General features: G+C 37.6%; 10 protein-coding genes and 3 long non-coding RNA genes across 30 annotated transcripts; 5 read left to right on the forward strand and 8 right to left on the reverse strand.

The window, feature by feature from the left end:
* Positions 1-10190: 10190 nt before the first annotated feature.
* LOC127495461 (inhibin beta A chain-like) lies at positions 10191-21763 on the reverse strand. Its single transcript, XM_051862325.1, has 3 exons — positions 21198-21763; positions 19531-20629; positions 10191-12304 (listed from the first exon to the last, which is right to left on the reverse strand). Exons 2-3 carry the CDS (start codon positions 19940-19942, stop codon positions 11502-11504), a joined length of 1215 nt encoding a protein of 404 aa, XP_051718285.1. The 5' UTR covers positions 19943-20629; positions 21198-21763; the 3' UTR covers positions 10191-11501.
* Positions 21764-27108: 5345 nt separating this feature from the next.
* Positions 27109-37179, reverse strand: LOC127495460 (AFG3-like protein 2). Its single transcript, XM_051862324.1, has 17 exons — positions 36962-37179; positions 36068-36161; positions 35892-35972; positions 35685-35800; positions 34928-35080; positions 34745-34819; positions 34066-34190; positions 33597-33870; positions 33367-33504; positions 33111-33264; positions 31125-31232; positions 30277-30402; positions 30076-30186; positions 29819-29934; positions 29516-29716; positions 28637-28831; positions 27109-28504 (listed from the first exon to the last, which is right to left on the reverse strand). Exons 1-17 carry the CDS (start codon positions 37052-37054, stop codon positions 28262-28264), a joined length of 2403 nt encoding a protein of 800 aa, XP_051718284.1. The 5' UTR covers positions 37055-37179; the 3' UTR covers positions 27109-28261.
* Positions 37180-43900: 6721 nt separating this feature from the next.
* Positions 43901-57176, forward strand: LOC127496006 (1-phosphatidylinositol 4,5-bisphosphate phosphodiesterase delta-1-like). Of its 2 annotated transcripts, none has more exons than XM_051863520.1 (15): positions 43901-44163; positions 47147-47305; positions 48702-48930; positions 49022-49151; positions 49274-49502; positions 49835-50036; positions 50218-50362; positions 50483-50635; positions 53636-53785; positions 53883-54042; positions 55198-55314; positions 55445-55623; positions 55757-55889; positions 56120-56269; positions 56502-57176. In XM_051863520.1, exons 1-15 carry the CDS (start codon positions 44133-44135, stop codon positions 56591-56593), a joined length of 2259 nt encoding a protein of 752 aa, XP_051719480.1. In that variant the 5' UTR covers positions 43901-44132; the 3' UTR covers positions 56594-57176. The 2 variants fall into 2 exon arrangements, with proteins under 2 accessions (XP_051719480.1, XP_051719479.1); XM_051863519.1 differs by lacking the exon at positions 43901-44163 and adding an exon at positions 46317-46503.
* A 1451-nt stretch (positions 57177-58627) lies between these two features.
* Positions 58628-76156, reverse strand: LOC127495316 (CTD small phosphatase-like protein). 2 transcript variants are annotated; one of them, XM_051862061.1, is made up of 8 exons: positions 75463-76156; positions 70409-70569; positions 70115-70147; positions 67112-67213; positions 64797-64853; positions 63294-63386; positions 62301-62486; positions 58628-60937 (listed from the first exon to the last, which is right to left on the reverse strand). In XM_051862061.1, the coding sequence occupies exons 1-8, from the start codon at positions 75536-75538 to the stop codon at positions 60812-60814; spliced, it is 834 nt and encodes a 277-aa protein (XP_051718021.1). In that variant the 5' UTR covers positions 75539-76156; the 3' UTR covers positions 58628-60811. The 2 variants fall into 2 exon arrangements, with proteins under 2 accessions (XP_051718021.1, XP_051718023.1); XM_051862063.1 differs by lacking the exon at positions 70115-70147 and having other exon boundaries at positions 75463-76154.
* A 1274-nt stretch (positions 76157-77430) lies between these two features.
* Positions 77431-85328, forward strand: LOC127495981 (protein-cysteine N-palmitoyltransferase HHAT-like protein). Of its 3 annotated transcripts, none has more exons than XM_051863479.1 (13): positions 77431-77612; positions 79350-79462; positions 80229-80296; positions 80386-80499; positions 80765-80785; positions 80997-81191; positions 81896-82105; positions 82293-82464; positions 82605-82749; positions 82846-82881; positions 83012-83213; positions 83809-83953; positions 84850-85328. In XM_051863479.1, the coding sequence occupies exons 2-13, from the start codon at positions 79357-79359 to the stop codon at positions 84990-84992; spliced, it is 1557 nt and encodes a 518-aa protein (XP_051719439.1). In that variant the 5' UTR covers positions 77431-77612; positions 79350-79356; the 3' UTR covers positions 84993-85328. The 3 variants fall into 3 exon arrangements, with proteins under 3 accessions (XP_051719439.1, XP_051719441.1, XP_051719440.1); XM_051863480.1 differs by lacking the exon at positions 77431-77612 and adding an exon at positions 78889-79042; XM_051863481.1 differs by lacking the exon at positions 80765-80785 and having other exon boundaries at positions 77432-77612.
* A 678-nt stretch (positions 85329-86006) lies between these two features.
* Positions 86007-91397, forward strand: LOC127495980 (kelch-like protein 40a). Its single transcript, XM_051863478.1, has 6 exons — positions 86007-88959; positions 89287-89447; positions 89915-90022; positions 90125-90310; positions 90396-90545; positions 90653-91397. Exons 1-6 carry the CDS (start codon positions 87844-87846, stop codon positions 90762-90764), a joined length of 1833 nt encoding a protein of 610 aa, XP_051719438.1. The 5' UTR covers positions 86007-87843; the 3' UTR covers positions 90765-91397.
* Positions 91398-91711: 314 nt separating this feature from the next.
* LOC127495979 (zinc finger and BTB domain-containing protein 47-like) lies at positions 91712-100776 on the reverse strand. 4 transcript variants are annotated; one of them, XM_051863476.1, is made up of 6 exons: positions 100470-100776; positions 95411-96688; positions 94732-94879; positions 94504-94619; positions 93160-93304; positions 91712-93081 (listed from the first exon to the last, which is right to left on the reverse strand). In XM_051863476.1, the coding sequence occupies exons 2-6, from the start codon at positions 96605-96607 to the stop codon at positions 92675-92677; spliced, it is 2013 nt and encodes a 670-aa protein (XP_051719436.1). In that variant the 5' UTR covers positions 96608-96688; positions 100470-100776; the 3' UTR covers positions 91712-92674. The 4 variants fall into 4 exon arrangements, with proteins under 4 accessions (XP_051719436.1, XP_051719435.1, XP_051719434.1 ...); XM_051863475.1 differs by lacking the exon at positions 100470-100776 and adding an exon at positions 99605-100012; XM_051863474.1 differs by lacking the exon at positions 100470-100776 and adding an exon at positions 99602-100011.
* A 3209-nt stretch (positions 100777-103985) lies between these two features.
* LOC127496085 (vasoactive intestinal polypeptide receptor-like) lies at positions 103986-125498 on the reverse strand. The gene is made up of 11 exons (XM_051863697.1): positions 125370-125498; positions 117739-117845; positions 115325-115422; positions 112743-112875; positions 109148-109301; positions 108339-108399; positions 106733-106799; positions 106532-106623; positions 106307-106436; positions 105576-105617; positions 103986-105426 (listed from the first exon to the last, which is right to left on the reverse strand). The coding sequence occupies exons 2-11, from the start codon at positions 117739-117741 to the stop codon at positions 105235-105237; spliced, it is 972 nt and encodes a 323-aa protein (XP_051719657.1). The 5' UTR covers positions 117742-117845; positions 125370-125498; the 3' UTR covers positions 103986-105234.
* Positions 125499-169511: 44013 nt separating this feature from the next.
* Positions 169512-199882, reverse strand: irs1 (insulin receptor substrate 1). Of its 2 annotated transcripts, XM_051863488.1 has the most exons (3): positions 194552-199882; positions 189686-189748; positions 169512-172044 (listed from the first exon to the last, which is right to left on the reverse strand). In XM_051863488.1, exons 1-3 carry the CDS (start codon positions 197835-197837, stop codon positions 172040-172042), a joined length of 3354 nt encoding a protein of 1117 aa, XP_051719448.1. In that variant the 5' UTR covers positions 197838-199882; the 3' UTR covers positions 169512-172039. The 2 variants fall into 2 exon arrangements, with proteins under 2 accessions (XP_051719448.1, XP_051719449.1); XM_051863489.1 differs by lacking the exon at positions 189686-189748.
* Positions 199878-201759, forward strand: LOC127495989 (uncharacterized). Its single transcript, XR_007925223.1, has 2 exons — positions 199878-200497; positions 201353-201759. It is a non-coding gene; the product is annotated as an uncharacterized LOC127495989 (long non-coding RNA).
* On the reverse strand, positions 201736-207678 carry LOC127495987 (uncharacterized). Its single transcript, XR_007925222.1, has 3 exons — positions 205918-207678; positions 202480-205817; positions 201736-202166 (listed from the first exon to the last, which is right to left on the reverse strand). It is a non-coding gene; the product is annotated as an uncharacterized LOC127495987 (long non-coding RNA).
* Positions 207679-214965: 7287 nt separating this feature from the next.
* Positions 214966-248869, reverse strand: LOC127495615 (uncharacterized). Of its 8 annotated transcripts, none has more exons than XR_007925149.1 (10): positions 248689-248869; positions 248429-248585; positions 244894-244997; positions 242472-242513; positions 228738-228868; positions 228315-228423; positions 227897-228032; positions 227663-227787; positions 224845-224912; positions 214966-218031 (listed from the first exon to the last, which is right to left on the reverse strand). It is a non-coding gene; the product is annotated as an uncharacterized LOC127495615 (long non-coding RNA). The 8 variants fall into 8 exon arrangements; XR_007925148.1 differs by having other exon boundaries at positions 227897-228186; XR_007925147.1 differs by lacking the exon at positions 248429-248585 and adding an exon at positions 248313-248380 and having other exon boundaries at positions 227897-228423.
* Positions 248870-259012: 10143 nt separating this feature from the next.
* On the forward strand, positions 259013-266025 carry rhbdd1 (rhomboid domain containing 1). 3 transcript variants are annotated; one of them, XM_051862483.1, is made up of 8 exons: positions 259013-259182; positions 259950-260102; positions 260267-260546; positions 260987-261119; positions 263577-263665; positions 264303-264359; positions 264594-264794; positions 265447-266025. In XM_051862483.1, exons 1-8 carry the CDS (start codon positions 259180-259182, stop codon positions 265539-265541), a joined length of 1011 nt encoding a protein of 336 aa, XP_051718443.1. In that variant the 5' UTR covers positions 259013-259179; the 3' UTR covers positions 265542-266025. The 3 variants fall into 3 exon arrangements, with proteins under 3 accessions (XP_051718443.1, XP_051718445.1, XP_051718444.1); XM_051862485.1 differs by lacking the exon at positions 265447-266025 and adding an exon at positions 264160-264179 and having other exon boundaries at positions 264594-264785; XM_051862484.1 differs by lacking the exon at positions 264303-264359.
* Positions 266026-270268: the final 4243 nt, after the last annotated feature.

Here is a 270268-nt window from a genome sequence, read left to right on the forward strand (position 1 = left end):
GAATGTACCAGTGTTTGTCACACTGTCATTCTTTTAGTCTATTCTTATTCATCCTTTTAGCTAAAGTGTAAACAGGAAACATTGTCATTTGCAGAGTCGTGTTTTAAATAAAATAAAACACAAGATGTCGCTCACTGAAGCTTTTATTCAGGATTACAGCGAATGGCTTAGATCCTAACAATAAAAGCAGCGTCCAAAGCTATGCTGCTCTTTCCAAAGCACAGGAAAGAACAGCATATCACAACTATTCAGTTTGTATAAGTATAAATACTTAGTACATATCAAACAATCTGTTTAAGACAAAGCAATAGTGACACATGGTAAAAACACTGTTACTCACACTTGTGTGTTCCGACATTACTGTCAGATCCAATTAGTTTCTCGACACTGGAATTTCCAACTTCGATACTATACCTTGAAAAATATCGATATTCGATACCGTTTTTGATTCCACGGGGAAAACTGCCAAATATACACTGCCATACAGGTAATTTGTTATTATCTCATAATATTTTGATAATTTTGGGTAATTTTGTTGAGAAATACTACAGAAATGAAAGTAATCAAATGTAAAACAAACACAAACTGGATAGTTTTCATTGTAAAAATTAAATACAGATTAACGCTTACAATTAAAGTTATGAAAGTTTTTCAGTCAAGAACAGAAAGTGATTGTCTTTTTGTCTTTTGTTTTAACATGGTATCGGTGTATCGATATTGTAGAAAAGGAGTATTGGAATCGTTTTATATTTTAGTATCGATAAATATAAATCTTTTTGACAACACTAGATCCAATATAGTCAGCACAGCGTCATCTTTTATTTTCAGTCTCTCTGAAAAGCCTGCTTAAAAATGAATCCGCAGTAAAATGAAGCAAACTGTGTTTTACTGACACAATCTGACTGGAACTTTGTTAAAAATGAAGTTCATCCACGCTTTCTTAATGTTAGGATCACAAGGTTGGCAATGCAAAGACTATGTTTTTCCACAACTTGGCACTTCAAAACGTTTTGTAATCCTCAGAGGCATCTCTATCGTCTTGTATTTTCTACTACATGACATGCGCGAATCGGTGGGTGGGGCTAAATAGGCAATGATGTAGAAGTAGGCATTGATCTTCTGCAGAGGCTCTCTTTTGTCGCACTATGACGTAACGAGTCGTTTTCTGAGCTTGGTTTCAGTAAAAGCTGCTTTTGGACTAATGAGGAAGTTTTGAGTTCTGAAACTTTGGTCTTTAAAATAAATGCTCTTTCATTTCTTTCATTTTCAATTCTGGCAATCACCATTTTTACACATACAGTACTGTTATCCATACAGATACAAAAAAGCTTTGTTCGACAGGTTGTGTTTATTTGAAGTCATAAATAATTACATGGTATAAAAGCTTTGCTGAGTGATGTTGGACAGTCCCGTCAGAGCGGGACTTTCATGGCATTTTGATCGGTAAATATTGCACCGCCCGCTGAGCTGCCTCACCCTGAGCCATTACAACCAAGAGTTTCCGAAAGAAGTGCTGACTAACCTGTCAACAGGGTCACTGCACTTTGTCTGTTTGCATAATCTTTTCCTTATTTATCTTATTTCACTCAATCCACTGGCTCTGCACTCCCCCTTTGCACTAGTGAAGTCATACAGATAAGATCCATGTTGCACACAGAGGACTACTTGAATAAACTTTACCCATTTGTGAAATGGAAAGAGAGTTTACTATGTTATACAAACAAAATGTGTTGGGAATGCAGATTCATCAAACGAACAGCATGCACCTCTTCCATCGCCCGAAGCGACTCTGTTGTGTTGTTTACTTTCGGATACGAGGGAAACAGAATTATAATGTGTCTTGGAGAGGATAGGGGTGCTTAAATCGTCATTATTTGCAGTAGATTGCTGGTGTCTTCTGGGAAGTTTAGAATGTTAAGTTAAAGCAAAATGCCTTCAAAACAACTATAAAACAAACACAAGGAAAATATCTAACTATACAAGACAGACGTGCAAATTCTCTGAGGGAGGACAAAAATGACTGGAAGAAAATGAGAAAAAAAAAAATTCTCATCTTCATTTAATTACCAAGTGAACTTCACATTGCTGTTTTACACTCTCTCTATTTAAAGATGGACTTCAGTGGGGTACAATGAGTTAAAGGTCCAAATTGCAATTTCAGTGCAGCTTCAAAGGGTTCTACACAATCCCAGCCGAGGAATAAGGGTCTTGTCTAGCGAAACGATCGGTCATTTTTAAAAAAAAATAAAAATGATATACTTTTTAACCACAAATGCTCATCTTGCAGTAGCTCTGCGATGCACCACGCATTACGTAATCATGTCAGAAAGGTCACGTGTGACGTAGGCGGAAGTAGCGATCCAGTGTCTATAAAGTGAACGTGCAAAGACTAAGTCAAACGGCCTTTACAAAAAAAAGGTAAAACAATGATATCGGACGATTTTGAAGTTGGAGGAGAACTGGCGCATCGCAGAGCAAGGCAAGATGAGCATTTGTGGTTAAAAAGTATCTAAATTTTTGTTTTTTTTAGAAAACCTTTCGCTAGATAAGACCCTTATACCTCATCTGGGATCGCGTAGAGCCCTTTGAAGCTGCTTTGAAACTGCAATTTGGACCTTTAACCTGTTGTACCCCAGTGAAGTCCACTATATGGAGAAAAATCCTGGAATGTTTTCCTCAAAAACCTTAATTTCTTTTTGACTGAAGGAAGAAAGACATAAACATCTTGGATGACATGGGGGTGAGTAAATTATCAGGAAATTTTAATTCTGAAGTGAACTAATCCTTTAATAAGTACTGAGGCAGTTTTTGTTTGTGCAAAAAAAAAATTTACCTAAAAAAAAAATAATAATAAAAGATTATGCTAAACTACATTTTAATTTTTTTTTCAAGAATTTCATTCTTTAAAGAAGGCGTTTTTCTTTGTCAGGAAAGCTGCATCACCCTGATATTTTTGACTTTATGCACCAAAAAGTCATTAAAATGAATTTTAATTAAAAAACTATTAAAACATTCTCAACATTATTAAGAATTATAAGAATTAAGTATTTATGAATTGCATTTATTGTATTTTTAAATAAATGAACAGATTAAATTAATAGAACAAAAAAATGAGCATTGCGTTATTGACTGCGGACTTTTAGAGGTCGTCATTGTGTGGTATAAAAATGACACTTTGGTATTTCACTAATTAGAATGGGCAAGACGCCCTTTTTTCTTTTCCTGCTAATCACATGACAAATCTATTTATGAGATTTTGGTTCAGTGCACAAACGGACAGATCTGTGTAGGGCCATGCTCTCCATCACCAACCGGGGTCTTATCTGCCCTTTTTCTCTTGTCCTGAATGCACTTTCTGTGCCCTCTGCAGGTATTACTTTACCAGCATCCATGTTCAAGCCCACATATTATGGACTATAAAGGAGTTTATGTCTCAGCGGAGAGAAGAGGAGTCAGGGGTGGAAAAAAAGGGAAGAGGAGGTTTGTAGTGATAACACAGGAGCCGTGCAGTCTGTAGGCTGCCGTTCTAGTTTTTCTCTGCAAACAAAGAGACGAGTGTTAGATTTCCCAGTCACTCTCACTCTTATTGTCAAAGTGAGAAAGCTGACCAGACCAGCAGACATGATACGTTGTTCTCAGCCTTGAAAACAACAGACCACCTTGTGTGGACTTCTACTGTAGGCCAAGGCAGCAAGACCTCATTTTTTCTGTCCCTTTTCTATCTTTCAGACTTTTTTATCGCCCTGAAAGAGTGTCAAGATTTGCGCAACCCCTTGGATGCCTGGCATGAGATAAAGCTCTTGACAACCTTGAGATAGCTCTCCCTTCACCGGCATTCCCGGGAGGGAGCCATTGTCAGAGCCATGGTACCATTGTTGCTTTTGAGTCTTGAATGGGCAGCCTGGGCCATCTGAAATAGACAACTGCATGTCAGGTATTAGATTAACACCCAGACCCAGTCTCTATAAGGTTATAATTATGGTCAATAAAGGAATATTTGGTGTTCAGTAGGTGAAGTTCAATTAACGGGATTTGTTATAATGTGTATGACCACAAATATTAATTTCCATTTGTTCCTTTTTTTTTTTTTGCTAAAAAGCAAAAATCTGGGTTTCAGTAGCTATGTTTTCATCTACAAATTTCAGGATATTGCATAAAAAATGCCCTCAAGTGAGGTGGATAATTTGTTTATTTGGTAAGAAAACATGCAGATAAACTACGATAGAAACACATTTTCTCAATAAATTCAATGGATGTGCAAAAAAAAAAAAAAAACTGTGGCTTTGCCTCAACAGTTCATTGTTCACTGTATAACTAGAGTAGACAACCAGTGGACCAATCACATTGCACACCATCTAAAATATTGTTTTAATCAGTCTGTCATCAAGATGATTTGGTATAATTACTTCCCAGAACTGTCTCACACAATTACGTTCACATCCACCTGAATGCAAGATAACAGCATTTGTTATTGCATTTTATCTGTGTGCTCTGAGGTGTAATTTATTATGTATTATGTTAATTTGTAACTTTGGATGGAAACAGCTAGTGAGACACTTGAATGAGATCAATCTGTAAATGTTGAAATAAAAATAGTATAGCCACAAGATGTAAACAATATGTGTGATATCGATTTTAGTGTGAAAATCATTTACTAACCTTTTCTGTAAAAAGCTACATACAATTTAACACCTTTGTTGCCACAATAACGTAATGCCTAAAACAACTGTAAAAAATTATTTAAACCGCTTTACAGCTCAAATAATACATACATTGTAATAAAATATTTAAGGCGGGAATACACTCCTGGGCAAAAAAAAAAGAAGAAAAAAAAAAGGGGCCAAGCTGAAATATTTAGTGATCTTTTAATGGTCTTACCCATTTAATCATAAATCACTGGTCAGGAAATTAACAAGAATTGCACAAATACTGTAGATCAAGTAACTCAGCACGGGATAGCCTTCCCCTTTGTTTTCTTTAAATGTTTAAAGGGTTAGTTCACCCAAAAATGAAAATAATATCATTTATTACTCACCCTCATGTCGTTCCACACCCGTAAGACCTTCATTCGTCTTCAGAACACAAATTAAGATATTTTGGTTGAAATCTGACGGCTCAGTGAGGCCTCTATTGCCAGCAAGTTAATTTACACTTTCAATGCCCAGAAAGGTACTAAAAACATATTTAAATCAGTTCATGTGAGTACAGTGGTTCTACCTTAATATTATAAAGCGACGAAAATACTTTTTGTGCGCCAAAAAAACAAAATAACGACTTTTCAACAATATCTAGTGATGGGCGATTTCAAAACACTGCTTTGAATCTTTTGTTTTGAATCAGCGGTTTGGATCACGAGTCAAACTGCCAAACTGCTGAAAACATGTGACTTTGGCGCTCCGAACCGCTGATTCGAAACAAAAGATTCGAAGCAGTATTTTGAAATTGCCCATCACTAGATATTGTTGAAAAGTCATTATTTTGTTGTTGTTTTTTTGTAGTTGAAAATGTCCCCCAGTTCGTTTGAGTTTAATGTGAGACAGATCGGTGTTTTTTCAAACTGTTTCATGTCAGAAACCCCCAAATACAATAATACTCTGCAGGAGATATAATTCCCTTCCTAAATTATAAAAGTAGCTATAGCTTTTCACATGAAAAGACCCACTTATACTGTGTGAGAAAAATATAAGGCATCACATTATGAGTATAAATATAAATGGTTATTTTTAAATTAAATAATTGGGTTTTATTTTTACCACTGTACTAAAGCCAAAGCAAATAAAAAAAAAAAATATATTATCTGGAAATATTTATTTCACATCAAGTTATTTTTTTCCACCGACTTGCATAAAATGAAACGTTATTTCAGATTTATCTGTAAATCACTTTTCACAATGAATATAATTCCAAAGCAACAGGTTTAAATTATAATCATACAGAACTGTAATGCGGTCAACAGACCTGGAACTACTTCAGCCATGCAGCAGGCTACTTGAAAAAATAATCTGCCAATTTTAGAATGCACTGTATTTTTTTTTTTTAATGAAACAAATATTACTAGTGAGCAACAACATAAAAGCCATTCTGCAATATTCTCCTGTACTCCAAAGCATTAAATTACTTTTCAAGTGAAGCAGCTCATCAATACCAGCAGCTAAAAAGGCTCCCCACACAATGACACCTCTCCCTCCATGCTTCACTGCGGTAGAGATGCGATTATTACTATTTTTCTCACCAGATTTTTGAAGACACCGCTCTGGAGCATCATCATGCAACTCGTGTTCTATTGTGATTCATCACTCCACACACAGCTTCCCTTATTCTGTCAACAAATTCATTCTGTCTTTGATGTTTTCTGAGACAGCAATGGCTTTTTAATGGAATTTGCTTAAATTTTGCTAATTTCCTGAACAATAATTTGTGGTTAAGACAATTAAAAGCTTAGGTGGCAGTCGTGGCCTAATGCTTAGAGAGTCAGACTTGTAACCCGAAGGCTGCTGGTTAAATTCTCAATATCGGCAGGAAAAATGTAGGTGGGGGAGTGAATGAACAGTGCTGTCTTCCACCCTCAATACCCACAACTGAGGTGCCCTTGAGCAAGGCACTTAACCCCAATCACTCCCTGGGCGCCTGCAACAAATGGCTGCCCACTGCTCTGGGTGTGTGTCCACAGTTTGTAGTGCGTTCACTTCCTACTTCTAATGTGTGTGCATTAACTTGGATGGGTTAAATACAGAGGACAAAGTCTCTGTATGGGTTACCGTACTTGGCCTTCATGTCACTTCACTTTGTGTTTAGCCATTTTGGGCTTGGCCCATTTTTTTGCCAAGGAGTGTACATTACATGACTTTTTACTACGTAGAGGAGTCAACGCTAGTTGGCGAAAGTCAGAGCCAGTCTGCGGATTTTGGGCAGTCGGAGTTGACCGTTTTAAGAGAAAATCACGTAATGTATTATGTGCACAGTCTGTGCACAGCTTCTGACTATGAATCCATCCAGTTGGGCAATATCAAACATGTTCAAACAAGTCATGTAGTGTATAACCTTTAATGTAAGTGCTTTTATAAATTTGTACGCTTTTTTGCTTTTAAATTGGACCCATTTACTTCCATTGTAAGTAGAAGTCACTGTGACCTTTTTTTTTAATAAAGAAAATGATGGATGAGTCGAAATAATTTTGGGGGGTATGCTTTAACTGACTTGATTACCTGACCATTGGACTTGGGTGCCACTGAGGTAAAATTATACTAACCATTTGTTAAAAGAAGAGTTGTGGTAATATAATTTATTTAAAAAACACTGCACTCCGAGTTTCAATCTATCCGTTTGCCAATTTTGAAGCTTTTTTACATATGTGTGCAACAGACTACTAGTTTTCACAACTCTTAAACAGGGAAATCGGCCAATATTGAATGTAAGCTATCGAGACTATGTAAATATGAATGGGAGGGTGCTGGCCTGGTTCAAGGCCACCATGTCTGATTCAGGGGGCTAAATTGTGTCATCCTGTCAGAGAGAAGGTATATACAGAGTCCAAGTTGTAAAAGGCATGTAAAACACATCCCCTGTCTTCATTTTGACAGATGAGGTGTTAGATAAACACTTCAGCCCTTACAATCTATACAAACACCCTTCCAAACACATTTATTCCTGGAGGATTGACAATGCTTTACACCCACACAGATTCTGTAGATCCAGCGCCCTCCTCTCTGCTTTTATTCTCTTGTTGGAGGTATGTTGAGTTCTCCAAGTGCAAGTCCTTGAAGGGCAGGAATGCATGTGATGTTTATACCTCGCGAGGTCTACTGATGATATTCAGTGTCAATCTTAGATGGCAGCAACAGTTTGCAAGCAGCTTGTTTCTAAATGGAAAGTGAGTTATTAGATTATTATATACAAATTATTAAATAATTATTAATAAATTAATTCAACATTGCAGGTTATATTTGTGCGGAAGGCACAACCACCACAAGGAACTTGAACTCTGCCGTGTTTGTTTTGGTTCATCATCCCATTTTATGATTCTATGTTATCATAGAATGTAGAGTAGACCCAACAAAGAGGCAATTGCCTTTTAAGGCACACATGTGACACATTAAAGTGACCAACAATGCTACACATGCACTTTTAAAGCATGTATTGTTTGTGTATATAGGCGGACAACTAAACTTGTGTAAACTCCCTCAGGCTTCAAACGTCACGTTGACCAAGAGAACGTTTCTGTACAAGTTTTACAAGACTAATTCAAAAGAGAACTGACCTTGACCTATATTCCTTATTGGATTTTTCAAAGGCAGAAGTCATATGAAAGTACTTGTCACAGTAATTATAAAGGAGGCAGCAATGAGACATGAAAACAGATATGATTGGTTTGCATACGAAGACTTCAGATGCGAAAGCCTCTAAGTGCCATCTGAAATTTTCTTCTAAAATGAGCATTTTTATCTAGCTCATATGTTTGTTATTTCCCTTTAATGGTAATGAAAAATACCTATTAATTGCCATTAAAGTGAAATTACTGAACCTAAACATATGATCTTGATAAAAATGCTCATTTTAGAAGAAAATTTCAGACGGCACTTAGAGGCTTTTGCATCTTACGTCTTCATATGTTCTCTGAACATCTCTTTGTGCATTTCTATGGCAAGAGATTTATTTCAAATCATGATTGGTGATAAATCAGCTGTGTGTGTTCTGTTGCTGTGCTCTAAATGGCATGAAGGGTTTATGGGGAAAAGATTATGTCCTCCTCTGAGAGAGGCTCTTTTTCACAGGACCTGTGGGGGTTTTATTTGCTGAGTGATGATAGCGGTAATTACCTTTCTACCCCTGGGTCACATCTCTTGTCCTGACACAGCAAGCCAGTGTGCTGACAAAGTCCCTCTGTAAGTGCGTATATCTCTTATTGAAGGCTTTTTATGCTTTGACTATATTAAATGGAAAACCACACACTCATAATACATATTGGTTTGTGACTTACACTACTGTTCAGAAGTTTGGGTTCAGATAAAAAAATAAAAAATAAAAAAAAACTTTTATCAGGAAGGACACATTAAATTGATCAAATGTGACAGTAAAGACATTTATAATGTTACAAAATATTTCTATTTCAAGTAAATACTGTTTGAACATTCTATTCCTCAAAGAATCCTGAAAAACAAATGATCACAGTGTCCACAAAAATATTAATCAGCAGCACAACTCTTTTCAACACTGATAATGATAATAAATGTTTCTTGAGCATTAAATCAGAATATGTAATGATGTAATGTAATGATGCTGAAAATTAAACTTTTCCATCACTGCATTTTAAAATATATTCAAATAGAATAGTTATTTCACAACAGTGTTTCACAATTTTTACTGTATTATTTAACAAATAAATGCAGCCTTGATGAGCATGAAGAGACTTCTTTCAAAAACATTAAAAAAATCTTACTGATCCCAAACTTGAACGGTAGTGTATAGCTTTAAATATGAGCCATGATGGTGGATTCAATCAAAATCAGTGTTTACTAAACTTAATCATATTATTTAATATTATCTAGCACAATTTTTTTTTTTTTAAATAAAACTATTTCACTATTTGCTATAAATATAAATTATATACTATTTCTAAAATGGTTTAATCATATTCTGTGACAATACAAAATTTGTTTCTTCTCAATAAACATTTCATCGCAAAAAGATAGAGAGAGAGAAATACAATATTTGTCTTTTTCAACTCTGTTATGCTGTGACATTGCCTGTAATGTTTAAGCACACAGCACTATTTTGTAAAAGTGGACTTTTTCCCAGCATGTGCAGCTAGGTATGTGTAACTTTAAGTTAAAAGTTAGCATTAAGTATTTTCTGAAAAAATCAGGACATCTCATATAAAGCAAGCAAATATAAGCTGTTTCTCTGATTCCTTACAGTTGAAACCTCCCATTAGACAGCTTCTGCATGGATAAAAATAACAGAAAACAGCCCTTCAGGAGTTTACACTTTTGCACAGCATATGGTTTGGCTGCAATGGTTACGTGACAGATTTGTCAATTGATTTGCAAATTTATATATATAATTATACTACAATAGACTATATATATATATACTAGACTAAGCCAAACTAGCTTGCATTTAGTGTTGAAATAATGGTATATAGCTCGTCATCTGGCCTGGTAAACACACACTGTTGACTTAAAACAAAAACCTGAAGTTGTACAATTCAGCTTTAATAGTGAAGCAAAGAATATGCTGCAAAATAAATTAGATATAAAACATGACAAGCACATATTTTGATTTGTTCAACATATCACCATATGTTGCATAACTCTACATAAAACAGATCAAGTTCCTTTAGTGTCTTGTACTTTGAACCTGACAAAGCAGATTGCCATTGCCAGGACATTGTTTCTATCTCACTCTTTACTGAATATTTCTGTCGAGAACAACATTTGAAGGCTAGGTTTCAGTTCAGATTCTAAGACCTTTGTTATACATTGGTAGAGACAAACACTGTCGAAACACAGAGAGCAAAAAGTATCTTAATATTGAGGCTTTTTCAGAAAAGAAAAATGAACAAACAAGTTATTTTATGTGCTATATTGAGTTAATGGTTCGTTATGTTGGCCATACACAGTTGTTCCTAATTTAAATAAATTCACAGAGCTGGGCATTTTGTTGAATTGCTCTGAGAATGGGGTGTGTATGGTCTTTGGTTTTTTGTAAGTTCCAAATGCATAATGTTCTAGACTCTAATATGGCAACTGGAATGTGGCCCATAATGCTCTGGGGATCACGTTCTGAATGTTGGCTTAGTGCAAATTTATATTACTTTTCATCAACATTCAGAATGTTTAGGAGAAAAATAATAATAATAATAAAAATAATAATAATAATAGTTGATTAATAATAATAATATTAATAATAAAAATAAAAATAATAATGTAGTTTGGCTCCAGCAGCTGGTCAAACTAATTTTTGTTCAAGTATTTCTCATAAGAAGAATAAAATAAAAAGAACTACTACTTTTAATATGTACTAAAAAAATAGTTTTTTTGTGTGTGTGTGTGTGTGAGAGAAAAGGGATGACAATAAAAACATTAAACAAAAGCTAACAAGACAAATAATAATAAAAAAGAAGAACATCCAGTAATAATACTTGACTTGCATAGAGTTGCATGTTTTTTCTTCTTCTCAGAATATATAATTCCACACTTCAAAATAAGTCTCTTTATTGCAGTGCAGAGAATCAGGGCTGACACTTTGACCCATGCACCCGTTCCCTCTCAGTCTCTGTCTCCCTTCATTAAAAAAAATATATTATGCTTTATTCTCCTCTGTCATTTTTATATGAAAGTGCCACGAAAACCGCTCCAATTATCAGTCCTATTGGAATGGTCTGGAAACAAATAGGTTGCCCGAGTTTGCAGCTCAAATGTTTGTGGGAGAACACAGATCGCCAATCCTCTGATATGTGCTTTGTACCAACATTTAAGTGTTTGTTAGGAGTTCATGGCATTTTATGAGCAGCCACACTCCTCCACTATCATGTTCTGAATGTCTTTCTTAATGATCTTCTGCTCCTCGTTGTAGTAGAGCATGGACATTGCCCGTAGGCGCGTAGGCACGCAGCACGACTTGATGTTGGTAAAGGGGCTATACCCGCGCATCCGATAGTGATTGATGACGGTGGAATGAAAGGAGAGGGCAGAGCCTGTGATGCTGGCCACATGGCTGGGGCAGTCACCCTCGCAGTAGTTAGCGTGATATCCAGACGGAGCGATGATCCAGTCGCTCCACCCGATGTCCTTGAAGTTGACATAGAACTGCCGTTTACAGCAGACACGGATTTTGCCATCGCACTCCAAGCCGCGCTTGCTGCGCCGGTGCTGGTGCTCCTCAGCTGGCTTGAGCACGACCATGAGGAAGGGGCGGTGAGATTGTTCTCTCTCCTTGCCCTTGTTGCCCTCTGCGGGCACCAGGATAGGCACGGCACCAGCTTCAGCACACAAAGGACAGGAGACACGGAGACTGAGAAAGCTGCTGTCCCCGTCCAGCAGGGTCTGCACCATGCGGGGCACGGGTAGCGTGTGCCAGCCGCTGCGTCGTGTGTCCACAGTCTTCTCGGACACCACCAGTTCCTGGGATCCATCGGTAGAGACTGGATCAGCTTTGCCATGCTGCAGGAGCTGAATGGACACTTTCCCCTTCCCTCGGTTGCCTTTGGCAACCTTAAGAAACAGCCACACATTGGCCTGCTCCACCACGGACAGAGTGTTGCCCTCCTTAGAAATGTCAAATTTCATGACATCAGGGGCATCTCCTGTGAACGAAAGGCATGGGGCAATTGGTTAGTTTTGGTTTCAGGTTTTTAAACATGGTATATTATACTGTAGAGCTTGATCGGTTTATTAATGACACTCTGTTAGAGCCACCAGATGAGAAACTTCTTAACAGAATCAGAGTACATAATGCCTGCTATACTAAATTGTTGAGAAAGGATAGGTTGTTTTTTGCGGTCAATCTCCACCATCTGCAGTCCTTCGTCAACACCTAGACTCGGTCCATAAAAAACATTTCCTGCTCCTAAAATCCTGGCACTCCATTTGTGTACATAAAGCATGTATGTTATGACAAGGGCCTTCCCTATAACGTGCACATGACTGTCTGCTATAAGCCAGCTCAGCATCAGTAACCACTGATGATTTACAGACTAAAGAGATTGACTCTCTGAAATGACTCTCTGCCAACCCTCCTCAACAGGACAGCCATTAATTAAACTGTTTAGTCAACATGTCCACATTAAATAAATCCTGTTATCTGATATAAAGGATAGTCAGCGTAGCTTCGAAAACACCTTTTCTAGAACTCAATCTTTTATGCTCATCAATGTGCCACTGAGATATCTATCTAGACAAATACAGTTGCAGGTTTACCTTTACTCAGTCATCTCATATGACACTGTATATAATAGTGAGCTATGAAACTAAAGAAGGGTCAATACAGTCAGTTCACACAAGGCTAGACCATTTTTTTATTGTTTGTCTACGTATATATGCGCTAGACTGAAGTCTTTGACCATTGTGATGAGTCTTGCTGTTGTTTTTCAGCATCTCGCACCATGAGCACTGTGTTTTTAATACGCCTTTTCAACACCTGCATCCTGTTGCATCTAGCTGCTTTTGAACACAAGATTCATTTGTGCCGTGATTGGCATGTTATTATGAAAATCTGCCTGGATGAATTACTATTTAAAGCTCATGAAAGCCTCGGAGATCTCAGAGTAACTTTACTGGACAGTCTGTTCTCTTCATTGAATCTCACATTGTCAGAAAACTCCCACGAAACACTGAATGGACTTAACACATAACAGGAAGAACTATTTTTAAAGCTGAAGTGTGTAGTTTGGATGGTAAAATACTTTGTCTTAATCCAATTTAATATGCAGATACAACCATAGCCATTGATTCACCCCCTCAGATATAAACACTGAGGCTCTGTGGCACTTTTAAAAAGATCATCGTTGACTCAACCAGTGGCACGAGTTTGGGGTGGGAACATAATTGTGTTTTACCTTTAAACTGAAATGAAAGCCAATATTCCCTTACTCTGTGGATTAAGTTGTCAAACAAATCAGTGAACAATGCAGTGCCACCATACAAATGTGAATCTGTTTGAAGTTTCCGTTATGCTCCCTTATAACCGGTTAATTTATCAGTTGCTAGACCTTTTTAATTCTACTTTGAGAGTTGCTGGAAATTTTGGCAAGTAATGAAAAATAAAGAATACAGCTTAGTAATGCCAGGTTAATGGGAATGAACAATGTTTTCCCATAAACATTGTAGAAATGCTGCAGATGTTTTCTGAGAAAGAAATCGACAGCACTGGTTTATATTTGCAGATGAATGCGTCTCTCTCTCTCTCTCTCTCTCTCTCTCTCTCTCTGTGTGTGTCGCTATCCAGCCTGATCTCTTATCAGAACACCTCTTAACTCGAACAAGAGCCTCAGTGTGTGACCAAGTAAAAAGAGTTGGCCTTTCTTTCCATATTAAAAGGCAACTGCTTTTTTGCCATTGTCATTTGGTTCCTGAGCCAGTCTTTCACTGTAGTTGTGTTGTCTGTCTTGTAGGTTTAAAAAAAAAACGCCACGTGTCTCTGAGGTGACGGGGTCTGGGTGAGGTGGACACTTCAGAAGCATGTCAGTGGTACTGCAGTTTCGGGGCGAAGGTCAACTGTGCCCGCTGTCACGTAACTCACACTGAATTATTCCTCTTATTTGGAAACTCTTATCATATTGTCTCTATTCTTTATCTGTTTTATATGTTGAAAGTTTGCTATAGTTGTGTCTGTGCACTGTAATATCAAGGACAAGATTGTTTTCAAAATGGTAAAGTTGCATTAAAATCATGTGGGTATAATCTGCTTTATGCACGTAACTAGTTGAGCATGTAGAGTATCAAAGATTAAAGGATTGTTTACTTGTTATATTCATGGAATGGGTCTTTTAATTAATAAAACACTTCCAAAAGACTTGAGATCACTCGGCAAACGCTTTCTCATAACATCTGGACTAAAGAAAGTGTTTCTCAAACTTTTTTTTCCTTGGGTATCGCCTTTATCAACACCAAACCAGATACCTACAAACTAAATGACTGACCTTTATTAAACTAAAAGAATCAGAAACTACAGGAGAAAAACAGACTTACCTAGTAGCTTCCTGTCAAACTGAAGCAGTTTAAAAATATAGAATCAGACACTGCATTGAGTTTGATATTTGTGTGAAGGATTAAAATAGAAAAGATAAAATAATAGAGAAATAATAAAAAAAGAATAAGACTGTAGATAAATGCGCATACGTCCTGCTACAAACAGACCGGACTTTTACATATTAATTTGTTTTCTTTTCTTAAAAATATTGTGATTTTAATTTTTTTTTTGTTTTTTTTAAATATGTCTCCTCACAAAGGCTAAATTTATTTGATTAAAAAAACAGTAATATTGTGAAATATAGTTCTATTTTTAAGTATTTTAATTTGTAAATTATTCCTGGGTTTCCAGCAGCCATTACTCCAGTTTTCAGTGTCACATGATCCTTCAGAAATCATTCTAATTTGCTGATTTGCTGCTCAAGAAAATTTCTTATTATTATCAGTGTTAAAAACACTTGTGCTGGTTAATATTTTAGTAGAAAACATGATATATTTTTCAATAAATAGAAAGTTTAAAAGATAAGTGTTGGGTATTCACAATTGATGTCAGTCAGATCATTGAATTACTTTAGAAATAGACCCAATATCAATTGCTTTTGTGTTAGATAAAAAAACAGCATCCACCCAAAACTGGTGTTAACAAGACGCCTCACTATAGTTGGATATATTGTTGTACCAGGATATAAAAGTGATATCACAGTCCCTGATCACTACAACAAACACCTGATGACCGCAGCACAAAACATATTTTTCACATAACCAAGTGTTATCTTGCGTTTACCTATAATACAATCTTGCAGTGCTTTGTCTTGTACAATAGACAAAGATATCACCTATCTGTCCCCTAATAATGAAGCCTCAGTTATGAATCGTCAGGAGACAGGGTTGACACAGGGGTCAGAACAGGAAATAAATAGTTAAAGGATTAGTTCACTTTAAAATGAAAATTATCCCATGATTTACTCACCCTCAAGCCATCCTAGGTGTATATGACTTTCTTCTTTCTGATGAACACAATCAGAGTTATATTAATAAATATCCTGATGCGTCCTGACCGCCTTACGTATTCAACTTACGAAGAAAGTGTAACACTCACAGTTTAAAAGGCTTATGCTACATCCTACACCTTCCATATTCAACTATTCAACTAAGTTGAATATGGAAGGCGGTCTGGTGGAAGCTAGATATTTTACTTTATAACTTTTTAAATATGGATATTTTTCTTACACAAGCGCATCGCTTTGCTTCAGAAGGCATTTATTTACCCCCCGGAGCCATGTGGAGTACGTTTATGATGGATGGATGGATGCACTTTCATGAGCTTCTTACTCGTTGGTCCTGTTCACTGCCATTTTAAAGCTTGGACGTGTCAGGATATTTATTAATATAACTCAGGTTGTGTTCATCAGAAAAAAGAAAGTCAAATACACCTTGAATGGCTTGAGGGTGAGTAAAATCTTGGGGTAATTTTCATTTTAAAGTGAACTAATCCTTTAAGAAACATCCCTCAGAGTAAACCTCAAGGAACTTTAAGACCTGCATGCTGTAATGCATCGGTCAACTTCTAAGTAGTTTCAGGAAGCTGCTCAGAGAGGTAACAAGCCAAGCTAACCACACCAGATCAGCAAAACTTTCCGAGATCCAGATCGTCCGTATGCATGAAGAGCTACTACGATTATTAACGTGAATTCCTTTAGTGTGTAAAATCTTGCTCTTATTCCATACCTTCAGACCTTTGTGAGTGCATCACAACTGCTATAACCATTTATCCTTTCCAAAATACCTGGCACTGGAATGTCAGTAAAGGGACAGTTCACCCCAAAACCATCATTTAAGGCCTTTTCACAACAAGGACGATAACTATAACTATATAACTAAGATATCTTACTTTGTGTTCCACAGATAAAAGAAAGTCATACAGGTTTGGAACAACATGAGGGTGAGTAAATGACTGAATTTTCATTTTTGGGTAAATTATATTATGTTTTTGTTTTTTTGCGCATTTCAAACTTTTGATGAGTCTCTGTTCCTCCGACTCATCCAGTGAAGATACTTTCAAAGAAACCCGACCATTCCACACACCAACAGAGCAGCCCAGAGTAATTACTGGGCCCCATATTTTGATGAATGGAGCAATTATGGCCAGCTAACAGCCCTGTGGGTTTTGTATGGGATCGAACCACCCCACCCCTCTCCTCCACTCCCCGGAGCATCATTAACACCCCTGCAATCTCATAAAGGCTCTGAGGGGCCTTTTTTAATCTTAGGTTCATTCAAAAGGTCTATTTATAGCATCAAGGCATTGTGCACATTTATGTAAGCAAACAGGCACAATAGACCGCGCAGTCAAATGTTTGCTGGCTCCTTCTTGCACTCAAATGATAGCTGCAATTAAAGAGCTGTGAAAATCGTCCCATTAAGCCTCTGCAGGACTGTTGGTGGTCAGTCTGTGTATAAGAATCAGATGGGACTCCAATCCACATCATGGCCGGTGCTGGTCTAAAGATAGGTCAGCCTTGTTATCTTTAGAAACACTGCTATATTGTTTTTTCAAAAAAAAAAAAAAAAAAAAAAAAAACCCTGTTGCCATGAGATTGGGCCGCTTCAACCATCCGCTTCCGTACCCCATTCAGACAAATGTTGTTTTTTTTTTTTTACAGCAGTGTCATGCTGATTTGTGGATCAGTGACATTGTTATAAATAAGTCATGAGGAACCAATTAAAAATGGAATGTACTTGTGGATCTTCCCATCCCAGACTTAGTCTATTGAACCAACTAGGACGTAGTGTTTGTTAAAGTCGGCTCCAAAAGTGTATTCAATAAGGAAGAGCATTGTTTGTGCCATTTTTGTTTTTTTCCCCAAACAATTGTAAAAAATAGATGGCTGTCTATTGGCTACTCTATCATTAGACAAACAACACAATATGAATAGCATATCATCAGGTCAGCAGACACATATTTTCAGAGTCAAAAAGCTCAGCATTAGCGTTAATATGAGCTGTATGACATAAAATAAAAATAAAATAAAAATTCTGCCCTCATTTCGTTCTAAACCTACATGACTTTCTTTCTTCTGCAAAACACTTTTGAAGAACATTTGGGGACCACATTAATATATTTATTGTGCTCTGCAGAAAACAAAGTCAAACAGGTTTGGAACAACATTAGGGTGAGCAAATGATAACATAACTTACATTTTTGGGTAAACTATCCCTTTAAAGAGACTTTAAGAGAATGCTTGACATAGTTTGGATGCATACCATGATAAAGTGTAAATTTTGATACTAAATTGCTGTCTCTACAGTTTCCCGTTGCTTGACAGAATTGAAGATGTTTAAGTGGCTAGATTCAATAGCTGTTAATAGGGGCATCATTTCCTCATTTCATATCAGTAGCGCGGCGCCGAGAGCCTCCGGCAGCAGCGCACAGTCAGTGTTAATGCTCCACAGCTGCAGCGCATGTGTTACCCTTAAGATGACTCTCCCTCCTGCAGACCTCCGCTAACACCTACCTGAGTGCTTTTTAAAAGCACTTTTTCGAAACGGTAGTCTGAGTGGAGCCATTTGTGGTGACATCCACTGTACATCATATAATACTGTGCATATCTTAAAAGTGGAAACCCGCAAACGGACAGTCTCGAGCATAACGCCGTGAATTGTGTGAAAACTTGAACAATTCTAAACTTTTTATCTATTTCAACTTATAATGGAGGCGTGGATTTAGATAAAACAGTTCTACTTTATAATAACATTCATTAATGCAATATTAAACATATAATGCTTAACAGATCTATGCACAGTACCTGTCAAAAGTTTGGAAACATTACAATTTTTTAATGTTAAATGTTTTGAAAGAAGTCTTTTATGCTCAACAAGGATATATATATTTCATGAAAAGTACAGTAAAATATTGTGAAATATTATTACAAATTAAAATAACTATTTTCTATTTGAATATATTTTAAAATGCAATTTATTCCTGTGATGGCAAAGCTGAATTTTCAGCATCATCACTCCAGTGTTCAGTATCACATGATCCTTCAGAAATCAATCTAATATGTTGATTTGCTGCTCAAGAAACATTTATTACTATTTTTTTATCAATGTTGAAAACATTTTTTGCTGCTTAACAATTTTTTGTGGAAATGGTGATACCTTTTTTCAGGATTCTTTGATGAATAGAAAGTTCAATAAACAGCATTTATTAAATTTATGAAAGCATTTATTAAACAAAAATCTTTTGTGACATTATAAATGTCTTCACTGTCACATTTGATCAATTTGATGCATCCTTGATGGATAAAAGTATCAATTTCTCTCCCTTTTTTTAATCTTAACACAAACAATGATACAAAATGTGGTATCATTGTTTCCACAAAAAAAATTAAAGCAGCAAAAACTCTTTTCAAAATAGATAAAAATAATAATAAATGATTTCTGAAGGATCATGTGACACTGAAGACCGGATTAATGATGCTGAAAATTCAGCTTTGTCATCACAGGAATAAATTACATTTTAAAACAGAAAACAGTTATTTTAAATTGTAATAATATTTCACAATATTACTGTTTTTACTGTCTTATGATTAAATAAATGCAGCCTTGGTAAACATAAGAGGCTTCTTTAAAAAACATTAAAAATTGTTTCCAAACTTGTGACAGGTTTTATATATATTAATGAAATTTATATTGGTGTTACCAAGGTTTTAAGTCATACCAATTCATTGCATGTCACCGTTTCTCCACCGTTTGCTCAACAGGTGAGAGTTCATCACTTAGCACCACAAACAGGCTATTAACGTCATCACATATCCTCATAAGACACTAAAGCATCCCTCACCTGGCTCCGCGAAAGTGATGATCTCAAAGGGCTGCTCCTCAGGTTGCTCTCGTTCCCCCAGCCCTCCTCCGTCTTCCTCTATCTCCACTGTGCCATCCTCACCCACCCGTCCCACATGCAGCTTGCGGATGGCATTGAGCAAGGCGGCGCGGGGCACCGGGTGTGTGACGTTGGGCCGGGTGTTCAGATGCAGCATGTTGAGGATGTGCCTCTTGACCGCCTCCACCATGTCCGTCTGCTCCTCTGAGTCCTTCTGCCTCTGGGCTAGAGCGCAGGACGGACAGGGGGTCACGGCGGGATCATCTGGATGCCCCGCACCTTGAGAGCCGCTCTCGGCCGGCGTGGGCGAGCAGCCCCCTGACAAACAGCCAGAGAGCAGCAGCACCCCTGTCACGAGCGTGAGAGAGGACATCCTGAGTGACGGCAGACTCACACCTCGGTCCTGTTCTGCTCCGCTGCCAAAATCACAGTCACTGCGCTGGCTTGTTTGTCAAATCGATACGGAAAGTGAGAGCCAGTCCAAAATAATCCTTATCTGAACGGAGCGGTCATGGTGATAAAAGTTGAAGAGGGCTGAACGAAGCTCTGCTGGTCCTCTCTCTGCAGGTCTCTCTGGGCTCCTCCTGCAGGTTGATGAGCTCCGGGTCGCAGTTCGTGCAGCAGAGATCTGGAGAAACCTGACGATGCACGGCTGCCCGTGCCGGAGTTGAATGGTTGAGTGGAAAGTGGGCAGGGTTAGACAGTTCTCTGACTCTTTCTTCAGCACTCTCCCTCTCTAGCTTCTCAGTGTTTGTCCCCTCTCTCTTTCTCTCTCTGTAATTATACCTTCCTCCTCTTCATCCCTCCCTCTCACTTTATTACAATCTTTCTCACTACTGACTCACTGACTTTTTCATCTCTCTCCCTCCCTCTCGTTCGTTCGCTCTCTTCAGTGACTCCTCCAGTAACGTGTACCATTTTTTTCCTCCGGAGAATCTAAGTTGCTCTTACGCACTCTCCCTCTCTCTCTTTTTTCCACTGATCATTCATCTCTCCAGCCATCCAGCCATCCGTCTGCACCTGTTGTGCAGGCTGGCTAACTGTGTGGTGGAATAATCTCCTGGGGAGGGAAAAGTCGAGGGTTCAACATGATTATCATAGCTATCTGTGTGCATAACACACGTGTAAACACACAGAGCGACTCATTCATGCTCAGTTAGGCACACACACAGCATACGGACACGCTTTTCATAGAAAATGACTGGAGGGTAGTGAAATGAGCATCAAATGAGCATTGAAAACACTAAAACTGTTATATTTAATATTCAATCACTCAGTCAGGACAGACATTTATAAGAGAGATTCATCTATTTAAATTTAAAAAAAGAAAAAAACTACATTTCTGCCAATGTGAATCAACCTAGAATGCTACATTAATCACTTCTTTTTAAAAAAAAAATTTACATTTCATGGTTACCTCTATAACATCATAGTGATGCATGGCAGTGACATCACTCGACTCCCTCTTGTGGTTATAATTCGTACATTCTCTATCATTTAAAATGATTTTAAGCAGTTATCCCACAAACAGTAAAGTAGGCAGATTGAAAAAACAGAACAATTATGAGAAATAAAACCCAAAAAGGTGATTCAGAACAGGAATGTTCATGACTGCAGAACAGACATACCGCAGCGTTTCTCCAGATGTTTGTGGTGTTCAGACCTCGCGCCTCATGAGACCAATTAGAGATGCATGCTGGTCCATACATGTGTCTGCTTGAGCTGGAGCGCATCACACCTTTCATTCTTTGGCTCCTGTGAACAAGCATTACTCACAGAATAACTCTGTCCCTCCTGAACTTCAGTTTTAAAAACACAAAATCATGATGGCTATAGGTGAAAGTCAAGGCTGAGCAAATGTTTTACATTTTAATGGTTACTATAGCAACCTTATTAACCATGCACATACACTACCATTAATTTGCGGTCAGTAAAATTATTTAAAATGTTCTTGAAAGAAGTATCACCAAGGCTTCATTTATTTGATCAAAAATACAGTAAAAACAGTGATATTGTGAAATATTACAATTTAAAATAATAATGGTTCTCTATGTTAATATATTTCAAAAAAGTAATGTAATTTCAAAGCTGAATTTTCAGCATCATTACTTCAGTCTTCAGTGTCACATGATCCCTCAGAAATCATACTTATATGCTGATTTGCTGCTTAAAGGATTAGTTCACTTTCAAATGAAAATTAGCCCAAGCTTTACTCAACCTTAAGCCATCCTAGGTGTATTTGACTTTCTTCTTTCTGATGAACACATTCGGAGAAATATTAGGGACTTTAAGCAACAGCTGTTGATGGAACGGCAACGACGACCGGAAGTAAACTGTAAACTGCCGTAGCTAAAGAACGCAAAAATCGCTAAGCAACAACAAAGAGGACGGCGTAGATCATTTAATCATTTGACATAGTAAACAATACATTACATGTAAATAAAAGCAAGAGAATGGTTGCTTTTGGCATTAAATGACATACAGATACAACTAAAATACCACATAACCATAGAACATAACATTTACTTATCTAATCTGTCACGTATTATCGACTACGGCAAATCGGCTATTCTCCCGTAGTAGACGGTTACAGTACAACGTCAAGAAGTAGCAGTTAAATTTGCGCATGCGCAACAGAACGCCAGAATGCCGATGCCGTTGTGTCAGCAGATGCTGCTTAAAGTCCCTATTAATAAATATCCTGACGCATCCAAGCTTTATAATGGCAGTGAACATGGGTCACTAGTATGAGCTGAAGAAAGTGTCTCCATCCACATCCATCCATCCATCATAAACGTACTCCACACGGCTCCAGGGGGTTAATAAAGGCCTTCTGAAGTGAAGCGATTCGTTTGTGTAAAAAAAAAAAAAAAAAAAAAAACCATAATTTAAAGTTATGAAGTAAAATCTAGCTTCCGGCATACCGCCTTCCGTATTCAACGTACAAAGAAAGTGTAAACCTCTTGAAGTTCAAAAAGCTTACGCTACGTCCTACTCCTTCCCTATTCAACTTATGGAAAAAGTGTAACTGACGCGATGCCAGTTTACACTTTCTTCGTAACTTTAATACGGAAGGCGGTCTGGCGGAAGCTAGATATTTTACTTCATAACTTGTTAAATATGGATTTTCTTTTTTTACACAAACGCATCACTTCGCTTCAAAAGGCCCACAAGTTTATGATGGATGGACGTAGATGGAAGCACTTTCTTCAGCTCATACTAGTGACCCCTGTTCACTGCCATTATAAAGCTTGGATGCGTCAGGATATTTATTGAGATTTCTCCAATTGTTTTCATCAAAAAGAGAGACATATACACCTAGGATGGCTTGAGGGTGAGTAAAGCTTGAGCTAATTTTCATTTGAAAGTGAACTAATCCTTTAAGAAACATTTCTTATTATTAATGTTAAACAGTTGTGCTGCTTAATATTTAAAATAAAACTGATATATTTGTTGAATAGAAAGTTAATTTTGTTCATAAAAGAACAATTTGTAACATTATAAATGTCATTACAGTCACTTTTGATTTATTTAATGAGTCTTTGCTGAATAAAAGAAGAAAAAAAAAACATGAGCCCAAACTTTTGAACGGTAGTATTTAGTCTGTTTAGATCTAAAATCTATTTTTTTCTCATCATTAATCCTCCATGTTGTGCCTAATCAGTCAAGTTTTCTTGTTTTGATTTAAAAGTGTATATCTGACACATTCAAATTTTTCTATTTTGAAGTAATTCTAAAAATGACTATAGTGATTAACAGCTTAAAGGGAAATGAAATTAAATATCTATTCCTGGACTTGTTAACACTTAGAAAGGAACACAACACTCCAATAGATCATTCTCAACTCTTAAACACTTATTCTTAGCATTGCCACATGTTCGCCTGGGCAGCGTGTGTGGTGAGTTTGCTATTTCTGAAAGGTTCCCATAAGGTGGTGTCATCACACATCCTACTGCCTGCCATGCCTCCTCTCTCTATAGATGACACATAGAGGGACTCTGGGAATGAGTAAGACAGGCTTCATCATCTGTGCATTCTCACGTGTTTCTACTTCTATATCATTTTTCAAATGCGTAGCATTCTTTCGCTTACTTCAATCAAACCCACATGCCTTTTTTTTCCCGTTCTTTCCACATCTGGAATTAAGAACAAAAATATGACAACTATTCTCTGAAAGTTGTTAAAAATGGCTCTTTGCTGTAGTATTTGTGCTCGTGTTATGGTATGGTGTCATAACTATGAGTCTGATGATGTAAGAGGCTGTAAGGAGTTGGTGTGTGTGTGAGTTTTGGCAGGATAGTCCTCACCCACTACTACACTTCTGTATGAGTCAGGCCCCGCTGAGTGACGCTGTGGTACTGATGGTAGGCGGGATCCCTCGCTCTTTCTCTTCATCACTCTAACGTTACCTGCTCCACCAGACGCTGATCATCGCCAATGAATCACCTGCAGTCATGTTTGCAACTTTCACTGCCAACTGCCTCGGCATCTCCTGAAGCAATCACGTTTTTACATGTGTCCGTGAGTTATTCTCTGCCGAAATGAGTAACAGTTAGTTTACCTCAAACTTCCTAAAGTCCTTGTAAACTTGCTAGGCAATGCAAACAGCCAGTCATTTTACAAATTATACTAGATAGTCGTATAGCACAAGTACACTATAAACGTTTCAGTTTAGAAGGTTGTTTGTTTTTGAAAGAAATGAATACTTTTACCAAAGACTTTACATATAGAAAGACACTTGTATTAATATGAATGGGAGAAAGTGCAACGCACAATATGGCGGAATAATGCTGCGTTCCAGGCAGGTTTTTGAGCCCATAAGTCACGACTTCAAACCACGACCCACGACTTTGTAGCGTTCCAGGCAAGTCGACGCCAAACTGCCTGAGTGTAAACAAACCAGCATGGCGGACCGTACGCGGCTTATGCTCATTTATAATCATTTTTATCGCCAAAGGTGCTTACTCCTTGCTTATTTGAAAGAAACGGAGGAGGAAAAACGGCGCATAAGGCAAGAGAAGCTGTTATACCTTTTATTTTTATTTTACCGTGTACTTGCATAAACACCGCATCCGTAGGGGCTGCCATTGTTGTTTCGCGGGCTATGTAACATCAGAGCGCGGAAATGGGAGTACATCGATCTAGTACGAGGTCACGGGTTTGACTGCCGCTCCAGTGCACTTTCACGGGTAGAAGGTTGGGAAAAACACGGGTTACAGGTTGCCTGGAACGCGGCATAAGTCCCGCCTTCTAAATAAGAGCCAATCGCCGATTGGTAAAGTCATCACGTTAATGCAGTGGCCGTTAGAAGCTCCGGTTGCGCATGCGCATTAGCTTGATCCAGCCTGAAAAATGCTGTTTTTTGTCATGATTCGAGCGTTTAGAAACAAAATTCACGAGACAGTTGTTGTCAGATTTCACTGGTGATTTCATATATGAATTTTAATCGAAAGCTTGGTGAACAGCTTTGGAGAATTTGATTTTTTCCCCATTCAAAGAGTGAGCAATTGCATGCCCGAGAGGCGTTTCACAGATGGCCGCCGATTGAAACGACTTGTCTTAAAGGGACTTTGCTTTTACTCAGCAAGGATGCATAAAATTGATCAAAAGTGACAGTGAAGACATCTATAATGTCAATAAAGATTCTGATTTCAAATAAATGCTGATCTTTTGGACTTTCTCTTCATCTAAGAATCCTGAAAAAAAGGTTCACGGTTTCCACAAAAATGTCTGTTTCCAGCATTGATAATTATAATAGATGTTTTAGCACCAAATCAGCATATTAGAATGATTTCTGACAGATCATATGACACTGAAGACTGGAGTATGAAGAAAGGATTCTTTCCAAAACATTAAAAAAAAAAAAAAAAATCTTTTCAACCCCAAACTTTTAAAATATATTGTAGCTAAGCAATTGTTACCTTAGACACCCACAGCAAAATAAGTTCTTCAAGACAAGTATACCTATCTATACCTACCTTATAACCATAATGCCTAATAAAAACAATGTGTAGTCATGTACATGGTAAAGGTCATGGTTTAAAAAAAAACACACACACACCTCGATATATTAGAAGATATTTTAAAGTAAGTTTCAACTGGTTTTTGTCCATACAGTGCAAGTCAATGTGATCCAAATACAACATTCTTCAAAATTTCTCATTTTGTGTTCCACAGAAGAAAAATGTTTGGAATGACATGAGGGCGAGTAGTATTTTTTATTTTGGGTGATCTATTCCCTTTAAATGTGAAGTGTGTCATTTCTGTGGCACATTTCAGAATTGCAAAAATAATGACTTCCAACACTTCTGCTATAGTTTAAAAACAATAATTTTGGCGCTACTGGTATAGAAATTACACACTTCACTTTCAAGGAGGATGATTTGACTTGGCCAGGAAATGGTACATGTGAGGTCTGCTAAATTGAACACACAAATGTCCAATTTCCTGTCCAGGTAAGATCAGTGCAAACAGTCTAACATCATACAGCTCACCCAAAGTATACAGGGACAAGGACAAATGGTGACTCAAAATCTCCTTTGACTTTTTAAAGCACTTTCAGTATGATTTTGACTCCAGCAGTTCCCACATTCCCGAGGCGAGCTGCTAATCTATGCAGGTGATGTCACAGTGTGGGGAAGACTTTCATTTAGTGCTGAATCAGAGGAGACAGCGAGGGAAGCCTCTTCATGTTTGCCTAGTCTAAATGTGGACATCCTCCCCGGCAGGCGAGAGGCTGATTCATACTGCTGTTTAAACGGAGCGCTCCAGTAAATGTTACGCCATTGGAAGTGGGCTGTGGTGTATTTTTGAACGCTTATCACGAACACTCATCACGAACGCTCGTGTGAATACAAAAAATGAAGCCCATGCTTTCTTTGAACACATTACCAGATTCCCATGGGGGCGCTGCAATTGTTGAGAGAAAAACTATGATCCATATTTGCTTCCAGCAACAGTTCAAAACAAAGAGTGGAATTTATCCTCGTTAAAATCTCAGGGCTCCAGACAAACAAAATGACAAGAGTGCCATCGGCCCCTAAAAGGAAATGTGTAGGAGCCAAATGACTCCCTTTTTTTGACTAGAATGCTTTTCTAGTTGTATTCAGTATAAATTTGTTCTAATTTGATGCAGTTATAGTATTATTATAGTATTTATTAATTAATTAAACAGGCCAGGGGGGGAAGAGGCCACCCAGTTACACAAACAGCCAGTTAGTCAAATTCACAGCAACAGTTTCCAGTTCATTTCGAATCAATATAACTAGAAAATTACATCTGTGAGGAAGTCAGTTGTGAACTCATGAACTAACTAATGAGCAAGGGCTGTTTTGTGAATCTTTTTGGTGGAGTCAACAAAAAGAACCTTTTCATAAGAGTTGTTTTTAAAGCTTTCCTGTTCATCAATGCCAACTAGATTTTTAATTTTTTTGTTTCAGTCTGGAGCTGTGGATCTCGTAGCAACTTGAAGTCCATGACCCAAACAAAACAAGCCATTTCATGCCACGCATAGAGGTATCAAGAACTAAAGAAAAATAATTTAAAGTTCATGTAGATTTATTCAGGTTTTCGAACATGTTCAAAACCTTTTTCACAGAACAAAATACACATTTAGATGCAATATCAAGCGATACCTGCTGAAGTCACAAAAGGACGTGTTCTGTTCTGTTTAAACCCTCAAAGATTGTTTTGTGATTTGTATTTGTACTGTAGAATAAACACTGAATCTCAAAATCACCTTCATAAGCTCATCATCAACATAATGAACTACTTACTGCTCCAGCATTTGTGTATGTTTGCATCCTATTTCATTACAAATGCGACTTATTATGCGACAATTTTGAATTGAGCTAGTTTAATCAATCTGTATCATGGAGAGCAGCTGCCTGGGCCATAAATGATCCAAATAAACTTCAACAGAAGAAAAGACATCAAAAATCTCTGTCATTCAATTAAAGGATGTGATCATAAACTGCATAAAATAACATTGAAACCAAAGGCTGACACCCATGCCAGTACAAATCTGTCAGAGAAAAGAGTATGTTAGTTAACACGAATGACTTTGTGTACAGTTCACAACATTCATGATCGGATATTTCAGTCTTTTAGACAGCCAGTAAGCAAGCAGCACTGCAAAAAATAGCTTTTAAAAAGGTCACGAAATTTAGGGTGGTTTTGAACTGGAATATCAACATATAGAAAGAAAAAACACAACCTGTGCATGTCACTGAGGCAAAGCTTAAAAGTGATACAACATATTTCCTGTTAAATGTCAAGATATGTGTATATATATATAGATATATTGTATGTCTTCTTGGTCATTGATAGGTAAAATTGAAATGACTAGAGAGAATATTTCTTGACAAGCTATAGTGCGCTTTAGCCTTGAGCTGAACTGATTTTTTGGCTCAAATGTCACATAAAATACACTTTACCTTCAACAGAATATTTTCTGATCCTTTTCAAAGCTGTTTCAATTTTGCTGAAACACAATTAACTTCTGCACATGAAAGTTTGTATTTCATAAACACCCTACTGTACACTATAAGTCCGATACTTACTACAGTAAGAGCCCTTAAATCATGGCTCTCCTGAAGAACAGGGTACTTGCCTCAGTGTCCGTGTCAGACAAGCGTTTCCCATCTCATAAATAAGTGCTCTGACCCTTTAGGGTCACAATCAACAGATGTCCTCAGAAGGGCATACCACCAGTGATCTGTCGGGCCACCTGCTCCTCTGTACTCTCCTCCTTCTCGCTGCCGCGCTCCTTGTTCCAGTCCTTCAGGCCCTCTGGCAGTGATGTGTCCTCGTCCATGCTCCCAGTTCCCTCAACAAACTCTTCATATGTTGACTTTTCAGCAAACGGCCTTCGGCCCAGAAGCTCGACCATGTCGTTCTTATCCAGCACCTCCTTCTCCAGTAGACGCAGTGCCACCTAGTGGTGAAGAGAGAGAATTACTGTTGTTAAGTTTCACAGTTGCTCTCCGTACACAGTTCTTTTGACATGATGATGTGATGAAAACGAATCAATGTAAAACACACTGATCTTGGTAATGGCCTGCCGTACCTTCTCCACCTCAGCCTTCTTCTCCGAGAGCAGCTGATGTGTGCGCTCATAGGCCATGCTGATGAGGTTTCTGACCTCTGTGTCGATGAGGCGTGCTGTGGCCTCGCTGTAGGGCTTCTCCAGAACCATTTCTCCCTGTCGTGGCAGGTCAAATGAAACCTGCCCTACCTTTTCATTCATGCCAAACTGCACAATCTGTAGATGGAAGAGTAACAATTTTCAGCTGGGGGTCTGTGGACTGATATATAAACATACCATAATTTAACCCCCAATTTTTTTTTTTAAATATTCCATATACATTTTTTCACCAACTTTATTTACCATAGCTGTTTAAACAATAAAAATATACATAAAACAATGCATATACATAAAACAATGCATATATTGATAGATAGGTCAAAAGTTTTTGAACGGTAAGATTAAATTTTTTTAAAAGAAGTCTCTTTTGCTCACCAAGGCTTCATTTATTTGATATCCAAAATACAGCAAAAACAGTAATATTGTGAAATATTTTTACAATTTTAAGGAACTGTTTTCTATTGGAATATATTTTAAAATACAATTCATTCCTGTGATGCAAAGCTGAATTTTCAGCATCATATATATATTATATATATATATATATAGTGCTGATTATGATTACTGGCTTTTTTTAGTTAATTTTGATTTTACAAGCACTGAAATTTGACTCATATATTTATTTATTTATTTATTTACCCACCCATCAAATGCATTTTTTAATTCTTAAGGAATGAAAAAAAAATGACAAACAGTATATCCTATCAAATGCAAATCAAATAGTAAGAAATCATCTGTTTACTATGTATGAACCACCAATGATACTTTCCAAACAGGCAATCATATAAATGTCTGACCTACCTGTGCATAGGCACTCTGTGTCACCTTCTTCAGGTCATCCTGTGCCCCTGTGGTAATGCGGCCAAAAAAGATCTCCTCAGACACACGTCCACCCAGTGTCATGCACATCCTGTCCAAAAGCTGCTCCTTGGTGTAGAGGTACTGCTCTTTAGGCAAATACTGGGCATAGCCCAAACCCTTCCCACGTGGGATGATGGACACCTGAAATGACCAATGATATGACTGAGTACACTGAAAAAGAACAGTTTCAGTGCAGAGCAGTATCAGAGTATTAAAGTACAGGTGAGTAAGTGGGAGTTTTACTTTAAGCAAAGGGTCAGCGTGCTCAAGAAACCAGCCAGCTACAGCATGACCAGCCTCATGGTAAGCCACTGTCTTCTTCTCCTCTGGCTGCAGCACCTGTGTCTTCTTCTCAAGACCTAAACATGCAGAGGTCTTATGATTATATGAACTTCACAACAAAACTATGCATGTGGTCTAATATAGTAATATTACATTTTGCTAAAAATATGTTAAACAAAATTAAAGTGCAATTTTCAGATTTCATATCTGTCACTTACCCCCAATTACTCGTTCGATGGCTTGCTCAAAGTGTTTTTGGTTGATGGCGTCAGAAAGATGGCGAGCTGCAATTAGCGCAGCCTCGTTGCACACATTAGCGATGTCCGCACCTGTCAGAGAAAAATCAGTGAGCAGTGAAGCTCAGTTTACAGCTCATAAACAACTTTTGAAAACCAAATGTATAAAAAGTCTTTACATGCCTGAAAAACCAGGTGTTAGAGCAGCCATTTTCCTTGCCAGACTTTCTCTGTTCAAATCTGCATCCAGCTTTAGTGGTCTCAGATGGACTTTGAATATAGAGGCTCTGCCTTTGATATCCGGTGGCCCTGCAATCATTATGCATTATATAAAATTTACATTACCATTTGAAAATTTGATCTTTTTTAAAGAAATTAATATTTTTATTCAGCAAGGATGCATCCAATTGATAAAAAATGACAGTAGAGACATTTATAATGTTACAAAAGATTTCTATTTATATAAATGCTGTTCCTTTGAATTTTCTATTCATCAAAGAATCCTGAAAAAAACTGAATCATAATTTTCAAAAAAAAAAAAAAATTAAGCAGCACAACTGTTTTCAACACTGGATAATAGTAAATGTTCAGCAAATCAGCATATTAGAATGACCATGTGACACTGAAGATTGGAGAAATGATGCTGAAAATTCAGCTTTGCCATCACGGGAATAAAATAAATTTTAAAATATATTCAAATAGAAAACAGTTGTTTTAAATTGTAATAATATTTTTACAATATTACTGTTTTTACTGTATTTTTAAACAAATAAATGCAGCCTTGGTGAGAATAAGAGACTTTCCCAAAATATTAAAAAATCTTAACGACCCTAAACATTTGAATGGTAGTGTATAGTTATTTATAAAACAATAAATATATTTTTGACAGAATAAATTCACACTTAATGAGGAAAATGTTTTAATAGGCTGCGATTAAAGTTCCCCAAAAGTTCAAAGGATAAACTTTGAAATCTACTGTTAAAAAAAAAATAAAAAAAATTTAAACACTGACAGGTGACAAAAACTCTTACCGATATATATCTGTCTATCAAAGCGTCCAGGCCTCATCAGAGCTGGATCTAGAATATCCGGTCTGTTGGTGCCTGCCAGCACTACAACATTGGTAGCAGTGTTAAATCCTATACAGGAGAGAAAGAGATATATATTTTTTATTTCCAACTTTAAATATTGCTATGGTCCTACACACGACAGATTTTAACGATCTAAGCGAATCCACTTTTGCTAGTTTAACGACAGGACAACGACAATGGTCGGCGTGCCCGGCGCATGGTCTAAAAGGGTTGTCCCTATTCTCCTAATGAGTAATGGGTGTGTTTTGGGCGTAACGTTCAATAAACCAATCAGAGTCTCATCTCCCATTCCCTTTAAAAGCCAGCTGCACTCGTGCCATGGCAGATTCGCTATGTACATGGCGGAATTTCCAAGCGGAAAAACTGAACGCTTCTCTAGTGAGGAAACGGATCTGCTTGCGCGCGAGGTTAAAGCGCGAGCAGACCATCTACGAGACAAGCCAGATTCCACCAAAGCATTTTTATCTTTATGCACACAATAATAATCTTTTACATTGTAATCCTTTTATACTGTGTTTCAAATTATTATGCTAGTGACATATCAGTAGGATTTCAGTTCAATAAATTGCTGAATAGATTTAAAATAATTGCTACAGATTTGAGTTTTTCTAAGAAAGTGTTTGTTTGTTTGTTTATTTATCCATGTCTTTTTAGATAACTAGTATCAATCTCAGACAAAATAGTTTGCCAGGTACTTAGGTAAATGGAAACCCTACTTAAAGATGTTGTTCCACATTATTAAGCAAGTCACAGTTCTCATGCAATATGGGGAGGAAGATAGATCTTTCTGAAGATGAAAAGCATGAAATGGTGCAATGTTGTGCAAAAGGCATGAAAACAACTAATATTGTGTGAAAACTGAATGGAGATTATTGAACTGTCATAAGATAATAAATGTAAATGTTTCTCTTTGTGAGGCTTGGTTAGTGGTGGCTGAAATGCATCTTTACGCACAACTGCCAGCCTGCATGGAGAGCTTCTTGAGACTCCAGAGACACCAGCAGCTTCAAATACCTGTTTGCTGCTCAACACTGGCTTTTTTTTTTATAGCTGCCCTTTTAATACATTTAATTTTTTTGACAGGAACTTTCCTTAATAAGCCTTTATCTGGCCGAGTTCTGCTGTGCTCTAAATCACTCACAAATCTTATGATAATTCAATAATCTCCATTCAGTTTTCACACAATATTAGTTGTTTTCATGCCTTTTGCACAACATTGCACCATTTCATGCTTTTCATCTTCAGAAAGATCTATCTTCCTCCCCATATTGCATTTCCATCTACCTAAGTACCTGGCAAACTATTTTGTCTGAGATTGATACCAGTTATCTAAAAAGACAAGGATAAATTAAAAAACAAACACTTTCTTAGAAAAACTAAAATCTGACTGTTTATTGTACTGAAATCCTACTGATATCTCACTTGCATAATAATTTGGAACACAGTGTATTTTTAGTATTTGGCATGTTTGTGTGCTGCTGCGCGTCCCTGTGTGTGTAATAAGCAGAGTGTACGCATATAGGCGCATATTACTAACGCGCTCTTTAAATAACAAAACAAATATTGCGCCATTGACTTTAGACCAGGTTTCAGTTGGTCAATGGCGCAGTCTATTTCAGTTGCCTCAAAATAGCAACATGCCAACAAATGGCACAAATGGGTGCACAAATGGGGGCAAATGCATTTGCTATTTAAACAACATGGCGCAGAACATGAAAATGATGACGGCGTCGGGCTGAAACTAGCAAAAAATACTTGCGTCACGCCGCATTGTGCCGGATGTATGATAGGGCCCTTAGAGTTTGAGACTAATAAAATACTCATAATTTGAATACGATTTATGACCCTAAGAAATGACAATGTATAAGAGCACCTAAAATCAAAGCATTACTCGATCATGGAAACTACTGTATTTCAGATACAAACCATCCATCTCAACTAGTAACTGGTTGAGTGTGTTCTCTTGTTCACTCTGTCCACCGAAGTTGCCTCTTCCTCTCTTTCTTCCAACAGCATCGATCTCATCTATGAAGAGAATGCATGGGGCATTTTTCCGAGCTAATACAAAGAGATCCCGAACCTACCCAAAAAGAGAGTGTTTTAGTCACACTGTGAACTAAGTTTGTTAGAAAGCATACTGAAGACCATAAAGCTCATAATAAGATACAGAAAATGTACTTACCCTGGCTGGCCCAACCCCTACAAACATTTCTAAGAACTCTGATCCATTCACAGTGATGAAGGGGACATTGGCCTCTCCTGCAGTGGCTTTGGCTAGTAAAGTCTTTCCTGTGCCCGGGGGTCCAGTCAAAATAGCCCCCTAAACAAGAAGATTAAACTTTCTGTTGAAATCTCAGTTCACTTTTACTAAAATAGCCAGTTATGCAATGTTATTTAAAAGTCTTGTGCTACCTTTGGAATCTTGGCACCCAAATCCTGGTACTGTTTTGGGTTCTTAAGAAAGTTAACAAATTCCATAATCTCCAACTTGGCTTCCTCACAGCCTGCCACATCCTTGAACTTGACGTCAATCTCGTCTCGTAGTACTTTGGCCGTGGTCTCACTGACGCTGAAGAGCCCACCCATTCCTCTCCCCGGCCGCCCTGCCCCGGCTGGCCCTCTCCTCAGCATGAACAGCAAGAATCCAATGATCAGTATGGTGGGCAACATGCTAAGGAGGAACGACCTGAAAATGACAGAAGAATAAGACTAAAATTAAAAAAACTAAATTGTGCAGCATTTTAACCTCAGGACTGATGATATTTGAACAAAAATCAATTTTGATATCCTTTCCTAAATTATTTTTTGTCCTATCTTTAAATGATCTCTAAATTGCTTCCATTAGGAAATGTATAGTTGCACATTTAAGTCAATATCTCACCCATCACTTTCTGTGGAATAGACCACCGGCAGTCTGTTTTCTCCTTCAATACCCATCTCTAGCTGAGCAGTCTCCAGGTTCCGCTCAAATGTGTCCACGCTGCCGATGTTGAACCACACATATTGCTGTTTGAAGAAAGGATCACATAGGATTCTTTTTATAGACCTGAGAAATGTATACTATATACATACAGTACCGTTCAATAGTTTGTGGTCGGTAAGAATTTTTTCATGTTTTTGAAAGAAGTCTCCCTATTATCGTGCTCACTAAGGTTACATTTATTTGGTCAAAAATACAGAAAAATAAAACAGAAAAATTGTGAAATATTACAATTTAAAATAACTTTTTCTACTTTATTTCAAAATTCTTTTTTTAGGATTCTTTGATGAATAGAAATTTCAAAAGAACACCATTTATTTGAAATCAAAATCTTTTTTAACATAATAAATGTCTTTACTGTCACTTTTGATCAATATAATGCATCCTTTCTAAATAAAAGTATTAATTTCTTTATTAAAAAAAACAAAATAATCGTACTGACCCCAAAATTTTGAACGGTAGTGTATATCAGCCTTTCAATCTGTGCTGGCTGATAGGTATGATTATATGGCCATTGCCTTGATTATCAATGACTATATAAAATAATAAACATAACTGTAAAATTCTCCTAAAAACTCACCCCATCAACTGGAGTTTTACCAGGGGTAAAGATGACTTTTACATATCGCTTGTTTACAACCTCTAATCTGTCAACCTAGAAAAGATAAAATACACAATAAATTCACAGGTCAAAGTTCAAGTGTAGCTAGAAAGAAACATCAAACAACATTAATTGAAAATACAAATCAAATATAATACATACCACTCCTTTAGCAAGATAACCATTTACAAAGTCTTTCCAGGTGACCTCCCTTCCTCCATCTCGAAAGAAGAAATAATATGTGACAGCTGCCCAGAAGGCCGTTCCACAAAGGAAATACATGCGAAACTCTTTATCGTCCCACGGCATATCACCCTGCATGAGAGTGACAGAGAAATAAGAGCCTGTATTTAAAATCTGAACGAAATGGAAATTCACTCTATGGATGTTATTAATTTTTTTTTTATTGTAAACGATTCATCCATGCATAGGTTTCATTTTTTTTTAAAGAGCATTTTTTAAAGAGTTTTTTTTTTTTGACCTTGTTCAAATTCAAAATGTCATAACTCGATCTTCCGGTGAAACTGAAGACTTCTCTCATTTAGTCTGCTTAAACACGCCCCTCTCTTAAGACTGAAAACTTGAATTCAGAGCCTTCGTCCAATCAATAACTGAAGGACAGAACCAAATTCATCTTTTTTTCGATAATACTTAACTAATTGGATGTACAAAACAATACGAAAGAAAATATCTGTCGCTACTTCTGTTACATTGCGACTTTTTTGAAGAGGCACTCTGGGAAATTACATGACATGCATTTCAAGATATTTTTCAAAACCATTTAAATTTGAATTTAGTTTTAAATCAATGAAATATAAATTTATGACATCTACCTCAGTAAATAGAGTAGTAAACAAGCTTTTTAATATGTTACAATAAGCCTAATATTACAAATAATAGTTACTACACAATGTTTAACCTTTTGGAGACGGCTGTACCAAGTGGATTCATCTTTCCGCCCCCCTCTTTTTCCTCCTCCTCCTCCACTACCTCCACTTCCACCAGCGGTCTTCTGAGCATTGGCTGGTTTGGGCTCTGGGTTAAAACAGATATAGAAAACAGCCATGTTGAAGGGCATCATATAAAAGCCAATTAACATGCCTAATAAGCTTATGAGAGATATTACCTTTGACTTCTGCATTGGATGGCTTGGGCTCACCGTTTTTTGGACTACCATTTTTATTATTAGGGAAGTATTTTTCAAATCCTTCAATGCAAGAAGACAAAACGTTATTAGCAAAAGAGTCTAGGAATGACCAACCTTTGAGCACCTCAATGTCATAATTCATGTGATTCCCACACCTTTGGGAGGTTTGGAGCATAATCTTCTATAGGTGCCCAAGACCTGAGAGAGCAAGGAACTTCTGCCTAGGACAATTTGTCCAACACCCTGAACCTTCAAAGGCAAATACATTGAGATGATCAATATAAATAATCACAACTGCTGAACAACAGACTGCTGTAAAATAAAAAAAATATATATATACTCAAAGCACATTTGGTCCCACATATTGCCACACTGAAGCCATTTGGAAAACATCTAGGGTTCCTCAAATATTATGTTTCAAAGCCTTTCCTTGGTTTACTGAGAAAACACCGTGACATTGACAGTGTTCGTACCTCTTGAAGGAACTTACGGTTTACTGCCTTTTTAAGAGTCTCTAGAGAGTTTTGCCAGTGAGGCTCAAATGCCTGAAGTATCTTTTCAGTGTAAAAGTGCTTTTAAAGATTATGTCATTTGTAATTTTACCCCATTGGGAATTATGTAACTACTATTTTCAACAGCCACTATGAAAACAAGCAGTGAAATAATAAGGTTCTTAACTGTTTTTATATCTATAAAAACAATGTTTACATGAATTACTGAAACATTAGACAAGCAATGCCGAGCCGTCAACAGGACAGACTGATGTTTTGGACACTGTCTTCGTTAGATTTGACGGTATAACAGATTCAATGTGAAAAACTGTGACATAACAAGAGCTAAACGTGTTACCCAACGCAATGTCACACAGGCCGAACCTTGTTTACTAACAACCTCTCCGGACTAGCCTATATCACTGCAGTCTGCAGCAGACAAGACAAACCGATGACACGAACAATAAAATGCGCAACATCAGATCACAGTATTGAAGGGGGTGATGCGTTCATGGATGATGAAAGATCCAGAGAAATACAGTCAAGCAGCACATTTACCGATTGCACACGGTTTGTTGATCTGACATTTGGCAGCAGAGCGTGGAGAAGGTTCCTGCAGCCTCTTGACAGATGCAGATATCGGTGTGCCATTATGGCACTGTGCGCTTGTGACTCTGATCAATACACAAAACAAGACATCGGACGAAAAGTTTTGACAACATGAACTTGAAATTGACTGCGGTCCATTGCGATTTACTTCCGGTGCACGCTGGTGATGTAAATAGCTATAGTTAACCCTCTGTGGTCTGGCGTTATTTTCCTGCACTTCCTCTTTATTCTTTTTATTCTATTAGTTAAATGTGTCATTAACATTACATTGAATAAATTAAAACAGAATCCAAACCTCTTCTGAACATGTTTTCAATTGCTGAAATAAACATCATTTTGATAGCCTAATTTTATTATTAGCCTTACATTATTTACTATTATATAATACGCAGTGAAGTTTATTTTGAATATACTCAAGTATAGCTTCAAAGTGTACGGTTTTTTTTTTTTTTTTTTTTTTTTTTTACATTTTAGAGTCATTAAATATTTTTTGTAGACTATAAACTTAAGTTTTGAACTTTTTTATTTCACTTTTTAAGAAAAAAAAGAAAAAGCTATGATTCCATTTAGGAATCATATTTCATATTCATCTTTCACATAAAACATGAATTTAATAGTCGTACAAAAATACAGAAATGTAAAGAAGATAAAAAAAAATAGGCGCGATATGATGAAAATCTAGCTTACGGGATGATGACATCATGACATCAGATTTGTAGCCAATGGGAAAACATTTCAATCTGAAATGTTAGTCAATGGGAGTTTTGACATAAATTGTTTTTGTTCTCATTATTAAAGGGTACTGTTTTCACTGAATAACATACTTTTTATTGTTAAAGAAAGATACAATTGTTCTATCTCATTTATACCAGAAGTGAATAATTTGGGGAACTGTTTGCAGCATACTCCTATTTAGGACAATTACAGAAAGACTGATAATGTTAAGAGAATTACTTCTTTTTTCTCTCTAATCCATTTATTATCTGTATGGACTGTGTGGCCAAATTTAAACATGGCCCCAGTGTTTCTTCAGAAGGGTCGTAGCAGGGTCACAGTAAAGGACAGAGCGAAACACTGTCAGTAATGTGTTCCAAAGCATGAAGCAACATGTTTCCCGAAGTCTTTGACTTGGCACTCCATCTTGCCCAACTGGAATGATCACATTCTTGTTGTAATGTTAGGTTTTCTCTGTTTGGGGGGCCAAATCCTCTAGATTAAGTTATAATGAAAAATATGCTTTTAAAAATGTTCCTCCAGTTATAGACCCTTCATGTCTATAAATACAGTATAAACGATCAATATACAAGACTTTTCTTCTAAATAATGTGTTACTTTATCTGAATGCAGCACAGTGTTGAAATGTAAACCAGAACATTTTGTTGACTTATTAAATCATCAGCATATAGAAATCTGTGTAACAGTAGCACAGTAGAAGGTTTGCAGGTGGTTAATGTTACGAAAGAGCCTACGCAGGATGATAATTTTGTGAGCATTCCATGCATGCCTACATCCTACAAGCTCTGTTCCATAGTATCAGTAACATTCATTTCAGTTTCAGTTCCTCTAAATTCACATATAGAAACTAAAATGAAGGAGTGACCTGAATCAACAATCAACACTTTTATACACAATATATGTAATATGTGTTTAAAAAAGTTATATTGTGTTTTTCAAAAATGTTCAAAGGTAGGAGTTTCTAAAAGTAATTGAGACTTCAACGGTAAAAGACTGTAAAATGCGACAGTAAAGACTAGTTGATTGTTTAACAGTACAGTAAAATTCTGTTAAATTTACAGTTTTTGTAAGTGAAAAAAACAAAACAAATCATTGCATAATTAACAGTGAAACACATTCCCAGAATTCCCTGTGTTACACTTCACATTTGATGTATTTTCGATTAAATAACTATATTTTTTCAAATAGCTTTTTTTCCTAATTTGTTATGTACATTTTTATGGTACAATTTATGGTTTATTGTTAATGTTTTTTTATGGTACAACCCCATTTCCAGAAAAGTTGTGACATTTTGTAAAATCCAATAAAATCAAGAATCTGTGATTTGTTCATTCTCTTTAAACTTTATTTAACTGACAAAAGTACAAAGAAAAGATTTCCAAAGTTTTCACTAACCAACTTATTTGTATTTTGTAAATATAAACTTATTTTGATTTTGATGGCTGCAACACGCTCCAAAGAAAGTTGGGACAGAGGCATGTTTACACCTTTCTTTTTAATTACACTTTTTAATCACTTGGGAATTGAGGATACTAATCACTTGATTTGCAGGTGGAATTTTCTGTTTTCATCATTGTCTGATTCTCCTTTTCATGATGTGCCAAACATTTTCAATAAGAGGCATATCTGGACTGCAGGCAGGCCAGTCAAGCACATCCACTCTATGGTGTAGTGTCTAAGAAACCACTCAGTTGTAGCATGTGCAGAATGAGGCCTGACATTTTCTTGCTTCTCAGGAAAGATGTCATCTTGATGGCAATATATGTCTCTATATATTTAATAGTAGCATGACGGTTTCTCATGCAGTGACATCTGAATTCCCTGAATCTTTTCACAGTTATTATGTATAGTAGGTGGTGAAAGACCCAACTTTTTTGCAGTCTTGCATTGAGAAATGTGATTTTTGAATTGTTTGACAATTCTTTCATGAAATTTGGCACAAAATGGCAAGACATGACCCATCTTTGCTTGCAAAGACTGAGCCTTCGGTTAATGCTCATTTTATACCCAGTCCCCTCACCAATTACCAGTTCACCTGCTTATTGTGGACTGTTTCTAAACAGTTTATCTTGGATATTCTATTATCTTTTCACTTTTCTTTAGCCTCTGTCCCAACTTTTTTGGAGTGTGTTGCAGCCATCAATATCAAAATTGGTTTATATTTACAAAATACAATTAAGTTGGTCAGTGAAAACATTGGAAATCTTTTCTTTGTACATTTGTTTGTTAAAGGCACAATATGTAAGATTTTTGGATTAAAATATCCAAAAACCACTAGAAGAGTGTTATATATTTTGTTGACTTGTGTACTTACATTATCCCAAATGTTCCCAAGAATGTTTAAGTCCAGAGAAATAAGCAATTTTAAGCAGGACACTGACCGTGTCCGTACGTTGCCTATCAATGACATGCACGTTATCCTCGATTTCCAGTTTTATTTTGTAGAAACCATGGAAACACCAAAGACGCTTTAATATATTATGTGTTTTATTAGACAGGTGAGCAACTGTTTGGATACATACATCAACAGAAAACTAATCATGTTATATAGCTCAACACAGTAAGTCTTATTGTTTAAATCTTGTTTTCTTGATTTACCACGAGTACCATGTTTTACCATGCCTAATATCGATCTAGCTTACTGCAGTGTGCAACAAGTGTCTCAGAGTAGCCGCAGAGCGAACGCACAGAGTAGCATTATAACAACTTTCAACACAAATGTATCTAATATGATAAAACAGCGCTGAGTTATCCCACATACTCATGACCGGAAGAAGCGGAAGCGCACGTCTGCGGCATAATAAAAGCTCCACTGCTCTCGATCCGTGTCGTGTGTCGTGCTTGTCTCTCATTCTTTTCCACTGGCTGTAGACGTGAAGACAACACCTCCCATGATTCCACGAAATCAAGGCGTTATCAAGCTATGCCTTTGTTTTGAATAAGCGACCTCTAGAGGCGAAAACTATACAAGTGTGCCATTAAATAAAGGTTCAAGAGAATTAATAAATCACAGATTCTTGATTTTATTGCATTTTACAAAACGTCCCAACTTTTCTGGAAATAGCGTTGTACATCTAGTGTTGGTAAATTAATGTTTATTGTTATGTTTATTGATGGTGTTTTGTATTTGTGTGAATGACACTGTGAACCTTTTATATATTAGTATTTACCTTCTCAGCTTGTGAAAAAGCTGCTTGTGATGATATTTGATTCATCATGTGACCTTCTCATCACCACCTGTTTTTGGTGGTTATCAGTTTATTATAAAGGTACAAAACAGATATTAGTATAGGTTGGAATATTAAAATTATATCAGTTAATGAAGTATGTTTTTTACTGTGACTTTAAGTTAATTCTGTAAAACCTAAAATGTTGCTACCCTATTTTTACAGTAAATTTCTGGCAACCACAGCTGCCAGTTGTTGTTTTTTTTACCATAAATTTCACTGATTTTTTTTTACATTGTGTATATATATTTATTTGTAAATGATCATATGCTATATTTCTAGCCAGTCAACTTTTTAATTTACATTTTTATGCACATTACTCTGTTTTATTAAATATGTTTTAGATCAAGCTAATCAGATTATTGTAGCCAAGGCACAAAATGCTGCCTTCTGTCTGAATTCTTACCCTCAGCCCCTTCAACATAGAGATGGATTTGGGGAATAAGGCCCCTCTTCCTGAGGCTGCAGATTGGCCTAATGTTAAAATGCACTCATCCCAGAGCTGACGCTGCTTGGAGGGTAAGCCAGCCATGAATGGGACTGCTGATTGGCACAACAGCACACAGCTATACGCATTACTGCATGACTATTGTTGTATAGGGGTCAAGCAAAATCATACATTAAGTGTGACAGATGACAAGACATTCAACATAACTTCCTAAAATGACTGAAGAGTTACACATGAATTAACACTGACATTCTTCTGCAAAGTATTTGTGCAGGCAGGTATCTTTGATATCTCAGATCTCAGCTCTGCCGGCATTCACTCTGCGTGACATGCGTTGCATGACGACAACTGGATATAATGACCGATCATCTGTGACATACAGGCGACAGGTTATTTTTCAAAAGCTGCATACTTTAAAAATTAGTAAACTTACAGCATGCATTACATAAAGCATTTTGTCTAAGAATGATCACTAGGAAGTACCTGCTAGGTCACAGTGACTTGCTGTCCTTTATGAAAATGAGCAACACTAATACTTTTCTGCTTTTTTTTTTTTTTGAATCCAGAGTAATAAATACACTGATGTAAGGTTTATACTTTATTGGAGTGCACTATTTTACACTATCACTGTCATTTACACAAATTAACACAACTTAAACATCATTTTCTTTCCTAAACCTGCAAAGGATTTTACAATAATCACAATTATTTACTGTAATCTATTGACAGTCATAGTTTTTAATTCTCTAAATCACCCTCTGAAACCTGCTTAACCCTCTGGGCTGCACATACTTGTGTTTGTGATTTACTTCACTAGAAGGTGACAAAGTTCAATACTCTGTTTGGTTTCTAAGGAAACACTGAGTTTCACAGACAAGGCTTTAGACTAGTCCCAGACTAAAATGCATGTTTGAGCTGTTTTAACTGAAAGCAACTTGTTATCTTAAAATATGTCAGTGCCATTGTTTCGTCTCAAGATGCACACCAGTAATGTTTTTTTCTAAGGCACATTTATAAAAGCTACTTAAATGTCCTAATTGAACTAAGGCTTAATCTTGGCTTAATCTAAACCCTGTCTGTGAAACCAGGCATTGAAGACAAGTGACATTACTTAAGTTCATTATATGAAGGCAAATAGTACTCAACTGAACTTAGCAGCAAACATGTTGATTGTATAGAGCAGATATGATGTTCTGATACACTTCATTTGTATTTCATGCTGTAGCCTAAATTCTAAAATATACCACAGCTCACTGAAACAATTTCTTTAACTATTTCTAAGCTTAAATCAATCACAAATCAGTTCATATGACATTGACTTTTGACTGGTTGGTCTCTTGGTCCAATCAAGGAGTGGTCAATTAATAATTCCCTTTTAACAATCTCAAAAATGACCTTACAAACATGCTTTTAATTTTGCATTGCCGGTGGGCACTTGCATACGAGGCTAAAGTGCATGGCGGCTTGTTCAGAAAGCATCTGATATATTTTACACACAAAAAAACTTGACTTGGAATGTTTGTTTTATACTCAGCTGTCACATAGCAGATATGAGATCTGCATTGAGAGCATTACATTTTGCCAGTAAAATGTGTTCCTTGATCACTATCAGTCAGCAAAAGAATTATTTGACAAAGGCAATCTTTAAACCTCCAACTACAGCAGATCTAAATGTAAACACCTCAAACCACAGAGAGCGACAATCATGTGAAATGATAATCATCACAATTAGGAAGAGACCCAATAACACTTGAATATGTGTTCCAGGTTTTATAGGCATGTTTGCAGTGAAGAGATTCAACTGTTTTAGTGCCTACATGCACGAATGATATCAGATTTAGCTCAACAGTTTTTAATGATTCCCCCTTAATTGGGGAAAAATAAAAATCCTTCAATCTTCTTTGAATTTAAAAATACAGGCATATTATATAAGCAGGAGAGAGAGAGAGAGAGAGAGAGAGAGAGAGAGAGAGAGAGAGAGAGAGAGAGAGAGAGATTCGCAATATCACTGTTGCAGGGCTACAGGACAAAACCTTATTATCATGTAATGCAAACTCATTTTTAAGGTGCAAACATAGCCTTAAAAAGTCTATATTTCAAGCCTATGTATTTTAATCCAAAGCAAACCCACTGCAGAAATGCAGTCAAGTATCTGTTAAATGACTCATATAAAAACTGCTCAAAATAGTTACATGATTAGCTCATTGCTTTCCAGCCTATAAATTATTAGTGCTGTCTAGCAGATTCAATACACTAATACAGCATATTTACTCTTAACCGGCATGACAAGTGTCTGCAGCTCTAATTACAAGTGAAGCACGTAGTGAACGTTTAAGAACAGCTTCTCCAGAATAAAACAAACCAAACATTCAATCTCAGTCTGGATTTGCATTACTGTATAAGCATAATTTGTCATGACCCCTACAGGCAGCTGGAGGCACAGCATGCAGTTATGAGATGCTGAACTGATCAGTGGGAGTGGCTCATCATGAGATACCTTTTACTGAGACGCTAGTACCCACAGGCAGGTAATCTGTACCTGTGCTGAGAAGGTTGGAGGAATAGGTCCGCTCTCAGTTTCGTCTGTTTTGCGCCAGCGAGATTTTTCGAAATTCTATGTTATTTCTTTTTGCTTGTGAACTCCTGGAGTTGAGAACACTGGACATATTGTGCACGAGGAGGATATAACAGTCTTCTGTATTCATGAGAAATGGATTCCAACGGCATTGCTGATAAACAATGTAAGTGTTGAATGAAAACTGAAACGGAACTCTGTTGCAACTGAATTAATGATTCCGAAATGGTTGTGCGTATCACAAAAGTCAATCGATAAATATCTGAAAGTTCAGTTTGAGAGCAGTGAATGTTCAGACCCGTTCACTACTAAACCTGCACGCGCTCGTGAGTTTCAGCCACGCGCAACTGAATACCAAACATGATCCCTCACGCGCTAGCTATGAAATATTTCATTTAACTGCCGATACAAACAACAGGGAGGGAAATAAAGTGAAGATGAACCAGTTTTTATTTATTATGTTGTATATTTGGTATTGTATTTAATTTGTACACTACGTTTGAAAATACTTTCGCAAACCACACATTTTTGTTTTCAGTAAGATTTTTCCGTGGATGCGTATGATAAACGCATGAATGGGTGGTGTAGTGTAAATTGAGTTAGCGGACATAATATGGCTGCCACACCCTTGGCAACTTTGTATTGTCATTTGTTGGGTGTATTTCTCCATCTCACTACAGTGCTCCAATTCTGCAGCAATATAATAACCTACTAGATTTTCTATTGAGGATGAGGCACAGGAGAGGTGTCAGTAGCCTGGAGCAACATTCCGTCGCCTGACTCGCATAACATCCCTTTCATTACTTCAGTTCCTGAAACGTCTGTCAAATTATGGGTTTACTTGCTCTTCAAACCAAGGCTCAGCTCATTTAACAGTGTTTTTCAGCAGATCACAGTCTTAAATGTGACACATATATTTTAAAAAGTTAATTCAGTTTGTGCAGGGTAAGGTGGTTTTAAAGAAAGCAAGTTTTGTTCTAAGTTTTGTTTTGTTTTTTGTATTAAGACAATTTGTAGAGGGACTGTCTGCCCCCACAAACCCACTGGCTGCTTCCTGTTTTCAGTGAGAGGCAAGACAGTTATTTCCCTCTGGATGACAGAGATACTGGAGATTCAGGAGATGTATACACAACAAGCACACAGTCATTTAAATGCCTTAGGTTTTTTAAGAACCCAAACCTGGGTCATGTTTACTGTAACAGAAAGATATCATGCAGTACATACATGTCTGAATCTGTAAATAAACCATATAATCCACAATTAGGGCAAAACTTGTATAAAAGTATACATTTTTTAGGCATTGCCTTAGTGCAATATTAAAAATGTTTACAGAAAATTTGGTACAGAAATGTGGAATGAAATTAAAAATTTGTATAATTAAAAGTAAGTTAAATTTGGACCTATATCAGTGTTATCTTAGTTTATATACTATTATAGTATTTATTAATATTTTGAATGAGCTTTTATTATTTTCAGGTTTTATTATAATGTTAGTTTATGTATTACTAACTTTCTTATTTGCTTTTGTAATTTGTATTAGCTTTAGTTTTTATTTATTTAGCCTTATTTCAGTTTTTGTAATTTTAGTATTTCAATTAAGCTTACTTTATTTTAGTTAGTTGCCAAGGTTTTGTTTGTTTTCCCCCATGTAATATTTATATAGTTTATTTCAGCTTTATTTCAGTTAACAAGAAAAAAAATATATTTTTAATAGTTTTAGTTAACAATAACATTATTGGCCTATACATTTAACACCTCTAAAATATATAAACAATATTTGTATTGACATTGCAGTGAAAAAGAAACCCCTGTACAATTCTGAACCGGTCATTACTACCATCATAATGAAAGAAAAATGAAGAGCTCAAAGAGAGAGAGAGATTAAATGGCATATTTTGGCATGTTTTATCTGCACGTACTCTTACAGCACGTCTAGGGTTATCATAAATCCACCGGATCAGGTTTGAAGTGTGGCTGCTAAACACATCAGTCTGTCAGTGGACTGGCAAATGCAGCCACTAGATGACGCCTTTGCTTTTGCACAGAAAGTCACGTAAAAACTCAACAGGTATTTTACCAGCTGTTACGCATGTGTAGCATTCGCGCGTCGTGCTTTCGACTATAGTCTCAAGTATACTTTTTATAAGTATACAGTTATATCTTTCTTTAAATACACATCCTTAACTTGTTGATTGAATTTGCCAACAAACATTGCCACTCGTTGGGATCAGACGAAAGGTATCACTACACTGTCTTATTCTAGGGATGAACTTTGGATTAGTACACGCCCCGAATCCGCAGACAAGCGAGTGAGCCATACACCACACAGCGCAGCAAGTGGTTGGGATATGTTTGCGGCTCCTTTTATCAGAAGCAGTTTTAATTTCTGAGAGGAAGATTCACACTATGCAGTGTGTACGAAGACAACCAGTTCGGACCAAGTCTCAAGAGTCCTTATACCGCGCGCACAGCAAGACAGTAGCGCGCGACAACATGAAACTTATAGGTAGGAGGATGAAAATAACAATAATCTTGTTTTAATGTAATCTGAGAACTTCACCATCATACTTGCGTTTACAGTGGTATTCTATTGGTTATTTTAAGATGTATACAGTTCATTGACACGCACCCTCTCCAAGGAAATCTCGTAACCAGGAAAACATTGTCTGTCTCACCTATAAGTTGCTTACCTAGATAGCAGTGTAAGTAGGTCCCAGCTATTGTCGTAAAAAGAGCAAGTTCACGTCACACCTATTGATTCATGGTTAGGTGTAAATTACTCTCAAATACACACACCACGCCTTAGTAAATAATGCATTTTCTGCTGTGGCTGTTTGACCTAATACCTGGTCCTGTTTGGTGTCAGGTGTCCACAGTCTGTGTTCAGTGTCTTTCAGGAAGAGTCTTTTGTGTTTTACATAGAAGTTAAAACCACGTTTTCTTCCTCAGCAGCTGGATTCATGAAAGGGTTGGTTCCTTCCTCAATTGGACCACAGAGGGATAATACAATCCTTTTGTTTGTTCTGCCATCATACAAAAAAGGATGTTGTGATGTGGGAAATGACCCACAAATCTGCCTTTCAAAAGGAAATAATATGAGCTTTGAAAGAATTACTACAGGAGTGGTCTTGTCCTTGTCTTCCCCACAGGTTTGGAGGGTGACAAAGACCTGCAGTTCCTGATAAACGGCGGGGACCTTTTGAAAGTCCGTTCGGGCTCATGGAAAAAGACACGCTACTATAAGCTGCAGGAGGACTGCAAGACCATGTGGCATGAGTCCAAAAAGACCATGAAGTCCAAAAACACATGTGAGTCCTAAAAAAAAGATGTACACAGGGGTGTGTCAGAATCAGCCCTTTCTTTGCATGCGCTCTCGTGTCCTGCACTGACCCACAATGTGTTATGTTGGCTAGTATGTGTGTTGACGAATGTCTCAGTCACACAGAATTTCCCTGCTCAAATCCACATTTTTAAGCATAAACTGATTAAAATTATTGCATAGAGACTACATAAATTTTGTGCATAATGATATGTACAGACAGTGTAAAGTTAATGTCTGTGACAGTATAATTTTCTTGCATTCTTTAATGTTAAAGTTATCAACTGTTATATATAACTGTTATCAGTTTTGGACTAAAGTTTTATGCCAGCCTTATCAGATGGAGAGCCCAATGTTTACTGGGTGTGGTAGAATTGATAAAATTGATATATTTGCTGTACTTTAAAGACATTGCCTTGTGATTTATTGAACTGTTGGTGAATCTTTCTGTATACTCACATTTCTGTTCATCATATTGATGTACACTACCATTAAAAAGTTTGGGTTCAGTAAGATATTTTTAAAAGAAATGAATACTTTTATGCAGCACAGATGCAGATGATCAAAAGTGACAGTAAAGACATTCATAATGTAACAAAAGATTTCTCTTTCAAATAACACATTTTAAACATTTTAAAATATATACAAATAAAAAAACGTTAAGAATTTTCACAATATTACAATTTTTTTCCTGTTTTTGTATAAATAAATGCAGCCTTGGTGAGCATAAGATACTTTTACCAAAAACATTTTAAAAATCTGACCCCAAACTTGAACGGTAATGTACTCTAATATCATAACAATGACTGTCATAATGATGAACTTCATAGTTCTCTTGCTTTTATTCAATGTTTTTATTCTGAGCTTTAAAGCTCAGAGCATTGGCCAGAAGAATTGACCATGATTTTTTTTTTTATGTAATTAATTAAAAGGGGTATTGAAGAAACACTTTTTTTTTCACTAAATTAGGTGTTTCTATGCAAGTGGTGTGTTTTACAACAGCATATTCAAGTTATATTGTAATTTTATGACCAGTGCTGTAAAACATCAGCCCTGAGGCTATGTTTAAAACGTTTGTGTAAGTATGCAAATGCACAAAATAGAGCTTACAACGCTTTTGTATTAAGCATGACCTCTTCTACATATAATTTCCATATGCTCATTGACATCCAGACATAGTGAATCACAAACATTTTTTGGGACATAAAACATGCAAAATATATGCTCACTATTTCATTCACAATTAAATGATTAAATCTGAAAATGACAACACTGCTTAATGGTCTGGATTCAATGTGACCTGCATTACATTTTACTCCATTATATATTTTCTGTATTTTATTTTATGAAGTATGCTTATGTTTTTGTATGTCTTTCTCACTCAGTCTCTCTTGAGGACATTGAAGCGGTACGAACAGGTCGGCAAACTGAGGGTCTGAGGAAATACACAGAAGAGTCAGTGGAGGGTCGAGCATTCTCCATTCTGTTTAAGGGGCGACAGAAAACCCTGGACCTGATCGCTAGCTCTGAGGAGGAAGCCAAGAAGTGGGTCAATGGTTTGGAGAAAGTCATCTCAAACATGAACAACCTCACTCCGCAGAAGAAAACGGAGCAGTATCCTTTTCAAACGCGTGTGGTGTTGAGGTGCAATTCAAGCATTATTCTTTCAAATCTGTCTTTAATTGTCCTTACATTAGTGCTTTAGCTGGATTTACAGTTGTATGCGTAAAGCAGATAAAAACTTGGACAACAAGATGAGTCCGAAAGAGCTGAAGAGCTTTCTACAAGACATCAACATTGAGGTGGACGAAGACTATGCTGAAATGCTCTTTCAGGTAATATTCTTGTTATGCAGGAATTTAACCCAGTTTACCTGTCTATAATATTCTCTCACACTTTAAATAGATGAACACAAGAAATAACTTGACTAGAAATGCCACTTTTTCCCCTCTTTCAGAAATGTGACCAATCGAAGGGTGGATTCCTAGAGGGCAAGGAGATTGAGCATTTCTATAAAATCTTGACACAAAGAGAGGAAATCGATGTCATCTACGGAGAGTATGCAAAGACAGATGGTCTTATGAGCGCCACTGACCTGCTGAATTTCCTGTTGAATGAGCAAAGAGAGGATGTGTCTCAGAATGATGCTCTTCAGCTTATTGAGAAATATGAACCTGATGAAAATGGTAATGTCGCCGCCTTGTGTTATTCTTGTTTGTAAGTTGCTTTGGATAAAAATGTCTGCTATATACACTATCATTCAAAAGTCTAGTGTCAGTAAGTTTTGCCATCACAGGAATAAATTACATTTTAATAATATATTAACATGGAAAACAGTTTTTTTTAAGTTGTAATAATATTTCACAGTATTGTTTTTCATAAATGCAGTCTTGGTAAGAAAACTTACTGACCCCAAACTTTTGAACTGTAGTGTAAGTATATGTATTCAGCTTCAGTCTCAGTGGAAAAAATATACAAGTTCAAAGTCTTTGTAATTGCATGTCTGTGTTTCTTGTAGCCAGAGCCAAACAGCAAATGACAAAGGATGGCTTCCTAATGTACCTGCACCAGCCAGAGGGGCTGATCTTTAACCCGGCCCATAAAAGTGTTTACCAGGACATGAACCAGCCTCTCAACCATTACTTCATCTCCTCCTCTCATAACACATACCTGCTGGAGGACCAGCTCAAGGGACCCAGCAGCACTGAGGCGTACATAAAGTAATGTTAATCAATCAATATTTGAATACATTTTAATTACATACTGTAGTTAAAAAATGATAAAGTGCTTAATTTGATAATTTCTAGTTTCATAATGAAAGCATCTGAATTAATTTACCTCTTATAAAGCATGTTTTTATGGCTTAGTTTTGGAGTAGCAAGTTACATTGTCCCTGTACAGAGCACTTCTAAAGGGATGTCGCTGTGTGGAGCTGGACTGCTGGGATGGATCAGATGGAGAGCCAGTGATTTATCATGGATACACTCTCACCTCAAAGATCCTCTTTAAAGATGTGATTCAAGCCATTAAAGAATATGCCTTTAAGGTAAATAAATTCAAAACATAGAGGATGCTTCTGTTTGTTTTTGGACTTGTAGAGCTTGTCCTTCTGGTGTGCTTTCCACGTGTACCTGACTGACAACAATATCATTGTTCCCTTCACCAGACGTCCGAGTACCCTGTGATCCTGTCTTTGGAGAACCACTGCACTGTGGAGCAGCAGAAGACCATGGCTCAGCACTTGATCTCTATCCTGGGTAGCGCTCTGGTCACCAAACCCCTCGGAGATCAGATGCCCACACACTTCCCTTCTCCAGAGGTTAGTGATTGCAGGATGTTAGGACACAGTAATCCACTAAGCCACGTTATACAGAAGATCGTTTACAGGCATATTCAGTTGAAAGACTATGTAAGGGATACCGTAGGTTAAGCCAATTATTATTATAAAATACACAATAAACCTGACAGGGTGCACAGGAAGCCGAGCCTGAGAGGGATTATTTTTGTCATAATGACAGATTATTTTGTCATAATGATAGACTGAGCAGTGCTTCCCACAGGTTTGAAATATACTTGCAGAGGTAGCCAGGTGAAAAATCCTCCTCTTACCCATGGCAAAAAATGGTCTACTACATGTGACAAACAACAAATAATGTGTGACTTTTAACAATATTTTAATTTATTGAAATTCATTTTAATTACATAGGCTACTATTACATTTAATTACATGCTAGTAGTATTATGCATTGTAAATTATGCAAAAAACAGCATTTAAATGGTAGAGTTCTCCTGCTTTGTCATATAGTGTCGAGTTGAGTTTATTTGACATAAAAAAGTTGCAATACATCATTGGTCCTTGATTTAGTTAACAAGACTTTTTTTTTTTCTTTTTCTTTTTTTTTTTCTCCCATGACGACAGTTTTGTTGGCATATATTGTCACTAATGAACTTACATCCAATTTATTCAAACAAATTCACATTTATTTAAACCATTCCATCTGAAAACAAACTCTTTACTCTTATACTAAAACCAACCTCATCTTTTAAAACCTTAATGTCCAATGGCAACTTATTCCACTCCTGTGCACCTGTATATTCGAATGTTCTATGACCATACAAAGTCTTACACCGACATAGATTAAGATCCATAAAACTTTGTCTAGTGTAATGACCATGTCTTACATTAACCCGTGAGAAATAAGAATTAAAATACACTGGAGCCCTATTATTAATTATTTTATGTACCATTTTTAGTTTCAGGAATGCTAACCGTCTTTCAATTGGTAACCATCCAAGTCTTTTCTTCCTGTGGGGGAGCATCCCAGCCAGAGACTACAATAGTTTACTATGAATTAAATGGAAATCAAATTAAATACAATTTATTGTGTAAACAAAATACCAATAATGCCCAGAAGAAAAAAAAACAAAAACGTGTGACTTTTAATTGACCCTTCGCCAGGAGTTTGATTGACAAGCGATCTAACCAATCATAACGCCGAATCCGCCATTTTGTCCGACAAATCAGTCAGGAGTTATAAGATTAACCTCGGTGGACTTGAACTTGAAAAATGGTGTGTATTGACATCTTTCCGTGTTTGAAACAACATGCCTTCTCATGTTCATTCATGTTTATTTGATGCTATGAATTAACTAGTAGGAAGAGATGGTCGGTTCACGAGCCGCTTGAGCTGAGGCGCTACAGCAATCGGTTTTTATTGTTGGATATTGATTTCAGATGAAATTATTTTTATCATTTAAGAAGAAAGAGACTACGAATGAAAACTAGCGTAGTCTAGCACAATAAAAATGTTTAGTAGCGGAGCACTGATATTAAAATTCTGGCCGATACGATAAGCAAAAATAAGTGTTTAATTGCTGATGTCCAGTAGATGGTAGATATTAAAAACACTGTTATTATGTTAAAATAAAACTAAAACACTAAAATCAGTCGTTTTAAATGCTTGTAAAGCATTGTACAGTGTGAAATATTAATATTAAATTTTGAGATTGGCAAAAGATTAGATTTAACGGTGTTATTAAATTCTTAGTTTTTAAAGATTATTTTATTTTTTATTTTTATTTTTTAATATAATATAAATGTAAAATAGGGGAAAAGGCCATGCTCAAGATCCAATATCTGTATATAAAGATAAATGTTAAAATCTCTAATATTGGAAAATAACCAATATGGGAAATTATATTATGCATCCCTAATGTTTAGTGGTTGTAATACAAAAATATTTGACGACAAAATGCCTTGATTGATCAATCAGAATCAAGTATTCTTGTAAGCAGCATAATAAAGCAATATAAAGTCTGTTTGGAGTAAATGCACACATTATTTTGCTGTTTTACATGCAATTTTATTGTGACAATCCAAATTGCAAATTGAACATTTACTTAAAATATGCATAAAGCAGTTTAAAAGATCAAATAAATTTTATATAATCCAGTAGCTGTGGATTTAGACATGAGACCCAAGAAAGTTTTGCAGCCTGTTTGAACAGGAGATGCTTTCAGAGTGGAATTCTGTGTGGAATGTGTGGAATTCATGCAGCTGCTCTCTATTTCAAAACATTGCTGCATCTCAAACTCTCTTTGTTTCAGCCATTTACGATATTACAAATGTCAACTCTTCAAGAAAATTGACATCTTCAGCACATCAATTATGTGCACATATATGAAATGAGGATACTCTGCAAAGGCAGAGTTATAAGATGTTGATCCATCATCACAGTTTTGTGGCTTTTAAAGGCGATGTATTCGATTGCTATGGCGACTGGTGCTTTGCCTGCAGGGGAGCGGGTGATTATCATAGCTTATATAACATTGTTTTCCATTCCCTCCAGTCAAGGTGTGGCCTGTCCTGGTCACTGTCACAGTCAACAATAAAAACACTTCTGTTGGCTAGGGTATCATTTACAGCATAAGCTTCCTAAAACTACTGTTAGAAACAGCTTGTGCTGCCTGCTGCTCTTACTGTCAAAATCAATATGCAGTACATACATATGCTGCTCAGCATATTAAAAGTTGATAGCATTTTATCATATTCCAGCCTAACATGCAGACAACTGTAAATAAGCTGCTATTAGAATGCATTTCCTTTTGGTGACACTAGTTGTGCAGACACGAATACACGTTTTACTTCTACCTGCATTAAAAGAATTAAATAAAATCTAAAAAGAAAGGAACAAAAACAGGCAAAATGCATAAACAAAATGCATGTCTTTCATTGGAAGAGTTGTTTGGATGAATGCATGTAAATGTGAACTGATGGCAGAATCTGCAGTCTCTGATTTAATGACCGTGTATTATTTAGGAACTCAAAGGCCGGTTCATAGTGAAAGGGAAGAGACTAAACAAACTTGAGGACACATTTTCAGATGAGTTCAAAACAGCAGATGAAGAAAGTGTAACAGAGGAAGAAGATGATGAAGGTGATGAAGAAGACCGTGAAAAGAAGTCTAACGTAAGCATACATGTGTGTCCATGGAAAGTAATCATTTAAGTGCTTTATTTCTTTTCATTTTTAACATTTATTTTATAATTACACATACCTAAAACAGGAATCGAAGTCGCTGAAGTTGGCAAAGGAGCTGTCTGATATCGTGATCTACTGCAAAAGTGTCCACTTCCATGGGTTTGAGGATTCCCGGGACAAGCAGTCATTTTATGAGATGGCCTCATTCAAAGAGGGAAAAGCTGTGAAACTGGCGGAGGAATCAGGTGTGATGTCATGAATTGTGCTGCACAAACGCTACACAGGCTATTAAAAACATAAATACATGTCATGAGACGGAGACTCAGACTCTGTCCACAGATTTATTGCACAGTCATAAACGTGCATTACGTCACAGAAGATGAGTTCTGCTTGAGGGAGACTCCTGACACACAACTTTGAATATGTAAATAAGCAGGTGACTAACAGTGAAAAGAGCCATTCAGGTTTTTTTTTTTTTTTTTTTTTTTTTTTTTTGCTGGACAGCAAAAAAGTGATCCACATTTTATTTATAAACAAAATTATCTGTTGAAATATTCAAAAATATTTTTTCAAATGATCTATTCAAATCTTTACATGTTTAATTTTTAGTAATTCAAATAAAATATGGCAATTCACACAGAAGGCAATAAGTTGTCTAAAAGTGGTAAAAGACCAGTGAAACTTAAAAGGTGGTCACCAGTTACAGTGTCTAAAACAATATACATTACTGTGTTTAAATTAATCTTTTTATTTTGCACATTAGGACACATTAGGATACAAAAGGACAGTAAAGACATTTATAATGTTACAAAAACTTTTCAAACAAATGCTGTTCTTTCAAACTTTCTATTGATCAAAAATCCTGGAAAAAATATTAAGGTTTTCACAAAAATATTAAGCAGCACAACAGTTTTCAACATTGATAATAATAATAATAAATGCTTCTTGAGCAGCAAATCAGCATATTAGAATGATTTCCGAAGGACCATGTGACACTGAAGACTGGAGTAATGAGGCTGAAAATTTAGCTTTGATATCATAGGAATAAATTATATTTTAAAATTAAATTTAAAGTAAGAAACAATTTAAAATAACTGTTTTCTAATTTAATGTTAATAATTTTTCACAATATTAGTATTTTACTAATTACAATATTACTGTTTACTTTTTGATCAAATAAATGCAGCCTTAGTTAGACTACTTTCAAAAACATTAAAATAATGTACCAACCCCAAACCTTTGAATGATAGTGTGTATTTTAACCTAAAATCTCCATTTGTTAACAACCCAAACACATTCCACAGCTAATAATAACTCTTAGATGCTAAAAAGAGAAAAAGCTAACAAGCATGTTCCCACAATAATTACTTCTTCTTTTTTTTTCTTTTTTTCTGTCATAGCAACCAATTATATCCGTCATAATACAGACAAGCTCAGCAGGATTTACCCAGGGGGACTGAGGACGGACTCCTCGAACTATAACCCTGTGCCTCTGTGGAACGCAGGCTGTCAGATAGGTAAAGACATGAATCTGATACCCACCATATAACTGACACTAGTGAGAAACATGTATATTCAGATTTAATCAGAGTGGAAGTTGATGTTAATGTCACAGTGCTAAACCAATCATCTCACTTCTCCCTCCAGTGGCCCTCAACTTCCAGACACCCTGCACAGAGATGGATCTGAATCAGGGGCTCTTTCTTCAAAACGGACAGAGTGGTTACGTCCTAAAGCCTTCTTACCTACGAGACCGAGACACTGAGTTTGACCCCATCACTCTCACCAAGGGACCATGGTTAAAGAGAAAGAGTCTTCATGTGATGGCAAGTGGCTCTGCAACATCTTTATTTTGAGCATATGGACTATATCTTTGTGCTGTTCATTGTCAGCTGCATAGCTTTTTTTTAAAATACTTTTTTAAAATACTTTTCACTACTCTTACTGTTTGCCTAATAGGTGATCTCAGCCCAGCAGTTACCCAAAGTGAGCCAAAGGAAGTCCTCTATTGTTGATCCCATTGTGCAAGTGCAGATCTACGGTGTGCCAGCTGATACGACCGTGGTGGAAACGCAGTACATTGAGAATAATGGTATAATAACCTGTAAAAAGGTAGTGGGTTCGAGTCTCAGTACGGGCAGGAAATGTAGGTGGGGGAGTGAAAGAACAGTGCTCTCTTCCACTCTCATTACCCACAACTGAGGTGCCCTTGAGCAAGGCACCTAACCCCCAATCACTCCCTGGGTGCCGCAGCAAAAGTGGCTGCCCAGGACTTGCCTCAGAATCAGGATGTTGCCTAATTGCTCTCTCTTTTCTCTCAAGGCTTCAACCCCATGTGGAATGAAAACTTCCAGTTTGATGTGTGTGTGCCAGATCTAGCCCTTGTGCGCTTTTTGATCGAGGACTACGATGCCACATCGAACAATGAATTTATTGGCCAGTACACACTTCCCTTCAACAGCCTAAAGAAAGGTTAGTGTGCTTCAGTCCTGTGCGAAAGCAACGGCAATCTGCAAAATGAAATTGACAATCTGCAATTTACGATTTTAAGTTTCGAATTAAAAAAAGGGCTAAACAAAGAAATGTGTATGTAAATTAAGTTTGCATGCTAAATACGATAACCGCTTTAACAATAACAATACTATTGATTTGTTGCTTATGTCATTGGGATATAAAGGGTATATTTCTGTTTGTTATACTGCAGGATACCACCATGTGCCATTGTTCACCATGAATGGAGACCTCCTTTCTTCAGCTGGGCTTTTCGTTCACATCATGATTTTGGATGCTGAATAATACGCACAATGGTGCAGGTTTTATACTGTATCTGAGATGATATCGTGTCACTATATTCAACAGCGCAGACGTCCTAAAGGGGAAATGTCTTGACAATGAGGCAGCTTAAGTGATTCTGATGGGTAGGGAAATTGTAGGAATACAGCAACCTTTCTGAAGTTGTAATATAATGGTCTCGCATTTAATATTTTAATTTTTTTTGTACTTTTTACTATTTGTAAAATGTTATACAGTTTAGTATGCCAAATGGATTACTTACTACAAATGTGCATTCTGAACAATATTCATGAGTATCAACCTTTAGACTTAGTTAAACAGTTTTTAGATATACAGATTTTAGCAATTACAAATCCATCCTCTGTAGTATTTCTAGATGCATGTGTTTTTAAGCTTGCATTAGAGTTTTTGTCTTTTATGTAGTTACACACCATATCAGATTTGTTATATTAAATAAGATACTTAAATTGTCATGTTTCTGGCTGATACTGTCAGCGAACTCATAAAGCCAGTGATTCTGATGAAACACATTGCCAACTGTATACATCCATGTAAAGGAGAAATAAAAGTAAGTTATTTAAAACTACTGTCTGAGTTCTACTAATTTTGTAATAACTTCAACCAGAGAAAAGAGGGATGAAGAAAGAGTATTCATATGAGCTTGAGGGATAACTGGCACTCAAACATCAGGATCAGTTTGCAGTAAACCATGTTTGGCAGTACAGACATATCTTGGATTCACATCTACTAAGAAGTGATTTTTTTCTTTTCTTTAAATCACAATATAAATATAACAGTGTATTTCTAAAACAAATGTTATATGAAGTAAACAAGTCATTAAAAGGGTTAGTTCACCCAAAAATGAAAATTGTGTCATTAATTACTCACCCTCATGTCGTTCCACACCAGTAAGACCTTTGTTCATCTTCAGAACACAAATCAAGATATTTTTGATAAATAATCCAATAGCTCAGTGAGGCCTCCGTTGACGGCAAGTTAATTTACACTTTCAATGCCCAAAAAGGTACTAAAGATGTAATATTTAAAACAAGTCATGTGACTACAGTGGTTGAACTTTAATGTTATGAAGCGACTAGAATACTTTTTGTGCGCCAAAATAACGACTTTATTCAACAATATCTAGTGATGGACGATTTCAAAACACTGCTTCGAAGCTTTACGAATCTTTTGTTTCTAATCAGTGGCCGGTTCGGAGCGTGTATCAAACTGCCAAAGTAATGTGAACCACTGAAATTTCAAAACACTTTAAGACGTAATGAAGCCTTGTTTACTGAAATCACGACTTTGGCAGTATGATGCGTGCTCTGAACCGACCACTGATTCGAAACATAAGATTCGTAAAGCTTCGAAGCTTCATGAAGAAGTGTTTTGAAATCACCCATCACTAGACATTGAATAAAGTCGTTATTTTGTTTTGGGGTTTTTTGGCGCACAAAAAGTATTCTCGTTGCTTCATAACATTAATGACACAATTTTCATTTTTGGGTGAACTAACCCTTTAACCATAGTAAATTTGTTAGATTAAACGTGACTACAGAGGGTCTGACGCTCTTTGGATCATTTTAAATCATGCTGGAGAACATGATCAGGTTTGTCACAAATGTGTGGAGTTCATGAGTGCTGCTGCCATTAAATCACATACATTTTGAAATGAATCATTAATCAATGATAACTCAACGATATTATTTGCTAAAATGTTATTAAATTAAATGCAAATTTTTTTTACTAGCAATCTGACTTTTGGACCCTACTGTATTTATTGAAATAAAATTATTGTAAAAAATGTTTAGTAGGTTAGAAGAATATTTTTGTTTATAATCATTACCCTGACATAAGCACAAGCAATTACTTGCATGCTGATTCTGTAATACAATTAAACCCTAACACTACACTAACATCTTTCAACCTCTTAAGATATGCTGAAAGACACCATTCAAAAGGTGACATTTACTTCTAAGAAATGTAAAGACCTGAGGATACTGGACTTTTAGTACACTGCAATATAAAAGGACACTGTTGTTTTTTAAAAAGGTGCTTTAATATAACATGTCAGAGTCCGGAAGAAAACTTGCGACAACCATGAATTAATTCAACTTGAAATATACTCCAAACATCAGCACTGTACAGCCTCTCCAAACTGATTTCAAGCCCAGAGTAAATCGTGTCTGTATGGCTTACTAAAAAATATCAAAGAAAATAAGGCATAATTTAATTGGACGTGCCGACTTATAACATTGACGTGACATCACGAAAACAATGTGTATTAAAAACAGCACCTGACAGTTTACAAGTGAAAAACACAGAACAAAAGTAAATAAAAACTGTGAGCAAAACCAATAGTGTTTCAACGCTGTCAGATCACCTGGAGTTCATTGTATTCAAAAAAAAAAAAAAAAAAAGTGACATTTCGCAAACGTGAAAAGTATTGTGTTTAACGATTAGATATGAAAGCAAGCCAAATATCCAGGCAGCAAGATCTTCAGCAACCAGCAGATTTGAAAGAGTCGACGATAGGAGAGGCTGTACAGAACGTCAACAAGCAGAAAACAGCAGGTGTGGGCTAACATAAGCATACAGTTCAAATACTGACAGACCATAAAAGTGAGAATGAATTGCTCTCCCTCGCCTGCTGCGGAACAGGATGAAGAGAGATGGAAAGAGGTAGACGAAGAAAGACTGAGGGAATTGAAAAAAAAAAAAAAAAAAAAAACAGGACAGAACTGTGACGTGGCGGACTCTGGAGAGAGAGGTTATTGCCTGTTCAGCAGTGGATCGGGACATGCCGCCACTGCTCCTCTCATCTTAGGCACTGCGGTGATGCAGAGACTGCACAGCTTGCACCAAACACTTTCAAAACTTCTCAGAACCAGAATCTCATCAAGAGAAAAGGTCTCCGTTTAGCTCTACAGGAGGGCTGCACTGCAACAAGACGAGAGCAAACCCTTTAAGGCCCGACTGCGACTAAAAACGTCTGTTTCTCCTATGGATGATGCTCTGGCACAAGCTGCACAGTGCTCTAGTCCCTGGGCTGGTACTGGTCGTACCTACAGGGAGGTCTTTTGTAGTGTAGTGTACAGTGGTAGCAGCAGCAGGGTATGGTTTAAAACAAGTCGAAACTAATTAAAAAATATAAAGATGATGGACCTGTACCAATTCTCAATGACTCAAACGATGAACAAAAAAATTAAAAACGATAAAAGGGATACATTTGCAATTGTACATCCTGGCTTCCATAAAGGACACTTCCCCTTACTCTAATACAGCCGGGGGAACAACTGCAGTGTCTACGCTACTTCACCAAAGGCATTCAGATCAACGTAAAGTTTCAAGAAAGACTAGCGACTAAAATTCTGTCGACTGGGCAAACAATTTTTGAAATGTCCAAACATTTGTCTCCAGAACCAATATTAGTGGCTGGCCTGTTTGCTGGAAACGAAACGTTTATAAAACTATGAGCGATTGGCACGATACAATCTTCGGTTTAAGATCGGTTTTCCTAGGTTAGTTGGCAAAAGAGGCTGTGGTATACTAGAAGAGTAACCTAACAAGTGCAAATGCATTCCTTTGCTCTTAGAAAACAAACTAAACATATACAAGTCTAGATAATAGTATCAGTCTATATAATGGCACAAGCTAAAGCAAAATTGAAAATAAAAGGAGCACAAGAAGAACAAAGATGGAGACATGTACCCAGCTTTACATAATTAAAAATCTCTGGCCTCTTTAACAGTGCTTTTATAAAAAGAGACTGACCTGCCTCCGTTTTAAAGCATATAATTCTTGTAAAGATTAGGTTCTCTGGAAATATGTTGTGTACAAAATGTTAATTTCCCCCATAAAAATGACATTCAAAAAAGGCACTTTGTTGGGTCGGAGAGGAAACCCCACAGTCCTTTAACCCTACGGATTTCTACCTGCATAGCAACACCTCAGAGAATGGTTATGACTTGAATATTTTCATTTCAAAAAAAGGAAAGAAAAAGTTGATTTTTTTGGTTTATCATAAGCACTTTTCAAAAGAGAAATATTTGAGTGTCCACTAAATGTTAAAAGTCTGTTCATGTCACTGTGTGCGTGTCATGGTGGTATCGGTGAGGTGAGGACTGCAGGCTGGAGGAGAGGAGCTGGGAGCGGAGCGGCTCCTCTGCTCTCCACCGGGGGACTCCACTGGCCCCTCGTCAGGCGCTGCGGCTCAGGCTGCTACCTGCCCCTCAGGTTCTGCAGCACCCCGTACACGTCCTCCTCTTTGCTCAGTCCCTCAAAGAAAGGCAGCAGGTCCAGGAGCTCGGTGTCAGTCATGTCATCAAACCACGACTGCACGGGAACCTTTACAAGACACAAACACACACACACAATTAGAACCTGACATCGTGTTATAACCAGGTGATACAAGCGATAATCCTGCCATCTGTGTTATGAAATGTCACTGGTCCAAAATCTTGCTTCACCTAACTGTATTAAACATCAAATATTGCTGTCCTTTTGGCACATTATGCAGCATTTTCACTCTCAGTGACCAAAAAACAAACAACAACAAAAAAAACATAATAATAATGTTGCCAGAATCTTGTAGCACCGGTTAAGGACAGTGTAAATTGTTGATCAAACTGAGGTAAGTACTACGAGAAATACAAAAGAACAGTGACGGAAATCATAAGGAATTTATCTTGTTTCAGAATCTTCTTAATGATTCTGGTGCCATAATTCTTTTGGCACTTTTTCAGGCAGGAATATTGGTTTTAAAAAAGAAATGCAATAGCCAAATTATGAGATAGAAAATGTTATACATTTAAATAAAATTACATAAATCATTTAAAATTGTTTTCGCAAGTTGCATTTACACCGATTTTTTTTTTAGATGTGGCATAAATGTAATCCAATAATTGACCTTAACTATGCGTTATATCCTAGAAAAAAAAAAAAAAAAGAAAAAAAAAAAGAACATTTATTTTCTAAAATAATTCACATAATGTGTATCTTTAAAAGGTACACTTTAGCCTTGTTGAAAGCTCCCGAGTCCCACCACCGAAAGTTCCTAAACTTTGAAAAAGTTCTACCTAGCGAGCAGGGACTTTCTGATGGGGAAATTTTTACCCAGAACTTCATTTAGACCCTGGTTCCTGTGGTCGAAACACACCGAGTACCACCCCAAAGTCCCTGGGAAAAGTTCCTGCGGTGGAAACAGGGCTTTTGTAACTTCTGGCCCCCTAGTGGTTACAAAATAAAACTTGGTTGTGCTTCGGCTCTGCTCCTTTGCACAGATTAATGTGGTTTGAGACACTGGACAAATAAAAATTCTTTTTTTTTTTTTTTTTAACAACTGGTGATTCGCCGGAGGTTTGCCATTTTGAATGATCCAATTTTTCTTATTTGCTGTGACTTTCAGCTTCACGGTACCCATAGCTGGAGCTACTTTTCTCTGTGTATTGATATGATGCAAGAAGCACAGGTGAATGACATGGGTATGCAATTTTTTAAGAAATCCATCCCGACAGCTCTGATAAACTTATAATAATGATTTATATTTGGGTAAAGACATGGTTTGAAAGATTTTTTTAACACTCCCATTAATAAGATTTTTTTTTTTTTTTTAAAACAACTCAGCCCTCAACCCTACTTAAGATGTCCAAGAGTAACCAAACTACAGTTTGGTTAATGGTTAAGCGTTTCGTCAGCAATCAAAACTCACAGCATTTTCAGGATGGAAAATGTAGGAAGCAGGGGAGTTGTCCACAATGATGACATTCCTGAGCTCTCTCCCGAGCCGACTAAGGTCTTTGACATAGTTCCCTCTGTGGAAAACGCAGGATTCCCGGAAGAGTCGTGCCCGAAACACACCCCACTGGTCCAGCAGATCTGCCACCGGGTCGGCATACTGAAGCACACATAGACAGAACAGACACTTAGACAAGTAAAAAGGTTTTTTTTTTTAAACTGTAGAGTCACTGTGGAATCATCCAGCTGCTCCCTGCAACAAATACAAATCTAAAACAGAGAAAATGCAAGCTGCTAGGGCAACGTAACACTAAAAATGTCTACAAAGAGGATTGTAGGGAAACCTACAAAACCATAGTTAGATACGTGCCTCTCAGTAAGAAAGCTTGCTATTAAAGCGAATGAGCCATTATGTCCTCAATATAACAGACACGAAAGCAACCAAGACACGTGATCTAAACTACAGTGGGCCGCATACATTCTCAACAGCTAATGTGTCACTAACAGGAATGAGAAGAACAAAACACATCAGAGACATTAGCTACCGATACGGTGACAAATGAAACTTCACAGCATATCGTAAAAGCGGCCAAACTCAAACAATGTGAGCTTTCAAAGGTGAAGGCAGCAGCGACTGCAACTACTGGTACATGGCGCGCATTCTGGAAGAGTTGCCATAGAGACACTTACCCATGCATTAGCGGCTAAAACAAACGCAGGCCACACAGAGACAGAGAGGGGGGTCAGATATTAGCAGAGCATGATGATTCAACACCTACCCAACAGACCTTAAATCACTCAGCAGGACTCTGGCAGGTATATCACAGTACTTTCTCCCTTAAATAACATTCAGACTGTTTCAGCCAGTGAGGGTTTGTGCATGGACTTATGAGATGCTGACTGACTGCTGAGTCTTTTGACATGTTTGTTGACATTAAATGAGGCAGTGTCAGTGTGGTGGACAAACCTTGGCTAGACTGGCTGTGAAAAGCACACATTCAAACAGCTCGCCCATTTTCTGCAGGAACTCGTCAACGTGAGGCCTTTTGAGCACATACACCTACGAAGGGGAGATATTGTGAGCCATTTAAGTCAATTTAAATGATAGTAAGTACTCATAATAGAGTTCAACAGTCGGGTTCCGGAAGTAAAAACTCCACTCATTTTTTCCATAGGGAAACTGATTTTTAATGATAACTTAAAAACCAGCCCAACTGTGAGCTATAAGGTTGTTAATCGATGGTATATGCTTCGGTTGAAGCCAGACTGCATTATTCCAACTTATTTTTAAAATGACCGTTTAACAGCGGAATTCCAGGTGAAAAACTACATTACCCATGATGCTGTACAGAAAATTCCACCAATCAGAGTCAAAATAAGCAAACCTCCCCAACAGAGCTCTTTAGCTCCGCCTACTCCCATGAAGCACTGCAAATGACGTAATCGAGTCGGTCTCCCTATGCTCTCAAAATACTTAAATATTTGGATGTATGTTTCTTTAGACAATCAACATTTTTAAATGAGTAGTTTTATGTTTCTACATCGTTTTTAATTTGATTGTGTTGTTTGCAATGCTTTATGGGATTGTAGTTCTTCCCTCAATAAAGCTGTTAAGTACAGTCTTGTACCTTTTTATTTTTGTCCAATTTTCAAATACTTTTCTCTGCTTCAAATCAAAGTTAATGTTATGATTCACCTCGTAGCTGGTTGGCTTGGTTCATGGCTTATAACGCTTTAATAAAGTTCGCTTTTAAATCCCTATGGGAGAAATGAATGGAAAAAATATTTCCGTAACCAACACCACTGAAAAGGTGGATGGGCACTGTTGCACTCTATATATGTATAATAATAATAATAATAATAAATAATAATAATAATAATAATAATATGAATCTTTATAAAACAATATAATACAACATATATTATATAGTACAATATTGTCATAGACAGGAGCCATTTAAGTCAAATTAAATGATAATAAATGTTCATAATACATATAATAATGAAATCTTTAACATGCAATATAATATAAAATATAATATATATCTAATATGACGCACAGAGCATTTAAATTCATTTAAAAAATAATACATTTTCTTTATAAAATATAAAACCTATTATAATAATATTGAAATATTCATAATATAATATAATATAATGTCCAAAAGTCGTTTTCTTGTTCTTCAATCTGAATGTCAAAACACTGAGGAACACAAATAAAGCACAGATGATCTGCATCAGCTCCATGAAGACAAACGGCTGCCACCTAGTGCAAGTAATCATGAATAGGCCTCCCAGGACAGACAGCCTATCCTGGATTACTTGAACAAGGGAACAGCCACTCAGCCATTTTCACCACTCCATCAAATGAAGTTGACACTGACATAAAAACCATAAATGGTTTCATAACTGCTATAGAACACACTAGAGTATAATATGAAACCTGCGCATGTTTCCATCAATTCTGTACCTGATGCACTGTGCCATCTATCTCCACCGGGACGATGAAATCAGCATTGCTAATAGGCTATGAGAGAGAAACAAATGCAAAACAGAGGAGTTATGACCCAGCATCAGATGGGAGACAAATGTAGAGAAAGTGACCCAACTAAGCCCACCCAAAAATAAGTTTCACACATTTTCTGAAATACCTGAATAGCCTTCCAGGCAGTATGCATGAATCTTATTAAATACTCATGTTTTGGTCTGTCATGCACTGGCTCAATACGCTTCTAATATGTTTTTATTTAATGTGGCTATTAACGGTTTTATTCATTTTCATTCCATACATTGTTTTACTGCAACTTTGTGAGCATCACTCAGGCTGTATCCTTCTCTACCTTATAAAATTCATCTTTCAAAATACAGAATATTGCTTTTAAATACCAATAATAAATCATATCAGGCTACATTTGATTTATTAATCGGTTAATTTTAAAAATTCTTATCAATACACAGCCAGTTTTATCACTGGATTGTATTAAAACAACATTTTTCATTTGCCTATTATACAACACTATCTTGAAAAACTCGAAAGATGAGCTAAAATAAAAAGTAAAATGACCAGATGTGAATTTTTGGTTGCATTTTATTTTACAGTACGTGCACTTATGGTGTACTTACCTAAGAAAGTACTAGATAATATAAGGTAACTACATGGGTTAAGGTTAGGTTTAGGGGTAGGTTCAGGGTTAGTACCTAGTTATTACTCAGTTACTGTAATAACTATAATACATACTGTAATATGTACATCGGGAAAAGAACTGTAAAATAAAGTGCTACCTAATTGTATTTATTTTAATAAAACATCAAGTGAGCTTATTACTCACTTCAACTTTCTCAAAACATTACACAGCAATAAACTAATAGATGATAAACAAATTGACAGCAATCAGAGGTTACTGATGTGTGATAAGCTCCATTTACTTATAATTTGCATAATCACAATGAAAGAGCAGTAACAACAAACAGCAGAGGGCGTCAGTGCTCTTTAAATACAAGCCTTCCAAATATTACTAATCAGGTGTGGGGAGGTTTGAGTATGGCACACCTCACACATTTGTCCTTACTAGCATGACTGAAAAAAGTGGATCACAGACAAATTAACCCTGTACAGTCTGACACATGAAAATACATGGAAGGTTTTGGAATTGGAAAAAGTCTTTTTGTTGAGTATCATATTTGATACATCAGGCTTTTATTTTTTACAGGAGAACATGAAGCTCACAATCAGAGTTTCTTTTGTTTGTTTGTTTGTTTGTTTTCAGAAGCCCAAACTGAGCAAAAATATGCAATTTGTTGCTGCTGATGATATTTATATTGTCTAATATAAATCACTGAGATCTTTATAGCAGTATAACAGACTACTAATATGAAATATGTTTTAGTGTGTTTTTTACGCCATGTTAGCATCATGGCTATTTACATGGCAAACACAAAGGTTAATATCATAATCCATAAAATTTACATTATTATAAAAAACATTTCAATATTTTTTAGTATGATGATATTTAAATGCTTTGATTTATGATCAAGCTCTGTTGTTTTCATTTTGGCAATATAATGATTGATGTAGATCAATTTTCCTCAAAAGCCTGATGTATCATTTGATATTCACATTTTAACATGATTTTTCCAAAAAAAAAAAAAAAAAAAAAAGTTGCTTTAGTGCAGTGTGCTCATCAATTATTAAAAACAATATGAAATTTCTTGTTTTGTTTAAAGATTGCACATCATAGAGATGCATGTACCATGACCTAAAGGGGGATTTACAATTAAACTAAAAGTTTTAATTGTAACTTATCAATCAGAGGGCAGAAGGCATGTAGTAGATTGTGTACAACAGGTTTTTCAGCAAAGTTTTGATCATGTTGATAATTCGAAGGCCTTAGAATTTTGCGTATCAAATATGATACAGTAGGCTTCATAGGGTTAAACTCTCAGTTATAATCGAACTACTCCACGTTAAACTTTTGAGCTTCACACACAGATCAAGATGATAAAAAGCTCACTATTGAGTTTCACAATCAGTGTTGCTCTTCTACTCTCCTTCTACAAGCAGCAGAGACAAATGAGCCCTGACTGGGCCGTCACTAAGCATCACAGGAAGCTCTGCCCGCATGCATATATATCTCTGATGCAAATAGGTCATCGTGGGTCACAATCACTGAGCAAAATACAAAGAGTAGTCACAGTTTCATTGTGACCCATTCCTGGTTGTTTTTCTTTGGGAAATACCTAAAAATGACCTGGACTTGTGTCGACATGCAACAATTAATGAATTACCTTAAACGAGCTGTGCACCAGAGTCTCATCCAAGTCTATTACCACACACTTCTTCCCATAGTCATTTATGTTAACCTCAGGCAGGAGGTACTTCTCTGGAGGCTGTGGAAATGCAAAACAGAAAGAGTTAACATTATGAACATGGAGCAGGTTCAGTGTAATGAGTGAGAAATAAGGCACGGGAGGTTAAGCCGCGACGTGTTAGACTGTTATCAAGCAATATGAGCAGAAAGATGGGGAAACGAAGCACTGTCCCCAACCATCTACACATTTCCTCTGGAAATTGTAAGGGAAAGCTTCAGGCATTTTAGGAAGTGTGTTTCCTGAGCTGCACAGATGACGCTCATGCAGTAACATCCCAGCTCTTTCTGAGCGGAAGTGGAAAGGATTATGGCTGTGCGTGGGGATTAAAAGGTTTTTCACACATTAATCAGAGATGCAGGTTGTGTAAGGTTAGAGAGTGTGAGAGTGACTTCAGCACTGGCTGCCTGTATGAAATCCCATCACTTTATTTATAAGCTGCGGGTGAAAGGGTCCACCTCTTGATCCAGTTCTCTAATCCTAGCTGCACCATCTCAATTCATGCAGAGGCAATCTTGTTATAGAGGGAGGCAGTATGCTGTCGAGTCTATCTAATCTAAATCCCTGTCTGTTTAATAGGATGAATCAAGCTTAGGAGGAACCGCTGGAGTGCAGTCATGATCTCAGTCCGAACTGCTGAATGAACACAGAAAAACACTTACACACTGGACACGAGTTCCTGTTCAGTACGCAAACAACAGTACAGCAAATCATGCAGCAGAAACTTCATTGGGGGATTGTGTGATCGCTACGTCTAAAATCTTATGGCAAAATCATAAGATCTGACCTTCCCATCTGGACTTCAACAACCTACCATTGAGATTAAAGGGATAGTTCACTCAAAAATTAAAATTATTCCATGATTTACTCACCCTCAAGCCATCTTAGGTGTATATGACTATCTTCTTTCAGACGAATACAATCAGAGATATATTTAAAAATATCCTTAGTTTAAAAACAGCCATACGCATTCAGCGTACGTCCAAAAAGCGTTAACTTCCGCGACACAGTACACAATGCCATGACGTTCTACACTACGCCATGGCGTATAACACGTAGTATGTCATGTCATTATGTACTACATCGCGGAAGTTAACATTTTTTGGACATACGTCGAATGCATATGGCTGTCATGCTGGAAGCTTGTTATTTTACTTTATAAAGTTTTAAATAATAATACTTGTCTTAAACAAATGCATCAATTCGCTTCAGAAGGCTTTTATTAACCCCCTGGAGTCATATGGATACATTTTTTTATGGATGGGTGCATTTTTTTTGGGGGGGGGGGGTCTTCAGAATTTGGGGTATCATTCACAACTATTATAAACCTTGGAGGACCTTATAAGGATTTTTTAAATATATCTCCGATTGTGTTTGTCTGAAAAAAGATAGTCATATACACCTAGGATGGCTTGAGGGTGAGTAAATCATGGAATGAATTTCATTTTTGGGTGAACTATCCCTTTAACAGCAAAAACAAACAAACAAACAAACAAAAAAAAACACGCTAAACCCTCATCAATTATATTTTGCAGACAATCACCCAACCTATTTATGAACTTTTTGAAGTGTCTTTTTTTTTTTTTTTTGCCATTACCTAACATAATATGCAGAAAAAACCATAGCCGTTTATAGGTCGATTTCCAAGGTGCAAACCAAGACTCAACAATAAGGATGGCACAGTTGATGGATCATTGAATATAACTGATCTTATACACTACCGTTCAAAAGTTTGGGGTCAGTAAGATTTTATTAATGTTTTTTAAAGAGGTCTCTCATGCTCACCAAGGCTGCATTTATTTGATCAATGATATAGTAAAAACAGTAACTCCAATCTACTTTAGTCTACTTGTCACATGATCCTTCAGAAATCATTCTAATATTCTGATTTGGTTTTCAGGAAACATTCCTTATTATTATTGGTGTTGAAAACAGTTGGGCTGCTTAATATTTTTGAGAAAACTATGATACATTTTTTTTTTTTTTTTTCCCAAGATTCTTTGACAAACAAAAAGTTCAAAAGAACAGCATTTATTTGAAATAGAAATCTTATGTCTCTTCTAAATGTCTTCACTGTCATTTTTAATTAACTTAATGCATCTTTCTGGAAAAATGTATTAATCTCTTTCTTTCAAAAAAAAAAAAAAAACGTAAAAAAAAAAAAAAAAAAAAAAATTTTTTTTACTGACCCCAAACTTTTAAACGGTAGTGTACATTCATTTTTATGCCTTGCAAAATTAAACGTTTGTTTTTTGTGATGTACTCTACACTGTTCTTGTAAATTCTGCTGATCTATCTCTAAGACTGATTATCTAGCTGGATGACATAGATTAGGTTTTTTTGAATTCTCAGAAAATACCTCTAGACCTCAAAGCAGTAGTAATAGTATATTAAATGACGCACCAAACAGTAATTTCCAGCTTGTTTCAGTTTCAAAAACTGTGAAAAGGAAACTAAACATTAATAAAACATGTAATTATTTCTAGCAATTATAAAAATGCATTGCTAAAAACAGACCAGTGAAAATACTGGCATGGGAAGTAAAAAGTAGCCTGACTGACCAGTAGAAGAAAAACATTCTAGTGGTGAAATATTGCTTATCACCTTTCAACAGACTAGAAAACGCTGAAATAAACACTTGCTTTATCAAATCAGAAGTTGTCATACTCCCAATAGTTAAAAGCTGGAGGGGGAGGGGCACAGCCAGCAAGTTGCCCATAATTGTGTGGAAAAACATTAGGCTTTCCAGTCGCCGTAGAAGTAGTATAATATACAGTGTATGCAAGCATCCATCAGGCAAAGTGCATCACTGTCCACAGAGCCGCTTCAAAAGACGATTCGAGTGTACAGTGGTGCGACGCTCCATGCGGCATGCGAGAGCACACAGACAGACGGCACGGAGTGAAGTGGAGTCATACATACACTGGGGATAGGGATGACCTCAACCTGGTCACACTGGGACATGAGAGATGAAGACAGAGGAAACAAACAGGAGAGGAAATGAGGTGCTGAACCACAAGACAAATGGACAATAATTCAGACACATGTGATACAGTCTGCACAGGAAAAGAGAGAGAGAGAGAGTTGATGACTTCTATTTAACATGAGCAAAACACACATGACGGCGAGACGCAGAAGCAGTGTCTCTGGATGAATATATGCATCTGGGCTTCTGTGATCACTCCCCTTATAAAGAGGATGTTTGGGCAGTCTCACCTTTGGTGGAGCTCCGTTCTCCTCCACAGGTGGGGGCAGAGGGCTGCTGTTGTTGTTGGGGGTGGCGGGGGGCTCGGCATCGTAACTCCTCAGACAGCAGAAAAACGAGCTGAAGATGCTGCGAGTCCTCTTTTTCTTCAGGCTGCTGTTAGACAGCGAAACTAAAAAAAGAACAGACAGAAACAACATAGGTTTAAAACAAATGACTACAATAATAATTTACTGAGGATGCATGATATTTTTAGTGACCACACTGGTGTATTATTATTTCAGGTTGTCGTTTATAATAAATTCATGTGATTTAAGCTTTTCACGTTGTAAATGCTGTGCTTCCGGATTCTATGCCAGAACGCCGGCTCAGTATTGGCCGGCTTCTGGGTCAACACCACATGTATGCGTCGGTGCTCTGGTGAACAGCGTTGGAAACTGACACAGAATAGAAGAAACTGTTGAATAAAGTTGTTGTTTTTATTTTTTTGGCAGACAAAAATTATTCTTGTTGCTTCATAAAATTAAGGTTGAACCACTGTAGTAACATGGACTATTTTAAAGATGTCTTTACTAACTTTCTTGGCCTTGAAAGTGGTAATTGAGCTGCTGTCTACAGGGGATCAGAAAGCACTCGGATTTCATCAAAAATATCTTAACTTGTTTTCTGAAGATGAACGAATGTCTTAACGGGTTTGGAACATGAAGGGGAGTAATTAATGACAGAATTTTCATTTTCTGGGTGAACTAAACCTTTAATAATTTCTTTAAAAAAAAAAAAACTTTTGAATGGTAGTGTACATTGATATGTAAACAGGCCATGATATTGGTTATCTGTAATGCTATGATATTAACAAGCTGCAATCAGTATCAGCCAAAGTTTTTAGTTAGTATAATTCTAAAACTTACTTCTACATGACAATACATACTTGTGGCTAAATACATATTTAATAGAGATAAATACAGAATGACTAGTGTCAGAAGTTAAAAAAAAAAAAAAAAAAAAAAAAAAAAAAAAAAAAAAAAAAAAAAAGAGTTTTAATGTTTAAGATGGGTTACATTTATTTCAGTCAGTGAAGCATATCTACCTTTTTCCTACGCCCCATGATACTATGCGAAAATTATAGAAGTAACTTCCATTAAACTGTAAACAATGAGCAAAAGGTTCACTCAGTGACTGAAATAAACATTTTCAAAAACTGGGTAAAATGAGATGACATTATTCTACTCACCCTTCAACCATCCAACATTAAAAGGACATTTAAAAGTGTAAAAGCATTAACAAATTACTACCACAGACCATGAATAACCCCCGATTATTTCCGCAGCAATATTACGGACGTGTTAAATATCACTTTAGTAATATATGTCTGTATGTAACATGTTGCCTTAATGAAAAATGTTAATTAACTGGAACATTATGGCCTGGTTTCACAGACAGGGCTTCGATTAAGCCAGGATTAGGCCTTAGTTCAATCAGGGTATTTAAGTAGCTTTTATAAACGTGCCTTAGAAAAACTACTACTAGTGTGCATCTTGAGACAAAACAATGGCACTGACATATTTTAGGATATGGCAATGATAGCTGCTTTCAGTTAAAACAGCTCAAACATGCATTTTAGTCTGGGACAGGCTTAAGCCTTGTCTGTGAAACTGAGGGTAAGTGATAATTCAAAGTAATTTCCGTCATTGTCACAATTCACACTTTTTCATACTGTTACAGTGGAATACAAAGGGAAAAAAAAGAAAATAATCAGGAGGAAAAGAATGCAGCAACTGAAAAGAGCTCTTGCAATAGATATTCTTGTCCTACCACGTCACATTAAAATACCAAGCGTAACGTTATTCTCTTGAAGTCTGAACATGAAGGAAATTTTAAAACTCATTCAGTCAAACTGACGGATAAGGAGTATTTATAGCGCAGCCTTATGATTTGAAATGATTTGTTTTAGTCTTTTTGAGTGGAACTTCCCAAAACCGGAAGTGCCACCCATAATCTAAAATGCAGTAGGCTCGTTAGGAAAAAGGTGGAAACATGGCATATAAAGTTCAATAACACTCATTTAGGACACTTGATGTTGGAAATGCATGAACACCCTTTAGGGAAATGGCTTTCTCCCGGTCAAGATGTCACATGGCATCTTTAATTAAAAGTCCAGTCTATTACAAATGATTAAGGACAGGCTTTACACCAATACACTGCACATAATGAGGGGACGTCAAAGATCCTCGCAGTCCTCCTCTCCTCATTCACACACACACACTAATAATAATCTGCCTTCATTCCAGCGCCACAGCAGAGGCTCTGAATGTTAACACTGAGGTCACCAGCAAGTAAAGGCCCTTTAAAAATAGTGACAAGCAGAAAAAAAATATGAAACTAGACCCCACTCGCTTACAAACCCCACCCCGTGCCCTTTAGGCTCCTAAACCCTAGTCCATCCACTCATTGGCTGCCGACTCCAGCACCATTTTAAGGGACAGAGGCTATTTTCCCTCGTTCCTGAAGCTTCACTGATGACTTCAGAGAAGCACAGACGAACGAAAGAGGGGGAATATTTGAGGGAGAGAGGGAAGAAGAAAGGAGGGGCAGCCTCAGCAGAGGCGGGGCTAAGAAAACAAACAGCCTATGAAAACCGTGCATTCCTCTCCCGCCCCTTTAACCATCTCAAAGGTTTGGCTGAACATCTGATGATTTTCACCTCAAAATCCAATAACCCATGCAATACATGACACTAACATTTAGTATGAAATTTAATTCTTTTTCAAATGCATTTTACAGCAACAGGACTGAGCTTATTAAAAGACTTTAAGTGCACTTTCAATAGTTTTGATTAAGAAAGCAGCTTTTAATAAAGCATTACCATGTGTTGTTTCGCTTTAAACGAAGGGCTAGGATCATTTTTCCAAAGTGGGAGGACAGCAGCTTGGCTTCACTCAGGAATATTGGAGGAACTGACGTGTCAGGAAGCATGTTCAGCATCATGGTTTGAAGTGTAAAAAAAAAACGTTTATCTTGATATCTAGATCAACTGAGTAGCCCGTCATAGTGAGAGTGTCTTTGCAATGCCACAACACAAAAACCATACACACGCATCTGTCTGTAATCTAACTTTTATTTAAATGCCTTTACCACATAAAAAGAGCAAAAATATAGACTATAAAAGCATCCAATGAACAACTAGCTTTAAACTACTTCCATATGCACTCCAAACAAGTAAAAGAATAAAATGCAGTAAAGTACAGGACGTTTTGCATAATTGTGGACAGAATGCAGAAAAGATCCCTGTCAGGCAACGGGCCAGAGACATTGATCACTGCGGCAGACTATCAGATGCCATCAGAGCTCAAGCAGCTGCCTTTAAAAAAAAAAAATCCTGTAATTACAACTGACTTTAATTACTTCTGGCTTAATATTAATCTACATGTTGGAAAGACCCATTAATGGCTTTGAAGAGGGAACCCTGGTCTGGATGAGATCAAGGCAGTAGATGTGAGCCACAAAAGGCATTTAAAGTGTTGCCTAATAGGCCATCAAAAGCACAAGGACAATTTTAGATTGTTAAACTTTATTCTGCACTGTTTTGAGAGGGCAGCTGTTGAAGAGCTTCTCCACTCAGCCACCCAGAGGTCAAAGGTAAAGCCCTGGAAGTGCTCCATCCAAATGCCTGCTGTCAGAACCGGACATCCTCAGATGAGCAGCCATGCAAAACTGCCTTATACAAACTCATCTTTTTACTTTCAGTTTTCATGCAACATGTATCTATTTTATTTAAGGCAAGACACTATTATCATGCACTTGGCAATTTTGAGATTTTAGTCTATTTTGCTTTCATAAACACACAACATGTTAGTTCACAACACATTAAGACTGGTGGAAAGAAAACATCCAAAATAGCAATATAGTGTTTAATACACTTTATCTTTTTGCGTCTGTAGATTTTAATTGCAATACATATCTTTAAAGACTGTTTTCTCAAAATGAGCTTTCCTCCTGTACTGAGCCAGAAATCTCCATCTCAGTAGCAATAGTACATACACCAAACTTTAGTTTTATTCCTATAAAGTTTTTTTTTTTTTTTTTTACAGTGTAATTTGTTCATATATCGTTCACCTGATTTATATAACAGTCTATTAAAAAAAAAAAAAAAAAAAACATGGTGAAATATATATATTTTTTTCAGCTGTTGACACTTGACAGTATTTTCTAATTTGTGGATTAATAAAAAGATGTCCAAAATCCCCTCTGTAAAAACGTTCAACTTAAATATGTCGACAAAACAAAGCTTTATCCAATGTTCCTATTTTTGTTCGGGAATTTAATATTTAATAATGCCTCTGCATATTTAAACAACATTTCAGAAAACTTGTACAAAACCGTTGTCTTAATGTAATGTATTTAATCAACTGGGTTTGATGATACTGGGTTTAATCAACAAGTGTACCCTATTCAACGGTTGTGTCTTGCTTTAAAAAAATGAAAATGTGCTTTTTGGCGCATAAAATTATGTTTGCCTCCTGGCAACCTACACAGTATCACAACTGACTTGCCTGTTTTGTAAAACAAAATTGTATTCAACTAAATAACGCACCTACTTAAATATTCCTGTTGCTGACTTGACTGAAAGAAGAACAAATCAAAAGTCCACCGCTTCTTAAATAAAACATGTGCCCTTTAAAGCACTCTGCTTATGCAAGTCTGCCCCGTGACAGAAAGAAACATGTTTACGTTGGTCTCCATCCACATCACGGGCGACCAACGCTGACAGAGCCCAAACTTTCGCTCTTTTCGCTCAGTTTACATTGCGCCTTTACGACGACTCAATTATATAAACACACTCGGTGATTGTTCTGCACCAAAAGTAACACATTGTCATATGAAAGCATATTAAAAGTTATCAAAAAAACACTATATCCTCGTTTATGTTAGTCCAAACAGGAATGAAATGCCTGAAATGTTTCTTCTCCGCGGACGCAGGCTCGCAGCCCGCTCGTTTAAAATGGTGGGTAAAGCTAACAAAACGCGCTACGGCGACCAACTTCAACGCACAAAAAACACCTCTCACCTTTCTCAGCATTTGACGAGAGTATCTCCTCCTCCTTGGGGTTCGTAACCTGCGTTATTATGGACGTGTTGTCCATGGAAACGAGATGTTAGCTCCTTTTTCCAGCGAGTTCTGGCCGTGTCCGTGTTTCAGGTTGTGCTAACAGCTAGTCGAGTTAATGGCAGATCTCCAGCCAGCCAGCAGACTGCTGTCGCTCAGGCTAGCGTGGGCGAACGGACTGCAGCCGACCACTAATCTTTGCGTTTTGTTGCATTAAAATACGCGTCGCGGACACACATTTGATCAATCAGCCCGTGCGGATGCGCATTACAAAAATCAACTGCGCCAGCGCCGAATGGCTAACAAGTAGTTGGAGGTTGGATTGCTAATGTAGGATAGCGTTAGCAAACTGACCATGAAACCTCCGAATGCGGGCTGAATAAATGACCCGCTCGATGTCTGAAACGCTTGCGTTTAAACTCCTGGAACAATAGCGGAGAACGCCAACATCTGTGCGCTTAAACGATCGTCATAAACTGTCTCTTCATGTTTTCCCGTGTTTTCTGATCTCTGCTTCCAATATGGAGACGGCGAGTGTTTGATATTCACGAGATAGAGCTGAGGAACAGCAGGAGGAGGTATTTTCTGGGAACCCCCTCCCTCATATTAAAAATAAAAGCACGGCCTGGGAGCGCTCAGTCCGCCCAATGAAAGGAGTCCGCACAAAGTTGACTGATCAACACTTTAGGCACTCGACTATGGAGTTGCGATATTTAACAAACGAAGTCCAAATCAAATACACGAACATTTGGTCTGGTTTATGGTTTTCAGTTCTGCTTCGTTATCATTAGAATGAAAAATACAGTGAGAGAAGAATAAGAGTGAGATTTAGAGAAGTAGCTCAAAATGTTTTGATTTCTTCCTACTGTTGTTTAATATGTATTGAGCAGCTTTAATATGCGAATAAACAGTGAAAATATATGTCATTTAGAGTAAAGAAACGGATATAGAAGGTAAATAGGCATCACACTGTACAATATACAGTAAGATAAATTTGCCTGTGCCTGTATTATGAAGTGGGAAACAGTATATTTCTGCCTGTGAGGTTTAAACAGTAAAGGGCTTTCCCTTTGCGCAGTTAATTTCCATAACATAACATCTCCCTCTGCTGTTCAAAGTTATTGTTGCACGTTTGTAAAATATCTTTTTCTGCCTCTTTTGAAGTTTTTATTTCGCCTGTTTCCATATGGTTCTCTGTCTCTGCATATTATGTTAAAAAAATAAATAAAAAATAACCTAGTCAACAACAAACAATCTGGTCTGTATTTAATGTTGACACACCCATATTAACACAAATGTTAGCCTAAGAATTTCCATGTTAACCAATGTATTTTGTTTTGAGTTATAGCTATATTATCTTAGTGTCTTGTATACATATATGAACGAAACATATATGTATTGCAAACTTTCTTCTGCATGCATTTTAGGCACATTGTGGTGGTAATCAGTAAAAATTATAACCTTTTGACCCCTCATTGATTTGACGTCACTGTTCATACTGTCACTAAGGCAGTATAAATTACTTGCAAATTTATTTCAGGGAACGTGATAAAGGAGTTAAAGTGTGAGTCCATCATCCATAATCGTTTAAACAGGTAATAACAAAGGATGACAGACTAAACATAGAACATATTAGTTTCTTTTCATGCCCACAGTTGGAAACTATACAGGCCTAAATTAATACCAAAGTTATGTCTGAAGTGAGTGATGGTTCATCTTCACTGTAAGAGCTCACGGGATTGCTTTGCGACAGCCTACATCATCCCAAGGACCAGAACATAACAATTAAAGAAAGCATTTCTCCAACCGGCCGTCATGCACCTGTATACCATTTAGCGCAGGTTCTTGAATTTGTGCGCCTTTTTGATGGACAGTTCTGGTGCCACCCCCCTGCGGTTCCAGTCCGGATTATAAATACACTCTCTACACCCCTCCCGCAACATCCACACCAGCTACTGCTGCCTCTCACAGTGCACCATCGGCACTGGGAAACCGGGACGGATGTATTAGGAGAAGCCCCTACTCACCCCCCTTTTCTTTTCTTTTTTTCCCCCCCCAATTTTGTGGGGGCTGACATCTGTCTTCAGACATCTGTGAAAGGCTGATACGAGGTTAGTACTGAGCAAGTGCACTTCGTTTTGAATTACTGTACTTACTGTACACGGTGTTGTAAACAGACAGAGTCCCACGGACTATAAATGAGACAACGTGTGGGCGTTTGGAGCTGTGCAGCATCATTTACATCTGAAAGAACTTTATATTTGTGTGTAGCCTATATTAATAGTCTACACAGATACTCTGATTTTAATTGAACAGGTGCACGCATGCTTTCGTGATTGATTAAATGTTAAAATAAAAGAAATTGCCTGCCGGGAGCGCTCATTTGGGAGTTCAGTCCTTGGTTTTTCATACTCTTGAAGGATCCCCTGATGTGTGGGAGATCGCATTGCGCTGCAGCTGCCGCACTGTACCATGAGCAACTGCTCAGGCTAAAATAGGAAGAGGTTGTACGGCGCAGCTGACTGTGCTGTTTCTGAGGAGCCGTGAAAACAGGCACTCCCATTTAAGTCACTGACTTACAGTCTTCTGAGAATTAGACTTAGGGTGTCAAATAAGTGCGAAAAATGTTTTTGTTGTTTAATTCGTTTTAGTTTTGTTACTGACTGGCTAGGAGAAGTTTTGGTGTTAACGTATAATGCGCAAAATAATATGCCTCCTTTATAGGCTATTAATTCTTGATGAGCATTGTGTGTGTGAACTTTTACTGATATGGTAATTAGTGAGGAGTGTCTATCCTGCTAAAATGTAAATTGCATTTACTTTTAGCTACTGTTGGCACTTGGCCACAGGGTTTACAATATAACGTTAATAAACATACTGTAACAAATAAACTATGAAAGTATATTAACGAAGCTATATTAAAAATATATTAACATTTAAAAGGCTCATATGAAATAGGCCTAAAGTTTAATATGTTTTGTTGTACCATTTGCACTAATGTTTTGAAGCATTACAAATCACCGCTCCTTTATAAATTGGACTTTAAAACTAGTTCTGCAAGTAAAACTTGATTATGGGTGTCAAAACCCGAAATCAAATGTCATGTTTCATGACAGCGTCACTGTGGCAGTTGTAGTGAACGGGAATTATAATCATCACAATTATTTAAAAACATCTTTCATTAAATTGTGCTATTTTGATTCCTACCGCTTTCTTATATTTATCTTCTGAACCGTAAATCTTTTTTCACTCCAACCGCAAATTTGTTACTTCATTAATATTAATAGTCACGTCACAAAGCTCTCCTGTGATTGGACAGATATTTGCCCGCTGATATTATTAGGTGACAATTTAACCGCCTTCTCCTATCGCTTCACAGTATATGCGAAGTATTTTTATTGTCTTACGGTTTTAGAGCTAAACTTTTGCACTAAACTCAAATATACTTTTCTATATACGAAAAGTATTAATAGTGTCCTTTTGACCTGGTTGTAAAATACCTGAAAGAAGAGAAGAATCTGTGGATAACTGAGGAGTGAGTGTGAGTGACGTTTGACCTGTAACGGCCGTTAGTGAGTATGACAGCGGAGCTAATAAAAATACTGTATAATACGAACAAATAATCAAATAAAAACGAAATACGATTCGACATCATAATTAATAATTGGTTTATGAAAATTTCACACGACAAACGATAAAAACATTCTTAACAAACTTGTGGGGGTAGTATGTATCTATAAGTTTCAATTGTATTTAACGTTACCGTATCTATTTTCTGCTGTGGTCGTTGGATAATTTTATTATGAGTGTAACGTTAATTAGATTTTAATGTTAAGACTTCTCTTCAGGTTAACCATGGGGATCAAGACAGCCCTTCCCAAGATTGAGCTGTACATGTACACTGCTGTCGTCTCTCTTGCACTCTTATGGGCAGGGAGCTGGATCATTGAGGCCTCCAGTGGTACACTTTATTTTTATCTCTTGCTTTTTCTTGCTTCATTAAGATCACAGAATTATAGTCATGTCTATCATGGATGCACTAGAACACCACGAGTAAAGGTGCATTTTCACTTAGATATACACATAACGTTAGATATAGTATTATTGTTTAAGTGTTGGCAGGCTTATTGACATCCATGCTGGTACTGGAGCCATGTCCTGCCCCAACCTTTCACATATTGATTATGTCTACTTTTCAGTACATAAACAGAAACATCAGTTTAGCCTGGGGTCTAAATTTTCCAGTCCTACAATGATAACCCTCAACAACCTCTGACTTTCAAATAAGATCTGTTATGCAATTTGTATTATCTTTGTAATTCATGTTACAAAGATTTGTCAGATTTCACAGGACCATCTCATAATCTCAAAATATATTTTAGAGTCTGGATTATCACAGAGAAGCCTCTGAATATGCAGGCTGGCAAAATTTACCTTATGTAATGCTATTAGGTTTTGCTCTGGAGGCTGCAGCTCACATTATTTGCTGTTGAATCATGTGAATCTGATGTTCATTTTATTTCTTTCAATGATACATGGTTAGCTGTCAGCAAAGACTGCATGCATACACAATAAATATTGTAATTTTATAGCAATGAAACAAAGTTTAACGTCTTTCTTGATATCAAATGGAAAAGAAACATAACCATGTTCATGTGGCAAGCTTTATTTTTTGGCCTGAAATGCACCTTGTTGCTTTTGTGAATCATTTCTCTTTTATTTCAAAGAGCATGTAAACAGGAAGGCATTTAGAGAGAATGTGAAACCAGGATGGAACTACTTCGGCCGAAAAATGGCAAGTATCATATAACTATGTTATTACATAAATGGCTTGTATTAAATCATATTTAAGATTTCTGTGACTGATATCCTCTGTCTCTTCAGGATGTTTCAGATTTTGAATGGGTTATGTGGTTTACCACTTTCCGCAACCATATCCTGTTTGCCCTCTCCGGTCATGTGATCTTTGCTAAGATCTGCTCGATGTTGTCTCCAAAGGTACCGTATGTGGTTATTCACCTTGTGCACAGTGATCAGTTCATTTGCAAGGATTTGCAATACTAAAATAGAATAGAATACTATTTCTTGTGCTATTTTTGTGGGTGTGTTGCAAATGTTGCATGGTTTTATGTGCCAACAGAATCAACTGTTAACCAATGATAGTGGAAAAAAAGCATTTTGATATTAACAATGGGTGTGTGAAGTGATCTAATCTGAATGTTTTTGTGAAATGTTACATGTATTTTGTCTGCTGTCAATGAAGACTGGTATAGATGCATTCAAGGTAATTCTGAGAGTACTTAATTTCTTTGTTCATACTGACTGACCAACTAATATTAGTGCTGCTACAACTCCAGCGATTACTTGACTATATTGTCATTTCTAAAACAGTAGCTGCTTAAAAGACCTTTAAAACCCCATTCAATATTGTTGCATGTGACAGCTGTATGTCATAAATGTGTTTTTTCACAGGGAATTTTCTTCTTAACCCACAGAACAGATCTTTGATCTATATGGTGTATGGATCTCTAGCTGTCCTGATTACTATGGGATGGACATACATCTCTCTCGTCCTGTCTCACTGCATCATCCTCTACAGTGTGGCCCTCGTCAAGAGGAAGTGGCTCTGCTTTGTGGCTGGACTTACCAGCCTGGCAACTTTTAAGATGGAGCCCTTTAATACTTGGCAGGTGAGAAAGTCCATAGTTATTGTATCATCTTTTATAATGCCTCTTATTAGGTTTGGGCCAATAGACAATGTCATCTTCCATTGCAAATGGCTGACAGACATCAGGATGATGAGCCGGCATCGTGATCAAATGGCGGACCACAGTCCGCATCTGGACCCATGATAGCACCATTTTACTGTTTCTAGTTGAAGTGACCAGCGCATCAAAACAGTGGTGCGGATCACACCACAAGCATTCAGGATTGTTTGTGGTAATGATATTTCAGTGCTATATCCTCTAGTAGTTTTATCTCAAGTCAAACGTGCTTCATTCAAGCCCTTTCAGCTCTGTGCGTGTTCTCTCTTTCTCCAGATGCGCACCACATTGGTGCTTGTCCACTGGCATGGAGCAGTGCGAGTGTTTTTAATTCATTCCAATGGAAGTTGAGCTTAACACTCAGAAGCGAACATGAAGCCTACCCAATGTCATCGTCCATTACAATGTTTTATTGTAGACATTGTCTGATGCCAATTTGGTTGACATCGCCCAACCCTACCTCTTATAAAATGTTTTCCCCCACAGTCTAACAAAAAAAATAGTTAAACCCAACAAACTGGCCAAATAGGACATAGATGTAAATAGGTGCAGTTCAGGTGTCTATATCAGCATGTGAAAAACCATTTAGTTTTGTCGTTTTAATGTTCTGATTCTATGTTTTGATGCAGGAAGGCTTTGCGACTGGCTCCTTTGATCTGCAAGACGTCTTGTTCTACGGAGGCTGTGGCTTCTCCATTATGCGCTGTATGAGCTTTGCTCTAGAGAACTGTGAGAAGAAAGACGGTAACTACAGTTTCTTGGATCTGATCAAGTACAACTTCTACCTCCCCTTCTTCTTCTTTGGACCTGTCATGACCTTTGATCGTTTCCATGAGCAGGTGAGTCCTGTACCTCAAGAATCTGATACCTTCCTAACATTGTTCTCAAGAAAACAACAATTTTTAAGGTCTAGTCTCTAAAATCATGTTTATAAAACTGAATCTATTTAAAATACATAAATGTAATTTCGTTGATAATGTCACTCTGGTTAAGTATGCACTATAATGTTCCCTCTGATATTCTCAGGCTAACAACCCTAACTTGACTCGTAAAGAAAGAGAGATGTGGAACATCACCGTTCATGCTGTGGTGCACCTTGGGGCTATTTTGGTGGTGGATGTCTTCTTCCATTTCTTGTACATTTTGACCATCCCTGGCGATTTGAAGCTTTTGAAGCAACTGTCTGACTGGTCTCTGGGTCAGTTTGATAAAATTATTTAATATTAGAAAACACAGTGGATGTTTAGAAATGATGTTACAAATAGTTTCTAATTATTTGTAAGTAGTACAATTTTATCTGTTTACTATCACTACAATATTGATTGTATTGCTTTTCAGCTGGTTTGGCATACTCTAATCTGGTGTATGACTGGGTGAAAGCAGCCGTCATGTTTGGTGTCATTAACACAGTATCCAGACTGGACCATCTTGACCCCCCTCAGCCTCCTAAATGCATCACAATGCTCTATGTCTTCGCTGAAACGTAAGTATGGTCATTAATAGAAGAGAAATAGAGCATGTTTTTGGTCTATGTAACCAGATCAAATGTTAACAGTTTCTTCTAACATTGACTTTTTAGACACTTTGACAGAGGAATCAATGACTGGCTATGCAAGTGAGCAAATAATCAATCCCATATGTTTATCATCACATGTATCATTTTAATATATATTGCTATATCAATCATATACTCAGAAAAAAAAACATTCATTCATACAACATATATCTCCTGTTCTCTGTTAAAGATATGTCTATGACTATATCGGAGAAAACCATGATGCTATCTTCAAGGAGCTTCTTGCAACCATCAGCACCTTTGCTGTCACAACTCTGTGGCTTGGACCCTGTGAGATTGTTTACATCTGGTCTTTCTTTAACTGCTTTGGCCTAAACTTTGAACTTTGGGTGGCTAAGTTCTTTTCTCTGCCACCATTTTCCACCATTGAGGTAAGATCCCAAAGACATCCACTGAACAAATACAATGTAATTCAGCCTGATGGATTTGAGCATTTGGGTTTTCAATCATTACACTCCCAAATTATTTTCTTTGAATATTACATCATGACTGAATAGCCTTGCATTTCACTGATATGATGCTGATATATAAAGCATTGCATGGCCTGGCTTCACATTATTTATCTGAGTTACTAACTCCTTACGCCCCAAATCATAGACTGCTCTCTTCACAATCTAATCTGTTGGCTGTTCCTCAAACCCGCTCAAAATCTAAGGGTGACAGGGCTTTTTCTTTTTATGCTCCTATTCTTTGGAACTCTTTTCCTCTTGAACATAGGGAAGCTCAGACTTTGGGGATTTTTAAAGCTCAACTTAAAACATATTTTTTTAGACTAGCGTATGCTTGTTGATTTTTGTTTTTATTTTGTTATGTATTGTTTATCTTGTGTACAGTGCTTTGAGAAGCTGCTTTTAAAGGCACTATACAAAATAATATAAAAAAGTTTATTATTATTATTATTATATGAAAATAACAGCATTGGATTACTCTGAGTTCATCCAGAATGTAATATTAATATTTTTCCAGCGGAATCTTATGTCCGAGGCGATGTCACGTCGAATCAGGGGCTTGTTCAACGCTGTTAACTTCTGGCAAATTATCCTGTACAATGTCCTGGCGCTGAACAGTCTGGATTTTGCTCAGCTGGTTGCTAAGAGACTGCTTCTTAAAGGTAATTGTTTTGTTTTAGATCATTATATAATGAAAACTAAAACAAAAGTGGCTAGAAGTAACCTTTCTTACATATATAAATCACTTATATAAAATTATATATATATATATATATATATATATAGGGTGCGATTTGTGAAAAAAGCTATAAATTAACATTTATAGAATAATTATGAACTTTAATGAAACAATATTTGAACATTTTGAAAAAGGAATTTTTTAATCCATTTTTACATTTTAATTCATCAAGTAGAGTGAGATTTTCACTCTTTTGCCTTGTCCTTTCCTCATTGGGAAGCGCTCAAACACATTATAAACATCTATGTTTGAGCAGATTACCTATTTCTGATTACATAATCAGAATATTTGTTTTGAATTGGTCCATTAAATTGAATAAAGTTTTGGTTCATTTTTGTGATGTGCTCCAGAAAGGAGACAGAGACTTTGTTTTTTCTTTATGTTGTTATTATGAGTCTACACAAATAAAAGAAGACCCTTTACAGTTTTGTATTTTAAGTTCTTTCCGCTGTTATGAACGCTAATTTAACATGCCACAATTAAAACCCGATTTAGAACAATGCATAGCGATATAAACTTGCAATTCAGATTTTTTTTCTCGCAATTCTGACTTCTTTTCTAAGAATTGTGTGATATAAACACAATTGCGAGTTATACAGTCCAATTCTGAGGGAAAAAGACTGCCTTTTCTTAGAATTGCGACTTTATATCACGCAATTCTGACTTTCTGACTTTATAACTCTTACTATCTCACACACACATATATATATATCATGTATGTAAAAATGTTGAAACAAACTTGTATCAGCACAAAAACTCCGGAGGAATGAAAAAACAGCATGCACATGAAGAATAATAGGACCCTTGTGATTCCCTCAGGCTTCCCCTTGTCCACTCTCTCGGTGCTGTTTGTGACTTACTGTGGTGTGCAGCTGATAAAGGAGAGAGAGCGAAAGCAGGCCCTACTGGATGATCCGGAACCAGTGCCACCCCCAGAGGCGGGCAAACAGAAGGCCGAGTAAAGGACAGAGAGGTCATTGAATCCAATCCAGCTCTTGAGGTCCCTCTTGTTAATTCTGCCCCTGAGCTTTCATGCCAGACTGAAGCAGTCCCATCACTATGGTCACTGCTTTGCACAAGTCTGTTTTAAAAACACAACATGTTTTAACTGTGAATAGTTCTGAAGTGCACTTGCTGTAGTCAAATGCAACCTGTTCTCTGACAAAATCTAGCACAGACAAACCAAGAAGTGCATTTTTTATTTATATTTTCAGTGGATGGCTTTTTAAAGGATGGGCTTGCAAAATATTTTATGAATAAATAATATATTGAACAATAAAAAGAAAATTTACAACGTTTTCAGGGTTTTGTTTCAGTTCTTCTTAATATTTTTAATATGTTTACAGCCGTGTTATTTTAGTATTTTTGAGATACTATTATAGTTTTTATTAATTTAGTTTTTATAAAATCTTCTGTTTTCATTTTAAAGTTACGTGTTAACCGTAACACTTTACAATACGGTTAATTAAACATTAGTTAATGTATTAACTAACATGAACTAACCATGAGCAATACATTTGTTACTGTATTTATTAATCTTCGTTAATGTTAATGAAAATACAGTTGTTCATTGTTTATTCATGTTAGTTCACAGTGCATTAACTAATGTTAACAAGATTTTAATAATGTATTAGTAAATGTTGAAATTAACATTAAAGGGTTAGTTCACCCAAAAATGAAAATAATGTCATTTATTACTCACCCTCATGTCGTTCTACACCCTTAAGACCTTCGTTCATCTTCGGAACACAAATTAAGATATTTTTGACAGCAATGCCAAAATAACGACTTTTTAACAGATGGGCGTTTTCAAAACTGCTTCGAATCTTTTGTTTCGATTCAGTGATTCGGGTCGCGTGTCAAACTGCCATACTGCTGAAATCACGTGACTTTGGCACTCCGAATCACTGAATCGAAACAAAAGATTCGAAGCAGTGTTTTGAAATCGCCCATCACTAGATATTGTTAAAAAAATCGTTATGAACGAACGACATGAGAGTGAGTAATAAATGGCATTATTTTCATTTTTGGGTGAACTAACCCTTTAACAAAGATTAATAAATGCTGCATAAGTGCAGTTCATTATTAGTTCATGTTAACTAATGTAGTTAACTAATGTTAACTAATGAACCTTATTGTAAAGTATTACCATGTTAACTAAAGATAAGTTAGTTATGTGCATTTTAGTCATTTTTTTATTTGTTTTTTAATGTCTACATAGTTTTTATTCATTTTTATTTTAGTTTTAGTTATTTTAGTACATCAAGATAAACAAATTTAAATGAGAAATGTTGCCTTACTATTTTTATGGTTTTAATTTTAGTTTTAGATTACTATAATAACTCTGGTTTACAGCCATTATTATGACAAAACATATATGTTAGGAGCTAAATGAGCTTGTAATTTATTTTACATGGTTCTGACCATAGGTCATTTCAACCACACAGAGCTTAGTCACTTTTCAAAGTTAAACTTTGTGCAGTCACATTTTTATGTTACTCGTCACACTCCAGCAGATGATATGGTGTGAACACATTTCCCTATTAGGCTTTGTCCTACATTGAGCTTTGAGTGGCACACTGGAGATTTGAGTTGATTAATGGGCCTAAATATACACTGATGAATACTGTAGGTCCGCTATGCTGTTATCAGCACACAATTATATATCCTAGTTTTCAGTCTCCCTTTGGACCTCCCTTTTGTCACCTTACATGGGTTATTAGCACAGAATTAACCTTTCACTTGTCTTCAAATACACTATTAAAAATAAAAGTTGGCATCTAAAGGTTCTTTAGATTATTTAAAATGTTGATCACATGTTGAAAAAAAAAGTGGTTATTTTAAGAACTGTTCTATGGGAATCCCCTTTTGACACCTTTATTTGTAAGAGTGTACCTTCAGAATTATGTTATTAAATATTAATGAAATGACCAGAAAATGCTTAAACCAAATACATGTTTGTGATTAACTGGTTCAGGGTGAAACAGTAAACAAGCTGTGGCCTAGTGCTCAAACATATTAACCTCTTAGCATTCCACTGTACCGCCCGTGGTACACACACCTTTCAAAAGAGTCCAAATGGTTCAAGAACAGCATGCCATTTTCTTTGGGGATGCCTTTTTTTTTTTAGGCGTTTTAGGCAAATTTTACAGGAATGCTAAGGGGATAAGACATGGCGCTCCTGTAAGTGATACAAGTTTGGATCCAGCTCTTGTCAAATAATGATTAAAAAAGCCAATTATAAATGTTGCAAATTTAAATGTTGGCATTGCTAGTTTCTATCATTTGAAGCTATTAGATGTAGGAGCCCATGATACTGAGCATCTCCACTAGAGGGCTCCACCAGGTGGACATTATCTCTCAAAGCAACAGGCAGGCAAACTTCTGCTTGTCTCCTTTCAAATCTTTTCTGATTTCCATCTTTTGTTTCTCTCTGCAACTCTTCTTTTCAAGTTGATCACATTTCACATGTCACGTCTTGTGGCATTCTACTGTCCTTTTTCATAATATCTCCTCAGTAGTCCCAGTGAGAAACATGTCAGCTGTTGGCATGATCTGTTTGGCTGGGGGAAGGGAGGGACAGGTTGAATTTCAGGCCCTAAGTGTGGTTCATTTGCGCATTTCTATATATAGATGGACAGACAGTAGCTGATAACTTGTGACAGCTGAGGAAGGAGGTCACACCAAAGCAGACCATCCTCCGCCATTTCTCTTTTAGTGTAACAGTGTTAATACAGTCAGTTCAGTTCTGCAGTGGGAGAGGACCAGGACACCCCTCCCTCCTACTGAAATATCACATCAAACCATAACAAGATGGCCTCCATGTCAGTGGACCCAGTGACAGAGCCGCGGATGTACCAGCAAACGCTCCTACAAGATGGGCTCTGTGATCTCCTGGATGCTAACAAGTTTGTGGACTGTGTTCTGAAGATCAGAGACAAAGAGTTTCCTTGCCATCGGCTAGTGCTAGCTGCTAGCAGCCCTTACTTCAAAGCCATGTTCCTGTCAGACCTAGAAGAGAGCAAAAAGCGGGAGATTGTTCTAAAAGACATCGAACCTGCGATCATGGGAATGATCCTGAGGTACATATACACCTCGGATATCAACCTGACTGAGCAGAACGTCCAAGACATTTTTATGGCGGCCAACATGTACCAGATTCCGTCAATCTTCAGCGTGTGTGTGTCGTATCTGCAGCAGAAGCTAGTTCTCAGTAACTGTTTGGCCATCTTTAGACTGGGACTGTTGCTAGACTGTCCACGTTTGGCCATGGAGGCGCGGGACTTCATCTGCGACCGGTATTCCCTCATCATTCGGGACCAAGACTTCCATCAGCTGGGTCCCGGCGAGTTGGCGGCTATCATCACATGTGACTCCCTGAATGTGGAACGAGAAGAGTCGGTGTTTGAATCACTCATGGACTGGGTGGAATATGACACGAATGAGAGACTGAAAGACCTGCCAGAACTTCTACACTGCATACGTTTCCGTCTTATGCCGACAAGTTACTTTAAAGAGAAAGTGGAGGGGCACAAATTGATCAAGATGAATCAGGAGCTCAAGAAGGAGCTCCAGCTTATCAAGGATGCACAGAAAGGACTGCTACATAGGGTCAAAAGGTCATCGCACAGAAAGGAAGGCGCAACGGTGGATTCTGAAGACGAGGATGAGGAGGGTTTGCTGCCGGGCATCCTAAATGACAACCCACGTTTTGGAATGTTTCAGACAGATCTTATTTTGATGATTAGCGATGCAGGAACAGTGGCGTATGACATTGGTGGAAACGAGTGCTATATGGCGTCTTCATCCACCGAGATCCCTAAGAACCACTGCAGTCTTGTCACGAAGGAAAATCAGATCTTTGTTGCTGGAGGTCTGATGTACAACGAGGAGAACAAAGAACAGCCGTTCAGTTCGTACTTTCTTCAGGTAACACACAGGCATGTTTTGCGAATGTGGCTAAATGTGTTTGCATTACAAATCAATGTCTCAAAGCATCACGAATCTCTGGTTCCAAAAATACATTTGTGAGAATGACCCTCAGGGTCCCTTTTGCTTCAGAACAGCTGTTAAAGCTTTGAACCTCATGTGTCAAGTTTTTAATAATGCCTGCATGACATTTTCCTTTCCTTACGTATTTCCAATGAAACCTGTGAAGGGATTGTGTTGAAGGAATCCAACAATTATATTCGTATGAGAAAGGAGCAGTGCTTTTGGATTATTATCTTTCAATCTCAGCTCTTCTTTATCCCACAGTTTGATCCCATGAGCTCTGAATGGCTGGGGATGCCCTCACTACCAAACCCTCGCTGTCTGTTCGGTCTGGCTGAGGCTGAGAACTCCATTTACGTGGTGGGAGGAAAAGAGCTGAAGGAGGGAGAACGTGCACTAGATTCTGTTATGATCTACGACAGACAGTGAGTACAATCAGGAGATATCGCAACATGTAGCTGACTTGTTGCCTCACTGATCAGGCATTGCAGGCAGCGTTTGCACACAAAGGTATATCCCAAAACTGATTTCAGACAGTTCTGGAACAGTTTCGTAGCTAAGGCAGTATAACAGTCTCCTGTCAGATGTCATAACGACGATGTCTGTAAGATGTTTATGATTTAGAATGTATGTAAAACTGCTCTTTCTAAGATGTTTATCAGATGTATTTACACAGCAGATGTTTTCCAGATCTCCAGGTCTTTAGCAGACATCTTACAGATGTACCTGTGCTATGGTCTATGACAAAATAGAGATATCTTTGGTTATAGCTAATCGAATATTTAATTACTACAATATTAATTTCTTACTAGATTAGCCCCTGTTCAACAGGATGTTGTTTGATTTGGTTGAATGCTGATTTGTTTTCATTGATAATTTCATCATCACACAGGTCATTCAAATGGGGAGAGTCGGACCCTCTTCCATATGCAGTTTATGGACATGGAATTGTTTCACACAAAGGGCTGGTTTATGTAATAGGTGGAAAAACTGAGAGCAAGTGAGTGAAGAACCTGATTTTATCCTAATTTACAAACACATACAGTAATGCCTGGTTGTCCTGAGTTTTCATAACCGCATGACTTGAAATGTAATCATGCAGGAAATGCTTGAAGAGAGTGTGTGTCTATGACCCCACTAAATTTGAATGGAAGGATCTGGCACCCCTGAAAACTGCCCGCTCGCTGTTCGGCACTGCTGTTCACAAAAACAAAATTTATGTGGTGACTGGAGTCACTGATAACGGCCTGACTAGCAGTGTGGAAGTCTACGACATCGCCAGCAACTCGTACGTGACACTCTTTTATCATATTATGTGTACGTTACAAGCTCATGAGTAATGTAAGTTGCTCACTTGTGTGTCTCCTGCTTAGCTGGTCAGAGTTTGTAGAGTTCCCTCAGGAAAGGAGCTCTCTTAATCTGATCGAACTGGGCGGCTGCTTGTATGCTGTGGGGGGTTTTGCTATGATGCCCAAAGAGACCACCGAAAAACTGGAGCCCACTGAAATGAACGACATATGGAAGTGAGTATTTAGGTTAAACTCAAACTGATTTAATGAGATTTATTGCACAAAGGAAACTTGATACTAAAGATGAGACGTGAGGTTTGAACTTGTGATTTGCCTGACAGGTTTGACGAGGAGGAGAACTGTTGGAACGGGATCCTGAGAGAGATCCGTTATGCTGCAGGGGCCACAGTTCTTGGGGTGCGTTTGAACACCTTGAGACTCACAAAGATGTGATCTACAGCTGTCATCTATAGACAAAACACACATAAAACAATGCCGCCCACATTTTCATAAACCAGCAATACATATATTCCATTGAATCATAATGAACATAACAGACCTAGCTTGCTTAATGTTAATATAATTTGTTTGTGATAGATCTTAAGGTATATACTGTAATAGATCAATGTTTTATATCCAAGTTGTTATGAATTTCACTGGGTCAGTGTATAGAAGATCTTAGTATGATGCAAATAGTCTATAAAAGACATTCTGCTGTTCCAAGAAAAGGATGGAGATAAATACAAGACCCTCTATTTTTTCAAAAGAATGCTTTGTTAGTCATTGTTGAATAATTTGACCTTATTTAAATGTCCATGTACATTGATTTCTATCATTCTATTATGTTATTTTAGATGACAGCGTAACATTTTGCAATTATGACCAAGTGCAATGTTCCTATATTTTAAAAAAAAAAGAGAGAGAAATGAATGGCAATGACTGAACAATAATCTAATATACTGTAGACAATGACCAAACTAAATGAAAACACTAACAACATAACAGTTGTCTGTAGTAATGTCAGTGCACATATTGTCGTACACCCTCCAAAGCCAAACAAAAATAAAAATAAGACATTAAGGTAAAGGAATTCAAGTTTATATTATATATGCCATCTTTTTTGTGCTGATACTGATGTTGACTTTCATGATGGATCTACACGTTCATGATTAATAGACAGCTGACACACTGACACATAAACACACTGGAATAAAGAGATCTGAACACCTCTCAGGTTTTGGAACATAGACCAAAATATTCTTAATTACATCAACAGAAATCTGCAGAAGAACTGCAGAAATAAGATTGTAATACCCAATTCATTAAAAAAATACCAAAAATACTGCTGTGTAAAAACATTTAAAGATTCTTGTCTACAAGTGCAAAAATGACCAGTTAAAAACAATAAAAAATATATATTTTAATTCAGAAGATACAACATTAGAGTCTGCATGAGACTGTGAGAGGTGGGTGTATATATAATAGTGGAGAATAACTGATTTTTTTCATTAATAATATAATACGTTCTCTAATAATTCACCTGTTAAAGGGGTGCTGTGGTTTTTATGACCTACAATAACAGCAAGTTTTACCTAAACACATTCATGAATTTGAACATTACCAAAAACACAAAACCTCAAGTTTTTTTTGAGGTTTCGTAACAAAACAAATGAGCCATAAACTTATTGACTCATAAATTTACCAGCTGTTAAAAACATACAAATTATAGTTATTAATGCTTCTGAAAACAATAAACAAACACAAAAAACATGTCCTAACAGAAATGATAAAACTATCACAAAATGTAAAGACTAAACCAACGCTTATGAAACTCTTCACACCATCAAGCCAGTAAAATAAAGTGCCAGAATCTACTGACTGCACATTTCCACCACCGACAAAACTTGCATTATTTACTCATGAATTCTCTGTATATATATATATATATAGCAGGTCATCACCCCAAACACAAGTAGTACTTATGGACAAACTTTGACATAAAATAAAGCATCTAAGACCAATAAAATGTAAACTGAAAGCTATATAAACCGAATATGCTTTTGATTTATTATTCTGTAAATATACTGTACATAAAAACATATATGTGTTACATTTAGTATTCTACATCTGGGTAATAGTTTTAGTATATTACTTAATACTTTTTGCCTAACTAGGGTTTATCATAGCACAGAGTGTCAACATTTGAACATGGGAATGGAAGGGATATTAGAATGAGTATTAGAACATCAGGGAATATGACATATGCAAACAAATCAAGGCTAACATGAAATCCCACACTCTTTGCTACATAAAAACCTCTGCATCACAAAGAAACATGATATTATGATAATACAGAGCAGTAGTTACAGGTTCCTGGAGTCTGTCCTTCCAATGGAGTAGAGTGGCGTAAGGGAACGCAGCTGAGAATGTGACGGACCCCCATCCACTGAGTGGAGAACAGATGATGGAAAAGAGACTATGCCATGCAGATGTGGGCTGATATCTCTTAGTGTTTCCATCCCGACAGGCAGTTCTTGATTTGCAACATCTTCCGTTTGATTGGATATAGCGGAGGAGTCCAGCAGTGGAGGGTTCCTGACCTGGGAACACTTCTCTCGGTGAGCTTTCAGCATGTTGGAGAAGCGGAAACGCTGGCCACACGCTTCACAAGGGTAAGGCTTCTCTCCCGTGTGCGTACGCCGGTGCCGCTTCATATTGGGTCGACTCGTGAAGCTTTTCCCACAGATCTCACATATATACGGTTTCTCTCCTAAAAAGAAACTGCAGACCTCTTAGACTGACTGTATAAAAGTTTTCAAAATGCTGTACATGTGTAAGAGCATCTCACCTGTGTGCGTCTTCATGTGTTCATCAAAATACTGTTTCATACTGAAGTCCTTCCCACACCACTGACACATAAACTGCTTGTGTCCGATGTGGATGCTCATGTGAGAGCGCAGTTGGTACTTATACTGAAAACGCTCACTGCAGACCTAAAGAACAAGGAGTGGACAAATTTAAAACATGGCCAACAATTAATAACTGATATTATAAAACAGACTGTTCTGGTCCTGGATGCAGATTGTCCATTTCAGCTGTGCTAAAATATGCAATGTTATGATGCAACAACAAATGGTTATAGTTTATTATCACCGTGAAGAAATACTAAAGATAGAATAACTTTCTATTATTGTATATAATAATAATAATAATAATAATAATAATAATAGAGTAATACGTGCACATGACATGCAGGAAAAAAAGTAAATCTTGCACACGATTTTCTATTTCGTTCCCTTGAATGCTAAATCATGCACACGACTGACTATTCATTCCCTCGGTTTACTAAATCTTGCAGACAAATTTTTTATTTTGTTCCCTCAAGTTGCTAAATCATGTGCACGATTTACTAATCCGTTCCCGCAATTTACTTAATCTTGCGAACTATTTTCTATTTCGTTCCCTCGATTTGCTAAACCATCGTCCACAAGATTTAGTAAATCGTGGGAATGAATTAGTAAATTGTGCGCACGATTTAGCAAATCGAAGGAACAAAATAGAAGATCGTCCACAAGATTTAGTAAATCGTGTGCACAATTTATTTTAGCAAATCGAGGGATCGAAATAGAAAATCGTGCACATGATTTATAAATCGAGGGAACAAATTAGTAAATCATGCGCATGATTTAGCCTCCTATTTTTTTCCTGCATATCATGTGCGGGGCTCCGTAGAGTAAAAATAATAGATTAAAATTAATCATGTAATTTTAAGAATTTATATTGGAAACATTCAAATGAAGATCTCGATTACTGTGAAAAACTATATTTTACTGTGTCTTATTGTTTACATACATCAGGGACTATATCCAAATACTTTACAGGTACTTTTGATGTAGCAAAGAGCCTTGGGTTTTATGTTTTTTTTGTTTGTTTTCATACACCATATTCTCTGGTGTTCTAATATTCATTGTAATATCCCTTTCATTCCCATATCAAATATTGACTGTGATATGATATAAGTATTAAGTAAAATGCTAAAACTATTAGAAAATTACTGGAAGGGGACTTTGCTAAATCTAATAGTGAAAGAATGAGACTTAATGAATTTGCTCAAAATATTAAAATTGCTATAAAAAGCCAATAATGAAAATAGTCGCAGCTTGTCCTACTTTATTGCTTATTGTTTTCATACCTCACACTGGAAAGGCTTCTCTCCTGAATGTTGGAGAGAGTGGACCTTCAGAGACATGCTCCTTTTAAAGGACTTGCCACATGTCTCACAGGTAAATGGCATCTCTTTTGTGTGGGCTAAAGACATGAAGAACAAGTAATAAATTAGACAGTCAAAGCTTACTGTTTACAGAATGGGAGAGACTGCAATTAAAGATTTGAGAGTGAAAATGGCACTAACACAACTCACCGACCATGTGTTTGCGTACATGAGCCATTGTGTAGAATTTCTTCTCACAGATCTCACAAGTGTACTTCTTCTCAGCATAGCCATGAACAATCTTATTGTGCTCATGGAGCGACCAGAGCTTCCTGAAAGCTTTTCCACAAGTTAGACACTACAAAATGAGATAAACACCAGTAAAAACGCTATTCATTCTTTCAAATACAAACATGTCTACTTGCATAAAAGACACCATGAAATCACAGTTCTTTATAGAATATTGCAATGTTTATAATAAATGATTTATCAGTGCACATCATTATTTATTTACATAACTTTGATTGGCAGACAAAAGTTGCTCAAATTTTAATAAGCAGTGAAGCAGTTAAATGATTTTTCCCAAGAAAAATAATAAAAAGACAAACTACATTTTCCTTTCAAGAATTTCATTCTTTTAATTAGGCATTTTCTTCATCATGATATCAGGAGAGTTTTATCACCGTGAGATTTTGGACTTTATGCCCCCATCAAAAAATATTTAAAAAAATAATAATATGGAATATAAATAAATAATGTAAAAAATTAATACAGAAATTAAAAGCATGTTCATCATAGAAGATGTGTATTTAAGCCACTGTATGTACAAAAGTTATTTTTAAATGTATTTTGAATAAATTAACAGATCATGACAAAAAAAAAATCCCACCTGTATGCTCTTCTCACAGTCGGTCTGCTGATGCAGCAGTAGCTCACTTTCCAGAAGGAAGCGTTTTCCACACTTGTCACAGATATGCATGCGGTTATGTGTCACGTTCATGTGTTTCTCCAGGTACCAGCGGTTGTTGAACGTCTTGGGGCACCTCACACAGGTGAAGCTCGGAAACTTCAAGTTATCCTGGTGCAGGTGCTCCTCCCCAGTCCCACCATGAGCTGTCTCTTGCCTCACTCTCACACTGCTTTTCTTGGAGACCACAGCTAAAGCATCATCAGAGGCCTGGGTCTGTCGTAGTGGTCTTTCAGATATGAATACAGGTAATGTGTGGTCACCTTCCTCCTCACTGGTGCCTTCAAGTCTCACATCATCATCATCATCTTCGCTTTGCTCACCTTCCTCTTCCTCCTCCTCCAAGGTCACATTGTTTCTTGATTCCTTAACTGTCTCATCGCTCCTCCTTCCTTTTCCAGGAAGTTGTTGTGCTGAGGGTGACGGAGCTGCTGCGCTGCCCTCTAAACCTTTGGACACATTAAGGGTCTGGTTGTTCAAATTCAACTCAACAATTATTTGCTCTCTGTTAAATGAATCAAGTTCTTCAGAGTCCTTCAGGTTTCCCATTTCCTTCCCTTCTACTTTATAAGCGCCTACTTGCACTTGACGCCCATCACCAACTTGAACAGCATATGAGTTCTCTTCACTTTTCCCTCCATAGATTCTGGCACAGGTGGGGTCCTTCTCTTGCTTGATCTCCATGTGAAAGTTGGAGTTTACTGAGGTGCTGTTGCTCCAGCTCTGAGCACTGACTTCCTGTTTGGCTTGGTCTACACCGGGACTGATTTCCAGCGAGCCTCTAGTAATGAGTTCACTGCAAGAAGTGGCAATGTTGCTCATCTGGAGCACCGTGGCAGCTTTGAGCACGTCGTGGGCATTGCAGCTGGAGACAAGCAGCTTGGAAGTGTAGATGAAGTTGAGGATTTGCTGCAGGCCTTGAGGCTGGAGGGCCTCCAGAGAGAGCTCCACACGCCGCAGCTCCTTACTCGACGCAAAGAGTGAGTGGAAGAAGGGGCTGTAGGCTGCTAGGACACCCTTGTGGGCCTGGAACTGGAAAGAAGTCTGGTGGTGCAGGAGGACGATGTCCACGTCACATAGATCAGGTTGGAACAGACGTTGCTTGTTCAGCCTGTCCATCAAGAAGGTGCAGTGAAGGGCCTCATCCTCGACGAGGGAGAACTCTGCAGATGGGTGCTCAGCAGTTTTCTCCACTATGAGCTACAACAGAGCATCAGATTTAAATGAGATGCAAATCAACTTCAGGTTTTAAATAGATATTGATTTACATTGCAATCAAACAACAGGCTGGTGTAATTGTCATTTTAAAGGCAGCTGTTAAGCATATTTTATATTTTTTAAATGATATATACTGTAATGTGTATTATTAATGTCACTGTGTAGCTTTTTGCATATTTTATAAAGACAAAAATTACATATATATATATATATATATATATAAGCAATAAGGTACGAGAGGCTGTGCTGTATCGTGAATAAGTCACGGCTGAAGGGTGTTGTTAGGCACGATGCGAAGCGGAGCAACTTTCATGAAGTAAACTTTTTCTAAAAGCCTTCCTTCCGCCGGAAAAAATAGTCCCTGACCTCGAACAGCAACAAAAGTTGGATTATTACGCCATTAGATGGTGGCAAAGACTGTCTTTATGAGTATGTCACTCAGTAGCGAAGACTTTTACATTGAAAAGACTGAATTGTTGTCAACACGGCACAAGACACGGGAAAACCCCTTAAATGTTAAAAGGACAAGATAATACATCGGACATTTAAACATTTTTTATTATGAACATAGGACTGACCTGAAGGAAAGTGCTAAATCTGAATGCAGAAAATAAACTCGCTCACTCGATCTCTTTCTCACAATACTCTTCTACATAATACAGTAAGCTTCAATGAACAATATAATTTGAGAACATACAGTTTACGTTGCTAAGAGTGGTTGCTAAGGGTGTTGTGTAGTGATACACAGAACCATTGGGTGAAGCGGTCATAGCCGTGTTTTATCGTGAATAAAACACAGCTATTGACCAATCAGAATCAAGGACAGAAACTAATTGTATGTATGTATATATATATATATATATATATATATATATATATATATATATATATATATATAAATAAATAAAAGAATCACCCCCCTTTAAAGTAATCACATTTTGTTGCTTTGCAGCCTGAAATGAAGACAGACACAGTTTTTGTTTTATCCAGCTGTATACTCTTTATAACTTATAACATCCAAGTGAAAGATATAACTCCAGCCTGTCAGAAAAAAAAAAAAAAAAAAAAATTAAAAACCAGAATCACTGAGTTGGAAAAAGGATCACCCCCTTGTGTCAGTATTTAGTTGAACAACCTTTTGCTTTAATTACAGCCTTTAGTCTGTTGGGATATGTCTCTACTAACTTTGAACATCTAGACTTTGCAATATTTGCCCACTCTTCTTTGCAGAACTGCTCAAGTTCAGTTAAATTTGATGGTGACTGTTTGTGGTCTGCAGTCTTCAAGTCATTCCACAGATTTTCAATGGGGTTTAAGTTTGTGCTGTGACTAGGCCATGCAAGGACATTCACCTTTTTGTTCTTCAACCACTGTGTGGTCAGTTTTGCTGTGTGCTTTGGGTCATTGTCATGTTGGAAGGTAAACCTTCTTCCCATTGACAACTTTCTGGCAGAGGGCAGCAGATTTTCCTCATCCTATTTTGCCCCATCCATTTTTCCTTCTATCCTGACAAGTGCTCCAGTCCCTGCTGCATAGAAACACCTCCATAACAGGACATTACCACCTCCATGTTTTACTGTAGGAATTGTGTTATTTGGATGGTGAGCTGTATAGGATTTCCAGCAGATATATCGTTTGGTGTTGAGGCCAAATAATTCAATTTTAGTCTCATCTGACCCTAACTCCTTTTTCCATGTGGCCTTTCTTGAGGAGTAGCTTTTTTCTTGCACCCTTCCCATACAAGCCACATTTGTGGAGAACTTGTGATATTGTTGTCACATGCACACAATGACCACTCTTTGTCATAAATTCCTGCAACTGCTTCAGAGTTGCTGTAGGCCTCTTGGTAGCCTCTCTGACCAGTTTCCTCCTGGCTCTTTTATCCAGTTTGGAGCAACGTCCTGATTCAGGGAGGGTCTGTGTTGTACCAAATACCTTCCACTTCTCAATAATAGACTTCACTGTAGACTTCTAGGCATTGATAAAGCCTTTGAAATGTTTTTGTATCCATCTCCTGACTTGTGCCTGTCCACATCTTTATCCCGGAGATCTTTTGACAGTGCCCATAGTTGATTGTTTGCTTCAGTTGCACTACCAAGGACTGAAATGCTCCAGGAAAGCTCTTTCCATGCTGAGCTAATCAAAATGACCACATCTGATCACAGTTGAAAGTCAAATGACTTTGTGTGTCATTGAGAAGGTGTTTAGCTACACCTGATTAAGTTTACAATTCATTTTTTAGAGGAGGGTGATCCTTTTTCTAACTCAGTGATACTGGTTTTGATTTTTTTTATTATTTTTTTTTTTTTCTGACATGTTCTAGTTATATCTTTCACTTGGATGTTATAAGTTGTAAAGCATAAATACAGCTGGATAAAACAAAACTGTGTCCGTCTTCATTTCAGGCTGCAAAACAACAAAATTTGATTATTTTAAAGGGGGTGATTCTTTTCTATACCCACTGTATATATACACAGTATATGCCATAATATAATTATCCACACAAGCAGTGATATATGAAATATTTCATTATATACATATTATTTTGAAAGACCTAAGACATTTCTTTTATCTGACGTTCTACCAATACTATGTACCAATATTATTGCAAACAGACAACATTGCTGATTATGTTGCAGTATTGTTCAAAGTCATAAACTGGACCAGGTACTTTGTGTTAAAATTAGATCAGATGCTTCGATAACATTTACATCAGCATCTTATCAAAAAGTCGCAAAAAGTTGTTGAAGCTCTCCACAGATGTGGTAACTGCATGATGGCAGCTCATCTGTATGACAAGCACATCATCACTCAGATGTGACTGATATATGTCAGATTCTACAGGCCTAATAAACATCAAAGATATGCAGGTAACAGTCAGAGAAAGGGTCTTACAACCATGGTGATTCAGTGGTCTCTGCCTCGAAGGAGTACCGTCTCCCCTCCTTAGCATTTCAGTGCTTCGTTTTCATGAAAATAGCTATGATTTATATTCCCATTGTGCTCTTCTGTTTAGACATCTGTCCTTTTTCGCCATGTCCGCATGTAGAAGGACTCGCACTCTCAACCAGGGGAGTGATGATGATTGGAGGTCGAAAATCATATGGGTCGTTTTGTCTGGAGCTTTAAAGCGACAGGGACGTGATTAAAGGAGGGAAATTCACAATCCGCATCTTTCGACTCATATTATGAATACAAATGGTAAGAACACATTTTTTAATGTCTTCAAACGGTGTCCTTGAGCACCTGGCGCCAGCTGCGCAGTCATAACAGCAGAGCCCATGGCAGCGGGGTCAGTGAGTCCACAGCGGAGTTAACCGGTTCACCGAAGGCAGCGTGTAACAGCTGCAGAGCGCCACAGTGGCCACGAGGTGTCGCTAGAACACAGCTTTTGTTAGACGCTTTTAATCGAAATAATCGTTGCACGTTTTTGTCTACATTTTTTTGCATCTATAAAAGAATGTTACTTTTCATGTTTTGAAATTACTATTTGATATTTTGACATCTTACTCTTAAAGTCTTAGGCCTAAAATATTTTATAGGCTACCACTGATCATGAAACACTTTCAACAAGTTGAAACAACGATTAGATCAAAAATCGACTTAGACAGTAAACAGTGGAGAGCGGTATTATGCAATATAGGTCATTTGAAATGTATCTTTGCTGAGTGCATTATTTACAGCTTATTTTTATTGATGAGTTTTTTTGTCGTTTAAAGGGTTAGTTCACCCAAAAATGAAAATTATCCCATGATTTACTCACCCTCAAGCCATCCTAGGTGTATATGACTATCTTCTTTCAGACGAACACAATCAGAGATATATTTAAAAATATCCTTAGTCCTCCAAGGTTTATAATGGTTGTGAATGGGGGGCCACGTTTTTGAAGTCAAAAATAATGCATCCATCCATAAAAAAGTAATCCATTCGAATCAAGCGGCTTAATAAAGGCATTTTGCCGCGAAGTGATGCGTTTTTGTAAGAAAAATATCCATATTTAAAACTTTATAAACTCAAATAACTAGCTTCCGGCGGACGGAAGCTTGTGTTTTACAGGCTGCAGCCAGGTGATGTATTTCCGCCCTTGAGTGGAGCTACACTCGCCCCTTAACAGAAGCTGTGCCGAAACCGCTCCCTATCCACACTATATAGGGTGTCGGCCATTTTGTAGTGGTGTCCGAATTCTGAGTGAACGACTTCATTCCCTACATTCGTTCACTACTTTATACCCACAATTCTCTCGAGTGTACATTCGATGGACACTCGCTGAAGCACTATTTTCCAAAATCCAATGCGGAGAGGATGTGTTTATTTTTGTTTGCAGTTTTTTTTTTTTTTAAAGTATTTAATGATTATGAACACATTAAGCATGACAAACCAATTATACAATCAATGAAACTCATGAGTTTTGATGAAAGCCATGATTATGCAAGCCGTTTCTGCGACAGCTCCAGCTCTCCGACACAGTGTATACGTCAGCGTCTGAATTCACTCACTTCATTTCGTTCACTCCATGCAGACATAGTGCACTCAAATGTCATACACTATATAGGGATTAGTGAATGAGTGAATGAGTGAACGAGTGAGCGGTTTCCAACGCAGCTAGAGATCGTATAGAGTTCCTCAGGGATGACGTGTTTTTGTAGGCCAAACCGGAAGTTAGCGGCGCACGGGTTCCCTCGATCGAAAGCCAATGCATTTTTCCCATAGACTTTTGGAAAATCGCAAAAAATAAGCTCTGTGTTTAACAAAAGGTTATGACACTTACATGTATTGTCTATCAAGATAATCTTTACAAGTTAACACAACATTTGTACATTTTGAAGCCTAAATAAAGTCGTCAGATATAAAAAGCTAACAGTAGGCTATAAACGGACTACAGCACACCATGGTCGCAGATCAACGTCACCACCACCAAGCTTCCTCAAACTTTATTTAGAAAACAACTTTATTTAAAAACATGCTCGCTGATTATGATCTGCGCTGTGTATGAATACTTATCCACTTTTTCATGAGAAATGCTGTCCAAATGTCCTGTTTGTCATGATGACGTCTAAAGTCCCCACCAAAGGAAGTAGTCCCTTTTAGCAATTTGTTAGCAACCGCTGTTTTTAAGACACAATAAAGGTTTAAAAAAATCACAAGCGGGTTATAACTGGTGTGTTTTATCTCATAGATCAAAACGTGAAAATATTTAGAGGCTTTGTTAACCACAAACCTTATTTCAGGCGATTTAGCAAAAACCCATTAAAAAAACCCATTGACTTCGGGGAGATGGAACCGGAAGTCCTAAAATGCTAACTCGCTTCCGGGTTTTGCCTATAAAAACATGTCATCCCTGAGGTACTCTATTATTATAGGGAGATAGGAGGGTCTGTATCTCTTACCATTGGAGAAAGCATAACAGCTAGCTTAATCACGTGCAGCACCTCTCAGCCTATTGTGTCGCCGTTCAAAACTCCTCACTGCGTAACTGCAAAGCTTACAATACTACTACATCGCGTCAGAGGATTACTCATTTGGCGCAAGTCAACTTGCGCATTCTGCGTATGGTCATCCGCCGGACGCTAGTTATTTGAATTTATAAATATGTATATTTTTTGTACAAAAACACATCACTTCGCTTCAGAAGGCCTTTATTAACCCTCTGGAATCGTATGGATTCTTTTTTCTTTTTATGGATGGATGCATTATTTTTGACGTCAAAACGTGGCCCCCCATTCACAACCATTATAAACCTCGGAGAACTAAGGATATTTATTAATATATCTCTGATTGTGTTCGTCTGAAAGAAGATTGTCATATACACCTAGGATGGCTTGAGGGTGAAATCATGGGATAATTTTCATTTTTGGGTGAACTATCCCTTTAACCCTTTAGGCCTACTTAAGATTGTGAATTCTCTTTTTAACTGATCTAAGTTTTATTTTTATCTGTTTTTTGTTTTCTCTTAAAGATGAAAAATTACCCAGAAAATTAGTCCCAAGGGTGTAATTAATATTTCATTTGTCCTGTGAAATATCTAAAAAAAAATCAATCCATGTAATCATAACCTATATTTGAGATTGTACTAACCCCGTAAATATAAAACATTAAACTAAATGCCTTAAATATAAAGCCATGCACATAATCCTAAAATCTACAATGTTTTGTAGAATACCTTATTTTGTGCAATACATTAATCCTGCTTTCTATTTTTAAGGTTTCTTTTAAATAATGTAACTCTTTTTGTCTTTGGTGTTGTTAACATGCATATGTTCAGAGTGTGTGCTGTGATGGACTGTAACACTAGCTCTGCTGTAACCCATTTAGCCTTAAACTATCAAAAAGATAAGAATCGTTAGACAACAAAAAGGTCCTCAACAACATAAGAGGAAGGATGTAAATCTTAGTGATTTTCGAACTTTATGAGTAAGCTTAGGTAATTCACAAATATCCATAAATCATAGAGACTATAAAAACTGATGTCAGTAAAGGGCATCTAATAAGCCTCTCAAACAAAGAGTATATGCCATATAGACTTTAAACATTCCATTTGTGAAGTACAGTAGTTGAGGCTTTTGTTATAAGAAGGGGTTTCGTGCTTTCATTAATATTTATATCTACCTAATTAACATGGTGTGATTCTAGGCTTAGTTTCCAGCCCTCCCCCCATGGGAGTCCATTCATTTCAATGAAATCCTCAGGAGTCACTGCCTCCTGTTGGCTCATCTGCTCACAATAAAAAAATAACATTTTGTTTATGTATTGGAGATCTCGCTGTAATTTTAAACCAGGCTTGGCCATCCTGAGCTAATCTGTCTGGTGGGACATCAGCAAGCTCACTGGTATTCAAACATTGAAAACGTTATATGTAGAGTTACACAAAGGGATAAGGAGAGAGAGTTATGAGAATAATTTAAGAAGGGATTTGGTAGATAAATAAATGACAGATGTGTTTCAGACGGGAGGTAAACAAAGATGAGATCTCTCTCATCATTCACTGGTTCTGGTTTCTCTCACTCCATCATTCTTGCTCAAGATTTAATTGTCATCCTAACAGTGATGTCTCTAGCATGCGCTTACAAATTTATTTTTTAAACTTAAGGAGAAATCTGAATTTCACAATAAATGAAAACAAAGCAGTTGCTATTGTGGTTGATTTAGCCAGAATTAGTACAATGTGTTCAGTTTGTTTTAGAAACAAATTTTCCTATCAGAAACAAAATTTTTCTTTCTTTCTTCCTTCCTTCCTTTCTTTTTTTTGAGTATATATATATAAACTTTGAAGACACTTAACTTTTAGCATTGATAGGTAATTTTTATTTAAAATAAATAAAATAAAAACGAATTAAAATTGCTTATTGGTGATGTTAATGATAGTTAAAAACTGAAAATAAATAATTTAATAGGAAAGCCTACTAAGATCTAATGTTGAAATTAAAACTATACTTTCAACATCCACAATACACTTTCAAAAAAACCCCCAAACAAACAAAAAAAAAAAACAGCAACAACACTCTTATAGCGACATTTTCTTATAGCGATTTTCTCTTAAGTGTACATCTTATTCACTAAGGTACAAGAACTGTGCATGCAAACATGCAGGAGCATTATCATGTCAGCAACTATGACTAACAATATGCACTTTTGACAGCTAAAAAGATTTTGGACTAAATATCCTCTTTAGAAAGACCAATCTCATAAAAATGCATCTCACACAACTGTCTTTATGCAACAGTGCACAGTTACACAACCCGTGTACATTTTAACATAGAACTATACAATAACACTATAAATCACTATCATAAAAATATAGAACAATGCACTATACTTCAGCTGCACAAGCAAACTTGCTTTTATGACTCTCAATTGAGAGTGTTTGTCCACATGTACACAGACACGCAAGCACGAGACACATGGAAAGGGTGCAAAAACAGGATTGTAGCAGAATGTCAGAATGTCAAAATCACATTATTTTTTTCCTGGAATAAGGAAGGAGATAAAAATAAAACCTGGTCACTAGAGACCTAAAAGGTCACCATTCAGCTGTACAGATTAGTAAGAGTCTGAGAAATCTTGAGCAGCATAATGAGGGCAGGGGAAACAGAAAAACATGACAGATACCAACTACAAGATTAATGCCTGTGGTGTTGTGCACAAAAATAAGGCAATGGATGGGGACCACAAAAACACTCTGATCGCATCCTTGTCCTAAATTCAGCGTCCCACGCTGTCCAGAGTCAGTAGTTTGATGAAACACAATCAGACGTCAAAGAGTCCATTTTACTTGCATATTTCTCTCCTGATCGATGTGTTTGAAATGATGGCTATGAAGATACATCACATGCCAAACCGTCACCATAAGCCTTGTGCTGCATGGTTTCCCTAATGTTCCTGCTGAGCAGTGAGATGTGCAGTTCCTACAGGAATGAGGGCGGAGCTGCAACCTGCAGATGGAGGTGGTCCGGGTGACAGCCTTTCTGTGCGTGTACATCACGGATTCATTGGTTTCTGTGTCCCGCTATAAACGGAGCATCACTCGGCACTCAGACGGTGGAGAAATCATCTTGGCAGGCGGAAGCACGACGTGTGCTGGGGCTGCATTTCGTCATCATGGTGATTTGGGAGCTGAAGTTGAGGCCGTTGCTTGCCATTGAGGGCTGATGGTATTTGGTATCCGCTCCCAGAAATCTCTGCATGTGCCACCGCCTCCACTTTCGTTTAATCTCAGACTGAACCTGGACAGTGTGTGAATGAGGTCAGGGGAGAAAAAATTCCAGTTATTTTTAAAAAAATAAATAAATTCAGTCATGTGTTTCCAAACATTCGACTGGTAGTGTAACTGGTTTAATAATCCAAAATCAAATTTAAATTCTGATAATATTACCTCTCCATTTAGAAAACAGTACAGGACAGCCACACAAAATCCCTGAAGAAAAAGAGAGGACAATAAATCTGAGCTGCTGTGGGGCAGATTTTTAGTCACAGTTAAATATTTTACAGGTTTAATTTAGCAAGAAACACATTTTGAAAGACTGGAAACTTTATCTAAAGATTTCCAAAAATGAGGGAAAATAATAATGTAATAATTAATAATGCACATAAATAAATATATAAGTATTTATTAATATATATATATATATATATATATATATATATATATATATATATATAAATTAAATAATATAATTTTATTCCATTTAATTCCAGCAATTCTGATCATATAAATTTAGACACATCTGTTCTAATCAGATTAAGTTTTAATTATAAATCAAATGAATGAAACCACCATCTTCTTCCACAAAAACCAATGGTTATTTTTATATTTCAACCGATTTGACTTCAGAAAAAGATGGATGGTAAATCTTTGAAGTATTTAAGGGCATTTTTGTATATCTTCATTCGACCTTTTCATCTAGCTGCATAACAAACATGGAGGGAATAAATATCACTAGGCATGTCTGGGGTTGAGGCAAGCTGGCAGATCCCACGGTGAGTCCATTGCTGTGGCCAATCTTAGTATTCTATTGGCATTTAAGGAATCCAAACTAGATAAGCAATTGCTTATAGAAGAGTACAGCTGTGGGTAAAAACATGTTTCAGTCCCCTGCTGCCTACCTGAAAGGACCCCAGGATCAAGTCAAACACCAGACGCACATAAGACTCGATGTGATGAGGCATAAAGGCAAAGATTATATAGTTTATTCCAAACAAGGGAATCAAAAGTAGAGTTGATTTCGCAAGTCTCCTGTAAATCAAAAGAAACGGCATATGTTGGAATACTTTTGTGTTTATATTGTGCATGGAAGAATATGGTGTCTATGGTTTAACACAAAAACTCACGAGTATTGGTGTGATTCATTTCTCCCAATATCCCGGCAACTGATTTTCTGACGAAGTATCCGTATGATACAAATTAAGAGAATAAAGTTCATCTAGAGAAACAGTGTAAAGATTAGGACCTATTTGAAATATTTCATTCACCACTTTCCATATTAATTTATATTATATTGCCATATTAGAATTTCATGCACGGTCACTCACCAGTATCGTTATCAACGTAGGGGTTTGTATAATCCACCACAGACCATCGTCAATAAAATCCCAGCATCTGTTACAAGGAAATAATCGCTGTAGAATGAAGCTACAGTAATGGAGCAAAACATTTGGGTTCTGCAAGTAAAATACTCATTCATTTTCTGCATAGAGAAATTTATTTTCAGCAATGCTGTATAAAGCATTTAAGACTACCTTGAGCTACAAGGTTGTTACTGCATATGATGGTTGCGAACTCCGGTCCTGGAGAGTCTCAGTCCTGCAGAGTTTAGCGCCAACCCTGCTAAAAACTCACCTGCCTGTAGCTTTCTGGCAACCTTTCAAACCTTGATTAGCTTGTTCAGGTGTGTTTGATTAAGGTTGGAGCTGAACTCTACAGGACTGTGGCTCTCCAGGACTGAGGTTAGCCACCCCTGGTATAGACCTTATGCGCCAGAGAAGCGCGCAGCCATCTTTAAAATTTTGTCCTTGAACTTCCATTTTTGCGATAGCTCTGTTTATTCCTATGGCATTGCTGTCGAATCGCTGTCGAAGAGTAATTAGCTGATGAAGTGGATTTACTTATTGTAGAGTTGACAAGTTATCATGAGCATTGTAATGTTTGAAGCGGATATCATAAATGTCAGTAGACCGGGAAGTTTTTAAAACGAGCAGTTCATTTAGAAATCCGCAAGATCATACCTTCATGCTGTGGAAATACAACGAAAAGGGGCGGGGCTACATAAGCGCGTTCCTGAAGAAGGGAGGGTGCGGGGGGCTTCAGTACATGCAATATGTCGGAAGTGCCAGTACGCAAGGAAAACTGGCGGTACGCTAAATGTAAAAATAGAGAAAAATACTGCGTACCAGCCCATTTCAAGCACTGGCTTCTGTAGAAGCTGTATATACTGTAAACACAAATGATTTCAACTTTTAAAAAAAAACGCTGTATTTAATAGTCAAATGTCTGGGTAAGAACTACACTACCCCCAATCCTGAAGAGTTATAAGTCATTGTTAGCATGGAAACAATTGGTGTAGTCAATTTCTTTACTAGAAATTAAGAGTTTACTTTACTCTTTGTTAAATAAATGTTTAAAATCCCTATGGAGAAAATGAACTGGGAAAAAATGTCCAGACCCAAGAATGCTGAAAAAGTGGTATGTTGCACTCCACAATCCATAAACACATGTTGCACTCCACAATCTACATGTAGATTTAATGCAAAAACAAAGACATATATATATTTTTTTAAAAATGGCAATAGAGAAGAAAATATCCATGTAAATTCTTTTCAAAAGTCTCCTCCTATGAGCTCTGTTCTAAATATAGACTACTGACCTCCATAATGGCACGTCATTTATCATCAAGGAACAGTCTTGTGTGAAATTTACAGTGTCAGCTAATACTGTAGCTATCGGCAAAAGGTGTACAGAAGACAGAAATTCAACTGAGCTCATAAAAATAGTAACATACTTTACTCAATTTTAATTGTTACTCTTAGGTAACAGGCTACAAAAAGCAGAAGCCTTTTTTATATGGCTCCCATGAATGTGTACATAAAAATATCGGCAAGTACCAAAGTGCTGTTCTGTGAACAAGCTCCATTTACTCACCCAATGTCATGTAAATAAACTTTTGTGATGCTCCAGATTGTTATGAAGACACCCGGAACTCCTGTAACACACATATCGTCTATGAATATTGTCAATATTTAAATGCATACGGTTTTGACATATGAAGGCATATTTACAGGGATTCTTTATTTAAAGGGTTAGTTCACCCAAACATGAAATTTCTGTCATTAATTACTCACTGTCATGTCGTTTTGGACACAAAAAGTATTCTCGTCACTTCATAACATTAAGGTTGAACTACTGTAGTCACATGGACTATTTTAACAATGTTTTTACTACCTCTCTGGGCCTTGAAAGTGGTAATAACATTGCAGTCTATAGGGAGTTCAGACTTGCATTTCATCAAAAATATCTTAATTTGTGTTTTGATGGTCTTACGGGTTTGGAACATGGGGGCGAGTAATTAATGACAGAAATTTCATTTTTGGGTGAACTAACCCTTTAATTGGCCTACACAATCAATAGGAATTCAATAAAACAAGTGGGATTGCCAATTATCCTCAAATCTTAATTAATCCTGAGATACAAATCGGCGCCTGCTTATCGCATTTTAGAATCCTAAATGTAAAGAAATGTGATGTGAAACTTTTTCCAACACGATATAGTGACGTCAATGGAAAAGTTAATTGTTAAATCTCTAGTGTGTACATGCACAAGGTCCTGTTGACTTTAGTGATCAATTTTTCATTCATTCATGACAGGTGTTTCTCTCCTGTCATGAAGAGTTACAAGACTGAGAGGCCATATATCTTAATGTCACTGCCACTGATATACGTGTACACACGCACCCCATCCAATGAGAATGTACCACCAGAAGTACTTCCTCTCAGAGAAGAAGGACACAGCCAGGAGAGCGTGCAGATACAGACCCTCCACCAGTAACCAGAAGAAACTGGCTATGACGCCATACTGGAAGAAAACCACCGCAGCCTTGCAGCCCACCTGTAAAATGCAGAGAGGATTTTGTTTAGAACTATTATGCACTTGTGTATATTATAACAGGAACTGTGGTCTTGCATGTTTACCATGTACTTAAACAAAGGGAATGCCTTTGCGCTGGTGTGTTGCATGCGCTTGGCGCTAGAAAACATTGTGCAATATTTCTAAAGAGGGGCATTAAAAAGAGTATAAACACATATAAAGAACTGCTGCATGCTGATCTATTAATTTTTGAAACTTAGTGCACTCACTGTTCAGATAAGTACTACATGTAATTATCACCTAGAAGTAATTACTGCAATAATCACACAGCCATAAACAATCTATATAGCGAATCAATTTTAATTAATGACAATATCTAAGCCTGATTCCTCTACGGGACACTTAAATGTCAAACATGTTTTTGTGACCTTGCAAGGGTGTTTACAGAGGGGATACCGTGCCATCAGGAGTGTTTGAGCACCCTGTTGTGACAGATGTGACATATTCTGTTGGCCAACAGCTGCGTCCAGACAGCTCAAAACACTCAGACCCAGATGAAGAGTGTTTATACAGGAAAAAACACACAGAACACACTACTAAACCTTTACCCACACGGGCCGTCAAAAATTCAAGCTTTCTAATAACCAAAGAGACTCTTTAAGTTATTACTTCACAATTATAATTATTTTTTTAAATCCGAGCACAACATATGCTATTAATGACTATGACAATGGCACCAAACAAGCCAAACATAACCATGATGCTAGGTAAATACAGCGTCGACCATATCCGGATGACGGAGGTAATTTACAAACTCTTCAAAGATCTTAAAGGACTGCTCAAACACAGCTACGCCTCGCCACAAAATGAGATTAAAGAGCACTTTACCAACCAGCATTTAAAGAGCAAACCTTATGACAAAACATTAGAGCAATTTACTACTGACAGTGTATTAATTGTGGAGTCTGTGCTGTTTGTTTCTTACGAGGGGAAAAAAAAAAATCAATTACATTCACCAGGTGCAGTTACATTCAGCTAGGAAAGCAGAAACGCACCTATATAACCTAAAGAATCTATTTTATGTGGTTATATTCAAGTGAAAAATATGATTTAAAGTCACTAAATCAAATGGGCTTACATTGGATTACACAAACAGAAGTCATTTTTGTTAGTTCAATTAAAAAAAAAGAGATCTTTAAGGTAACAGTTGCCTGGTAATACGTTTTACAGTGCACCAGGAAATATAATTGTAAATACAACTGGAATATCACATTTTATTACATGTCTCTCAGCAGTACTTCATTCTGCAGAATTCAGTGGTTTTAGGTTTTCAACAGTCAGGTCCTGGGCCGGAAGTAAAATTTTCTCCATAGGGGAATTGATTATTAATGATAACAACATGAAATCACCATGAAGTCAAAATTGACCATTTTTATTTTTTTATGGAATGTTGCAGTGTTAATTATAAATGATTTATCCATGCACATCATTGTTTATTTTTTTTAAATTCATGTGCTCTCGTAATCTTTAATCAAAATAACTTTCCCTCCCTCTTGCAGCAACATCTCTTCTCTTTGATGCGTTTTTTCTGTGCGAGGGCAGGACAACCTGTCACTCACATGACATCACAGCAAACCACAACCAATCAAGTCCCAACATACATTTTTTCTTGTTTTCTTGAAGCCGCTTCCTGGTATATACGTCACAATAGGCTAGCGTTATCTAGTGTCTCAGTTACCAATTGTAAATTACCTTGGAGAACATCAGTATTAAAGGCACAGTATGTAAGTTTCACAGCTAGAAGTCGCTTATTCAAAACAATAACAAAGGTGTAGCTTGATGACGCAGTGAATGAGCATGGAATCATGGGGGTTGTTGTCTTTACCTCCACAGCCGATGGAAAGCAAATCGACAGGCAGAAATCGTGTTTATGGATGAGCTAATGTATTAAAGTTTTATTAACGCTACTGGGGTATGAAGCAGGGCGGGGCTGAAAACCTGAGACATTTTACGTTGCTGTTTTTATTATGCTTATATTAAAAACAGCATTTTAAAATATATTGTATGGTGGAGAAAATGCTCTATTATTGTTACTACAAATAAAGCTCTTTCTTATTATGCTATGTTAGCCAGTTGACAAAACAGTGTTGTCTCTAAGTATGGTAGTGTAGTGGGATTTTTTATTGTTTATCATTTATTCTCTTGATTTACAATTTTTGATGCATTGCATACACTTGTTTTCTCTCTGTTTTTGTGACATTTAAAGGTGCAATGTGTAAAATTTAGGAGGATTTATTGACAGAAACGTAATATAATATAACTATGTTTTCAGTGGTACATAAAGACCTTACATAATGAACCGTTATGTTTTTATTACCTTAGAATGAGCCATTTCTATCACATACACCGCGGGTCCCCCCTCCATGTCAAGTCACCATTATGCGCGGGCATGTTTCTACAGCAGCCCTAAACGGACAAACACTCTACAGAGTGCGTTTAGTCACTATGTTGTTCTTCTAAATCGTTTGTGTTTTTAGAGGCAGCTTGCATCATCACTACATTGGATACGCACAAAGTAGTAGTAGTAATAGTAGTCTGGTTTATTAGAAGCAGAGACCGTTAGAAGTAAGAAGAAACCTCATTGCGTCACACAAGCTACTCTCTGCTCTCTCAGATGACGACATGTCGGCCAGACGGCAACCGTAGCTTCTCCAAAAGGGAGGGGTTCGCAACCTCACCGCTAGATGTCACTAAATTTACACACTGTACCTTTAAAACAGAAAAATATGAAAAATAACTACATGTGCTGTTCTCTTTTAAGAAACACTTGTGAAACTAAAATAAAAGTGAATGTGATTGTCTAGACAGCTTGAAGTTCAAGAGGGCATCTGCTAAGCTTTAGGCCCCTGTTTTTTTCACATTCTTCTGATCCTTAAATGGTAACATGTTTTATGATTGGTTTGGGGTAACAAGGAACAATAAGAGGGGTATATAAGGCAGCCCGCACTGGGTGTGGGCGTTCTTCTCTGTGGAACTCCGTATCTGCATTGAATAACCTTCAAGTAAGAATAAAATCAACAAAGACATTTCTTGAGTGTCGTTTCATTACATTCTCACTACTAAAGAATAACGGATTTTTCCACAACAATACAAACTTGTTAACTTGAGTTAAATCAAGAAAACAAGACATTCAAACAATATGACCGTATTAAGCTATATAACAGTTTCTGTAGATAAAGGTATCCAAACATTTGCTCACCTGTCTAATAAAACACATAATATATTAAAGCATCTTTGGTGTTTCCATGATTTCAACAGAAGTAAAAGTGGAAATTGAGGGTACCGTGGATATGACGTCATTGACAGGCGACACAGTGACAAGGGATGTTACACTGGTTAAAATAGCTAATTTCTCTGGATGTAAACCTTGTTTACATTATCCCTTAATTAAAAGCCACTTACAGATCCATGGTGGCAGTCATCAGGTTCCACCACCCCATACAGGACTACATCCTTCATTATTACAGCCACAGCCTTTAGTATAAAAGACATGAACAGGTGAATGTGGATGTAGTTCCTTGTGCAGTGCAGTTTTCTGGGAAGCAAAGAGAGAAAGAGACTCAGTGGTTTGTTTCAACATAGTAAATGATATGCAAAAATACAATTAACCAAGTGCTGAAGTCTACATACTAGGCTCTGCATATATACACTGTGTTCCAAATTATTACGCAAGTGACATATCAGTAGAATTTCAGTAAAATAAACATTCAGATTTTAGTTTTTCAAAGAAAGCGTTTGTTTGTTGTATTTCTCATATCTTTTTAGATATCTGGTATAAATCTCAGACAGGTTTGTTGAGTAGTTTGCCAGGTCTTCTCAGGTAAATGGAAACCCTACTTAAAGAGGCTGTTCCACATTATTAAGCAAGACACAGTTCTCATGCAATATGGCAAGGAAGAAAGATCTTTCTGAAGATAAAAAGCATGAAATGATGCAATGTCTTGCAAAAGGCATGAAAACAACAAATATTTTTCTCTGAATAGAGATTATCGAACTATCAAAAGATTTGTGAATGATTTAGAGCAGAGAAGAATCCGTTCAGATAAAGGCTTATTAAGGGACGTTTCTGTCGAACAAATTAATTGTATTTAAAGGGAAACTATAAAAAAGTATTTTTTTGTGTGTCTTCATAAAGTCTTTATGTACCACTGAAAACACAGCAAACAGGTATTTGAAGCTGCTGGTGTCTCTGGAGTCTCAAGAACCTCTCCATGCAGGCTGGCAGTTGTGCGTAAAGCTGCATTTTAGCCACCCCTAACCAAAGCTCTCAAAGAGAAATGTTTTATAAATACATGAAGACTCATTTTTAAATGACGAATGCTGTGCTGCAATAGATGGATGAATTTTTGGATGGTTGGTGAATGGCCACCAGATTCCAACAAGACTGTGACATCAGCAAGGAGCTGGCAGGTGATGATTTGGGCTAGAACATTGGGAAGTGAGATGGAAGGTCCTTTTAAGGTCTCTGATGGTGTCATAATGCAAGATAGGTGGAGTTTATAACTGACCATTTTCTGCTATGGTATAAAAATAAGGACTGCGCCTCCTGATATAAAACAATTTTCATGCAGGACAACCCATTATCCCATGCTCCAAAAAAACACCAAGGCAATAAAACTGTTTGAAAATGTATTTCTTCACCGCAGCTTTGGTTAGGGGTGGCTGAAATGCAACTTTACACAACTGCCAGCCTGCATGGAGAGGTTCTTGAGACTCCAGAGACACCAGCAGCTTCAAATACCTGTTTGCTGTTCAACAATAGCTTTTTTATAGCTTCCCTTTAAATGCAATTAATTTGTTCGACTTAATAAGCCCTTTTCTGACCGGGTTCTTCTGTGCTCTAAATCATTCACAAATCTTTTGATAATCTCTATTCAGTTTTCGCAAAATATTTGTTGCTTTCACGCCTTTTGCAAGACATTGCAGATTGCACCATTTCACGCTTTTCATCTTCAGAAAGATGATCTTTCTCTCTATATTGCATGAGAACTGTGACTTCCTTAATAATGTGGAACAACCTCTTTAAGCAGGGTTTCAATTTACCTGAGAAGACCTGGCAAACTACTCAACAAATTTGTCTGAGATTGATACCAGTTATCTAAAAAATTATGAGAAATAAAAGAAACAAACAAACACTTTCTTTGAAAAACTAAAATCTGAATGTTTATTGTACTAAAATCCTACTGATATGTCACAGCATAATAATTTGGAACACAGTGTGTCTAAATATAAATATATATATATATATATATATATATATATATATATATATTTTTTATGAAATTTCCATACATATTGCTATCTGCACTCAATAGAGAGTTCATCATTCATAAATGTTGTTCATGTTGATAGGAGAGCCGCTCATTCTGTTCATACACACTGCTTGTGTTCAAAGCTGAGTGGGAAACTCATTTACTATATGTATGAGAGCTTAAACATATCAAGACTCTCAAGAACTGTGTTCCTGTTTAATTAAGTGTGACGTAAGCCAAAAGGGGAAGCTGTTCAATACACTTGAGATCTGGCTTCACATCTGAGGTCACTGAGGGGAACATTCACTGTGGTTCATTTACTACTGAGAAGCCTGTGCACTGCAAAGTTGCATGTTAGAGGTTACAAACCACCAAGCCATTTTGTTTGGGATATTGTGCAATGATTGAAACTGTGTATAACCCTATCAAATGCCTGAATCTGTGCCCTTTTGGAATGTATTGTTAAATGTGATCTAAAACGAGGCATTTTGAACAAGGTCATCTGTCTTGAGATCAGTGTGATTTAGAAGAACACTGATCTGCTGCTAGATTCACAGCTGAATCAATCACATAAAATATGGGCATACACCAAGGACAAAAAAACTATCAAATGAGAGTTGGGTTTTTTTTTTTAATGGGAGAAAGGCAAAAGCCATAAAGAGCACAGGTCCTGTGAATCCTGTCCTATAACACACATCAGTGGTATATTTTGAGTTGTATTTGAGGATTTACCTGAAAAAGCACAGGATGATGATGGCAATAATGAGGGATATAAGAGACACAGTGTGACCAATAGTGTATCCAATTCTCACAGAGCCCAGGAATTCACCCTACGAGGGGGAAAAAAAGTGAATGATAGCCAACTAAACTCAGAAAAAATGATTAATATAGAACTGGAATAAGAACTATAAAAACAGTCTTGATTGTTTTAAATAGTTGGTTTAATTAGCTGCCATTTAGCAGAAGATTTTCCATTAAAACTGAATCACTCCGCTTATCGGTGTTTCCATGCTCAAGACAGACTATTTCTCTTTCTGCAGGTTACATCAGTACACCAGTAGGTGGCGAAAAGAGACTGTTTATTGATTCATTCAGCCAATTTGTTCAAAAAGCGTATTCATTCAGAAACAAAACAAGTGACTGGCTGCATCTGAATAATATGCGTACTTCCCTACTATATAGTAGGCACAAAAAAAATATATAAAATGTACGTGAAAAGAGTAGTATGTCCGAAAACACGGTCATTATAAAACAGTAGGTGAAAAGTACCCGGATGACCTACTACTTCTGGCAATATTCTGAAGTGCGCATCCAATGGACACTTTATGCCGAGTTCACACTGCACGATTTTAGGCCTGATTTTCACTCGCCGACAGATTTTGCGAAATCGCAGACAAATGCCTGAAATTGGAGGCAAATCGGTGCTCGTTCACAAGAGTTACAATCCCGCAGTGCAAATGATCAAAGATGCGATCTGAGAGAATCAACGATGCCTGCGATTCAAAATCCTGCTGTGAAATGTGTTCTTCTGACTGAAAATTACATTGGCGATGACCTACAGCCAATAAGAGAGCAAGATTCAGGGCAGCGGGAAGTTAGGGGAGGAGTTATAGACCCGCATTTCCCAACCATTTCCTCCTCCATAATCTTTTTTTTTCTCCTTTTCGCATGCAATGTGAAACACCATGTACAATATGCACATCAGTGACTGAATGCTACCCCAGATAATCGTGCAGTGTGAAAAGAATAGTGATCTGACAACTTTGAAAATCGTGCAGTGTGAACTCGATATAAAGCGACACAACTGATGCTGGTAGGTCACACATGACAAAACATGACAAATTTAGTATGTCCGGATACTACGCACATTCAAACTATATTGAACATACTTTTTTAACTAAGTAATTAATTATTCGAAAGAAGTACCTACTCAGAGAGTAGATTTCGGATGCAGCCACTGTCTTTATGAGTGAGTCGTTGAATCAGTGGTTTTACTCAACCGATCCAGACACAAATTAATGTTGCCTTCACGCGCTTAAGTAGTCAGACTATAATAATTGGAATTATTGTAAATACAAGTTTCCTAGGCAAAAATTGCACATGAACGCCCTCTGATGTCGTGTTTACCACTGGGAAGTTTGGAAATAATTTTGATACCCGAGATGGGCTTGCCAGAAACTTTGAACATGGTGGAGGGGAGAACTACTGTGACAGGTAAGATTTATTCATTTTTTTCCCCCCACAACAGCTAGATCGTCTTGTCCTGTCATTAATGTACTGCATATTTACATGAAAAACCATTAGAAGCGTTTTATACACAGCGAAAATAGCCTGTAATAGAACCAAAAAAAAAAGGGAAAATAGACCCAATTACAGAATCAGCAAGCAGACTATCTAGATAGCACCATGAATGTTTATATGGTTGTCAGTGTATGAGACACTAAATAAATAATAATTTTGGTTTTAATAAGATTTTACCAATAAATAGGCAAGAATAAACCTGGTGTCCTCCATGATTCCTGTTCATTCCAACAACAAGCACTTGAATGCAACAAGCTCGCAATCACTTCTGAAGTTGGAATTATGACATTTCCGATAGCACACGAAGGCACCATAAATCAGCAATGAAACCCCACTATTGTAAGCTACAAGGCTGCTTCTGCTTTGGAATGGCTGACTACTTTGTTTTTGCTCTGCCAGCAAAAATAGTTTCAAACAAAGTAAAGTAAATATTGTTTCTAAAATATAAGTTACTCAATTTTACATTTTGGTCTAATTATCAGCAAGGCTTTTCCAGGATGTTATGGAACAACAGCACACTTTAGCTCAAGTGTTAATAATTTCAGGTACAGCAAACTAAGGTTTGGCCACCTACCACCGATTGTTTTAATTGATTTATTTTAGATTTCATTGTAAACTTGATTGATGTTGGAGCCATTGCACTCTGACATATAGTGCAACAGCACCGTAGCCCTTTCCCGAAGCTGTGCCCCTCTCACCTCCTCTATCACCTCCTGTATCTCTTTGACTGTCCTATCCAATAAAGGCAAAAATGCCCAAAAATATATTTAAAAAAAAAGAAAACTTTATTGATAGCGTGCCTGGGTGCCAATCAAAACAATGGGGGAAAAAGCAATCATACGCACCATGTTTCCATCCTCTGTGATATTTAGATCGTAGCCACAGTTGAATGCAACGACAACTGGCTTAATTTCTGTCCAGCCATTGGCAGTACAGCTCTTCGATATGTTTCCTGCAAATGGCAAAAGGGTAGTGAATACGTAGGTCAACAATGGAGCGAAATGAAGAGTGCTAAACCAATGATTCAATGACAGCTTCATTCCTCCAGTAATCACTGCAACTCAGACATACTTAAAACACACAGCAAAAGATGAGGTGACCGATGACTGCAAAACAAGCAAAGGAAATGAGCACTTCATGGATCTCAAGCGGCCAATGAATTAATCAACAGGAAATTACTTACATCTACATGCAATGGAAAACTTGGATCGTCTTATTTTTTTATGTTGCAACACAAAATTTCGTAATCTGATTTATTTTAAGTAAAATTCAACGCAATTATCTGTCACTTTTTGGTACAGTTTTCCTTGCAATTCGGAGAAGCAAATTTCAGTGACTGATCACTGTACTAAACGTTCATTAGCTCGAGAATCCTCTCAGGCCTGGAGGACTTCAAACTGAATGGAGCTGATTTGTGAAGTAAAGAGTACACAAGCTCATCATCAGGTAATCATGCTCTGCAAAGTGGAGGAGGAAAAATAACAGATGCAGTCCTGTCGGTCTTATCGCTGCCTGAAATACCAGCTGGCAAATCCTTTTACTCACTGGACATATTATGACATTCTCATAATGGCCCTTTAGATCCTCCTCTCATTTTTCTGCACTACATGTAACGTCCATGTCACTCTTATCAAATTCATGACCTTTCTGACATAGACTTGAGGCTAGGTTTTTTGAGGGTTGATGTCACAACAGAAGATGAATAGAAAGGAATGGAATTTAAAAAAAAACAGCACCTCCCAAAATATTCCCAGTATTACGAGGCAAGGATTGTAAATTTGCCTCTGACTTAACCAAGTATTGAAATGTCATGCAGATTTCTCACTCTGCATTTGGAAATACTTTGTTTCCTATAAATAAAATAAAATAAAATAAAATAAAATAAAATAAAATAAAATCTACTGTTTGTCACTGGTTGTATTTTTATCTAACAATTTCCCAGGGGACGATTTGGCTCACCATTAAAGAGATGAGTCATGAATAAAACATCAACTTCTTCACCCCTGAAAATGTTACTCTCATTTGTAGGAACCTTGTCATCCTTGAGGGGTCATTAGGGCATCAAATAAGGTAGGAATAAACCTCTAGAGAACACATCATTTGTGAACAGAGAAACAACAGCATACAGGGTTTCATGCAAATCCACTGCACATTAATTGCAACAGAATCCTTGTAACAAAATGTCATAAAATCAGCTAGCAACAAAAGCCTTTAATGAGTAGCATTTTGAACAGTGGAATTTACACATGTAAATTTGAATCAGATTTTTCTTACATAGCTTCCACAATTAATTCACAGACTTTTGACCATCCCATTCTGCCTGTGCACTAAGACTTTAAACATGTTAAAGAACAGAGAAGCTTTTTTCTATTTCTGAAGTTAAACAGCAGCCCCACATCCAATTAAAATGGCTCTGTGGGAAGCAAAAGGGAAAAAAACCTGACAAAATTTTGGAACGTTTGATATGAGTTTGGCAAGTTGTAGCGGTGATCATCTCCCTCAGATGCGACAGCTTGGAAACCTCATTATCAGTGTGCCAGCAGTATGTGTAGCTGATGATGTTTTACCTCCGAGAGTGAAAATCTACATTTAGACAAAGTGGGGATTGAGGACATTCACAGAGCCTGCAACAGGAATACATAAAATATGAGCTATTTTAGTGTTAACTAATAAACAGATTATAGTCAAAAACACTGAGAATAAAAGAAAGCACAAACTGCTCCTGCTCAACTTATAACAGCCTCCAGAGCCTGCGAAATCCTTTGATGACTCAATTTTTTTATTCATATCTGTGACAAAAGCACTGTTATTCAATATGTTTTTCATAACTGACAATCTCCTCATCAAAATACATGTGCATTAAAAACGCATAAGACACTGTCTGTGTAATCTTAAGCACTGGGACTAGACCGAGACAGATAAGCTACTGCTGCTAGAATCTGGGTTTGTTTTCAATGAGGGATTGTCAGAAGAATGCTTTCATCATCCCGAAAAAGACAAGACAATGAGGATTGTCAGTGCCATGTATGAAGATGTGGACCAAACATGGGAGCTAATCAACCTGCCGTTATGTTATTTCAGAGCGTGCCTTTGAAGAGATCTTCTGCCTCGAAGCATGCTGCAGAAATACTCGCTGGGCCTCAGAGGTGGCCATGGGTTTAAGCTCACTTCTGATTCAATGCCAGCCTGAAGGAGAGGATGGGGGTTCTGGTTCTGGTAAAGTTTTGGTCCTTGAACAAGTGTTGACAGTAGCATGACTTGTATAAACATGAATCAGACTGGGCTTTTGATAAAGCTCTTTGAGCAAAGTGTTATTACAGCAGCTTTCCACAGTGAAGGTGGGTGTGTAGGTGTGTCCTTCTCTTTCAAATGCAAGCTGCTTGACGTATTATTATGACAGCGGCTCCAAAAGTGGGACTATTGTAAGAAGTCGTCGCAAAAATGTGGGTAATTAAAGAATATTCAGGGTTCAATACAAGTTAAGCTCAATCAACAGCATTTGTGGCATTCCTCCAGAAATAATGGTCACATTGAGGTACTTACAATGAATGTGACCAATTTTTATGTGACCAAGGTTTTAAAAGCAGAAATGTGAAGCTTAAAATTTATAAAAGCACTTTCATTAATTCATCTGCTACTAAAATTAAAACTATTAACTACTAAAATTTTGTTATAAATTTTATTTTAATTTTATTTATCTGACCCTGGACCACAAAAACATTTATAAGTCGCATGGGTATATTTGTAGCAATAACCAACAATACATTGCATGGGTCAAAATTATTGATTTTTCTTTTATGCCAAAAATCCTTAGGATATTAAGTAAAGATCATGTTCCATAAAGATATTTTGTAAATTTCCTACCATAAATATATCAAAAATGTATTTTTGTGTATTTTTGCGAGTGGATATGCATTGCTAAGGACAATTTTAAAGGTGATTTTCTCAATATTTAGATTTTTTTGCACCCTCAGATTCCAGATTTTCAAATAGTTGTATCTCGAACAAATATTGTCCTATCCTAACAAACCACACATCAATGGAAAGCTTATTTATTCATCTTTCAGATGATGTATAAATCTCAATTTCATAAAATTGACCCTTTAATCAACATTAGGCCACATATTCTCAATTGAGCTTAACTTGTACAGAATCTGGAACTTTCCTTTAAGGTGTGTTTACCTTTGCTTGCAAGCATGTAAAGTAACGAAGAACAGCTTTGGTTTGGTAAACTTTACTTTCTGAACATTTATATAAGGTGTGATCATGAGGTCATTGCACTATTGACAGTGTGTTTGACTGAAGCATGAAAGTGAAGTCTGAGTTATGAGCAAAGAAAGCACTCTGAAAAGTTGAGAAGATTAATGACTGTATGTTTGCTGTAAAACTCCTGGGTAAAAAGTTCACATGTGTTAGGACACTAGAAGCTCCACCCACCATAAATTTATGACATGTCCCTGGATCTGTGTGCTGCCAAGTTTCGTAACGCTTGTTTTCCTTTCCATGCTCCTATAAAAATGAATTGCCTTTTGATTTGACCATAACACAAGACCTGATAGACTCTTTTGAATCTGTAATCTGATACTACAACTGGACAGATTGAGCTTCAAGAAAGGAATGTTACTTCTGCTGGATAATATAGGAACAGCTGGAATACTGGAATTGAGATTTAATCTTCAGGCTTGATTACACAAAGCATCATTGCTATTAGGAAAGAGCCATAAACTGATATTTCCACACACACAACAGTCCCAAATGGCTACATTTGTACAATTAAACCACTTAAAAATGTCTGAATATTTGGTTCTACAAAACATTTTTCTTCCCCTGAACTGCTTCTAAGAAGGATTTTTTTAATCTTATTTTTATTTTTTTATTTTTGTTTTTTGTGGATTTATGAAGTCACTTCTCCTTATGTTCACACTTATTTTGCTTGATAGGTGTTAGTGCTATATTTCTCAAAAATAAATGCCACTTGGTTTGATATTTTGTTATTTAAAGGGATGGTATAATGCCACTTTTACAAGATGTAAAATAAGTCTCTAATGTCCCCAGTGTGTATATCATATACAGAGTGTGTATATGAAGTTTTAGCTCAAAATACCCCACAGATAATTTTTTATAGTATGTTAAATTTGTCACTTTTTGAGGGTGAGCAAAAACGCTCAGTTTTTGTGTATCCCTTTAAATGCAAATGAGCTGCTGCTCCTATGGAGAGGGCGGGGTTTCAAGAGCTTGTGTTAGCACATAGTGTTAGCAGTGCCGATTACCTCACGAAGACTCCCTGAAAATGTCAGAAACTGTTCAGCCTTTTATGTTCAAACCAAAGTCGGACAATGATGGAGAGACTCAAGAAGAAGTGACAACATGTATGCAACAGGACTTTCTTGAATGGTTAGTTGCTTAATTTAAGTAACTGATGTGGAGTTAACTATCTTAAAGTCATTGATTAGCATGTTCTGTCATGACAATCTATAAATCGCTTGTGTGGGAACTGTTGTAAGATCCTACAGAGCCAGAGAATATATGCTGCATGAAGATAGAACAGGTATAGTAGTTTAGTTCAATTACGGTTATAATGTCATGTTGTCATCTTTTTTTAATTTTTATGACATGCTATTGCATTTGTGTTACGTACTGTATTGCAATAACATGGCCTCACCCCCTTTGTTGTGTGTTCTGGGGGGCAGGGTTTATGTAAATTTTGGGGTTAGTGATGTCACCAACCCGGGAAGAAGCTTGTTGTAGTCCCTACCAGCCATTTGTTGTAGTCCTTAAACAGAGAATTCTTTAAAAGAAAATATCTTCCTTTGCATTGAACTTTGAGCATCGTAACTTTGCAGATGTTGTTTATGCTCAAACAGCAACATTACACACTAACTAAAGTTAAAAAAGTGAAATCATAAATCAACCACCCCTTAAATACAAATAGATTCAAATGTGGCTAAAGTGTCCGTTAAAAAAAATTAATAATAAAAAAATACAACCCACAAATCAAAAACAAATCAAACCCACAGTAAGTAAGGGTACCTAACCAATATAGAAAGATTTGATGGATAAAAAAATGTGTATGATTTATTTTGAGGGCATTAAAAGAAGTGAACTTTCCAAAAACCATCCAATTACGGTTGCATAAATTTCACACAGACCTACTGAAATCAGCATAATCGCAGCATTCACTAATGCAGAGTAAACTCTAGTGTGTATTGTAGGAACCCTAATAAAACAATCCTAACTAATATTACCAACATTCACTGTTGAATATCTTTTAAACACTCTTTCTGGGCAATAAACACCAAGCATTTCTGGGAAATCGGTGCTACGGAAAACAAATGTTTCCTTTGATTGGTCCAGAAAGCCTCAATCTGTTTGCAACAAATTAATGAGGATTTTTGTGTCCACTGGGTCCGTACAAGTCCTTTGTTCTTCCCTCTGGTTCATAAATTGTTCCATCAACACAGTAGTTATACATGTCTCTGTCTCCACTAAAATCCAACTCAACATTCCCAGTCAGTTAGTTTTTTCCCCAAATTGATTGTGAGTTTGGCCCACCCTCCAAACTAATATCCAGGTCTTTTCCCATTCACATCTGGCCTGTATCACAGCTCACGAAAGGCTATCTCCTGCATGAACTCCACAAGATAAATCCACTGCATTTCACCATGTACCATCTAAATCCCTCAATCCATGTTTTGGATTTCTTCCAGAAAGCACTCTCTCAGAGCACTCAAGAGTTTCACAGGAAAGGCATGCCCCTTTCAACAAGACACAGATATGACCTGGAAGCCATTAGATGTGTGTAAACAGTTCATAGGACGAAATCAGGGTCGTAAATCAAAGCTGAAGTTTTGACAGAAAGCACAAGTGAGTAGAAGAACATGCTAATAAATAAATTAAAATTCCATCCATATGGGGGTCTAATAAAGATAAAAACACAGAGACACTTTCTACAGAAAAATGGTGTCTCAGCTACCTTTTCAACATACAACAAACCTTTATAAGAGCTCGCCAAAAGTGCTTTTCTACAATTATGTGTCATTATAGAAATGGACTCTACAAAACAATTGCATGGATGTCACAGCTGCTTTTAAAGCAAGATCGATTTGAAAACCTTATTGATCCACACAGTCATTTTCCTTTACAATTTCATGATTATTGAGCAACTCAACCATGGCAAACTTAACTGCCATAGACTGTCCTCAGTTTCTCCAGACATTTCATTTCAACATGACTCCGTTTACTCCTCTGTGTGCTTGAAGGGGAAAAGGAAAATTTAAGAGCCAGGTTAAAATCAAAATTATCACTGAAAATATGAAATGAAGGCTGTTCCATTAACTTCATGAAAAAAAGGCATTTTTTCCCCAGATGGTTACAAACACTAAAATAAATCAAGGTAAGGTTTCGTTTGAATGACGTCTGGCAAAACATGAGTGCTCATGTTTAAACCTGTCCATCAAAGGACTGTATGACTGACAGGCCCATTGGACAGGCTAGTAGAAAAGACAAGTCAGCAGCGATCCATGATTGCAAGCTGGTAAAATTATGATGAAAGCAGTTTAGTTATTAGCTAGTCAGCAAATAATACATAAGTCAAGGACTCTAATGGACATTCACTCAGCAACATATATATGAATGAAACATCCACATAAATAAGTAGGTTCAGAATGTATCATGTTGCCTTTTTAAACAATCCCACACTTTTTGTTTTCACCTCACAAAGTCAATTTCAAAGTCATTTCAGTTCATTACTCCAGTCTTCAGTGTCACATGATCCTTCAGAAATCACTCTAATATGCTGATTTGATGCTCAAGAAACATTTCTAATTATTAACAATGTTGAAAACAATTGTGCTGCTTAATATTTTGTGTGTGTGTGTGTGTGTGAGAAATATGTATGCAAAAAAAGATAATGTCATCATGTCTGCTTCATGGTATCCATAAAAAACACAGCTACCTTGATTTCATGTTCTATTGCTAAATACACAGCCAATCCTGATTATCCTAACACAACCACAAAAGGCTTACTAAAAGGTATTAAAAGTTAGCCATGGCTTTCTTTGTTTGAATAAATTACAGCAGTCATGAATTCTCAGCAAATAATTGCCCAGCAGGCTCTCCCCAGAGAAAGTCTAATGAATACAGTTTGTGTGTCAATGTCACTGCTAAATTACAGCAGCAGGTCCCAATAGCACAGACAATCATTCTCTTGTCTCCAGAGCTATCAAAAACTAATCAGAAGAACTCAGAAAAAGGCTTTGGCATAGTCTTTAACTAACGTCATATTGGTTGTGATGCTAATTCAGTCATAACGAGGACATTTGCTTTCTCTAAAAATACATTTCTAAGCAGGTTGCAGAACTACTAGTGACTTTAAAAGACATATAGAGAAATAGAATAATGGTGAAAACACAAGAAAGACAGGTTTATTGAAAAACATTTTGCATCTTTATATTTATTGGAAAAGATACTGACATACCTCTCTGATCACTGACATGGCTGAAGTAATTTGGACAGGGGATGGTGACCAGCTCTCCAATACTGGCTGATGGCCAACACGCTAGATCCCATTCACCTGTGCAACCTTATCAGAGAAATGAAGAAAAACTGATTAGGAGACGGAAACTGACTAGGCCCCGTCCACACGAAGCCAGATCTTTCCCTATCCGATCTTTTTTTTTACCTCGTCTCAAGAAATGTCTGCGTACACACGAAACCGCTGAAACCGGCTCAAAACGATGTAGTATACATGTCAGACCAGTATGTGGCGCTGTAATTCTGCCACAGAAATACACTTATAACAGAGAATAAGACTTGGAGCATGCGCATAAACCTTGTGTGCTGTATACAAACTTTAGTAAAGCTTAGAAATAACGCTTTATTTTGGCTCAGTAGCTTCTGCAGCACGAACACAAGCATCTAGAGTCTGTTATTGTTGTTGTTGTTTTTGCTGTTTTGTGCTGTTAGCGGCATCTGACTAGGGTCGACACGTGGGGTGATGATATCATAGTTTCACAAAATATACGGATAGACTGTACACACAAAAACGCAAGGGCGTCGTTTTCAGATTTATCCATTCTGGGACCCGGTTTCAAAAAATATCGGATTCACCTTCTGAAAACGCCGGATTCGTCTGGATGAAATGCCTATCCGATTCAAATTTTTTGCGTATACACCTAAATGCGTCTCCGTGTGGACGGGGCCTGCCACCTATAATTATGTTTTAATTGGTGATAAGATCTGCGTCCGAAAACTGGAAAATGCTGCCTTCGGAGGACACATTTCAAGGTAGGAAGGCATCAAGGCACATCTGAATCCAATGTTAGCTTCACTTCCTGTTTCCTGAGATACCTTCATCTGATCGATTTCTGAAGGCAGCATGTTGAGAAAGAAAATTAAAGATGCCGTCCGAAAGTTGAGTTTGCTAGTCAGTTTGCGACTATGTTTTTGAGCAACATTTTCCACTTTTGATGTCATTTAGCGAGAAATTACTACTGTAGTATTTAAACATTTGTTTAGTTCAAGTTCAAGTTTGGTTTATTTCTAGAGCACATTTAAAAACGGCCACAGGCCGACCAAAGTGCTGTACAACAATAAGAAAAAATATACATAAAGAAACAGTTAAAAACAGCAAAAAGTTTAGCTTTTAGTTCTCACCAAAGCTCGCGCTATTTTGCGGTAGATCATTAAACTGTTACGCTGCCTCAGAAGTCAGTCCGAAATCAGTTTCGTGAGGTATCTTCACGCACAAATGCTGCCTTACAAGTCATTGCCTGATAGGGCAGCGAGGCAACAAGTCAGCAGGTTTTCAGATGCAGCCAGGGTCTAGAATAGATTGTCTCTTCAATTGGTCAATAGAATCCTGTAAAATTATTATTATTATTTTATTTATTTTTTTGGGTAACGCGTACATCGTTAGCGCGATGTAACGTAAGTAGCAACAGAAGAAAGGGCAGGGAATTGGTTGGTTCAATACATCCATCGATTGTTGATTGAATGAAAAAAAAAAATCTGAATGCGAGTTTTAAGTTGATTGTAAGAAATGTACAGGTTTAAGTGGACTAAATGATTGGAGACATCCAGCATATGTCACCAGAGATTACACGAGAAGATTGAGAGACATTTTGATTAAGAATTATTAGGTCAAAACAAATTTTAATATAAAAACATATGTATGGATGAATCATTCACAATAAGATAAATAACACGCATTTAGATAATAGATAGGGTGATTTTTCATTTCACACCATTTGATTCGGTGAACTGACTTAATTCCATATTTAAGTCTTTGCTCTGAGAATCAAATCATTTTAAAATCCAACTGATATCAGATTTTATAACAGACTGGGCTACATGACAAAAAGAAACTAATCAAAAACAATGCCATTGGAGAGCGCTTTATCAAAGTTCATCTCACAGTCTAAGAAACCAATTTGCATATTGGTCTAAGATATATTACTCAGGGGAGATTTGTGATTGAGATTTAAATCACAGGACACACAGATGACAATACACAACCATGACACACTAGCCCATAGATAATCAGATCTGTTTCATACAACTAGCTTTTGTAATTGCTTTGTTCATTGAGAACAAAATCAATATGAGATTAGGCAGCGTTTCAGTTTGACGAGGTACATGCCCAATAGTCAGGCACTGAAGCTCTTGGTGAAGTCCACAAACTAAGACACTTTGAAATAATATTTACTAGCTTTTTTACACACACAAATCCCTGTTAATGATTCCAGTAATTAAGGTGCTCTAATATGTGATGTGTTCTTAAAATTTGCAATTAAATGTGTGTTATCATAGCTCATTTGTGGTTATTGTCCTCCTTGCCAGTAATGAACAAAACTTGATATCACTGGTGACCTTCTTTTCATGTTTTTCATTATCACAGCAGAATCAGACTCTAATATTGAAGTGAAAAAAGCACAATTCATATAATTTCAGTTATTTTTAGCAGACAAGAGCATCATTAGTTGATAAAGGCTCTACAAGGTTAAAGGGACTTAATTACATGGAATGTGACAGCGTGTGAATCTGGACTGAACTGAATTCTGTAGGTAGTGCATGTGCTCTCTGAACAAAGTCTAACATCAGTGATGGAAAATAATGCATAAAAAATACAATGTGTTCGCCGCAAGCAAAACCAACCTGCTGAGGTTTACTAAGCCACTGAAACTGGCTAATTTCTGCCTAATTAGCCAGCATGCCTTTGTAACCTCTTCTAAAACGTGACAAGTTATAACCCCAGACAAGCAATCACAAAACAACAATTATTTGTCCAATCTACAATATCTACAGTAATGAGAAGCAAGGTTTGAGCTGACTGCAGTGTGTGGGAAGATGTGATGGAAAAATACTGACACTTTTGCAGATAGCAGATAAGCAGCATAGCTATATTTTTTGCACACTAGCTTTTTATCAGATCTTAAAACACTTAAAATGTTGCTCTTGCAGTATTAGGCCAACCTCATACTCCACATTTTATGCTGCTTTATGTTTGTAATGCTCGTGTATGGATTTATGCTGCTATTTCTAGTTGATGAACATTTCTAGTTGAAGTGAGACATTTTGCATTACAATCACTGACCTTACTGCCACACTGTAAAAATGTTTGTAATTTTTACAGAAAAAGACTGTAAAAATGCTACAGTAAAAGCCTTAATTAGTTAACTGCTTTACCGTTTCATTATATGTAATTTTACTCTGAAATACCTTCAAATGTATTATTTTTGCAAGTTGAAAACAATGAATTAGGGGTGTGATGAGACCGGTAGCTCATGAGACTGAGATTGAGTTCACGAGACGAGATTTTTACATAGTATTTTTAAGAAGTCCTCAACAACAAAATACCTGATACCCGACAAAATAGTCTGCAGTTGGCATTGAAATGTTGTAACTAATCATCTTGTAATGAATGTCATTTCAGTTCTACTTTCTGAGTATGAATTATCATATGCATTGAAAGACAACAATACAAGCACTGTAAAAAGTTTTGCCACAAAGCTCAACTGACTGGCTTCTCTCCTGTATGAGACTCTCAGACCTTACTGTACATGATTTATGAGCTTCTACAACTTTTGACCTCCTAACTGAACTCCTTTCCCACAAATTTGATTATAGAAATAAAACAGTATAAATAAAAATGAATAACACAGTTTTCTCTTAGTCTTAAGTGCAAACAATAAGTGCAACCATAATCAAAGTGCTCTTTCAATATTTAAGTGCAATAGACCAAATTTTTCTTCATGCATGATACCGAGCTGAGAGATGGTACAACTACACAGCCCAGCCTAAGATTGCTTTCATATTGGGAGATATTTGCATGCATCAGGAAGCCTCTTTCAAAATGCAGGGTATTTGAAATCGCGTTTATCTCGCGATATCGCATGTACTCTGTGAATAGGGAGCAGTGGTGCTGAGTGCGATTCTACAAGATAAGACATTTATCAGATGCTTAGGATCTGTTGTGCAATGAATGCTCTGCCATGGTCTTGTCAGTCATCTCTCGTCACGTGATCAGTGATCTCTCCTGCCGCTGTACTACGTATGACTGGTGTTGGTTGAGCTGGATGGAACTGAAGTGACCGTTATCCAACTAAATGAAATGGTTTTCATATTTTTTTTAAAAAAGCAAAACGACACGGTAGGCATAATGTAAATGTAGCGGTGACATATTCTATCCTATTTCACCCTCACGCTCCATCATGGCAATATCACAAGACTGCTTTTCACCTCGACGAGAAGTCACATTTTAATCTCGAGAAATCTCATCACACCCCTATGAATTACCATATAATTTATGGTAAAAAACAGTCCCTGAAGTCCCAGAAGTACCTGTGTGACACATCACATATAATTATATTTCATATAAACAGTTTTGTTTCTTTTTTGTTATCAGCAAAGTACATTAGGGCATTTTGTGTTACATTTTTTGTTATTTAGTATTATATATGTTTTCTATCTGTTTATATAAGTCCCCTGAGGTGAAAATCAAGTCTTTAATGTTGTTAAAACCGTGTGCAAATTCATGTCAACACACTTGACATTCTCAAAAACACAGTTTGAAATCGCTGGTGTTTCTGACGTCACAAACTATCATCAATGAGTGGATCTCTGAGCTGGCGTGAGCGCGTGAGAGGAGGCGGGGCTAATTTGCATTTTCATAGAACCGCGAATACTAATGGTATAGAGTTACATTCAAGCTATTTTAAGGCATGAATGATGTTATTTTGGTGATCAAAGATTAGTTTTAAGGGATAAAATTATAGACTACAGGGGGACTTTAAGTGTTGCCCTGGTGGTGTTTTGTCTTTGTGTGTATGACCTTGAGCACCATCGCACGAATACTGGACATGTTTTATGGACAGGCCACTAATGATTTATCATGTGGCTTTCTATTGCACCACTGCACAGTTAAGAGCCTTGCCAGTGCATTTACGCACACTTTACTTTATGTCAACTAGTCATCATAAGCACTAGAACACTAGGATGCCAAGCACAGTCTTGAAATGACAGAGAGTAAATGCCTTCTGTGCATGTTAAAGAATGATTCTGGATCAGATCAGATGATTTGGGCCAAGAAACATATTAAATGCAAGTACACAACACTAACGCATTGTAAGAGCAAGGCCCATTGAAATGTCATGGAATGCGCAGCATTATTCAATGTGTTGATGTAATTTCAACTGAAACAGGAAGACAGGGCAGGACATATCGAACAGCTCCACCCTTTTTTAAAATAGCCAATAGTGTTTTGTTTATACCACAGCTCGGCCAGAGCCGTTAAACTCGGTAAAACGTCAGTTTCCTTCTAATCTCTAACAGTTTCTCCTCCTAATGTCCTCTATATCACTTTAAAATACAACATTCTGTGCAGAATTCAAATGGGTCCGATACCTTTTGTGATCTGAGCCGACTCATGGTCCGTGGATATGACCCACTCTGTGTTCTCGTGGCGGTTCACGTGACACTAACGCAAAGACGGACTTTATTTGCGTCAATGGAAAGCATATTTACAGTCTGAATCGTTCCCTATTCTCTATATAGTGCACTATGTGCCATTCACCATGTAGAAAATAGTAAATGTGTGAGCAAATAACCGATTTCAGCTGCAGCTTCAGCGTCTGTATAGTGTAGGAGGGGGCGGGACTTCAGATTCTAGAGAACATTTGATTGGACAGAAGATTTGATGAGAAGCTGAAGTGCGATGTGATGTCATGAAGATCTGTGATCCATTTTAGCGGAAGTGAGAGACTAAGTTTTGAATGGTTATACTCCTAAATTCGAATTTTGTCATTGTTTTGGAACACACCAGCTTATTCATAACCTTAAGGCTAACATATTCATAGTAAAATTAGGATTAGTTCGCTTTGAAATGAAAGTAACCACATGATTTACTCACCCTCAAGCTATTCTAGGTGTATATGACTTTCTTCTTTCAGACGAATACATTCGGAGTTATATTAATAATCACCCTGATGCTCCCAAGCTTTATAATGGCAGTGAACGGAACCCAGTATGAAGCTCAAGAAAGTGCATCCATCCATCATAAACGTACTCCACACGGCTCCGGGGGGTTAATAAAGGCCTTCTAAAGCGAAGCGATGTGTTTGTGTAAGAAAAATATCCATATTTAACAAGTTATGAAGTAAAATATCTAGCTTCCGCCAGACCACCTTCCGTATTCAACTTAAGAAGAAAGTGTAATGCCTCTCGCAGTTCAAAACGCTTATGCTACGTCCTACGCCAACTTATGAAACAAGTGTAACTGACACAACGTCAGTTACGCTTTCTTCTTAAAGGGATAGTTCACACAAAAAATGAAAATTTGATGTTTATCTGCTTACCCCCAGGGTGACTTTGTTTCTTCAGTAGAACACAAATGATGATTTTTAACTCCAACCGTTGCGGTCTGTCAGTCGTATAATGCTTGTCAATGGTAACTCCATCTATAAGAGTCAAAAAAACATGCACAGACAAATCCAAATTAAACCCTGCGGCTCGTGACGACACATTGATGTCCTAAGACACGAAACGATCGTTTGATGCGAGAAACCAAACAGTATTTATATAATTTTTTACCTCTAATACACCACTATGTCCAACTGCCTTGAGCATCCGGTGTGTGAGGTCTGAAAACGCGCTTTGATGCCGGAAGTGATCTCTCGCGCGTATACGTCAATGACTGCGTCTGCCGTCAGAGTGCATTCAGACCTTGGAGTTAAAATTCATCATTTGTGTTCTACTGAAGAAACAAAGTCACCTACATCTTGCCCTGGGGGTAAGCAGATAAACATAAAATTTTCATTTTTGGGTGAACTATCCCTTTAAGTTGAATACGGAAGGCGGTCTGGCAGAAGCTAGATATTTTACTTTATAACGTGTTAAATATGGATATTTTTCTTACACAAATGCATCGCTTTGCTTCAAAAGGCCTTTATTAACCCCCCTGAGCCTGTGGAGTACGTTTATGATGGATGGATGCACTTTTTTGAATTTCAAACAGGTGGTTTGTGTGCACTGCCATTATAAAGCTTAGGAGCATCAAGGTGATTATTAATATAACTCTGATTGAATTCGTCGGAAAGAAGAAAGTCATATACACCTAGGATAGCCTGAGAGTGAGTAAATCATGGGGTAATTTTAATTTTAAAGTGAACTAATCCATTAATTCTGAAGGTAACAAATCTTAGTATTCAAGATAGCTATAGAGTGCTGTAGGAATGAGTCCTAAAACTTGGAAACGAGTTAGTGTATTAAAACTTCCGGTTCCATCATGTAGAAGTCAATGGGATTTTTGAATGGGTTTGTGGCTAACACAGTCTCAAAATACTTTTCATTTTATTCTAGGACATAAAATTCATCAGTAATACACCACTTGTGATTTTTTTTAAGGTTTATCTGTCTTGAAACAAGTTGCAACATAAAGCCTTATTGTATTTATACTTGCGCTCTTGCAAACTATTCCAACTCAAACTTTCCAACATTTGGATTTAAATAAAGATTAATGGTGGTGACATTAGCCTAACCGTAGCTTTTCATTACTTCTGGCAATTGCATTTAGGCTTTAAAATTCATATAAGTTCATTTAAGAACAAAACACTTTTGCTCACAGACCTTATTTTCTGCAATTATCCAAAAGTAAATGGAAAAATCCTACTGGCTTTTTGTCAAGGGAACCAGTGTGATGCTAACTTCCGGGATGGCCTAAAAAAAAAAAGTCATCCCTACAGCACGCTATAGTGTTATTTTCAAATTGTTGTCATTAAATGAGATGTGTTATTATTCAAGTAGCTTGCTAAACATGTTAGCAAACTATTTCACTAACTTGCTTTGCTTAAGATTCTCTTCAAACTGTTGCTCCGCCATGATGGTAGCTGACCTGAAAGAGAAAACGGACCTTAGAGGAAGACTCGTAAACAGTTTACTTTATGCTAACAGTGCCCCTTGTGGCAATGCTTAATGATGCAAGAAGACATTGCATTCTAACTGTAACATACAGTATTTCAGAACACAATAATGTGAGCATTGCATTCATGTACTTGCATAGAGTATGTTTTGGGTCTTAAAGGGATAGTTCACCAAAAAAATTCAACTTCTGTCATCATTTACTCACCCTCATGTCATTCTAAACTGGAACAACCTGAAACACAAAAGAAGATATAAAAGCTGTTTATTTAGAAAATTGTCTTTGTGTGTGTGTCTTTTCAAACATATAAAATCAATGGGTTCAGTGTTGTTTTGGACCCACAGACTTTCAATTTATGAATAAAAACAGCTGTTTTTAATCTTATTTTTTTGTGTCATGGAAAGTAACACAATTTGAATGACATGAGCTTGAGTAAATGATGACTGAATTTTAATTTTTAGGTGAAATATCCCTTCTACATACTAGAGCATTAATGATGGCTTTGAGAGATGGACTGTGCCCTTTTAAGAGTTAATTTATCACTAAATGATGATGATGATGTGAAATAGCCACTGAGCAGTGATCAGGTGTTGGTGTCATTTAGCAATCGGCTGGCTGTGCTGTCGGCGATTTGAGGGACCAATGCAGATGTTTATCTGCCAATTAAAATGGCAACACAAACTCTGTTTTACACTCTAATGTACAGTGGTTGCCATTGAGACACTGTCCTCTGTAGTTCTCTGCACTGCTGTGGGCGGGGCTGTGATGTCATGCTGAGGTGTAATCAAGCCACACCCCTAAAGATGGGGCCAGTTTTCTAAAGCTCCTCCCCTCACTGCCATCCCCATCACACAATCACACATCTTAACCTGCTTATTTAACACATACTTGACATTACACCAACACAGAGACACTCTTAAATGTAAACCATGTACGAATGCACATAAAATAAAATACAGGCACTTTTCAAAAAATTGTATCAGCACATGCTCACATACACATGTACAAAGCTGGCATCCAAGTATAAAGCATTGCCTTGGAGACCTGGGTTCACTGTGACTTACAGACTTTAGGAGAGGGCTTAAAGGTCAGTAGAACAATGTCAAAGGTTTACAAATGCAGGTAAATAATCCTACTAACTAAAATAACTAACAAAAGTCACCACAACGAAAATATACAACAATGTAGTAGTTAGGGGGGAAAAGGTACAAAAACCAAAAACAGAGGGGGTGCTCAGTTTCGCAGACCCCCAGATGCAGTAGCATAATTCACCAGTAGATGGCAGTAACAGCATAGTGTTCTTTATATGCACTGCATTCCATGCTACAATTAAGTACTTCACTGGAGAAGGGAAAGTACTTTTGAGTGCACTGCATTAACAGTAACATTAACATTAATTACCTTAAATTCATATCTTAAAACCTTCAACATAAAAAGCAGGAGTAATAGTAGTATGCTAGTATTGAGCAAAATGAAGTATATCATCCAGTCATGCTGTCTATTTTCAATTTACCATGATTTGGGACGCACAAATTCTAATCTCGGATACTATATAGGATGCACAGTATACGAATTGGGATGCAGCCATACAAAGCAGAATTCCATCATGGTATTCTAACCATCTGTCTTTATAGTTTCTAAATGCTATAAAGATTAAAAGCCAAAATGGAAATATTCAGGTTTCTGGGGGAATCTGACACCATTTAGATCTTTGTATTGCGAGTTTAGAACAGTTAGAGATCTCGGTACCAGGCGTATATCACTCAACATAGTGAGTTCCTAGAGCCACATTCATGGAACTTGAAATGAAGCCAGACAGGTTCTAGAACACTTGTGATTCATTCTGATTCTAATGTGAAATGTTCTAGAATACGAGTTTTCGTGGCATACTTTGAGAATGCTTCAGGAGTTTGTTCGTTTACCACCTAAAATGAAAGAGCCAATTATTATTTCTCCAGAGTCTTTTGCAGTAATTTTCCAGTGCACTTATATTTTACCCATACAAAGGGATCTTCTTATAAACGAAACGTTTAGCTTCCTAGATGTTGGAGAAAAAAAAAAAAAAAAAAATCAGAAAATGAATCGGTGTATACTTCATAATTCAAAGGAACGATGATATGTAAGATAACTTTTCGAATCAAACAAGTTCACATAGTGGTTGACACACAAATACTTTAATTCACACACAATCTGTCTTTGCAGTTTTGAGTTTTTGCAGTGTGTAAATATTCTCTGGTTTATTCAGTGGACGCGTTTGTTGCACTATGGGAGTGTAACATAAGCACAGTGGTGTCCAAGTGTGTGTGCGTGTGTGTGTGCGTGTCTCTTTTGCACTCAGAGTGTTGCAGTCTTTACCTTTTCTAGTATTTTTATTTTAGAATGTCAAAAAAAAAAAAAGAGTTCAAACGAAAAGAGTATGCTTATTGTATCACTGTTTTTCTTTTGAATTATTTACAGAGTATGACAGAAATAAATACATATGTTTTTGCATATTGCTGTTGCATGTCTGGTCATTCAGGTTTCAAACACTCTGACAAACAGTCAAACCAAAATTTATTCAGACACCTTGAACATTTCGTTCATTAATACAGTTTATTCACTATAGTTTAAAAAAATGGTAATAAAATATGACAAGATCTCAGAGTTAAACTGTGTCAGAAAAAATCTTAATTATGTCAGATAACACTTACATATATAATTATTATTAATAATAATAATAATAATAATTCCTTACATTTATATAGCGCTTTTCTGGGTACTCAAAGCGCTTTACATACGGAAGGGGGAATCTCCTCAACCACCACCAATGTGCAGCATCCACCTGGATGATGCGACGGCAGCCATATTGCGCCAGAACGCCCACCACACACCAGCTTATTGGTGGAGAGGAGACAGAGTGATGAAGCCAATCAGTGTATGAGGATGATTAGGAGGCCATGATGGACAGAGGCCAATGGGCAAATTTGGCCAGTATGCTGGGGTTACACCCCTACTCTTTTTGAAGGACATCCTGGGATTTTTAACGACCACAGAGAGTCAGGACCTCGGTTTAACGTCTCATCCGAAGGACGGTGCTTTTTTGACAGTATAGTGTCCCCATCACTATACTGGGGTGTTAGGACCCACACAGACCACAGGGTAAGCACCCCCTGCTGGCCTCACTAACACCTTAAGCAAAACATGGTCAGGTCAAAGTGTCTGAATAATTTTTGGTTCCAAATTTTTATCAATTTTACTGGTAGTCCACTGTATGAAGAATTTTTGGGTATAATATGTCACAGCTTATTTTGCTATCCTCACTTACATAAATTAACTATAGTGTCCTGCACCCACTAGTAAAAATGTATCAAAAATGTCTGAATAATTTTTGGTTTTGACCGTACATGTTCACCAAGTCTGCATTTATTTGAGCAAAAATACAGTAAAAACAGTAATATTGTGAAATATTAGCATTTAAAATATCTGCTTTCTATTGTAATACATTACAAAATGTAATTTATTCCTGTGATGTCAAAGCTTCATTACTCCAGTCTTCAGTGTCACATGATCCTTAAGAAATATTCTAATTTGCTGATTTGCTGCTCAAGAAACATTTCATATTGTTAAAAACAGTTGTGCTGCTTAACATTTTTGTGGTAACTTTTTTTTTTCAGGATTCTTTGATTAAACAGCATTTATTCAAAATAGAAATAATTTGTAACACTATAAATACCTTTACTGTCACTACAGATAAGTTTAATGTATCCTTGCTGAATAAAATTATTAAGTATGTGTAATTTATTTAAAAAATCAATCAATCAATCAATTTGTACACACACACACACACACACACACAACATCACACTCCCATGGCAGACATGAAAAAAAAACCTGATGTAAACCATGACTTGATCTGTTCCACCCCTTAAGTTGTTCTTTTTGGGTTAAATCTATACTTAACCCATCTTCATGACATTCTGACACTGAAACTTTGCAAACAAATAGACGATATCTACGATCAGGGATCTATAACCTGATGCCACAGGAGAATCATAAGAACCTATTTGTCTGTAGTTCTTTAATGGTGCTTTAAAGAACCCAAAAGGAAGTGGGCCTACACAACAACAGGCCAACACACTGTTTTGAACGTATAGCCCCAAAATTTAAAATGTATGTATGTTAACAACAAAAGTGTGTGATAGAATTGTTAACTAACCTTGTCTGGGCAAGGACTAATCCACATTTCATCTCCAGTCATGACCATATTAAAGGGTTAGTTCACCCAAAAATGAAAATAATGTCATTTATTACTCACCCTTATGTCGTTCTACACCTGTAAGACCTTTGTTCATCTTCGGAACACAAATTAAGATATTTTGATTAAATCCGATGGCTCAGTGAGGCCTGCATTCAAAGCAATGACTTTCCTCTCTCAAGATCCATAAGGGTACTAAAAACATATTTAAAACAGTTTATGTGAGTGGTTCTACCTTAATATTATAAAGCGACGAGAATACTTTTTGTGTGCCAAAAAAAAATAACGACTTTTCAACAATATAGTGATGGGCTGATTTCAAAACACTGCTTCGGAGCTTTGTGAATCGAATCAGTGACTCGGAGCGCCAATGTCACGTGATTTCAGCAGTTTAGCCGTTTGATAGGAGATCCGAATCACTCGATTCGTAAAGCTCCGAAGCAGTGTTTTGAAATTGGCCCATCACTATATTGTTGAAAAGTCGTTAGTTTGTTTTTTTGGCGCACAAAAAAGTATTCTCGTCGCTTTATAATATTAAGGTAGAACCACTGAACTCACATGAACTGTTTTAAATATGTTTTTAGTACCTTTATGGATCTTGAGAGAGGAAATGTCATTGCTTTGAATGCAGGCCTCACTGAGCCATCGGATTTAATCAAAATATTTTAATTTGTGTTCCGAAGATGAATGAAGGCCTTACGGGTGTAGAACGACATGAGGGTGAGTAATTAATGACATTATTTTCATTTTTGGGTGAACTAACCCTTTAAGCAGGTGTTGTGCCAAATACATTGAGATCCCGTTGGCTGACTGAACTTTTTTGGGGTACTTTATTCAGTGCCTGAATAGAAAGCCTGCATTAATGAACTTATGTTGTCTTATCTACCAAAATATGTGAATTTTTAAAAAAATTATATATAGCTATAGAAATTTAAGCAACATGTATCAAACATCTTTCTTTATGAAGTAGGTTGTAGTAAGCTAATTAACCTGCTAGCTTACCATACAGCTAAAAAATTAGACTGATTAGCATCACATTAAATTATTTGCCTGATTGCTTAGCTTATCGCTAACGATAAGCCCAACTTTATGTCAGTAACTCTAACAAAATGCATTGTTAAATGTTATAAATTATAACAATTTTTTTTATATTTTCATATAATTTAAACCAATTATATATATATATATATATATATATATATATACAGGTGCTGGTCATATAATTAGAATATCATGAAAAAGTTCATTTTTTTATTGTAATTTATTTTAAAAAATGAAACTTTCATATATTCTAGATTCCCTACATGTAAAGTAAAACATTTCAAAAGTTTTTTTTTTTTAAATTTGTTGATTAGAGCGTACAGCTAATGAAAGTCCAAAATCCAGTATCTCAAAATATTAGAATATTTACATTTGAGTTTCATTAAATGACCATCCCTACAGTATAAATTCCGGGTATCTCTTGTTCTTTGAAACCACACTAATGGGGAAGACTGCTGAATTGGCAATGGTCCAGGAGACAATCATTGACACCCTCCACAAAGAGAATAAGTCACAGAAGGTCATTACTGAATGGGGTGGCTGTTTACAGAGTGAAATATCAAAGCATATTAAATGCAAAGTTGACTGGAAGGAAGAAATTGGGTAGGCAAAGGTGCACAAGCAACAGGGATGACCGCAAGCTTGAGAATACTGTCAAGTAAAGCCGATTCAAACACTTGGGAGAGCTTCACAATGAGTAGAATGAAGCCGGAGTCAGCGCATCAAGAGTCACCACACTCAGACATCTTCAGGAAAAGGACTACCAAGCCACTTCTGAAACAGAAACAATGTCAGAAGCATCTTACCTGGGCTAAGGAGAAAAAGAACTGGACAGTGAACAGTGGTCGAAAGTCCTCTTTTCAGATAAAAGTAAATTTTGCATTTCATGTTGAAATCATGGTCCCAGAGTCTGAAGGAAGACTGGAGAGGCACAGAATCCAAGCTGCTTGAAGTCTAGTGTGAAGTTTCTGAAGTCAGTAATGATTTGGGGGGGCCGTGACGTCTGCTGGTGTTGGTCCATTGTGTTTTATCAAGTGCAAAGTCAATGCAGCCATCTTCCAGGAGATTTTGGAGCACTTTATGCTTCCATCTGCTGACAAGCTTTATGGAGATGCTGATTTCCTTTTCCAGCAGGACTTTAGCACCTGCCCACAGTGCAAAAACCACTTCCAAGTGGTTTGCTGACCATGATATTACTGTGCTTTATTGGCCAGCCAACATGCCTGACCTGAATCTATGGGATATTTTCAAGAGAAAGATGAGAAACAGTCGATCCAACAATATACAGATGATCTGAAGGCTCAATAGTGCCTCAGCAGTGCCACAGGCTGATCACTTCCATGCCACACTTCACTGATGCAGTAATTTGTGCTAGGAGCAAGTCATTTGCTGTAATATGTGCTGCCGACCAAGTATTGAGTGCACAAATGAACATACTTTAAAGAACTTGAACTTTTCTGTTTAGCAAATCCATTTTTTGATTGATCTTAGGAAATATTCTAATATTTTGAGATACTGGATTTTGGACTTTCATGAGCTGTACGCTCTAATCATCAAAATTTAAAAAAAAAACTTTTGAAATATTTTACTTTACATGTAGGGAATCTAGAATATATGAAAGTTTCATTTTTAAAAATAATTTACAATAAAAAAATGAACTTTTTCATGATATTCTAATTATATGACCAGCACCTGTATATATATATATATATATATATATATATATATATGTTTGTCCACCAGCACCATAACTTACTGCTCAAAATGCACATTTTAGGGAATATAGCCTATAATTAATGATAATATACCTTATTTTCTTTACTTAAACCATCAAAGTGCACGCACCCATTTAAGTGCCTTTCGTAAATGTGTTTTTTCTGTATAATCTGTGTAAAGTATTAAACTCAAAGCATTCCCGAAGGATAAATGGTTTAGGACTTGAATACTACCAAAATGGAACACAAGATGGCAGTGTACTTTATCAACAGCATTATTCTTCAATATTAGAGGATATCGCCACAGTCCATGTGGGCGTTCGTGCGTGCAGTCCGATGCAGATATGACCACCACCAGGTGTAGGTTACATGGAAAATATCCTGTCAGCGATCACATACCAGCATGCACTTTAACAGCACACGTTTATTTCCCTCCACAGACCAAGTGTTTCCACTGTAAGTGCAGAAAGTGTGTGCGCTGTCCTATCAAATGCATGTAGTTAAGTGTGTGACGGCCGCTACCTCAGGGCAAAAGCCTGTTATTTACTTTATAAGGGCATTCCTTCACTTACACCTCCACCAGAGAACCTATTCATGCGTTCTTCCATATGTTACCTCTCTTTCTCATTCTCTCTTCCTTTCTTTTGCTTCTGACCTCTCTTTATCTCTTCACAGCATGTCTGTCTCCATCCCTTTCTTCTATTATTCATCTCTCTTTCATTCATCACTTTCTCCATTTTTTACCTCAGCCTTCACCTCCTCCCAACAACAACCCAAAAAACCTTCATGTGAAACAAAAGTGAGAGAGTTTGGGGCAACGTGAGGCAAGGGACCGTTTTTTTCCCCTCCAAAACTTCAGTTCTACCCCTGAACCCACTGACCCCCCATACCCGCCCCACACACTCACACACACACCCACCCGGCGGACTAATCCAGGCATTTATCAGCCCAAATAGAGGCATAGATAATCATTCCACCCCCATGAGATCACCTCGCTACCACCCCTGCGAGTGTGTGTGGATGCATTTATGTGTTTGTCTTCCCCTCGAACCTCAGAGCGCCACACAAAGGACACAGGAAAAGACATGACATCTCCTTAAACAGAGCACAGGGCCTCCAAATGATCCTCAGACTCCTGAACGAGTCTCCAGAGTGAGGCTATAGAACAAAGACATGGCTTATTCACTGAGCTCAGAATACTGGGTGTCTTACAGCACAGAGACAATATGAAGACTCTATCTGTGCTATGTGATGCCTGGATATAAAATAACCTTGATTTTAATCTAAGATTTGTTTTTCAATAAAAATATGATAAAATAAGATCATATTTATACTTTTTCGGAGAAATACAGGTATATATATATATATATACACACACACACACACACAGATCAGGCATAACATTATGACCACCTTCCTAATATTGTGTTGGTCCCCCTTTTGCTGCCAAAACAGCCCTGACCCGTAGAGGCATGGACTCCACTAGACCCCTGAAGGTGTGCTGTGGTATCTGGCACCAAGATGTTAGCAGCAGATCCTTTAAGTCCTGTAAGTTGCGAGGTGGAGCCTCCATGGATCAAACTTGTTTGTTCAGCACATCCCACAGATGCTCGATTGGATTGAGATCTGGGGAATTTGGAGGCCAAGTCAACACCTCAAACTCATTGTTGTGCTCCTCAAACCATTCCTGAACCATTTTTGCTTTGTGGCAGGGCGCATTATCCTGCTGAAAGAGGCCACAGCCACCAGAGAATACCGTTTCCATGAAAGGATGTACATGGTCTGCAACAATGTTTAGGTAGGTGGTATGTGTCAAAGTAACATCCACATGGATGGCAGGACCCAAGGTTTCCCAGCAGAACATTGCCCAAAGCATCACACTGCCTCTGCCGGCTTGCCTTTCTCCCATAGTACATCCTGGTGCCATGTGTTCCCCAGGAAAGCAACGCACACGCAGCCGGCCATCCACGTGATGTAAAAGAAAACGTGATTCATTAGACCAGGCCACCTTCTTCCATTGCTCCGTGGTCCAGTTCTGATGCTCACGTGTCCACTGTTGGAGCTTTCGGCGGTGGACAGGGGTCAGCATGGGCACCCTGACTGGTCTGCGGCTATGCAGCCCCATACGCAACAAACTGCGATGCACTGTGTATTCTGACACCTTTCTATCAGAACCAGCATTAACTTCTTGAGCAATTTGAGCTACAGTAGCTCGTCTGTTGGATCGGACCACACGGGCAGCCTTTGCTCCCCACGTGCATCAATAAGCCTTGGCCGCCCATGACCCTGTCGCCGGTTCACCACTGTTCCTTCCTTGGACCACTTTTGATAGATACTGACCACTGCAGACCGGGAACACCCTACAAGAGCTGCAGTTTTGGAGATGCTCTGACCCAGTCATCTAGCCATCACAATTTGGCCCTTGTCAAACTCGCTCAAATCCTTACGCTTGCCCATTTTTCCTGCTTCTAACACATCAACTTTGAGGACAAAATGTGCACTTGCTGCCTAATATATCCCACCCACTAACAGAGATAATCAGTGTTATTTACTTCACCTGTCAGTGGTCATGATGTTATGCTTGATCGGTACATATACATACATATATGTGTATATATATATATATATATATATAAAACACCTTTACTTCTCTGAAAAGTCTAATATTGTCTATTTAATATATTATTTTTAATAATACTATTCACTTTAATTAGTATCCACATTTGTGTTTATATTTTATATTGTTTGTTTAATAATAATCTAAAATACTAATTATTAGGGTATTTATATAATTTATATTTATTGTATTTTTATTTGTTTTTTATTTTATATTTTTGATTTTAGAATTTTATATTAATTATAATGAATAATGCAATCTGTCATTGTAACAGTAAGGCTAAATTTCACAGTTAATTTGGATTTCAAATATCCAATAAAACTGACCTGGGACCAGCTGGTTAAAACTAATGAATGCAAAAAATGTCTCATAAAATTTAGGATTGGTTTGGAACAAAATTCATACATTTTAAGTGACTTAAGTGTCCTTAAATATCTCAATATAATGTCCTTGCTGTCAAAGAGAGAGAGAGAGAGAAAAGTTTTCTTTTTATAATTTTCCATCAGCAGTCGTTCTAAATATTCTCATTCAATCGGCAGATTTGTTGGCATAAAACTTGCATTGTAACCTTATTAAATGAATGATTTTACTTTTTTCTTATATTAAATAATACACAAAACACATTGTATATTATATATATAAAATACATAAAATATTTAATAGATTTTATTGTATGTATTGTGCTTTTCAACATTCATCTCCATGTTAAGTGATGCTCAGCACATTTCACTGTGAGATGGGTGGCAGATGTGCTTTAAAATGTTTTTATTTATATGATTAATTAATATTTTATTAATAATTGTTTTAATTTATATCCACATTTTATAATTCTTTAATTTGTTATTATTTTAAATATTAATTTATTTTGATTATTATTTAATAAAAATAAAAAAATATATATATATATATTTATTAGATTAATTTTATATTAATACTAACTCTAACCCTAACTTTAACTTGCCAAAGTCAATTTAAACTAAACTAAATCCATTAACATTGGGACCATTTGGTTAAAAGTAATTGCAAAAATGTCTCAGAAAAGTGAGTTAGTTCTGAGTAGATGCCATTTGAACTGCAACAAAATTCATTTTTTAAGTGTCTTAAGTGTCCAAACACTTTTTAACCCACTGTAGCTCAATAGTGTGAGCCTCTAGCTGACGGAAGGCTATAAAATACATTAACTTTAGACAAAAGTCAGTGAGTCAGTGAGGATGTCTGCACGAGTAAAACGACTGAGAGAAACACTAAAGATTTTACTTCCACACAAACAAGTCTTTCTCTCGCTCATAAACACAGACAATTAAAAACAAAAACACTCAGTGTTGCCAGCCAGAGGACTCAGTCTTTTGTGTGTCCTCTCTGTCATCTGCTGGCGAGCTCCCTGCCTCGACATCACATTTTAGTAGACAAAGCTGACCCCCCCCATGCACACCACACACACACACACACACATGCACACACACACACATGCACGCACACACACTCAGTTGAATGGTCTGCCTGCGCTTTGATCTGTTAGGCTGTCAGTGCCACTTGTCCAGGGTTATGGGTGGAAGTAATGACCACAGAGAGTTCACTCCAGGAAGGGCACCCCTCCGCCCCATCCACACACACTCACATCAGCGGGGTCATACGGGACAATGGGGTCAGCCCTACCGCATCCACGCGCACATGCACGCACACACTGACTTCTAAAACATGAAACTGACTCCTTATAAAAGACGCTGTGGGCCGTGATGAGGAAATTCGTCAAACACTTCCAGATCCCACACACACTCACACACACACACTTAGTTGTGTACAACTCAGTCTCACTCTTTCTCTCATTATGGCCAATAACTGATACAATGGCTAATTTGATAAAAACAGAAAAAAGGATGTTTTTTGCCTTTTTTACTTATGCTGCAATCTAGAATTGTACATGCTTTTAGAGAAATCAGGAATCTAATATGAGGGCATAGAAAAGTTGGATGTAGAAACTGTTAGTAAATGAAACTATCTATGATTAAAAAAACTCTATTGACCAATACAATAATTTAAAAACTTTAATATTGTTCAATATGGTGATTCTAAATCAGAAATATTGATGATACAATAATAAAAATAACTAATGTTGACTAAAACTATAATTAAAATACAGTAATATTCACTGATATAATAATATTAATATTATATTTACACTAATATTGACCTATACTATTATTACAAAACACTTATATAATAATAACCAGTACACTATTTAAAAATCAAATATTGATCAATGCCTATAATAAAACTCGACAATATAATAATAATGATATTGGCAATAACTAAAAAACAGTAATATTGATGAAAAACCATTAATATAAATCAATAAGATGATTCTAAATCACTAATATTGACCAATACTATGATTAAACAACACATTAATATTGACCAAACAAAAACAATCTTTTTGACCAATACAGATTATTTTAAAGCACTAAAACTGACCAATATAATAATAATAAAAAACCCACAAATATTGATCGATATGATAATTTTATCATTGATCAAACACTAATATTGACTAATAATAATTTTAAAAAGTACTAATATAGACAAATACATTAATTAAAAAAAAACTAATATTGAACAAAACTATTGATACAATGATTATAAAACACACAAACAGTGACTAATATCAGTTATTAAAAAAACGCGACTAAACAGACCAGTGAATAATAAAAAATAGAAATATTGACCAATGCTGATTATTTAAAAAGCACTCAAACTGACCAATATAATAATTTAAAAAACACAAATAATGATAAATATGATCATTTAAAAACATTAATATTGACTAATACCAATCATTTTAAAAGCACTAATACATTAATTTAAAAAAAAAACACTAATATTGAACAAACCTGAAAAAACATTAATTTGATTGATACAATGATAAATGATACAATGAAAAAATATAACACACAAATATTGACAAATACTAATTATTTAAAAAAAAAAAACAGACCAATGAATAATAATAAAATAAATAACAAATATGATAATTAGAAAACGCTAATATTGACTAATATGAATACTTTTAAAAGGCATAATGTTGACAAATACATTAAAGAACATGAATAATACCGAAAAAAACAGTAATATTGAAAAAACTAAAACAAATATTGGCCAATACAAGTAATTAAAAAGATTATGGTTATCAGTATTTCATGTTTGATTTTTCTTTGACTTTTGACAGCAGTAGAGTTTGTCTAGAAGACACTTTCTCTCAGGAGAAAGATCTAAGCAGGAGACTTCAGCAACTCTACATTTAATCTAATTGCTGTCACAGAGAAATAAGTGAGATATCAAATATTGCTTTTCTCTGAGACTCTGGGGCTTTCTCATCACTTTCTTTGTGAATTTAAAGTTAATGTTCTAGTCTATTTAGTTTTCTTTGTGTTTTGTTTTCATTCTGATTCTGCTTTGCCTGAGTTCTGTTTGCTACTTAGTTCCCTTAAGGGGCTTTCGCACCAGAGGAACCTTTTCATAGTTCTTAGAACTATTAGCTAAAGTACCCAGATTTTACCGTATTCACACCACAGGAACTAGGAACGATTTTAGTTCTAGGAACTCCTTTTGGGGGAACTAAATTAGCTCCTACTTCAGAGTAGGGTCTAAACCAGCACTATAGGAACTATCAGTGAAGTGAGTGTACGTTGTTTGGTCAAACGCATGTTAAACACCGGCACCTGGCATTTTTTAAAAGCTGTGTAAACATATTTACTTCACGAACATGGAAAACAGCGATAATGGCATTCTTTTCTCCGCCTCGATATGTAATATTGAAAGTTGTTATAGGAGATTTCGTCTCTTAGCCCCATTTTTTGCTCTTTCAGTCGCGTTTACATTCCATCTCCGTTATCATGAAACCCACGGCACACATCAAACACAGCTCCGATCACGGCATCCTCCATTCACCGGTTTTTACCGTTTGTAAAGGCCGCGCTTAAAGGCGCTGCTGTTGGCCGCTTCAGAGTTCCTATTGCCGGTGCGAATGCAACCAGGAACATGGCCCGGGGGAGAAATTAGTTAATCCTAGTGGCTAGTTCCTATAACTGAGTTTCTAGAACTATTCGGTGCAAAAGCCCCTTTAGTTACTGATTACTTTCACCTGTTGTTAGTTACCTCTTTACTCCCTGTGTATTTAAGACCTTAGTTTCCTCAGTTCTTTGTTCCGTGTCGTAGCTAAATTACGTGGTTGTGTTGTATTTTTTCATGTGTCTCCTGAGTTTTGTCAAAGACTGTATTTTGGATATCCCTCTTTGTCGTGCGCTTACTACTACAGCTACGCGTTACAGTGAACTTCTTATGTTCTTCCGTATGTCTTTTAAGATTCTCAGCTGTCCCATGTTCCTCTCCATAAACCTCTTCTTGCGTTTGTCCTCAAAAGCTCTGTGATTCATGTGCTGAATTACAGATATTAGAAACCACAGACACACCTTCACAAACACACATAAATGATGTGTTGTTGGACTTTCTGTTTCTGTCACACATACACACACCCGTTGGATGCTCTAAAGCGGTGTGCGTTATGTAAGAGCGTGTGTGTGTATGTAGGTCAGTTGTAGCCCGTCTCCACGCGGCGTCAGACTGTGTAATGAGTCCTGCTGTTCTGTCTGTACTGGGCATTACATCATCCCAAGCTAAGCGGCCACACACAAACAGCTCCCCAAACACACTTGCTCATGTCTGCTGCGTGTTCATACGTCCAGTAAACAGGACGGCACTTGTTGTTTTCCCATCGTAAGAGTGACGCTTGCTCTCTGGTCTTGATTGCTGCATTACACCGTGACGCACATCGAAACGCAGTCGTACCGCAACACCCTCGTGTTTGAGTTTATGCGTATTTATTTGCAAGAATCCATAAATTGAAGGTTGTTTTGTAAATTTGCGCATGCATATTTGATGTATATGTCTACTTTGAAGCAAAACATCAAAATGAATGTCACATTTAGGGTCAAGGTTCAGAGGTCATAGGTGATGGGGCACGGCAGGTCTTTGATTGCTGTTTCTATTTGAAGCACCATGTGAAAATGCAGAGGAAACTCTCTCTCTCACACACACACTCACACACACACACGCATATCAACACATTCTTTTCCCATGCTCCCACTGAGGAAGAAAATCACTTAATACACAGTTTCATACAATTGGCAGCAGTCAAATGTTTTTTTTATTTGCATATTTGTTTATTTATTTGTTTGATTATATTGTCGGTTACAAACAAGAGCAGCTTTTTTTAAAATAAATAAATATATAAATAATTGCACGTAAAGGTGCTGTCTGAAGTTTTTGCAGCGTGGATCGTTTTCACAGACTGTGACAACATGTTTTTATATTTTCGTTTTTAAAAAAAAATAGCACTACACTTTGTAGAGTTGTCAAAAGTACCGACTTCAGTACCAAGTAAATTTTAAAAATGTGACGCTTTGAGCGCTGTTGAGTGGATTTGTAAAAAGGTGTTTATGAATCCGCTCAACAGCGCTCAACGTGTCACATTTAAAATTTCACTACCGACTTGGTACCGAAGTTGGTACTTTTGACAACTCTAATACTTTGTGTTATCATACCTCTGCAGTAAATAAAACAAATTAACGCTGCTCCTTGAGTGTTTCAAATGCAACGGCTGAGGGAGTGACGGCAAATTTCACATCATTCCCTCTTCTGACTGCTGTAATCAATCTCTCGATATTTTTCTCCTCTTTTGGAAAGTTGTGGAAAGGTGATAATGGATTTTTTCTTTGCTATTGGAGAATGGAGATAAAAAAATTATATTTGTTGTCGTCTCCCGTTCTTCACTATAGAAGTTTACCCAACTATGACAACTTCCCGGAAATGTGGAAAGAGTCCATTTGTGGCACCAATAAAGTCTGAGTAGCTGCTCACTGCAGAACCATGGGTGGAGCATGGAGTCCAGCTCCCCCTCTGGACATCCAGCTCCCACTCTCTGGATGTAATTTGGGCATATTGGGTGGAGCTAGATGGTCCAACCAAACCCTAACCCTACCCATAACTCTATCCCTCTACCGTTTAGATCCACAGAGGTGGAGCTGGACTGGGTCAAGCTCAAACCTTGACGTCCAGAGATGTGGAGCTGGATGTAATTTGGGTCTGTAGTGAACACCACTTGCAAGATCTCCATGACTGATTCTAAACAGGTTTCCCAAACACTCCCTACATCCCCATTTTTGGTTATACAGATAGTCCTGCCCCAGACCTGCCATTGAGACGTACGCGTGATTTCCCCTTACCTATGGGAATGACTTAAGGGTGTTGCATATAATGTCTTTGATATATATTTAATGTCTTTAATCCCTTAAACAGCTAAGTGTTTCATGACAGCGACCCAGGTTTTGCCGTTATAAAATCCTATCGTTGGCATGGACACGTTATTTGTTAAAGGTGGGGTAAGGTATATTTCAAAAGTCCGAGTTGGTCTCGAACCTCGGCCCGTTCACTGCTGGCAGGCGAGGCCAAGAGTAAATACAAACAAGTGTTCGTTGTTAGTCGCAAACAGCACAGTAACTCCAGACAATCAATGACACTCAAATCCAGTGTTACTCACGTGTGAAGCGGAATCAAAGCAGTCCCTGCGTCTGTTTTCTGGCCTTCTCACTTAGATCTCTCTAGCGTTGGAAAGCTTTTCTAATATTAACGTGGGTCCTAAAGCACTTAGCCAGTCATAAACCTTCATTCCAGTGATATTCTTCTGAGCTATAAGTATTGTGTCTCATCTCTCTTTCTGCATTCTTTCTTCAAATCTCCCTCTTGCTCGTTCTCTCTCCTCAACCGTCTTACGCCCCCTAATGCTGATTGGCTACAAGTTTGTTGTTGGTGTCGGTCCGACTCACTTCTAAACAGTGTTTTTGAAAAATGGCTTACCCCACCTTTAATACAGATAGGGTATGCCACGTATGTAATTTGACCAATGTTCATGTGAATAAATGCTTAAATTGAAATGTTTATCATATAAAGTGGACGATCATGTCTCGTTAGAAGACTTGGACTGAACCTGCTTGTATGACCTCCATGTAATGCTAATGGTGAAGTTTCCAAAATATATATTATACTAAGGAAAATTACACTTAAGGGGGCACAGACAGAATACTTCTTCTCCAGAATACAATGAAAGCGTACAAAACTATGGAGGCATACTACTTTTTTGTTAGTGATTGTATATGCAAGTTGTATTAACTTTTGTCAAAGTGGTCACTGCACACACAAGCATTATCCGGCTGGGCTACTCCTGACCACAGACGCAGGATTCCAATCCATTTTCCCAGCGTTTTTCAGTCAGTTTCTTGCAATTTTCGCCCTGATGAACAACAACTTTTGGTACACGATAAAAGCTCCTTGTGGTTTCTCTGTTTGATCAATTATAAACAACACAAAACTTAGTGCTTCCCTATGTAGAAATTCACCTCCATTCCAGTTTGTTCCGGTCAATGCAATACCAGATTACCAGTATCACCACATGAACTGTTTCACCATTTGTATCACTCCGTTTGCAGCATTTCTCACAGTGAGTGTCATGGCGGATGAGCAAACCCACTGTAATTTTACAAATACTACTGTTGTTGTGTCACAGAATATAGTTTTAAGAGTTTTTTAGTTTGAATGTAGTTATTTAAACCTGAAATATGTGACTTACATATTAAAGGTGCAATATGTAATATTTTCTGTCCGCTAGAGGTCGCTAGAAGCCTATTCAAAACAAAGGCGTAGCTTGATGACGCCAAGTTTGAGCGCGGAAGCTTGGGACATGTGGTCTTCACCTCAACGGACGGTGTAAAAGAATTGAGATAGGACTCGGGAAGAAATCATGTTCATGGATGCGATTATTAACGTTACTGTAGTATGAAGCAGAGCAGGACCGAGTGTTGTGGGAGCTGAACGAGGCAGCTGAAGCGATTGCGTCATGCACGCCGCAAGCAGCTGAACTTTTATTATGCCACAGTCACCGACGCCGCTTCCACTTTTCCGGTCATGAGTATGAGGTAACGCAGCTCTGTTTATCATATTAGATACATTTGAGTGTGTTGAAAATGATGTTATAACGCTTGGTGGCTGCTGTCAGACACTGCAGTAAGCTAGATCGATTTTAGAATATCATATTAAATGCTGGATGGCTTGTGTTGATAAATGGCATGCAATTCATTTTAAAACGTATTGTATGATGGAGAAAATTCTGTATTACTGTTAATAAAAGTAAAGCTGCATCTGATTATGCTATGTTAGCTACTTGACAAAATAGCATTTTTCTCTGAGGCATGGTAAAGCATGGTACTTGCAAAAAAAAAAAAAAAAAATCAAGAAAATTAGATATAAACAATAAGACTAAACGTGTTGAGTTAATATATCAAAACAGTTGTTCCCTTGTCTATTAAAACATGTAAATATTAAAGCGTCTTTGGTGTTTCCATGGTTTCTACAAAATAAAACCGGAAACCGAGGGTAACGCGGGTATGACGCAATTGACAGGCGACTCCTCACACGTCCCGGAGCCTTGGTTAAAATTGCAATTTTCTCGCGATTTACAAATAGTTGCAAACATTTGGGATATTGTAAGTACTCAAGTGAACAAAATATATAACACTGGCCTAGTGGTTTTTAGATATTTTACTGCAAAATTCTTACATATTGCACCTTTAACATAGCACCTGTTTGACAATTTGTTTAGACATTTTCAGAGATGTGAGCTCCAGGCCGTCAGTGGCCGTACAGTGCTCATGTACCCACTAAGAACAGCTTCAACTTGACATTTTTGCTGCGCATGCTCAGTATGAGTCAGAGAATGAGCAGAGATGAGGTTGTGCGGAAAGCTTGTGCGTGTTTTATGCAAATGACTAACTGTGGTACTCGCTTTCATTTAAATTAATACAAATTAATTATTAGAAGGTAAGAAAATATCTATGTTTATGTCCGTGCGCAGTTGTCGCGCGAGAACTTCTTCTGCACACACAAATATGCAATTTGTTCAGGCATTATTAGTGATGAATCCATTGTTTTTAAATTTCAATCTGCATATTCAAGAAAGGGACAGTAACTCCCACATAAAAACAAAATAAATATACAGATATTATATAGGATAATTAAATCTCCAGTATACATCTATCTTTAGTGCTTTCGCAGACTCAAATGCTCCAAATAGTAACCTATTCAAAATCTGTATAAAAGAAGCAAAAGCAAAATCAGTATTAAATAAATATAAAAAACTTAACTATTCAAACAATTAAATTCTTACACATTTAGGGAAAATAATACAAGAAATGATACAAGATTTAAAAAACGAGTCAATGTTTTTAAATGTATTTCACAGAAAAAGGTGAAATAAAGTGCACAAACACTTGTGTGGGCCTACTAATAAGTCATGAAGGCAAACTACAATATTTATTAATAGTATTTAGCAGTATTTGGTTGTGTAAAGACAAATAGTTAAATCATTGTGTTTCTAGTAATTTGCTGATCGTATCCCTACATGGGTCGCAGTCCTGCATGTATTAGCCCATTTTTTGGATTCTAACTGTGTAATAGTGTGTGTTTGTTTTTGAGTGGATGAGTGAGCGTGTGTGTGTGAGTGTGTGTACGTGCCGGAGGAAATGTCTCCACCAGGAATGTGTTAAAGGGTTAAAGAGCCGGACTGTGTTGTTGGCATTGAGGTTGTCCTGGAAACAGGAGTGGAATGTTGAGACCTGCTGTCCCTGGTGGGGCCGCACTCAGAGCAGCCGTTTGTGTGGGTGAGTGAGTGTGTGCGTATGTTACTGAAGTGCGCAGGCCAGGGGTAACACATGCCTGGCGGTCGTCCTGGAAATCGTCCCACCATCCCGAAGGACTTAAACACACATACACACTGATATTGCATTCACAGAGCATATACACTTACAGTTTAAGAAAGAAAGTATATTTAGTATTTCCTTTTAAAGTACTTTACAATATTCCTTTCGTGAAATGAATAAACAGAGATTACTTTCCCACAAAGTTAAAACATCTGCAGAATTCTACAGAACCCATTGCTTAGAAATTTGCTATACGTGCCCCCGGCACTTATGTGCTTGTTTATTAAATATTTTGGCTAATTTGGGTTTCATCTTTCAGCTTTACTTCCACACAATTCCACAGAATATCCCCACAATCAGCACAGAAAACATGAGAAAATGATGAGATGATTAACTATGTCAACTGAAAGTCCCAAAACAAATCCAAACCAAGCAAATTTAACTCGGTAAAGACAGGGAATTATTCAAAACAAAGCAATGATTTGAAGATGAAGTTTGTGTTTGTTTTGGAGAAAGTGTGTGGGAATGCGAAAAAAAAACAACGGCTGATCAAATATGAAAACAAACCCAAATTTCATTGCATTTTTCTAAAACTGGAAATCATTCTATTAAAACCTAATCTCTAATCTCTTTTTTGCCCCCAAAGGCAATTTATTATCCAATCAAAAGAAATTAAAATTCAGTTTTTGATAAAGTGTGCAAAAAAATATGCAAACATTTCTATTCCCATTATGATTTTCACATTTAGAATAATGATTCAGAATGCACCTAAAAGATGATTTTTCAAAGCTGTAAGTAAAAGAATTTTGGAGTATGTTTTACAAGAAAATACTATTTTAGTTATTTCACTCAGACATTTTACATTTATTTCAATGTGTTAATTGTCATTTCTTTGTAAATATTTGTGAAATTTCAGAATTTCTGGGTGAAAATTGTTTCAAAATAGTTTTTTCCAGTGTGTAAATTATGAAAATGGCACTCAAAAACATAACTAAATAGAAAAAAAAAAAAATGAATCAAATATAGGCAAAGTTAATGAAAAGAATAATCCTAAAATATATTTACAAACAAAAACGTTCACCATTTTGAACACAACCGCATTACTCTGGCAACATTGTTGTTTTCTCTGTTCTTTGCACTAGCTCCTCCTTTCCCTGAGGGCACCATTAAATGTGTCCCTGTTCTTTCTTGTTCTCATGATACCTTTTTACCTATTATGAGCAAAAGAGATTGAATTGAGAATTGCTACAGAGATGCACTGCATCTCTTTTTCAAGGTCTAATAGCCTAATGTACAATTAGCATGATTATTGCTGAAGTCTTAAAGACCCCATGAAATCCAAACTGTTTTTGTTTTGTGGGTTTTAGACCTGTTAGCTTAAAGGTCGTCTATATGTTTGTGTACATCTGAAAGTTGTCAAAATAAAGGTTTAGCACAAATTTACGGTCTTTGTCTTCCAAGAAACATTTATCATAATATTGATAATCCTTGCGTGTACAGTTTTTTCCAATTAAATATTCTCTAGAACCCCCCCCTCCCCAAAACCAACTAGCACTAGTCTTAACGGTGTGTCTTAAACTATTGGCTATTTAAAAATTCTGGCCTCCTGGCCAAACTGAGCAATCAATGGAGAAGGGGTTTGGTTAGAGTGGTGATCAAGAAGCTGATGGTTCTGATCACTCTGGTTAAGCTCCATTATCATATATGGAGATGGGAGAAATAGAAGGACAAACATCACTGCAACACTCCTCTGATCTGGGCTTTATGGCAGAGTGGCCAGATTCAAGCCTCTCCTCAGTGAGGACACATGAAAACCCACTTGGAATCTGCAAAAAAGCACCTAAAAGGACTCTCTCAGACTGATTCTCTGATGAGATTCTCTGGTCTGATGAACCTCAGTTCCTAGCATCAAGTATGAAGCAAACAAGGCCCTGCTCATCACCTGCACAATACCATCCCACGAGATGCAGAGTCTCGCACAGTGCAGCAGGAATCACAGTTCACTGATCATGTCACGAGAGTAAGGCGAGGCGACTGACAAGACCATAGCGGAGGATTCCTTGTGCAACAGAGCCTAAGCGTCTGATAAATGTCTTATCTTGTAGAATGCACACTCAGAACCGCCGCTCCCTATATACAGAGTATGCGCGCTCGCGAATTCGAAAGGGAAAGTAAAACGTGAGCTCCCTGATGTGTGCAAATTAGGCTACATGCAATAGCATGTCTCCCAATATCAAACCTATCTTAGGCTGGGCTGTGTAGTTGTAACCACCTCTTAGCTGATGTCTCTGTTTTGGTGTTATTTATTTTTGCTATCTATACTGTTTTTATTTGTAGAAAAGAGTTCAATTAGGAGTCACAAAAGTTCTTGAAGCTCATAATTCATGTACAGTAAGGTCAGAGACTCGTGAAATCATACAGGAGAGAAGCCAGTCAGTTGAGTTTGTGGCAAAACCTTTTACGGTGCTTGAGTATTGTTGTCTTTTATTGCATATGATAATTCATACTCAGAAAGTAGAACTGAAATGACATTCATTACAAGATGATTAGTTAAAACATTTCAAAATGCACCTGCAGGATATTTTTCCAGTCATTAATTTTGTCATTTAGGAATACTTGAAAATACTGTGCAAAAATCTCATCTCATCTCATCTCATCTGGTGAGCTAAGTGTCTCGTCACATCCCTAGTGCAAACCTTGTTGCATCACCCAAAATGATTTGAGCCTGTAAAGGTATTCATTTAGGTTTTTTCTTTTAAATAAATGTGTTTTTTGCTTTGTCATTATGGTGTATGGAGTGTAGATTGATGTGAAAAATAGTAATTTAAAGTAGTTTAACAAGGCAGCAACATAACAAAATGTGAAAAAAATGAAGGGGTATGAATACTCTTGCAAGGAGGCAGTAATATTGTATTATTACAATTTAAATAGCAGTTTTCTATTTTAATATATTTTAAAATGTAATGTATTCCTATCATGACAAAGCAAAATTTTCAGCATTACTCCAGTCTTCAGTGTCACATGATCCTTCAGAAATCATTGTAATATGCTGATTTGATGCAAGAAAATTTCTAATTATTACCAGTGTTGAAAACTGTACAGCTTAACATTTTTGTGGAAACAATGATACTTTTTTCAGGATTCTTTGATGAGTAAAAAGAGTAAAACGTTCAAATAGAATTTTTGTAACATATCTTTATTGTCACTTTTGATCAATTTAATGTGAATAAAATGTTGAATAAAAGTATTAATTTTTTTTAAAATCTCACTGACCCCAAACTTTTGAATGATAGTGTATATGTTATAAAATTAATCTAAATATTTTATCCACCATGCATGTTTTAATTCACACACTACTTATACACTAATTTATCTCATGAAACTAAACCTATCCGGCGTATGAAACTAAATCTTGCTGAAGTGTTTTGCGAGTGTGTGATATATAAAAGCATAGCTTCTGCTGGCCTGGCTTCCTCATCATTGACTCAAATTACCCTCATGCCGTTTGACCACACCGTCAATCAAAATAGACCCACACACTTATACTAAGATTCCCATCTCACACACATATTGAGGTGTGGAATGTAGCTTGAGATCTGATCAGAGACTTTACACTCTCCCTCAACAACACACACTACAGTGTTGTATGTGTTTGCTCGTATGTGTGTCTGTACTTTCTAATATCGTGACTTAGAGAACGCAAAGGTCAGTAGAGCAGCTTAGAACTGTTATATAACACACGCAACAGGTTTATCAGAGCACTCGTGTATATCAGTTCATGACATGTCAAAGGCACTCACTGTGTGTATATGTTTATTTGTGAAGGCTCAGACTCAATGTTAAAGTAATATTTAGCTAACGATATACTGAAACCATAGTGCCAAGAATAACAGCGTTCCGCACACACTCATATGCGTATGCTGTGATTTCACTCTCACGCCTAGCTTAGTTTGCCTTCTGTTAAAGCATCTTGATGACATCACTAGGGCACAGGTCAATGACTTATAATGCGGCTCTTTTGCGTAATAACGAGGAAGGCGGCAACATGTTCCCTTGTGGTTTTATAACAATTACTGATGGCGACTTATGCTTGTGTATAATAATATAAACAAAACTAGCTTATGATTCAATCCATCGTCTTTATCCTGCTTACATAACTGACAAATGCATCAAACAGATGAGAACATGCAGATTGTGTTTTTACCTCTTATTTCGCAGACTATTACTATCTCTCTCTCTCTCTCTCTCTCTCTCTCTCTCTCTCTCTCTCGCTCTCTCTCGTTTTCTGTAAGCTATTGTTTTTTATTGTGTCTTGGGTCTCACAATGTCTTAAAGAGTTACAGCAGCTTCTGTCTGTGACAGTCACCCATCTTTCTGTCTCTGACAATTTCTCTTTGTTCAAGAGCATATCCTTAGGCAGTTGTAGCCTAATGGTTAGAGAGTTGGTTGTGAGAAGGTTGTGAGTTCGAGACTCAGTACCGGTGGGAAATGTAAGAATGAATGAACAGCGCTCTCTTCCACTCTCATTACCCACAACTGAGGTGCCCTTGAGCAAGACACCTAAACCCCAATCACTCCCTGGGTGCCGCAGCAAAAAATGGCTGCCTACTGCTCCGGGTGTGTATTCACGGTGTGTGTGTGTTCAATACTCACTGTTGTGCATGTCCATTTGGATAGGTGAAATGCAGAGCACAAATTCCGAGTATGGGACACATCATTCAAATCTCAGTAACCATCCAGTGGTAGTTGTGTTTTTAGTTTTGCTTAGCACCCCCAGAAGTGTAGGACTGGCACTGCAAACATATACAAGATGAGTGAAACAGTTGGGTTAATACAGCATGATTAGCGTTGACCAACAGAAAGCTGTTTGTTTAAAATGACTCATGTGTGAGCTGTGCTTCATACATCACTACACTATTGACAATAGACGCTTGACCTTTTAGTCTGTGAACTTTCACTCGGAAGGCTGCATCCTAGTGAGGCGGTCACTGTGATTTTGCCAAGTAAGACGTGTTCCTGGATCAACATATTTTGTTGATCCTGGAACAACATTCCAGTGTGAAAAATTTGTCTTAACCCTATTCCTACCCCTAAACCTAATCCTACCCATAAGTTATCCCTAAAATCAGAAGGGAAAGATAGGTAAATAACATTAATGTAGAAGTACCTAACCCTGGTTGCAAGCCTAAACTGGACATAAATGGTAAACTTGTCCCTCAAATCTGATTGGTTGATTGGAATGTTGTTCCAGAATCAACAAAGATGTTGATCCAGGAACATGTCTTACTTGGCAAAATCACGGTGACCCTAGTGAGGCCGTGCCCTTCCTAGTTCAGTCCTTCGGAGGCTTGTAGGCTAGAGTCATCCTCAGCATTAACCGCTAGAATAAGACGGTCTAGTAAGTGCGTATGGATATGTCACACTTGTTCCTACCTCCACGGTCACAGCAAATAAAATACTATTAAAATACTTTGTACTCAAGTCAAATCAAGTCACCTTTATTTATATAGCGATTGGGGGGTCAGTTCTCCTCTGGCCAACAAATGAACATTTTCCTTATTTTTATGATTCAGGCAGCATTACAGGTCAGAAGTCAGATTGGGATTGGAACATTCAAAATATTTGATCAAGGTCTATCTGGTTGAAGATTGGATTCATCACACTGGTATGGAGACGGGTTTGTTGAGGATCTGTGCCACTGGCTGTCGTGTCGATGAGGTTTTCACTAGTTAATAAAATCTAGCTGACATTTCAGGGATGCATTATAGTCGTGTTTAGGCGCAGGTCCTCAATCTGATCTGGATAGGGCCTGGATCCGGCTGACTATGGTAAACCTCAGGATAAACAGAGAGACTAATATTAGCGTAGATGGATGCGACAAGTTAAGCGAGTCCCGTATCAGGGCAACTGGGTGACTGTGAGACGGCATAGTCGTGGGACAAAACACCACTGTTCCGTTTGGATTAGAGCATCAAACAGGTTCTCTCCACTCACTGAGAATCCTGTTAAAAGTGCCCTAGTTATTGGCGATTCTATTACACGAAACGTGAAAATAGAGACACCAGCCACCATAGTCACATGTTTGCTGGGAGCCAGAGCGCCTGACATCAAAGCACATTTAAAGAGGACATAGCATGAAAATCGGACTTTTTCCATGTTTAAGTGCTATAATCGGGTCTCCGATGCATCTACCAACCTAGAAAACGTGAAAAAGGACAACCCAGTAACTTTGTTTTAGTAAGCTTTTCTCTGCAAGCATGTGAAAAAACGAGCTGCTCTCCTTGTGACGTAGAAAAGGGATCTTATTATAATATTACCGCCCCTTAATCTGCACGTTTCCACCCACGGCCATTTTGTTTTCGCAAGCGACAACGGTGTACCAGTTCTAAGGCCATGGCAAAAGTTCGAGCAAAGCATGCTAACTGTTCTGTTGTTGGCTGCACAGACAAGCACAGAACACTATTTAGAGTCTAATTAGCTTGTATAGCCTGCAAGTTGACCCTGGCAAGCTCGATTGCCAGATAAAAAAGGAGCATTTTTGTCCGAGCGATATTTTGGAAAAAATATTAGACCATTCACAGCATTTGATAGCAGTCATAAACGTTAGCCTGGTGTGTATGGTTCTGTTTGGCAAACAGGTACGCTATGTACAGTGGGTGTCCATACGGGTTTTGCACAAAAGATTAACATGACAGCACATGCTAGTCGATGAGTTGAATCAACTCAACAGAAACTACATAAAGGTATCCACTAACCATTCAGAAACGTCCGGTTTCATTCTAAAAGTTATAACTTCTTCCTGAGTCTCTCCATCAGTGTCCGACTCCAGTTTGAACAATGTAAGGCTGAACACCGTTACTGACAATCGTCATTTTGGCTGCGTGAGATTCTCCAGCTTTGTTGTTGTCAAGCAACCGAAGTGCAAGCTGTTAAAGCTCCACCCTCCTTTAGAAAGCAAGCAGTGAGCAGCAGCTCATTTGCATTTAAAGGGACACACACAAAAACAGTGTGTGTTTGCTCACACCCAAATAGGGGCAAATTTGACAAGCTATAATAAATGATGTGTGGGGTATTTTGAGCTGAAACTTCACAGACACATTCTGGGGACACCAGAGACTTACATCTTGTAAAAAGAGGCATAATTGGTCTCCTTTAAAAGTACTGGCTAATGCTAATCATAAATACTCTAAGATTATTATTCATGTTGGCACTAGTGATGTCTGACTTTGCCAGTCAGAGATCACTAAAAAGAACATTTAAGAGGCATCTTGTTTAAAAAATGTTTATATTAAAGCAATACAGTGGATGACAATCGTCTGTGGTCCCCCAGTGGCTTAAATTATCGACAGTTTAGTGTCAAGTGATTATTTTACAGCAAAACAAAAGTTAATGTATGCCTTCATCTCCGAAAACATTATTTGTGTCTTACATTTCATAATGAACTCAGACAAGCTCAATGCCGACTCTTTTCCCGTCAGTACTTTTTTGTGAATTGAAATGTGTGCAAAGAATTGTGGGTGATTTAAGGACATGAAGGATACACTTGATGCATCCTTCAGAATGATTTAAATGAAGGACACGAAACGAAGGCTGCCTTCCAAGGATCCTTCAAATTGAGATGGCCTTCAGCATCACTTGATGACGTGGCAGCCTAGATATGCAGCCTTTCTAGGACGCAGCCTTCCGTTTGAGAAGCACCCATACTGTTTTCTGCCTACTATATAGTATGGAAGTAGGCATATTTGGATGCAGGGACTGATTTAATGTGTTCTGTTGGCTTTAGATGTGCTGCAATGTGCCGCTCATGATTGATGTAGACAGGGTGTTACAAAAAGATCTCTTGCCTAAAAGCATTTCACACGCCATATACCATCACATCTTATTCTTAACTGACTATGATCCAGTAATGGAGTCGTTACATCGAGCACTTCACTGGCATTTCAAATGCAGCACAAACACATTCACACAGATGATTTATTGTACGCATGGCCCAAACTGACTCGGCACCCTGTGTGCCCAGTAAATCTCAATAGCTCACAACCGCTGAGGAATCCTTTGACATTACAGAGCTCAGAGAGGAAGTCCTGTAAGGACAGAAGGGCCTCGGGTATTAGCAGCAGTACAACTATTATTTCAATGACCCTGAACCAACTAGGAGATAAACACATAACAGCCTTATCAGAAAAGACATAAATTTCAAATGTGTAGCTGACAGTAGACATCTGTTATGCGAGAAAACAAAGATCATGTAACCGGTCTGTACAGAATTGCATACTGCATTTCTGCAGTATCTAGTACGCATACTGTGCTTTCTGTATATGCACAGAATATCTGAATGACATTAAATTACTTCCATGTCTTTATGATGGATGAACCGGAAATAATATCATTCTTTTTTCTTGGACTACCATGAGATAATTCACTAATTTTTTTAAAAAATTGAATAAAAAAATCAAGATGATAACTGGGTGCGCATCATGAGACAATTATTTTGTTTGGAATATTTATCTTTGCATAAAACAGACTGTTTCAAAAATTAGATGTGGTGAAATATAATATGTTTCCCACTCATAATTATGAGTTTTTGGTGGCGTTTAACTTGAAAATCTTCCCGACGTGACTTGTGGTCCTTTCCCGATCCCGTTCCTGTGTCTCCTTGAACTGCTCTGACAAAATAAGGGAAAAAAAGTTTTCAATGTGACCCTGGACCACAAAACCAGTCATAAGGGTCAATTTTTTGAAATTGAGATTTACACATCATCTGAAATAAGTTCTCCATTGATGTATGGTTTGTTAGGATAGGACAATATTTGGCCGATACACAACTATTTGAAAATCTGGAATCTGAGGGTGCAAAAAAATCTAAATATTGAGAAAATCGCCTTCAAAATTGTCCAAATGAAGTCCTTAGCAATGCATATCCACTCACAAAAATAATTTTTTTATATATTTATGGTAGGAAATTTAAAAAATATCTTTATGGAACATGATCTTTACTTAATATCCTAATCATTTTCGGCATAAAAGAAAAATCGATAATTTTGACCCATACAATGTATTGTTGGCTATTGCTACAAATAAACCCATGCGACTTATGATTGGTTTTGTGGTTCAGGGTCATATATATATATATATATATATATATATATATATATATATAGTGGTCTTAAATGACCACTGTGTGCAGTTGCCTTTTCATCCCTCTTAATAAAAGAAATTAGCTAATATGTCATACAGCAGGGGTTTGAGGTCACATGAGTCTTTAGATTCAAACAGGATATCTTGGATTAAGCTGGATCATTTTGTTTCTCTGACCCTCAAAGGTGAAAGAACATCCCGTCTCTACGGAATAAGCGTCTTCTCAAACCTTGTCCTCAGTGCGATACATATCACCTTTTCAGACTACGCACTAATCCTGTGTTTACGACTTGAGCTGAATGCTCGCATTCTACGGCATATCCCTTACCTAATCTGAGTCACACACGCTGAAACTGAATTACCCCCGAAATATCCCGTGTCCTGCTTCAGATGAGCGCCGCATGACCGCAACAGTATTTTAGGACTGTTTGTACCCAAAACGCTGCTGATTAGGATTCAAGCGAGCTATATTTAGAGACAAACACACAGAAAAGGGAGTCTGAGTCAAAGATCACGTATGGGTTGAGGGAAAACAACACTGAGCGAAAGGAACTTCGCAACCCCCCTCTTCCAAAACCACATCTAACATCCATTCAGAGAAAAGCGGCAGCGAAATTATTGGCGTGTGCGCAGCTGTTTCAACTGTATGTATCAAAATGATTTAAAACGCTTGACAGCACAGCTCGGCTTCCAACCAAAATTGTTTTTGTTCCCGCTATTGAAGTGTGCTTTAAAACTAGCGGAGGCCTGCCTTTAAATACATCTGATTATTCCGAAGTTTCATGTGGCTACAAACCGATCGCTCCAAACGTTTTGATTTTTAAAGCTAGCTAGGAAGCTATCTGTCAGTGCAAAGATTGGGCCTACAGTCACCGCTAACTCAAAGCTTAATGACTGTTTATCAGTGGTTTCGGCCTTACTGTTAATGAAAGGGTGGCCTACCACCTCAAGAGCCTTGTCATCTCCTCTTGGCCTCTGATAAAAGCACCCGACTCACCAGGCTTTGATAATTTTTACCCTAAAAAAGCTTAAACGTAGGACTTGGCAGTCAAAGAAGCTGCACAACAGACTTCGTCAGACCACTTGTTGTGCCTTCAGGCTTGAAAGGCATTTTAAGAGGCCAGATACTCGGCTGAATTAATGGTGCGTTTGGTGTCGAGCCTCTGAGGTGACCCACTGACTTACTGGAACTGTTCCCCCCCCCCACCCCTTCACATTTAATTACCAATTATCACGTCGGAAATTCCTTGGAATGTTGGTCCAGCCATTTGTGATGTACGATTATGTTAATCGTGACCCTGAAACGGTCAGTTGGTCGCAGACAGGCGCAAGCATGCATGTCTACGAACAGCTCTTTTGCCATTTTCCCCTCCGTCTGAGTTCAGCTCTACCCTTCTCAGAGTCAGATAAGGACACATCTGCTGAGTATTATCCCACAGACTGCCATGGGGCCCCTTTATACATCAAGCCCTCACATACTGCACACACACATACATGTACACATGCACACACCCCCTCGTGGTTTTCTTCCACACTTCCACTCTTTGTGTACTTCGTTTCTTTTCTGCTTCCAATGCATCGCTCTACTTCAGTTTGTTATTCTATCTCTTTGTAATCAAATTCTAACCCTATTTTTTGATTATCAGCTCTACTCAGCTATTTTTTTCTTCTCTTTTTTACTCTTATTCTTCATTCATGTCTCCTGCGTCCAGACCTGGAGGCCCCGGATAGTCCTGGCCCACCCAAACATGAGTTTGACTCATCCAATAGGAACCTCCTCCTTCTCTTACAAGGGGTACAGTACTGGTGGTACCATGGTGCAATGAAAAAACTGCAATGAAAAGAGTGATACCATGGTACTTTTTGTATACTTTTCTTTATTTCCGGAGCTCTCCTACTTCCTATTAGTGGTTTTTGCATACTTAAAGGGTTAGTTCATCCAAAAATTAATCCATTTAATCATACACCATCTCAAACTCTCCTATTGCATATCATATGGGCTCTTTGTTTTCAATAATTCATTATTACATTCAACTTAGTTAAGTAGTAAATAAGTAGTAAATATCATCATAAATTAGTAAGTTAGCATCTCAATGGCAGTCACAGAAAGTATGCAATTTGAAATATGCCTTCTCTGCAAATGGGGGCTTAGTTCTGCTGCCAAAGTTTTTTAAGCCAATCATCAGAGCTGTAAATGTCATGTGACAAATTCCATTTAGCAATTTTAATAGCTCTCTAAAGATAATTGGGCACAGATATCCACTAGTCATTCTGCTTTCAAAACAATGTATTCTGTCACTATTGATTTTGAATTGCTGTCAATGGAGAAAGTTGGGTCAAAATGAAATTATGTTGATAGAGCTTGACTTGGAATATTCCTATACACACCTGTTTTTAGGCCAGATTTACTAACAGCCTATTTTGGTGTTAATGGGTTAGTTCACCCCAAAATGAAAATTTTGTCATTAATTACTCACCCTCATGTCGTTCCACACCCGTGAGACATTCGTTAATCTTCGGAACACAAATTAAGATCTTTCTGATGAAGTCTCTAAGGTCCAGAAAAGTAGGGAAAAACATCATTAAAATACTCCATGTGACTCCAGTGGTTTAACCTCAATTTTATGAATTGACGCAAGTGTTTTGTTTGTGTAATAAAAACGTAATTTACCACTTTACTTACAAAAATATTGATCTGCAACACACGTTCACGAGAGCTTCATGATGCATACGTGTTGTGTTCAGACTCGCGCGTCAATTCAACGCACATGCGCGAGTGTTCACGAGAGCATCATGACGCATGCGTTTTGTGTTCACGCAAGAGCTGGCATTGTTGCGTGAACATGCTTTAGATAATATTATTTTGTAAATAAAGTGGTAAAATATGTTTTTTTTTTTTTTGTGCAAAGAAAGCTTCATAAAATTGAATTTAAGACACTGGAGTCACGTGGAGTACTTTAATAATGTCTTTTTCCTACCTTTCTGGATCTTGGAGTGGTAGTTGCGTTGGATCTCTATGGAGGAACAGAAACCTCTCAGATTTCATCAAAAATATCCTCATTTGTGTTCCGAGGATGAATGAAGGTCTTAAGGATGTGGAATGACATGAAGGTGAGTAATAAATGACAGAATTCTCATTTTGCATGAACTAACCCTTTAAAAAAACTACTGTCAGGATTTACTAAGACACAGTGAAAAAATAGCGCTGAAAAGGCGTGGATACATTGCATATGCATTTGTAGGAGTTTCCCTTTCAGATGCAAAATTTTATGGGAGAAGAGTATTTAAATGAATCACACAATGCAATTTACTAAGGTTTGCGCTAGTTGCGCCATTGGTATTTGCGCCATTTTAACGCCCCAAAAATCATGTCTTAAACCAGCCGTTAATTTGCCCTGCTCTTGGTAGATTGCGTTGGTCATTATGGAAATGATCCGGCTGCGTCTGTGTTCTTTCATTTGCACGTCTTCAGTAGATCACACGCACAACTTTCCACTCTCATTTGCGCTATTTTTGGGATTGCGTGCTTTCACGCTAATTTGTCGTTTATTAAATCTGGTCCTTTATTGTTAACTATTTTTTTTCTATAATTGAAATAAATCTGAAATAAAATTAAATATAAATATTAGACGAAAAATCTTTGCCTTGGAAATTAACTGAAATAAAAGGTACTAAAAGTACTAAAAAAGTACTAAAATTTAAAAACTGAATCTGAATTAAATATAAATTAAAGCTAAATCGAAATATTGAAACAAACTAATACAAATGACAAAAGAACATACAATTACTAAAAAAAATCTAACGAAAACAGAAAATATATAAATAAAAGCTGTTTAAAAAAAAATTATATATATATTAATATATATATATATATATATATATATATATATATATAATACTATAATACTAAAATAACACTGATACACACAAACAGGACAGCATAGACTCTGAGTCTTTCTGTCAGAGAATGTAAACTTACACAGCTGATATTTGATACAGTGATTTATTGGATAGTATAAAGCAGAAAGATGATTTTGAAAGTGTTTAGTTGAACAGCTGGGACCCTCTGCTTTTCTGGACCTGCTGTGGTCTTCAGAGTAAGCGTGTACGCTTGTGATGGAGATGAAACTTTATCCAAGCAAAGCAGAGAGATCCGATTATACCACCCTACAACAAAGACAACACTGGGAGCATGTGCTTTAAAAAAAAGCCATTGTGTGTCTGCATGTTCTGGTATTGGACCTCAATCATTCTCTCTGCCTAATGAGAGACCATGACTACATGTCTGGCATTCCTGTCAGTCAGCTACCTGGTTACCTATAAACACTTTATAAACCAGGTGTATGTATGTGTCCGCAAGGAGGAGGGGGGTTTAAAGACTTTAAAAGCTTTCTTTGTTACTGCACGTCAGCTTCATTGTTTCAATATTGCTCATTGTCCTTTGTCAGAAGCATTTGAAAGTTTTTAGATGAACTTTTAAAGCAGTTTGGGCCATAACCCGTCCTGCGCCATTTGTGGAAACATAAACAATATGTCAAATAACGCAGCTTGAGAAGAGGTGTGATTTTATCTTTTTTAGTGATCAGATAAAATGCTTATTGAAGTGTATTTTATCATTCACTTATAGGATGTATAACATACGATGACAAAATACACTTAAATTGAGCAAAATATAATGTGGACTCTAATTTTTCCTAACTTGTACTGAAGTACTGAATGAGGTAAAAGAAATTAAACTAATTCACTTTTATTTGACTATACTCACAAAATATGCATAAATTAGGTGATTTAAAAGCAGTTTTGCTTCTATTTATTGGCTAGTTGCTTTAATATGTTTTAACCTGCACTGTAAACTCTAATGCTCAAAATAATTAATTGGTTTGAGTAGGATAAACTTAAATTAAACAAATTAGTTCAGTCAAATTAACTTTTATGAGTATTTAGCAGTTTATTTTTCTTTCAAGTTTACAGAACTGATATATTTTAAGTAAACTGAACTGTTTCATTGTTTTGAGTTTTATGAACTCATTTCTTTTAATTTTTTTAAGTTTAACTGAAACTGGGCTGGGATTTCTTTTTCCCAGCATGCTTTGCCCATGGTACATGAAAGGGAGAGTAAATGCTATACATATGTTTTTTTTTCTTCTGCAAGATTAATGTTAAGTGTGAGATTTAGTAGTGATTGTTTTGTTAAACGCTTTATATTGCTGTACTCATTCAGCAAGTGCTATACCATGCTACTGCTAACATGCTAGTAAATTAGCAAGCTAGCATTGTCTGAATTAGCTTGTTATAGCTAGCTAAGTTTACACTAATAAAAATGTTTATATTGAGGTTACATGATAATTTTAAGTTAAATGTATGAATTAAGTGTACTCAAACATTTCAAGTTAAGAACAATTAAAATGTATGAGTATAAAATAAAAATCTGCAAGTTCTGCTTACTTAAACTCAATTTCTTAACTTAAAAATTTTGAGGCACTGATTGCCTCAGTTTTTGTTTTTTGAGTTTTGGCAACCTGTTTGGGTTTACAGTGTGTGCATCACTAATCTGAAACAGTGAATGGTACACAGATGAGTTTACTGGAGGCTAATTGAGTTAAAGGAGGGTATCTAAGGACGGCGTCCCCAGCGAGAACTCTCCAAATCTGGGGCGGTGGAAGCAAGGACATGGTGGACTTTTTGCCAGACAGCATGTTCCAATCTAATTAAATACTAAATACTATTAAATACAATCAAGGTAAAATCCTCGCAGCTAGCAGGTTAAAGTCTCGAGAGTGTTTATCTACCTGAGTTCTTCCACACCCCACACAAATTGACCCCGTACACAGACACACACCCACACCCACACCCACACACACACACAGTAAGGAGATCTTTTGTTTGCTGCTGGCCCGTCACTGAGCTCCTGCTGAAGGAATGTCTGTGGAGAACTCCATTGATGAGGTTCACCTCATGTCATTCTTTCCTTCTCCACATTCTGAAAGACTTTCCATATGTTGCAGGCCTCTAGAGCCCAGTCTGTGTGCTGCAATTCCAGACACTCCTGTTTAGTACCCGACTCTATGGAAATAAAAGCCAAGATGTAGTAAAATATAACTAGAGGACAGATGTACAGGTAAAACCCCACCATTATACCACTACTAGATGCCAATGACTCCAGCCGTGCTAAAACACGCTCTTCGGCCAAATATGCATATGTCCCTGCTAAACAGGAAGAAAGAATTAAAGGGTTAGTTCACCCAAAAATGAAAATTATCCCATGATTCACTCACCCTCAAGCCATCCTAGGTATATATGAAAATCTTCTTTCAAAACGAGGGGGGGTTGTGGTGCATTTTGTAGCCAAACAAAAAACATGCCCCCTGTTCACTATCATTATAAAGCTTGGGAGAGCCAGGATATTTTTTAAATATATCTCCGATTGTGTTTGTCTGAAAGAAGAAAGTCATATACATCTAGGATGGCTTGAGGGTGAGATCATTTTCATTTTTGGGTGAACTATCCCTTTAAGTACACTACCATTCAGTTTGGATATTTATCCCATAAGGCCACAGGAGGAGAGGAGAAAAGATATTTATTTAGTTAAATCAAAGCCAATACTGTGCCTATAGCATGAAAATAATAGCAATTTTAATTATATATATATATATATATATAGAAAAATATACAAGAAATAAACAAAATACTAAAAATAATTAACTCTTATGCTGTTGATAAACCTCTAACAGCTTTAAAAATTGCTTGTAAATATCTTATGCTATATTATCACCAAATATTGGATTCAATCTTTTTTGTCAACTTGTTTTCTTTAAATTAGGACAGGTTTTATATTTATTTTTCAAACGGATTGATTGTAGGCCTCATTGATCTGAGGATAAAGTTCATCTCTCCTGTAATAAAAAGCCTGTAATACTCAAAATAGTTTGTGTACATGAACGTGTGTTTATGTATCCATGAATGCGCAGGTCCGAGGCCTCTATCTTTGCAAGCACACGTAAATATGTGAACATGATGAACGCTCCTGAACACTAAATGTTTCTCTAATTTTCAGTCTCCCCTATTCATTTTTAATGGATGGCCATTTTTGACCAATATAAGCTCAGATCAATAAAGCCTACAATCAAAAATAAATACAAAACCTGTCCTAATTGAAAGAAAAACAAGTTGGCAAAAAAATTGAAGCCAGTATTTGGTGATAATATAGCATAATGAGAGATTTGTAAGCTATTTTTTGTAAGCTGGTAATTTTTGATTAGGAACACCACGTGTGTTACAAGGTGGGGGAAAAAAAAGTCCCAAAAAAGTAAAAAATTTATCTCGAAAATTTGAGAGAAGTAGTTATACCCTGTGTGAGCGAAGTCAGTAAGTTTTAGTGATTTTTGAGGAAAAAGAAAATCCTCTCCATGTCAAAATGACCTGAACACAACATAAGGGTTAAATGAATTAAAATAGTTTACTAAAGTCATAAGGCACTCAAAGCCACACTACATTATGAATATGACTATTATGGAAGGAGTTGCAGGCAGTCTGCTGCATGCTGGGTTTTTTTTTTTTAAACACCACCCTTATTCACAGTATAGCCTCTCGTATCGCATGTCATCAGGGAGACACAAAGCTCAAAAGACAGTCATAAAGAGCACAGGAAACAAGAAGTTCAGAAAAGATAAGCGCTTCTACTTTATTACACGTCAAGGATCCAGAAGATACCATTCTTCTAAATAGGGGGGAGGGAAGGGGTATACACAGCCCTCTCCTTGCTGCTGCTCATTTCATTCATTTAAAACAAACATTTGTTTACATGTGCATACATCCATTCATCTGTACATCCACTCATACTGTTTACATGTTTCAATTCATTCATTAAAGGTGACCAATCATCTGCTTGCTTTGAGCATCCATAAAACCAAACATCTCTGGTCAGTCCAATATCCACCAATAATCAGTTTTCTTTTATACAATACATTATTTACAAAGAACAACAAGTTTGTTTGAGATGTCGAAGGTTTGGCCACATAATGGTGGGAAGAGTGATGACCCACACCCTGTATCGTAACACAACCGCAGGGTGATAAATCGACAACTGCAACCTATCGAATAACAGGCAACCTTTAGAACGGCCTATCAGGTTACAGGGACACCACTGTCACAGCCAATCGGAGCTCAGGGAACAGCGTAACAAGTGTAACAGGTTCCCAAAAGTGATACCGTTCGGAGTTGGGGGGGGGAGTCCCTGATGTGCATGTTACATTAAGCATATTTTAATAAGGAATCTACAGTATAGAACCGTACCATTCTCTCGAAAATGTTGGATTATACATTTTACTATAAAAGCAAATATTCCCCACAAAAAAACAAAAAAAAAACTTTCAGAACAGTAGACACATTTTACAAACATGTGTCGAGATTCTTAACGAAAAAAAAAAATGATAATGAAACACCAACCATGAAATGTTAAATACTTTCACTCTTAAAAGAGAACCAAGAACAACATTTCTATATATTCAATAATTTACAGATTGTTCATTGTTTGTTTAATTTCAGCAGCAAACATGACAGACATCGAGTTTTTTCTTTTTTTTAACCTGTTGCTGTGACCTTACCATCGCCACAGCATTTTATTTTAAGCAAAAATAAACCATATGAAATAAAAGATTCAACTGTAATGAAATAAAACAGCCTAAAAAAAGTTGCAAGCAACTTTGACTGGCTTCCGAGACTTAACAGCAGGATGCTTAAAATGAAAAAACAGTACTGCTGCCTGTAAAAACGACTTGCACTTCAAGGTTTAGACGTTTACAGAAACGTTACGGCACATTCTTGTGCAAGTTTTTGTTCAGTTTGACCAAATACTGGTGATACAATTTGATCAGAAACGTTAGTTTTGTCATGGGATTACACGCCCATGAACGTGATTGATTGAATAAGCTTTTTATTTGGGCTGTAAGGCCACTTATTCACTTGTAATGTTAGTGCCAGAATTAAAAATGTTCACCTGACATCATTCACAAAATCTCAACTGTATTGTTAGTTGCCAAATCAGGTATTATGGAAAATTCGATCTATGGTAACCAATATAAACCATATAAAATATATGAGATATTCTCTAATTATTTAAAAAAAAAAAAAAAAATTTGCATGAAAACAATAAACAAATAAAAAGAAGAACGGTTTTAAAAAATAAAAGAAAGAACCCAGAAAATAACATCAAAAAAAAAAATTAGTCCTAAAATTTGTTTGGAAGCAAATATATATTCTATATGAGACTCTAATTGATAAAAATTAGCATAAAAATAAAATAAAAATAGAAATAAAACAGAAAATTATATATATAAAAAAATAAAATAAATTAAAAGTAATAAAATAAAATAAAAAGGGGGTGGAGTTCTGTTTGGAGGCCAGTATAAACTCCACATAAGTTACATGCTTATTATTACAATTAAACAGAATATAACTTGAGCAGGTATGAAATGAAACGAGGGTTTGACAGACATCACAGTGTGTGTTTGGCAGCATGAGGTCAGTCATGGCTCACAGTGCTGAAACACAGTGTGTGTGTGTAAACTCTTTCGTAAAGTCCTGAGGTCAAGTCTGGCTGTTTGAGGTCGTCCGTACTGGGTGTATAAAAGTGTCTAATTGAGAGCTGGATCGCAACATGTAATCTCATCTGTAATGGAAATGTCTGGCAGTACCGAAGTACAATCAACACTGTTGGGGACTGTCGTACAAACCCAACACAATATGGCTGCTTTGTAAAGCATCCCTGTACCAAAAACATGTGTACCATCATTTACATAAATATTAACATCGTTGAGAGACTACTACTACTGCAGTACCATCGCCCTTCACCTCAAAAGGTGCCATTTTACCATGTTTGATGGCAGAAATTGATTTGTACCGAGTCTGTAACAGTTGGACAGTAACGTCTGGTAATGTCTAAAAAGGTGCACATAGTAAAAGTCCGGAGATTTATGGTTAGTGGAATCCAGCATTTGTGAGGTCCGGATACGTGATGTTGAGAGATCTGTTTTGTCCATATGCTTTTGGTAGCGTCCGGGTGATAATGCGGTCCTGGAAAATGAGGTTAGTGAGTTTATTGAGGTCCAGTTTCTGAGGTCTGGCTTGTGGTGAACGGGGAGAGATTTTGAGTCTTGATGCTTGAAGGAGCGGCGGCTTTCTACTCTTCATTCTGGTGGAAAAAAGGAGAAATGAACATTAGCTAGATGATCAAACACCAAATAAAACCTAAAAGCACTATTTACAGTAGAAACACACTGTTAATCTGCTTTTTTAGGAACACATTTGTCTGTGGCGCCCTCTTATACACAAAAACAAACAAATCCTCCCTTTCTTCGTTTATTTGAAAACACCACTCTTTCTTCGGCCTGAGGAGTAACTGACCTTGCCAACGGTTGATAAACAAGCATCACCGTTTCCCTGGAAACGCTCAACACAGATTTGAACAGCCAGAGAGGAGCCAAAAGCTTTATGACATCATTGCTTGGCAGACACAGAGAGAGAGAGAGAGAGAGAGACCTGCTGCAGACAATCCACTCTCTTTCTGTTTCTCTCCCTTTATCCATTTACAAGTGGATGTGAGCCTCATCTGAAAGTGGCGTTCCCGACTCCTGCCCTGTTCAATCGCATATCTAATCCACTCAGACACACACACAAACAACTACGAGCTGTTTTCATTATATAATACTCTCACTGACTGTGATTAAAAGATCAGAATGTAGACAGACAGCATTAGCACACACCTGTTCACCACCGCTTCTGAAACAAACGCTGACGGCATCAAGACGTCGCTCATATGTGCTGTAATGCTGAGCTTATGATTAGTCATAACTTCAGATACGGGCTTTAAAGTCAACATGAAAATTCATGTGCACAGCAAGACCATAACCATATCTTGAACACGATTTTTTTCCCCGCGGAGGAATTAAAAGATTAGAATGAAAATGAAAATTAGGTCAAGCTTTACTCACCCTCAAGCCATCCTAGGTGTATATGACGTTCTTCTTTCTGATTAACACAATCGGAGTTATAGTAATAAATATCCTGACACGTCCAAGCGCAGTACAGTGCATTCATCCATCATAAACGCATTCCACACGGCTCTGTGGGGTTAATAAAGGCCTTCTGAAGCGAAGCGATGCATTTGTGTAAGAAAAATATCATATTTAACAAGTTATAAAGTAATATATCTAGCTTCCGCCAGACCGCCTTCTGTATTCAACTTAAGAAGAAAGCATAACTGACGTCGCGTTGAATATGGAAGGCATAGGACATAGTGTAAGCGTTTTGAACTGCGAGAGGTGTTACACTTTCTTCGTAAGTCGAATACGGAAAGCGGTCTGGCGGAAGCTAGATATTTTACTTTAGAACTTACTAAATATGGATAATTTTCTTACACAAACGCATTGCTTCGCTTTAGAGGGCCTTTATTAACCCCCCGGAGCCGTGTGGAGTATGTTTATGATGGATGGATGCACTTTCTTAAGCTTCAAACTCATTGCCCCCATTCACTGCCGTTATAAAGCTTGGATGCGTCAGGATATTTATTAATATAACTCAGATTGTGTTCATCAGAAAGAATAAAGTCATATACGCCTAGTCCAGCTTGAGGGTGAGTAAATCTTGGGGTACTTTTCATTTTAAAGTGAACTAATCCTTTAAAAAAATAATTAAAAGGAATTAAGGGAATAACGAAAAAGAAATAATAACTACAATAGACCTGCAACTTTTATCGTTCTTAAGTAATGAATTTAAACTATTTGAAAAAAAAAAAAAAAATTTTTTTTATTATATATATATATATATATATATATATATATATATATATTATTTTTAAATATATTCACTCTTATTTGTATATCTAATATGTGAAAAAACGCAAAACGTTCTTGTCTTGGCACATTCAGTTATGAATTACATTAATGTCATATTATATTAATCAAATAATAGCATGTTTTCAATTCAAAACAACAAAGTTTGCATCACCGGATATTACTGTCAGTTGCTGAACATTTCAATCATAAAACAGTCGTCAAATATTAAATGTTTAGCTACTTACTCGTCACATACTCTTTCACTGCTAAAATGACAGCGTCGCAGCTTCTGTGAACAGTAAGCCCCGCCTTCTTTAATTTGACTGGTCAGCTCACTCATTCTGACAGTGATGAGCGCTGTTAGACCGCTGAGGCAGACCAGCCTAAAAATGTAACTTTAAAAGGTTTTTTTTTTCTTGGTGATCCTAACAAAAAAACAAAGTGGTGCAAAATGGAGTACAGAGCAGCATCAATAATATCAAATACTGGGAGAGACAATTTGGCCATTTCTAATTATTGGGGGCGGGACTTGTCCCCCTCAATGTCTATGGTGGTTAAGGCCCTGGCACACAGTGTATTTCAATAAAGTGATGGGAAACTGGATATCTGAGAAGAAGAAAAAGACTTTTACTCATCCTTATGTTTTAAATCTGTATTATGTCTGTGTAAATCTGGCAAAATCCAGTAATTCCAATAGGAATCTGCATAATTGGGAGTTCTGAGGGTCAAAAAGTTCCCCCTACAGATTTCACTTGTGTTTTGTGTTCAGCACGTGACTTCGCCATGTTGACCAAAAGAAAGCTGTTTGGTTTGAAAGTGACTTTGTGTGAACTGTGAACACTATTGACAATGGATAACGGATCGTTTTTTCACTGAAATGAACTGAATCAACTGATTCATTCAAACGATCCAACTCAAAAAGAAATATGAAGCACATGTTGTAAGGTCTACTTTGATGAGACATTGATGGTGGTTTTGCATCTTGAATATATATATATATATATATATATATATATATATATATATATATATATATATATATATATATATATATATATATATATATATATATATTACACACACACACATATACATATATACATACATACATACATACATATACATTATATATATATATATATGAAAATTACACACACACCACAAAAGAAAGACAATCATAGACGTACATCTGGAACAACATGAGGGTGAGTAAATGATGACAATGTTCATTCTGAAGTGTACTCTCTCTTCAATAAAGTAAATAAGGTCAATTCTGACGTTCACTTTTACTATGTTTACAAGTGTTTGTATTTGTATATGTATTCCTGTTCAAACCGCTGCCCTCTTTCCATCCAGCTGACATTATTCTGACACAGTTCTGCCCTGGAATACACAACCTCTCCTGTATCGGAGTGAGCTTATTTGTTTAGACTGGTCTGATTTTGTTCCCAGACCTTTTACCTGAAGCTGTTGTTGCTTTGGACACAGTCGTCATGATGTTATACATAAGAGCACTAGCCATTACGACATGGAACAACTGACCTGATTTGCTATTTACATTCAAAACAAATACAGATTCATCACTTAACCTCTAAAATCAATTGTGATCCTTTTCCATTACTTATTTCAAGTTTACACAGAAAGCATGACACTAGGCCCTGTGATGGAGCTGAGGAGAAGGCGGTCACAGTACGGAGCTCACAGTTATGATTAGGCCCCAGTTTAAATCTACGGGAAGGACCAGGCCTGAGCTCACAGCTGAAGAGGCAGTGGCTTGAGACAAACCTCAGCTATAAATACAGCTGTGCAGCAGTGGAGCAGAGAGCCGCGGGTCTAATAGTGCAATGCTGAGAACATGAAAGCCCCCTCACATCTCCGCAGCAAGCCCGACGTCAAGCGCTTTTATAGTGCGGCCATTTTTAGGGCCTCTTTCCTCTTTACTTAGAAAACCAGAGAGCTGGAGAAAATTGCAGAGGGTGAAATTATAAGCTGCCGGACTGTGCAAACACGTAGCGTGGGAAAAAAAAGAAAGAAGAGAGGGAGTGCCACTCAAAAATGCCGCTCCCGGAAGTCACAGAATCCCGGAATGAGGGGGAGGAGCTACTGGTAGTATTCTGCATTTCCAGAATTCAGATTCTAGAATTCTATTCCTGGAATTGGTGCAATACAACATGCACACATCTCAATTATACAACTTAATGATACATTCTATTCAGTACTGAAAACTAAAATTGAAAATATACTGAAAATATGCTACTCTTAAAAAGTTTGGGGTCAGTAAGATTTTTTTGTTGTTGTTGTTGAAGGAATTAATCCTTATATTTAGCAAGGACACATTTAATTGGTCAAAAGTGACAGTAAATACATTTATAATGTTACAAAAGATTCTATTTCAAATAAATACTATTCTTTTGAAGTTTCTATTTATGAAAGAATCCTTTAGAAAAAATACATCACAGTTTCCACTAAAATATTAAGCATCACAAATGTTTTTTTATGTTTATTTGAATGATTTCTGAAGGATAATGTGACACTAAAGAAAAAAAGTCACAAGATTTCAGTGTGGCTAAACAGAAGAGCTCAAAGACCAATATGATCCCAATGAAATATTTCAATAATTTGGAATAGTAATAAAATTTGTGGACGCTATAGAAATTGACAATGTACCTTTGCAGGCCTGGAAAATACATTTTAAAAATGATAGCGTGTAATTTCTGTACCATGAGTGGCAAAAAACAGGTAGTCCCACACCATTAGTAGAGCTGGATAAATTGAGAATCATCTTTTTTTTTTGTTTGTTTCAAACAAAGATCACGATTCTCCCACGATTCTGAACAAACAACTAAACAAAATAACATGTAATTTACTAGAGGTTCAGACAAAATGTTAATTGCTGCAGTCTATTTAAATTGTTCAAGAATCTAAATGAATTATTTAAAAAAACTGGTTTGAATAATGGATTCAATGACCCACTCATACTTAAAGGGGTGGTTAATTATGATTTCATTTTTTCAACTTTAGTTAGTGTGTAATGTTGCTGTTAGAGCATAAACTAGTCTGCAAAGTTATGATGCTCAAAGTTCAATGCAAAGGGAGATATTTTCTTTTAAAGAATTCTCTGTTTAAAGACTACAACAAATGGCTGGTAGGGACTACAACGAGCTTCTTCCCGGGTTGGTGACATCACAAACCCGAAAATTTACATAAACCCCGCCCCTGGGAACATGCAACAAAGGGGGTGAGGCCATGTTGGGCTGCTTTAGAGAAGAGGAAGAGTTGTTGTAGTAGAGTGTCGTTGCCATGCCGTCATTTTACGCCGGACTGCTTCACAAACGAGGGTCAATTCAACGCTGGATTTGCACAAAAGATTAACATGACGGCACATGCTAGTCGATGAGTTGAATCAACTCCACAGAAACTACATAAATTTATCCACTAACTGTTCAGAAATGTCCAGATGCATTTTAAAAGTTGTAACTTCTTCCCGAGTCTCTCCATCAGTGTCCGACTCCGGTTTGAACAATGTAAGGCTGAACACCGTTACTGACAATCCTCATTTTGGCTGCGTGAGATTCTCCAGCTTTGTTGTTGTTGAGCAACCGAAGCGTGAGCTGTTTAAACTCCACCCTCTTTTGGAAAGCGGCCGGGAGCAGCAGCTTATTTGCATTTAAAGGGACACACACAAAAACAGCGTGTTTTTGCTCTCAAATAGGGGCAAATTTGACAAGCTATAACAAATGATCTGTGGGGTATTTTGAGCTGAAACTTCACAGACACATTCTGGGGACACCAGAGACTTCTATTACATCTTGTAAAAGGGACATTATGAGTCCCCTTTAATTTGTTTAATTTACTGGATGAATCAGCGTTTTTGAACGAATCTCTTGAATGAATGATTCAATTACAAATAAATTTTAACAGTCACTTGTCGCCACCTGGTGGTGTAACGATATAATTGATACAATCCTTATTTGAAACGGGTCTTCTGACTCTATTTTGATCGCTTCCGTAGACTACAGCGTTTATATCCAAACTATAAACTTTTATCCCAGTACTTCTGTGATATTATGAATATTTGTGACACAGAAATAATAATACTGTGTGGTTGAAAAGACTGTTTGTGAAGCTGTTGCATACCTATGCATGACAACCGCTTTCTTTGGTTCAGTGGCAGCGCCGACGCAGATTTGAATGTTCCGGTGTGATTTTGTAAAGTTATTAAACATAGGAGAATCAGTGTCATTTAAGAATGAGATCACGTGAGTGTTTGAATCAACATTGCGATCTTTTAATGATTAATCGTGCAGCTCGTGTTATGATGTCCAGCCTAACTGGGCTACTAAAACAGGCTGCAGTTACATTTGGTGTGACTATCTCACACTTCACCTTCAACATCCCATATACTTCATCCATATACCCCCGTGGGAATATTCTGGCCTCCTTACAATATTGACTGTAATCGACAGCTTGACTTTCCCAAAGGATATGTGTGCCTCTTCTATCCTTCTACATACACAAACATATCACATGCATCACATGCATGTGTTAAAATAAGCACATGTAATAGAAGCCAGCATAACGTCACACACGCTCCCACACTCAGTACAGTTATCTGCAAACTCATACAGCGTCTGCAGAGGAGGGATTTGGAGCTTTACTCTGCAGAGAGCCTTATAAGGCCGCAAGTGAGGGGTGGTGCTCATCTACCATCAGCTCAATGAACTAACATCATTCAGCCGTGTAACACTCACACACACACACACACACACACACACACAGGCATGCTGTGCCAAGACCCGGGAGAGTGGGGACATTTTTAGCCCACTGAAGCTTCCACACATCTATCCCCACGCGCTGCGAGGGATATGGTTACAGATGTGTGCCGCAGTGTGTGCTGTGATTCGGCACGACTGACGTCAGTACACAGGTCATATTCGCTGAGAGAGAACATTCAGCGCTGATGCCAACACACACACACAAACACACCACGGGTTCTTGATGAATTCAATCCTAGACTTCTGAAGTGAGACGTGCTTACTTAACACAATCAAACCACACTGACACAAAACAAGGGATGTGCATGACTAGTTGACTAAATGAAACTGCTGCTGCCAGTTGACATTGGAAATACTAACTAATCATTTAAATTAAATCTCTTTTGCACATTTTGCTTTATATTTTTTATAAAGGTTGCATTCAAATTAGAGTCATGTTAATATTACAGTTTAAAATAACACATTATTTTATTGTATTTCTGGAGTGGAACATAAAATAATTTCAATTTATCTCAGACTTTAAATGCACTCATTTCAGAGAAATGTCCATTCAAAGGATGTACAAGGTATTTTGGCATGTAACAATTATTTAAGAAATTCTGTTTATAATAGGCTATTGAGTTTGTAATTATTGGTCCTGCACTGCCTATTGATTCAGCTGATTTTAATAAATATGAAATAAATATATAAAATATGAAATAAATATAAAATTTAAAGTAAAAAATATTTTTAAAAAAGTCTATGTTGATTGAGTGAATGCTTAAGTTTAATGTACAATGATCATAAAGCAAGGCAGGTACATTGCATACAGTATATTTTTCAGCGGCATTCAATGGGGTTTGATTCATAGATGAAGCAATTTCAAATGGATTGCTTTTGACAGTCTTCAGGGGGTTTGTTAGACTAGTAGTCGGTTACAAAATTTCCATTTAAAGTGCCCATATTATGCTATTTTAAAAGTTCCTAATTTTGTTTCGAAGGTATTAGGTTTACATGCATCCAAGATCAAAAAACACGTTATTTTTCTCATAAGATAAGTTGAACATCACCTCATTTCTCTAAAAGTTTGAAAACAGTTTGAAGATTCAGTCTCTCTAAACCCCTCCTTTCTGAGAGCTTACTCTGCTCTGATTGGTCAGATGGTTGATGATGGGTCTACCGCTGGACCACAAAACCAGTCATAAGGGTAAATTTTTTTGAAATTGAGATTTATACATCATCTGAAAGCCGAATAAATAAGCTTTCCATTTGTTAGGATAGGACAATATTTGGCCGATACACAACTATTTGAAAATCTGGAATCTGAGGTCGCAAAAAAAAAAAAAAAAAAAAAAAAAAAATTCAAAATACTGAGAAAAATCGCCTTTAAAGTTGTCCAAATAAATTACTTAGCAATGCATATCCAATTACAAGAATACATTTTTGATATATTTATGGTAGGAAATTTACTAAATATCTTCATGGAACCTGATCTTTACTTAATATCCTAATGATTTTTGGCATAAAAGAAAAATCGATAATTTTGACCCATACAATGTATTGCTGGCTATTGCTACAAATATACCCGTGTGACTTATGGCTGGTTTTGTGGTCCAGGGTCACAAATCTGAATTTCAGCTCTGCTTGATACACAGTGATATGAACAGTAATGATGGCATCTGTTTTTTCCATATAAATTCCAGACAACACAAACCAAACTCTTCCAGGCCTCAGCTACAACTCCAGAGTTTGAAGGCGGGTCAAAGTAGACGTTGTTTGCAGGCAGCCAATGAAGACCATAGGTTGACACTATGCTAATTTGTTACATTGTTACGTAAGTATGTAACAAAATGAAAGGCTGGAATTGCTGACGACTCATTTTGGCAGTTTGATTCTTTCTTTTAGAAGACAATTTTTTTTGTTGAGCACTTTGATCTTTAAAACCTTTGCAGACCTTTTACATTCATAAAGAGCTATTTTACACACTGCATGAAAAGTAATATTTGAAAAAGCATAATAGAGGCTCTTTAAAACATTAATGAAATCAGTCTTGGCATACATCCCTACACAAAACGATGACTAGGAACTTCCTGACTACCTCACGATCGGAGAACTCTGCGTTCTCACAGTACTGGGGGAGAAACCACACACACAGCCACATCAGAGGTTTCCACAACACACTCCGAAGTAACACACCAATGCAGAATTCAGCCGCAGTCGAAGGAAAAAACGAATAAAACGGGAATTAAATCGAAGGTTCAAAACATCTTGAAACAGAATGAGCACTAAATGTTGCTGTTTGTGACAAGCGAACACAATGGTGTGGCCCGTTTTGGGGGCCAGAGAAAAACAAAGCGGCTGTATCAGCTCTGTGTGTGTGATGTGGAAGAGACAGCGTGTGCCAAATACCATTCCCTTTAGCAAAGGAAAAACTTCCATCTCCCACACACACACCAGATGTTTTGCCTACTTCAGCAAGTTGAGACACACACACACACTCGGTTTCCCCTCCCCTAGCCGCTGCACTCATCCTAGGAGCTGTAAACTGCGAGACTCAAAGCAGATTTTTCCTCAGCCCAAGATGGCCGTCGGCCGCTGGCCTCTTTTGATACAGACGCGAGGTGAAAGCAGCCGCTGCTGTTCGTCGTCTCTGACTCCTCGCATTCCCCCGGACGTGAGAAAAGGCGGATCTTCAAAGAACTTATCAGGGAAGGCTTATGGAGACCTACTTCACACGGCTCACAAAAGCTCTCATGTTTGCTCACACTTTGAACGTGGTTACATGTCTTGATAGAAAGGGAAAGAAATGATATGACTTATGACCTTCACAAAAATACCATGGGAAATTAAAGTTTTTCTGGACATGGTATCCAAGGTACTTCACAGAATACCACTGTATTACCATGTTTCCATCATGTCCGAAAAACATGAAAATACTATAGCACTTGCACCTTTGAAGGATCATATAAATACCATGGTATTTGAATATAGTAATCATGTATAAATATATATGTAGTTCAACAAATGCAAAAAAAAAAAAAAAAAAGTAAATGACTAGTCTTTCCAATGTTGAATAGCAGCAGCAGTATCATTTAGTCAATTAATCGACTAGTCTCGCACATCCCTAATGCTAATACATACATGTTTTTATACATTGTCATGATGAAAAACTATGGTATATATTAAAGTACAATGGTATTATCATTCAGTGCCATTAATGGCACATGGTACAGTCAGCCACAGTACATTTTGTAAGGGAAGACTTTGAAAGTGGTTATTGACAGTTCCAAAGAAAAACGGACTCAAGACTGTAACGAAAAGTACCATGGTGATACCATATAATGATGATACCATGATGGTAAATACTATAACATTAGGTGAGATATATCTTACATGGAATTACAAATATTTTGAAAAATAACATACAAATGAGGTATATGAATATGATATTGATTTAAAAAAAAAAAAAAAAAAAAAAAAAAAAAAAACTTATTTACTGTTCAAAAGTTAGAGGTAAGTAAGATTTTTTGTTTTGTTTTTTGATCATTTAAAAAATAATAATAATATTGATAATATTTAGCAAGGACGCATTAAATGGATCAAAATTATGCATTGTTACAAAAAAAAAAAAAACCTTTCAAAAAGTATCAATCTTTCAACAAAAATATTAAGCAGCACAATTGTGTTTAAATTGATAATAACAAAATGGAATAATATGTAAGATATTTGGATTAAAATATCCAAAAAGAACAATATTATAGATTTTGCTGACTTGTGTGTACTTGCATTATCCTAAATGTTTCCAACAATGTTTAAATCCAGAGAAATCAGCGATTTTAACCAGTGTAACAACAGCCCATGTCATTGTGTCGCCTGTCAATGACATCATATCCACATTAACCTCGATTTCTGGTTTAACTTCCACAGAAACACCATAGGGAAACACCAAAGACACTTTAAAATATTATGTGTTATATTAGACAGGTGAGCAACTGATTGGATACATTTATCGATAGAAAAATCATTGTTATATAGCTCAACACACAGATAGTGTTAGTGTTTGAATCTCTTGTTTTCTTGATTTACCGCGAGTAACATGTTTGTACCATGCCCCAGAGAAAACTATACACTATTTTGTCAATTATAGCATAATCAGAGAGAGCTTTATTTGTTGTAACAGTAATATAGCATTTTCTCCACCATACAATTTATTTAAAGCCCAAATTAAATGTGTTCAGCATATAAAGCGATTGTGTCTCTTCAGAAAATTTGCACTAAACAACTCAATTTATATGGATTCGTTTTGCAATCCCTTTATGAACTTTTGAAGCGTCAAAGTGGTAGTCGCGTAGCTGTCAATGGAGGGACAAATTGCTCCGATTTCTTTTTTTTACGATTTATTTTTGCCGTTTATGCATTTATTATGATAGGACAGTAAGCAGACAGGAAGCGAAGCGGGAGAAAGAGGGGGACGGGATTGGGAAAGGTCCGTGAGCCGGGACTTGATCTCGGGTCTGCCGAAGCGCGACGACACTATATGTCGGCGTGCTGCCCACTAGGCTATTGGAGCCAACAAATCGCTCAAATTTCATTAAAATATCTTTATTTGTGTTCAAGAAGAATGAAAGTCTTATGGGTGTGGAACAACATGAGGGTGAGTAAATGATGAGATATTTTTCATTTTTGGGTGAACTAACCCTTTAAATTAAAGTCTATTTTTGGTGAAGACAGAGATATAAGAGTCTCCTGATAGACAGAGACAGAATAAAAAGACCAAAATGGACAAGTCGTGAGAACTTCACCTGACAAGAGTCGGCTCACATTGTCAAAACTCAGTGTCCCTGATAAGCAGGAGCAGCATGACTCACTCAACACACTTACACGTGATATACCTTTAAACAAAAGGCATCTGACAACAAAGAGCTGGAACTCACAACGCCAACTGTGTTACACAGAAAAAGGGGGTGAAAAGAGAGAAAGAAGAAAATAAAAGACGGCCCGCTTGAGGCGCAGGCATGCCTGAGCGGACTCACTTGAGAAACTTTCCACTGGCGCTCTGACCTCAGCGACAAGGGCGCGCTCACACACACACACACACACACACACACACACACACACAGAGAAAGACTTCACAACAAATTCAAAACTGACAAAGGCGACCTGCAAGAGCTCACAAAGTATGTAAGCCTCTCTGTGAAACACGTCCCAGAATGGCTTTCAGCTTCGCGCCACGGTCGTATTTACCGCCAGTAACGCAAACACAAACAAAAACAAATGTCAGTCAGTGAGTTTGCCGCAGCTTCATTTGGATGGCGTCTACTATGTTGTTGTGGGGAGAACTGTGAGGAGAGTGATTTACCGCCATCCTCTAAAAGCAAATATAACATCGTAAAGAAGAATTCAGAGTCGTAAATATTGCACATCACCTAAAACAAGCGCTCTCACTCACACACACACTGATGTCTTTTCCTGTCATATCTTTATGAACTCTCTGTTCTTGCATTGGCCTTGCCCCAACCCTGACCAGAGAGAGATAGAGAGAGAGCAAGAGAAATAAAAAGAGGGAGAGAAGGAGTGCGTGTGGCTGGGGTGAAGTAAGGACATGAAGCTGATGGATCCAACTGGGCCATGAGGAACTCTTCCAGACCAACGGAGCTGGGAGGAGCAGGAGTGGAAGAACAGTACTGCTTCTCTCTCAAACACACACACAAACACACACACACACACTAAAAAACAGATCCAACATCCACTCAGCACTTTTGCTCAACAGAACTAAACATAAATATGTAAGACACATGGAAATGTGTACTAGGGTTGTCATGATACAGACTTAGAACAGACTTCAGTTTTTTATTTTTAATAAATACAGTCAAAATAGTCCAGAATATGAAAATATATATATAAAAAAAACCACTCTCTCTAAAATGTGTGTATGTACTGTATATGGGTCAATGACGTGACGGGTCCTTTTTTTGTCCAAATGCCTTATTAATAAAAAAACAAAACAAAGATATGACATCCAAAGTATGTAAGGTAGTACAACTTGATCTCTTTTATTGAATTCAAAAGGTTTTAATTATATTTTGCTACATATAAAGGTATTTTAAAGATTTGAAGTGTCAAAAGGTCATTCGGTTTAACTGTCCAAAGGCCAATACAGCCACTTCATTTGTGATTAAAATATCTTAATGTGTAATAAATGTATATATTTTTTATTCTGGCATGATTTTATAACATCATATATCAACATAGTGCAAAATGGTATTAAAATTATGTGTAGAAGTCGTTGCTTTGTTATGAGAAAGAATGTCCGGAAAAATGAATTTCATAGATGTCATTCGGAGTAACCAATATAAAGGGACCATTTTGGATCAAGTCATGCGGTCAGTATCACGTGACAGGATGTGACACCATTTAGACACCTGCAAAGGACCAAATGGTTTTGAAGCAAAGTAACTAACTCTCTTTAAACTATTTGAAAAATTCATGTTTTCACTTGCTCATACGCATGTCCCGAAACATCAGGTCATTCGGTACAACCGCTATAAAACATGGAAAATGTTGTAATATTTAAAAAACTTATTAAATATAAAATGTTTGATTGTCCTTTTGCTAGCTAGCTAGATATCAGCCTGTTAGCATTGTTTGAAAATATCGTCATTCGGTATAACCAAAAATGTCATTCGGCAAAACCGAAATTTTGGTTAAACCCAATGACTTTTTTGGTGACAAATTTTGTCCATCTTGTAAAAAAAAAAAAAAAAAAAAAATGACAAAAGTAGTGTTAATTGATTATAAAAACCACATAATCTCATTGTTAAAACTTAAAAATTAATTATATCTCCATTTTTTTTTTTACACTTTTAAAAACTTTCATTTGAGATATATAACAACTTTCATATGATATAAAGTTATTTGAAATGGAAATATTTTGTAACACTGTCTTAACTTTTGCTTTTGATCAATTTAACGCATTCTTGCAGAATAAAAGTATTAGATTCTTTTATAAAGATCTTACTGACCCCAAACTTTTGAATGGTTGTTTATATAAATATCAGTATTGGCAGAACTTTAATAATGGTGCACCCCTATTGTTTTATTTCAGGATTTAAGTACTGATACTTTTGCCAACCTAACTGAGGAACGAACACATCTAGTGCCATCAAGGAACAAAGCCTGCTTTATTAAAGCTATTGATAGACTTTTGCCGTGTCAGTCCAGACATTGCAATCTCTTAAAAACAGACCCCTATGTCCCGTCCAAAAGACCATACCATTCCAGCCTGTGGCCGCACAATGGGACACCTACCGGTGCCCGACAATGCAAAACACTCTGCTTTCATTCATCCGTCTGGCCGTACAGTTGGTTCAAATGTCTGTCAAGCAGTGGTGGAATAGCAGCACGGATCATTCCCTTACAAACCTATGGCTCACGTCCACCCGTTTGATGCCAAGTCTCATGGTGGGAGCTAGAACACTCTGATACCTGGCCAAGCTCACCACATCCTTCCCTTCCGTTCCGACCCTAACCCTAAATAGTAGCAACACATTAGCAGTGCGAGTACTCTGTGAGAGATTTCTGACAAACTTAGAACTACTTTGAAGAACAAATGGGGACGTGGGAGTTCATGTGGTTCTGTCTTTGGCGGATAAAACAAAAAGCAAATCTCTGATGTGGAAATGATACAATAACCACATAGAATTCAACATTAATGATATAAATGAGAAGAGTAATAATCACATGGATAGAGCTCATATCTGACTTCATAACACTTGATAGAAACTGATATTCTTTGTTACTTCTACTTCAGTTTATCAGCATTTCTAATGTTAGAAATTAACTTTCTGTTCTCTATTTTACGTCTGCACTTCGATTTAAACAGATGGTAGACTCAAAAATGATAACTGTCATTATTTTCTCAACCAAAAGTTGTATAACTTTCTTCTGATGAATACAGGAGACATTCTGACTCTTTTCTGTACATTGAAAGCAAATGGGGGTTTGAGGACTGATGCTGTCAAGCTCCAAAAAAACATGTACCATAAAACTATTCCAAATAAAACATGCGTTCAACAACTTCAAGTCTCTTGAAGCCAAATGATAGCTTTGTGTGAAGAAATGTTCAGCAGTTTTAAGTAGTTTATTCACTGAAAATGTAGTTCTCAAAAAACTCTTGTTCTCTATATTCACAGACACATATATGGTGCACACGTATGAACATCAATGGCACTAAACGGAATTAGCTTTTGTAGCTAATACCAAAATGCAAAAGAGAACATGCCATTGGAGAGATGCGACTGAGAGGGTGATATTTTCTTTAAAATGGCAACTGGTTTCTATTCCCAAAAAACAATTATATGACTTTAAAATACTTGGGTATATAGCTGTATAGCCATGTAACTCCACTGTTTTTTTATTTAATTTTGTTCTTTTTGGAGTTTGACAGCCACTGTCCCCTGCTGATGTATAGAAAACAACTACATAAATATTCTTAAATGGTTAGTTCACCCAAAAATGAATTACTCACCCTCCTGTCGTTCCAAACCCGTAAGACCTTTGTTCATCTTCGGAACATAAATTAAGATATTTTTGATAAAATCTGATGGCTCAGTGAGGCCTCCACTGACAGCAAGATAATTAACACTTTCAGATGTCCAGAAAGCTACTAAAGACGTATTTAAAACAGTTCATGTGACTACAGTGGTCCAACCTCAATGTTATGAAGCGTTGAGAATACTTTTTGTGTGCCAAAAAAACAAAATAACAACTTTATTCAACAATATCTAGAGATGGGTGATTTTAAAACACTGCTTCATGAAGCTTCGAAGCTTTACGAATCTTTTGTTTCGAATCAGTGGTTTGGAGCACCAAAGTCACGTGATTTCAGTAAACAAGGCTTCATTATGTCATAAGTGTTTCGAAATTTCAATGGTTCACACGAGACTGTGGCAGCTGGATACGCGCTCCGAACCACTGATTTTGAAACAAAAGATTTGTAAAGCTTCAAAGCTTCATGAAGCTGTAACGGTGGCGACACCCGGATGTACACTTTTAATCTCAAAATTATATTTTTTTTTTTTGTTTGGGCACCAGACAGTAAAGACTGTCAAATTTAAACTTTTCCCGGTTAGCTCTAAAGCCACCCGTTGCATACAATAATCAATACTCAAAAAAAGGAAAGAAAAAAACAAGATAAATTCTCAAGTTCATTTATTTAAAGGGGGGGGGGGGATTTGAGATTTTCACACAAACAGATTAACAAGTTTGCATAGAGTGGAGCAACAATAATCATGAGTCCAGAAGAGGAAAAACAGCTTGAATGCAAAGTCAACTCAGTTTTGAGTAATTGGTGACGGTCCTGCTAAGGGGTTCAAGCAAGTAGAGTTTTTTTTTCAGTCACTCACAGTTCAGGCAACGATATGGCAATACAATAGAAGTTCCAAAATTTGTCACCGGATAACAGTGGGTTTCTTTCCATATCAGCATGCTCAAAACTGCAGGTTTGAGCAGATCGCAGGTTCAATGATGAGTGCTTAGGGAACGACGAGGCGTCTAATCGACGTGAATCCATCGGATATCTCCGTATCAGCTGAGCCAGCACGCATAAACTGGAGTGGGCTTGTATGAAACTTGTACGTGCAAGTACAATCAATCATTTCTCCTCTCCCAAACTCACTGGAGCGCGTCCAAAAGCAACAGGCCGGAACCGCACGTCACACGACATATGTCACTCGTCATCTCACACGTCATCACGTTTACCTTTCCTGCAGGATATCTGCCTCAGGAACAACGCCCCCTAGGTGCGCTATTTTCCCCCTTTTATACGTTTCTCTTATTAACACGCCTCCTTTGTGACATTCGTTAAAATGAAAGTAAACGGGATTACCAGCTGCTCTGCTATAAAGCAGTGTTTTGAAATCGCCCATCACTAGATATTGTTGAATAAAGTCATTATTTTGTTTTTTTGGCACACAAAAAGTATTCTTGTCACTTCATAACATTAAGGTTGAACCACTGTAGTCACATGAACTGTTTTAAATATGTCTTTAGTAGCTTTCTGGGCATCTGAAAGTGTTCATTGTCTTGCTGGCAAAAGAGACCTCACTGAGCCATCGGATTTTATCAAAAATATCTTAATTTGTGTTCTGAAGATAAACGAAGGTCTTACGGGTGTGGAACGACATGAGGGTGAGTAATTAATGACAGAATTTTCATTTTTGGGTGAACTAACACTTTAATATCACCTTTTGTGAAAAAGTCATACATGTTTGGAACAGCATGAATTTTCGTTTTTGAGTGAAATAATTAATTTAAATACATTCTATTTAAAACAATACCTGTCTAACGGTTGGAAACATTACAATTATTTAATGTTTTTGAAAAAAGTCTCTTATGCTCACCCAGGCTGCATTTATTTGAAGACTTTATCAAAAAAAACAGTAAAAACAGTAATATAGTGAAATATTATTACAAATTAAACTGTTTTCTATTGTAATATATTTTAAAATATAATTTATTCCCGTGATTTAAGCATCATTACTCCAGTCTTCAGTGTCACATGATCCTTCAGAAATCATTCTAATATGCTGATTTGCTGCTCACTAAACATAGGAATAAATTACATTTTTAAATGTATCAAAACAGAAAATTGCAATAATACTTCACAATATTACTGTTTTTTTTTTTGTTGTTGTTGTTTTTGATTAAATAAATCCAGCCATGGTGAGCAGAAGAGACTTCTTTCAAAAAATGGTAATGTTTCCAAACTTTTGACAGCATAGATATAAATGTAGATAAAATATAAGACAAAAACACTACGAAACTAGACAGAACTATAAAAGATATAGAAGTATTGCAAATAAAGAACCGAGAAATCCTTGCATTTCATATTACTTGGATATGTGTCATTTCTGGTGGTGGCATAATGTGCTCTGAGCATCTGCTAAATTTTGACCTTGGATACTAAAAACACAATTTGTATGAATGCACATGAGAGTACTTACTCCAAAATGTTCTGAGGGCTGAAAGGAATAGGTTACCCTTATTAAGCAAACATTTTACTTGCTGCCTTAAAACACTTCAAAGAAAAACAAATCCTATGTGTGCTGTATGGATATAGATGGGTCACTCTGCATGAAACACTGATTGGAGAAATTCTGGTTCCTCTTATACACAGCCTTGATCAGTTAATCTCTTAAACCCTCCTTATTTCCCTCTCCTTCTCCTGCTGTGTGCCCCTTCCTACCTCTCTCTTTACTTCCTCTCCATCCCTCCATATCTCTGCCTGTGTCGACTTTAACAAGCGGCTCTGTAAAACAGGCACAAAAGCTGCTGTTACATTCCAACCCTGGAGCTACTCACACACACACACACCTCTCATTTCCCCGTTCACACGCATTCCAAGGATCTCATCAAAGAACAAAGCACTAGACCTGCCAACCTCATCCCACTATGACCTTGACAGTGATCTCTAGTTTAGCCATTTTTATGAACCGGCTTCCTGCCTGATCCATCTTTGCTCACGCACCAACTAGAGCTTTCCATCATTTGTAATGTAAATGAATGCTCAATTAATAGTTAACATTAATAATGCAAAATGCACTATTACTACTGCATAACTGCATCATTTTGTATCACAAACATGAATAATTACAGCTAAAAAATGTATAATTTAATGAGGAAAGATGCATATTGAGGACTCTGTGCATTCAAAATTAGGATTTTGGTGGAAGATAAAACATTAAAATATCATTTACATTGACTAAAGACTTATGTTGTTACAAAATTCTTTAAAATATATTAAAATAATAAAAACAGCTATTTTTTTAATTGTAATAATTTTTCAAAATGCTACTGTTTTTTATTGTATTTTTCATTAAATAAACAGCCTTGGTGAGCATAAGATATTTCTTTCAAAAAACAATTTATTTGATAAAAAAAAAAAAACTGTAATATTGTGAAATATTACAATTTAAAACAGACGTTTTCTATTTAAATATATTTTAAAATGTAATTTATTCCTGTGATGTCAAAGCTGAATTTTCAGCATCATTACTTCAGTGTCACATGATCCTTCAGAAATCATTTTAATATGATGATTTGCTGCTCAAGAAACATTTATTACAGTTGTGTACATTTTTTTTTTTCAGGATTATTTGATGAATAGGAAGTTCAAAAGCATTTATCTGAAATAGAAAGCTTTTGTAACATTATACACTACCGTTCAAATATTTGAGGTCAGTAAGAACTATATATATAGTTCATAAGCTTCAAATTATTAATGACAAATAAACAATAGCCTGATTTCAATTCAAAACAGCTCCCTGGATTCATCCTGGACTGATGCTTTGGTTCTATCCTGAATACCCATGATTTCCCTCTGATCTGATCCCAGAGCTCCGCCTCTAACTGGTCAGGCTGCTGCACAATGCTTGGCATTTCAAATCTCTTAAAGGATGCATGAAAGGGAGGGGAAAACAACAAAAAGGAAAACGTGGTTGAAACGGAGCAAGAGGGGTAAGAGGACAAGAAGGCACTCTGCAGGGTGACCCCCATCACGGTGGCCTGAGGTGGGCTGGGCTTCTAATCGTCTCACTCTGACCAAACCCACCAAAGAACTCTGTCACCCCGCCCCACCCCACGACTGCCCAATCGTAATGCGGCTTTCTGAAGCCCCCGGCGTCTCAGCCTGTGGCCCCTTAATCCACTGTGACATGGGAAAAAAAGCAGTGTGGCAACAGCGTTACCATAGAGATGGGTGTCATTGGCGCAGAGCCACACAGGAGCACGCCATGGGCAGAACATGTGCAGATGAAATTAGGAACTGGAGGTTAAGACAGACAACCTGCTTAACAGTGGAGTTTCCAAGGGGCTGAGCCCAAGACATCAGGGGTGTTGAGGAGGCATTACACACCTCTTAATTTGAGTATACCTCAATTCTCCTTTCCCAGAGATGCAAACTCATCAGGGGTGAAAAAGGTGACCTTTCTAAGACCAAATTCACACAGCAACAGAATACAGTTGTCATTCTGTATTTGAGTTCTTAATACGGTTACGTTCACACACAGTTCAGTTTTTTAACCGCATTGTATAACCGAACTCACACCTGTAAATTTTCAGGACTCAAAACTGCATTCTCAGAAAACCTGCACTGTGTGAAAGGAACCGGACTTAACAACTAGATGTCGGTCATGTAATACTGTGCAAGAGAGCCGCTCTGTGCTGCACAAACGCGTGCCTACCGTGTTTCGCTTTCGGTAACTTACAGTGACGGAGATATGAGCTGTGTGTCATCTGAAGGTTTTAGATCCAGTCACTGTTCTCCACCAGAGCTGCTCCAGTCAATTCGACAAAATTTTGACGAAATTTGCACTGTCCTATCTGCACTGCACTTTAACGGTCTATGCTACGGCACTGACTGCGTTTTTTTTTTTTTCTCAGTTCATCAGTCACGTGGTCTCTGTGTGTATGTGTGTGTGTATGTATAATGAGGGAAAAAGAGAGCAAGAGAGATTTTAGCAGTCAGCACCCTGTACGGCGAACGGTGACAGCACTGTGCTAAGTTTAAACAACTAACATATACTTAATTCCTTTCTTATTTTCACTAAAGTCCTGAGCAGTTCCAGGCAAAAAACATTCGGGGCTAGACTAAAATCATTCTGGTCATAGAGAGTAAGAGGAGGCGTTTCTATTTCCTGCAGATGATGTTCACTATGTTGCATTTATTGCTGCTGTGGTAAAATCATCACAGCTCTAGTCTCCAGAGAAACACAGTGGGTTTTACTAAAATACACACAAACATAGACACATAGGGCTTCCTAGAGTAAAAAAACAAAATGGTTACGCAACACTGAAGCCCCTGTGCGCTCTCTCACAGTCACAACACACACACAAAGCACCCAAACCAAGTCAAGCAAGCAAGCATGGGTACTGGTTCTCACCCCATCAAAACAACTGCCTATAGAACAAACTAAGGCAAATTCACTAAACTGTCTGAAAAATCGGACAAAAATGATAATTCTGTCATCACTTACTCATCCTTGTCTCATTTCAAATCTTGACTTTTCATCTTCTGCGCAACACAAAAGAAGATATGAAAAATGTCTCCGTGTTTTGGACCCCCCTGACTTCCACAAAACAGTTCAAACTATTTTAAGAAAATTCATTTAGGTTTGGAACGACAAAAGGATGGGTAAATTACACAATTTTCATTATTGGGTGAATCAATAATATTATTTTTAGTGCAAAAAAAAAAAAATGCTATTAACAACAAAGACAGAGCATGCATATACTGCTATCAGTGGTCAATTATCATTAAAGGGTTAGTTCACCCAAAAATGAAAATTCTGTCATTAATTACTCACCCTCATGTCGTTCCACACCCATAAGACCTTTGTTCACCTTCAAAACACAAATTAAGATATTTTTGATGAATTCCGATGGCTCAGCAAAGCCTGCATTGCCAGCAAGTTAATTAACACTTTCAGATGCCCAGAAAGCTACTAAAAACATATTTAAAACAGTTCATGTGACTACAGTGGTTCAACCTAAATGTTATGTAGCGACGAGAATACTTTTTGTGTGCCAAAAAAACAAAATAATGACTTTATTCAACAATATCTAGTGATGGGTGATTTCAAAACACTGCTTCATGAAGCTTCAAAGCTTTACGAATCTTTTGTTTCGAATCAGTGGTTCCAGTGGTTCGAAGTCACATGATTTCAGTAAACAAGGCTTCGTTACATCATTTCATCGTTACATGTTTCGAAATTTTAATAGTTCACATAACTTTAGCAGTGTGATACGCAATCCGAACCACTGATTCGAAACAAAAGATTCGTAAAGCTGCGAAGCAGTGTTTTGAAATTGGCCATCACTAGATATTGTTGAATAAAATTGTTATTTTGGGGTTTTTTTTGGCACATAAAAAGTATTCTCGTAGCTTTATAATATTAAGGTTGAACCACTGTAGTCACATGAATTTTTAAATATGTCTTTAGTACCTTTCTGGGCATCTGAAAGTGTTAATTATCTTGCTGTCAATAGAGGCCTCATTGAGCCATCAGATTTTATCAAAAACATCTTAATTTGCGTTCTGAAGATGAACGAAGGTCTTACGGGTGTGGAACGACATGAGGGTAAGTAATTAATGACAATTTTCATTTTTGGGTGAACTAACCCTTTAATTTAGTTCAGTGAACACATAAGAACATGAATAACAATGTCTATGCAGTAATTCTATATGGAGACACAAATGGCCGTAAATAGGTTTAATAAAAATGACCAATGGTATTGTTGTCAATAAATATATTTTCAACTGTATTTTAATGTAGTTGTTAGTATCAACCTAGGTTTATACAATACTGAACATTTGTGCTGGAATTGATTAAATCAAAAATAATAATCATACTTTTAATAATAGTTGTATGTGATAGCATTGATAGTACACACACACACACAAAACATTTCCCATTTGGGAAAAAAAGAGAGAAGTAAAGGAAGACCAAGAGGGTGGAAAACCCTACACTCACTGGAGGGCAAGTAAATAAACTAAAACAACAATGATACAGAGTCAGCCAGGCATGACACACAAACCCTTGGGCAAAGTGGAGAATGCACAGTAGTGGCAGCTCTGAAGACTTCTCACAGCGCTTGATTATTATCAAAGACATATCTGAAGAGTTGACTCATACACTAAGTAAACTTCCATTCAGGAAAAAGACAACCTATAAGCTGCTTAGTGACTCACAATTTCATATATGTGCCGTCTTTTCCTTTTGTCGCATCAGGAACAAGTGTAGACATGCTAACCCTTTCTGCCTCCATTCACAAATATGTCCATTTATCAGCCTAAAGAGGCCCAGTCATCAGTGGGAGGGAATCTAAACCCCCCTTAGCTCTCTCCTAAGATTTCAGAAAGGGATTTTCCACCAAAGACTCAAACTACACAGATAAATGGGGCTGTTTTATAAATAATAACATGATATGCATATTACCTATTAAATGTTCTAGACAGGAATGATAACAATTGGCATGTGATCTATAAAGTTAAGAACACAACATTTTCAGATGCTCCTTTGATAACCATTTTTAAACAAACAGTTGATCTTACCTTCTCTGTGTGCGAGATTCCCTCTGGTCTCATCTGATTTCTTGAAGTTTATACTGGCGTAGGCACTGAGCTCTTCTATAACTTCCACGGCTTCCAGCTCCACTGGCCGAGATTGGAAAGCATTCCAGTCTGGAACATGCTGCTCTCCATTCTGCACTAGATCCAGATCGATGTAGTTCAGGCCGTTCTGGTCATGGTTTGTTAACACGGGAACTGGGCCTGAAGTGTTTTCCCTTCGTCCGTTGGTTACTGTAGATGCAGGAGGAGCGGTAGAAGCAGCAGAGGCCTCACCATGTCTTAACCATACATTCTCGAAAGAGGCGGAGCTGTGGCGCTTTACATCACCTGACTGACAGGTGGCTGATGTGTCAACTGACCCTCTTGGTGTCGTGGAGGCAAAAGTCTCTGAACTGTGTCTCCGTCGACCCTGTGGGTCAGCCCGGATTACTTTAGCCCCCTGGTTCCACCCGGAAGTGGAGTTAACCCGTGTGAATGCACTAAGACCTGACAAAGGGCCCATCAGAGCTGGTCTTCCTGGGGCACCGCTTAACACTGTCACCCCATGATTGGGTGATACAGAACAAGGAGGGGCATCCGCATCTGGCAAGGCCTCAGTCATCAGCATCATTTCTGTATTAGGAAAGCTAGTGCAGGATGCTAACTGCATGCTGATGTAGTCACGGTTGCATATGCTCTCACAGGGCAGCGGAGGGGAGGATTCAGAGTTTGATGGGTTGATGATGGCATAATCTGAACAGGAAGTGGAAATCTGCATTTCTGGGCACAACCGCCTGGCCTGTGACCCCGGCTGCATGTTCATGTACTCAGATGATGAAAGGTCTGACTGGGCGTCAGCATCACTTCCGGAAAACACAGGTGGGAACAGCGATGCTAAGCTTGCTGATAATGGCTTGTCGTTGAACTCAATGTTGACATACTCGCCAGGACTTTTGGGCTCTGCAGGGAAGGGACTCTCACGTGTTCGTGGGAGAGTACTTGCTTTGCTAGCATCCAATAACAGCCGTGTTGGCCGTGTCAGCCTACTGTTGCCCTCTGACCTTTTGGGTTTGACAGCAGACTGCTGCGAGTTGCCTTGACCACCCAAGCTGTCGCTGCTCGCGGAAGACGAGGAAGAGTCTGCGTACGGCAATCGGTTAGAGCCCAGTGATATCCGGAGAGGGCTCTGGTCCTGCTTCCTGTTGGCGTGTTTGAAGGAGCGGGGCAAAGAGAAGTAAGCATACATTGGCCTGGGAGGGTCTTCTACAGGGTTGAAAAAGCAGTCTGGAGGCGTACTAGTCGTTGAACAACTAGCCGGGGACATGTTTATGTAATCTCCACAAGATGACACTTTACCTTCCATACTCTCCATGGACAGCTTAGGGTTGATGCCATTAGTCCAGATCTTGCCATAGTTTGTTGTGCCATCTGGAGAGCAGCTGCCACTTGGTGACATCATCATGTAACCATTGGAGTCAACATGCGAGTGTTGCCGGGGGTTGATAATTTGCTGTGGTGCAGAAACACTTTTTGGACTCATGGGCATGTAGTCACCACTTTTCACCGTTGGGGTCGCAGGTGCAACGCCTGGCTGCATGGGCATGTAGCCGTCATCTTTGTGATCTGGTCGACTGTGGTCTTTTGCTTGTGACGTATCGATACCTTCCTCTGGGTATGAATGGGTAGGCATGAATGAGTGCCTGTGCGTTGACGATGATGACGATGCAGTGCGGCTTCGTGGGTATGCCGGCATCATTACAGTATACTCCTCCAGCGATGCGGAAGACGACTGCGAAGGAGTCTTTTGATGGCACGGAGTTGGCGGCGATGCACCAGAAGAATGCGTTCGTTTCCGGAAACATTTTTCCAACTCGGGCTCCTCTAGTCTTGATGGCGTTCCTCTGGATTGGCTTCGCGATTGGCTCCCGGTGCCAGGAAGTGAACCGGGCTTGGCCATGCAGATGTAGTTGTTTATCTCCTCCTCCCTAGCAGGCGGTGTGTGGCCAAGCGAGTCCGGAGTCACGCTACGGAAGGAGCTTCGAAAGTCGCAGGGGCTAGATCCGTATTCATCAGAGGAAATGAATCCGCCATCACTGGGCGATCCAGATATTGAGGCGCTAGAGCGGCGTGGAAAGAGGCAGTCAGACGTGGATCCGTGGCCGCTGGTGCTGCTGGAAGACAGGCTGACGGGGCTGATGGCTGAGGGGGAGCACCGCGAGGTGGGCGTGGGGATTGATCTGCTGTGATTGAGCGGAGGGTGAAGTCTGGATCCACCCCTGTGTCGCTGCGATTGAGGTCGGGCTGTGCTCGGACTCCCATCAACGGACGCCGGCCTGGACATGGTGCCCTCCCCATCACTGGACGCTCTCACTCTGAATGAATGGCTGTGTTTGCCGGGTCTAACAGGAGAAGTGGCTGTCACACTCTCGGCCCGGGAGCGCCTGCCTAAGCCAACCTGACTGGGGGGAGGATTATTGTGATGATGCCTCCTGACAGGCACTGAGATGGGGTTTGAGCAGTTGGAAGATGACTGACTTTTGCTGCGGGGTCTGAACTCCTCACTCATGGCTTTCATGGCTTCTAATATAGTTTCATGCATGTTCTGAGCCACGACTGAGTCGTCAACTTGCATCCAAAACTCCCCGGGTCCTGTCACGGCAGATCTCCCAACTTCAATGAAAAAGAAATTTTCAGAGTGACCACATCTTCTAATGTTCATCAACTGCAGGACCACTGCGGCCGCATCTGAATTGAGTTTCACAAAACTGATAGTCTTATTAGTGAGGCATAATCTGTAAACGCCAATCAGGTTTTTTATGTGACCCAGACCCTTTGGTTTCAAAATAACCTGCCAAACCTCTTTGAAGGCAGGTCCCGGCGTGGCTTCCCCGTAATTATCCTCGCCAATTCCACGGCCCGCGGCAGTTTCGTGGACTTTACCTCTGTTATGAAGATCAACCAGGGCTTGATACCATGACTCCTGCTCTAACTCGCTGTCAGCAGCGATGGCAAAGTACTCATCCTTGGTGTAAAGCGCGACGAGATGTTTGTTTTTAGAATCCGCTCTTTTGTTGATGTTAAAGCAGCTCTCCAGCGGAACGGACCTTTTCGGTGCTCCAGACTTGTGTCTCCACTTCTTCTCGTTTTCGTAGTACTCCAGTCGGGACGGTCCGGAGGCGCTCGCCGCCCTCAGTACAAAAAACCTTTTGTGCATGCTTTTGGGTTTCCTTAAATAACCCACCTTTTTCACGTCCGAAAAACATCCTTGCTCCGTGGTCGGGCTTGCCATGGTATAAAAAATAATTTATGGAAAAATTGCAGGATTGAAAGTCAAAGCGTTATGCATGTAATCTTCGTCAAATGTGAACGCTGGGTTTCCATTAAGTAAAAATAGAAAAATAGCACTCAAACAAGTCACTTTTGTGCGTACCGACAAAAGCTTCAATTATAACAGTTTCCTCAGCAGCATTACATTGTTAAAACTAAGTTTAAATAATCCATCGGGCATCCTCAAAGAATATTGCAAGTACCGGAAAGCACCAAGTTTATGATGTACAAAAATACAAAACAGTGAAAGTTACAAAACAGTGTCCTTTTTAGTCCGGAGATCCGAATGCATTATCAAAACAAGCGCAGTCAGCAGCGTACGACGACCCCATTTACCCCGGAGATCAAAGCGCTGTCTGCAAAAATCCCAAAAGTGCAATTACACAAAGCACGAGCGCAAAGTATGCATCTGACCGTTATTTACAACGGAAACGTACCGAGTTCGCTTCAACAGCTGCATAAGTTCCTCCAAAAGTCGCTGAGTTTTCTATTTTGTGAAGCAGTAACAGACCAAAACAAGGCACCGCTCGTGTATGTTTGTATGGAGGAGTTGAGACTGGGGGTTGTAGCCTAGCTTGTTACGATACAACTAAGAATCCCGCCTATTTTGGAACTGACCTCGTTGATTGGACAGTTCTAATGTCAATCATCCTAGGGGGCTGTGAGAGACATGTGATTCAAATGCACTGGTGGGGATTTTTGATTCATTCCAGTGACTCGAATCTTCAGTAAAAAGATTCATTTACACTGATGTTTCAACATATACACAGTGAGGCCAGTAGGAGAACGATTCGTTCACTTAAAAGATTCGTTCAAAACACCGATTCATTCACGAGCTAAACACCGCTATAAAGTTTTATTTAGAGGCGGTGTTGAAAATACGCCATGTAACTATGCGCTGCCGTTATTTATAAATACACTATTGTAAAATGGAAAGTCGGTCATACTTTGCAGTATTCATGTTACTGTCTATTTACATGTATAAATATAGTGACAAATGAACAATGTGTACTTGTTGTGTAATTGCATTACGGAGGAGCTTTGAAGTACACATTGTTATTGTTGTTATTATTATTATGGGATTAATTATAGTAAAGTAGCATAGTATAGTGTAATGAAAAGTAGAATGTGGTTTCTTTCCAGCTGCTGGAAAATCGGATAGCTAATTGACTACAATTGAAAACATTTTGTTTTTACAGTTTAGCTAAATGATCCTAATGGGTTCAAAGAATCTGAAAACTGGGTGAACTGAAAACTGACATTTCTAAGTTTAAAAAGGTTTTTTTTTATTAGGATTAGGTTCCTTTATGGTTGATTCAAATTATAGTAGCCATATGTAGGCTAGTATGGACTTCTTGACAAGGGTGTTTTATTTAGTGTCTTATATATCTATAGGCTATTTAATAATAAATTCTGTAAAAATAATTTCAAGTAGTTTTAAATGAATAAAAAAAAACGGATTAATTACATAGCAATGGAAATTCTGCATCTACGTAGACTATGGTAATACTACAGGCTATTTCTTTATTGTGAACGCATCATGTGGCTGCTGTACTCGTGTCTGCATTTATTGAGCAATGCTGCCACCTCCTGTTGAAATTCAAGAGGTTGCGTACTATTGGCATGGTAAATAACAACCTAAAACTTTTTGATACTCTAAATAATTCGTGCCTTTTATTTCCTTCATAGCCTTGTTTAAGATACATGTAGTCTACTATATCTTGTTATATTCAGGTGTTGTCTAATGATATTTGCACTGACAAAATGCATTGAGTGTAGTATAGTGTACCACCGGTCATCAGCTAGGCCTAACTATATTTCTTTTATTGACACATTGAATTGGATTTACTATGGTTATCTGCCAAATTTAGCAAATCAGCATTAGTTACATGATTAAACTTTAACTGAATCACAATTTAACAATTTATTATTTAACACATTCACTATTCACTGTTATTTTTTAATTTTTGCTTTTATTTTTACACTACAGTAAACTCGGGGGGGGGGGGGGGGGGGGGGGGGGGGGGGGGGGGGGGGGGGGGAAAGCTGTGACTTGGACGGTAACCTTTCAAAATGCACTAATGGCTCGTTTCCACTGAGCGGTAGCCTACGGTTCGGAATGGTAAACCCTGATAAGGCTTGCACCGCCAACAGTACCCTTACTTGATAGGCGTGGTGTATGCCGGTGTTACGGATCAACTGGGGATCATGTTAAGTGGGGACGCGCGCGTGCACGCAAGTATGTTTACCTGGATTTCCGGCAGATGTTAGACGGAGACAGATTCGTCATATGCGATATTCCACGGATCATAGATTTAAAAACGTATGTTTCACTAGTTATAAAAATAATAAAGCGCTTTGATTTCGCGGTGTTCGTTCCTGCGTATTTGGAGCAGTTTAAAGGAAGTTTATCATGCTCTAATGTCACGCTCACAAACCACGCCCACGTTAACATGGGACATTCGTTTCAATGAATGAACAAACTTGTCTAGTAGGGTGACCATATCATTTTCCCAGGACGCGTCCTGTCCAGGATTTCTAAATTGCCTGCAATGGCTTGAGCCCTTGCCTCTTTAATCGTGAAAGTGCGATGTGCCCCCGGAACGCGATTTCTACACGGAGGTCTGTGCAAGCCACTGTTCTTTATTGACAGTCTTCGTGCAATTCATTAAAATGTTGTCGTATTTGCAATGCTTTGACCGTTCTCTGTAGAGCCAGCCTTCTCGCAAGCCACGATTGGTCGATTATGTATAATGCACGCTATTGGTCAAATTATTTTTCAGTCATTACCTTCCGCAAATATGAAAACAAAACCAAAACTGGGACATTTTATGCAACTTAGAAATCCTGGACAGGATGCCTCCTGGGAAAATGGCACATATGAGCTGTGTCCCAATTCAGGGGCTACGCACTTCGCAGTGCATGGAAGAGGTGGGGCTTTGGAGTGGAGGGTTGCCAGCTCTGCGCAACAAAACTATCCCAAAAGTAGCGTAATCACAGCACAAGTGTAAAAGTATCCCAATCCCAGACGTGGCAACAATGAGCCGAGCGTCGTTACATGGCTAGCGGCTGTGTGACAGCTGACAGTTGACGTTTGTGTGTGCATTTTAAAGTTTTTATTTGATTTATGAAAAACTGACGTTTTGGACATCATGGATATTACAGTTTGATTTAGATATTACATACTGGTGAAAATACACTATATGAAAGAAACATTAAAAATGTTTAGTCCCAGACTAAAATTCATGTTTCAGTTGTTTTAACTAAAAGAAATTTGTACTGACATATCTTAAAATATACCTGCTGAGCGCGACTATTTGTAACAGGCAAGAATTTTAAAGCTACGATGACCAAGACAAAATTTGAATGGACCATAGATCTGTTTTGAATGTTCAAATATTTTATGGTTTGATTTGAGTTTGAGAATTCATTTCTTTTATTCTTTCCCCTTTCTGAAAATATCTGTTAACATGGCAGCCGTCGATTGAGTCAGCCCTGCAAACCTGTTGGTAGATACGCAGTGGACAGTGGAAATATGCACTCGTCCCAGTTGATGTCCCACCGGCAGAGAGGCCTTACCAGGGTCTCTGAAGCCGATCCAGGGTTCCCTGCTCAGCCGAATGAAAGTGTACACAAATATGTTTTGCTCTGTTTTATGTACTGTTTATTGAAAATGTTGTTTTTCTGATGTTAAACCTAAGTTCTGTTGTAAATAGTTGTAAAAGGTACTTTAAGTAATGTAGCTATAGAACGATGTATTTTAATGTAAAAACATTTATTTACATGATTAAAAAATAATTGTATATGTTGTATATGTTTAATGTTTCATGTAAAATTATAAGTTGCATAAAAGAAATAAACAATGAACAATTCTCTTTTATTTACACATGTGAACGTAAAAATTTTTTAACAGAAATTACTCTGGCTCATTTACAAATAAATTACATTACAAATATAATGTATACAACTTATGCATTTCATTTTTAACTTACATCACAAAAATAAGCTGTACAGAAATTGGGGTGTTTCATTGACAAAGTGACATTTAAACAATATTTATATCGACACATTTTTAATGTACCCATTTTATGCACTGTATTCTGTTCTTGAGAAAACTGAAAAAAGCGGCCTTTGAAGTGTGATTCACCGCGGCGCGAGGAGGGCTGACGTAATTCGAGAGCGACTTCAAATGCACCCTCTCCGTTTCCCCGTGGAATGAAGCGTCCATCTCAAGACACTTCGCGGTCTACCCTATCCCACAATTCATTGCGCGCCGGTGACGACAGGAGTTCTGTGTGAATTCACATAAATGTAAGCAATGCCCCATGTTGTAATATCTAAATCAAACTGTAATATCCGTGATGTCCAAAACGTCAGTTTCTCATAAATACAGTATTGTCTCTAAGATGGAGTGCAGTTGAGTAAAATCCTAAAGTAGCCTACTGTACTTTAAATTTAGACTTAAATACAGCTTAAATACAGAGTAAATGTATAAATATGAATGTATATATTTTCACAGTTAACGTTTTCATTCAAACAAGGTTAACTAATTATTGCTAACGATATAAAACTAACATTACATAATTTAACCATACATATTTTACCTGTTCATATGGTCCAGTGTCCCGTCGTCGCCGGCAGTGAAAACTTTAAAATGCACACACAAACGTCAACTGTCAGCTGTCACACAGCCGCTAGCCATGTAACGACGCTCGGCTCATTGTTGCCACGTCTGGGATTGGGATACTTTTACACTTGTGCTGTGATTACGCTACTTTTGGGATGGTTTTGTTTTTGCAGAGCTGGCAACCCTCCACTCCAAAGCCCCACCCCTTTCATGCACTCCGAAGTGCGTAGCCCCTGAATTGGGACACAGCTAGGTCACCCTAAACTTGTCAACGAACTTAAGTAGAACTGTAAGGATTTTCTTTTCAACATTAGTGTATCATATTGTGTTTGTAGTGTGCTGTGTTCTAATCACAAATTATTACAGACAGATTAAGTTAAAATTAGCAGTAAGATACCTAAAGAAAACATGAATTGCAAAGTCAGAACATTTATGGAGTATGCTTTATAACTCCTTTAGCAATATATATATAAAAAAAATGCATATGCACAAGCGTTGCAAAGAAACGTATTTATTGCACTTAAAAATTGTCATCAGAAACAAACGAATGTAAACAAAATGTTATATAAAGGACGGGGCGCTCCTATGATTGAGCGACTCGCAGTTAAGGCTCTGTTTGTGTGTATTTATTGTTTATCTGTTTTGTCTTGTTTTAAATTGGCGTGCACTTTATGTGCAGTTTTTCTTTATACGATGTGCGCCGTTTTTAAATTATGGATACTGCTTGTGGACTTTTTTGTGCGCTCAATCTGTTTGGGCATGTGGGAGCCTACCAGCCAGAGATGGGGGACTCGAGTCACATGACTTGACTCGAGTCAGACTTAAGGACTTGAGACTTGCTTGACAAATATTAATAAAAGACTTGACTTGACATTCATGACTTGAGTTATAAATGACTCGATATAACTTGTCTTTTGTTTAATAAATATCTGTTTTTGAACGCACCGCAACCTAACCACGTGACGCAGCAGGCAAGCAGAGAGCGCTATCGTGAACTCTCTCATGGACAGCCGTGACTGAACATGGAAGGCGCTACGCCAAGAATAATTAAGTAAAAAACATAACATTGTGGACATGTTAAGAGTTGACTTTGAATTGGTTTTGTGTTCATTAAAAAGAAAACTGGGTTAAAATCAGTGCTGTCATCTTTTTAAAATTTAACGCGTCAAAAATATTTAACGCAAACGCAGCATCCGTTTTTTTCTGTCATCCTTTGGCTAGCATTACAATATGATCAAGCTCTTATTCATGCAAATGCTTTTAAACCATTTAAGCGCGCCAAAAGAGAAAAAGAGAACGCGCCGTCTGTAAATGTCCTGCTGTCACACACACGACGCACAGAAAGACGCGCAGGAATGTCACGCTTTAACGAACAAAAACGCACCCAATAATGCCAAAAATATCCGTTTTGTCGAGTATCCTCATTAGAGCAGCCTTAAATGAGTTAAATAAAGTCTTAAACGAAAGTAAATAGTTGTGAGAAAGTGGGACACGCGTGAGATCCGCGTCATGTGCGGCAGGCCATTGAAGACAATCAAAAAACAAAGGTAACAGAGAAAATTCACATTTAATTTTTTTGCAAGTGCAATGCATTGTAAATGGTTATTCACTGTTAATAAGGAAATATCTTTTTTTTTTTTTTTTTTGCAATAGCACTCATTATGTGTACAGTGTCTAATAATTGGTCTTCATTGTTAGACTTTGAGTGAAAAGCCTATGGATAGTTTATGGGGATGCATATAAATATACTGTGTACACATACAGACTTGCAAACCCAACCATGCATGCACACACACAAAAAAAAAATCAAACTTGCAAATAAACAATACACTTTTCACTCATACACTTTTGCACTTTTGCACACACACTTACAAATATTAATGAATCACACTCAGTCAAGTCACCTCTCTCTCTCTCTCTCTCTCTCTCTCTCTCTCTCTCTCTCTCTCTCTCACTCACTCACTCACTCACACACACACACAAATAAAAAGAAAAAACAATCAAATTTACAAACATGCACATGCAAACAATACACTTTTCACTCATACGCACGCACACACACACATTCATTTATTTATTTATTTTTATTGTATTAACAACTCAGCTGTATGTGAACACCTTTTGAGTAGAAATGCACATTACAGTTTTTTTGTTGCAAATAAAACTCCCATATTCCATAACTACTGTAGTTTTATTTCACTATAAATTCAGTTAAATCATCAAACATTTGTATGACTTGCCATTGACTTGTTTGACCCAAGCTACAACTTGACTTGAATTGCTTGACATAAAGCAGTGACTTGACTTGACTTGCTTGATTCTCAAAAAAAAAAAAATGACTTGGACTTGCGAGGATCAAGAGGAGGTATTAGAAACCGGGTGAGAAGATGTGGAAGTAAGCTACCTTTACCTGCTTTTATTCTATCAAATGTGCGCTCATTACGGAACAAATTAGATAAACTGTCCGTGCTGATAAAGACCAATTCTGACTACTGGAACACAAGTTTATTTTGCTTGAACAGAACGCTGGATTTGTGTTTTGGTAATATACCTGGTGCATACGTTTCTAAATCCCTCCCTCCCCTTGGCTTCTCAGATCATAATGTAATTTTATTGTTGTCAAAATACAGACAGCGATTGAAATCACATAAGATTCAAACAAAGACCATTCAGGTTTGGAATAATGACTCTGTGGAAACTCTGAGGGGGTGTTTTGAAGCAACTGACTGGGAGATGTTTTTCCAGAGCAGCAAGGGAAATTTGGACTTACTTAATGACTCACATATGTCCTTTTGTGCTGGTAATGTTATCCCGACTAAGGAGGTCAAACTTTATCCAAACAATAAGCCATGGGTTATTAAAGAAATGAAACAAAAAGAAATGGCATTTATTGAGGGTGACAAAAGATGTGTAAATGAACTGAGGAAGGAACTGAAGATTAAAACAAGGGTAGCCAAGCTCCGATATAAAGACAGAATGGAGAGATTTACAAGAGGGAATACAAAAACTGCATGGCAGAATCTTAATATGATGATGGGAAAAGCACAGGTGTCAGCTCGAGTGCCGTGTTCAAATCCTACTTCCTCACTTTTTATGCAAGGTTCAATGTGATCAGCTCTGTGAAGGTCTGGGATCTGATTAATAACAGTAATGCTCCCACTCTTATCAGTGTGGATGAGCAAAGGGTCATTTCCATTCTTTCTAGGTTAAAGTCAGGGAAAGCTCCAGGCCCAGATGGTCTTGAAAGCTGCATATTGAAGGAGTGTTCGGCTCAATTATGTGGAATGGCTCAGCTTTTCCAGTGGTCACTAAACACTGGATATGTTCCGAAAGCATGGAAGGAGATGATGATAATTCCTGTTACTAAAAAATCTAATGCTAAAGAGATGGATAATTTCAGACCTGTGACACTTACCTCGGTTCTTTGTAAATGCATGGAGAGGGTGGTAGTAGGGGAGCTGTTTAGACCCGCTCCAGTTTGCCTACAAGTTGAAACGAAGAGTTGAAGATGCTTGTCTAACTCTTTTAGATACTGTTACTAGACATTTGGATGCTCCTGACTCGTTTGTTAGGATTTTATTTATGGATCTTGCATCTGCTTTCAACACAGTCAATATTAATCTATTGTGTGGACCGTCTTCAAAGATTACAAGTTAATTTAACTCTTGTGCAATGGATTAAGGATTTTTTAATGAATAGACCCCAATATATTAGAATGTATGACCACAAATCTAGTAGTATTATTATAAATATGGGAGTTCCACAAGGTTGTGTCTTGCACCTATTCTATTTTCCATAAACACAAATGAAATCATGTGTGGAATTAAGGGTATTTCACTTTTGAAATACGCAGATGACATGGCTTTGGTGGCTTGTATGACAGACAAGCAGTCCCTGGTTATATACAGGCAATTTGTTGAATCCATGGTTGGTTGGTTCCATGACAGTTCCCTAAAGCTGAACATAAGTAAGACCAAAGAGTTGTGCTGTGGGGGGGTTTGTCCATCCAAAATTTCTTCTTCACTTTATGAACCACTTATGTTATGGGGGCAGGTTGAATCCTTTACATATTTAGGTACTGTGATTGACAGCCAACTTTCCTTTGCACAACATGCGAATGGTGTCTACAAGAAGGCTAATCAGCGTTTATTTCTTCTGAGACAGCTGAAAAGATTTAATGTTAGACAGGACATTATGACTACAGTGTATTGGTCACTTGTGGAATTAGTCATGACATTTAATATTGTTTCTTGGTATAGCTTACTTTCAGCTGAAAATAAGAAAAAAATATCAAGAATTATTAATCAGGCATCAAAGATTACTGGGGTCTCGCAGCTTGACCTTTCAAACCTTTATTGTATGGCAGTTAAGAGGAAAGCAGCTTCTATTATTACAGATTGTACACATCCTCTTTATGATGCTTTTCAGCTACTTCCATCAGGTTGCCGGTTTAGAACTCCCTTGGCTAGAAAGAAGGCTTACAGGAATTCTTTTGTGCCCAATGCAGTAGCTATTTTAAACAAGGTTAAGTGATTGTGTGTGGGTTGTAGAAATATGCATAATTGCTGTTTTTTTTTATTTTTTTATATGGGCGTGGTCTGTGAGACACGACATAAAAATGCATTAAAAATTTCCCTTAAACGGCGTCTGATACATTAGAACGGCCACAGGAGAAACAACAAAGTCCAATAATGATACAAACATTCACAGATAATGCGGAAAGCCTTTAAATCTGCTCTGTGAAAAATTCCCTGTGACGAATCAGGCGCTGTCCAATATCTGCTGGAAAGTCAGGTAAAACTATCTGCGTGCACGCGCACGTCCTCAGTTAACATGAGCCCTAGTTGATCTGTAACAGCTGTTAGTAGCGATCGACGTCATTCTCGCTCGAGGAAGAAAGTGACACAGCAGATCTTGTTCTTGCTTCTCGCCATGTGGCTGTCTGTCACAAGAAGAAGACAAGCTTTGTTTGCTGCGCGCCGATGTCATGAGAAATCAAGTTCCCCCAAGAAAACAGGTCTCTTTTAGGACCCAGGTGGTAATGCCTGATCAAATGTTATCGTGATGTCTTTACTAATTATAACCTATTTCACTATTGTGTGATGTTTATTACATGAAATATAAATTGAATGTCTATGTATTGCATAATAAAACACAACCATGCCTAAAAATGTATTTAAATGAGGATAAGGCTTCTTGCAACATACTATGTTCTGTAAAAGTAATTTATTATTAATTTTACACAACAATAGTAATGTGGTATATTATATGATATTACTATTATAATTTTAATAAATTAATTAGAAATCGCGTTCCGGGGGGCAGAAATGTGAACGCGGGGGCACCGCGATGCGACCGCAAAGGGCACGTTCACTTTCGCGATCAAAGGGGCAGGGGCTCAAGAAGTGAAAAGGCTGACATCAAACATAAATGGGAAAAGAGAAGCGAGTACAACAGTTATGCTAGTAGTGAATGGTAAAATTTTACCAGATGATGTTAAAATTGGATATGTGTGCTACCCAGTGCGTCCTTTCATAAAACCTGCATTAAGATGCTTCAATTGCCAAAGGCTAGGTCATGAGGCAGAAGTATGCAAAGGAAAGAAAATATGTTGTAAATGTGAAGGAGAACATGATAATGGAGAATGTGGAGATACAGTTGGACCTAAGTGTTGCAATTGTGGATGTCCACATAGTGCAGCATATTTAGGATGTACAGCACAAAAACAAGCAATGGAAGTGATGAAGTACTAATCAGTTTATAATTTATCATATGCTCAAGCAGTGAAGAAGATTCAAAATGAGCAAGGAAATAGGGTGAACGATGGGTACACCAATGTAAAGTCAGACGCCGAAGCAGATTGATGATGCAAATGGTTAGCAAAGTAAATTTCATTGCGTTTATTGCAGAAGTCATTAACTGCACAGCACAAACAAACAAACGGACAGAAAAACTGTAACAGAAATATCAGTTGAGAAAATACAGACACTTTTAGGTCAATCTGAGAACATTGCAAGCTCTCAGAAAGCATCAGAACAATCAAAGGTTAAACAAACAATATGACATTTAGGGTAGTACAATGGAATGCTAGAAGTTTGACTGCGAATGGCCAAGAATTCAAGAGAATGATACATGAAATGAATAATCTTCCTGGTGTAATATGCATTCAAGAGACATGGCTTAAACCATAGTTAACCTTCGTAATTCCAGGGTATGTATCCATTAGAAAAGAATAGAAACCACTTGTGGGGGGTGTGCAACGTTTATAAAGAATGGAGTGGCTTATAGGGAAGTTAAAATAGAAACACAATATGAAAGCATTAAAATGGAGGTGTGGACATCAATAGGAAAAGTAACAATAATAAACTGTTACAATCCATGTGAACAATTATCCTTGATAGAATTAAACAAAATTTGGAGTAAAGAAAGGTATGGTGATTTGGTGTGGGGATTTCAATGCACATAGTGTCACATGGGGAAGCTCAAACACAGATAAAAATGGTACAGTGGTGGAAGAGTATATGGAGGATACATTTTTGGTATGCTTAAATGATGGTAGTGGAACAAGGTTTAATATAAGGGATTTATCAAAATCATGCTTGGATTTAACAATAGTTTCAGCAATAATTGCAGTAAAATGTCAATGGGAAATATTAGATCATTCGACAATTGGGAGCGATCATTATCCAATAAGTTGCACGGTAGGATTAGAAATGCAAAGGTGTGTGGTAACAATTCAACAAAGATGGAAATTTGAGAGAGCAGATTGGGAGAAATATAATGACTTATGTAAGACAGAATTGATGAGTTACAGTATGGAAAATGATACTGATGAGTGCACAGAGAAATTAAGAGCAGCAGAAGAATCTATTCCTAAATCTAAAAGAACTAGAAAGGATAAAGTTGTTCCATGGTGGAATAGTGAATGCTCTAATGCAATTAAAAGCAGAAATAAAGCGTTTAGAAAACTTAAAAGAACATTGATACCAGAGGCAATACAAGAGTATCAGAAGGAAAGAGCAAAGGCTAGGAGAATAATTAAACAGGCAAAAAAGAGATACTGGCAAGGATATTGTTCTTCTATAGGGAAGGAAACAGAATTGGGTGAAGTTTGGGGTAGGTTAAAGAAGATGATTGGGATCTATAAAACCAGAAATATAACTGGAGAAGGAAGAACAGCTATTACAGAAAAGGATAAGGCAGAAATATTAGTTAAAACCTTACAAAAAGCTGATAGTAAAGAAAATCTTGATGGGAATTACAGAAGGAAAAGAAAGGAAATTTTAATGCAAAATCTATATATATTAATAAAATGCCTGATGGGAGTGGAGCTTTAGACGCTACATTTGAGATATGGGAACTTAAAAGAGTATTATGTCGAGTTTTACAATCTGCACCAGGAAAAGATGGAATATGTTATATTTTGCTAAAATATGCAGATAATATAATTCTTAAAGCAGTATTGGAATTATTCAATAAGATATGGGCAGAGGGGAGACTACCGAAGTCATGGAAACATGCTATAATAATTCCGATAGCGAAGCCGGGGAAAGATTCATCGATAGCTGGAAATTATAGGCCAGTAGCACTCACATCCAACTTATGTAAGTTGATGGAAAAAATGATTGTATATAGGCTGAATTATGTATTTGAGAGTAAGGGAGTGTTAGCATCTTATCAGTATGGTTTTAGAAAAGGTCGATCAACATTGGATGCATTAATAAAGTTTGAAACAGATATCAAGAAAGCTTTATCAATGAAAGAGGGATTAGTGGCAGTTTATTTTGATGTTGAAAAGGCATACGATATGCTGTGGAAAGAAGGTTTACTACTAAAATTGAAGAAAATTGGAATAGAAGGTAGAATGTATAACTGGATTTTAAGTTTTTTATTAGACAGAACAATTCAAGTTCGGGTGGGTAACGAATTGTCCCAAACTGTGAGTGTGGAAAACGGAACTCCACAGGGAAGTGTGATAAGCCCTATATTATTTAACATCATGATGTATTTGAAAGAGTATCTCCAGAAATTAATACAGCTTTATACACGGACGATGGATTAATGTGGAAAAGAGGTAGAAATATATCTTTTAATATGGGTAAAATTCAAAAAGCAATAGAGACAGTTGAAAAATGGTCATTAAAATGTGGGTTCAAATTTTCAATATCCAAAACATGTTATCAGATATTTACAAAGAAAAAAAGTAATCAGGCGCCCTGGGATGTACACTGCTCTAACTGACAGTAGTTTCCCATAGGCCCACAAGAGGATCTGGTGTGCCAATTTGCATAAAGGGTGCGAATGCAGACCCCCTTGATGATTGATGTACGAGACCACCGTTGTGTTGTCCGTGCGGTCCAACACATGGTGGCCCTTCAGATCTGGGAGGAAGTGTTTGAGTGCCAGGAACACGGCCATCTTCTCCACCTGGTTTTTGTGCCAGGAAAGGTGATGGCCCGTCCACAGACCCTGAGCCGAGCGACCACTCATGATCGCCCCCCAGCCGGTGAGACATGCATCCGTCGTAAGCGTTACGCGATGACAAGGAGCCCCCAACACCGGCCCTTGGGAAAGAAACCAAGGTTTTTTTCCATGACACAAGCACAAAGGCATCGCTGCGTGATCTTGATCATGCGAAATGGGTTTTGAGCCACCACTGCAAAGGTCTCATGCACAGCAAGCCAAAAGGTATCACGTTGGACGCAGCTGCCATCAGACCTAACACTCTCTGAAATGGTTTTACAGTGAGTGACTGGCCTAGCTTTACCTTGTTAAAAATTCTGCAGTAAAATGGTTTGATATGAGGTATGCATACTGTATGGGACGTCCCCTATAAAAACTGACCATTAGTTTTTTCTACTTATTAGAAATAAGGTTTTTATAGGTGTATAAATAAGAATAATGACATCTCCATCTGATATATCTCAAAAATGCTGCAGTAAAATGCACTCATATGAGGTAAGCATACTGTATGGGACGTCCCCTATAGAAACTGACCTTTAGTTTTTTCTACTTATTAGAAATGAGGTCTTTATAGGCCTCCGAAGTCAAATAATGTGATATATCTCAAAAACACTGCAGTAAAATGTACTCATATGAGGTATGCATACTGTATGGGACATTCTCTATGGAAACTGACCTTTAGTTTTTTCTACTTATTTGAAATGAGGTCTTTATAGGTCTCCGAAGCCAAATAATGTGACACATCTCCAAAATGCCGCAGTAAAAAGGTTTGATATGAGGTAAACATACTGTATGGGATGTCCCTTATAGAAACGGACCTTTAGTTTTTTCTACTTATTAGAAATGAGGTCTTTATAGGCCTCCGAAGTCAAATAATGTGACATATCTCCAAAATGCCATAGTAAAATGGTTTGATATCAAAGAAGAATATCAAATGACCTACCACGCTCTATCCGAGCAGATAGCCATTTTCAAAAAACTACTAAAGACATATCTTTTTCGTCAACACTTGACCCAGTAATATAGCACTTCTATTTATTTTTTACTTTTCTTTTTTCGATTTTCTATTCTTTCTCCATCTATTTGCGTATATATTTAAAAAACAAACAAAAAAAACCCAACCTTGCTACGAGCACTTTACAGATGAAACTGTGACTTGACACAACACTTACATACTGTTGTACCCATGTTGATTTGATTGCTTCTACTATTCTCATTTGTAAGTCGCTTTGGAGAAAAGCGTCTGCTAAATGACTTAATGTAATGTAATTAATGTAATGATATGAGGTATGCATACTGTATGGGATGTCCCTTATAGAAACGGACCTTTAGTTTTTTTCTACTTATTAGAAATGAGGTTTTTATAGGCCTCCGAAGTCAAATAATGTGATATATTTCAAAAATGCTGCAGAAAATGTACTCATATGAGGTATGCATACTGTATGGGACGTCCCCTAAGGAAACTGACCTTTAGTTTTTTCCACTTATTTGAAATGAGGTCTTTATAGGCCTCCGAAGTCAAATAATGTGACATATCTCCAAAATGCCGTAGTAAAATGGTATGAGGTAAGCATACTGTATGGGATGTCCCTTATAGAAACGGACCTTTAGTTTTTTCTACTTATTAGAAATGAGGTCTTTATGGGCCTGTGAAGTCGATTAATGTGACATATCCCCAAAATGCTGCAGTAAAATGGTTCCATATGAGTTATGCATATTGTATGGGATGTCCCCTTTAGAAACTAACCATTAGTTTTTTCTACTTATTAGAAATGAGGTCTTTATATGCCTGTGAGGTCGATTTATGTGACATATCCCCAAAATGCTGCAGTAAAAAGGATTGATATGAGGTATGCATACAATATGGGACGTCCCCTATAGAAACTGACCTTTAGTTTTTTCTGCTTATTAGAAATGAGGACTTTGTAAGCCTCCGAAGTCAAATAATGTGATATATCTCAAAAACACTGTAGAATTTTTCTTTCTGATATTTATCTTTCTTTCTATCTGATATTTTTCTTTCTTTCTGAAATTTCTTTCTTTCTTCCATACAGTACGCATACCACTTGTAGAATTTTTTCCTCACACGTCTTTATTTTTCTTGGATATTTTTCTAGCACAAACACAAGTACATAAATACAACTGCTTGAATCTGCTGCGACGGGTCTCAAACACTGTTTTTCGCTTTCAAGTGACAAGTTTTGCGCGCTCTCCCTTTTGCACCATCTATGGAAATGTGGAGCAAAAGTGAGCTGTGCATCTGTAGAGGCAGCGGTGGGCGCTGTTCTGAGATCAGAGAATTTCGGCCAATCAGAAGAGCTAGTTGGTGTCGTTGGTATGGAAGGCCATTTCTGGCACAGTTAAGTAAAAAATATAATTCTTTAAGTCATAATATTGAGAAACTTTCTCATAATTATGACATAATATCTCATTATATTGAGAATTCTTAATTTGTGTTTTGTAGAATAGGATTTGTGCACCTGCAATGAAGAATTTAAAGAGGTGTAACTGTTGTGTTGTGTTTGTGGGAGAGAAAAAAAAAAAATCTACAAGTTTGCAAATATACCTTCATAGGGTACCGCCCCAGTGACAGCTTTTGTACTTTTTTTTTTCTGAGGGTGTGGAAAAAGAAAAGTAGGGAGAGAAAGAAGGGGGGAATGGTGTTGGGACATTGCACAATCCACTGTGCCAGAGCTCTGACGAACTATCATAGTTAAAGGTTATAAAGTATGTGAATCCCCAAGCTAATTACTTCTCAAAAAACTGTTGACAGTACAGTTGTCTTGTCTCACTCAAGATCCTTTTGCATGTTAAATATGAATTTGGGGCTAAAAAAAAAATATATATATATATATATATATATAAATCAGTGGCGTGCAGTGGTGTTCTGAAATGAGGAGGCAGATTTTTTATTTATTTATGAATCAATGTAAATTCATGTGCATTACTCTTAACGTTGACACATCTTCCTTGTTAAATGAACATTACATCAAAAAAGAAACCAAAGACAATTCTATTTTGTAATTTTACATTAACAATGTAATGTTCTATTTATCAAAACCAAGTCAATCTCATCAAGTTAGTGTTTTAAGCATTTCTACATTATAATAATTTAAACAATATATTTTATTTGTGTATTGATGTTTTTCTTTTTAATTGTCAACTTAGGCTATTTTGGATCATCAGTCATGCTCCGTAAACACTATCTGTCAAAGACACGAAGATGTATTTGCACCAAGCTGATTGCATTAAAAAAACCGCAGTCATCATGCTATCAGTCCATCTCAAGTTTGATTTTGACGTGACATAAAGCAGTGATATCTAACTGGGTGATCTGTTTACTTACTTTTCAATTAGTCTTCCCATTGACGGCATCATTTATTCAGTCAAACTGACGCGCGGAACGTGCACGTCAACAAGAGGCGGGATTTATCACACAAACCAATCATATCCAATCATAACCAATTACATCCAATCATAGCGCGATGGAGACATTGCCTCCTCTCACGTGAATTTCCCCCATTCATTCTCAATTACCCCCAACAAAACCCACCGCACGCCGGGGGTCTGATGGTTTTCTATGGTTTTCTATGAGAGCAAAGGGAGGCATGACTCCTGCTGTAACTTTACCTGCGGGTGTCGCTGTTGGGCAGTGTTCCTTAAGAAATACGAGTGACTTGCGTTCTTTTTAATGTCATAATTTGTAATATTTGTGTTGTTTTATATGTAATATGGATTATTTTCTCATCCTATTTTTTGAGGAGGCACTGCCTCCCTTGCCTCCTCGGAGGAAACGCCCATGATATAAATGTATTCATATATGTAATCAGCTTTTCTTTTCTTTTTTTTTTTTTTTTTAATTTTACTCGCATAACTGCAGGCTCTGAAAAGGCAATTTTTTCCATGGTTATCATAACACAACACAACAAACAGTCACTACACAATCAAATGCGAAGATAAATGACATGTATTCGTTTATAAATCAAAAGATTTGAAAAAATACAAACTCAAATTGATGTTTATTAAGAAAAGCACCGAACAGTTAATGGACTTTCATGGAGGTGTTGTGGATATGCAGTTGCAAATATTCAGGTGTAAATGCCATAGTTAGAATAGCTACTTGAAATCCGAAATCCATTCATGGCTTTTACAATTAAGTAACCAGGTGACAAAAGGTCTAACAGTCTACATACTAGAAACAGCAGACTAACTTAAAATTGTTCTGTTTATATAACGTGTATCATACAGTATATAATGTGCAGTACAGAATTCTATATCACAATAATGAAAAATTAAAGTTACTTTCCCAGTTTCAATTCAGTTTGTGCCTTTGATGACTTATTACTTCCTCTGATAGCTGAGAAAATGACGATATCTTAATATGATATTACAAAGATTAATATGGAAAAAATTACAAACATAAATACATACATAACATTTTCTTGGGTATTACTAATATTCTGTAAGAACTCTTAGACTGCTGACTTAAGATGCTTTAGAAAGTACATATAACCATTCTATTTTAATGCCTTTTATTGCTTTTATTTTTAAAAACACACATTGTTCTAAACATGTTTATTGGTCACACTCCACCCAAGGCATCTTTTTATTTTTTTATTTTTTTTATTTAAAATTTGTATTTCCAACCACAAATATTTCATGTGTGTTAACTTACTGAAATTCAACTTGATTTATTATCTCTCTCCAGGAGGGGAGCAGCATGAAAGAGACAGGGAGAACTCAAAAAAAAAAAAAAAAAAAAAAAAAAAAACATGGTACAATTAGATCATATTCAAGTAGCTCTATATGCAATCAAACAATCCAAACACTGTTGTCATGACACATACAGAAACAGCTGCCTTAAATTTTCAATACAATATCATCATGAAAAAAATAAGAGCATTTCCTTACACTATACTGTAAATACCAGAAACTAAGCTATTACACAAAAACATTCAGTAGCACTTCAATTTACAGTCCTGTTCACCATGTACTACGTACTTATTACAGTAATTGCAATAACTGCTTAATAACTACGTACTAACCATGAACCTACCCCTAAACCTAACCTTAACCCATTGATTACCTTATATTACTCAGTAACATATCATGTGAAAACAATAAACAGCAGCATAAAATAGCAGCATAAAATAGCAGCAAATTGTTTATAAAAAAGAGACATACAGTATAAAAACATGTTTTGTAAATTGTAAATGTTAATAAAATATTAAGTGAAAGTAATCATTTGTTAACATGATGAAATGTAACCATGTTATCGTGTGAAAACACTGGACAGCAGCATAGAATAGCAGCAAATTGTTTTTATAAAAGGGACATATGTAAACATTTTATATTCATTATGCTAAGCTGCCTGTCAGACATCTGATATTTAGACCTGAGAGTATACTGCGTCACTGTTAATCAGGATTGGAGCTGAACGCTACAGGACAGTGGACTTCGATGGCCTGAGTTGCCAATCCCTGATTTATATACATTAGCTTGCCTATACTCTTCTGCAACACTCAAAAGTATGTATTTTTTCTTCACCAAAACGTACATATTTTTAGGTCATAGTATAAGTAGATGAATTGGGACGCAGCATAGTAATCCTGAAGACATTAAGGGTGCGTTCACACTTGCTATGTTTGGTTCGCTTAAAACGAACCCTGGTGCGATTGCTCTGTTAGTGCGGTTCATTTGAACATATGTGAACGCTGCCATCCGAACCCTGGTGCGCACCAAACAAGCGGACCGAGACCGCTGAGAAGATGGGTCTCGGTCCGCTTCCAAACAAACTCTGGTGCGGTTCAAATGATATATGAACGCAACACGGACCAAAGACATGTAAACGAACCAAAAACAGGAAGACGAGACCCTAAAAAGGACAGAATCCTCACGCATATCGTTTTTTTTTTCATCATAGTCGCGAGTTTGCCCATGACAGGCATCAGACGCGCGTCACCCACGCAGCAGATCGTTTGTGTGACGGATGGATTCCCGCCGCTGTTTTGACTCCTTTACACATTTTATTAGCTCTTCACGGGTTCCCAGCTGGCCAAAATACCATCATATGCAGGCTACACACACACAAAACACGCACATTTACCTCAGCACACAGTGTTGTTTTGGATGTTCGGTAAGTTGGCAATACGTCATAAAATCCGACCAATCAGGTTGTGAACGTATCCCTATGCCTTTAGGTTCGGTATCTTTTTGTTCGGTAATAAAATTGCCAATCTGAACGCTAATCGGACCAGGACTAAATGTTTTTTTTTCTTCTTTGGTCCCGACCAAACGAACCAAACGAACCGAACTACAAGTGTGAACGCACCCTAAATTGCTTGTTCAGGTGTTTGATTAGGGTTGGAGCTAAACCAAAGCCACTGGAAGGCAAGCATGCAACCTTTAGCCAAAAAAGCATAACGGCTAATGCTAACGCTCCACCTTTGGCGGTACTCAGGAAAGGAGACCAGAGGCTGTTTTTTGAATGGATGTCAACAGATGAGAGGCTTCACTATGCTGATTAAACAGCTTTTGTGGAGAAATAGCTAATCATTTAATTAATCGACAGCCTGTTTGCTAATCTTCAGCATGTTTTGCACTAAACAATACTTTTGTTGGGAACTATATGTATATTTTAGCTTGATAAAAATTTATTTTTTAAAGAGAAGGCAGACTAGGGAAAGTTGCGACTGATGTCACTACCATTACACGATAGGCTAAGAGGTACCGCAAGTGATTAAGTTAGCATTACACTTTCTCCAATGGTAAGAGATACAGACCCTTTTATCTCCCTATAATATACAATCTCTGGCTAAACTCTGCAGGAAAGTGGACCTTGAGGGCCAGAGTTGAGAACCCCTGCTCTAGCCCAGAGGAAAATGAACCCAACAGTATCATTTAGAAAATTAATAGGGAGGGGAGTTTCATCTTTAGAGGGTCACTGCTGTTTTGATTCCTGATATACGCATATAAAACAAAATATACATTCATGGTGTTTTGTTCTTGGCATTGACTACCGTTCTGGGGCAGTTGAAACTTCAGCTCAAAGGTAACCTTTGCATTCCTGAACAAAACATATAGAGCAATTATGTAAATAAATTGAATTGATTTTACAAAAACAAGATGTATTTCTAAACTTCATGAGACCTGTTCCTGCAGTTTAAGGCTGGAATACACTACACGACTTTTAAAATCAGAACAGATCTTAAAACACTAGGCATCGTACATTTGCTAACTTTGTAAATAGTTACAGAAGAAAAACTGGGCATCATACGCTAAAGCCGGGGACACACTTAACGTTTGTAAGGCCGATTATAAATGTAATTTGATACTTACGACCATCATGCCTGTGGTAGATTTTCCCCTACGCACCTGACTTAAGTCTACCTGTTTACCTGGGGCGTCTCCTAATCGACACCCGAGCGTCTACTGGCGACACTCAATAAAATACCTGATCACCCGGGGGCATCTCCTAATCAACACCCAATAATATTTATACTCTAGCACTGCGTCTACTTGTCGACAACTGGCTTCAAGTCGGTCAATGTCTTGACCCTTTTAAACCTAGTGCTCCCTAACTTGCTGCGCAGCAATAACCAGATAGACTCCAGACTATGCCTTAGAATATGCTTTATTTACGGCCGGAGGACCTTGTATCAATCAAAGAGAATCCCACCAGCAAGAAGAATACAACAGTTTATATAGGATAGGAGCATGGTAAAGCATTCTACAATATGATTGGTTCTTCATATGTCAAACCCTTCTGTTACTAGGTAAAGCAAGTGTTTCATGTGTGTAGTTTGTTGGTTACTCAATATCATCGGGCTACTATATTTAGATGGTTGTCTAGCTGTCCCTAAGTTTCATTTCCCCTTTTCTTATATTTGGACATAATTCAGACACACACTGACTTGGGCCCATGCAAGGTTTGAGGACATTTAGGTTTCAAAAGCATATAAATCTTTTTCCTTGCAGGAATAACAAATGTTAGTTATGATTAATTAAAAAATTCCATCACATGCCCAAATGTGCCAAATCAGAGTCAGTTGCATTTAGTCAGTGTTTACAGTTTTACAAATTCTGTGTGTAAATAATCTGCTTCAGTTGAAGGAAACAGTCTTTGGGCCCTATTTTAATGATCTAAGCACATGGTCTAAAGCGCACGGTGCAGGTGTGCTTAGGGCATGTCTGAATCCCCCTTTTGCTAGTTTAACGACGGAAAAAATGGTCGGGGCGTCCGGCGCATGGTCTAAAAGGGTTGTCCCTATTCTCTTAATGAGTAATGGGTTTTTGGGTGTAACATGAAATAAACCAATCAGAATCTCATCTCCCATTCAAAATATCAAACATGTTTGATATCCTCTGACTGGATGTAAATTGGGGCAAAAATGTAGTGTATTCCAGTAGTGTCATGTAGTGTATTCCAGCCTTTAGAAATACAAATAAAATCTGGTTGAAAGAGATGTACAATTAGAGAGAAATCACATAACACATAAACTTAACACACATAAACACATAAAATTAATAAATGTCAGTGGATTTCATGATTAAAAGCACAAAATCTGCATTGATTAATGATAAGTTAGTCACATGGCTATTCATGATGGAATGTGCCAGCAGCAAGACTGATTTTCTCATCATGCTGGAATCAATTGATGATTGCAGATAAAACCATTCAAAGACATACAAAACCCATTTAAACTAAAGAAACAAGCCAAAAAGAAGTACTGACAGCTGTCAAACTTTAACCTGGTTCCCTTTTGATACTACACTCGTACCGTGTTGAACGTCTTATTATACATAAGACAAGACGCATATGGGGAAAACTCCTTTTCTCCAATTTCTGAAGCCTTTTTCATTCACACAGTGAAAACTGCACGGCCATTGGTTCGTGGAGTTAAAGTAAACTAACCAATGAGGCGCAGTGGAGCTGCACGAGCCAATGGTGAGCGAGCCCGCCAAAAGGAGCGGTATCGGGTTATATAAGCGGCCGTCTCACCATGGCAAATCGATTCATTCTCCTTCAGCTACGCAGATATCATCTCTTCGCTTGATCTACGAGACTTGAAGCCGTCTTCACCTGCAAGCAGCTGGAATTCGCCACTGATCAGCTCGCCGCTTTGCAGCAGTTTGATCAGCTCGCTCTCCCTGCTCAATGCTCTTTATTCTGCTCGCCGTTCTCTAGCTGCCACCGCACACGAGCAGCCTGCAGCTCTGTATAGCTCGCCGCTCTGCCAGCTCGCCGCTCACTGCCGCTCTCGTGCAGCTCTGATCAACGCGCCGCTTCTCAACAGCCAGGTCAGTTCGCCGTCCTCAAGCAGCTCTGTTACCACGCCGCTCTCAAGCAGCCTGGTCAGCGCTTCACTCCTGAGCCGCCTGCAGCGTCGAGCGCGTGCATTACAGTGTATCCTTCTGCAATTGGTATAAATATAAGAGCTAATTTTTTAAAATGACGAGCACAGTGAGTGCGTGCGATGTCTGGGAAAGTCCCAGTGCGTTTTCACTACTCACAGCGCTCAGCTGAATATGACATGATGTTCTTCCCTGACTCAGGCGAGACTCATGGTATATATATTCACCCTAAAAGAGCACATTTTCCGGCGTTCGTTGCAAAATGCTGAATCTCTGAGCGTGTCACTTGCCGGCCACACCCCCACAAGCCGTGTTCATTGAGAAAGGCGCGAGAGTGAGCTCAATGCTGACAGCACTTAGCTGAATATGACATGACGCTCTCCCCTGACTCAGGTGAGACTCTTGGGATATATTCACTCAAACAGCGTATTTCTCCAGCATTTGTTGTAAAATGCCTAATCTCTGAGCGTGTTGTTTGCCGTCCACACCCCACGAGCCGCGTTCATTGAGGGCGCGTGCTCCCACTACAAGAGCACGAAAACGAGATCAATGCTGACAGCGCTCAGCTGAATATGACATGACGCTCTTCCCTGACTCAGGTGAGACTCATGGTATATATTAACACTGAAAGAGCATATCTCTCTGGTGTTTGTTACTAAATGCCAAACCTCTGAGTGCTTCGCTTGCCGGCCCCGCCCCCGCAAGCCACGTTCATTGAGGCCGCGTGCTCTCACGATAAGAGCGCTAGAACGAGCTCAATGCTGACAGCGCTCAGCTGAGTATGACATGATTCTCTCGCCTGACTCAGGTGAGACTCATGGAATATATTAATTCTGAGAAAGCAGATTTCTCTGGTGTTTGTTGTTAAATGCAGAATCACTGAGCGCTTCGCTTGGCGGCCCTGCCCCGCAAGCCACATTCACTGACCCAAACAGCCTTGTATGTGTTCCCAGTCACCCCGTTCAATTCCGGGTTCTGGGAAAATGTGTTTATTGCACTCAAAGGGCCTGTTCTAGCGCCCAAGTGTATAACCGCTGTGGCAATGGACTGAAGAATACACACACTCGAAAAAGAGAGCAAAATTCCTCTTCCACCCCGTGAGTGCACCACAATCCCTCATAGTGACTCAGTGCTAGAACCAATCCAGCCCCTTGCCACGTGCGCCGAGGCCTGGCAGGCCATCCCCGGAGTGTCAACTTGGGTGCTGAATACAGTAAAATGAGGCTATGTACTCCAATTCACTCAACGGGCCCCGTTATTCAACGGTGTGGTCCAAACCTCTGTGGAAAACAAGGACGTGCACATCCTGCATTCCAAGGTGAACACCATGCTGGCAAAAGGAGCCATAGAAGTGGTTCCTCCAGCACTGAGCGAGTCAAGCATCTACAGCAGGTACTTCCTCGTTCCCAAAAAAGGACCGCGGCCTCAGACCCATCCTCGATCTCAGACATCTGAACAGGGCCCTGATAAAGCGCTCATTCAGAATGATCACTTTGAAGCAGATCTTCCCACAAATCTGCCCGGGAGACTGGTTCTTTACCCTGGATCTCGGAGGAGGAGCTAATATCTCACAGATCCATCATCCTCAACCTCTTAGAGTGCTTGGGGCTCAGGGTCAATTTTCCCAACAGCTTGTTATCTCCCAGCCAACGTGTCTCGTTCCTGGGGATAATTGTAGACTCGACCCGCATGAGGGCCATGGTCTCGCCAGAATGATCTCTGGCCATTCAGCAGCTTGTGGAAACTTTTACGCCCAGGGTTTTTCTGCCGCTTAGAGTGTTTCAGAAGATGCTAGGTCTAATGAGCTTGGCATCTCCAGCCCTGCAGCTAGGCCTGCTTCACATGCGCCCGCTGCAGTTCTGGCTGAAACCATGGGTCCTGTCCCAAGCCTGGTGACATGGTCGCTGCCCACTCAAGGTGAACCAGGCGTGTGTCACAACCCTGGCCCCTTGGAAGAAACCCTGCTGGTTCGAGCAGGGTGTGGCAATCGGGACGAGGAACAAGAGGAAGGTCGTCTTCACAGATTCCTCCAAAATGGGTTGGGGAGCTCTGTGCGACAACCATCCGGCCTTCGGACACTTGGAATGGCCCGGAAAGCGAGCTTCATATCAACCGTCTGGAAATGATGGTGGAATATCAAGCTCTCCAAACATCCTTCCTCTCCTGGTGGGACACCATGGCTTGGTCAGATCAGACAACATGACGTGGTGTCCTTAATAAATCACCAGGGCGGGCTCTCTTTAAAGCCCCTTTTCACTCTAGCGAAAACCATCCTAGAGTGGGCCCAATGCAACCTGCTCTCACTGAGAGCAACACATGTACAGGCCGTTCTGAACACAGGGGCAGACATGTTGTCCCGTAACAACCTTCCCTCTGAGGAATGATCGCTCCACCTCTGCACAGTTCAGAAAATTTGGGAAGTCTTCGGGAAGGCAGAAGTCGACCTCTTTGCCTCAGAAGACAATTATCACTGCCCAATATATTTCTCAAAAACCAGAGATGCGCTGGCCCACGACTGGCCCAGCCTCCTCCTTTATGCTTTTCCCCCGATCGCTCTGATTCCCCAGGTTATCAGACGAATCAGGGAGGGTGCTCACAAGGTCCTCCTGGTGGCTCCTCTGTAGAGGACCCAACCATGGTTCTCAGACCTGTCTCAGTTATCGCCCATGGAGCCATGGCCGATTCCTCTGAGACTAGACCTCCTCTCACAAGCGAGAGGAACGATATGGTACCTCAGACCCGAGCTGTGGGATCTTCATGTGTGGTTTCTCAATGGGAGCCTGCCAGCCTCCCTGAGAATGTCTTAAACTCTATCTCACAAGCTAGAGCTCCGTCAACAAGACGTCTCTACTCCCTTAAATGGTCCGTCTTTGCCGCCTGGTGCACAGCCCGAGGCGAGGACCCATTGACTTGTGACATATCCCAGATATTGTCCTTCCTTCAATACTTAATGGATAGAGGCCGTACTCCCTCTACCCTTAATGTCTATGTCGCAGCTATAAGCAGCCCCTCATGCTCCTATAGCAGGGCAGTCGATAGGGAGAAACTACCTTGTTTCACTTCCTGAAAGGGTCCAAGAGTTTGAATCTTCCTCGCCCCCCTCACGGTTCCTACCTGGGACCTATCTGTGGTTCTTAGGGGCCTTAAGGGCCCTCCCTTTGAACCAATCCAGACTGACGACTTACGACCCTTGTCGCTAGAAACCACCCTACTGCTAGCTTTAGTATCAGGGGATCTGCAGGCGCTCTCGGTGAGCCCCTCTTGTCTTGAATTCGGGCCTAACGACTCCAAGGTCATCCTGAAACCAAGAGATGGATATGTCCCGAAGGTCCTATCCACTCTCTTCAGGGCGCAGATGGTCGTTCTCTCCGCTCTTCCTCCTTCCCAGGATGAACAGGAGTTGAACCTACTCTGTCCTGTCAGGGCCCTGAGCACTTACATTGACCGTTCCGCCTCTTTTCGTCAGGTGGAGCATCTTTTTGTCTGCTTCAGTGGCCGCACAAAAGTTCTTCCGGTCACGAAGCCCAGGCTTTCCAGATCGATAGTCAACGCTATAGCACTCGCTTACTCCTCTTTAGGCCTTCAATGCCCTTTAGGGTCCTGTGGCGTTTCCGTCGCCGACATCTGTGCGGCGGCTGGCTGGGCCTCGCCGTCCACATTTGTCCAGATTATAAAACCTGACGTTCCTGCGCTTCAGACGCAGGTCCTTTTCTGCATAAGCCTCACTGCTGTGGCCAGCTTATGGTTTTCCGTTATGACCCCGACCATGTCCGGGTGTAACTATATTCTGTGCCCCCTATATGCACGCTGGTGCCTTGGCTTAGGGGCTTGAGAGGATGACTACAGTGTTTTCAGCCTCGTTGCCTGGGCTATCCTGTCCTATGCGCCCTTTTCAAGTGCTCTGCCCCGATGCTCGGTCATCCCCCTGTGTAGCACGGCGTGATGGAATATCGTCCCCATATGCGTCTTGTCTTATGTATAATAAGACGTTCGACGCAGTACGAGTGTAGTATTGAAAGGGAACATACTCGGTTACTAACGTAACCTTGGTTCCCTTAGATATGGAATGAGTACTGCGTACTTTGCCACGCTACTCGCGAGACACCTCGTGTGTCGCTTCAGTCGAATTAAATCTATTTGCCATGGTGAGACGGCCACTTATATAGCTCGATACCGCCCTTTTTGGCGGGCTCGAGTGGGCTCGCCCACCATTGGCTTGCGCGGCTCTGCCGTGCCGTCATTTGTTCGTTTACTTTAACTCCACGAACCAATGGCCGTGCAGTTTTCACTGCGTGAATGAAAAAGGCTTCAGAAATTGGAGAAAAGGAGTTTTATCCATATGCGTCTTGTCTTATGTTTAATAAGACATTCGACACAGTACTCGTTCCGTATCTAAGGGAACCGAGGTTGTGTTAGTAACCGAGTACATTTTCCCTGAAAATTTCCCATTCAGTGGGAACACTGAATTAGACTACATTAGCGAAAACTGATTAGAGACAACATATAGTGCACAAAAAGAGTGTACCTGAATGTGTTTATTCTGGAACTGCACAAACAAGACCTCAAATGAGAAGAATTGTATATTTCAACGAGCTGCAGAAAAGAAAACAAGATCTTGTACACAGCAGAGGGAGAGGTGATTTTCTATATATTTTTCTATATATTAGCTCAGTTCCACAATTGAGGCTGCATTCACACTGCGAGGCTTAATGCACAGATCTGGGGTGCACTTCTTGAAAGCATCCTGAATTAAGTTATTCGTATAGACTATTGGTGGCAATGGTTCTACAGTCTACTTAGATTTATGATGCTTTTGGGAAACGCATCCCTGATTTTTTACATTGGCCTGTTTAAATTCATTTTAGACATGACTGGTATCCGATATCTATGTTTACATAAATCCTGCCCACATAATTCTATTGGTGATCGCTTTACTATGCAACATGGTTGACCCTCAGGTTTTGAATGGCCATAAAATTATTTCTATAATTCACATTTGGTGGTACCATGATACTTGCCAGCATGGATAAGTTAAAAGTTGATGTTTGCAGCGCAAAATTTGACTGAATGGATATAAATAACAGTAATTTTCATTTATTATAAAATGGATAGTTCCGGTCCTTGATTCGGATTGGTTGAGCCGCGTTCGAAGCCATTGTAAATACAAACATACACCAAATAAATATTAAAATAAATATTTTTATGGACTAACCATTTTATTTTTATTTCAATAAGCCCCCTAAAGTTGTGGTTTACTGTAAATTTAGAACAGCTAAGCAATGTGCCTAACAACGCCCCTTATCTGTTCTAAATTCACTGTAAACCACAGCTTTTTGGGGCTTATTGCTTTATTTTATGTGGTTCGTTTAGATCTAGAATTCTGAAGTCAATTAAAAGGTTATACTTTATTTTAAGGTGATCTTGTTACATTGTACTTAATCAAATAAGTACTAAGTAATATTAATTAACTACAATAGAGTTACAGATAGATTTTGGTTTAGTTACTTAAAAAAATAGCAGAAGTACATCGCATATGCTTGAAAACAAACCACTAGGTAGTGTGCATGTGTCAAAATCTTTCTGTGCTCATGGAAATGGAGTGGAACATGGAAAATGAAGTATAGGAGGGTTAGTACCACAGAGAGAGGGAGAGAGAGGGTGAAAAAATCCACATTCAAACCAAAATATCGGACTTCCTGTTGGTCAGAGCTAATGACTGTAAATTAGAAAGTTGTCCGGTTTAATGAGAACAATATGTGTAATATGTGTTGTGACTGTAGGTTAAACTAACCCCCCACTTTTTTCCAAAGGTGGCGCTATAGAGGCCCTCCTTCCTGCCCGTTTCTGAGGCTTTGCCCATGTCTACTGGATGACAATCCTTACATATGAGTCGAGGTTCGTGCAATTTGAAGCATGCTAAGTGTCTCAAACCCATCCAAAAAAAATATTTAAATTTGATCTGTTGCTATGGCAACAGTGTTTGTAAAATATTAAAAATCTTTTTACAGGTCTACATTCGTCATGTCTTGACATTATTCTAATGAAGTTTGAAGCAAATTGGGTAAAAATTAGAGAGTGATCTTAAAGCATTTTGAAAGTAACGCACTTCTTGCTGTCAGTTGGTGGCGCTATAACTTTGACTCACAATAGTCACATCCATGTGATCAGCCTCCTACAACGAACACACTGCTGAAGTTTCATAAAAAACAATCAACATATGCAGAGGTTATAACACATTTCCTGTTTCCCTTTTCTTGCCATAAATTTGTTGCCTCGCCAAGGCCAAACCGTTTGAGATATCAAAAATCCGCTAGCAATTTTACATCCTCAGTGTCTTGGCTTCATGCTGACCGAGTTTGGTGGTGATCGGATTAATCGCCTAGGAGGAGTATATCAAATTCCAGAGCATGTGTTTTTCAAACAACCCATAATAGCTGACTTCCTGTTGAGCTGGCATATAACTTAGAGCATGAAAGTTGTTAGGCCCAATGAGGTCTATATATGTACTGAGTTTTATACTTATATGTGCAAGTGTGTTTGATATACAGACCAGGCTGCAGATTCCAATATGTGTGCCAATTTTCACGAGTTTTTGGACATGTTAAGGCCCCCAAAAAGCCCCAGATGACGGAAAAAAAATTATTCTCCATAGAAAAACAAAAGGGCCCTGCGCCTGAGTAGCTTGGGCCCTAATAATCCTTAGGGGATCAAGAGGGCCCTGCGCCATCAGTGGCTTGGGTGGCTATCAACAATAGGGCCTTCGCCTTCGGCCCTAATAATCGGAGCAATTCCAATAGGGTTCTCACACCATCGGTAAGCCCTAAAAACAGTACAAATCATACTGTCTGGTATGCAGCACACAACAATTTGGAACTGAGCTTTTTTGCTCCACATATTTAGATTTACACTAAGGGTGTGTTCACACTTGTAGTTCTGTTCTCTTGGTTCTTTTGGTCTAGACCAAAAAAAGAAAATTATACATTTAGTCCTGGTTCACTTAGAGTTCACACTGTCATTTTTAACACTAAACCTAAAAATACAAATTGAAAAAATGGCTTTTTAGACATATTTTGTGAATGAACTTGCCGAACATCCTAACCAATGCTGTGTGCTGGGCTAAATGTGCTCATTTTAGGTATGTACATATGAGGGCATTTTTACTGAAGAGCTTATAAACTGTGTAAAGGAGTCAAAAAAGCTCATCGAATTCCTCAGTTATACACACAAATGAAGATCTGCTGCAAGAAGACGATTACGACTTTAATCAAACAAAACCTGCCAAGTGTGAACACACCCTTAATCTGTCCATAACAAATATTATCAGAAAACATTTCAGGTCTGACCTTCTGTTGGAGTTTTTCCTGAAGACTTCTGTTGTTTCCAGTGGTTTCCAAATTAAATGTTCCATTGAAGGTTTGTGAATCTGAACAGTCAATGTTTGCATCCTGATCCAGATTATTATGCGTCTCTGTAGAACAATAATGTCTGTTATTTAAAATACATTCTATAGGCCTACTGCATCTTTAATGCAAACTTGGAAATTAGACAATATTTTTGTTTGATGTGTGCAATAGCACCTCCAGAACAGTAGATGCTATCTCCAATGCTAATGATGATGATGATGATGATGATGGTAACTGCACAGATTAAAACACTGCTGATACAACAATGCCAGCACTTGAATTTCCATTGCACAGACTTGGTACACCAATTCTAAAAGACAACAATGTAACACAGTAAAAATAAAAACTTGATCAAGAATCCTGCTAATCTGCATGGTGGTTGTGTAACAGTGTTACAGATAAAATTAAAGCTGCAAGCAGTGATGAAAGGGCCCTCGCATCCGGGCTCACCGCCACCCGTTGGCCTTAGGAAATCAGTGAACAGTGGGCGACATGTAAGCGAGAAAATACAGGAGAATTATGGCAAAGTCATTTAAAAGTGGCACACTTCCTGCTGCCAACAGGTGGCGCTTTAAATGTAACTGAACATTACCATGTAGATGTCTTCAGGCTAGGACTATTATCAAACATGTGAAGTTTGGAGCAGATTGGACATTGTACATTTAGTCCTGGAGTTCACACTGTCATTTTTAACACTAAACCTAAAAATACAAATAAAAAAAAAATGGCTTTTTAGGCATATTTTGTGAATGAACTTGCCGAACATCCTAACCAATGCTGTGTGCTGGGCTAAATGTGCTCATTTTAGGTGTGTACATATTAGGGCATTTTTACCGAAGAGCTTATAAATTGTGTAAAGGAGTCAAAAAACTCATGGAATTCCTCAGTTATACACACAAACGAAGATCTGCTGCAAGAAGACGATTTTGACTTTAATCAAACAAAACCTGCCAAGTGTGAACACACCCTTAATCTGTCCATAACAAATATTATCAGAAAACATTTCAGGTCTGACCTTCTGTTGGAGTTTTTCCTGAAGACTTCTGTTGTTTCCAGTGGTTTCTGAGTCCAAATGAAATGTTCCATTGAAGGTTTGTGAATCTGAACAGTCAATGTTTGCATCCTGATCCAGATTATTATGCATCTCTGTAGAACAATAATGTCTGTTATTTAAAATACATTCTATAGGCCTACTGCATCTACTGCATCAGATTAAACATTGTATGCCTGAGTTACAACAACTTCCTGTTTCGTGGTGTTAATCGCATACATTAGCACTCAGCCAAGTGTTGCATGATTTAACGTGTTTCCAGTATGTTTGGTACTTCTTGGCATATTAAAATGTGTTTCTGGGAGTGAATTACAGTGTGAAGCATGCTGAATATTGGCATGTAGATGTCTTCAGGCCTCTTATCACACATGTGAAGTTGGGGGCAGATCGGACATTGTATGCCTAAGTTACAACAGTTTCCTCCTTCAAGGCGAAACATCAGATTTTCAAATGACTCAAATGACATTTGAAAAGTAGTCCTGTCCAAATAGTGATATTATGTCATGGTTCAGTTTCAAATGAGTGTGAAGTTATCATTTGCAGTTCAATATTTCTATAAGTTCATCAAAAAATGGGTAAACGCACACGCACACACGCACACACACAGGTTTGTTTTTGTGAATTGTGAGGACATTCCATAGGCGTAATGGTTTTTATACTGTACAAACCATATTTTCTATGGCCCTACACTACCCCTACATCTAAACCTAAACTGTGCACATTTTTACTTTCTCACAAAAACTCAGAGAGAGGGAGAGAGAGGGAGAGTGAAAAAAAATCCACATTCAAACCAAAATATCGGACTTCCTGTTGGTCAGAGCTAAAGACTGTAAATTAGAAAGTTGTCCGGTTTAATGAGAACAATATGTGTACCGAGTTGTGACTGTAGGTTAAACTAACCCCCCACTTTTTTCCAAAGGTGGCGCTATAGAGGCCCTCCTTCCTGCCCGTTTCTGAGGCTTTGCCCATGTCTACTGGATGACAGTCCTTACATATGAGTCGGGTTTCATGCAATTTGAAGCATGCTAAGTGTCTCAAACCCATCCAAAACAAATATTGAAATTTGATCTGTTGCTATGGCAACAGTGTTTGAAAAATATTAAAATCTTTTTACAGGTCTACATTCGTTATGTCTTGACATTATTCTAATGAAGTTTTAAGCAAATTGGGTAAAAATTAGAGAGTGATCTTAAAGCATTTTGAAAGTAATACACTTCCTACTGTCAGTTGGTGGCGCTATAACTTTGACTCACAATAGTCACATCCATGTGATCAGCCTCCTACAACGAACACACTGCTGAAGTTTCATAAAAATCATTCAATGTATGCAGAGGTTATAACACATTTCCTGTTTCCCTTTTCTCGCCATAAATTCGTTGCCTCGCCACGGCCAAACCGTTTGAGATATCAAAAATCTGCTAGCAATTTTACATCCTCAATGTTTTGACTTCATGCTGACCGAGTTTGGTGGTGATCAGATTAATTGCCTAGGAGGAGTATATCAAATTCCAGAGCATGTGTTTTTCAAACAACCCATAATAGCTGACTTCCTGTTGAGCTGGCTATAAAAGCATGAAAGTTGTTCGGACCAATGAGGTCCATATGTGTACTGAGTTTCATACAAATACATGCAAGCGTGTTTGATATACAGACCAAGTTTTCATTCAAGTGAGATTTTCATTGGCAAAAAAAAGGTTTGACTTCCGCATTTCCATCGCTTTCTACAGTCACCTTGGACAACAGAAAGAGTGGAAATTTAACCTTATCAAAAAGTTTTTCTTTACAAAGTTTCAATCAAATACTTAAAAAAACCTTCTGAATGCAACAAGTGTGTGCGCTTTGCTTTAAAATGAGTAAAATATTGAGTTGCTGCAGAAAACACATGCACATACTATATATTAATACAAGTTTGTATGTATTTTTTTGAGTATCATATTTCATACATACATACACGTCTGGTTCGCTATCTTTGTTGGGACTCTCCATAGACATAATAATTTTTATACTGTACAAACTGTATATTCTATCCCCTTACACCAGGATAGAAGAACAAACACATATGCAAATGAATGATAATTAAGAAATGGACAAATAAATGTTCCCCAAAAGCCTGTTGTGTCATATTTGACATTTACATTAACATGAAAAAATATAAAAATATATATATATATTTTTTTTTACATTAAAAAAATGATGCATGAATAATCAAGTAAACCCAAGTTGCTTCAGTCCAGTAAATGTTTATCTTACATTTACTTCATAAAAATCATTAAAGATTTATGAGTAAAAAAAGACTTTACTTGAAAAAAAAAGTATGAAGTATCAATCAGAGGTCAGAAGGCATGAAAAGGATTGTGTACAACAGATTTTTCAGCAAAGTTTTGGTCATATTGATAAATTATAGGCCCTAGAAATGTGCATATTAAATATGATACAGTAGGCTAATACATTCATAAATATGCATTATATTTATTGTTCAACAGAATTTTACAAAGAATGTTTAGTTTAAGTTATGAGAGAATAAATGTTTAAAAAAAATTGGCTAATATGTAGTAACACGCATTGCCAAACAAGCGTTCTTTTTTTTAATGAATTTATACCCCCAAACTGGCGACGTATCCTGTGGGATACAAACATTTACAGACAGATTATGAAAAATGTAAAAATTATATTCATAAATTTTTAACATTAACGTAATAAGCTAACACTCAACAACAACTTTTTAAACATGTAAATACATGATGTTTTTAAATGCTGCCCATGAGCTAAACAAAAAAAAATTATGAACAAAGTCAATATACCTAAATATTCACAACAAACACCCTTTCAACTATATATTATGTCATGATGATTCATCATGATAATTCATCATGTCATCATGATTCATCATAAATAATCATTGATGAAAAATAATGTTTCTCCTTTTTCTCTCTTTTCCCTGTGTCAACAGGAGCTAACTACACCCCAGAGGCTCTTTTAAAAGACACTGGCTTTGTAAGTATGTTTGGCTAACTATCAGATACATTATGTGATCTTATCATCACATCTTGTAATGCATAACATTTTCTTATTTCAACAATAAAACAACTGCCTACATTTCTGCCTATTTGGCATCCATTTTTATCTTGTGATTGTTTTATAGTCTCATGTGGGATATGCCTCTGCATAACATGACAAAGTAATTAAAAACGATTCATTGCATGCACTTAAAAATACGTATACATTATTTTATATGCAGATCATATACAGCCAGCGACCAGAAAGCAGAGACTGAGGAACAGACGGAGAAACAGACATCTAGTTGTTGAGAATTCTAATACATGCAACAATTTAGCTGAAGATGCCTTTGTTTTAAAGAGTAGTCTGATGTCTGCGACCCACTGGATGGTCAGCATTGAGGGGAAGGTCTTCTATGAAGCTAACCAGCTGCATGACTTTACCAGTGCTTTCGCTGACTTATACATAGATATAACTAATAACTAAGAATAACTGCTGTTGCACAAGTTGTTTTTTTCAGATGAGAAACTCATGACCATTTTTCATACATTTTCGCTCTGTTTTGTTTCAGATCAGCCACCAGTGGTGTACCAGTATGGAGGACATTCAAGACCAACTACGATGTTTTGTTCATGCTTTTTGTTGCCATTTTGTCATGATCTCTGCTTTGATTTGTTGTTATGAATTCAGTTCTCTATTTTTTTATTTTTTTTTTTTTAATAAAATGGATGTAATTGATAGTGACAGTGAATAAAAAAAAAATATACTTATGTAAATGGACTCAAGTCATTTATTTTGAATTCATTAAATTTAATAGCATTCATAAAATATTTATAGGGCAATAAATAAATATAGGGCATCATACTGTAAAATGAAAATGCGGTAAGCTACTGTACAGAGGCAGTTACAGTAACTTACTGGCAACAATGCTGCCCAGTATGTTACCGCAAAAATACAATAAAATGTCCAACAGTGTGCGTTCTTCCCGTAACAACACGCCGAAACACAGCAACTAAGCCCAAAGAATTCACAACATTTTATTACAATAGTGTATACAATTATAATGTTATTAATGTTTTGCGTCTCTGTTTGAGCGCCCGTGCTGAAGCTAAAGATGATCATCAGTAGAAAGCGCTGCTGTTAGTTGCCATGTCGGACACAAAAATGGTGGCGGGCATAGTGGAAGTAACGTCTTCGGTACTCATGGATAGGAATAAGACGCCTAACACTGCATTTGTATATACAGGTGCTGGTCATATAATTAGAATATCATCAAAAAGTTGATTTATTTCACTAATTCCATTCAAAAAGTGAAACTTGTATATTATATTCATTCATTACACACAGACTGATATATTTCAAATGTTTATTTCTTTTAATTTTGATGATTATAACTGACAACTAAGGAAAATCCCAAATTCAGTATCTCAGAAAATTAGAATATTACTTAAGACCAATACAAAGAAAGGATTTTTAGAAATCTTGGCCAACTGAAAAGTATGAACATGAAAAGTATGAGCATGTACAGCACTCAATACTTAGTTGGGGCTCCTTTTGCCTGAATTACTGCAGCAATGCGGCGTGGCATGGAGTCGATCAGTCTATGGCACTGCTCAGGTGGCCTTCAGCTCTTCTGCATTGTTGGGTCTGGCATATCGCATCTTCCTCTTCACAATACCCCATAGATTTTCTATGGGGTTAAGGTCAGGCGAGTTTGCTGACCAATTGAGAACAGGGATACCATGGTCCTTAAACCAGGTACTGGTAGCTTTGGCACTGTGTGCAGGTGCCAAGTCCTGTTGGAAAATGAAATCTGCATCTCCATAAAGTTGGTCAGCAGCAGGAAGCATGAAGTGCTCTAAAACTTCCTGGTATACGGCTGCGTTGACCTTGGACCTCAGAAAACACAGTGGACCAACACCAGCAGATGACATGGCACCCCAAACCATCACTGACTGTGTTAACTTTACACTGGACCTCAAGCAACATGGATTGTGTGCCTCTCCTCTCTTCCTCCAGACTCTGGGACCCTGATTTCCAAAGGAAATGCAAAATTTACTTTCATCAGAGAACATAACTTTGGAGCACTCAGCAGCAGTCCAGTCCTTTTTGTCTTTAGCCCAGGCGAGACGCTTCTGACGCTGTCTGTTGTTCAAGAGTGGCTTGACACAAGGAATGCGACAGCTGAAACCCATGTCTTGCATACGTCTGTGCGTAGTGGTTCTTGAAGCATTGACTTCAGCTGCAGTCCACTCTTTGTGAATCTCCCCCACATTTTTGAATGGGTTTTGTTTCACAATCCTCTCCAGGGTGCGGTTATCCCTATTGCTTGTACACTTTTTTCTACCACATCTTTTCCTTCCCTTCGCCTCTCTATTAATGTGCTTGGACACAGAGCTCTGTGAACAGCCAGCCTCTTTTGCAATGACCTTTTGTGTCTTGCCCTCCTTGTGCAAGGTGTCAATGGTTGTCTTTTGGACAACTGTCAAGTCAGCAGTCTTCCCCATGATTGTGTAGCCTACAGAACTAGACTGAGAGACCATTTAAAGGCCTTTGCAGGTGTTTTGAGTTAATTAGCTAATTAGAGTGTGGCACCAGGTGTCTTCAATATTGAACCTTTTCAAAATATTCTAATTTTCTGAGATACTGAATTTGGGATTTTCTTTGTTGTCAGTTATAATCATCAAAATTAAAAGAAATAAACATTTGAAGTATATCAGTCTGTGTGTAATGAATGAATATAATATACAAGTTTCACTTTTTGAATGGAATTAGTGAAATAAATAAACTTTTTGATGATATTCTAATTATATGACAAGCACCTGTATATGGTCCGTTCAGTATTATCAGCAGCTTTATCGCATTGCTCAGGAGCTAATTAAATGGCGAATTCGGCGGGCGAGACCACTATGAATTGTGTAATTTGGAATTTAGCGAATTGACACGGATTTCACTTCATGTTCAAGTTCTTGAACAAACACACCAATTCGCTGTGTTGACTTATGTAATTGTATATGTTCTCTAATTGACTGTGATCTATTTTCATGAAGTGGGTGGAGTAACAGGTGTGCAATCATTAATAAAATGGCCGCTGCTCTCTTGTGCGGGTGTGCAGGCTAAACGCCAGATAATGTCTGAGTTGTAAGTCTTTTAATCCTTCGTCATGTATTACCGGTTACCTAGCTCTAATTGAGATGGCAGCGCCAACAGGTTATGGGCCCAGTAAAGAGTTTGGGAACTGATGGAAACGTTTATGTTTTGACGGAGAGGAAAAGAATTATGAACTGTGGGAAACAAAGTTCCTGACACATTTGCGTCCTCTGGTTTTGAAATCCACCATATTGGGTGAAGCCTCTGCCGTGGACGATGAGGGTGCCAAGGTGGAAGACGACAGTAAAAATGAAGAGGCATACGCAGTTCTGATCCAATTATTAGACGACAAGAGTATGTCGCTTGCGATGAGAGAGGCTGCGGATGATGGCAAAAAGGCGTTACAGATTTTGAGAGATCACTACGCTGGTAAGAGGAAGCCACGTGTGATAAGTTTGTATACGGAGTTGACATCTCTTCAGAAAGGTGTAAATGAAACTGTTACAGATTACATTATTCGTGCAGAGACTGCAATCACAGCATTGCGGAATGCGGGAGAGACTTTGAGCGACGATTTATTGACTGCCATGATTCTAAAGGGTTTGCCCGATACTTTCAAACCATTCTCTATTTTTATTATGCAGAGTGATGAAAAACTAACATTTGCCAACTTTAAAGCAAAACTGAGGAGCTATGAAAGCACAGAGAAGTTTGGCATTGCTGGTTCGGGAGAGGACAGCGTAATGAAAGTTAAAGGAAGGGACAATTGGATATGAGACTCACCTGTTACAACTGTGGCCAGAAAGGTCACAAAGCCGCGGAGTGCACGGTGGTTGCTGGGGAGCGTGGGGAACGGAGACAATGGTGTAGTTTCTGTAAAAGCACCTCACATAAAGACGTGCACTGTCGTCGAAGAAAGCGGGATAAAGTGAAGTAAACGGTGGATGAAGAGGAGGATTACACATTTGCATTTATGGTGGAGCAGGTGAATAAAGTCCCGATTGGTGGAGTGGAAATGAAAGGCCTCATGGTGGATTCTGGAGCTACTAAACACATCATTACGGACATTGAGAAGTTTGTGGATTTCGACTTAAGTTTCAAGCCTCAGAGCCACATTCTGGAGCTGGCTGATGGAGAACGGGCCAGTGGTATCGTGTTGAAGAAAGGTACCGCTAAATTGCATTTGAGAAATAGCAATGGCCGCATTGTGGACATGATGTTGACGGAGGCACTTTATGTGCCATCATTTTCTCAAGACATCTTTTCCGTCAAAGCGGCAATTTCACACGGAGCGACAGTAATCTTCTAAGAGGGACAGAACCGACTCATTCACAAAAATGGTACAACTTTTGATATTCATATGTATTCATATGTATTCATTTTATGAGTACTGTTGCTAATGAGATTGATGAGTGTAACACGTGCTATGATATTCAGACATGGCATGAAATACTGGGTCATTGTAATTATGATGATGTGTTAAAGTTGGAGAATGTTACAGATGGGATAAAAATTAGAGGTAAAATTGACAGATCCAATTTGAAATGTGAAGTGTGTGTAAAAGGCAAATTTGCTCAGAACAGAAATAGAGATCTAGATGAGAAAGCAAAAGATGTATTTGCACTTGTTCATGCAGATCTGGCTGGTCCTATAGAACCAGCAGGGAAAGATGGTTTCAGATTTGCCTTATCATTCACAGATGACTATTCAGGAGCTGTGTTTCCAACGAACGGCAGCGATCAAGCGCTACCCATGGAAATGGTCGAGCACCTTACGGAAAAACGAGGTATTCTCCATTCGTTTTAACCAATAAAAAAAATTGCGACGTTCAGACACGACTTTCTTCTCACGGTAATAGTTCATTTAATGTGGGTTCTATGGCGTTATTATAATGAAAAATGTCGAGAGTACGGTGTACATTTTAGGACTTCCTCACACCTCAGTCATACAACGAAAAGGCGTCATGCCTCTGACTAAAAGGCTTCAGGTCTCAGGAAAAACGACGTCAGGTGTCAGGTCTCGTACAATTAGGCATCAGACAAAACAGCCTCAGACCAAAAGGCATCAGGCGAAAAGGCATCGGATGAAACGGACTCAGACAAAAAGGCATCAGACTAAAAGGCATCAGTTTTTGTTGTTTTTTGTTTTTTTTGTATAGCCTAACTTTCTATTGGCTTTTATCCCATCATAACGCCGTCCTTCAGTTGTCTTTTTCTTTCTCCCTATTTTATATATTTAACTGTTACTATACCCAAATTGATGTAAGATGTGTGTGCGAGCCTTAATTAAATATGGTTAGGTTCTATACAGAAAAGAACATGTCGATTTTCACATTGGTCTGCAGAAAAACAGCAACGGGCTGAATGAAAATGTAAAATGTGACTCTTCCATCCAGATAGTGGTATTCTGTTTTTATTGTTATTTTTATTTTTTATGCATTCCATTTTTATTCTTATGTATTTGTTTCCTTTTTATGTAAAGCACTTTGAATTACCTAAATAAAATTTAGGTTGCTAAATAAATAAAATTGCCTTGCCTTGCCTAATCGACTCTCTGACAGTAGGTGGCGCTGGAACAGCAGAAATAAAGCCGTTTCCTTGGTAACCTCTGTACACAAAGCAGCTGTGCTTATAACAATGCAGTCAAATAGCTCGAAAGATTTTTTACTTCTCTAATAAAAATTATTGGTAACCACAAATTAACCATGGGTTTGCTACACTTTAGTTTATGGTGTTTGTAGTAAAATTATTGTTATACAAATAGTAGTCTATCAATCCGAAAAAAAAATAAATAAAAAATCATAGTTAACACACTTTTAACCATGGTTAATTTTCGTATGTGTTTACAATAGTTTGCAATGCAAGCTAGTTGCAATATGTTATTTAGCAATTTTTTACATGCAAATAAATCTAGTGAATAATACAAATTTACAAAATAATCTCTGGGATATGTTTTATACAACTTAGTGTAACATTTAACAGAAAACTGCGTGCACGTGACGTCACATTGAGGCGGGGCAATTCGCTTCTTTCTAAGTTCGTTTCGTCTGATGCCTTTTAGTCTGAGGCCGTTATGTCCAATGCCTTTTTATCTGAGTCTGTTTCGTCTGATGCCTAATTGTACGAGACCTGACACCCGACGTCGTTTTTCCTGAGACCTGAAGCCTTTTAGTCGGAGGCATGACGCCTTTTCGTTGTATGACTGAGGTGTGAGGAAGTCCTAAAATGTACACCGTACGAGAGCACATTATTGTACATGAGAACGCATCAAATGCGTGAGCAATCTCTCCGCTCACAGGCGGATTCACTTCTCGCACAAACTGGACGCGCGCGCTCTCGCTCAGATCTCACATGTGCGTGCTTAAACTTTGTCCTCCTGCATGTGCAGCCGTGAATCTAGAATTATATTCTCTCCAGGATTTAATGTTGCCATAAGCGCAACATTATAGTGTGGGCACCCAACGGCAGAAACATTAATCGGCGCATATGCCAAGTTTGCCAGCAAATGTAAATCAATATTTACATAGCGTAATAGTTGTAAATTTATCTGTCTCACGTGTCCCGCATTGTCCCGCAAAATCACATCTACTGTCGTGCAACAGATCAATAGCCAGGTGGTCACCCTATTTGGAAGCGACCTGAAACATGTTCAGATGAGATCTGCACTCATCACACAAAGGGGAAGGATATCAGAGATCGCGATACCTGATGTGATTAAATTTCAAAAGGCTATAGATTGGGACACAGATCAGGGGCCGTATTCACAAAACATCTTAAGGCTAAAAGTAGCTCCTAAATCTCAGATTTAGGAGAAACTCTTATAAAATAATGGGCGTGTCAGTCCTAATTTTAGGAGTCCTAACTTTTTGCTCTAAGAGTAGGCTATTTCACAAAGCATTTTAGCGCTAAAACTAGCTCCTAAATCTGTGAAACGTTAGTAGTAGTCAAGAGGACTCCTAAGTCATTAAATCACCAACAATCCTAATCCACCCAAAGACACTGTACACCATTGAGGCAATAGCGATAGAGCCTTAGGTGCTGAACTTTTTCTTCATAAATGCAGTACATTTTGATTTATAGATTTGAATCTACGATGAGGCGCCAAAAATAAATTTTTAACAAATAAATAAATATTGTCCGATTACCTGTGGCAGTGGTTTTCATGAGTTCACGCTTACAAATGATTGAATAGAGTAATAAAATATATAATAAGCGGATTTGGTGTACTGTCCAAGCTTGGAATTTAGCCCAAACCCGAAGTTCTCCCCAAATCCCCAGCCGAGAGTGAGGAACGGGGTGGCGGAGGGATGCAGAAAACTGTCAAAGTAACTATAACTCGCCTATAGTTACTTTGACAGTTTTCTGCATCCCTCCGCCACCCCGTTCCTCACTCTCGTCTGTGTATTTATCCCTCTTCTCGTGCTGATTAGAAAGACCGTTTGAATGCGTTCCTCCCAAACTTTTTTTTATAAAACATAATTTGTTGCTTGAATTCTGCAATCTCTTGAGATGCAGACATCCAAGAGGCAGACAATTAACTGTATATACTAGTTTAATTAGTGACACTTAGCCTACATTTTAAAACCTTTATTTGAATATGGCAACATTTGTATTTTAAAACCTTTATTTTATTATGGAAACATGACACCTCATTCTACAATATTTCTATGATTAAATCGCTGACTCCTCCCCCATCAGCCAATCACTGTGTGTATACTCCATAGCAAGAGGTCAACCCCGCCCTTACTCTTAACTTCAGTCTATTCCTTAGTAAAAGTTGGTCTCAGCAGCTTTGTGAATAGGTTTTAAGAGAAAACTCTTAACTAAGAACTTTTACTGCTATTTAGGAGAACTCTTAGTGGTAAGATAAAATGTTTTGTGAATACGGCCCCAGATTTTGTTACATGCACATAAACAGGAACACACATAGGAATGGATTTTTCACATCTGAACTGAGCCACTTCCAAATATGATTTTAAATTAGATACACATCTGATATGTGGATATCTGACCTACGCGTAAAGGCCTACATCCAATTCCACACTGGGAGACAGCAAGGGGCGACATGTTTAAGCACAGGGATCACTTTTCAAAATGGGGCGTCCTTACGAAGCAGATGTGACTGTAAGCGCTTAAAAAAAAAAAAAAAAAAAAAAATTGTTGTCAAACAGGTCCCTCCTGCCTTTTAGATCGTACCCACATTTCTCATCTGACTGATGGAAAGCATAAAAGCCATCCTTACCATGGCAGCAGCAAAAAGTCAAAAAGTGTTTTTTTCTTTTGATGATGTTTTATTAACAAAATTCGTGAGGAGCAGGTGCAGATAATTAGACTAATTATCACAAGTGGAAAGCATTCAGCTAATCAACCAACAGAGGTATATATACTGCAGACTTACCTCTGTTCATTGACAGTTTATCAGCATCCCTCCACCACCCCATCTCCTCACTTCTAGTTCTATCTCTCATAACCACATCCGGGGGGAGTACTCTGGGTTCGGGCCAAAATTCCGAGCTCGGAGCCCTCCCCCTGGACAGCACGCCAAATACGCATTACTTTACTCTATCTAATTATATGTATATGTGAACTCGTGAACTGCTGGAGCAAATGAAAACACGAAAATGCCAGGGTCTCCCTCCCATTTACCTCTATAAAATTTTACCCTGCTATAGTTCACTCTGAAAGGGGTTCATACTGAAATGGCACTGCAATATAATAAATGATATGAATTGTAACCATATTTGCATAAAACTATTAATTAAAAACGTTCATGGGTCAATGACATGACGCCTAAATGTTCTGTCCGGGTGCATTTTTTTAAAGGTAAAATTTGGTTTAAATGCATAAAAAGATACCATATATATGTAGTACCTCTCCCGTGCACGTACTCACTTTAACTTTTCAAAAAACATGAGTTATTTGAAGTTTTCTGTTATTTAAAGTGTCAAAATATCATAACTTGTTTTGGAAATGTCTTTGAAATTACTCTAAATTTATTCAAATTCATTTTCTGCACTAATTGGCATGATTTCCAACATGTTTTGTAATCCTGTACAAAATTGCAAAGCATTTGTATTTATATTTCCATCATAATATACAAACAAACTTTGTCCGATGATGTCCATTTTATGAAATATCATGTGGCGCGACCATCAAAAAACAACCACTTTGGGACTTTAATGTTGAAATCCATTCAAAGACAGGATGTTGCATCATATACCAATTTGCGAAGGACCTGTGGAGGCAGTGAGCAGGTTTGTAACGCTGTCTTAAATCTGGAAAAAAAAATAGAGAAATGGGAATGCGGGGGCACCGCGACCGCAAAGGGCACTTTCACTTTTGCGATCAAAGGGGCTGTAACGATTAGTCCAGACTGAAGGCGAGCTTGATGAACCCAAGTGCAGTTTATTGTAACAAAGTGAACAAACAAAGCAACCATTAGACTTGAACATAAACAGACTTAATGATGAGCAGACTTAATGATGAACAGACTTGACATGGCAAAGAACTGGCATGGCATGGCAAAGAACAGACTTGACTATCACACTCACCAACAGCAGGGTTACATTAACAATACACAACCCAATAACATGGGGAAGACAATGGCTTAAATACATAAACTTAGTGAACACATGACTATGGCAACCAATGGGGAAGTGACACAAGGAACAAGGGAACCAATGACCAACAGAACTGAAAACCACATGACCATAAACAACCAATCAGAACATGACACATAGACTAAGGGAGAACATGAGGAGCAAGGGAAGCATGGCACAAGCAAGCAACATAAAACAAACTACAAAATAAAAGACATGAAATCATGAACATGAAAACAAAACCCAAAACAATACGTGACAGGGGCAGGGGAGTCCGTGCACGCCACTGTCAAGAAACATTTCTAATTATTATCAATGTTCATATTTTTGTGGAAACTGTGATATATTTTATTTGCCAGGATTCTTTGATGAATAGAAAGTTTAAAACAACAGCATTTATTTGATACAGAATATTTTGTAAAATTATAAATGTCTTTACTGTAATTTTTGATCAATTTAGGCCTAATGTGTCCTTGATGAAATATAGAATTAATTCATTTCAACTTAAATGAAAGTCAACTTAAATCGAATGTTGCACTTAGGTTTGTGATGTGATTTTTTTAATATAAAAAATGTTTATAAAATGTGTGTTTATGAAAATTCTGTGAAAATGGTCGCACCATATGACATTTTTTAAGGCTATGGCCAATTCATCTAGATAAAAAAAAAAAAAAAAAAAAAAAAAAAAAAACACTAAAATCACTTCATTTAAAATTTTAATATGAATTTATGTGTACACAACATTCTTAATGTTTGAACAATTGCATTAGATATTATTATTTTTTGTATTTTAAAATTGGCCTGTCGAAAATCCTTATACGTCATTGACCCACATATTAAGTGTACAAATAATTCATTTAGCTGCACATGTTTACTGGTAGGCCTTTGATTCAGAGGGAACTCATGGCCTTATAAAATGTAGAATCCAGAATGCAAATTATATTACATAAAAGCATGCCAAAAGCAAAATGTAATAATAAAAATAATAATTATAATAATAATGTTTTGTTTACCTGACTCATTGTCTCTGTCAAGAGTCTCAGCCATCAGAAAGACTACCAAAATAATGATAAAAAAAAAAAAACCTTATTAGTTATCGGTTTGCATGCCAAACCAATAAAACATAAATACATTTAAAACATAAATTTGCTGCAACCTCAATGCACTCAGTGAAAAGTTCTGTGTAACTGAAACTTGATGTACTGCAAACATTATTTGCTCTAACTAAAGTAGCCCAACCAACTTATTTTTTTAAATGTTAAAACAAAAAATAAAAAAAATATTTCAGGTATTCATTTTATTTATGTTCTATTTTACAACTGATAATTTGCTATTCAATACCAGAATGGTTAAATAACTTTTAAATCTCTAAAACATTGAACAACAATTTTAAATTGCAAAGATATTGAACAATTAAAATGCAGTTCATCTGTTAAAAAAAAAAACTGTAAAAACAATAACATTTACTCAGTAAATCTCAACTTACTCTTACTCACATACTACAGTAACTGTGGTGGTGGCAGATGCAATTGTGGCATCCATCACTGCATTGTACATTGTTTACTGTTCATACAGGTTGTGCCTCCCTCAATACAACTCAAGTAAACTCAGCTACACTCAACTTCGCTTTGACGTGTTCATGACTTGTTTAATTTTTGAAGGTATAAACGTAGTGAATTTTGGCTCTCACTTTTGACCGAAAATAAATATATTTTCCCAAGTAACGTGTCAATCATGGTCCCACACCGGCTAAATGAGAAGGGTATGGCCAGTTTTGGGGGTAGCCTAAGGCATTACAAGTAACGCACATTACGTAATCAGTTACTGACTACTTTTTTCAATTAAAGAGTAATGTAATGCAATTTAAACAAAAAATATTTGAGTTACTTTTTCAAATAAGTAACGCATATTACTTTTTCTTTTCTTTTTTTCTTTTTTATTTATTGATTGACTGGCACCTCTCCAGTCCCCATGTTGACAGAAATTTGAGACTGGATGCTGGATGGAGAGTGATGCTCAACTTGTCTCTTCAGAATTTCCCATAGGTGTTCAATTGGGTTCAGATCAGGAGCCACTGAATCACTTTCACCCTGTTCTTCTTCAGAAATCCAACAGTGGCCTTAGATGTGTGTTTAGGATCATTGCCATGTTGGAAAAGTGCACGACGACCAAGGGCAAGGAGTGATGGTAGCATCTTCTCTTTCAGTATAGAGCAGTACATCTTTGAATTCATGATGCCATCAATGAAATGCAGCTCCCCGACACCAGCAGCACTCATGCAGCCCCACATAAGGACACTGCCACCACCATGTTTCACTGTAGGCACCCTGCATTTTTCTTCGTATTCCTTACCTTTGCGACGCCATACAGTTTTGAAGCCATCAGTTCCAAAAACATTTATCTTGGTCTCATCACTCCAAAGTATAGAGTCCCAGTAGTCTTCATCTTTGTCAGCATGGGCCCTGGCAAACTCTAGGCGGGCTTTTTTTTGTGCCTGGGCTTTAGGAGAGGCTTCTTTCGTGGACGGCACCCATGCATGCCATTCCTCTGCAGTGTACGCCGTATTGTGTCACGGGAAATAGTCACCTCAGTTTGGCTTTCTACTTCTTTAGATAACTGCAGTGAATTCGCATGCCGATCTTCTTTAACCCTTCTCATCAGAAGACGCTCCTGTCGAGGTGTTAACTTCTGTGGACGACCCGGACGTCTCTGTGAGATGGTTGCAGTTCCATCTTTTTTAAATTTTTGTACCACTTTTGCTACAGTCTTCTGACTGATAAGTAAAGCTTTGCTGATCTTCTTGTAGCCTTCACCTTTCTGGTGTAAAGAAATGATTTTCTTTCTCAGGTCTTGTGACGTTTCTCTTCCATGTGGTGCGATTGCTGACAGCATGAAATGGGAAGGGGTTTTAACACCCTTTTATAGTCAACTGTCTGCTGGACACCTGCGTAATGAATAATTAGACTCACCTATGGTTAAATTCTTGTTAAATTAGACATTTGTAGTCTAAAATGTAGCTTTGCTCCAGAGACTTTCAGTGGGGTGTACTCATTTTTGCATCACCCTAATTTGAGTAAAACTGAAAATGTTGTTCTCTAAGTTATGTTATTAAACTTATTTTTATGTTATAAGTTAAACAGATGTTATATAAAACTTAGTCTTGTCAGCATTTTGGAAATTGTTTTTGTGTTCATTAAGATATTGTTTAAAATGTTACTTTTCAAAGGGGGTGTACTCATTTACGCTGAGCACTGTATATACATATATACACCTAGGTTGGCTTGAGGGTGAGTAAATAATTTTCATTTTTGGTTGAACTAACCCTTTAATAGCACACACATTTCCTTGTAGGATACAAAAAATATATGTTTGTAAAAGAGTTGGGTACATGAAACTACTAGTATGAATTACAATAGCAAAATATGTGTATGCTACCCTGTATGTGCTGCATATCTTTGTGAGAGGACCCAGAGCTTCAATCTCGGGGGGAGGAGAGGTCCCCTCAGCCCTGTCCGAACGCCTCCAGCCAAGATGTGCTTCTAATTAAATGATAAAAGCAGTTGCAAAAGTTGTTCAAATTACAAATACTCATCCGTGCACCAACAGTATGTGACTTAAGTAAAGTTGGCCGCATATTCACAGATTCGAATTTCCTGAGTCAATAACTCCTGAGCTAAACGCTGTTACTACACAAATAACACCTCTTTTCTATCGTAGTAATGTAGAGAGGCAGCTACAACCCAATTTTCCTCAAAATCAGCTTTCCTCCGCGGTGGACAAAGTACGTAAGTCTCTATGTGCGGATGACTGAGAGACAGATTCCAAGGGACCGTCTGCAAAGTGCAAAACCCGAAAAGCGAAAACTACAAAAACAGTCAATAACTTCACTGTAATACACTGTACTGTCACCAAATTCAGCTCACACATCACTGATGTCCTGATAGTTATACTATAACACTTATTTGGGGGAAATGTCTTTTTGTATAATCTTTATGATTTTTTTTTTAATATGAAAATAATTCCATAACTTGACTATTATGGAAATTATATTCAATAAATTCAATGTAATACACTGTACTGTCACCAAATTCAGCTCACACATCACTGATGTCCTGATAGTTATACTACAACACTTATTTGGGGGAAATGTGTTTTTGTATATTCTTTATGATTTTTTTAATATGAAAATAATTCCATAATTTGATTATTGTGGAAATTAAATTCAATAACTTCACTGTAATACACTGTACTGTCACCAAATTCGCCGCACACATCACTGATGTCCTGATAGTTATACTACAACACTTATTTTGAGAAACCTTGCTTTTTGATTATTTTTATTGTTTGCATTATGAACAATATACAACAATATACATTTCACTGTGATGTAAACTTCAATGTGTAAATCAGCTTTTGTCAAACATAGGTAATCCTGCTGCTTATATAAGAGCTATTACAGATATTGTTAAACTCTATGGTCTCTGTACTTGCTTTAGCTCAATGCACAATACCAAGGGATATGTCCGCTCGGTATTTGTGCTTCTGTCATCCCAAGGCATTTTATGTGGAATCATCTTGTGCAGGTTCCACACTGAATCTATAAGGGGGAAAATATGTAAATTATATCTATAAAATATTTGCTTTAGGAATCCAGTAATGCATAAACATATTGAAATACTTAATTACTTTAAATTTATCCATAGATAACTTCAACTTTCAAATTATCCACTACAATGTCTACTGTACAGTTTTATACATTAATATATATATTTCAAATGTCTTGTTATTTATTTATGCTCAGTAAGTTTCTTTTCCACAGTGAATTCACTTCCAAGGCTGTGTATCATTGTGTCAACTGTGGCTTTAAAGTTTTATAGAAAAATGTTGATTTATATGTATTGACACTACTGAAATGGTATAATGATATGTAATTTTTTTTTTCCCCACCAGTATCTTCATGCCCTTTCGAGCCAAATTTTTGTGGTTGACCCCATGCAAGGGTCAAACGAATTGAAGGACTCAAAAAAGGCCTGCTACAAATTTGGGTAATAAAAGATAGATTATGGAAAATAGGTAAAATATTTTAATGAGGCAAAAGTAAATGATAAATCACTATAATTTTATATTTTAGAGAGTATTTCAAGATGCGTAGAAACCGACTCGGAAAGGAGGACTGGGTGGACATCAGGTGGAAGCCCGGAAAGATTGTCCACACCTTTCAAAAAGATACCACCAACTGTGGAGTCTTTGTAATGGAGGTAATTCTAATAAACATATTAAAATTAAGATAGAGTGACAACATGCACTGTATTTTTACTGTATAAGAGACAGTACATGTGTTATGCCATCCGTACAGATGGCCAAGAGGACAGTGAAAAAATTCCCAAACATTCCACAAATGTTTGAAATTGACCCGTCACAAGAATCACTTAATAAGCAAAGAAGAGACATGGCTGAAGTCATTCTAAAAGGATCAGGTATTATTGTATTTAAAATTTCTGTATACTTCCTGCAAACTTAACAGGTTGTGTGTGAGTGTCTGTGTATATACTGTATATACTATATATACAGTCAAACCCACATTTATTTGGGCACCTTATACATTTTATTCATTATTACAGTTTATTCACTATAGTTTAAAAAAATGTTAATAAAATATGACAAGATCTCAGAGTTAAACTGTGTCAGAAAAAATATCTTAATTATGTCAGATAACACTTAAGCAAAACATGTTCAGGGTTTTTTTTTTTTTTTTTTTTCAGTTCTAAACACAGATATTTTATAGATATAATTTACATATTCCCCCCCTTATAGATTCAGTGTGGAACCTGCACAAGATGGTTCCACATAAAATGCCTTGGGATGACAGAAGCACAAATACCGAGCGGACATATCCCTTGGTATTGTGCATTGAGCTAAAGCAAGTACAGAGACCATAGAGTTTAACAATATCTGTAATAGCTCTTATATAAGCAGCAGGATTACATATGTTTGACAAAAGCTGATTTACACATTGAAGTTTACATCACAGTGAAATGTATATTGTTGTATATTGTTCATAATGCAAACAAAAAAAATTAACCAAAAAGCAAGGTTTCTCAAAATAAGTGTTGTAGTATAACTATCAGGACATCAGTGATGTGTGCGGCGAATTTGGTGACAGTACAGTGTATTACAGTGAAGTTATTGAATTTAATTTCCATAATAGTCAAGTCATTGATTTTTTTTTTCATTATGAAAAATCATAAAAATGATATAAAAACACATTTCCCCCAAATAAGTGTTGTAGTATAACTATCAGGACATCAGTGATGTGTGAGCTGAATTTGGTGACAGTACAGTGTATTACAGTGAAGTTATTGAATTTAATTTCCATAATAGTCAAGTTATTGATTTTTTTTCATTATGAAAAATCATAAAAATGATACAAAAAGACATTTTCCCCAAATAAGTGTTGTAGTATAACTATCAGGACATCAGTGATGTGTGAGCTGAATTTGGTGACAGTACAGTGTATTACAGTGAAGTTATTGACTGTTTTTGTAGTTTTCGCTTTTCGGGTTTTGCACTTTGCAGACGGTCCCTTGGAATCTGTCTCTCAGTCGTCCGCACAGAGACTTACGTATTTTGTCCACCGCGGAGGAAAGCTGATTTTGAGGAAAATTGGGTTGTAGCTGCCTCTCTACATTACTACGATAGAAAAGAGGTGTTATTTGTGTAGTAACAGCGTTGAGCTCAGGAGTTATTGACTCAGGAAATTCGAATCTGTGAATATGCGGCCAACTTTACTTAAGTCAAAAAACTTGTAACACTTTTATACCAAATTATATGCAATATATCATTATTTAACTTACTGAGGAATGATTTTTTCTACATCTCATGATCGCTTTGAACTTGAAACGGACACAACTCACAAGTAAGCCTGAAAACATTGGAAGCACCACCGTAAATACACTCGCTACAGACACACCCGTTTTAACCTTGTCAGCGGCACTTAGCGGGGTTTTGCCGCTGTAGTGGACATTCTCCATAACTCCCCAACCGGACCTCGCCGGACAACGGAACCTTTTCAGTTGCATCCAGCTGCACTGACTGCTCCCCTCCTCGAGTCCCAAGACGCGCAGTCGCTTAGAACAAATCGATACATTCAAACATTACCACGCGCCGCGCCGAGACAGCTCACGGGAGAGCTTGGAACATTTTATTACAGAGAAATGAAACCCTCCTTACCTTAGAGACATCCACTCCTTCGGTGCTTTTAGAAGTGGAGAACAAAAATGTCTCACTCCCCAAATTTTAGTCCACTCCTGGCAGAATGGGTAGGGAACTTCCTGGAGTATTTCCTAGTGGAGTAAGTACAATTTTAAAAACACTGTTTGGAGGCACAGTTGCCACACCCCTCCCTCGGAAAATCTCTAGGACCACCCTCAAAAGCCTCTGTTTTTCACAAAAAAAGTCGCCAAATATGAATAAGTATAAACAGGTCTGCATGTGTGTATATTAAAAAAAAAAAAAAAAAATATATATATATATATATATATTTATTTAGAAATATTTTTTGTGTGTATTTGATCGTTTGGACGTGCACCCGAAGCCCAAAGTGTAATTCATCTACAGGTGCTGGTCATATAATTAGAATATCATCAAAAAGTTCATTTTTTTATTATAAATTATTTTAAAAAATGAAACTTTCATATATTCTAGATTCCCTACATGTAAAGTAAAACATTTCAAAAGTTTTTTTTTTAAATTTTGATGATTAGAGCGTACAGCTCATGAAAGTCCAAAATCCAGTATTTCAAAATATTAGAATATTTCCTAAGATCAATCAAAAAATGGATTTGCAAAACAGAAAAGTTCAAGTTCTTTAAAGTATGTTCTTTTGTGCACTCAATACTTGATCGGCAGGACATATTACAGCAAATGACTTGCTCCTAGCACAAATTACTGCATCAGTGAAGTGTGGCCTGGAAGTGATCAGCCTGTGGCACTGCTGAGGCACTATTGAGCCTTCAGATCATCTGTATATTGTTGGATCGACTGTTTCTCATCTTTCTCTTGAAAATATCCCATAGATTCAGGTCAGGCATGTTGGCTGGCCAATAAAGCACAGTAATATCATGGTCAGCAAACCACTTGAAAGTGGTTTTTGCACTGTGGGCAGGTGCTAAAGTCCTGCTGGAAAAGGAAATCAGCATCTCCATAAAGCTTGTCAGCAGATGGAAGCATAAAGTGCTCCAAAATCTCCTGGAAGATGGCTGCATTGACTTTGCACTTAATAAAACACAATGGACCAACACCAGCAGACGTCACGGCCCCCCCAAATCATTACTGACTTCAGAAACTTCACACTAGACTTCAAGCAGCTTGGATTCTGTGCCTCTCCAGGCTTCCTTCAGACTCTGGGACCATGATTTCAACATGAAATACAAAATTTACTTTTATCTGAAAAGAGGACTTTCGACCACTGTTCACTGTCCAGTTCTTTTTCTCCTTAGCCCAGGTAAGATGCTTCTGACGTTGTCTCTGGTTCAGAAGTGGCTTGGTAGTCCTTTTCCTGAAGATGTCTGTGTGGTGACTCTTGATGCGCTGACTCCGGCTTCATTCTACTCATTGTGAAGCTCTCCCAAGTGTTTGAATCGGCTTTACTTGACAGTATTCTCAAGCTTGCGGTCATCCCTGTTGCTTGTGCACCTTTGCCTACCCAATTTCTTCCTTCCAGTCAACTTTGCATTTAATATGCTTTGATACATCACTCTGTAAACAGCCACCCCATTCAGTAATGACCTTCTGTGACTTACTCTCTTTGTGGAGGGTGTCAATGATTGTCTCCTGGACCATTGCCAAGTCAGCAGTCTTCCCCATTAGTGTGGTTTCAAAGAACAAAAGATACCCTGAATTTATACTGTAGGGATGGTCATTTAATGAAACTCAAATGTAAATATTCTAATATTTTGAGATACTGGATTTTGGACTTTCATTAGCTGTACGCTCTAATCAACAAATTTAAAAAAAAAAAAACTTTTGAAATATTTTACTTTACATGTAGGGAATCTAGAATATATGAAAGTTCCATTTTTTAAAATAATTTACAATAAAAAAATGAACTTTTTCACGATATTCTAATTATATGACCAGCACCTGTATATGCGATCCGTTTTGGAGCGCGCACATACAATTCAGCTTGGGGAACAGCGTCTCTTGCGCGGATTATTGTGCTTTCAACTTTTTAAAACGTTGATAATAATTATCAAACATGTCTCGCAATTTAGCAACAGTAAAGACTGCATTTTACAACAATGACCGGTTGAGCTAATTCTGACATTAAGTTTGGGTTTATGGAGGAACGAATGCACACTGCTGTGAAAAGAAGTTGTGCTAGACGAAACGCGGCTAGTTTTTAATAGTTTTACCTCAGATATCTTTTTTTTTTTTTGATGATCATTGGAAGCCATCAAAATAAAATTAGCTTAATATCACAGGCCTAAAGTGTACGCAGGCCTTTGAATGTTTAGTTCTCTCCATCGTCACGATTAAACAGGGCTGTAATGTTGTTCACGCGCTGTAGCTCCTCTGCGTGAGCGCGATCTCTCTTCTGGATTGCGAATAGCAAAAATGCATCATTGACAAATGTCCTAATATTATTGCATATAGAAACAGCTGGCGAATTAGCAAGATAATGTCTATATAGCAATAATAAATGTATGTGTATTTTCTTCATAATTTAGCAGAACCGTCAGAGCTTATTGATAGCTACACAATAATTTAGCCACGGGGCCCATTTAATACCGGGTTTCGGTACTTACCTCTACCCACACCGAAGCAAACAGAAGAACATAAAAAGACAGGGCAACTAGAATTGAGTTCAAAATTAAAATATGTTAAGATGTATAAGTATTATGCTCTCATTTGTATTAATTTATATTTGTATTTTATTTTTTTCCCCAGCTTTGTTCCTTCTTTTTTTCTTTTTTTATAAAGCATAAAGAAACAAAACGGTGAACGAAATTGCTGCTAATACAGTGCTATATCAGATATGTACAATAACAATTGTAGAAAAAATAACATTACGATGTCCAAGAATCAATTTCAATAGTACATTGAGAACTCATGTTTAATGTGATAGTTTCACAATACAATATATTGTTAGTTTCAAGATTCTTCAATTTAGTGGATAAATATATAAATCCGCAACAAATATTTGGATTCTCTAGTGGTAGAGTTTTTGTTAACAGTATCAAAGGTTGTGCGTTCTAATCTGCCATCCCATCGTTTTGTTTTGTTTTTTTCTCATTAATTTCAAAGATGTCCATCAATGGTTGTATATCAAGAGCATGGACACGTTTGTGTGCATTTGTTTTGTGATTTTACCGGAAAAATAGAACCTCCGCAACGGCGTTAAAGGGTTAGTTCACCCAAAAATGAAAATTCTGTCATTAATTACTCACCCTCGTGCCGTTCCACACCCACACCTTCGTTAATCTTCGGAACACAAATTGAGATATTTTTGTTGAAATCCGATGGCTCCGTGAGGCCTACATAGGGAGCAATAACATTTCCTCCCTCAACATCCAACAACCAAAGGTACTAAAAACATATTTAAATCAGTTCATGTGAGTACAGTGGTTCAATATTAATATTATAAAGCGATGAGAATATTTTTGGTGCGCCAAAAACAAAACAAAATAAGGACTTATATAGTGATGGCCGATTTCAAAACACTGCTTCAGGGGGATGAACGTTCTACTACATAAAGACGGTACCAAATTCCCTATACACGTGCACAACAAACTGTACTATTTGCGCACAATAGACAAAGAATATGGTGACCAATGTAAGAAATGTTATGACTTGCAGACGTGGCATGAGATATTAGGTCATTGCAATTATGAAGATATAATTAAACTGGAGAAGGTTGTTGACGGTATGGAAATTAACAGTAGAGGAGATAAAACTATCCCACTTTGTGAAATTTGCACGCAAGGAAAGTTTGTTCAAACTAGAAACAGAGGGCGAGATGCAAGAGCTAAAGCACCTCTAGAAATGGTACACATAGATTTAGCCGGGCCTATAGACCCAGTGTCCAGAAATGGTCATAGGTATGCGTTATCTTTCACAGATGATTATTCTAGTGCTGTGTTTGAATATTTCTTGAAAAATAAGAGTGATACAGTGACCGCCACAGAAAAATTCCTTGCTGACATGGCTCCATATGGAAAAATTAAGTGCATCAGGTCTGACAATGGTACAGAGTTCACAGGAAGAGAGTACCAAGCGTTATTAAGTAGAAGACATCAGCACCATACTCTCCACACCAAAACAGCACAGCTAAACGAAACTGGAGAACCTTATTTGACATGGCTATGTGCATGCTAATAGAAAGTGGGTTACCAAAAATGTTGTGAACCTATGCAGTCCAGACAGTGAGAAACAGATGTTTCAACAATCGCACTAAACAGACAGCTTACTTCATGTTAACAGGCATTTCAATAATGCAGAAATTTGGATTAGCATGTTACGCTTACAGACATGACAAAGGAAAGTGTGAGAAAGGTATTTTTGTAGGTTAGGACAAGAATAGTCCAGCATACATGATCTACTACCCTACTAGCAAGAAAATACAGAGAAACAGACTAGTTGAGTTTGTACCCAAAAAGAGTACTGAGGCAGACATGATATCGATGGATGATGATGATGATGATTTTGGGGTTATGAATAATCCTAGAGAATCTAGAAAAAGCTTAGAAGTTCATCTGCAAAGTACTAAGGAACAGGCCACAGTAAAAGAACCAGTAGTATGTAATCAAACACAAAAAGATGAAGATGAACCTGAACAAAGGAGAAATCCTGCCAGGGAGAGGAAAAGGCCGGGTTATTTAAATGATTATGTTTGCGGTTTTGAAGGTGATGTAACTGACATTGATTATTGTTACAGGCTCGTATGCAATGTACCCCAAACATACAGAGAAGCTGTTGCATCAGTGAACGTGAATAACTGGGTTAAAGCTATAGATGAGGAGATGAAATCATTATGAATGTGACCTTTACCCTGACCAATCTACCTGAAGGTAAAGAATTAGTGGGGGATAAATAGGTTTATGCAATTAAGAAGAATAGTGATGGATCAGACAAATACAAAGCACGATATGTTGCCAATATATATGTTGCCAAAGGGTACAGTCAGGGTACAGTTTTTCTCCAACTGCCAGTATGACGAGCATCAGAATGTTGATACAAAAAGCGGTACAGGAAAATTTGATTGTTCATCAGATGGATGTGAAGACGGCATATTTACATGCGCCAGTAGAATGTGAAATGTATATTGAACAGCCAGAGGGTTACGAGGTAAAATCTCAAGGCAATGAAAAATTGGTGTATAAACTGGAGAAATGGAGTTATGGACTTAAACAGTCGGGCAGGAATTGGAACAGAATGTTGCATGAGTATTTATGTGAATTCAAAACCCAGCTGATCATTGTGTTTTCGCAAAGGTAACAGAAACTGAGAAAGTTTTCATAATCATATGGGTTGATGACTTGATTATTGCTGCCAGTGATATGAATGTGCTTAAAAATGTGAAAGAGATGCTCATGTCAATGTTTAAAATGAAGGACTTTGACACATTTTCTTGGCATTGATTATGTACAAGATGTTGATTGTGTTAATGTCACAACACGTGTATATTGAGAAAATACTTGAGAGATTTGACATGAAAAATTGTAAGTCCAGAGCTACCCCCTGCGAACAAAAACTAGACTATACTGATGATGCTGAGATAATGAGTGATGTCAGAAAATACAGGGAGGCAGTAGGCAGCTTTATCTACCTGGCAACATGTACAAGACCAGACCTAAGTTTTGTAATAAGTAAACTGTCACAATACTTTACTAAGCCAACTATAGAACATTGGAAAACTGTCAAGCATGTTTTAAGGTATTTGAAAGGCACCCAAGACAAAGAACTGTGCTACAGGAAAGGTGCAAATGAGAACTTGATACATGCATACAGTGACGCGAATTGGGCAGCTGATGTAAGTGATAGATGAAGCACTACGGGTTACTGCATTAGCCTTAACAAAAATGGTCCATTGGTCTCATGGAAGACCAAAAGGCAGCCTACTGTTGCACTGTCCACTTGTGAGGCTGAGTATATGGCATTAGCCGCAACTGTACAGGAGTGTTTATACTTACAGCAATTGCTACAAAACATTGATGGTCTGAAGTATGAGTCTAGAGTCTATGAAGACAATCAGGGCGCTATAGCTTTAGCAAAAAATCCTGTGTATAGACAGAGATGTAAACATGTGGACATTATATACCACTTTGTGAGATCGGTAATAAATTAAGGCAGAATTAGTCTGGAGTACTGTCCAACGGATGATATGTTTTGCAGATGTACTAACAAAACCAGCAACAAAGCTTAAATTAATGAAATTTAATTTGTTTATGTTCGGTGTATGAATTTTGTGTACTTATGTTAAAATGATGAAATAACAAATGTTTGAGCATGTGGGGGTGTTAAGTTGTATAAGTATTATGCTCTCATTTGTATTTATTTGTATTAATTTATATTTGTATTTTATTTGTTTTCCCAGCTTTGTTTTTCTCTGTGGGACAGGCAATCCAATCAGTGCCAAGTGTGTCATGTGACCTAATCAATGACTGAATAGGCTTGTTTGAGATGTGCCTAGACTTGCCTGAAATTCAGCCGAGAGTAGGCGGCTGCAGTGAGTGGAGGAGTGAAAAAAGTGCAGGCAAGACGGACAGTTCTCTGTTCTCGTAGTGGATCAGACAACTACGAGATCAAATTAAGGCGGATATCGCGGGATTCACACTCGTGCGCTGTGTTGCTGATAAACTGGATGTAATTTAAGTTCTGTTGCTTTTATATGAAAATGAATATAATGAACAATACACCCAAAGTACTTATTTCCATTCGGAAGGCGTGTGTATCAATCATTTTTATTCATTTCATTGAATCATTTCATTTATAAATATGATAAAAATCACATAACCCATAGAGAGATTGCACTGTCAGAGAGTTTGGGAATATTCACACATAATTTATACACATAAAATCATGATATTAGAGTTTTAAAATCAAACATTTTAAAAGCGATCAATACATCACGGTTGTTTAAACCAATGAGCATTAAGCTGTGTCGTCAGCAAGTCGTTTCCCATCGTGCTTTTGGTCAGCGCAGTCGGTGGAGAGCAACTGCGCCCGACTGCAGAATCCGACACGTCCGCCTCGCCCTCGCGAGACTTTTTTGACACACGTCGGCATGACATCAAAGCAAGTCGGCCCACCCTCGGACACATTTCTAACCGGCATGCATCTCGCGGTGATCACTGGTGATCGGTTCTGCGCAGATTTTGCTCATCTCAAATGAGCCTATTACCGGCAGGGTGTGACCAACCAGAGTTTAATTGCCCAAAATAAAAAAATCTCCAAAAAATCGCTAATTTTATTTAAAAATAGCTAAAATAGCTCCTTGTCGCAAAACATTAATAAAAGTCGCAGCAACAATGAGAAAGTAGCTAAATCTGGCGACAAAATTCTCAAATTGGCAACACTGTGTGGAAGTTATGCTGCGTTCCAGGCAGGTTTTTGAGCCCGTAAGTCAGGACTTCAAACCACGGCTTTGTAGCGTTCCAGGCAAGTCACGCCAAACTGCCTGAGTGTAAACAAACCAGCATGGCGGACCATACGGGGCTTATGCTCATTTACAATTATTTCTATCGCCAAAGGTGCTTACTCCTTGCTTATTTGAGGGAAACGGAGGAGGAAAAACGGCGCATAAGGCAAGAGAAGCTGTTATACCTTTTATTTTACGTTATTTTACCATGCACTCGCATAAAAACCACATCCGTAAGGGCTGCCATTGTTGTTTCGCGGGCTATGTGACATCAGAGCGGGAGTACATCGATCTAGTACGAGTTCACGAGTGGGAAGTCACGGGTTTGACTGCCGTTCCAGTGCACTTTCACGGGTAGAAGGTTGGAAAAACACGGGTTACGGGTTGCCTGGAACGCGGCATTAGTCGTGCCAACACCAACAACAAACCTCTAACCAATCATCATTAGGGGGCGTATGACGGTCGAGGAGGGAGAACGAGCAAGAGGGAGATTGGAAAAAAGAAAAGAAAACTGCAGAATGAGAGATGGGACACAATACAAAAGAGCTCAAAAGAATATCACTGGAATGAAGGTTTATGACTGGGCAAGCTCTTTAGGACCCGCATTTATATTAAAAAAGCTTTCCAGCGTTGGAGAGAGCTAAGCGGGAAAACCTGAAAACAGATGCGGAGGCTGCTTTCATTCCACTTCACATGTGAGTAACACTGGGTTTGAGTGTCATTGATTGTTTGGAGCTGCTGTGCTGTTTGCGTCTAACAACAAACTCGTTTGTATTTACTCTTGTGTACTGTACGTTCTTTTATTGTGCTTCCTTGTCATTCGTTCATCAACTGCGCTTTATTTTTCGTGAAGCATTTTATTGCGCGTCAGCTGTGATAAACAGACATCTGTGGAGTCAAAATCACGCCATATAGTTTTGCAAAAGAGTAAAGTATTGCAAAACAAAAAAATGTTTTGCAAACAAAAATGAATCGCAAAAGAAAAATAAAGTATTGAGAGAAAAAAATTAAATAATTAATTGCAAAAATAAATGACAGCTGTAAAAGAAGCTTATGAAATTTGATCCTGTTTATCTTTACAACAGATATTTTCCATGGTCACACTTACTAATTCATTTGCAACGCTCCTTTTATTCTGCATTTCAGTCAAGTGTGAGCTCGCGACACCGTTTTCCCTTTGCGCTGCACTTTTTTGTGCGTTTCACTTCATGGCACTGTTTTGACGTGGGGTGGAGTCAAGAAACTGGGGCGTGTTCAGCGGGCCTGGTCACGCCTCCCTCCAAGTGACGTCATCTGCTCAGCACAGATGAAAGCAATATCGCTGCATGTGGTGGATCGTTGCCTTGTACTCCCACTTTTACTAACATTAAAATGTTTATGGTTTCGTTTTGTTAACTAAATGTGTATTAAAATCTTTTGCTTAAGTTAGAGTTCATGTTAAAGTGGAGTTTATTACGTGAACTGTCTGAAAATGCACCTGCTTAGAACTTTTAATATTTATTGCACAGACCAAAACTGGGCATCAAATAAGTCTGAAAATAAATTCTGCTTGATCCGAATCATGTCTCATGATCTGCTCTTCCTCACGACATGAAATACCCCTGTTTCAAAAAAATTTCGTTTTGTAAAAATTGTAGACAGGACATAGGAACTTCCGGAGCGATTTCGCTGTTTTATATGATTCGACTGTACCACGTGGTACATATGTACATACGTAATAAAATGATGTGTGGAAAAGAAACCGTTGGCAGTCTCAAGGCGGGTGCACACTGTGCGATTTTGGCCACAATTTGGTCGTCTGAGACAAATTTTGAGAATCCTAAAAGATTCCTATAATCCTAGGCAAAAATCTGTAGTCTTTGATCGCTAGTTTGACATGTTCCCCGACAGCCGATTAATATGGAAGCCCATTTCCGCCACTAAATAAAAAAAAATAAAAACGGTAATTGCGACTTTTTATCTCAGAATTCTGACGCAATTGTGAGAAAAGAAGTCAGAATTCTGAGATAAAAAGTCGCAATTGCTGTTTTTATTTTTATTTTTATTCAGTGGTGGAAACTGGCTTCCGTAGATTAATGACCGTTGCGATCAAACTTTACATGCGACGAAATTCTGGCAGTGTCAGAAGATTTGGCGCACAGTCCTGCAGTGTGACTTCTCCTATGACAAACGTCAAATTGTCTTCGTTTTTCAAAATTAACGCTAGAGATTTCTCTGACTTAAAACTTAAATCTAATATAGCCATATGATACAGAAGACAACAATAAGAAAAACTGAGCCGATTATTATGAACCAACCAATATATTATTTATCAAATTACATGTTTTAAAATCAGTTGACAGGACAAATAAAAAATTAGATGTATATCTGTTAAAGGGGTTAACTTCTGGAATAATTGTGACAATTAGGCCTAATTAAGAATGTGTAGTTCATATTGTTAAAAAAAAAAAAAAAAAAAAAAAACACAACAACAACAACAAAAACAGTCAGTTTTGTGTCACCACCAGTGCAGAGCTTGCAAGAGCTTGTTTATCTCCAAGACTATTATGCAGGAAGTAGTATCAGGCACAGCATTGTAAGACTAAAAGGGTTATGGCACTGAATAGCTCATGCCTATCATTCGAAGCAAAAAAACAAACAAACAAACAAAAAAACACCAGGATTGATAAGATCACGCGACCAGAAGCCACAGTTACAGAAGGGGTAGCCTAAAAGATGCACAGAAAGCTGTTGTTGAATACCTGAAGGATATAGGGTATATATCATTGGATTTATTTATTTATTTTTAATAAATATTATTATGTAAGTAGTTTAATCGAACCATAATCTACGCTGCATACTCCGGTACAATAGGTGGCGGTATGCACCTGATAAGTCATGTAATCCGCCATAAAAAAAGAAGCCTCAGTTACATCACTTCCGTGTTTACTAGCTGACGAAACGTAGTGAAATGAAAGTAAAATCTGACGTGTTCTATTGTTTATCGCTGATATTAGGATTTGGGAGTCGCTCTTTACTCAGCAGAGTCACGACACAACATCCAAACGTATGAACTTCAAACCAGAAGCTGTCATTCAGATATTATGGTAAGTGATAAATGTACAGTATTTTTTGCCTATGTACGTTAGTACATTTACACCATATATAAATAGAGCGCTTAAATAGATTACATGCATATTTCCCAGAATATTATCTTAAAGTGACAGTTTAGCATGGATTATAAAGTATTCCTCATTAGAGTTTGTAAAGGGATAAGGGACTTTAAAAACTTTGTTTTAGGAAAAGAGATAGACTTCTTAGATTGATTTTATTTGACCGCGCACATTTGTGCACCAACATGAAACATTTAATTGGTCGAAACTACAGTAAAAACAGTAATATTGTGAAATATTATTACAATTTAACATGACTGTTTTCTATTTGAATATATTTTGAAATATTATTTATTCATTTGATTTCAAAGCTAAATCTTTACTAGCCGTCATCCCATTCTTCAGTCTTCTAATATGCTGATTTGCCGCTCAAAAAAACATTTTGTATTATGTTATCAATGTTGAAAAAAGTTGTGCTTATTACTATTATTATTTTGTGAGTGACACCATTATACATTTTTTTCAGGATTCTTTGATTAATAGAAAGTTCAAAAGAACTAAATAGAAGTCTTTTCTTAGTCTTTTCTTCAAGGACACATCAATTTAATGTGTCCTGGCTGAATAAAAGTATTAATTTTTATAACAAGATGAGGTTATTAACCAAGATTCTTTTCTTAAAGGGACCCGACTGTTGACCATTTGATTAATGTTTAGTTCAGAGAATTTTGGATTTAGATGAAATACATAATTCTGTTTTTCAGAATCGCAACAGACAAAGGGGATTCAATCTCGGCCTGCTCCTGCTGGCCTCTCAGGTTTTCCAGCTGGGAATAGACAACATCCCACCTGTCACTCTTGCAACACTAGGCCTCAACGTCTATTTGTTCCTCTTTCCTGTCAAACCCCTCCTGCAGGTACATTATAATAATGCTAACCTCAGCACCAAAAATGTGCAACATCAGAAAATTAACAAAAATAGTAGAAGTTGCACAAGTTAAAGTAAAGGCAAGTTGCAGTCATAATTCTTAATATGTTGAATGTTAATACATTTTTTCTGGTCTGTTTCTATGTTCTGCAGACGTGTTTGAGTGTTCGGGAGGTGTACTGGTACAGAGACTGGGGTCGTCTGTTGCTGTCACCGTTTCACCATGTTGACGACATGCACCTGTACTTCAACATGGCCTCGCTCCTTTGGAAGGGCATCAAGCTTGAGAAGAAGCTGGGAGGCGCCTGGTTTGCGTACCTGTTGTCTGTCTTCTCTCTGCTCACCGGATTGGTCTACCTGCTCCTGGAGACAGGACTGACAAAGATGACGGAAGACTCCTCGTACAGTCTACAGTGTGCGGTGGGGTTCTCAGGTTTGTGTTGTGTTGGATAATAATAACATTATTACAATTTAAAATAACTGTTTTCTAATTTAATATGTTTTAAAATGTAATTTATTCCTGTGATGGTTAAGCTGAATTTTCAGCATCATTACTCCAGTCTTCAGTGTCACATGATCCTTCAGAAATCATTCTAATATGCTGATTTGATGCTCAAGAAACATTTATTATTATTATCATTGTTCAAAACATTGTCCTGCTTAATTTTTTTCATAAATCATGATTTTTTTTAGGATTCCTTGATGTATAGAAAGTTCGAAAGAACAGCATTTATTTGGAATAGAAATCTTTTGTAACATTATAAGTGTCTCTAAAAATGGAGTGGGACAACAGAAATCAATTCATTTATAGATGTCATTTTTATATTTCTTTACTAAGAAATAAGCATTGAAGCTGTTAGTGTTTTGTTTCAGGTGTTCTGTTTGGGCTGAAGGTGGTGAATAATCATTATCATCCAGGCGGGGCCACGTACATCATGGGGATGCCTATAGCCAATCGCTACGCCTGCTGGGTGGAGTTGGTCCTCATCCATATCATGAATCCGGGGTAGGCATGACTCTCATTTCAAAGACACTAGAGTAAAACAACAATACTATTACAGTTAGGCCAGTGCCGAAATAGGGAGCTTTGTCCCTCATCCTACAAGACGTAAGGACTGTCCTGCATTGCATTTCTATCTGTATTGTTTTTTTTAAAAATATATTTCTAAAAAATGTGATTGCTGTTTAAAAATCCATTCACGCAGCCATCATGTTCAAGCTAAAGTGGGAAAATATCCAACTAACGCATTTGTAGAGAGGGTATTTTTTTCTGCTGATGAGGACTGCATGGACGGTCAAAGGAACCAGTGTGGACCTCATCAAAATCGTCCCCTATACCCTCATTCACTATTCTTTACATTACTCCACTAATATAGTTCACTTGAAGGAGTGAATGAAAACAAGTGAGTGAATTCAGACATTCAGTGCGCCAGAAGGGCTGCCGCTTTTGCATAGTTTGTGGTTGCTGTTTAATAATCATTTGAAACTTAGAAAACTGGCATCTCCAAAAAAAATTATCTTATACTCTGTCATGGAAAATAGCATGTATTAATCTTAAAGCTGCAGTCTGTAACTTTTTTTGGTTAAAAAACAATTATCCAAAATCAATTTTTGAGCAAGTACATAACCTGCCAGTGTTCAAAACTATCTCCTTACCTTAGCTCGATTCACAACGGTAAGCTTGTAATTCGAGCATGCAGCCGTTTGTCTTGGCATCATTACGTCACGTCTGTTTACATAAAGAACGAGTCCCAGCTAGTAGGCTATATGGCATGTGAGGATGCTGCTGGTGGCGGATCATTTATAGCCTTTTCTCACAGCAGCTGAAATAATTAAACTTAACATTTTGATGGCGGATTGTAATCCAGAAAGGTCCAAATGACAATCATCAGTGACAACTGGAGATTCACCCGTAGTCAAAAGCAAAAGACTTCAGACTGCGGAGTGGCTACAGAAATTTAAATCTACATGTAACGCTAATACACACCAAATACACACCATAGTCACGCAATGCTGATGTTGTTAACATTAACAATTTGAGAGCAAACTATAGCAATAATAATAATTTGCACTGTTTTACGTGATCCGAGCTAAGCGTTCGTTAGATTTAATCACCATTGGCAGCACGATTTATTGCTTTTTTTTCTCAGTTGGTCAGAACAAAGTGACAGACATGTTACTTACTTGTTCAGATGACATTTTTTTGCTGAAAATTCTTATTTTGGTCATACTTCTAAGATGTAAAATCTGTGATTCTGAAGTACAGTATCCACACCGATGTAGAGAATGACAGCAAATATTAGATTCATCCACGCTGAGGAGCCGTGCCGATGCACAACCCACGTAAAGATAACTCCACAAATAACTGCAATTGCAGGTTTCAAACAGAGATGGCGACAAAGAGGCAAAACTTACGGACTGCAGCTTTAATTAAACAATTTAATAATTAAAAAGGGATGTATAACTGTACGATATTATGCTGTAGCCACGTTGGAAAATAGATTGATGGATAATTCAGCTGTGGGCGCCATCTTCTGGTGAGGTGCAGGGATTCATTTGTTGCGACCCTCACAATGCATTATGGGTATTCTCTAGCCGTTAAATGTACATCTGTTGTACACTCATTATTTTGGTCAATGTGGTGCATTATGGGATTGAATGTCCACTCGATAATGTCCACTATGGTTTTGGACACCACTACAAATGGCTGTCCCCACAAATAGTGCCCTATTTAAGGGTATAGGAGGCGATTTCGAACACAGCCTGTTTTTCCTTTGTGTTTTATACAATGACCACTAGGAGTGTGCTCTTGGCATATACTATTTTCTCTGACTAGTTTGCCCTGAAGGGATATGTGTTACTGTTGAAAATGAAAGTGACGAAAAGAGTGATGATTATTTTTAAGTTCCCTGTATTTATTGAAATCAACATAAACTGAATCAGGTAAAACACATTTATTGTTGGCATAGTGTAGTAAAGGGAAATAAACTAGTCGTTACTTAAGGAAATTTATATTGGTATAAAATGTTATTTTTAACTACTAGTCTGTTATTCAGTTAATTAAATTTATCAGACTGAAAAGGTCCCATAGAGTAAATTCCATTGCATCACTCGAAGCTGGGCAAATTTAGGGGCCAGTCACTGAAGCCGGTCACAAATAACAAAGCTTATTCAGCGATTTAAAACATGTTATCATTCAACATAATGGCAAATAGACTTTCCAACTAATATAAATAGTTGGACAACTATTTATAACAATATTTACGTAGTATAAAAGTAGTAAATTTATCTCTCACACGTGTCCCACATTGTCCCGCAAAATCATATCTACACCCTGCAACAGAGCAGTAACCAGGTGATCACCCTAATTACACTACTTTTTTTCCCTAAACTACATGTTTTGATTTGTTGTAGGCCTAGGATCTGATTCACGGCTAGTATAAACACACTTTCACTCTTGCAGGACGTCATTTGTTGGACACCTGGCTGGAATTCTGGTCGGGCTGCTCTACACGAATGGACCACTGAAGAGACTCATGAAAACCTGTGCAGGTAAACACAACAATTTGAATGTTCTTGTGTGTGTTTGACATTTTTTTTTTTTTACCTTAAATATGTTTATATGCATATACACTACAAAGTTTGGGAGTCACTATTTTATTTTATTTTTATCTTTTTGAAATTATGAATTTTAATCAGCAAAGATGTGTAAAACTGATCTAAAGTCACAGTAAAGACATTAATAATGTTACAAAAGATTACTATTTAAAATAAATGCTGTTCTTTTGAACTTTCCTTTTAATCAAAGAATCAGGAAAAAATTTTTATCATGGTTTCTACAACATTGTTAAGCAGCACAACTGTTTTCCACATTGATAATGAGCACAGATTATCATATTAGAATGATTTCTGAAGGATCATGTGACACTGAAGACTGGAGTAATGATGCTGAAAATTGAGCTTTGACATCACAGGAATAAATGACATTTTAATAGATATTCACATAGAAAACACTTAACCGTTTTACTATTTTAACTCTATTTTAGATCGAATAAATGCAGACTTGGTGAGCATAAGAGACTTCTTTCAAAAACATTTTAAAAAACTGTTGAATAGTAGAGTATAAGGGCACTTAATCTGGAAATAAATGCATCCAGTCACATAAACGGCCATATCTATGTAATTTCAGGCTTTGTGACATCTAATGGGCATTATGGAGGGCAGCAGACATACTACAATTCAGCAGGTATACAGTTACAGATCTTCAATAATATAAAATCTGAATCATTTTTCACTTTTTGTTTTATAGGGAAATATTAAATTCGTTATAAAGGCAGCCATCTGATATTACTAAATCACATCCATCCTAGAAATGACTCTGAGCCATTATGATGAAATGATGAAGATGAAATGATTTAAGCACTGCTTACTAGTCCATTATAGTCCTTAAGATCCATCATTTATATGTTTGTGTTCACAGGATACAGTGGATATGGCATGCCATATCCTCCAAACACCCATTATGAACAGCAGTCATTTAATCACAGGCACTATGGCGCCCCCTACAGGGGGCCGTACGACACACACATGCCCTCTGCCCCGCCCCAGCATCCCTATACAGCAGGACTGTCAGATGAGGAGCAGTATGAGGCCGCTGTCAGGGCCAGCCTGAACGACAGAGGTGAGGAGTGGCTACTTATTACATTTTAAAAATGTTTGTCATAAACAAGGTTGTAAATAAAAGTATTATATTTTTATGCTTTATTTTGTTACACATACACTATCGTTCAAAATTTGGGATCAGTATGATTATTTTGTTTATTTCTTTTTGAAAGAATTGATACTTATATTCACCCAGGATGCATAAATCAGTTTCTACAAAAATATTAAGCAGCACAACTGTTTTTCAGTATTGATAATAATAATAAATGTTTCTTGAGCATCAAATCAGCATGTTAGAATGATTTCTGAAGGATCATGTGACACTGAAGACTGGAGTAATGATGCTGAAAATTCAGCTTTATATTGCAAAAAAAAACATACAAAATATTTTGCATATTTAAATAAAACAGTTACTTATAATAGTTAATTGTAATAATAATTCACAATATTACTGTTTTTACTGTATTTTTGATCAAATAAATGCAGTCTTGGTGAGCACAAGAGACTTCTTTTAAAAACCTTGCAAAATCTTGCTGCCCAAAACAGCAATAAGCATATTTATGAACATCATTCCTTTGTCATACAGATTAATGGAAGTGAAGCTGCTGCCATCTACTGACCACATGACAAAACAACTAATCTATAGGTGTAACTTTATTTTTGCTTTGTAGGTGGTTCTACACAGGCTAGATCTTCACGTGGCACTTATTCCCACTCGACCCCTGAAGAGATCCGCTGGCGACGGCTTCAGAGATTTACCAGCTGAGCGCTTGGAGAACCTTGGATAATACTACTAGATCGTTTACATTGAACGCAGCACTAAACAACCAATCAGAGCTACTAGAGAAGATTCTTCCACTTGGTTGTGTCATTGTATAGCATTTATGATGTCATCAGTGGATCCCCTCTAATGTGTGTCTGGTTTCCAAGACTGCTGCCTGTATTTCTAATTGCAAAAAGTTTGTACAAACATTTGCTTTTGCTTGTACAAACAAACAAATGCTGCTCTTAATGTATTTATGTAAAAAGTCTAACATTCATGAGGTGAACATCCATGACACATGGTTGTAGATACGAGTGCCTTTTGCATGATGTTGAATCCACAGTAAGTCTTACTTTTTTTTTTTTTTTGTAAATCTTATCTAGCACATATGGTTATTTCCAAACAACTTTTCTTCTTAAGTAACTTATACTTTGTTTCACAAGAAAGTATATTTTTGTAAGCAAAGAATAAACCATGCTTTTTCTGACATGTTGTAGCTGGTTTTGCATTGGTTCCAAAATACTTCCTTGCTCATATGGTATGTTTTAAAATATTTAGTAAAAATAAAAAGTATTGAAATTCAGGTTAATATAGAGCTACTTCCTGCATTTAGATGCATAACACTCCTTTTACATAGTACATAAACACTACCCTTTGGTTGGTCAGTAAGATTTTTTTTATTTTTTAAGAAATGAATGTGTTTATTCAGCAAGGATGCATTAAATTGATCAAAAGTCACAGTAAAGAGTTTTACATTTTTGCACAAGTTTTCTATTTCAAATAAATGTGGTTCTTTTGGACTTTCCAATTATCAAAGAAACTTGAAAAAAATGCAAGAAATGCAGTTTCCACAAAAATATTAAGCAGCATAACTGTTTTCAACATTGATGATAATAATATATGTTTCTTGAGCATCAGATCATCATATTAGAATGATTTCTGAAGGATCATGTGACACTGAAGACTGGAGTAATGATGCTGAAAATTCAGCTTTGACATCACAGGAATAAATTACATTTTAAAAATATATTATTAAAATAGAAAACAGTTATTTTAAACTGTAATAACATTTCCCAAGTAAAATAAATACATTTTTACTGTATTTTATATCAAATAAATGCAGCCTTGATGAGAATAAGAGAATTCTCACTGAGCCCAAACTATTGAACGGTAGTGTATTTATTATATATGTGTATATTATTATACAGTCCACAAATGAAAATTGTTTATTTAATTCGGAATGCTGGTTTTCTCTTTGTCAAAAGTGTTAGAGTGCATTACATTGAGTTATGTTGAAAAAAAAGTTGGATATATTAGTGGAAAGAAATCACTGCTCACATTTTAACCTGCTTAAATTACTGACTATATCAGAAGCCACAGAGGTCATTCATGTAAGATTGAATGGAGGGTGCTGAAGGGGTATTCAAGCACCAGTGTGTTCAGAACAAAAGACTGTTTAAACTCCAGAAGAAGTGATGAGTTTCCACCAGGAGTGTTCCAGGAGTGAGTGTGCAATTAGTTCACCCAAAAATGAAATTTCTGTATTTAATAGTCGACATGACTACAGTGGTTCAACCTTAGGCCGTGTGTCCACCAAAGCGTTTTTTCCAGCGGCTAGCGTACTTTTCCAATTGTTTTCAATGGGACCGCCACTTTTTTTAAAACACCAGGAGCGTAACGAGGCGCTGAGCGTCTTTTTCATGCTAAAGTCCTGAGCACTCGGCGTTTTTTTACCGGTCGCCTCGAGTTGAAGAATGTTCAATTTTGAGTAAAACGCTGCGCGTCATCACTGTCACTTTTTAGCAAAGTCCCTTTAAGACAAGTCATTTCACTCGGCGGCCATCTTTGAAACGCCTCTCGGACATCCTGGGCATCATGCAGCTCCTATCTCTTTGAATGGGGAAACATCAAATTCTCCAAAGCTGTTTGCCAAGCTTTCGATTAAATTTCATATTTGAAATCACCAATGAAATCTGACAACAACTGTCTCATACATTTTTTTTTTCTCCAAATGCTCAAATCATGACAAAAAAAAACAGTATTTAGGCTGGATCAAGCTAATGCGCATGCGCAGACCTAAATGCGTGTCTCTTGTGCCTCATTTCTGAGGCGCGCGTCTGACTGTTTCTATACAAACCGGTGCTTCTAACGGCCGCTGCAGTGACGCGATGACTTTACAGGTCGGCGATTGGCTCTTATTTTGAAGGCGGGACTTATTCCGCCATATTGAGCGTTACACTTTCTCCCATTCAAAACAATCCGAGTGACATGTCTTGTGTTATCCTGTTGACTTAGTTTTTAGCCAGCCGTCCAATCAGAGTAGAGGAGGGGCGGGGCAAATACAACACCAACCACTGTCACAACATTCTTGCTGTACAACGACATCAACAAGCAGAGAACGGAACAAAATGGATGAGAAATTAATATTGCTGGTGGTACTCCGAACATACATGGCAAGTACTCTATATTGTGTCGACATTTTCAGTCTGAAACAAATTATCTATGAAATTATCCCCGGATATTTCGTATCATAGCAACAAAGTGTCTTAACTAAAAAAAAACGCGTCTAACGTTTTCAGCTGGCTAAAAATGCTTTGGTGGACACATGGCCTTAATGTTATGAAGTGACGAGAATACTTTTTGTGTGCAAATTCAAAAATACAAAAATAACGACTTTAATCAACTATTTCATCTCTCCCCTGGTTGTTTACATTGTATAGACAATGCAACGCTTCTGTTTTACGTCCGAACGGCGGCTCATTATTGGCCGGTTCCTGCGTCAGCATCACATGCATGCGTCGTGGTGCTCACGTGAACAGTGTCGGCCAGTAATGAGTCGGCGTTCTGACATACAGGTGCTGGTCATATAATTAGAATATCATCAAAAAGTTGATTTATTTCACTAATTCCATTCAAAAAGTGAAACTTGTATATTATATTCATTCATTACACACAGACTGATATATTTCAAATGTTTATTTCTTTTAATTTTGATGATTATAACTGACAACTGAGGAAAATCCCAAATTCAGTATCTCAGAAAATTAGAATATTGTGAAAAGGTTCAGTATTGAAGACACCTGGTGCCACACTCTAATCAGCTAATTAACTCAAAACACCTGCAAAGGCCTTTAAATGGTCTCTCAGTCTAGTTCTGTAGGCTACACAATCATGGGGAAGACTGCTGACTTGACAGTTGTCCAAAAGACGACCATTGACACCTTGCACAAGGAGGGCAAGACACAAAAGGTCATTGCAAAAGAGGCTGGCTGTTCACAGAGCTCTGTGTCTAAGCACATTAATAGAGAGGCGAAGGGAAGGAAAAGATGTGGTAGAAAAAAGTGTACAAGCAATAGGGATAACCGCACCCTGGAGAGGATTGTGAAACAAAACCCATTCAAAAATGTGGGGGAGATTCACAAAGAGTGGACTGCAGCTGGAGTCAGTGCTTCAAGAACCACTACGCACAGACGTATGCAAGACATGGGTTTCAGCTGTCGTGTCAAGCCACTCTTGAACAACAGACAGCATCAGAAGCGTCTCGCCTGGGCTAAAGACAAAAAGGACTGGACTGCTGCTGAGTGCTCCAAAGTTATGTTCTCTGATGAAAGTAAATTTTGCATTTCCTTTGGAAATCAGGGTCCCAGAGTCTGGAGGAAGAGAGGAGAGGCACACAATCCACGTTGCTTGAGGTCCAGTGTAAAGTTTCCACAGTCAGTGATGGTTTGGGTTGCCATGTCATCTGCTGGTGTTGGTCCACTGTGTTTTCTGAGGTCCAAGGTCAACGCAGCCGTATACCAGGAAGTTTTAGAGCACTTCATGCTTCCTGCTGCTGACCAACTTTATGGAGATGCAGATTTCATTTTCCAACAGGACTTGGCACCTGCACACAGTGCCAAAGCTACCAGTACCTGGTTTAAGGACCATGGTATCCCTGTTCTTAATTGGCCAGCAAACTCGCCTGACCTTAACCCCATAGAAAATCTATGGGGTATTGTGAAGAGGAAGATGCGATATGCCAGACCCAACAATGCAGAAGAGCTGAAGGCCACTACCAGAGCAACCTGGGCTCTTATAACACCTGAGCAGTGCCACAGACTGATCGACTCCATGCCACGCCGCATTGCTGCAGTAATTCAGGCAAAAGGAGCCCAACTAAGTATTGAGTGCTGTACATGCTCATACTTTTCATGTTCATACTTTTCAGTTGGATTTCTAAAAATCCTTTCTTTGTATTGGTCTTAAGTAATATTCTAATTTTCTGAGATACTGAATTTGGGATTTTCCTTAGTTGTCAGTTATAATCATCAAAATTAAATGAAATAAACATTTGAAATATATCAGTCTGTGTGTAATGAATGAATATAATATACAAGTTTCACTTTTTGAATGGAATTAGTGAAATAAATCAATATTTTGATGATATTCTAATTATATGACCAGCACCTGTAAAACACAGAAGCGTTGCACTGTCTATACAACGCAAACAGCATAGGAGACTTGAGAGACGAAATTGTTAAATGAAGTCATTATTTTTGTTTTGTTTTTGAACATAAAAAGTATTCTCGTCCCTTCATAATATTAAGGCTGAACCACTGCAGTCACATTGACTATTTTAACAATGTTTTTACTACTTTTCTGAACCTTGAATGTGGTAATTATGTTGCTTTCTATGGGGATAAAGAAATAAATTTAAAAAACCCCTCAGATTTCATCAAAAATATCTTAAT

Source organism: Ctenopharyngodon idella, chromosome 15, assembly GCF_019924925.1.
Source record: "Ctenopharyngodon idella isolate HZGC_01 chromosome 15, HZGC01, whole genome shotgun sequence".
NCBI lineage: Eukaryota > Metazoa > Chordata > Actinopteri > Cypriniformes > Xenocyprididae > Ctenopharyngodon > Ctenopharyngodon idella.

Bases quoted from the DNA above. Each gene is read 5' to 3' on its own strand.
- LOC127495461 (XM_051862325.1), bottom strand. From the start codon at position 19,942: ATGTCCTCTCTCACGCTCGTGACAGGGGTGCTGCTGCTCTCTGGCTGT. The intron at 12,305-19,530 runs GTGAGGGATGCT...TTTCGTTCACAG, and splicing joins CATCACTTTCGCGGAGCCAG to GAGATGCCCCTGATGTCATG.
- LOC127495460 (XM_051862324.1), bottom strand. From the start codon at position 37,054: ATGGCACACCGATATCTGCATCTGTCAAGAGGCTGCAGGAACCTTCTC. The intron at 33,265-33,366 runs GTAAGTACATTT...CTTTTTGGGTAG, and splicing joins TAGGGGTTGGGCCAGCCAGG to GTTCGGGATCTCTTTGTATT. The intron at 31,233-33,110 runs GTTTGTATCTGA...TCTCCTGTATAG, and splicing joins GTTACTAGTTGAGATGGATG to GATTTAACACTGCTACCAAT.
- LOC127496006 (XM_051863519.1), top strand. From the start codon at position 46,404: ATGCAGTGTGTACGAAGACAACCAGTTCGGACCAAGTCTCAAGAGTCC. The intron at 46,504-47,146 runs GTAGGAGGATGA...TCTTCCCCACAG, and splicing joins CGACAACATGAAACTTATAG to GTTTGGAGGGTGACAAAGAC. The intron at 50,363-50,482 runs GTAAATAAATTC...TCCCTTCACCAG, and splicing joins TTAAAGAATATGCCTTTAAG to ACGTCCGAGTACCCTGTGAT.
- LOC127495316 (XM_051862061.1), bottom strand. From the start codon at position 75,538: ATGGACAACACGTCCATAATAACGCAGGTTACGAACCCCAAGGAGGAG. The intron at 70,148-70,408 runs GTGAGACTGCCC...CTCATGTCCCAG, and splicing joins AGAACGGAGCTCCACCAAAG to TGTGACCAGGTTGAGGTCAT. The intron at 60,938-62,300 runs GTGAGTTTTGAT...TGTCTTGTAAAG, and splicing joins TTTTCCATCCTGAAAATGCT to GTTCCCGTGCAGTCGTGGTT.
- LOC127495981 (XM_051863479.1), top strand. From the start codon at position 79,357: ATGGGGATCAAGACAGCCCTTCCCAAGATTGAGCTGTACATGTACACT. The intron at 80,297-80,385 runs GCAAGTATCATA...CTGTCTCTTCAG, and splicing joins ACTACTTCGGCCGAAAAATG to GATGTTTCAGATTTTGAATG. The intron at 82,750-82,845 runs GTAAGTATGGTC...TTGACTTTTTAG, and splicing joins CTCTATGTCTTCGCTGAAAC to ACACTTTGACAGAGGAATCA.
- LOC127495980 (XM_051863478.1), top strand. From the start codon at position 87,844: ATGGCCTCCATGTCAGTGGACCCAGTGACAGAGCCGCGGATGTACCAG. The intron at 90,023-90,124 runs GTGAGTGAAGAA...GTAATCATGCAG, and splicing joins GGTGGAAAAACTGAGAGCAA to GAAATGCTTGAAGAGAGTGT. The intron at 90,311-90,395 runs GTACGTGACACT...TCTCCTGCTTAG, and splicing joins TACGACATCGCCAGCAACTC to CTGGTCAGAGTTTGTAGAGT.
- LOC127495979 (XM_051863474.1), bottom strand. The intron at 93,305-94,503 runs GTATGAAAACAA...CTTGTTCTTTAG, and splicing joins AGAAGCCTTTCCAGTGTGAG to GTCTGCAGTGAGCGTTTTCA. The intron at 93,082-93,159 runs GTGAGATGCTCT...GTTTCTTTTTAG, and splicing joins ACACATGAAGACGCACACAG to GAGAGAAACCGTATATATGT.
- LOC127496085 (XM_051863697.1), bottom strand. The intron at 109,302-112,742 runs GTAAGTGGCTTT...TGCATTTTACAG, and splicing joins ATGACTGCCACCATGGATCT to GTGGGCTGCAAGGCTGCGGT. The intron at 105,618-106,306 runs GTAGGCAGCAGG...CTTTTTCTTCAG, and splicing joins TGATCCTGGGGTCCTTTCAG to GGATTTTGTGTGGCTGTCCT.
- irs1 (XM_051863488.1), bottom strand. From the start codon at position 197,837: ATGGCAAGCCCGACCACGGAGCAAGGATGTTTTTCGGACGTGAAAAAG. The intron at 189,749-194,551 runs GTAAGATCAACT...CCTGTTTTACAG, and splicing joins GAATCTCGCACACAGAGAAG to AGCCGCTTGTTAAAGTCGAC.
- rhbdd1 (XM_051862483.1), top strand. The intron at 260,547-260,986 runs GTTTGTGTTGTG...GTTTTGTTTCAG, and splicing joins GTGTGCGGTGGGGTTCTCAG to GTGTTCTGTTTGGGCTGAAG. The intron at 261,120-263,576 runs GTAGGCATGACT...TCACTCTTGCAG, and splicing joins ATCCATATCATGAATCCGGG to GACGTCATTTGTTGGACACC.